Source organism: Magallana gigas, chromosome 5, assembly GCF_963853765.1.
Source record: "Magallana gigas chromosome 5, xbMagGiga1.1, whole genome shotgun sequence".
Classification (NCBI taxonomy): Eukaryota; Metazoa; Mollusca; class Bivalvia; order Ostreida; family Ostreidae; genus Magallana; species Magallana gigas.
In genome coordinates this window covers 47,601,902-47,841,324 of record NC_088857.1, presented here as the reverse complement: position 1 = coordinate 47,841,324, position 239,423 = coordinate 47,601,902, and the positions used below count along the sequence as shown (strand labels likewise).

The window sequence follows — 239,423 nt, the reverse complement described above, 5'->3', positions numbered from 1 at the left end:
TTAATCACATATTTACACAGAATCAATATCTTAATATTCACCAATATAAAAATTTTGATTTGATTGATTTAAATATTAACAGTGGTCGTAGTGATATGTAATATTTTCTATATACAGGTAGTATTCAAGTGGGCTGCTGAATAGGTTGTAAACAAGTAATGGTCGGTTTACAAGAAGTCACTGTATACATCAAGTCGCGAAACTTGAGAAATTAAAAAAGGACATTTGAAGACAGAAAAACCCTCGGTGATTTTTAAGAAAACGATTGCCTCCTTTCAATATATCGGCTTAATAAAGAAATTATACCCAGAGTAGGTAAATTGCCTTATTGGTGAGGTAAGATGTAGAACAAAAGATAAAAAGAAATCCACTATATAATCATATCAAGTTCTAACGGCGTCGCGATATTACGCCACAGGCACTCTTCGAGAAGGACTAAAATAGTGAATATTCGTCAAAACAAAGAAGGAACAACAATAGACTGAAAACATTGCCTAAGATCCATCGCTTTGAGCCTTTTAAAATTGTATGTATACTCATGCCACCTTGAATGTTGTGTCTGTACACTTACATTTACCCCATCTAATATCAAAGATGTCATGCACGTGTATCTATTAAAATATGATTTTTTTACCAATGCATTCAAATTCGACAAAAGAAATGAAAATCACGTTTTTACTTTATAGCATAAACATTACTTAGCTAAGACATTGCTAAGTTTGCTTTATGTTATGGTATAAGACATACTTAAGCAGGACTTGTGTAGGTCCTAAGATTCGGCCTAAGTCCTACTTATGACCCTACTTAAGTCAAAATCTTAGCATGCTTTATGTTACGAGCCCCAGGTGTTTGTCAGAAACTGTCCCTTGCTACCTTATCCTGAGCAATTTCAAACTAAACTTCGGGCTCGGTGAATGGGTAGTTAAATCATCCTTTTGGCCTTATAAACAGCCATGATTGTATCATAACTTGGGTCCTCGGTATATGTAAAGTAGTGTTTGCTTCTTTATCGTGCCTACACAGACGGACGTACTGTTATATTTCATTTTATAGAGGTGATGGTATTTGTCCGTGTCATTCATTCGGGAGTTCCTTTCACTAAAGAACTTGCGATATTTTCTCATGGAAAGCTCTTTCATGAACAAAAATTTATAACCGTTAGTTTATGCTTGTTAAGATTTTACAGCCATTTATTTGAATTAATGTTAAGTTTGTAGGTAATAGGCATTCATTTATTTGGTTGTAGGTTCTTTTGTAAAACGCAGTCCTAATTAAAATTATCATGCCTACACTGACAGAGAAGGGACATGACGACATAGAACAATCTCGATCATATAGAATACACTTACTAATTGGCCTATGTTAAAAAAATCAATGGTTTTATTTAAACCTTACTTCATAATTAAAGCCTCCCACAAAAATAATATTATTCATGTAGAAAGAATTACTCATAAAGATGAAAAAAAAAATATTTCAATGTATTTTTTCATTATCTAATGTATCATTGAAATGTAGAATGTGAAACTTGTGAATGTTTTGTGCCAATCAAACTGAAATAAAACATTACCACAAGATTTTTTTCCATTGGATATTTTGTTTTTATTTATTTATCAGTTATTTGTATTTCAATTATTAGATTTTTAATGTGATCACAACCAATCCATTCTTATTATCGTATACATTTAACTTGTTTAGAAACCATCAATCATTAATGAATGATTTGATAGTTAGAAAAAAAAATACATGTAAACACACGATTCGTGAATAATCGCTGGAGCCTCGGGTCAAAAAGCAAGTACACCGTTACTCTTTTTATGTAAATTAAAACAATGTCATGTAACTAAATAGAATGTCGATTTTGCGCACAGGGAGGGGATTACTTTTAAAAAGAAATCGCCGTTCTCGTTGAATTCGTTACAATTCGTGCAACGTTATTTGTGATGGAAAAAGTACGTGTAACCCCCAACCCCCCCCCCCCCCCCCAGCCTTTCATATCAATAGGCACTTGTGATTACAATGTACGATTTGTCGGTCGCATACATACATACATGTATTTTTAAATTTTATAGAATTGTTGTATGAAATGTCAATGCAATGCGCAATGCATTCTTTCTTTCGCTGAATATTTGGAGCATATTCAGTAAATTATAACTCCATTATAATATTTTTTGTAATCTCTAGCTCTCTCCCCCTCCCTCTCTCTCTCTCTCTCTCTCTCTCTCTTGGATGGGCAATGTTCACATCGTACATGACACGGCATCTTTTGTTACAATGCCTAATTCTGACTTTTGTTATGGATTGATCACTAATTATAAACTTGTGGTTGGGTGTGTCAGATTAAATCAGCATTCTGCACATTGAAAATGTTCACTAAATACATATAATAGCTAAAATTCCTTAAATGGTTTATGTATGATCGATACTGATAACTCTCTCTATTCAAAAGATATATACTTGTGTTCTTTTTGAAATTAGATTAAATGAGCATAATTTAAAAGGTGAGATTTAATCTGTCGAAAACAGTTTGCTTATAAATAAATAGGAAATCTGGATTCACTGGCAATTCATTATTGACAACCTATTAATGATCATGGGAAAAACTTTAGAAAAATAGAACTTCTCCTCACTCTTTGAATATTGAAAAAGTCAGACATAATGATATAAATAGAAGAGATTTTGTATTATGTATAACCATATTGATATAGAGGATGAGTTCCATATTATTTTGAAAATGTCCATTTTATCAGGAATTAAGAAAGAAATATATTGAACGTTTTTACTACGTAAAACCTAATGTGTAAATGTAGATAATACAAAAGAACTCAATCTTTACTCCTAGCTGTAAAGTTGAGAAATGCAACATTGAATTTTTTTTCATTGTTATTTCATTCATCTTCTCTGTCTTTTTACCAATGTTACCTCGTTTATCGATTGTTCTTATAATGTTATGTACTCTTATAAGTTGTACAAATTAAAGTAATAAATTGAATTGACAATTTAAAAAAGACACTTATATAGTTCATTCATATTTCCTCTTTATATTCTCAGATCTTTCATCTTCTTTTTGATATATTGACTACCAAAGAATGAGATAGATGCCTTTTAAAAGCAATAATGGAACCTTTCTTCAGACCGGAACGAAGGCCATGTCTGAGGTCAAATTCTTTGTTTCTGAGTCGACACGAATGATCGGATTGCTTGTAGCGGGGGCGTGGATGATTTGATCACCCCCCCCCCCCTCCCTTAAAAAATATTCCCTTTAGTTTATACATCAGATTAAAGTGGCCAAATTTCCAAGAATACCAATCAGAAATATTCAAAATTTCTATATGCATGTTTGTATGTTTTACCTTACGCTTATCATAAATTACATTAAAAAAGCAGATTGTTCCGGAACAAAAACGCATGCAGTACATATATGGTAATAAACTTGCTGCATATTTTGTTATCTTGTTTTGTTACCATTTTTTGAATGTGTGGCAATTCATTAAAACTATCCGCGACCTCATACGTCAAATCTAGAATAGAAAATGAATTCTCGTTTGAATACATCAGAAATGTGGCGCGGTAACGCCCAGCTAATTATGCGCGGCTGTTCCGATGTGTATATATATTCCATCGTTCGGAACGGGGCTAGACAGGTTTGTCAACACACATTAATTAGCGGTGTAATCAGCCTTGTGCCCTCCGTGAAGACTTCGGACGAGGACAACTTTGCATTGTAACATGGAATTGTATAGAGCTTTCTGTGTAGCTTCCCTGGTTGTTGTTATCTTCTCTCAAACAGGTAAGATTATTACGAGTTTCTTATATTTTTTTCTCATGTTTCAGATTCATAAATTTCATTTCATTAGCCTAAGTGAATTGTTTGGGACGATATAAATGATCTCCTAGTGAACAAAACTAGTATGATTGAGGCGTAAGCCATGGATGTAGGAATATAATGATAGTGTGCTTTATTGTCGGAAATAAGTAAAACGTACAGTTGATTATTATGTATTTAAGGTTTATTAACCCTCTTAAAGTCAAGTGTTACTCCATTTGACTATTTAACTAACATCAAATTCCCCCAATCTATACAAGGTTAAATTAATTAAAACAAATTGAAATTAATAAATCTATTGAGGTTACAGGGGGGCAATTTGTGAGGTGAATAATTTATCGAGCTGTTTAATCTCGCCAAGTGTTACCAGGCTATACATCAAAGCACGTCCAAAATTCGACCTCGTCAATAAATCTGTACCTACATATATATATATATATATATATATATATATATATATATATATATATATATATATATATATATATATATATATATATATATGCTTCAATATCGTTTATCTCATAATCAAAACTTTACATGTAATCTGTAAGTAACACCTTTACCTGTTAAATAATTCTGCAGCTCGTGATGTATCAATCATTTCTGATTTTTGAACGCTCTAATTTATGCCATAAAGCCCTAGTTTTGTGATATGGTTTTTGTAGGATAACATAGTGACTACGATAGTTCAGGTGTTCACTACTTCCATATTCTTGTTATGTAGCACTTCTCTTAAAATTCAGAACTTTTTAATATACCATAGCAAAGTCTTAAGATGTTAGTTGATAGAAACTAACAGAACCTTGAAATAACGGGGGTAACGGTAAAAACATTTAATATTTACGAAGTTTAAAAACTAGAAAATCGGGGGGAAATGTCTTTGAGCTTCTATAAGTCCATTCTCAGAATGGTCTTGGGGCCTGAATAACTTTGATATGATACGACAAGTACCAAACATTTGTCTAGTTTCAATACAGTACATGTATATCTTTTACTCTTTTTTTCTTAGGCGAGACCATTCCACTTCGTTTAAAAAGGGATACGAAAAAATATGTTTCTCCAATTGAAAATTTCATTATTCTGACCAACAAATACAGAGTGCAACTTGAGACAATTCAGAACGCCACAGACCCAAAAAATGGCACCGAAACAGCTAGTAATATAGCTGTCCAGAATCTTCAAGATAGCAACACACCAACTGATGACGTCACAACTACACAGGGAACAACCTCCTTAGTTTAGGCAAGCAAATTGTCGTGATTGCAAAAGCTAGGAGACTTTTTACTCTCCCAAACAAAACTTGCCCAATGAAGATATGAATGGGTGCGAGGCAAGGGGGAGTCTGTGTAATCCAGTCGGAAGAAATCCAATTGTTTATTTCGTCTTCTGTTGTGTTTGCTGGCGAACAACAACTAGTGACTATGAACTTGTAGACACAATATTTATTTATTACAATTGCAGCTTTCATTCTATCATTTCGTTCATAAGTTTTCATATTTTCAGATTGTGTTTCATTAAATTATTCTTCACGATTTTCAAATGATTTTGTATTATTTATTTCATATGCTCAGGAGGAAGTTTTCAGTTATATAATAGTTTAATTAAACCATCATTTGAATAAATCTACAAACCGGTTCTTACTATGAACATGTCTACACATCATTTTGTATCTACATTGAAATGAATAAAATATACGCGTTGACAATAAATTACACAGTCTATTCTTATATTACCAGTGTCAGATTAATTAAGAAATTTTAATTAAGAAATGTTTATTAAGAGAATTATTCTAAACTGAGCAGAAAAATGGATTGCTAGATTAACAAACGTTCAAACAGGTTATAAATATTTTATTTACTTGGAAAAACAGTAATTTATTGTTCCATAAGGCGGAGTCGCTTGTATGCTACCTTTTTAACGAAAACTATCATTTATCGCACTAGTGATTTGAAGTTGGATTAATAACGACTGCAGTATATAAAAATCTTTTATGCTATATATAAACATGCACGTGTATATTATTAGCAATAATGAATATTACATCTTCGGTTCGTCTATCTTCTCAACAAATGTAAATAGTCATTTCAAAATCCTGCAAGCTTTAATCTCAACCATATAATTGCTTTGAACGAACAGTAAACAGTTCGACCTTGTTCCTTATCATCAGTAGAAACTTTGGCGATTGTTAACAACTACATGTAGCTAAAATCACATTCACTTATATTGCTACCATCAATTACTTAAGTCAGTCAAAAACTAACGTCATATTTGGCATGTAAATTTACTGACTTTATTTTAACAGCTATCAATAATTCTCAATAACATTTTAGAGACAGCCATTGCTCTCTTCAACAGTAGAAGGCATTTCAATATCGTGTATCATCAATAACCTTAGCTTCACCAACGGTAACTTATATTTTTTGGACCAAATAATTAATAAATAACCTGGACAATTTAAAATAAAATTTGCTAAAGCATATGAATTGTCTTTCATTTAGTTAGAAACAACAAGGAAAGGTCACCAAGAAGGAAAGACTAAAAAATAGAGCATTGCAAGTAATTGATTGAGAAACTATATCGGTTAGACCTGATGGTGTGTTATGACTAGAAAAATATCGACTACTGCATGTAAACTTACCTAAAGAAGACATTTCCTAGATGGAGTATTTGAAATATTTGATTTTTAATGTTCAAAGCCATCGAAATTATAAACAATGTCACAAAACACGAAACAGCTGGTTCGCTTGCTCTAGATAACAAAATTCATACTAGTATATATTTTTCGTTTCAAACTAAAAGTGCAAACTATATACCCTAAAACTACTTTAAATTCATCCTGAGGATAATTCGACTGAAATAGCATATAATTATGCATGTATTTGCTCTCAGGTTTTGTACACGTACGTCAAAAATACCGCGTCAGGTTTGACTTATTTCTGACTTATTTTATTTTGTTTTAGAAAAATGGTTCACGATATTTTTAAAAAATAAAACACGCAAAAAGACCACAAGCCTACGTTAGAATTCTGATACCTTTTTAACATATTAAAGAAAATAATTGTATATTAACCGCTAGCTAATAGTCGCTCTGTATTTCAGTACTGTGGAGTTGGGCGACAAGACTTCATTATTAATTATCCAATATTTCGATCAGGGGTCAATAAAATACAAACGCCCTCTCACGCACAGGTCGATGAGACAGGCATGTTTAATGGCGTGTCAAACAAGCTTTACTGACAACCCGGCCCATTATGTACTTTCAATAAACGATTATTTCCTAGATTACCGTGACGGCGGTATAACAAGGTGAACGAGGTAACGGGGATCACATTTTTACACATATACGTGATCTGGCGACGAGCATATGAAATATAACCTTATAAAACAATGTCCTTGTTTACTTTGACGCCATTTGACCAGTAGTGACGTCATATCGTTCCAAAGCTCCGTCAATTTAAAGGTATTTCTAAAAATAAGAGTGTGTATGTTTTATGTCAAATGATAATGACGAAAGCCTTGTTTTAATAAGAAAAAAGAATATAGAAAACGGCTTATGCCCTGAATTGACTATAGACGATAAACTAGATAATTATTTTAATAAGTAAGGAATTATATTTTTGTAAAGAAATTGCGAGGTAATTGCATACCTAAGTTTTGAGGTTTTTAAAAATAATTTTCAAAATTTAAAGCATCAAACAAACAAAAACAAAAATAATCAAATTTAAGGAAGTTCAGAGGGTGCTCCGATGAAAAAGGATATTTTTTTTTCTTTTGATCACCTGGCTAATCATAACCCAAATAGCGCTCAGAGGCAGTTGCGCCAAAGGCGCTAATATTTGTAGTGCGCCATATTTTCTCGTTTTACAGTACTTGAATGTTATCTGATTTTTTGTCGGTATATTTAATATATGAAGTATACCTGTAGTTTATAAGTTACACAATGAAAAGTTGGAGACAACATAAGTTCAGCATATATTGGGATTACAACAGTAGCATCAAGATCACAGGTAAAATCTTGGATGCTCCTATTGCCAACAAGTGCTTCAATTAAGCCCTAAAACCTCGACATATCGGTCGCTTCTAGTCGGCCTTCTTTTAGAGATTGTTTACCTTTTTGGCTGTATGTCGAGAGAATTCTGTACATAGTAAATAAAGCACATTTCTCCTAAATATTTTTTTTGTAAATAACTATTTTTCCCTAGAATGAATAAAAACTGATAACAACAAAAACAACGTGACATGTCCCGTGAGCCAATTTGCGTTGATCTGTTTACCATAATGTATATTCAAGGTATTATAGATAAGTGTACTAGTATATGTGTTTTTGATTTTTTGTACTTTTTTGATCGAATGTTTGTTGTTGTTTTTCTAACCTTCATTGAATCTCCATGTACGTGTATCATATGTATCTACGGACCACGAAGTTGTTAACTCATCACAAGCAAAACGCAATTAGGAATCCATCAGCGTGTGGCACAAAAATATGAACTCAGGAAACCGATAACACATTAAAAGTCCCACTGATTATTAATTATCAGTAACATTTAATATATAAGACAGTCTGACCTTGTCCATTAATGTCCCGTTTATATATATTTTTGTTCTTAACTTTAGAAGAAAAAAAACTTTTTTGTCTATAGTTTGCATGACGGCTATTATATCATTGACACTGGCGTCGGAAGCAAATTGAAAGTGGGGGGGGGGGGGGCTAGACTAATCCTCAGAAATATTGAGGAAAAAAAACTAATTCCCAAAATCATGGAAATCCTAATCCGGGGGGGGGGGGGGGGAGTATACCTATACTTCAAAAATTTTTCCCCCCAATTCCTAATCCGTGGGGGGGGGGGGGGGGGGGGGGCTAGTATGCCTATAACTCCAACTTCTCAGTCTTTCAAGGTAAATTTAGGAACAATTTTCTTTGCTGCGAGATAAAGTGGGGGGGGGGGGTGGGGGAGGGGGGGGGGGCTGAACCCTATATGATGCTATGTTCCTAATGGTTAGGTCTAACTTTGCAAAAAAAGTGGGGAGGCTAAGCCCCCCCTAGCCCCCCGGTTCCGACCCCTATGATTGAAAGTTTCATTTTGCTGTTTTATTTTAAATACCGAAAATCTTTTTGGAAAGATTGAAATTTGATCAAAGAATGTGGGGGAATAAGCCGTTGCAAATGCCCACGACCTTCTCATACCTCTAATAAGAAGTTATAAACGTACGAGTTAACTGGGCAAAAAAAGGCGTAACTGTGCTTAAATTTATTGCCTGACGTCATGACGTCAGGCATATCTAAGGTTTAAAAGTTGCAATCTCCGAAACAGTGCAGACAATGGGACAAGCAATACCATGATATTTCACAAAAAAGATTTACCGATGCATGTTTAAGATGTCAGCATTTACATTCACAATTGATGAAAATGTTATATGGCATGTTATAACAACAGCGAGCAAGAGTTTTCAAGTGAAAGGGACGTTCACCATGCAGTGCACGTGTGTAATCCTGATTTAAAAATAGATCAGGCATGCATTCCACCATATTTGAACGGTGAAAAAAGGGGAAGGGTAACATATTGTCTATTACGGTACAATGTAAGTAATAATTGGTGTTGGATTATCATTATTACAAGAGAGTCATCAGTTTCGGTTAAAACAAATATATATTTATACAGCTGGAATGTTTACTGGAGGAACTAAATCGCCAAAGCGGGGTGTGACCCGATTTTCGTTCAGTTGGGCGATTTCATTAATCTTGAAAAGGGGTCATAACTCGCGTGTCTTACTAAATGTATATTACTATATTTAAAAATTACTAATCAAGTGTGTTTTTTGATTCGATAGAATTCTTCCAAAACATCCGATCCAAAGTATAATATACATGTATGTAGCTGTTACAAAACAAATGTCAAAAAATTCATTTGACCCCCTCCCCATGGATGAGTTCATTTCTTGCGTGAATGGTAATAGCAGGATTTCGCGCCATAATATCTCATTCATAATTTTTGCGCGCCGAATTGTTGACGAGTCTGTTGGGATCATGCGAATACCCCAGAGCACACCATGTGTTTACATCACAGGCACGTAGCATCGGGGGTTGGGATGAGGGAGGCTGCTTCCCCCTCCCCACTGTTTGGCAGATGGCACTTTTCTTAAATTTATAGGATAAATGGAAATATCATGGACCCCCCCCCCCCCCACACACACACTTTTGTAGGAGCATGCAATAAACGAAACTGCAAATAAGGAATTCTAATTGAATTGAAGTTATAGTTAGGGTTTTTTTTATGAATTTGAGAATTCAACTTTTTTTAATTGCTTGTCAAGATGATTTTGATGAAGCTGCCCACACACATTCAAAAACAATACGTGTTTGTATACCCTTTCATATTTCATATGGTTGGAAATTTTTAAAAATGCCTTTCATTTGAATTTGCATCTTAATATAACAAATACAATTTTTAAAAAAATAAATGAATTTCAAGTAATATATATATATGTACATGTTCTAGATCGATGAAAAGACTGACATTTCGTCTTAAATTTGAACGTTCCGTTTATAAATTTATGATCAGCAACGAAAATTAAAATTCATTTCTGATAAGATAGCATAATTAATACATGCATGCTTCCATTGAATAAATTTGTTTAGTCAGGCAAGCTTTTTGGAAAGCTATTACTTGTAGTATTTACATATACTTTAAACTGGCAAATTTGAAATGACAATCACGTACTCATTTAAAGAGTTTAAATACAAAAATGTTGATTACTTTCTAAAAATATTTTATTTACTAATTTACCTCAGTAATCATATACAACCCCTAACGCAGGGGAGTCGACAAAGGGTATGGGGGAGTCGATTCCACCATTTGTAGTAGTCGATTTTTTCCGCTTCGGAAACAGGAGGAATTTAGGTAACACCTTTTGTAGGAATTTAAAAAAATGAGTGGCGTCGGAATCAAATTGAAAGGGGGGGGGGGACTAGACTTGTACAAAATATTGACAAGCAAAAAAAGGTCTTTGGAATGTATAAATTTGCAAAAAAAGTTAGCGCTCCCCCACTCCCCCCCCCCCTCCCCCGCCCCCGGTTCCGACGCCTATGATATATACCACACGGAAGACGGCGGTAGTCAAACCACTAACGTATAACAAGGGGACTTGTTATTCGTCACTGGTCATACTTTGTGTTGATCATTAGTCCGAGTGGTCTATGTGTCTTCTGGTACAACTACTATGCTTTTTCTTTCACAACAAAACACGCATTTGTAATGTGATTTTCCTGCTGATACAATTGGAAGTGAAATACATGCCTAATTAATCGTTGAATGTTCATTAGGCGCACACTGTACGTTTGACTTAGCTTGTATTCTGCATTTTGAGCACAACTACATGCTTTTGTCCAGCGTATGTCCCTGTTGTGTTAACAAGACTCTCAAGAATTCAGAGATGGAACGTTTTATCTTGCCATTTAATTGTTTCTTGCATGCACAACAACCATCTGTTTACAATATGAAATCGTGCAATCTTAAAGAGAATAACATACATTTCATATTTTATAAAAGTAGTAGAAAACGCATATCAAATAATTTCAAGTTATTATTAGCAAATTTTTAATTATTAAGAAAAGAAAAGAAATATACATTTTAACAATGTATATTATTAAGTATAAAAAGAAAATTACATTTTAACAATGTAAACAAAAAGATAAACAAAAAACCCAAAACGCGTACGATTCGAACACCCGCTTTTACAGTGACATTTGTTCTAAGAACTCCTCGCTTACCACTACACCACCGATTCGCTTGTTTAGATGGTATAATATAGCTGATTGTATTGTTATCAGTATAACTCAAACAACTGGACTTAGCAGACCAATCTTAGAAATTAAAAGAAGAAAACTTACTTTTTACCATAGAGTGGGTTTTCGTACCAATTTTTGGAAAATCGAAAAAGATAGACGTTAATATGTGTTATCAATATTCGTTCTTTAAAAAATGGTACGATGACCCACTCTATGAAAAAATATAATTTGAACATCCGATTTCTATATCATTTTGTTGCCAAATAAGCATATAACTATTTTGTTGTCTTAATAACAATTAAATGTGAAGTTACTTTTTGTGGGTTATGGCAGCACTGAATGTATATGATTACATATGTTTAATAAATGTAACAAAAGTGAAATTTGTTAGCAAAAAAAATGTTAGTTTTTTTAATGGACCTGTGTGGTTTTTTGCCTCGGCTTATTCCCCCAGATTCTTTGATCCAAATTAAAGGAAAATGCAATATATTTAATTTTGCTTTATAAAAGAAATAGTTATTCTATTAGCAAATAATATCAAAACAAACCGAAATCCAGAGCAAGTTTACAAACAAATCTTGCCGTTTTGATAAACATGTATTGTACTTGTATACACCAATATAAATGTCATCAAAATTCATTCTCCTTTAATATAAAAACAAATCAAAGCAAAAAATCCCGATGATATTATATGAAGCTTTAAAATATCTATTTTGTTAGGGTTTATTTTGTACTAGTATACTGTTATGCAACATATTGCCTCTGACAAGGGAACCCTCACGAATTTTTCTTCTGATCGTCCTGCACTCTTTTACTGTTCTACTTAGTCTATAATACTGGTCTGTAGTATATGGTCTATTTTCATCATTACAGGATGTCCCTTTCTGTGGACGGCTTGTACTTACCGGTAGTTAATAAACCGATACACTTTTTTAAACTTTAAATCAATTTGATATTTGTTCACTCACAGGACTCGGTATGCATATACTGGGATAAGTCCCCATGGGTCATGCTTGATGTCCACGTTAACTTCTATGGAAACTTTTTTTACATTTTACTCACAGACATGAAAACGTAATTTACCTATATCAGCTACTTTTTTTTAAAAATGACCCAACCTATATTTATATACGAAGATACCCTTATATAAATACAGTAAAAAACCAACATATGCTTGGAACAATGTACTTATATAAAATAACCTTTCTAGAATCTTTACCATGGCAATAGTTTTTAAACAGATTTCTCAGAGATCAATCCTCGATTACGTCATGAAGTTAGATTCTAAATTATATGTTCTCCGAATTCATTTGTGTTTTGTATGAAGGAAAGTACGGGGATGTTTTCCGTTTGCAGAAATTGAATGAAATTCGTCAAAACATGCGAACTTCCTCAGGTATAAACACATCCGCATGGTCAAGATATGCATTGCAGTAGTTTTATTCGTGTATGACAACAAAAAGGAATTTAAAGGAGGAATGTCTTGTTCGACGTTTAAAGTTTAGGGAATTTTCCTAGTGATTGCAATGTACTATACAGTGCAACACAAAAGCATGAGGCCCGAGGGCAATGTGGCTCACACAAGCAATATTATTATACTTTCATGTTAAATACTGAAATCTGATTGGTTTAGATGCAGTTGATATTCCGTTCTATTACCCTCAGCAACACACTTAGCTACGGGTAACACAACGAATTGTTACATGCGCGTAAATCATGCGCGTACGGTTCGCCGTAGAATTCATGTCATTTCTATATAACACTAGTAACAAATTCTCTAAAATTAAGTAATTCAGTATAATAAAATAAATAGTGCCTGTTTGGGAGGATAACAGTTGAAATTGACACCCCGAGGAAACCATTATCAACCTACGGTTACCCTCCCAAACAGGCACTATTTATATACTAGTACATGTAATGCTGAAGTGTGGCCCAGATGTGGCTCGTCGCAGCTTTTGTGCTGCAGTTGTAGATAAGGTGTCGTATGTACAATATATCTCCAATTATGAGTGCTTTCACTTTACTAAAATATGCTTTAAATTCATATAGATTTCAATCAGATATTTCAATATTATTCGAAGACGGCTATAACGTAACTAATGTTTACTACATTGCGGGATGTATTGTTCAATTCTACTAAAACTTGCTTCATATATTTGTAATGTGTGAAATTAATCAAATTTTAGAAAGTGATATACATATACGATCAAAACACGGCCTGCACAAAATAATATTGATGATGTAAGGCTCAAATCCAATATAAGACAATTTGGTTAATTTTTTTTATATAACGTAATGATGTAATTTAGCTATTTTACTTTTTACGATTAATGCATTCGTTGTTAAAAGAACGATGTAAATATTATAATAAACTGCTTTATTTGAGTTAAGACGGAAGCGATCTTTGAAGAAAAAAACATAACCTGCGTCAGCAATTTTTTTCTGTTTAGATAACGACAAATAACACAACTTGTGTTTATCAAATGACAGTTCTATAACAGATTTCACATTGTATTCGTTTCCTTGCCAGAATTACTATCATTTCTATCAGTATCGGTCTGTAAAACTCTTCAATTACAACACTGTGGTTTCATCAATATTTGTTGATTACTACTGATTTTTGTGGATTTCGTTGTTGAGTTGATCCACAATTAATCTAAATGTTCATTAAGTACAATATCCATATACTTATTTTCTAATTTGTTTATGGTGAAAAATTGATAGGATCGTTGTCCACGAATTGAAGTCTCCTTGAAACTGTACTTTTTTTTATTTATTCACGAAGACTTATTCTAGCGAATATTGAAGAAACTACATAAGTTATAGAAGTGTTGTTCAGCGAAACATCTAAGCTTTTCATCTCGTACAGGAAATAATACTTTAAGATCTTCATGGATACGTTAAAGTGTACAAGGAAGGCAGTTCACTCCAGAAATGTCCACTTCCTAATAGAGGTCATGAAAATTAAAGCTACTTATGAGACCCTATATCCCTCTAAAAAAATGAATCCTTTATTTATAAATATATTTGTGCATTTTAAAGTCAATATGCATTTCTATATCTTTTAAACACATAGCATTTTCCAACACATTTCTTCGATTTTAACACCATAATCGGAAATAGTAATATAAAAAATCAATAGCACTTTCCTTGTACTAAACAAACGTCTTCCTGTTTACGTTTAGTTACGGACCTCGTTTAAAACACGGTCTGTGAGTGCGGAAAGTTAGTTCTTAAGTGTTGTTGTTGTTTTGTTGCTGTGTTTTTGTTGTTGATGTTGTTGTTGTTAACTTTCAGTTCACTATTTGCTAGACAGATACCTACCCCACCCCGTCTTTCAGATATGTTAATATACTGAATGGCCGTACCCATTGTATGACTACCGGGTATTTAAAACTTCTAGGAAAAAGCAACCATCTAAGAAAATAAAGGTTGAAAATTCAAATAAGATTTAAATTGTTTTTTATGCATGAAACACTCGGACTCTTTCCTGGGTCTCACTGTACGCCTCTACACGACGGTAAAATGCTCTTTACAATATGAATATTAAGTTTTTACTACGAAAAATTATTTTCATGTTTTATTGGTCGATTTTATTGATAATCCTTATCGAACTTATTGTCTGGAGTTTCCAATTCTTAAGTAATATTTCCCTTTTCCGCCGCAATCTCTGCAGTGTAACTAATTAATTTTTTTAAATGAGTGTTATATCAAATAATATAGAGTTAATGGTTTACATTGCTGCAGTGTAATTAGATATCAGGAGGGAAAGTACAGGAACAACCATTCAACTATAAACGCCATTAGACATGTTCTCTGTCTTAGTTCCTGTAAACTAATATTTCAAGTTGTCTGTGGTATAATCTTCTAGTTCCTTTGTTAGTTTCCTATTAAACAGGCTATAGTAACTACACATTTGGAGAATGCACAAATTATTTTCCATATTCAGCAGTAACTGTCTCGGCTACAGATCGAAAAAGAACCAACCCCTACCCACGAAACATTCCCCATGTAGGGTCATTTTCACCCTGCATTCGCCCCATCAGGACATTTTATGCCCCCCCCCCCTCCTCCAGTGCAAAAACAACTACCGACACTGTTCCTGTAAATGTTTTACAGAAAAGGAAATGTTATGCAAGACATTTTCATAGTTTTAAACTGTTTAATCAATTTAAAAAAAAAAAAGGGGGGGGAGGGGGGAGGTTATTCTCTGAAAATGCGATAATTCTTTAGGATCAATGGGTTATATCATCTTCCGGGAAAACACATAGGGTTTTAAAATACTGCCAAAAAAGTAAGCGATGCAAACCAAAACTATATCGAATGCAATTACTTAATGTAAATGAAAACTTTTTACCGGAAGGGGCGGGGTGATGGTGCATTGCCGTCAAGGAAATTTTTTGTAGAAATCATTCCAAGAATAGCTATTAATTATTCCAAAGATTTAGAATTTTTGACATGTTCAAGATTTGTCAACTAGCTTTCACAAGGAGCAAGCAATATCCCAATAGAGTCCTAAAGAGACAACTCGAGCGAGAGCTGTCTTGAGGGACTCAGCTGGATTCATCGCACTCGTTACCCCAAACCAAGAGCCCCAAAAATGAACAATTGGTTTTTATGTGGTATCGTTAACTTAAAAAAACAAAGAACAAAACATGTCTCTGTAAGTGCATTTATGTGCAGTGATATCCGTTAGTACTTCAACTCCATTACATACAACGCTTAATTAAGAAGATCTGCAATAAACGCTAGTAAATCGCTTTTGGAATAATTAAAAAATGAAGTAATTTAAAAACAACGTAAATATACTTGGATTATTCGTGAACTGGTGTTATTAAAACAAATGTTATTTGCTCTCTCTCTCTCTCTCTCTCTCTCTCTCTCTCTCTCTCTCTCTCTCTCTCTCTGAGTCAGAGGCCACTCTCTCAGTAGATGATATCACCCCATAATATAGATGACAGATGCATCCTATTGTTCTTCGGTCATTCCTCTTTTGATTGCACTCTATCTTTTCTATATAGGTTACTACTTCCTTGCACTATACCCCATGAGAACGTCAATTATTTTCTACGCCAACGTGAACGTCTCAGTTACTACCACTGCCGTTCATGACGTACTGTTGGCCGCGGAACTCACACAGCCCCGTGCGGAGATGCTTGCGGAACGTTTTGTCCAACAGGCCGTATATTACTGGGTTCGTGATATGGCTGAGTATGTAGAGATACCGAAGAATCAACAGTTGATTGTTCAGCTCTGTCCACGGAGTTTTGTCGTTTGACTTCACTATCACCAGAATCCACGGCACTACGTACGACAATATGGCTTTGATTGTTATAATCATAAATATATAGGAGTATCTGTACAAAGAAAAATGGCCTTTCCGCTTGTGGCAGCTCTTGCGCCTGAGTTGTAGCGTATCGTAAGTGTCTGTAATAGCGGGCGTCTTAATCAGCTGTTCTATCTGCTGTTCTTTAGACATGGCGTCGGCGCCATTGTTCTTGGCGTCCATTCGTACAATCACGGCGCTGTGAAGTGTCTGTGAGCTATGGATCTCTTTCCTTTTACGTGAGGCTTTTATCCTCACCCGTAAAGTTCTGGCTACGAAGAAATACATGATGGCCATGGAGATAATTGATATTAAATAAATGCAAATTAGGAGCCCCTGAAACACAAACATGGCTCGCTTGGAGATACCTTTGCTTGGGGCAGAGCATGTATAATAAGTCATATTTGTGTTAAGGTCTGAGATTTCTTTTATCCCATACACGTAAAACACAGGTGAGAACAGTACATATGATATGAATCCAACCACAAGTATAGTATATTGTTTAGCCCGGAGGCTCAGCTGGTACCCGAATGGTCGGACGATCTTCTGGAATCGGTGAAACGCTATAACGGCCAACATAAAGAGCGCCATGGAAGACGTGGAGAATCCGAAGTAAGTCAATATTTTACAGGCAGATTGATCGCGAAACTTGGCGGGGTAGAAAGACTTGGCCAACATCACTGCGGACACCATAATGCAGGCAAGGAGATCGAGAAAAGCCAGGATCGGAATGAAGAATCTCTCTTCGATTTTCGACTTTAACTTCGTGTGGTACACTAGGATCACAACAGAGTTCCCAATGATACCGAAGACCAAACAGAGTACACAAAACACGATGTTCCACCAGAAATCCTTGACCAGGCTGTAGTTAAAGTCACTGAGGGTCAAGGGCTGACCGAGGGTTGATGTATTCCAAGACATGATTATCACCAGAGTTCTTCCAATGTTTTTTTAAAATCCATTTTAAACTTAAGGGGAAAAAATACTATATAATTTTACAAGCAGCTGTGCCTCGCGTGTCAGGGTTTAAAATACTTATGCGAGACTGTGAATCAGAGCGGAAGCGGTCCAATTGACGCTCACTTTACCCACATCCTGCAATACCATCAGGCCCGTTAGCACTGGTACTGTGACTGTCTAATGATCAAAATCAAAGTATTCGTAGTACCAACACACACAATAAATGTCCAATGGCCTTGGCGCACGACTAAAACCTTAGAGAAGTTTCGTTTTACTCACGATGACCTTATTAGGGAGTTGCTTGTTTATCGGACCATCAGACTTCCTCTTTAGAAATGTTCTGCGATTGCAATCACACGTATGCATTTTTCAGTAACAATAACGACCGTGATTTAAAGCGGGGAGAAAAGGATTTTTGTAAGGTATGCGTATCTTTGGAATACATCAAAAGACAAAACTTAACATGATTTTTGTTTATAAAGTTTTAATGATTTCTCACTATGAGAAAGATGTCAGATAGTATACAGTCACTAAATATTCATGAAAGGTTCTTTCGAACAGAAAAATCCACACAAAATGAGCAATAATTTCTGACACAAGCACTGAAGGAATGTTGTCAACTAGGGTATACAATATATCTCTGAATAATCAACTAAAAATCTTATCACACACTGGTTCCTTGCTATTTATCAACCTAACAAGTCCTCAAAGGTAAATCAAACATGAGGTATATTAATAACTCGCACGCTATCTACAACACACTGTCTCTAAATCTGCACAAAAAACAATAAACGTGCATGTGTAAATTGTATAAAACATAAACACTTTGAATAAAAATGAAAGAGATCTATAAATACAAAAGAAAATTTTCAAAATAAAACTATTTGGGAGCGTCATTTTTGGTTATGCTCGGGAGAGTCGAATGACGGCTGCTTCTCGGCAGACGACGAACGTGGTGACGTAGCCGATGACTCAGCAGTGGAGGCTCGGGCTAATAACAGTAAACTATCTGTCTCATGAACCGTCTCCTCCATAGAAGCTCGTCTAGATCTTTCCCTGAAAAACTGGTCTTTCTGTTTTGGTCCATCTAAAATGTCAGCGGACAATTCTTCGGATTTTTCAATAAAGCTGGGGATGTTGTACGTCATTTCCAGTTGACGATCGGGCGGAAATGGGGTCCCGTCACTTCCGGACTGAAAACGATATATCGACTCAGCTGATCCAAGATCCATGCCATATCGATGTGTGTCTTTGGTCATTCCCATTAAAGCACGCTCTTGACCGACAGACTTTCTGCCTGCTTTACGAGACATTTGTTCAGTGTTAAGTTCACTCATTCTTCTCATAAAACCACTGGATTTCTCTAGAATAGATTCATTGGATCGTTTTTCTGTGGGTTTCCGCCTACTTTCTATCTTTGGTTTCAGCACAAGGTTTAGAGGGGCCTCCGTATTAGGGAATGGTAACCAGTTGTGAGCCTTTGGTCCAAACTTAAAGCAAAGTTTCTTTGGATAGCCTGCCCCTTTTGGCAATTCAGCAAAATAACCCATCGTCTTACTGTACCTAAATAAATGTATACACAAAATATATAAACAGTAATTCAATTGAGCAAAACCTAATATCAAATGCAAATATTGGTTCTGATTTATTACCTGAAAGCTCTCCCCATATGATCGTAGGTCATTTTGGTGAATTTCTTGGTCTTTCCCCACAGTCTGGCTACTTCCGCGGAATCCACGATTCTGAACACGCCGTCTAAGATGTTCTCCCATTGGATGATGGAAGGGTTATACTTGGGGTCATGCAGAAGGTCCCGGATAAACTCCCACAGCTGGTACTTATCATGCGAAAACTGTGCTGTAAATAAAAATAAGAAAAGAGTTATATTTCAGGAACATCAATATAAGATTATACAAAGATGTGTAATTAAAACGCTAATTTCTTCAGTGTTTTACTCTCGTCAGGAAGGTGGCGATCATTGCAGCAAAAAAAAAAAATAGCATGAACTGCTGGCGGGGGTTATGAATTTTTCTGCATTAACCAAAAACCTCATACCTGCATGAACCACCAGCGAATGTATTGCTAAAACAGTTGTTTGTTGTTTAACATCGCTGTAGCGAATTTCAAGGGATTGCATAATAGTTAATTACAAACATAAATGCAACAGAAAAATTGTGTCAACAAAAAGGTCAAAATCGGGAAAGGGGCGGTGGTGTGGGGCGGTGGTGTGGGGGGGGGGGGGGGGGGGGGGGGCGTCGTCAGGGTAACAAAGCACACTCGGAGTAAACCTCGGCATCTCATATCGTGTAAAAACGTTGGCTAAATATGAAAATAGGCGATAGCCTAAATGCAAGTTACTTAACTTGCTGTTACTCGGAAATGAATAGATTAGAGATCGGAGCCTTAGTTCTATTTTAGTAGTAATATTTCTGGTGACGATTAATATTTAATCTTAAATTATTGTTACACAAATATACAAATATTTCCCTATAACAAACTGCAGGCACGTAGCGACATTTGAGGCTGAGGGCAGGCACGTACATGTACAATTAACATCGGGGGGGGGGGGGGGGGGGGCTGGCCCCCCTCACTTTTGGCGCAGCAAAAATTTTCTTTAATTTACATGCAAAAAATAAAATTAACATGGAATCCCCCCCCCCCACTTTTATGGGACCTGTAAAAAATTGAATGGAACTAAGGAAATAAACAGTGAAGTTATAAGTAAACTTGTCCCCCTCGCCCACGGATTAGAATTTTTAGGATTTTGGAAAGTAATCTTGTCAAGATTTTTTGATGACTCCCCCCCCCCCCCCCTCCCCCCCGGCACACGCAACACACTTTCAAAAACGGTGCTACGCGCCTGGAGGGAGGAATAGTTCCTCCACATCTTCCGCTTCCTTTTATCTACATAGAAAAAATAAATATTTTATCTATATAGAAAAAATAACGATGCTACTAATATAATCTTGTTACTATTCTGCGATCAGTGCGTCCTTGCTCCTAGCACTGACTGGTTCTCGGTCAGCCAGTGCAAATACATGTTGGATTTTAAAATGATAAAATAAAACATCACCCACAAATTGATATCCTGTTTCTCACTTTTTAAAAGTGCATGCACTTGTGATGAGAGTTATGGGAGATAACACCAATCTTTTATACTGTCCGCTATTTCGTCATCCTTCATGACTTGCCATAACCTTTACCTGAACCCCGGGAAAATGGTTCACATGTTTCAAAGTTTCAAATATTGGAAGAAACATCCGGGCTGGGTTGCTCAAAACTCTGGTTAACTTTAACCACTGGTTAAATTAACAATTGGTCAAAGTCAGTATAGAATATCATCTACAATCCACATCAGCTAGTGCTAAGATATCATCTACAATCCACACCAGCTAACTCTAGGACATCATATACAATTCACATCAGCTAATGCTAGGATATCATCGATAATCCAGATCAGCTAATGCTAGGATATCATCTACAATCACATTTACTAATGCTAGGATATCATCTACAATCCTCATCAGCTAGTCATAGGTTATCATCTACAATCCACATTTGCTAATGTTAGGTATCATCTACAATCCAAATTTGCTAATGCTAGGATATCATCTACAATCCACATTTGCTAATGCTAGGATTTCTTCTACAATCCACAACAGCTAATGCTAAGATATCATCTATAATCCACATTTGCTAATGCTAGGATATCATCTATAATCCACATCAGCTAGCGCTAGGATATTTTATACATTCTATATCTGCTATAACTTATTGTAATAACAACGTCCCTCCTCCTTCTAGAAAACAGCAAACTTGGTTTTTGTGTATTTAATTAACATTAATTAAGATACTGGCTAATGATATAGTTTTCTTTTCAAACCATTTATATACTATAAAAGGGGTTTTCTATGCAATCTATAATGGCGAATGATATGATAGATGTTATTTTTTCGCATTTCTACATGTACATGTAGTATCCTTTGCAATCCACATTTGCGAATAAGAGGATATTTCAATCCATATCAACTAATGCTAGGATATCATCTACAATCCAAATTTGCTAATGCTAGGTATCATCTACAATCCAAATTTGCTAATGCTAGGTATCATCTACAATCCAAATTTGCTAATGCTAGGTATCATCTACAATCCAAATTTGCTAAAGCTATGATATCATCTACAATCCAAATTTGCTAAAGCTAGGATATCATCTACAGTCCATATGAGCTAATGCTAGAATATCATCTACAATCCAAATTTGCTAATGCTAGAATATCATCTACAATCCAAATTTGCTAATGCTAGGATATCATCTACAATCCAAATTTGCTAATGCTAGAATATCATCTACAATCCACATCAACTATCACTAAGAAATTTCCTGAATTCCATATCTGCTTATTGTAGGACACTTGCTACACTACCAATGCTAGGATATCATCTTCATTCCACATATGCTATTGTTTTCCCTTGGACTGAAATGTCACACTTTCATTGGTTTAAACATAGCATGTGATTGCTTCATATATCTCTATATTTGTTCAGTGAGGAATAATATTAGGCAATATGGGCGTCATTGGCCGACGCTTCGCTTACTCATTTCGACATTTCATAGTATTTAATACATAAACCCGCATGCTGTAAGTTCGTAAAGTATTTGGAGTAGTTGCCCTTTGAAATTCTTTAAAATTAGAGTAGTTGCCCTTAGGATATTGACGTCACATTGTTTTGTCTGGAGCAGAACAAAATGGCAGTGTCGAAATTTGCTCAAATTTCTGGAGAGGAAAGGGAGAAAACATTTAAAATTGAATAGCAACAAAACATTGTAAGTATACTTGGGTGATGCAAAGATTTTTAAAGAGTATTTGAAAGGTGAGATTGAAAATTTTGAAGAGTTTAAATGAGTTAAATCGGACAAGATGTTAGGCATCTTTTACATGGCTTTGCATAGATCACCGCTATTTGTGAATAAATATGTCGCTTGATAGTCCTCGGGAAAACAAAACACTTATTAGGTTAGTTACTGACTCACTACGGAAATATATTGGGTTGATCAATCTCATAGACGGCTCCGCTTCACCTCGCCATCTATGAGATAGATCAACCCAATATATTTCTGTAGTGAGTCAGTAACTAACCCAATAAGTAATAATGCTAGGATACTTTTTGCAACCCATATTGACTATTGCAAAGATATCTCCTGCAATCTGTACAGGCTAACTGTTACACTAAGATATCTCTTGCAATCCATATCTGCCAGTAATGAGATGTTCTAATGCAGTCAAGTACTGCATCAAAGGAAGTTAAGTCAAGAAGGTACTTTAAAATTATATAAAATCTGAGGGATATAATACAAAAATAAACAGAAGTTTCAATGTTTATCCCTCTAACAAAACAAGAACTAAAGGGTCACATTTTTATTTCAAAATAGACTTTATTCAAAATTTATGTAAGCACTGGAGATGACATAAAGTGTGAAAAAATAACAAAGCTTTAAAAAGTACATACTGGTACAAAGTGCACCATCCAATTAATATTATATCTCTATAGCTGATGTATAATAAAATGTCTGATAAATCCAGAGGATTATCATACAAAGTCAATTCTTTAAAGTATCATCCAGATAAATCTTCAAAATCTCCATAATAGGAATAGAGTATAATAACTTAACATTTTGTACTTTCATTATTCCATGAAATAGACAAATGTTTTTTTCCTACCTTCTGTTAGCATAAAATTGCTTTGTGTTGTATTTAGCTAGATTTTCATTATATACATGACAATAAGTTCAGCGCCAAACTATTTGTAATTTAAATTCAACAGGTAATGCCCAAGGAGAACATATAAGAACACTCTGTTAACAATACACTACATATTTCAGTCAAAACAAATTCAAATGCCCATGTTAATTTCTCTTAGTAGTCAATTCTTCAGATGGGGACATCTCAAGATACTTAAGAACTCATGATTAAGGGGGAAAAACCACAAGGTCCTTTTACAAATATAAGATACTCAAATCTTAGTCACTTTGTAAAATAAACAAACCATCACACAAAAGATAATCTAATCAAACTGACTAAATTGAATTCACCATTAATAGCTATTTGATAAATGCAAGAAAAGTAACTCTAGGATAAGCAATAAGCAATTTTATGTAAGAAATCTCAAAACGTATATAGTATGAAAAACTATATATATAAGCTTGCGATAAGTAAAGCTATATTTCATCACTTGTCAAAATATGTAAAATGGAATGCTTCATAACAGTCTTCAAATATCTTGAATGTTAATAACATATATTTAGAAAAATATGATATACGCCCCTGTGAAAAGAAAATAACCAAATCTATGTACTCATTGTATTCTCTCTTTACTTTTATCAAGCCATAACTATTGATTGGTTGATCCAATCAATCTGTAAGATGAGCAATAAGTATATCAAGTATTGGTGAGTAATACTTTTCAAAAAATGAAAAAATAAATTTCATTTTTTTTAAAGTTTTGAAATCCTACCCCATATATCCCATACATGGAAACTCCATAACCTGCACCCAAATATTCACTATTTTATGGCAAACAAGACTAGAGTTTGAAAAGAACTCAGACTGAGAAGAAAAAAATAAGCATAGATCATCTGTTTCACTGGTTATCTAAGCAAAACACAGGAATCATGGGAACAAAGGTAGACAACTCTGCTGATGTAATCAACACAAACACTTATATTACAACCATTTATATAAAAGATATATGAGGCCAAAAAAATATCATCTTAAATTTAGTTTCTCAGGTCAAAATTTTCAAAATATATTATGACAGGCAGACATTTTATTTTTAAAACACTCAGTTTTTTCTTAATTTGACTTATAATGGAGAAAATGAGCCATTTCCCATTTTAATACATCAATAAATATACATGACTGTTGCATTATTTTACCAGATGTAGCATTGACTGAGAAACTATTTTTATGCTATCAATAACAGTTTTAGTGAAAAATGACCTCAACCAAAATATAAAGTTCATTTTCTATGTTGTTCAACCAATTCAATGAAATATAAAATGTTAAACAACCTACTAACAACAAAACCTTTTAGTTTCTGTAAATCATATGTATGAAAAAAATTCTTCGATTAAAATAAAGGAGAATACATTTTTCTGCTTAAGGGTAAATAATCTGTATACTGAAGATTTTTTTATTGAGTGTGAAGTAATGAATACTTAGATATTATTTATACTGAAAGATTAGTGAGTTCAGATTTTCACAAATACATGTGCATTTTAACTACCAAGTACTAGAAAGCACCTTTTATTTCATTAGAACTTTATTCAAATGTAATTAATTGAGACTTGGCAATAGGATATATACCTTATAAAAGTTAAACTTCTGATCATTTATTTTTCAACAACAAAAATATATCAAAAATTGTATTCATGTGAACAAATTTTTTTTAAAATCTGACAAAATAAACTTGAATTAAAGTATTAAAGAAATAAAGAACTAAAAAATGTTTAACCTCATAATTAAACCTGGATTTCCTTTTACTGTCGCAAAAGTTGAGAATTTTATGTATCATTAGTCATGTTCGTAGTTTGTATTTGGTAGCTTTTAGCACAAAACTGTTTTTGTTTAAAATCTGCATGCTTCAGAGAATTTACTAAAGTGCCATACCAATACGAAATATCTTTCAAAATAAATTATTTCTTTGGTAAAAGAATCCTTATAAAAATGAGCTCATTAAAGCTATATAACAGATGCACAGAGGCTACAATTAAGACTTAGACAAACAGAGAACAATATATGAAGTCTAGACTACAAGAAAAGAGAAGAGATAAGATTTTCCAGCAATTTAAAGCAAACTAAGAATATGCTAGAGAGGTGTGTAAAGCACATTGATAAATGTTCGTCTATGATCATTCACAATTAACTCTTTACCCCTTAATGCCACCTTTTGACGCATAGGCCATATCCTTAACACTCTACCCTGGGCAACCCTTAGAGTGTTTTCAGATGAACTGAAAACAGCTGGTGTGTGTTTTTGAATAGACTTATTACAGGTCTTAGCAAATCAAACACATAGAAAATTATATATCAATGGATTTGTAATAAATTGAAGTTTTAATATTCATTGAAAAAAAAATTATTTAAGTCACTAATAAAGCAATACAGGTGCTAACAGGTATATGAAAATAAAACTGAGTGTTCTACATTAAAGCTTTATTAAGAATAATTTCACAACAGATAGTTGATAAACATATTTAAAACTGTATGTATTACAAATAATTATTTAATAATTTTTATAGAAAGATTCTATTATTATCATGGAATTCGTTTTTTGATAGTAAATAATTAAATGTACCTGTGGCTGACTTTTCAATTTATGTCTATCGTTTTCAGACTTATATTTACAATTTTTTTTTCAATAAATGGTGTAAGAGAATTTGATAAATCTAGCATGTTAACAAAATAAGTGTGTTGACTTTTTGAAAAAATACAAATTTACCGGTATATTCGTGTATTTAGGGGTTGCAGGTAATGCACACCTTGTGTTCCGTTTTCTGTAACTACACAGATTTTTCCACAAAATTTTGCATGAATTTGACATCTGGCTTTCATCATTCAATCTCACTACCAATAAATCTAGAAAATTCTGCCCCTAAACTTGATTATAAACAAAAAGTGAAAACATGTGCGATGTCCGCATCGTAGTCCGCCATCTTTGTTTATTGTAGTAATGCATCACGCCACCATACACAGGTAAATCACGTGATATCTTTATTTAGAATGAGTGAACAACCATCCGTATACATGGCCAGGTGTATACCAGTCAATGTTTATAATAAACAACAGGTGTTGAGGGGTCTAATTAAGAGCTGTTTATAGGGTGCGTCAAAAGTCGTCATTAAGGATATGGCCAGGGTCGTCAAAACGCGTCATTAAGGGTTAAAGGATAGAAACTTCTAAGGGGAAAAGAGTTAAACTAATAATAAGCAGTAGACTTCTTACGTATATATACATATAAATACACAATCAACCAGTAAATAAAAATGAAATGTGACCTGCTACATACTGAATATAGGTCATGTAAGACCAATGCAAAATACAAATGTTATATGATAAATAATACATAAGAGTGTACAATATTTTTTAATCCTTGCAAGTTTGATACCACTAAATTTCCACAGCGATCAAGTCTTACTGCAGTCTGAATCGTCTGAAGAAGTCTGCTGTTGTTTTTGTCTTTTCTCAATTGATGCTGCAGCTGCCAAAAAATGTTCTCCTACGATTCTCGAGTGTTCGCTCACGTTAAGTGACGAGACATTCTCATGGGAACTGTGCACAGACTCGCTCTGATTGGTCGGTTTTCGTGTCACAAGGTTCATTGGTTCGTCGTCCTTCTGTGAGGTTTTCATGGTGATCCAGCTAGGTGGCGCTGGCGGTTCCGAGTCCTGCTCTTTGTGATCCGTTCTTGGATGCCACCCATGAGCCTTGGGGCCAAATTTGAAGCACAGCTTCTTTGGGTAGCCTGCATTTTTGGGGAGATCAGCAAAGTAGCCCAAAGTTCTACAGTACCTAAGGATTTAATTGTTTCTATTAAATATAAAAGTTACATAAAACTCTCTGGTAGGATGCAAATCACTGAACAAAAACCAGAGAGCTAGTCGATCGAGGAAAAATTTATAAATTGGAATTAGAAATAATGGTATGAAATTTCTTATTACTTTGAAAAAAGTAATTTCTACAAAACTTACCTGAGAGAGCGACTCATATATTCATAAGTCATTTTGGTTGATTTCTTAGTTTTCCCCCATAGACTCGCAACCTCTGCTGAGTCGACAACTCGAAACACCCCATCGTCTGCGTTCTCCCAGCGAATTATCCGAGGGCAGTACTTAGGGTCATGTAAAAGGTCTCGAATGAACTCCCACAGATGATAAACATCGTGTACAGCATGGGCTGAAAACCACGGCAGAGCATTATTTGTAATGGCATGCAGGGGACCAGTTTATCTGTTCACTTAATTCAGTGGATATCATCATACTAAAACATTTTCTCTCTACAGGGTTAATCAATTCATGCATGGAAAAGGAACTGAAGGCTCATAATATTTTTTTTACTTTGTCCCTTTGTACATGTACAGTTTCGTATGGAGGATATGAGCAACAAATATCTTCTTTCATTATGCAATTTACAATTCCATTCTTTACTTTTGCAAAACTCTCTAAAAGAGGACCATAGAACATAATGAATTGTTTATCAGAAAAGAGATCTGTATTCGCTCCATAAGTTACCTAGTTTAAACAGTGGGACACTTCCTTTGGAAACATTTTAGCAATAAAACTACACCCCCATGCCATCCTCAATATTCACAAGTAATTCACAATTCACTCTTAATAACATCATAAATACATTGCCATGCTTTCAAAAACTGTCAAGACACTTCGGTCATTCTTATGTAATATAAGGAAAAGACAGTTTATTTTCAGAAAAGGAACCTTGATTCACAATTCATTTCCCTGATACTCAGGTGTATCTCTGTTTTTAAGTCCACTTGCTCTTGCTTGTCATCATAAATCTTCAGATTAAAGAAAATTCTCTTTGCATTTTCTATCCTGACAAAGTTTCTTACAACATTGCAATATCTAAAGACTTCATACTAGTATAGATCGTAAACTTTTTAAGACAATGTAAGGAGTCTTTAGCTGAGAGTCACATGACCCTCCTTAAGTGACCGTGAAAGTACTTCCTTATATTATCCACTTTGTAGTTGTTGATTTTTTCAAATATTTGATGGTACAGAGGTAAATCTGATTTAATACTACATTAATATCGTTTGGAGAATGCAACAATAGTTTAACACAATATACATATGGTTATACTAATTCTTATCATCTTTTAAAAATCAAATCAATTTGACCTAATTACAGTTCAAACAAATATTCAACAGGCCAAGAGATTATGCATAAAGGTTAAGAAATCCTTTAATTTAACAGGTGCATGCCAGATAGACTTCCTTTACTTTCTTTCCTAATTTTCATATTTCTTAATACACACACATACAAAAACCAAATTTAATATTCATTGAAAATGTGGTATAACTTGTGCTATGTATGGGCCAACAAACTTTACGTAACCAGAGTTTTACCCACAGGACAGTAGCTTGTCTATTAATTAACTGAATGTCAAACCATTTCCTTAATTAATTCACCTAAGGATTGGCTACATGCTCAGAAATGCTACCTTTAAAATTTTGCATCTGCACGTTCTAAAACACTTCTATACCTTCTCCATTTATTTTTATAATTCATTCCAAGTGCATTATAAAAATAAAACAAATTTCAATTTTAAAGTCTACATTCCTTTGAGGAACAACCATTATACACAATGCTGAATTCAACCGTGACCTTTTAACGACACATCTCACCATTTCAATAGTTTTTTAAACTTTACTTCCCCTGTCAATTTCCTGGTTGTTATTCAGAGTCATAAAAAGCAGGATATTTAAAAGAATAAAAAAATAACATGATAAAACTAAGTAAGCCCAGCGGCCTGGAACTGTTACGATTGCGTCGCCATGCCGATTCACTGCTAACCTTTCTCAAGAGAGGGAAAAAAAAGCTTGTCATGTCATCAGACATTTACTGCAAAGTATTTAAGGAAAGTAAAACTAATTTACAAAGTTAATTATAATGAATACAAATATTTTAAGTTTATTTTGATTAAAAACTACTCATAAAACGCTTTTGTTTCAAATGCGATACACATAGGGATACTGTTAAACATGCATTCACCAATACTGATAGTTTTTCGTCATCATCCTTTTAAGGAAGGAACAAACACGTTGGTTTATATTTTGATTCTTCAATTCAGTCCTTAATCAAATAAATGGTACAAGTTCAAATAGGTTACATATTTACAAAAAGGCTGGATGAGCAGAGCTAGATTATTAGGGGAGGTAAAAATCTACCAACTTTTATAATTGGTTTTTCAGTGATTAAGGGATCTAATCATCTAAATCAAGTAACATCTAATTAACATATTAAACCTGAAAAGAAATTAAAATGCAGTTGGCCAATCTTTCATATAGTTCATTGCTTAGAAGCAGGGTTCACATGACATCCTAGCATGTGTCTCTTCAAGTGATACTGGTTTTTGAAGCCTTTGCGACATCTATAGCAATGGAACGGTCGCACTGTGGAATGAGTTCGACGATGAGAAACAAGATTACTCACAGCAGGAAAGCGCTTGCCACAAATGTCACAAGACGGACAGTCTGTTGCATCCGTGTGCTGCATTTTGCAATGATTACGATAACCTTTACTCGACTTGAATCCCTTGTAGCACTGTGGACATATTTCAGAGAAATCGTGATTGTGAACAGAAGAGAAGTGTGCCATAATGGCGAGATGGTCTGAGAATTGGGAGATACAGTAACGACATTTGAACTCGGCCATTTCCACTCCACAGAGGTCAACTATGCCATATGATTCATCTTCATCTAAAACAAAAACAAAACTGCCTTCAGAATTCCTGGGAGGGGAAATTTTTTAAAAATGCTATGTTAAACAAAGCATGCAGGATCATCTTTACCCAGTAAACATCATTACAATGTATAAAAGGGAAGCATCAATCCATTGTTGTTCATTTACCAAAAAGTAAACTAGTACTTGAGACGTAGTGATGGAACTCATTGAGCCCCCGTCCCTTATGGAATAGTTCTGTGGAGTGGAAAACATGCCTGATGACAGAGACACTTTAGAGTAACTGTTTACTTTAGTCACTGGCTATTTTTACAACTTTGTTCAGAGCAAAAGCAGCAGACTTTGGGATCAAGCATGCATGAAACAAATCTAGAAATTTCATTTATTGTTCATATCAATGCACTTGCAACACAGTATGATAATAAGTATGACGGGTGTAGCCTCCAAACGAAAACTTCAGGCATTCTAATAGACTTGATATCCAACACCCCGTTCTTGTGTCTATTCAAATCAAATTACATTCAATACTCCAGATTTAAAAGTCTAACTTTAAGGATTAGGGCTTGTGAGCATGAAAAGGTTGCGTGGGAAGTGGTAACAATGGAGCTACAAATAACTCCCTAAAACTGCACAGGTCTTTTTTCTATTTTTTAGCTCAATCTGACATAAAGGTTCAACAAAGTTTAATGATATGTTAAAAAGTCTTGTAAAGAATTATCTAAATAAAGGACTAGGTTTATCAAACACACTCCTTCAAAATTTTCCATTTCAACATTAACTTGACCCTTTTCGAACAATATCATGATAATATCATTATGAAAACAGGTTTTTATGGCAAAAAGTTAACTGCTTGATTAATTCTATCTTCTGGGCAAGGCAACATAACATCAAACATACTAGCTATCATGACTACAGTATTTCAATTCAAATCTAAATCAGGCTTTGAAATACATGTACAAATTTTCTTTGCACTTTCAAAATGAAACTCCAAAAGTATCATTAATTTCTCAGATATATTAGTTACAAGATATGTGATCACCTTGTAGTGTACTTAGTATGTCTGTACATGTAATATCATCATAATTTATATAATCGTTTATTGAATCAAATAATAATTGATGAAGACTAAAATGTTGCTATGTATTTTAAAGCTATAACCAAAGTCTGGCAAGTACAACTTTTTTATATGAAAGTTCACTGACTTACATGTATGGGTCAAAAGTAAAACAGAGCAATGCAAGGAAATGGATATCATATACAACACCTCATTGGTCAATCTTATATATTACAGTTGAATAGGAGAACTGCATTTCATTATTTTCATTATTTATATCAGGGTAAATACCAGTATCATGAAAGATCAAGCATGTAGGATAATCTTAAAATTACATAATACACATATCAATTGCGCTTTGCAGCATTCACAAAATAATAATGCACATTTATTACCGGAAAACAAACACCATGCGCTTGTAACCATGATAATTGATGCTCTATATCATAGCTTTGTATCAACTTCAGTTCTTGTTTCATAGATAAATGAACATGCTAGCACAAACCCTTTTTATTTTACAAGCATGTTCATATGGAAGTGTAAAAAGGGGAAGGGTGTAAAAAACCACACCAGGTAACTTTAATAACATCCCAGGAAAACAATATTCATTTTTTCAATGTTTCTAAAGGCTAAATGAACTAAAACTAAAGTCAATGATATATTTTTCATCAAGAAAAAAAAAAGCAAGCATTTGTTAGATGTAAGAATTGAATAAATGAGAAAAATAAGCAAAGAAGAGAGTGTATTATCCTAAACAAGAGGTGAAAGAGAATAACAAGTACTGCTGTCATGTGAAATCTTCAGAATGTTGATGAAGAGAGCTGCAGCCATGTAACAGGTGAGAGAGGACATGAGGAATTAATGTGCAACTGTTATTTACCTTTAACAGAGTTGTCCTGCCACAGCGACCCCCCGTCACTTCCCTGATTACTGCTGTCGTCACCAGGGGGCTCTTCCTCCGTGTTGTTGTGTGGTGACGTTGCTCCAGAGGCAGAGCTTTCCTCCGGAATGTCGATGTGGAGCTCCTCGCTCTCCCGCAGCTCCTCTGTTTTGATGATGGACATATCAGGACCACTGTTAACAAAGGCAGCCACATATCAATGCCATCAAGGAAATATTAGAAAAATTTGGAAGAACGTTATCAATTTACATGTATGCAGGCCTCAGTAAAAACATGTTAAATGTTTGTCAAAGTTATACACAGCCTTTGAATTCTGACTTCTGGATTTTATTACCCCCCCCCCCTTTTGTTGTTCCATATAATGAAAGTACAGTCAAACTTCTTTATCTCAAACTAGACGAGACTGTTAAAAACTTTGAAATATCTGAGTAATCGAGATAATGAGGGTAAAATACTTTTTTAAAAAAGGGGGCAGGGACTTACAAAACACTTCGACATATCTATTGTATTTGAGATACCATATATCAGTGTTCGAGATATTGAAGATTATCTGTATACCCATATGAAAACAATGAACAAACTTTGTATTACAATGTTACATTGTGTATTGTTTTTACAGTACCTTGGAGTACAAGGAGAGCTGGGTACAGACGGACCACTACCGTGGTCCTTGATGGAGTCCTCAGCATTGTACGACATTGGTAGAGGTGGGGCCATTGATGTAGGCAGCAGGCCAGCTAGATGCGACAGAGAACCCATTGGAACACCAGCAAACGAGCGGCCGTCATATGGCATCCCTGTTCTAAACATTGGCTGGAGGAAAGATTTCTGCATCTGGGCTGCATTGGGTTGTCGGTGAGAGAGAGGGATGGGGGGTCTGTAGGGAGAGGAGGGTTGGGAGGAGACTGTGGGGGAGCATATGGACTTAGAGCTCAGGTCATGTAGACCTGTAGTCCCCAGTATTTCACTGCAAGGTAGGTTAGATGGGTATGATTCATGCTTTCGTGAAGGCATCTCGTGGGAGTTCTGTCGTATGTGATGTCTGGAATGTGTCTCCCCCGTTAGTAGATGTCGCCTGTCTTGATTTTTGTGAGTGTCGGGCGTCCTGGGTTCAGACTCTATGGAATGTGCCGTTTCTGGTTTACGTAAAGAGGAAGAGGAATGTGGTGAGCCTTGAATGTGAAGATTTTTTGTGGAGGATACTCTGGAATGAGGTAGAACATTTGACATATTTACAATCTGTGTATTCCGATCACTAGGAATTTTACTGGCCACTGAAAGACCCATAGTCTGTTGTACTGGAGGCTCTGATTGGTTGATATTGTTAGGATCAGGTGGTTCCCTGTGCACAATTTCTATACTGTCCTTCATTATTTCAGCTTCACTTGTAGATGATCTAGAGCTTTGAATAACCTGAGGTGAATATTCAGCTTCCATTAATCTGTCTGTGTCAGAAATCCTTGACATATCAATGCCATGTGACGACACTCTCTCGTTGTTTGTTGGATTTTGCATGGGCAGTAGCAAGGGTGGGGGAGGGGTGGGTCTGTTGGTCTTCTGTCGCTTCCTCTCTCCCTCCGGGCTCACAGTCTCTTCCTCTGAATGTCGCTTCACCGTTTCCTGAACTTTGAGCAGATCAGAGGACCTGACATAAACAGAGTCCGAGTTCTCACCAAATCCAAACCTTTTTTCACAAGGAACACCTGTTTTTTCACTGAGGCACTTGCTGAAGTCTACACAACATCGCACAACACTCTCCACTTGTAACAGTTTGGCAATTTTTTCCACGTCTTTATAATTGTCTCCAGTTAGCATCATAAAGCCCTCGTATAAATATTTCAGGAAAGTTTGAACAGACTCTGGTTTAATTTCTGCAGAGAGCCGAACTTCTAAATGAGAGCCTATGGCTGCATTTTCCATGGTCTGTAGCATTGGACAAGCTGCTACTAGCACTAGTCTGTGGGCCTGGAAAAGGACCAGAATAAGAAATGAACATGAACCTCTACAATCCTTTACATTTCAATACCATTGTCCAATAATTCGATAAAAATTTATCTGCTTTAGTGTGAAATTACATTGTATTTGATGTTAATCATCAATTTATCAACGTTTACTAGAATAAACAATGTCTTCCATTCTTCTCCTATTGAAATTCTGAGGCTTAAATCTTTATCAACTGCATAAACTGAGTAAGAAAACAAGTGATGTAGCTAAAATTCACTTAGTTCTAAAATTGTAGCAAACAATCAGGGACTATGTGCCCTATTTAGAAGATAAGACCCCAGCCTGACCTTAACTTCCTTCCCAGAACAAGCAGAAAAGTTCTTTATTACAGTCCTTATCAAGATTTCCTGTGTCCATTTAAATCTGGCATGCCAAAACTTTTCTGTATACAAACTATTGATCACTGGACATACCCATGACTTCCAACTCTGAATATGATCGATCAAGAAGATTTTAACTTATACCATTTTACAGTCTATTGGCTGGTTTCATATAAAAAATGATTATTTTTTTACAGTTAAACAAACAAGATATCTGTGGGCCAATGCTCATTAGTGATACAAGTTCGCTCTAATGTGAATATACAAAATAAGCAAATTCAACATCTAACAGGAATTTTAAAAAAAAATAAAAAATCCCACCATATGGCATGCCTAAACAAAGTCCAGTGCGCTAAAATTTCAACCATCTGCAATGAATAGTTGCTGAAAAATCTTTGACGAATATCTGTTTGAAAATTTTCGGCTTAAAATAAACAAAGTCATTATTTAACAGGAAGTTGATGTCTGATTTGTATTAAAAATGAATCCTACCATGTGGCATACCTAAACAAAGAGTGTGTTGAAATTTCAAACAACTTTGATTAATAGTTGCTAAGAAAATTGCGACAAATTTGCTAAGAATGGACAAGCACACAAGTGTAAAACAATCTACCACCCACTCCTTCAGAGTGGGGGAATAATAACACTTTTATTATCAATCTTATGATATTATGAAGAGAAATAAATGCATTTAGCCTTTTTACCTCAAATCTTTAAATAACAAAGAATTAAAGGAAGAAATTGTTTGAATAAATACGGGATTTAGAACTATCAACATACCAGATTTCAAAATGCAAAATTTAATGAAATGACAGCTTTAGATTGCAAGTCTACATCCAGTATTAACTGTAACACAGTGAAATTTAATACACCAGTGTTAGTTTGAGAAAGATATTCTACAACACTTCACAACCATTTCTTGCTACTGTCAGTATAAATCTGTCACACTCAGTAGTTTTAATTTCACAAGTTCGATCTTTTCAGCAGAGCTAACTAGGTTTTGACACATTAAGTACTCAACACCTAAGTGACTATAGCTTAAGGATCAGAGATATCTTATTGATTGTGGTCAGTTCCATACCTTGGTGTCTGTGGTACCAGTTTTGATAATGGCGTCACACAGAAGCTGGTTCCGCCACATCTCTGCTACCTGTCCCATCAGAGAGCTAGAGAATATCTGGTTCATATACGCTTTCTGGTAATTCATGGTTGTTCTCCTGTGATGCTGTCCGAAAAGTCAACCTTAGTAGTACTACAAAATATCAAGACATTACAATCAAGTCCCTGATTGAACATCAACAATGCTTCAAACAAAATTTGAATTTGAAAACCATTGGTATATTCATGGGAAAGTACACAGAACCATTTCTGCAGAAAAAGCATTAAAGATTTATGAATAAAATATGGCAATTGCAACAGGTATGAAGACAATCTTGAAATCATTACCTCTAATTTGCAAGTATTTCAATTAATTTTCACATTTGCATATTTTAAGAGTCAAAAGTCACCTATAGAGAGTGTGTGATTGAAATGAAAATGGTCTCATTTACAGGGATGCAGTAATCTGTACTAGTAGTCTAGTACATACTGTTCTCGAACATTCTATCAAAGTAATATAGGTGATCGTTGAAGGATTTAACAAAACTTAAGACGACTCGCTCAGCATATGACTATAGATTTTATCTGCGTTATCAATCGAAACAGAAAACAAATAGGACGGGACCATTAAAAGGCGTATGAGAATATTCTGAATACGCTTCAAACAGATTAACTAATCTCAAGATAACAGCGATTAACTATCGAGAGGAGTGTCTCCCCAGTGACTGATATGTTGTGTGTCATGCACCAGTACGCGAAAACTGGACCATGAAAAAAACATGGTGCCTGGGTTATTTTCATTTGACATGAATGGACATATTATATAAACGGAAAACATAAACAGGATCTCAACAATCAATGCAATAGAAGCAGAGTAAAGAAAATAAATACATAACAAGCAAATAACACAATCTTACTTGGTTTTTATCTTGTTTTCTTGACATATTTCCGAAGTTGTTTTGTTGTGACGCGTTTTGGAGTAACTAGTAGTCGAGTCGAGTCGCGATTGATAATTCCGGTTGCATACAAGGAAGGTCATGAACCCGGGGATCATTTTGCAGGGCGGATACTTCCTGCCTGGATTAAAAATAAAAACACGACATTTAATGATACATAAATCCTTATAGCCCATTTAATGACGATATACATTTATTTTCTAATTTTTTATCAAATGAATATTCAATATTGTGAACCATGATTCATCAGAGTTAATGGAATAAATGATGATATCGAGTGATTTTATGACTTCGTTAAGGATGGATCAGGTGTAGCATGACCGTGCAATTTTGAAGTTTGGGTTTTGGAGGATGTTTTCTAAGTATATGAATTGTGCCTGAAACATCTTTATTGACAGCAGACTGAATGTTCTCAATTAATGCACGCCACTCTATCTCCGCTCAGTTTCTCTCTCTCACACACACAACTATGGTGATTATTCCCTGAACATCCATGCGGTTTCAAAAATTTCGTTTGTGGATTAATATTAAATGCATTACAGATCTAATTATGTATTTTGTTATTTCTATAAAGATCGATCCCGTACCAGGAAGGTATATGAAATATACCTTCTTTGTTTCGTTATTTATAATATATCACTGTATTTGATAAAAGAAGACGGATGTATAAGCCAGCGCTTGCAAATGCTCATTTGGTTTAGTTGTAAAATACAATTTTAAATTTATTTTTCCCCAATTTAATCTATTGGATAATGTTATAATACAAGTTTGTAGAACCACAATTTCTAACTGTATTCACGGTTTTGAACATTATAACAAACGATAAAAACAACAATATTACTTTAAGATTTCGTGGTATCGAGCCCACAACCTTAAAAGGACCCACTCTTTATAAAACGAAGGGCATTGAAGTACTAACAAAATGACACTATTTGGAGATTTCGATACCTAAATACGCAAGTTTAAATCAACATGTTCCAAGTATTTAACATATTTAAGTGTTACAAATCGGTATCATTTTAAATATACATCGTTTTAAATGATTTTTAAAAACATCAGATTTGTTTATATTTCATTTTTTAATATCTTATCAGTCCTTATATAGGCATTTTACACGGTCTTATCCCCCATCTCCTTTTTGAAACAAACTCGTACATGTTAGGGCTTAAAGGCGTTTCACAATTTCATATTTCTATGATCAGTTAAAAAGTTAGCTATGAGATCACAGCACAGGAGTCTGAAGTTTTATCAAGCTTTTATGGAGCTTTTATAGAGCTCAACATTTTAAAAAATAATATTAATATATACCCTCCATTACTAAAAGAAATACCAGGTGTTTTTTGGAAGGGGGTGTATTATCTGTGTGATCATCATCATCAAAGTATAGTGAAAACTTCGTCACAGAAACATTTCAGTGTTTGTACTAAACGTGGATAAAGGACTTTTTTCCTCTCAATGTTACGGCAACTAGTATTGGCCTTAAAAACAAAAGTCAGAGAGGAAACACCATTTGAATTACCTCCTCAAAAAGTGACTGATAAATTTCGAGAAAGAAAACTTTGCTGTCCTTAGTTTTCTGACATGTCCATATAGATTCAGTCAATAATTTCTCAGATTCGCTGCAAAATATACAAGCGAGTTTAAAACCTAATTCCTTTACGTTTTCGAAAAGTTTCAAAGGATCCTAATTTATTCATATAACTGCATTTATTTTCCGTTGCCATTAAATCTGGACTGAGTTTGAACAAGCCGAATTGAATGTACGAGTATATTTTCAAAATTGAATCGAAATAGAATATTTTCAACCCTTTCTATAATCAGTTTGAAATGACAGATAACGGATGAACAGTGGTATATCGGTGGACTTGAAAACGTCGATAACCAATACTATAGTTTAGCAAGAGATCCTATACATCATGGTTCATAGGTTTAGTTTTTGCACGGATTCCTCTCAATCCGACGCAACTCCTGGATATTGTATAGTTTGCAATACATGCATTTGAGCGACATTCCCTTATGCGAACAGTGTTGTGCAAGTTTGTGCGGACCTGTACTACATGTAATATAGCAATCTATCTGTTTTAGTCAGAAATGAGCATATATCTGTCCTTTAACTCTTATTGTATTCAATATACATGTAGTATGTTTATATCAAATATACCTGTATATACATTTATTTCAAATATTAATACCTTTGCACAAGAAATAAGTGGCTATTTAGTATGATTACATGTACATAAATCTACTTTATCAATTTTTAACAATGAGGGAAAAAATGGGGATATTCAGGCCAAAATTTCAATCATACAGGCATGCATCTTAAAATGGAAAAAAAATATTCCCCCTTTTAAAGTGGCAAAAAAATACATAAATGCAATCAATATGGCAGTGTCACTGACCATCTTTTATGGCATTTACCACTTTGGGTAAAGTTTGTTAATAATACATTATTTTACACAAAAGAATTATTGAAGTCCATGTTCTGGGCCTTCAGCCTCCCATCCGACATATTCATTAATACTTTTCCTCCAACTTTTAATGATCTTTCGATTATAGCTAGTGCACATACTCAGAGAAGATTTTTTATCTTCAGTCAAATGAGAATTTCATTTTTCTAATGAACAGACACGGGACTCCAGTTAATGAGTTTATTGTCTTTAAATACATGTACATGATTTGACATATTGATGTCCATTTATTACACTTATAGAGATTTAAATCAACAGTTTTGAGTCTCGCTGTTTTAATCCTCGGGTTATGCCTCGTTCTATGCTGGTGTTTGGGTCTGCATCAAGTCGAGCTGCTGAAGACTAGTCTGTACTTGGCCGAGATTTTCGCGCCACTGTGTCAGCGTCTGTCGCAGAATCTGCCACTGCTGTCGGCCGAACGTCCGGTGAATGGTGGACATAATCATCACCTTCTTCTGAAGCTGGTCAATCTTGGCTCTCACTGATTTAGTTCTGAGCACTGTAAGACAAAACCATCAAGCAATGAACAAAACATCAACAGCTCTTGAAGAACTTTCAAATATATTTCATATTGATAAGTTTGTGTTATTCTTAATGGGTGTAAACTATACAAGTGGTTTACGTAATTAAAATTGAATTTCTAACATTTCTGCAGAAACAACACGAGACCTTAAAGCTGCTTGGTCCGATTTTATATCAAATTTTATGCACGCTTTTAAACGATGGCTATGCTTAGTATATGTATAATAATAGACATTGCAGTAGTTTAACCCATCAATTATGCCAAATTTACATGAAGAAAAATACGTACAAAATTTGCTAACAAAACAAACGACATTAAAAGGTACCGCGTTATTTCGCCTCATGTTAAATTTCACCCCTGACGACGAGACGGGTATGGTTGTATTACGACTTTGACATCGCTTTAAATAAAGGTCAAAATGATCAGACAAATTACAATAAACATGTGTACATTTTGTTCGCTAATATTTCCAAAGTCTGCTTTCTTTACAATCGATGCATAGCATGCGGGTTGAATAACCCCAATCATTCGGGGGACGAAACCAAGCGGTTTCCTTTTCTAAACATTCCCATGATGCATTTTGATTTGTTTTTTCGTTTGCCCAAATGGAGAAATTATTTTTATTTACTTTGAATATTTCTAACTTTGAAAGAAGACTGATTCTGCTGGTGTAAATAGGAGAATGTCCATAACTTTCTAAGATAAATGATTTGTATGGAAAAAATTTTGATACTGTAATTACAAAAAAATCGGACCAAGCAGCTTTAAAGAAATGAATAAATATACTTCAAAGACACTTCTTTTCAAACCCGATCTTGACAAATGTACATAAAAAGCTGATAATGATGGCAAATAAAACAGTTCTTTGATTTTACAACACAGAAGAAATGATTGTGTCACACTGGATTAGATATCAGATCAGACAATTACCATCAATGATGAAGTCCTCAATCTCAGCCTCTTCGAGCTGCATTTCCTTCTGAATGACAGCGTAGTCTATTTCTTTCTTGTCCTCGGCTAGCTGGACAAATGACAGGAACCGCATCTTGCGTAAATTCTGCTCATGGGACAAACCTTCAGGGGACAGAAATTGAATGTGCTTTTGTGGAGGTTATAAAACACATCAAAGTTATTCAGTAACTTTAATAACATGCAACAGCTTTTTTTTCTGTAATCTTTAGATCAGTTTGTATCACCTACCTAAGGATTTAACAAAGTCTGTGTTATTCTTATAGTATTGTTGATACTGTGAAATCTTCCCAGACACAAAAATTGTCAGTAACTGAAAAAAAAAAACATGACAAGTTCATCTTAGTATGAAATCTAAAAAAAAATCTTTATACTGTCATAAAGACAAATGGCCAAACATTTACAGAAATCATACTTGGCTTTCCTTGCTATAAATTCTTTAATAACTTGTATTTTAAAATGTATTGCACAATAACTTTAATGTTATGATACCCAGCTCAGGATATATATGTATGTGTCTGAAATACAAGTCCTATCAAGCATTTATAATTTTATGTGTTTTTCTACTATCTTGTAGATAGTTCACTGATGTTCTTGGGGTGAAATGACAACCTCTTACAGAAAAAGAGGCCATCTTGGAATCCAAGGTTTCTGTTGCACCAGCGATTTTTCAGAGGAGCCAAAATAAGGCATCTACTGAAATTTTCTTGATGCAAGGAATGGAAGACTGTGTTGTCTTTTTGTCACTTACTTCATGAATTAATTCTCCTTCCAGAAATTTGACCGGTTTTAGCAATAAAAGATGGTCCATCAAGAATGTGTTAGGATCTCCTAAATGTGTCACTATACACCTGAAGAGAAAAATGTCAAATGATTCATTAAAATAATCTGTTTAAGAAATGAAATGTGTTTGTTAATTTGCATCCAATCATCACCTCAAGAGATCAATTTTACCAAATACAACAATAACAGGGTATCATCACCTTTCTTTGATTTAGGGGCAGAATTTTAAGCATTGGATTTGAATTTGTTGTACAAAGACTTTCTGGTCAATTCATTGAGAAACGTCTGACAGGATAAACTTGTGTGCAACAGGTTCTCCATGGCAGTACATTGTTACATTCTAGTATAACTTTCAGTGTCGCCAGATCATTGCTTAAACTGTTACATGTAATGTTACAAGGACAGAATCATCATACCTAATGAATCTAAAACTATAGAACTGTCTTAATTGGACTAATACCCCCTACAAGGCTAATTTCAAATGGGAAATATATGAATTTAATTAAAATAACCAAAATAATTAAATCATATAGGCTTGTGACACATAAATAAAAATTTTTTTCTATATGTACAGTTACAAGACTTAATGTATCTACAAAGAGGGACATACCTGTGGGCATCATCTCTGGCCTGTGAGGCGTTGTCTTCTGTGTATGTACCTAGCAGATCTATCATCACTTTTGTGGCTTTATCACTGGAAGATAACGGATACATGTATACATTTCATACAGTTTATAACTACTCTTGTTAAAAGTTGAATGACCATTTCAATTTCTGAACTCCCGCTTTGAATTTCATATTTGAACTTTTAAAAATTGTTCAGACAAAAATGACTTTATATCCTGTTTCATAAGCTGGCAATTAACATGAGCATCCTATAATCAAATAAAGACTTCTGTGCTTCATTTATTTCAGAGCAATATCTGATGAAGTATATAAAGGATTTCAAAAAAAAAAAAAGCACCAGGAAAAATCAACCCATTTAAACTATTTTATTTCAAATGAAGTATTCAGATAAATGTAAAAATTGAAACTTTGTTCCTGGGGTGAAATGACAACCTCTTACAGAAAAAGAGGCCATCTTGGAATCCAAGGTTTCTGTTGCACCAGTGATTTTTCAGATGAGCCAAAATAAGACATCTACTGAAATTTTCTTGATGCTTAATAGAGAATCATACTATTCAAATGATTGGACCTATTTTTCTTGCTCATTCATTTCAGCTATTTCTGACTAAAAGTTTAAAACGTCTGTATTTAACAAATCAACCAAAGATCTTATCAGAGGTTTTAACGGGCCAAAAAAGAAAGATGCTATCAAAAACAATACACATGGTACATTGTACAGGATTAAAATCATCTTAACCAATTCAAGATTGAAAATGGTATACTATACTCTGAAATTAAAAACTTTAATGTAATGTCCATTTTTACTTACCTCATTCCACCCTCAACCAAGGCATCATGTACAGATCTGAGGAGATTCTGTAGTTTGGTGGTGCTAATATCCCACTGTGACACCCATTTCTTCACCTACAAAACCGAAAGGTAAAAGTGCTTTGCATAACTTTGATTTCTGTGCTCCAAACAAAACGTTTGGATTCTTTAATATTACCAGTAAATTCAAAAGAACATATTATTATATGTTTTAAAAACATCCAATTTGACAGACAAGTAAGAAGTACCTGTTCTATGTTAATGGCTAGCTGGGGGACCAGATCAGCCTGCTGTGCCAGTTTGACCATAGACACATACAAGTCAGCCCTTAATGGAGACCTCTCATCCAGTCCATAGAACAAATTAGATAAACTGAAACACAATTCAACATCAGCCCTCAGTGATACCCAACAAAATCAAATGTACAACTACTAATGTCTAATAGAGTAAATAAACTTGCATATAGCCTTCTACTGTAGATTCCAATTTAAATGCATGTATTTAATATAAATATTAACTTGCAAAAACATCCTTCAGGGAGTCTAAAATCTCCCTTTTATTTTCTGACAGTTGTGCAGGGTTGTCTCTAAGAACCGGGAGGCGGGGAATTCCCCCGCCTAAAGTGTCGTAATTACCCGGCTATTATTGCTTTCAAACACAATCTAGCTATAAGCTAGACCTTCAGATCCCCTTCTACTTTTTTATTTCTCCCTTCTACTTCAATTTTTAGAGACAACCCTGGTTGTGAAATATATTTTGTCATGACATAATATCAGAGATTGCAAGTCATCTTTGTAAAGAGGTAATACAAAATGGTGGAATCACGGAATTTAAATTAATACTTGGTAAAATGAGAAATTCACGGTATCTCATGCCATAGTTGTAACTCACAGCTTTAGACGGAGGGAACCTCTGCGGTCCCCCTGTGGACACTTGACGACTTTTTCACAGAAATGTGTGACAGGTTCCAGCATTTCCTCAGGTGGCAGGACCAGGATGAGGGAAATGACGCTATTGAATACCATCTCAACGTCTGAAAAAAAAAAAAAAAAAACAGTGCAAGGTACACCTTGCTATGAATTTCTCGATACATTTAACTCATAACTTAACCAACTCAACATATGAAAGAATAGTGCAATGTATAATAGGCTATGCTCATAAATCTTTTAATTTCATCTAATCAAAGATAAAAAAATTTTGAGAAATAATGATGATAAATAGTAAATTGAATATTGTAAAGATAAAACGTAAAAGATTGACTTAATTTGTACCATTTTCATTGACATCTTTAGAATTCCAGCATATCGTGCTTGCTTCAATGATGTGTCGTAAATCTGTAAGAATGCCTGCTTCAGCTTTTTCTTCTGAAATGTCTGCACTCAGTGATTTGAGGTATATTCTTAGTTCTTGTGCCTGCAGTTGTTTGAAAAGAAAACAAATTGATAAAAAGGATAAAGCTATGTAGCAAAAGCTGAACTGAAGTTTAAAAATTTAATGTAAACGTTAGAGTAACTGAGTAAGTCTCCAAAAGATTTGGTTTAGTGGTTTTACTCCTATATGGCAAATCAATGCATATATGGTATCTTTAATATACCAACCTGGGGAAAATCAAATAATGTCAAACTATGGGGTAAGTACTCTAGCAAATGTACTTCAAAAATAAATCTTCCCTTCAAAAATGTTAATTTATTAATTTTTAAACTTATACCTTGCAAAAAGCTACTAACTGTTTACAGGAATATATATGCCCCTGTTTTATTTTTGCCCTTTTTGCCCTCATTTTCAGCAGATGATTTTAAGATAGGGCAAATTCAGAACAATTCTTAATTAACTGTATTAATTAGAAAGTGTATATATTTCTATAATTGTGTCTTGGCTAATTCAAGATGGGGCAAAACCATTAATAGCAAGTGCAGCTCGCTAGCGCGAACCTCTGGCAAGCTGAGCATTGAGAGCTCTAAGGACGATACTTGGCCAAAGAGAAAATTCGAACTACTACTGCCTTTGACACACTGAAAATTCTGTCGTCAGATTTGTACCCACAATTCCTTCTAAATTGCATATGTACACCAATGAAATGTTCTCCTGAGAATAGGTAAAGATAGATATTAAGAATGTCATGCATTTAAGATGAATAAAACGTTCTGCTGATTCTAAAAACTGGTTTTCAATTAGTCATTATCAGCTATTTTCTTGGCAAATTGTTCGAAACTTTGACGAAAATTCTTGAATGCCTGCTCTTCTAACGTGATGTCGCAATTAATGTCTAGACTGAGCATGAGACCTTTAGCGTAATGAATAAATAGATAGTCGGATCCATTAACTACGAATCTTTCTAATGAATCTGATAGTTAAATTGTAATTGTGTTATTGTCTTGCATATCTCACTCCACGTGACCACACCGTTAACCAGAAGTGTTTATACATGTAAACTGGAGCGTAAAATTTTTATTTTCATATTTTTTTTTTTTATCATATTGATGCATCAATTTGGTAAACTACGCTTTAATTTGTTATTTATCTGAAACATAAGTACCCATCTGTATTGAATTCAATTTATGCTACACTCGCCCAAAAGGTCACACCGTAAAACATATTAACTCGGTATACAGTATTTAGAAAATAATTGAACCTTAATATCATGAAAATAATAACATTCACATAGTACTTTCTCCTTTTTGATTACAATCCGTCTACCATGACAGATTATATTTCACTGGAAAACTCAGACTGTATCCAAATAGAGGTTATGGCATACCTCTGTAAAAATCATTTTTCCATTGGTTGTGATTGTTTTCACAAGGTAAAAGAGAAGAACCATAGATGAATGTTTAAATATACAAAAAGGGTGGGCTGTGCCCGAACTGTTTAATGCCAAATACACGTTTATAATTTTATATGGCACTTAATTGATACTTCAACAGCATATTTTATTGAGAAAAAATGTTCATCTTATCAATCAAATTCTAACAATGAATGAACGATTGACTATATTACAGGTTTTGTAAAATTAAGAGGAAATTCGAACTCATTAGACAGATGGCTGGCGATACCTCAGCATACTGGAGAGAAAACCATAAACATTACAGTAGATCATGCATATTGGAGTGGAAAGCACCAAATGGCGGTTTATTTTCTTGCGTACCTGTTCGGGAATAGGCAAATCTATGAACACCGGCGTACTCATGGTTCCTTCTCGTGGCTCCAGCGAGACTCAAAACGAGGTTTTTAAAACTTCCGTCGTATTCTTATTTCTGGTGTATTCGATTTACAGTTCTCCGTCATGCTATATAAATTATGAATGTATTTCTTAAGCAAACCTATGCATGTTTATTTACTCCTAATTAGTTTAGCAAAAATTGTACCTATTCATAAAAGTATAAGGACAGAAATTAGCCCTGAATTTTACCCATTTCCATTCGTAACCAGTAATATTAACTATAGATACGGTTATAACGTTAGTAAATAATTACTCCATAATACACGATTTTTAAACTCTTATGTATTTGTTACCAGTTACATTGCTTACTTGTAACATTGTTTACAAAATATGGTTAGGGTTACGGTAAGGGTTAAATGGTAAAGGAGTAGTATTTGGGGTTATACCTTACTATATAGAGTTGTAGAGGTCCCAGGTATGTTTTCAATGTATTTATATGCTCACTCATCCTTTCATGTTACAAAGGGTTTCGGTAACTAATGTAACTTGGAACGAAACCAAATAAAACTGACACGACGTACCCCTTTTAAATAGGAAAATAATATTCTGTTACTCAGTCTCTATATAATCACCAAGATAATTTACACGTGCTTGTAATCATTGTATCAAATAAAATACGTATTTCACACATATAAAGTATAGGTCACCACCACGTTACACTTTGTCATCATTAGAATATATAAATTAATGTAACAATTGTAACTGCAGAGGCGGATCCAGCAATTTGGAAAAGGGGGGGTTCCATTTGATGAAAACCAAAATGTGCAAAATTCATCATTTGTCAATAAACAAGGACTTTTTGAACGTTTTTCGTGCGTATACAACTGTATTTTATAAACATTTATCTCATCACTATCTATTTCACATCTATTTCCACTGCATTATTGAGCGTTTTGCCGTTTTGGTTTAGGTAAGGAAGATTTGCATACTATCTAGCCAAGCCACGGGTTTTGTGTCCATTCTATTTCCACAAATAGAATGGACACAAAACCCGTGGTTTGAGACGATGACTATATCTAGCCACGAGAAACCCAAGTTTCCAGCAATGAGAAAGTGCGTCTATGCTTGACTGAAAAGAAACACTAAGAAGCAAAAAATAACTCAGACTAATTACGACAAACTATTATAAAAATGGATATCTTGGTAAGTTTTTTATGTCTTTGGTGTTTTTAAATTCTGAACTATTTAGCGATTTTGAGTTCTATCGATTGCCTTCTTAAATAAAGGTCTAAATGATAGGATATGACAAAAAATAGGGATGATTTATGTGCTGAATAGATGGTACGTGTGTAATACAATGGTAAAAGCAATTGTCGTCCCAGGGAACTTGATGTGACCTCTGTTATGGCCGGGTGCGCTACATCATTCGGCACTAGTACAGATGCGATCATATTTAGAAAAGTTTTGAAAAGTTGGGCATTTTCATAATGGTTTACATATTAACCCTTTATACGGTATTTTTGTAACAGAATTTCCGACTTTTGGAAACAAAACAAAAAAGGCTTTCTTTTGTGTTTCATGTGGGTATGAAGGTACATGTAGCTAGCATTCCAGTAAAATAGCATAACCCGCGTAAGCGGGTCATGTAATTTTCTTTGTATTTTTCCTTTGGAACGAAGTAAAACTCATCTATTACAAATACTTAAGTTAATTAATAAAAAATAAATTTGAAAGCGGCTTTTTAAAGTAAAACGAATGCGTGTACTCGTACTTGAACGTCGTTTTACTTGATGGCTTGTCAGTTCAAAACTGTATGAACTATAATAATTGTTTTTTTAAAGAAATAGAGTAAAAAATACAGTGTAGATGTTATTATAAATCTGTCTTTTTAGCGATACTGTTTAATATATGTATTGTTTCTTTAATTTTCCACATGTTTACTCAGTGTAGTAAACACCGGATGCTGAAGGGGAGTACAATGTACTTTATTTCGATAAAAAATTGATAGGGTTTTTTCACATAAGAACAAAATTATGGGACACAGTACGAAATTCTTTAAATAAGCAATTTTAAAAACATTTATTTGAGATTATTACAGTATTTCTATTATAAATGGGAAAATTGTCTTTAAATAGGCACTAAACGTTTTTGAAAAAAAAATCATATGTCCCAGAGAAAGGGGGGGTTCCGACCCCCGGAACCCCCCCCCCCCCCTCTGGATCCGCCAATGAACTGGATGAAAAAAACCCATCCAACTGGTAACAGCTAGTTTGGTCACATATCATACGTAAGGCCCTGTCACACCAACCGCGTCCCCCCGGCGTGTTCACGGCGTTGTAAAATTCATGGAATCGCCGTAGGATCGCAAGGAAAATTAAGAAAAAATGTACAGTTTTATTTGAAAATTTTACAAGTGGAGTTGTCACGGCGTCCTAACGGCGACCGGGGCGTTCTTACGGAGCTCTCACGGCGTGTAACTGCGTTTCCACGGAGTTCTACTTGGCGATTAACTGCGCTCTCGCCGAGTCTTTTACCGCGCGTCCACGGCGTACTCTGCGCGCTGACTGCGTGCACAAGACGTTCTTTACTTCTTGGTAGGTTAACATTTTGTACAATTGTATGGGAAACAAACAAGAATTTACAACTAGTAAACAAATGATTAAAAAATTGTTTTGATTTTATGAAAAGGTACATTGTAATTGAAGCATAGTTACTTCTAAAACATTTGTGAATGACTAGGATTAAACTCTTCGTAGAAAGATCCGTTATTCGTTGTTAGAAAACATAGAAAAGATTTGAAAACATCAGAACCAAATGGCATGAATTCCATCTACGTCCATTGTGAGGTCACGGAATATTAGCAAATTCTACTTTTTACATAGTCATCTACATCCAGTTTGATAATTATTACATCACTTGCTATTATACAACAGCCATTTTTCGAGTTTTCGTGGTATTGATGACAACGCAGTAGAAACGCCGTGGGAGCGCGATGAACGCAGTAACAGTAACAGTAACTTTGGGGTGGCTGTATGAACGCAGTCAAATGAAAAACAACTTGTTCAAACGCTGTGGATGCGCAGTGAGAGCGCAGCGAGAGCGCGATTGAGACGCAGTGGGATCTCAAAGGACTCCGTGAGGTCTCTGTGCAAGCGCAATTGACTTATCACTGCGTCTACACTGCGATTAGCTGCGTTCCTTGAGCGCGCCGACGGAGCTCTCGTGGCGCTGTTGGAGATCTTACGGCGTTGTCACGACGATCTCACTACGCCTCTACGGCGTGTTTATCAGAACGCCAAGCCACGGCGCGTACTTTGTGCATGTTCAGAGTACACGCCGTCGCATGGCGTTCTTCAATGTTCAAGGCTATCCCACCGCGACGGACGAAGAACCGTTGCGTTCTTACGGCGCTGTAGGAGACTCTACTGCGTTTACCTTGGCGTTTTACATTATTTAAGAACGCAGCGGGATCGCCGTGAGGACGCAGCTCCGGTGTGACAGGGGTTTTACATTGGTTAGCAGAAAACATTAACAGAGCCTTGATATTGGTATTACGAGGCGCTTTCTCCCGTACCGGACTAACACTGGGCCAACCGTGAGCTTATTCTCTTGTTGTTGGACCCAGCCTCATAAAACCTCCAACAAGCCAACACGCGTTTTAGTTTTCAGACTTTAATATAGACTTGACAAGAAATATACTTTTACGTGAGTTTGGTATGCATCAGCACCGAAGGTCTGATTCCAACTGACTATAATTTACAATTCAGAATAATATATAACGAACAAATGGAATAACACAATGAAGGATTAACAGTAATAAGTACAGATGTAAGTAAATCAATTATCAAACAGCTATTGAGTAACTCGGGACATTTTAGCAGCATGTACATAAAAGGATTAATAAGATGAAAGAAGCTTCAGTGTCAATAAACAAAAACAGAAGTCAATTAAAAGATTAGCTGTCCATCACTGATTGTGCCTCAGGTGGGATTAATGCTGCGAGGAATTTATAACGTTTATAAAACAGTTGTCGAAATAGATGAAAAGTTTTTGTAGCAATTAACACAAAGTCCGAAAAACATAATTTACACAATAATTAGAAATAGTCCGAAAGATTGAATTTCACACCGTGACACATGCTTCGCGTCCGCGTAAAACACGTCCTCGTGTTTTGAATTTTTATCATCGACGGTAGCCGCGTTGTTGTCTTCTTTGCTGCCTGTGTGGTTGAAATCGGCGGTCAAGTTGTTTATCATGCAGCACGGCCTCTAGATGTTCGTTATCAGATTCTAATACCCAAATGGTCTGCAGCAGGGCGTTGTTTTGCTCCCTCAGCTGTTTGATTGTATCGTCAGCCTCTGTCTGAATTTTCATTACATATTGAGAATGTTCACTCCCGATATCTTTTAGTTTCCTCTGCATTAAATCCATGAGTACTTTATCACCGTGTGCCTCTGCTTCTAATTTTTGTATTTTCTTCACATAAATATCAATGTCAGAACGTTTCGAGTTTTCTTGGAGCTTTGTTCTCAAATCCGTATTTTCACTTTGAAGTCTTGCGTTCTCAGACTTAGCACGTTGTAGATTTTCAGCCATACTCTTCGTAAGTAGATCGGACTTGCGTAGCTGAATCTTAATGTTGTGTAGCTCAGTTCGTAGAATACTTGAGGTATCAAACAAAGAATGAAATTGATCGTTACGAATTGAATTAAACGGCAATTCTCTCAAAGTACGTTTGTTTTCAAGATATTTGCACAGTCGTTTCATGTCTCGCGTCTTTTTAAGACCCAAAACTGCGTCCTTTTCAACACATTTTGTTTGTTTCTTTATCTGTGTAAAACACATTCTGGAATAATGTCCAATTCTGTGACATCGGTAACATTTCTGGTTGAACGCGAAACATAAAACGTTGGGATGCACGTTTCCACACCTTCCGCACACTGGACGCTGACTTGAGGGGAAGCTGAACTTCTTCTGTCTCCACTGCGGTCGGAAAGAATATTCCATGTTGTATCTAGTTTAAATCGTCTTCTTCATCTGTAGACTTTGAATCTAGGGAAACTCGCTAAACTGTTGTAGAGGTCCAGGATCTGACTACTACAAAATATATGTAGCAGTCCCGGGTGTCGTTACCCTTAGGTTTATCCACCAAATATTACGAGGCGCTTTCTCCCGTACCGGACTAACACTGGGCCAACCGTGAGCTTATTCTCTTGTTGTTGGACCCAGCCTCATAAAACCTCCAACAAGCCAACACGCGTTTTAGTTTTCAGACTTTAATATAGACTTGACATGAAATATACTTTTACGTGAGTTTGGTATGCATCAGCACCGAAGGTCTGATTCCAACTGACTATAATTTACAATTCAGAATAATATATAACGAACAAATGGAATAACACAATGAAGGATTAACAGTAATAAGTACAGATGTAAGTAAATCAATTATCAAACAGCTATTGAGTAACTCGGGACATTTTAGCAGCATGTACATAAAAGGATTAATAAGATGAAAGAAGCTTCAGTGTCAATAAACAAAAACAGAAGTCAATTAAAAGATTAGCTGTCCATCACTGATTGTGCCTCAGGTGGGATTAATGCTGCGAGGAATTTATAACGTTTATAAAACAGTTGTCGAAATAGATGAAAAGTTTTTGTAGCAATTAACACAAAGTCCGAAAAACATAATTTACACAATAATTAAAAATAGTCCGAAAGATTGAATTTCACACCGTGACATTGGGACTAAAAGTAACTAACTGTAAAGGTCTATTTATCGGCAACATGAAAATATATGCTCAACACATTTTTTTCAGCATTCAGCTTGTTTGTTGATTAGCTCAGAGACCTAAATAACTGTTATTTATGTCTCTAATTAGCTTACCTTTTTGCAACAATTTGCAACAAACTAAATCCAAAATAACTCCTAATATTATATAATTCCTTGCTAGCATATGCGCTAACAGTGGCCAAGTCACGTTTCCGTCTGTAAAACTATACAATATAAAAATATATAAACATTTCACATTCGTTAATAATTTAAAGCTGTTTACCAATGTTTCGAAACATGAAACTATAAATATCAAACAAACTGTGTTTGCATACATCAGAGACATAAATTATGTCTCTGCATACATTCATTAAGTATTAAATCTAGATTTTGGATGAAAACGAGCCATTGTAGCTATAGAAATATGCCATGATATGCCATGCATACTCATAAACTAAATTTATCAAGTTTACTATTCGTCACTACATCATCTCATATGCAGCTGCGATAATCATAATAATAACCATGATAATGATATAATGATTTATAAAAAACTTTAATCCATTTCAATCGCTATAAATTATCATTCACATTTATGAATTATAGTGCTTCTTTTAATTTTTAAAATATATCTAGCAAACTGATGTGGTATGTTCACGCAAAATAACACGAGTGTACGAACTATTCTTCCGCGTTTAAATCAAGTAAACCCTGATGAAAATTAACTCGCGTGAAACGCACCGGAAGTCGTTGGTCCATGTGTTTTCTGACCGTATTTCTTGCATCATCAAACCACTTAATAACGTTTCCCCGGTAAGTTCAATACAATGCCATATTTACAAGAAAAGAAGAAACAATATCTCTTGTTTTCATTTCTTTAAGCGTACTTTGACATCTTATGTAATTCTATTGTGAAAAGAGCGAGCAGAAAAGTTTCACTTTCTAGTTTCTCTTCTCAATCTGTTAATGGTGATCTATGACAGTCACTCGCAGCACAGGCAATATGTAAGGGAGCAAGACATAAACAGATTGTTGAATCGAGACCAACACTCTCTCTTCTGATCAATATTTCAATGTCTTCAAGAAAGCAGGACTTCACTTCACGTTCTGTATAGCAATATTTAAGAAATCAAATTGATTCATGTTTAACTGTTTAATTAATCAACCAGTTGTTATGTGGCACATCTTGGAGCTAAATAGTTGTCAAGAGATCTGAATTTACATATATCACTCTACACTGAACACTAAACTGATTCATCTGCTGAAATAAGGTATAAAAAGAGATCTTCCACTAAACAACACTATATTTATTAAAAAATAGAATGTGTTAAAAATTCCAACAAACAGTATATGTACAACAAACATTTCTTGATTTTCTTACACGTCCAATTATGTGCACAAGCAAAGCATCAAGAATCTGTATTTCCATTAGTCATAAGTCTGTTTTTAAAGCCAAGTCACTACTTTCACAATGAGATGCATGTGTTTTCCAGTTTTACTTTCAGTTTCTAATTCATTTATGTACTTGTACCACATGGTAAACAGCACACAAACAATGAATTACCTGTTAGTTTCCTAGAAATGCCATGATGTCAGTTATAAATATATTTTTACCATATAACTGCAATTTCCTTGAGTTGCATCATTTTCCGTAAGGTCTTGTGTCTTGTTCAGGTGGACATAATATTTTAGCTTATCACTTGATATTTGTTCTTATTTTAGTATTCATTAATTTAGAGCTGTAAAGACATTTTATTATTATTCAGGTAGGTTGTTAATATGGTAATAAGTTTTTTAAAACTCATGCTTATTTAGTCCTTTTTTGTTTAAATTTCACCATTAAAATACCCAGCTGTGAAACCTAAAAATAATATTCTACACTGTGTATAAAAAAGATACATATTGAGGGATTTTGATTGCGTGTATTAATTGGCTGTCCATAATGCTATTTTTGTGAACTATTTCATTGTTTTGTTATGTGATGTTTGTTATTTGTTTTCCAGCATGGCAGTGAATGGCCATTATTAGATCAGTGGTTGGTGTGATACTTAAACAGCCTCTTGTGACAGGAGATCGTTTCATTTCTTTCCGATTTTTTCACGCCTCATCGTATAGTCTCAATAATATCAGGAGATTCAAAGAGAGAATGGCTGGTATGTATCGAGTTGCACTTTGTAAGCAATTTTTTATTTAATCATTTACTGTAGCACTGTTGAATTGCTCAAAACTTTCAAGAATATTTACAAAGTTTATTACTGTAATTAATTTGTATATTTTATACTTGTATCGGTACTACAAAGAGAAGGGATTGTTTTTGTTACAGGGTTTTATAATAATGCACACCTGTTAATCAGTTAGATGAGGGTGGCGCATGCAGATTAATTAGGATAGATACCAGTAATGCAGAGTGCAGACTTGGATAATTTTTACCATCTCCTTTTTTTCCAGCAAAATCCAAAAACGTCCAGCCCCCTTGGAGTGCCCCTGAGGGGACAGAGGTCCCTAAGTTAAAGCTGTACAACAGTCTAACCAGACAGAAGGTGGGTGCACTATAACATTGCTTTAACCCACAACCCCCATTCTTGGCTATCGTATATTGTACTCACTGTATAGACTCACAGAGGGAAAAAGACACTGGCTGACATGGGTTGATTGCTATTGAAAATTTCCTATTCATTTGATAAGACATTTTACAAGATTTTTAAAGAAATGCTTTAAGCATATCAAGAGATGTCCCAAGTCTGTCGTGGCACACAGAATTGGATCAGCATCTTACAAAGATGGGAGATAAAGAATTAAGGGACCCATGTTCAGGCAGTGTTCTGTACACTACACATTGTTATCTATTGCGATGAAATTAGATTGTTTTACAGGGAGGTAACACAGGTAGGTAATGTTTTTAATAGCGCCCCGTCTGGACTACATTGAAGGCCCAACTATTGTGTTATCCTCCACATTGTGGGAAAGAATCATCAAAAGTCTTTTAACCTATGACAAGAAAGATGCATGGAAGTTCCCAGAATCCTGCGCTGGGAAGGATATGCCTTTGGAGTTTCCACATCTTACTATAATCCTCTGAGAGATGGAGTTTGTCAGTTTTTTGCTGTAAAAGAACCTTTGGGTTTTTTGGTCAACCATGCCATTTTCAGAGCAGAGAGGTATGTGTTAATTCTAAAAAATGGTGTTCTGGATTGATTTTGAATTAATGAAATCATGATCATGTTTAAATGAGCTTATTAAAGATGTACATGAACTAAAAGACAATGTATAAAAAAAAATGATTGCAAAATCATAGTCAGGCTGAATTCTGCTGTATGTTGAAAATTTTTGTGCGTTATGCTATCTGAAAGCTTTAAATTATTATGTATGATTTTTCTTTTCAATTAATTTCAGACATAATCAATCTTTCTAAAAATTTGTGGACAAGACAACTAAATTTCTTATTAATTGTCTAGCTGGCAACTAATGGTTCATCATCAGTGTCAAAGAGAACAACAGTTTGATGCAGAACCAGTGACATCTTAAATCATGTTGCAGGTCAGTACATGTGCAGTGTGACTAAAGGTGTTCAGCTTCAAGGCTTTATTAAGATGGATCCACCGTTAAAACAAAAGTGGGGTAGCAAGGTTAAGGAAGTTCACACCAGGTAAACAACATGAGTTTATGATGGGAAAGACCAACTATTTAAAATGTTAAAATAAGCACAATGAGATACATTTTTAGCTCACCGAGACAAAGTCGGGGGGAGCTTATGCTATACCCTCAGCGTCAGCGTCGGCGTCCGGACCTGGTTAAAGTTTTTGTTGCAGGTCCTGTATCTAAGTTATTACTTGTCCTATCTTCACCAAACTTGCATGGATGATGCATCTTGACCTACTCATGGACTTGAAAGACTTGAATGCTGAATCAGGGCCATGAGTTTCAGATGCTGGAGGAGGTTAAGGTTTTTAGAGCAGGTTAAAGTTTTTGGTGCAGGTGCCCTTTGATAGCAATTTCTAGGTTACTACTGGTCCTAACTTTACCAAACTTGCATGGATGGTGCATCTTATGATACTGATGCACCAGACATGCTTTAATGCTGAATCTGAGCCATAGGTTTCAGATGCTGGATGAGGTTAAGGTTTTTAGAGCTGGTTAAAGTTTTTGGAGCAGGTGCCTTTTGATGATTATAACTTAGTTATTACTGGTCCTAACTTCACCAAACTTATATGGATGGTGCGTCTTATAATACTGATGCACCTGACAGGCATTAATGCTGAATCTGAGCCATAGGTTTCGGATGCTGAAGGAGGTTAAGGTTTTAAGAGCTTGTTAAAGCTTTTGGAGCAGGTGCCCTCTGATGATTATATCTTAGTTATTACTGGTCCTAACTTCATGCTGAATCTGAGCCAAAGGTTTCGGATGCTGGATTAGGTTAAGTTTTTTTGGAACAGGTCACATGTTTAATAAATATTAGTACTATTTCAAACTTGCATAGTTAATTGAACTATAATATAAATGAATCGCAGAGGTAGCTTCAGATGCAGAGCCTGATCTTCATTATCAAGGATGCTTAAAAAATATATCTTAGTTATTACTGGTCCTAACTTTACTAAACTTGCATGGATGGTGCGTCTTATGATACTGATGCACCTGACAGGCATGAATGCTGAATTTGACCCATAGGTTTCGGATGCTGGAGGGAGGTTAAGGTTTTAAGAGCTGGTGTTTTTGGAGCAGGTGCTCTCTTATGATTATATCTTAGTTATTACTGGTCCTAACTTCACCAAACTTGCATGGATGATGCATCTTATGATACTTATGCACCTGGCTGGCTTGAATGCTGAATCTGAGACGTAGGTTTCGGATGGTGGATGAGATTTGTTCTTTTGGAACAGGTCACATATTTTATAGATAATAGCTTGCATAGTTGATTTAACTATAATATTGATAAACTGCAGAGGTAGCTTCAGATGCAGATCTCCATTATCAAGGATGCTTAAAAAATTCTCCTATCTCAAACCTGCTTGATAGATGTGTTCGTTGTTAAATGATATAATATGATTCCTATGATATAGTATTGTATGATATGATACACTATTGTTCTATATGATACAATATTATATCATATATTATATTGTAAAAAAATATATGATACTATATTATATTGTATCATTTTTTTTGTACATTATGATAAGATACTGTATCATGATATTGTTATGTTTAGTATTATTTATTATGATACAATATTGTATAATATGATATTGTATAATATCACATATATTATATTTTATCACATGCTATTTCTTATGATATTGCAACATATAATATTGTATCATATGATATGATATTATATAAATAGTGCCTGTTTGGGAGGGTAACAGTTGAAATTGACACCCCGAGAAAACCATTGTCAACCTCCGCTTCGCGTCGGTTGACAATGGTTTTCGAGGGGTGTCAATTTCAACTGTTATCCTCCCAAACAGGCACTATTTATTTTGTTATACTGAATGTCTTAATTTTTAAGAAAATTTTACTGCTTTTATATAGGAATAACGTGAATTCTACAGCGAACCGTACGCGCATAATTTTCGCGCATGTAACATTTTTTAATTTACCCGTTGCTAAGTGCGTTGCTAACGCTGAGGGTAATAGAAAATATTATTAACTGCGTCTTAACCAATCAGATTTCAGTATTTAACATGAAAGTATAACAATGTATAATATGATATTGGTTTATATAATATATTATAATATCATACGAAAATGTATTATATGATATTGTATGATGTGATATTGTATCATATAATACAATATAGTATAATATGATATTGTATGATATAATATAGTACTATTATAATATCACATGATATTGTATCTAATTTTATTGTATCATATCATACAATACAATTATATCATACTATAATATTGTATCCAATTTTATTGTATCATATTATACAATACAAATATCATACTATAATATTATACAATATACTATGTTACAATATTGTGATGTATTATGTGATATCATATTGTATCATATATTATTATATTGTATCATATAATATCAATATCATAATATATTATGATATTGTATTATGTGATTAAATACAATAATGTATAACAAGATACAATGTCAAATCATATGTTACAATATCATATTTCATCATTATTTATTACAGTATTTTATTGTAATATATGATATATATTGTAGGTATCATAGGATGCAATATCGTATTTTATATTATTGTATTGATGAACATTGTATCATATAATACCCTATGAAATGAACATATGATTATTATACAATTTTTAAACATATGATATTGTTATACGATATTGTGTCAAAACAGTATCCATGTATGTCCAAGATCATTATTAAGTATGATTTTCAAATAATATGATAAAGGTGGTCTCATAAAGGTGATTCCTCATAAAGGTGATGCCTCGTCTCGGTGAGCTTTGTAATCTGTGATTACCTATGTTTCTTCTTTCACATATACATAGATTTTGATAAAAATACACTGACCAGCTGAAAGCGGAAAATGTACTTAATTGTGCTTCTACATCTTAAAGGCCTTTTAGTTGGTGACGGAGCTTAAAGTCTACAGGAATTGAATGCAAACAGTGAACCCCTACTATAAATAATGATGCATATCTTTCATGTGGATGTTTTATTTTGGATTAGTAGAGATTCTATAAGGATACATATGATAAAGATTAAGTTCATGAAAAATGAAAAAGAAATTCCAATATTATTTTTTTGTTAATTTACTGAAAGCTTTATTTCACATCATACTTTTACATACTTCATTTTCTGAGGTCAGTACGCATGTTTAAGAGAAAGTTTGGGTCAAGTAAAGTAACAACATCTGTAGTAAATTGTCTGCAGAATGTCATAGTGCTAATTCTGTCTCCATAATGTGATTGAAAATAAGTTAATCAATAGAAAATTATTGCAAGTTTTTGTGCGCCATAAATTGCAACTTTTTAGAAAGTAAGGAACTGTAACTCTGCGATCGCCCATCTGAATTTATTCTGAACAAGAGAGCTTAAGTTTTGAAGCTAGATTCATATATAGATTCATTCTTATCCATCATTTTGTCTCTCTGTAAGTGCAATCATGTCCAGTCATCCACATCTTTCTTATGGAGAAACATTGTAAGTTCATACTTCACACAAAGATTGCTTATGACCAGAGGGTGTATCATGGTTTGACCTAAGTTCATTTGGGCAATTTCAAGGTTGCTGGAAGGAAAAGTGCATAATTTGTGTCCAGTTTATATCTTTCTTATGGAGAATCACTGGAAGTTCATACTTCAATTAAAGATTGTTTATGACCTGGGGGTATGTCATGATCTTGACCCATGGTCATTTGTGCAAGTTCTTTGTCATTGTTAAAAAAATGCAAGATTCTCATCTAAGCCATATCTTGTAATGGACAATGATTAGAAGCTAACATTTGACTAAGAGATTGCCTATGACCTGAAACTATGTCCTGACCTTGAGCTTTGGTCATTTATGAAAGTTTAATGCCACTTTAAGAAAACTGGTGCATCCATTATTTCCAATAAAGAAATACTAGAGTTATTATATTTTCTTTTGGGAGGGGGGTATCATTTGTGAGCTTGCTAACAACAAAACCTCTAGTTTAGATTAGAGGTGTATTTCATTTTAGTTTTCTTTGAAATCTAGTTTACCAATAGGCTATTAGTAGGTAATAGGTATGCAGTGACCTTGAACCAAGTTTTTAATTATTTTTTAGTCAGAGATGAAAGTAATGGCACATCTGTGAAAATAATTGTGTCTGGACTGTTTTAAAATATTTCTCCTTTTGGCCATATCTGCCTTAAACTATGCCTATAGAGTGCTTGTTTGATAAAGGATGTGATATGAACTTGAACTTAATTTTGAGTAAGAGGTTAAGGTCAAAGCAAAGTTTTCTAATATGCTTTTTATCCATAATGTAGCTACTTTTCATCCTAAATGCATTTGCTGAGAATTTTTCTTTTTTACAAATACTGTAAATTCCTTATATTTTGCAAGAACTTGATTCCGCGATCCCACTGTTTTGTATAAATCGCTAGAATATAAAATTGCAAATGCAGAACTTTTATCCTTATTTCTTATAGTTCTCAACTCTAAGAAAAATAATAGCGAGATTTTTAAACACGCGAAGGGTGCTTCTCATGATTTTACACGGGTATTAATTCCTCGCTTTTGATTAGGAATCTACAGTACTTTATAGAAAATTAGGCAAATTTTTCCAGCCAGCTCACCAAGTTAAGTGTCAGTATTTTTTCTATCATGACAAGATTTATTGCTGGAAATTATAGAAAAATTGGCAATTGTTTGCCATGTGATTCTAGAGAAGGTGTAGAACATAGATAATGCTTGGACACATAAAAATTCAGTGTGCCACCCTATACTATATATATGTTGGGAAAGTGTTTTAATGCTGTTAAATTTTTACATAGTAATGTTTTCTCTTTTGTTTGTTTGTGGGAAACATTTTGATTCAGTACAACCTATGCCATCTTTATATATAGGTCTTGCATGATCTGTAGACACACCATACATATGGTAATCTGTGCGATTCTTTTACTCTGTTATTATGCAGTATATCAAAACATCATCATAAAATTATTCATAATTCGATATGGCTGCATGCATGCATAAAATGATTTGCAATTCAAAAAAGGAACACTCAACTAATTAGCATTAATTTATTTTATGGTTTTTTGAAGTTAAAACAAACAAAGTCATTCATACATATTAATATCTATATACATTCATATCAACAACACACCTGTACAGGTAAGTAATAATTTTCATGTACCCCACCAAAAATCAAGTTCTCAATGTGTAAACTCACAACTGTTCATCTTACTACACCAGTCTACGTCCATTCACGATACTCTGGACACTTCAAAATAGTGAAAATTTTGTTTATCAGACATACATATCACATTACATACTGACATGCAAGCATGAGATTCAAAACGACAAAACACTCAATGATACATCGATCGATATAGATACCCTCGGTGTTGGTGGAAATGGCCAACGTTCACAATCACATGTGTTTGATGTCTTTCTACATAATATAAAGATATGACCACATTATAAACGAAATCTCACGCACCAAACAGACCCATATATAAGGCTTGTGTCAATAATTATAGGAAAAAAACACGCAGAACAATTGCATTTAAAGTGAAAGTAAAATGCTGATGACTTATCTAAAGCAAAAGTAAAATGCTGATGACTTATTTACATTGAAATGATTTCCATACATGAAAAATAAATTTTCTAGATGAATCGATGAATATAAAACAAGGAATGAAAGTCATTTTCTTGGATATCAGTTAATCCGAAAATTAGCAAATTATCAATGCAATAAGAATTACAAAATTAATTAATCGTAAATTATATTTTAATTTTTATTGAGTCCAGCTTTCATTGAAGGTGTAAAAGTTATAAAAATAACACTTTCAAGAAAATTTTACAAAGTTCATAAGAACCTTGTTGTCAAAAATACTTTTTATGGCAAGCAAACCAAACTTTCCTTGTGCCTGTCGTAAATTGTTGATCATCTACATAGGCTCATCAAAACCATGAAAATAAGTTTCTGTGAACCAGTTTATTACTTGTAAATTGTAAATTAGACATAATAGAAGTTGGTTTTCTGTACTTAGGCATACTTAATTGGTATGTGAGAAAATTGCCTGTTCTGTTTGACTGTAAATGATTAATCCAACCTATTTTGGTATTGAAGAGTTGACCACTTGCTTTCTTCAGTTCTCGATCTGCAGGATATTTTCAGATTATGTGAGTTAATAACTATGAAAAATCTTACAGCTCAAGAAAAGAAATTTAACAGTTCAGTATGGCGAGGTTAAAGTAAATTGCTTGGATTCTTGTGAATTTTCAACTGAACAAAGGTATGCATCTAAACAGAAAAGAAGCAAATTACTGCTATCAAAGAAACAAACAAATGGTTGTAAGTTGCAGGAATAATTAGACAATTGTGTTTCATTTTGATGATGTTTAGAGTCACAGTTACTCCCCTTTGAGTTGAATGTTATATGTTCTAATCTACTTCATACAAAAACTCTGCCAACTAATATCACAGCATAGGTAGTTCATGATACATTGAATACAATACAAAACAAAATCATTCATTAATGTATGAAAATAGCTTAGAAATACATGTAACTTTGTAATTCAAACTTAAAGCATATAAACAATGTGAAATATAATACATGTAATAAACTTACAAATGCATGTTGAATGAATTGCAAAAATGTGAATGGATTTGCAAAGAAATGCTTCACTATTTTTTAAAATGTTTGGTGTGTCCTTTTCATTTAATATGATAGAAACTGACACCTTTGTTTTAAAAAATATTCACTAATAAGTATTCTTAAAATGAAGGTTATATGGAACATAATACAGGATATAAAAAAAAGAGTAAATTTTCTTTCTGCAGTTTTTAAAAGTACATAGGCAGAGAAAACAAATGGATCTGTAAAAATGTATTTACAAATTCAGCTAAAACTGTACGTAGCATAAAACAAAACATTGATAACACAGGTGTAACCTAGTCCTCACGTTGAGCAGTTTCCTTCTTGTGTTTAAAATACTATTTCAAAGATGAAAAAAAAATTGTTTTACATTAACTTTATACAAGATATGATCATCTGTTATACATTTTGTACACTAAATTGAGATAAAATTGTCCTTAAAACAAAAACAAATAAAAACAAGCACTTGTTGAGGGAGTTGGGGACTGCTGAGTTTGTCCCCGATTTTTTGTTTGACAGCGGAGGCTGAATATTGTCTGACCTCCGATTTTTCACTATCTGGTCTTTATCACTTTGTTCAAAGCCCAGCTTGTCTTCGTTTGGGCCCGCCCCACTGCCACTGTGGGGCTCTTTGTAGGTTACCGTGGTTCTCGGTTGTGGCGCTGGGGTGGAGGGAGGGTTGCACCGCATGTTGGTTTTGTTGTGGTTCTGGAGCCATATGTGGACTCCGAACACTCGGAAGTTTGGGTTAAGCATGCATGGTGGAAGCTGATTCACATCAAAGATAAACTGAAATGATGGAAAATTTTGCCGTTAAAAAGTATTTGAATTTTTAGAATGTATTTCAATTGCTAGATATATAATGTCAGCATTTATCCAAGCAAGTCAGTAGCTTATTCCCAACTTGTGAAAAAAAGATTATTTATCACACAAGTTAAAAGGCAATATGACATGGCAACAATTAAGAATTGCTAAGTCTTACATAAAAAGTTTCGGGTCTGATTTGGTACCACGAGACAATAGAGTTAGGCCCTTCGTAGGGCTCCCCCTGGAAACTCCACCCAAAGGCGGCCAGTTGTCCCTCACTGTCGTACATCAGAAACACCGGGTATAATCGCTCACACTGCATGTCTCTGGATACATTGTAAAAGTAGTGGGTGCCTGGGAATAGAAAATCAGGTTCTTAATTTAAACATGACAAAAGTTAAGTAACGGTATTATGTTAGATACTGAGCAATCAGTTTAGACATGTGATGAAACTGTATATTCATTGTAATAATGGCAGTGAAGGTTGATGTGAATCTAAATTAATTTTCAATTTTTAATTTGATTACAGGAATGAACTGTTGCACACTGCGAAGATCAAAGCTGGGATTCTCCCGCATAGATGAAAGACCAGGTAATTCTTGTGCATAACAATTCTGTTGCTAGGCTTTGATCTGAACTATGTTCAGGTAACATGTTAGATATGTGGCTGGGTGATTAGAGCTGGAGGGTAGAGGTCTTGTATTGGAAGCTTAGGTGTACCAAGGCCGTTCTGAGGCAGATACTGTGATTCTCAGATAACAAAGGGAGAGAACTAAGGAAAGATCTCCCCAGACTCTCTTGTATAAAAGGTTACTTTAGATTTGAAATCTAATGGCTCTGTAATGATTCATAAATGTACTTTTATGTTCTGCTTTTAAGTTGGTTTGACCATGAAAGTAAGATCTGCAGTGTGGAATGCAAATAAGAGGCAGTGTAGCTATTAATCAGTATCAATCTCAGGTAATGCTAAAGTTCCCCAGCAATTGTAATCAGAATGTCGTTACAGTAACATTAGCCAACAATAGAAGGAACGACATTTTTTGTTCGTTTAATGAGATATCCTGTTTCTGTGGTTGAGGATTGAAATTAAAATTAATTTTCCATTTGTGATATTGATTTATATTTGAAAGAAAAGTTACTAGTGCATACAACATACTTGAATTAATTAATGGTCGAAATCAATCTTGCACTTTTAATCATTGTAATGTTGCTACTACCTGGTAGTATGTAATAATCAAATTTAATTGTGATGGTTGAAGGTCAAGGTCAGTCAGATGAAACGTACTGAACAAGATGGGTGAGATTCCTATTGTATCTATAAAAGTTACAGTATACAGGTTCATTTAAACCCTGTGTTATTTTCGCCCTTCTACACTTGCAAACGGCTTCATCCATTTTTTTTTATTCGCCCAGATACAATCATGTTAAAAGAGATATAAGTTGAGACATTGGAATTTGCCCAGTCTTAAGGTTGATTAACACATCTGGAAAAAGTCATTCAAATTAACAGTAAATTATTTGATTATGAAAGATATACGGTAATGACAAATAAACTGTACATATGTCAAATAAGCAAAAAATTTGCTGTTTGGGGATAAAAACAGGAATATCTAAAAATTCAATTCAGTAAGTAACAACAAAATTTTTAGCCACTGCGAGATTTGAACTTTGGCTGTACGGATCACAAGCCCAGCACTTTTTCCACTCGGCTATAGAGTATGTTAATTATTGCTATCGATAAAATCCTTTAATAAAACGAAATGTCGTTTCAATCAGAGGTCAGCCATTTTGTGATGATGTGTTATTCCACCTTAAATTTGCCCACTTGCAATGAGGGTATAAAGGGCAAAAATAAAATTGAACGAATATATCCCTGCATACAGTGTGTTTCAATGTTGTCGCTGCCATTGTCTTAAGCTCCTATCAAATCAGATGGAAGTTTACCTTAGAGTCTAAGAGTAGATATAGAGGACCCAATATTTTTAAATATTAGAAATCATCACTTACATAAGGCATTGATCAGGAGATTTATCAGTGAAGTTTTTCTGATTATCAACAGTAGTAGAACAAGCAAGTTTTACCTAGAATTAATGGCCATTGCAAACAATCTAATAAAAATTAGAGCTTTCATCTTGTTCTTTGATTTGATTATGTCAATAGAAAAAGCTAGTCAATCTGATTTAGGTTCTTGTGTAATTTCTTTATGTAACATTTACAGTATATAAATAGAATTGTAGGGCCTTTGATGTTTTACTGGAAGTTATAGAAAAGTATATTGTTATAATTAAATGGGATATTTCAAGGAGCAAATAATTCTATGAAATAAGTTTTACAATATGTTTATACATGTACCACATTTAAAGAACTGGTTCTTTTCACATTCATGAAGAGTACAGTTTTGAGGCATTTTATGAACAATATATGATTCAGAAAATTTTTTGTTTTTCTTTATCGCTATGGATTTTTTGTTTTTCTTTATCGCTGTGGATTTTACCTGGCACTCATAAAATTTTCACACACTTCACATAAAGTAGGATTTATGATAATAAAATATCAGAAAATCGTGCTCGGTGGATATTAGGAAAGATTTTACTCTGTGTCTCATGGAGGGTAGTCTCGCAATAAAAACGGATTGTGATGATTACATGCACTGAGGATGGAAAACTTTAGTGCTGGATGCTAAGCTCCAGTTTGATTAACAGTAAATAATGAATGATTGAGCAGAAATAAAAATGGGCTGAGTTTCGTAGAAGGTTGAGAATGTTCTTGAAAATTAACTTTGAACTCGTCAGAAGTGTACAGCTTCATCATTGAGCTAGTGTCTTGGTTCTTTCTTGAATTAATCTTAGGACAACAAGAATTGATGTTTAGATTCTCAGGCTCTGCAGTGGTAAGGCTGAATACAACACTAACCAATGTGAGAAGGGGAATAACTCTTTTTGTTTCTAACTATAAAATGATCAGCCGAGTTCTTTAAATATATTCAAGCTCAGATTGGTTGATCATGTGATAGACAGAGTATTTAGTAGCTGATTACCCATAGTTGTGAGACAGAGGGCCTTTTTCCATAACGAGGACAGGTTTTTTGCTTCTAGAGGAATTTGTTCGTGGTGCTTTATTGGATCATATCCGGTTTGGATATATAGTCCCTTCCCTGTGGGCACATTGCTGAGATAGGTCGGACTACACAGCAACTGGGGATGCTTGAAATACGCTGGAATAGAGAAATAAACAGTATACGTCACCAATATACATTGATGTATTAGTTACACATGTTGCTACATTATCAAAATACATTAAATGTTTAGCAATTTTCATATCATGAAGTGTTATCTTTATTTGAATGCTAATATTAAAATGCAAATCATAATTATAGCAACAAGACTACTGGTAGTTGAAAATTTTATACAACTATTTTAGCTTGTAATATACATGTTGACTACATCTATATATTTTAAATTTTTACTCTGAAAATTTGAATTTTATCAGTAAAAGCCAATTTTGTTAGCAGATCTTGGACAATTGAATTTTGTCTACCTGTCTGTAATTGTCTATGTGTCTAGAACTGTCTACCTGTAATGGTGTAGGTTTGTATGTCTGATTTGCCCACTAACACAGGTGGCATGATTTCATGAGGTGGAAGCTCAATGGACTCATTGAAGGAGTTATACCCTTTCATATCGGAGGGAATCTGAAACAAATTATAACGTTATTATGATTGGCAAGTAAAATCAAATATTTGATGTCGGCCATCAAATTACATAACATGCTGAGAATGATGCATCATTTTCAAAGGAATTTCTAAAATTGTAATTTGATATACCAGAGATGAATTTTTGTTGGAATATGATTGGATGTAAACTTTTACGGGAATAGAAAATTAGCTTTGTTATTTTCTCTATACGAATAAAATGTTATTACAAGCTTTTTATGAAGAGAGTAAAAAGAAATGAAGTTATCATAAAATTCTGATTAGCTTAATTTACTTTGTTTTTATTATCTTGGGTTTTATGGCACTGTTGGCATTAGAAATTGGTGAAACACCTTGAATTTGTGCACTTTCTGATTAGAGCAAAAATTCTGTCACAGAGGGGAAGTTCTGTCCAATTACATTTTAGCCATAGTATGAGAATCGTTTTAAAGCTTAAAGAAAAGACCAAATGATATAAATTGAATCCGAGATTATTCTGAAATAATCAGAGCTAAAGGCCTCAGATTTTCTTATGGGAAATCTGTAGCTGAGAGTGTCACTTGTCTTGAACAAGACATCTCCACTAGGATTAAATAACTAGTAAGACTGAAATTAGATAAACACCTTTTAAACGTCTCAATATATTTCTGTCATACATTGCAGAAAACCAGCTTAGAAAAAGAGACTAAATGCTGCAAAGCCCCAACGCCTTCAATTAAAATAATGTAAGAACAGATCAACCTCATCTTTTCCTGAAAGTGAGGTGTTTCATTATCACTTCCAGATATAGTATGATGAAAAATAGATGATGTTTTCTTGTTTCTGAGATTTTTTTCTTCTGTCCCAATCAATGTAAGTGGTATTGAGATAATCAGATGACAAAGCTCCTTCTCTCGAAAGACAGGATTAGACAAATATGTTTTTTAATAATTAGAAAGAACATTTTCCATGATGAAACCCATGCATCTTATAAACTCCAGATGCCATTACTGCAGTTGATGTGAGTTGTTGCCTCCAAGATTTGCAGTAGATCAGGGATATACTGCTATATTGGTCTGTAGCCCAATCCATTCTTCCTCATCCTTGGGTGGCAGAAAGATAGATGGGAATATCAATGGAAATATGAATGAGAGTAATCTGCAAGCACCTGCTGCTAGCTTCTGATGTATGTATACACTAAAAAAGGGGGAACTTGAAGTTACAGAGGACAGGAGAGAAATATGTCACTGTTTCCTGAGGGTCGGATCTCCTGTTGTGCATTTGGTTATCAAGCCGAAGCAGTTTTATCAAACTTATGTGTTACATGTACCAATGTATTCCAATCTCCATTTATCTCCAGAACAAAGAATATCTCAAATTATGGTAAAAGCAAGATTGCTATTCCTTCTCTGGAGAATAAATGGAATTAGAAAAACTGTAAAAGAAATGGGGTTTTTGGTTATGAAGAAATGGAAGGAAGCAAAAAAGTAAAATTTTGATAGATGATGTGCAAAAGATGGCCAGTGCAAAGGAGAGATAATTATGATGTGTAAATGGTTTGTTTATGGTCTTGTTGGCCCCTTATGTCCATTAGGAGCATTAGGAATTGCCAAATTTGGTGCATATCCACAGTTTAATGAGGCATCTCTCGAACTGATCCATTTTAAGCAGTGTTAATTTGATATTAAGATGTGTTAATTTCACCCAATTGGAGCTCCTTTCAGGGCGAGACGTTTGCTTGGGGTCCCTGTCTGAAGACAGAATTTGACAAGAACGGTGACTCGACAAATGGCTAATGGTATATTATAATGGAGGCCTTCTCACAATGCTCAAATAAACAGTCCCCAGGAGCTATATAATCTAAGGGCATACTGTGGATGTCATCGCGCTAATTATAGTAATGGATTCAGTAATCTCCACTGCACTCACTTTCCTTTGTCTTGACTATGTCTGAATTTGAAGTGGGTAAAATAAGATGCCACATTTAGACCATTGAGGTATGATTTAAACAGGATTGATGTATGTAGACAAAGAAAGTGGTCATAAATCATATGTGCATCGAGAATTTTTTTTCTTCACAGGTTTGATACATTACAATGATAGAATATACAGGGTACATTGTAACATTATTTTATATTAATATGCACATACTATTAATCTTGTACACAATTTTTTTTTTATAAAAAAAAAATAAATGATTTAGTTTTGAGACAGTCTATGATGCCTTTGGAAAGGAATATTTATGGATTTTATAGACATCAAGTGTATTGTTATTGCATTTCACTAAATTTAAACCGACTCCAAGTGACTTCTAATAACCGACTACACTTTTCACTTGGGTGTATCTGTACTATTGATTTAAATCTATTGCAGTCCGTTCTTCTCTTGTCTTTATTGGAGAGAATTTTAAGACCCCAAAATCAAGAATATATGCTTGCTGTCAGTTCACATTCCAGACTAAGTAAATTATCATTACTGCCATGAAAAAGGGTCCGTAAATCAGGCTAAACTGGTCCTCTAATAATATGCTGCGGTGGCTTAGTTAGCGTTAATTACGGATTGCATGTCTGGTGATCATTTAGGGGGTCACAGTCAGAATATCTGTTAATATAATTAAATTAGGATGAGTGTTATATAAAGTTACTACAGAAATTGCTTAGCTAGGATGTGACATCATTGCTATTGCATGTTTACATGGCGTCTCGGTCCACTTTCTTCTTCCATTAACAAGCTCTTTTTGCTATTGATGTATCATGTCGAGAAGACCATCAATGGAAATTTAATCGACCATACCGTCTTTGTCAACGATTGAGGCTGAAATGTTCTCTATTTTGTTTTTTCCTGCTGGGATAGTTGAACTGCACTAGATCATGATGTTCTTTTTGAGTTCTGACATAAGCAATAAGTACTAATTTACCATGTTGTGTTAACATGTGCTGGTATTTATAAGTAAAAAAGGTGTACTTATAAAGTTATTTGGATACTTACAATGGCTTGTATTCCAGACAAGTAGCCATTCAAATCGTAGATTGGTAACAACTTGGAGTCATCCTCTAGGCGATACAGAAAACCATGGTAGTTGTCCGCTAGAAAAATAAAATGAAATTCAAACATGTATCTCAGTACTTCAATTCAAAAAGTCTCTCAATCAAACATTGTAAATGCAATTTTTCAGCAATGTTGCATGGTTGATTCTAAATTAGAGCAAAGGTTTATGCATATTTAGATGTACACATTTATCATTTAAAATATAAATTAAAAAAAAATAATTTGGATTACTTGCTTTTTATTCCTTTACTTTAAAATTTGTATGTTTTATTGAAATATTTAAATGAGGTATGGATTTAACGATTCTGTCCTTTAATATTGCATGGATACAAAGATGGAAATGAACAGGAATGATGAATTGAAGGACCCCAATACAATTTAATAAGTGAGAAATTCAGAGGAAAATATCAATAGCCAGAGTAATTTAGTCTTCAAGAGTTTTAAATAGAGGAAATTGTGCTTCACAAGTGAATTTGCATATGTATGCAAATGATATGTAAATATCTATTGGTCTGATTCAGGTGGGAGCTTTTCATTATGTTATTTATTTTACCAGCTACATACAATCTCAGCTTTTCCTCATCCAATTCATTTAGAAGCTTTTCATAGATATGTTAGATCAAGTCTTATTATATTTGAAAGATGCTGAACTGTCTGCTGCTTTATTTTGGAAAGTATATGTTACAAGTTTGCACTGGATGACAACTCTCCATTTATGATATATATTCATAAACTTCTAGTGATAAATTCAAACTTCTTAATTGTCCCTTAAACTCTGGTTATATTACAGACAAATTGATCCCTGTGGAAATTAGAATTGTTGTAACTTGTCATCGTTTGACACAGTGTATGCCAGCTTGAATGCTAATGCTTGTGCAAACTTTCAAAATGCAATACATATCCTTAGTTTTTACTCATCAAGTTTTGCAAAATGATATATGACTTGAAAGGCTGTTTGTGAAAGCCTATTTCTTAATTATGAAAAACTGCAGCATATCAACAGTAAACAGATTTATTTGTTCCATAAATTATTGTTATCTGTCTAAAATTGGAATAAAATGGAGAAAGCTGAAACTTTAAAACTTGTTACTGGGAAAATCTTTGAAGAACGTCATTTCATAGAAATGGCAGCGGCAGAAAACCTTATAAATTAGACACAATATTGAAATTCATTCTTTTTAGTCTGAGACAGCATTAGCACTTTGATGTTACTTCAAGTATTAATGAGGACCAGCAATGCTTTATGGAATGCCAGCATAGCTGTCTGATGAACAAAGAGTTCAATAGACTCGGTAACTTGGACTTGATACTAGTAGCTGTGTCTTACAGGTTAAAATGCAGAAGTTACACATGGACTGAAGCCATTTGTATATTTATCTAAGGTACTAGATAATTACAATCTACTGTCATCTGAAATAAGGCAAAACTATATTATATATACAGGGTTGGTGCTGGGTTATGATTGATTTAGATTTGTTATCAATTTTGATTCCAAGTAATTGTAATTTTAAGGGTGGTGAGAGTTGATTCAGCTCCATAAATTACTTAAAAGATTGTTTAAGTCATAATACTCATATGTAGACCAATAAAAATGAAGTTAGTGATTCCATGGATATGAACAAAGAAGAAGGTTACTTATTGGTGAATCTATTGCAACTGAATTTGAACCACTCACCTTATGGTTTGATAACCACTAGGCAATTGGTGAATCTATTGCAACTGAATTTGAACCATTCACCTTATGGTTTGATAACCACTAGGCAAATGGCCATGATAGAAGATTTTGTTGTGAAAGAAAAGATAATTGAGGTCCTCCGAGAGATGCAAAAAATACAAGTATAATAGATGAACAGATGACAATTGAAGCATATCAGGTCAATGGATCTAAATTTGATTGGTCGATATCTATTGTTCTTAGACAGGATTGGTTCTTTAATCCATCATCTCTACACAGGATGTCTCTCCCTCTCTCTGTCTCCTGTCTTCCCAACAGATCCAGGAGCGTGGTCAATAACAACTCTACATTCATCACAAGCAACCCCTCAATATCCATTCGGATTCAATATTTCTTATCAACTGAAGAGCGGGAATAGATTTACACAGGAAAACATGATCAAAGCAACTCATGTGCTTACCAGTATTGACTGTATCAAATTAGTCCTGTACCCCCAAACCCTTGAGTTATTACTTCTCTGTGTAATTCTTTCAGAATCTTTACATTGGGATAAACTGGTCTGAATAAGATCTTGTACTGTCTGGAGAGGGGAAAGGTTTTTCTTTTATATTTCAGCACTAAAGAATGTATATAAATTGGCTGATTAACACAATCTTCACCCCTAGGTTTGCCCTCTCCCCCTCTAACTGAGAGCCTTGATGTGTCCTAATGGACAGAGTTGGGATCATCAGTCACTGGGATAATTGTCATCATGGTGGCGGGGAGAGGAGATTCCCATGTAGCAGTGTCATCATTATCCCATAGCTATAAAAAATGGCCTCCAATGAATTACATATTGAGACGTTGTCAACAAAACAATAATTAGTGGGCATTGTCATCAAAAAGGGAGGGTTGGTGGGAGAGCGGTCATTAGATCTATGAAAAGAAAAAAAAGGAAAGTGAGATGCCTGAGCAATATGGTTTTTCAGGAACTTTTTTGTCCAGAATAATTAAAAGTTGTTGAGATGTTTGTTTGTAAATAGTTGCTGAGCAGACATTTAATTATAACCAAGTCTTAATCAGTGAGCAGACTGTGCTTAGTTGTTCATTCTCTTTTATTTTCACAAAATCAAAGAGGGACTGTCTTTGAAGACAGGAGACAAGCACTGTGACCAAATCATTGCATGGGCATCAAATTAATTAACTCAGTAGTACATGTTCACTTGGCAAACGATCTTCTCAGTTAAACAAAAAAAGACTAATTAGTCCAATACAAGAGTTGAAAATCTGAAAAGAAATTAGGCATGCACGATGGCAGATAATGTGTGATATTTCAATGGGAGATGAATTCTTCCATCATTATAAAGGCAGGAATTCAATTAGAGGTGATTGCTTGTCGTGAGTTTGTGAAGCACCATCTATTAAAAACATGATCTGGTTTGATGGAGTGAAAGAACAAAAGATGTAGCCTTCTGAAGATGGTTGTAATTGATAAATTATGTCCCCCCAACATCCCAAGCAAACCTGGATGGATGGATGGCTACAAAGTGAGATTGACCTCGGTGACCTCTGTCGTTTGTGGAAAGGTCAAGAAGAAGACAATGCCGGAAAGAAGGAGGGGCAATTGTCAGATAGAAGAGACGAGAATAATTCTTGAGGTTTCTATTGATAATTTTTTTGATTCCAAAGTCTTAAGGACTGTCATGCACAGGAACCCATTGATCCGAACTGTCAGAAACAAATGAAAATGTCTGTGCTTGAAAAAAGAAAAAATCATTTTGAATTTTAATAACAAACTTCTCTTTCATGAAATATATTTTTTTTTACATATGACACTGTTAATAAAGTTTATTGCTGTGGAGAACATCAAAGTCTCAGTTTTTTGTTGTCTGATGTCCTGCAGTTGCCTAGGAGAAACACATCTCAAAAAGTGTCATTTCTAATTCATATTCTGACACTACTCTTTCAAGTAACTTTTCAAAATGAGAATATAAATGACTTGTTAAGACAAGTAGCGGAGGCAGTAGCCTATTGATTTATCCCCGTTGAGTGAAATGATTGTGAAAACCCCTGCAGCACGGTGCACCTCTTAATGTTTTTGACAGATGCAGCTAAACACCCTAACAACCCCACTGGGAGCAGAAACAAATTAAAGGTCAATATAATTTTCTTATCATTTCTACATTCTTCATAAACATTTCACATTAAAGTGATTAATTCTCTGCTGATCTATGGATTAGAGGTCTTTATCTAAAAGCAGATTCAGAGCATAATGATCTGTTTAACATCAGCTAACCCCCCTGATGATGAATTGCCTCCCTTTCTTCAAGGCAAGTGTGACTTGATGAATTATCTCCTCCTTTGCTGTTGTTCAAAAGACCAAAGCATGCTTATCAGGTTCTGAATTTGAAACAGGTTCTGTTAGTTTTATGTGAGTAGCTGCTTGTTTCATGGGGAATTGAGTAACATACTGTACAGAGTTTATGAACTTGTTGGTCACCAAAGTGAAGTGGATGTTTGGGATTCATAGACTTAATGAGCAAATTAAGCTGCCATGATACTTAGTTGATAATGCTGAATGTGTGTGCTAGTGCCAGAAAAACGGATGATGGATAGGCCATTGGATGTGATGGTCAGTAGCTTACATTGTAACCGGTGACAGAGAGATGTGCTGCATCGGTATGGAGGCCATTATCGTTGCATACATAACCAGATGTGGGGTTAATGAAGGGGAGATAAGAACATCACAGGAAAGGTTGACAGAAGAAAGGGGGCATAACTGATGTCAGCCCGACAAATACATGTACAGTTATCATCTGTTTCCTTACAATCTTGTCAATCTCTTCCAATGGTCGTATAAAAAATACTGACCCAATGCATGTGAACCATGCATCATGGGGTACCAAGAGATGCTTGTATCTCACCAGAACTCACACATTCCATCGTAGATTTTTTGGTGATAATGTTGGACACTCAAATAGATTTTTTTTTATAGCAGTTGATGAGGTGATAGGCAGTCGACAATGGATGTTGGGGTTAAAAGGGGTCAAGGATCAGTAGAGCTCATGATTTGAAGCAGTTACTTATAAAAGTGGCATCATCATTTCAGTGTGTTTCATAGAATCAATGTGCTTTAATTGTTTTGAGCTGTACGTAATGAAAATCACCATTTATTACGGTACTAAACATTTAAATCATTACCTAAACTACCCCTTTAATTGAAATACCATTGATCAAATATTACTTAATTACAGATGTTGTTGATCAAAAACTGCCAAAAAATGGCTCGCTATTGTCCAGGCCCTAGTTAATTGAGATACCACTTTTTTATTGGTAATTTTAATCTGATGAACAAGATTGAATTGAAACTAGAGTTGGTGATTATGGCGGTGTTTGATTTGCATTAAGTGAGAGGTTCATTGCTGAGCCTCCACATGCACAATGAAGATTCAGGCTACGGATAATTTGAGAAGTTATGATTTTATAAAAGAGATCAAGGCATTGGGGAATTTATGTGCCTATAACCAACGACATTGAAATGTCAAACAATTCAAGTAAACATTAGAGTTGTAATTCATTTGGAAATTCAGATAATTAAATCTCAGATTAGATGTATAAGATCCTTTTTTTAGGAGGGAGAGTTATTGATTTTGTTAATTGGGGCCTGTACATAGGATGTACAAAATATCGGATTGTAGTGTAGGGTTAATTGGTGCTGTCATCTTTTGCTTGATCAGAGAAAATGTTTTGAAGCAGAAAATTGGAGATTTCGATTGCATAGAAAATATATACTGTTTATCTAAGTTATCTGCTTACAGATAGCATGCAAGATAAAAGCTAATAAGACAGAATAAGATTGCTTCAAGTGAAGTAGTTGTAAGAAGAGATACTAGGTCTGAGCGGAAACCCTTTTGAATATGGCATATCATTCCAAATGAATAGACATGATATCGGCATGTATACATCATTTTGCCCTGTATTTTCCTACTAGCGAGCCATCTTTCCTGTGACTTTCTAACGTGACAAAGAAACATCAAGCGACCAGTGTCCTCGTGCATGGTCATATCTTTGCTCTTCGGTTAAGGAGGTGAATATGTTCCATCTGAGTTAATGGTTGAAACTCCATCTTTTACAGAAGGGACAAAATATTCCCAGAGCTACACATAATAACCTGAGTTAAATTTCAGAGGAATCCATTTTATTTCTCTACTGTTAATTTGTAGTATCACATCAAACAAAAACTAGCATTGCCTATAATTAGTTTTGTTTCCAATGCATCACCATTGGGTATTGTTTCTCAAAGAAATATGTTTTGGTATTTAAAAGGACTATGATAACAGTGTTGATACACTATTGATAATTCCAAGAATATAAAAAATGCAGAAGAAAAAATTCAGTAAAAACCTTAGATACTCATCTTCTGGGGTTTCGATTTTTGTTTGTTTGATGTTGGAGACACCAAAGAGCAAATATAAACACCAAACATGGTTAGCATATGTATAATTGATGAGCCACTGATTAGACGAGGTGACAAACAGACTATTAAAACTGATGCCGCAATGCATGACTTCAGGCGCAAGATTCTTATATCTGAATATATTTGGGAACTAATGGTCATAAAGGATCAATGTAGGCAGCTCCAGTGCTCCATCATCCAGATTTGTTTGAATTTTTTATGCCCAGAAATTTTCATATTTTCTTGAAATTGGAACTGGGTAGATTGATGTGGTACTAAATTGATATTTACACATTATGTTTAAATTTTTTATGAGCTGTAATTGACAGGATCAAAAGTTGATTGATGTTATTGCAAATTACAATGATCTAGTAAACATTTTAAGTGATACTTTCTATGAACAGACAAAAAATAGATGATTAGTAATTTCCCTATATAATTGAAACACTACCAGTACATTATAAAAATTTCTCCAAATTTTCTGGGTTTTTTTCTTTTTTCATTTTCATGAGAGCTCTGGAAATAAAAAATAAAAAAAAAAGGAATTTTTGAAAATTTAACATTTCTGGTCACATCACTTCCAATCGGTAATCCATCAAAAGTGGTTCTATAAATGGGAATTTTTTTAATTTATACTTTTTTGACAAATTCATTTGATTTTTTTTAATTAGAGAAAATATTTTCTTAGGAGGAACTCATCTTTTGATGGGTTAATGCTATTAAAACCTGGATGTGAATATCATGAAGTTTCATTAAGATTTAGATAACTGATTTGCATAATCAGGTATTAGTATTCTAGCACCAGTGACAACCTCAACAGAAAAGCCGTTTTATGATCTGATCTTTTGTCTGTGACAAAGGAAGGTTCCTCTCTTTCTCTTTGCCCAACTTGCTTATGATGGCATCTTTACGAGTCCCCAGAATGTTTATAAATACATCCATGAAAACTGAGACGTAGCTTGATGACACAATTGGTTTCAGTGGCTGCCATGATCCCTGTAATGCTTCCGGAGGATTTAAAAGATTACGTTTTTTTGCTCCAGCACACAGATGTTGCAGATTTTCTTTTTACAGCTTCGGCACATGGATATCAAAATGTCTGGGGACAATCTCTGCCCCATTCTTTGTTATCATCCTGTAACCTTTGATCCGGACTTGAATTCAGAGACAAACATTTCTTGATTTGACTGATACATCTTGATCATCAGGGATTTTTTTTATTTTATGTCTTTTATTTTATCCTTTTTTTTTTTCTCGCTTCAGAGGTTGCAATGCCAGCTGTGTTCTACGGAAGGCCATCACAGAAAATATGCAGATTTACCACAACTGAGTGATCAGTGACCATTAAGGTGAGAGACAGGGCCAGTCCAGCAAGAAGTGCATTCCCATGATGAGGAATTTTTAAGATTTGTAACTAATCCAATGTCCCCACATCAATCCATTTCTTATGATTCGAGAAAAAAATCCCCCCTGTCCTCTGTTGAAGGCTATTTATCAATTTCTGATAAAAAATTGAAAAACAGATTTGTTTGGCATTGGAAAAAGTAAATTATTCAGTGGTGGGTATCTGCTAAATCACTGCAGGCCCTGCTAAAGAAGTCTTAGATTGTCGCTCAACAGAGTCATGAAGAACTCTGGCTACCTTTGCTTGACCATCCAGCATCAATCCATATCTAGGCATAGCATCATTAAAATTGTAACAATCTTTACTTTAATGTTGTCCTTAGAAAGGTGGCAAGAAAAACAAGTCCATGCAATACCCATTGAATATACAATTTTATGAATGTACATGTATTATTTGAAGTAAGTTGGTAAAATCATAAATTAACCTATTCGTTAGAAAGGTAAAAAGATAATGATTGGTTTTGCATGGAAAAGAAACAAGTTTAAGGAGATAAAATCAGTTAGTTTTATGCCCTATTGTGGGGAGATTAGTCTGCTCATAGAGAGGCCCCTCCTGGGTTCCCTGCTGTTGTTGAGGTTTTACTAGAGATTAACTTTATGTGGTATTGAATAAACACCACACATCCCATAGACACCCTGGTATAAAGACATTATAAATGACGACATGGAAGGGGAATAAAAAAAAATGTAGTTTGGTTCCTCTGGGAACGATCAATACGAAACATCAAATATTCATGGCAAAAGATTCGTTAATCATCTAATACCGGTAAAGTGCGCAGGAGAAAGGGCCCACTACCTACTTGTATTATGTGATGGTTTAATAGGAGGAAATTAGATTTGGTCTGGCAGGAAGGTTTGTAAAAAACTTGTGGTCTGACCAGACATGCAAAGGGAACCAGTTGACAGCCTTGAATTGCTGTTATTAATAACTATGTAAACAGTTTGGGAGAGCACCTATCTGTTGTGCTTTTTAAAATTATATAAAGTTGTTTAATTTTCAAGATTAATAATAAAAAGGCAAACTGCAATAAATGTATGTGTATTTTCTTATAATCTATTATTGAATGTGAATGGTATGCTGGTACACAACAGAATATCTTTGAGTTTCTACACTTACTTCTGCAGATGTCATTTTGCCTTTTATAATTTTCTTTTTCTGCATCTTCTTTTCGCTTTGGTAAGGGTCTGTGCTTTCCAAATTTTACTGAAATTACAAGAAAAGCCATTAAGAACACACAGTACCTGACACTTAGTCAAATGATATGAGGAATATATCCATCTCGGTCAGAATTTAAGTCAGAGTAATCGAAATACAAAATGAATTAAGATGGTATGATGCATCCGTGCTGCTGAATTAAGATTATGTTGTCGGTGATAGGTTCATCAATCACCAGGCCACCTTATACACATAGTCTGGAGACGGACAAACAACTCTATTGCCGATTATGACTCCAATGCGGTATTACCATATTTATGATAGGGGCTTACAACTATTGACACATTTCTTTTCACTCTGCTAAAGCCTAGGAAACACTTTCCGTGTGCAGTGCAGATTCGCTGTTGTGGGAAGACCCCCATTAGAATTATTGTTTTAAGACTTGGTGGAAACATGAATCATTATTTTTCATGGATTTTAACAGGTCTAATTTATTTTTTATTGATTCTCCATCTTTATTGTGGCACGAAACACTTTGTAATGAAGCATCAAGTCATATCGCCATTGTGGAGAAGGACAAAAACATGTTGTAATGCTCTTCCTGAGAGTGACGCGAGCGTAACATGTTACACCGCACACTCCATAATATTTCTCCATTAGATTCTAAAAATCAATGAAATTTCTCTACAAAAATGCATCATTTTTATTAAAGTCAACATATCATGTATATTTTTTTTGATCTAGCAACATAATGATGTCAACATGAAAGCATTCCTATAGGAAAAGTAAAAGGGGTTCATGCATTAATGACAAACGTAGTATTCTGCCCGCAGATGGTTTTATTTTCATTTTCAATTTGCCATATCCCAATTCTTCTACACCTTATCCCATTTACTCTGGAACACCTGCACATGCAGGGAATTTTTAAGATTTGTAACTAATCCAATGTCCCCGCATCAATACATTTCTTTTGATTATAGAAGAAAATCCCCCCTGTCCTCTATTGAAGGATATTGATTAATTTCTGATAAAAATTGAAATACAGATTTGTTTGGCATGGGAAAAAGTAAAGAAAATTTTTCAGTGGTGGGTATCTGCTAAATCACTGGCCTTGCTAAAATTGATCCCAGATTTTCCTGCAGTATGCATGTGCGACGGTGTGTTCATATTTCGCTTTCTCATACTGAGCCCAGGTCTATCATTACCCTATAATCACAGAGATCTGTCAGACCCAGGCAGATGGACAGATTTCGGCCCTCTCTGATTTTGTGATTGTAATCTAACACACCCTCATTTATTAATGTCCATTTGTGTTTTATCTGGACCAGCCCTGGGTTGTCCCCCCTTGACTGTGGCACCACCTGTCCACATTAATCAGTTGAACTGCACAGACAGAAGCCATTAATGTGAAAATGATAAACAGCAAAAAATTATTGAAGAAGCATTTTACTGTGACATTAATCTGATAATTCTGTTAATTTCTATAGATTTATTTTTCATTCTTTCAGTCAAATGTATTACTTTTGTGTTGCACCCATTGCAGTAAAAATGCTACCCCTCCCCATCCTGACCTCTGGGTGAGCTCTTTGACTTGTAGAATGCATTGTGTGGAATCCAATTTAACAGTCTAGTTACATTTTATTTGTACCACAAAACCAAAAAAATATGCTTTTCATCAGAGAAGGAATTCCGACATTTAGAGTTTGGACACTACAAAGGGCTAATATTGCACAATTCATTTCTCACAGACTGATTTCCTCTCACGTTTTGAGAAAATGGTCGTTCTAATGGCTAAAATTATTTTCTATTTTATAGTTTTCCTATAGTCTGAGGCTGTAAAAATCAGGGAACTGTCTGAGAATGCTACTCTGGATTTGATGTATTCGATGTATTGCCGCTTTCTCTGATCCTGTAGGGTTTCAGCCATCAAGCTGTGTTACTTAGGCATCCCTTCCAGACTTACAGAAGAACCTATTTTAAACAGCCAATTGTATATCTTGGCTGTACTCTTTATCACAAGACTTTCCACTTATCAAATACCAATATAATTAGGTTCCTATGAATTAAATATTAATGCTCTATTTCAGTATAATTGCAAGTTATAATGAAATACCTCTGCATTTTAGGTTGAAAGTTAGGTTGCAGGTTCTAATCTTTGACAAAGCAGAATGTGGTTGAATCTGAGGAAAGATTTAATCAATTTAACCTAAAAAATTCTTAATTTCAATTCTTCCCGGATTGTGTTCCAACATTTATGTTGTGCATCTTGTGTCCTTGCCATCTACACATTAAGACTGCCTTGGAATTGGTCTACATTGCCTTAATCCCCTGTTATCTATATATTATCTGCTACTGTGTCATTGTCTCTAATATATCAATAACGACAGTTCTCAGAATCCTCTCCCTTCCCATAAATGAGCTTAATTTGATCTCTCCCCACCAGTCCTTTCTTGTCTATTGACAGCCTATGTATGGCTGTACTGAAGTCTTTTGATCGGCACCACTGTCAGTTTCTGCTCCCGAGATATAATTATGGAAATATTCTCAAGTATTCGGCTATTTGGAGAAGTGATCGCTAAACAACTAGATGGGTATTCTGTGAACAAAATCAATTAGAAATTCCCTCCAGTTGGGTTAAACTCTGATTTTTCTCCTTTTGGACATGCATAATTCATGCACTCTCTTTGCGAACTGTTAATGCACGTCTCCAAGATGATGGAGCGACTAACTGTTGGATCTCGATGGACCAACTTCATCACTATAACTGCTCTCTGAGTCGAAGAGCCCAGTGTTGGGAATGTCACCCACATGTGTTAGTGGTGCATTCAGTGCAGCTTGGGCTTTCTTTTTTGTTGTAAATGGCACCAAAACTCATCCAAGTCTCTGTCTGAGCAGGGCATCAAGGGACTTTTAGAGCAGGGATAATACAGATTGACGCCCATTATATTTTTTTTTTGTAATAAGGAGCATCAAATTATCTATAATTTAGAGAACCACTCTTTCTTTAAACACAAATAACTGGTAGTCAATTTACTGGTCAATGGTTAAAGGAAAGAGGAGGTTGTCTAGTGTACCGATGTAGCCAGTGAATAGAAAGTCCATTAAATGCCCTCCCAAGCTGTCTCACCCCGGGCCAAACGGACCATTATGTAGAATTTTTATGGCTTGAGGCTCAGACCAGCAATATGGTCCGCCTGCCCCAGTCTTGGACCAGTCTGGTCAGAATGCTATAACCTGTCACAGTGGTCCCCATCAGTGGCATGCTCTGTGACTCAGCAGGTGCTCTATAGCCAAAGAATGCTGCACATCCAATCACCAGGACTAATCAGGTTTTGGTAGAATGTCATTTCCTTCCTTTTTGTGTTAATGTCAGTGCTATAACTTGCCTTTGTAGGGTTGTAACTGTTTTGCCCTATGGCTGTTCAGAGAAATGATTCATGACCAATATTTTGATTTAACAGCTTGTTCTTGCACACTATAAAAGGAAACGTTGGCCAATTTTACTTTTTATGAAACAACAGCTGTTGAAACCACTTAAATTTCTTTTCTTTATTTTATTTGGTAACCATTACCAAACGGTACTCGGGAGCATTAAACCTTTGAAGGAAAAAACCCTCATTATCGACCAAGTGTGAATGTATACTAAATGTTATAAATGATTTGTCAATTTTAAGCTTACTGGAAAACAGCATTAGATCAGGGAACTGAGTGTGTGGAGAAGAGCTTTTACCACTTTGCACTGATTTGAGAATTCCCTCCTAGAATCAGAGACATTGAATGATGTTAATTCCCACAAGAATCGTATGTGTCGCAGTAAATTTAACTGCAAAACCCTTCTCAATTGAATTTTATAAACAAATGGGATTTTTTTTAGTCTGCCTTAAGTTTTCTGGTGATTTAAATCTTTTTAGTGATCAGGAAAGTATTATCAGAGTGCAGTGAATGGTACAGGCAAAATTTGTCAGTTTGATCTAGAAATAACTGTGATATCCCTCACAAGGCATAGACAGATATATGTAACATTTAGAAGAGGACTGGTTTTTCGTCAAATTCTGAATAATTGCTGGTTCACTTGACCGATGATAAAGATCGGTCTGTCCATCAAGTAACCAGTCAATTGATCAAGTAACACTATCACTGGATACGATATTTCATTTGATTCAACTTGAGATGGTCACATATATCTTGATTATCAGGAGGTTTTTTCCTCGTTTTTTGTTAACATTGACATTGATACATGTGCCTAAGTGGCCACAGATTAAACTGATCTATATATTCTGTCAACTTACACTACACAGCCAATATTGGTGTTTTCACTTTACAAAAGAAAAAAACCCATAATTTTTCAAACAGATATTTCCAGACTAATGATTATACGATTCATCACCTTATGGATCTGTGAAATCTTGGAGCAAGACGGCAATATATTCTCTCTCTCCCCTCATAATCTAAAAGATCTAAGCTTCAGGCAACTATACCCAGGTATAAATCAAGAAATTTTAATAACTGAAACAGGTATTGTTCCCAGAGGATATACACAGGGCTGCAGGGATAACTTTATAGGAAATTCCAGCAACAGGGCTGCTGCCATTTCATGAAGCCTCATTTTACAGACAGAAACAGAATCAGGAAGAAAATTGTTTCAGCTACAATTTCTAGTGCAATTTTATTTGTCAAGGTAGTGCTGAAAATAGAAAGAATATTGTTCCTTAGAAGTGATTTGGCTTCTGTTATTTCAGAATTTTTCCTTTGTCTATCTGTCTTTCTCATATCATTATTTTTTTCCAAGGTAGATGAAATTTGCTGATATAAGGTTGACTCCACCAACCTACAAATCAGGGCTGAATTTAGTTAGTAACCAGTAACAGGGTATTTATTGTAATGATGTTGCTAGAGCACGTGTTCAGATGAAATCCAGATTTGTAGAACTTTTAGCTCTGAATCAGCTGTTACCACAGATGTCCAGTAAGTCTTCAACCGAAACAGAAACCCAATTAACCTATTACACCTGACTAAAAAACAGATATACCGATGGAAAATAAACCCTGATATATATAAACACCACTCAATTTATGTGACAGTAACTTGATGAATTAGACAGATTGTATCTTGGAGGAGAATCAAGTTGGTGGTTTTCTGACTGGCAAACGAGGATAATTGAATTAATTAAAGGTTTGTTTTATATAAAGTATGTTTCATGTTACAGCAGCTTTAAATATAAGATAAAGAAAGTTCTGCTGGATGCTCTTCATTTGATATGTGTGAACAAGTTCTTGTTTTTAGAATGAAAGGATAACCTGTTAAAGTTTGATATTGCAGTATTTTAGTTTATGTACAATCCACAGTACTCCTATTTAATATATAAACAGCTTTCTAATAATTTGATTCACTTAAATAAGGAACCTGGAGTACCAGTAGTTTTTTTTCAATCTTCAAAACTTTATCATTATTCAAAACTTATATTAATGATTCTCAGAATGTCTTTGATCTGTTAGCTATCAGAACAAAGCAGCTATATGCCAGGTATTACTATAGATTGGTATGAGCCAGCTATGGTATGAACCAGAAATTAGTACAGGAATATTGATTGTTATGAGCCAGAAATCAATACAGGGGTATAGATTGGTAGAAGTCAGAAATCAGTATTGGGGTATAGATTTGTGTGAGCCAGAAATCAATACAGGGGTATAGTTGGTGTGAGCCAGAAATCAGTACAGGGGTGTAGATTGGTGTGAGCCAGAAATCAATACAGGGGTATAGATTGGTGTGAGCCAGCTATAAGCCAGAAATCAGTACAGGGGTGTAGATTGGTGTGAGCCATCTATAAGCCAAAAATCAGTACATTGGTGTAGATTGGTAGAAGCCAGAAATCAGTATAGGGGTATAGATTGGTAGAAGCCAGAAATCAGTATAGGGGTATAGATTGGTAGAAGCCAGAAATCAATACAGGGGTATAGATTGGTGTGAGCTGGTAATCAGTACTGGGGTATAGATTGGTGTGAGCCAAAAATCAGTACAGGGGTATAGATTGGTGTGAGCCAGCTATAAGCCAGAAATCAGTACAGGGGTGTAGATTGGTGTGAGCCAGCTATAAGCCAGAAATCAGTACATTGGTGTGAGCCAGCTATAAGCCAGAAATCAGTACAGGGGTATAGATTGGTGTGAGCCATCTATAAGCCAGAAATCAGTATAGGGGTATAGATTGGTGTGAGCCAGCTATAAGCCAGATATCAGTACAGGGGTGTAGATTGGTGTGAGCCAGCTATAAGCCAGAAATCAGTACAGGGTTATAGATTGGTGTGAGCTAGCTATTAGCCAGAAATCAGTATAGGGGTATAGATTGGTATAAGCCAAAAATCAGTACTGGGGTATTGATTGGTGTGAGCCAGAAATCAATACAGGGGTATAGATTGGTGTGAGCCAGCTATAAGCCAAAAATCAGTACAGGGGTATAGATTGGTTTGAGCCAGCAGTTATTACAGTGGTAAATGTACCGGTATATAGAACGGTGTTAGCTGTGATGTACTGGGGAAGCTTGAGTTACCACTGACAGATCTGGGGAGGGAGTGAGAGACGTCCATCAGTGCTGTGTCAGGATCCCCCAGATCTTACCAAGATCTGACCCGCTCTAATGAGTGGCTGACTAGATTATCACAGGGGGTCACTGATTAATCTCCAGGACTGAGGTAATTAGGGCTATATGCAGGCTCCCCTGGCTGATGTGTATTGGTTGGTCAATGAATCAGAGGTAAACTAAGACCCGGCTGGGGATGGTCAGGAGTAGAATTAATGACTCAGTCCACAAGAAATAGCTGTCACTATTCTATATACAGTGTAAGGGGTGTTGTATCTGTTAAAATACAGTGTTCCATTGAAATTGATTTGAGATTACGTATCTAGGAAATTAAAATATGATAAATTTAAGTTGATTCCACTATCAGTATAGGCTTAGGAAGAATTGAAGGGCTCTAATCCCTGTCTGAGAATCATTGAATTTACTGAAAATCTAATAGTCTTCACTTCAATTTTCCTGACTGGTTCTGATACAGAATTATTGTTTAGTTATTTGAAATTTATGGTCCTTTCAGCACAGTAAAACAAATGTCAAAACACTTAAACCTAATAAAAATCACCTTAAATGTCAATCACTTGATGGACTGGCAAGATGGGTGTCTATAAAATGGAAGGAATTAGTTTCATTGGTGCAATTGAAGCTGGTTTCATTTGTAACAGTGGGTAGAGGTGATCTTAATCCAATCAGTTCTTTCCTCTTGATGTTAGGACTTCTAAAGCTATTCATAAAAAACGGACTAAAACCTTGAAAAAATTGATTGATATTGTACAGACTGTATCCTAGAATTGTAAATATGCATGTCTCGCTATATGACCGACATGTTCGATGTGAATTAAGATTGAGAAACACCTAAATTATTTTCTCTGTTATACATTATTGAACTTGCATTTTTTGAAGAATTTGAAAATTCAAAACACTGTAAGTGTGTAAAAAATTACAGTTTCATTTTGTCATAGCAGAGAAATAACAACTCTACTCTTTTGAGTTTGAGTTTCTTGGTTTTACTGCATGCTCATGATAAGTAGGTTTTACTGTATGCAAGTAAGATGAATTAGAACCGAGATACCGTTGTGTATATCCTCTCCATCACTTGATCTCAGTGCATAGCTAAGGCAGAAGAAACAGCGGAGTAGGCGAGCTAGTTGTCAATAAATGATAATCTCCTCAGTTCTGACAAGCAGGAGACATGAAATATTTATGCGCCTCATAGAACATCAAAGTCGTGAGGGACTGTGTTTACACTCACAGCAGGGAAGAAAAAAAACACTGGTTTTAATCGGCTGCATTAGTTGTGCCTGGTTACATTCTAACAAGATGTGAGCACAAACTGTTAGATTGTCTCAAGTTGCAGAATAGATGTGATCTAACACCATAAACAAAACCCTTATTTAAAACAAACACTAATTTACTAGGCTACTTTGGCCAACTGGAAGCCATTGCTTCAACATTTGCTTCCTACTCATGCATCAGTTAATGTGATAATTTTATCACCTACAACATTTCTAACATTAAGTGTTGACCCAATCTAATGACCATGAGTTTATGTAACTGGAGGGTTTTCAGGTCTGCAGCACATAGCGTTTTTTGAAGTGTTCTAACACAAATAGAGTTAATTATGAGATGCTTGTTAAAGTTTTATGAAGCAGAATAATTCTTTCCCTTCAGGAAGCAGGCAATGATGCATGGGTCTGGTGACTTCCCCCTTCTGTCAGCAGACGAGTCGTAGAACGAGACATTGGTGTTAGTGCCAGGATCCTCTGTGACATCACATTACAGACGAAAAATTACAAGAAATGATTCAAATATCTTTAAAAGTCAACAACATGCTTTTAATTACTGATCATTTTAGCCTCTCTTGATTTCTGATAGCTTCCATATTGTTCTTGACAATTCTGCAGCAGATTGGCGGAGACATTTGTAGCTTGACTATCCCCTCTGCCTTGGCTTGTCTCAGTAGATTGACTGTGCCTGTTGTGATGTTTCCTAGATGACTCTCTGCCATGTTTTCCTGACAGTCCCAGATGCTGGTCTGGTTAAGAAGCTCACATCTGGATACTTGTAACTGCTGTAGTGAGATATGGTATCAGGCCTGAAGCTTTCCCTGTAATCCAGATGATGTAACCCATCTGGTGCTGACCTCTTGCACAATTTGGCTGCAGATAAGGACAGTGACATAATTTCTAAATTCATGTCATATTTTTATGAGCTACGCAGATGTTTTTTGTCGTAGGTACAATTTAGTCGGCAATCATGTCACTTTAGATCTACATAGTTTTATGTAATTTTCTACCCAAGACAATTAAATGCTGTCACTCTAGCATATGTGCATTACATTTCTGGAAGATCAAGAGAAAACATTTGTAAATCAAGGCTTTTCTTTTTTTTTCTTTTTACTTGCGGTAGTAACTTGGCAAGCTGTTGACAGTATGTGGAACACATCTTGCAGAGAAATAGATAGATCATAAACTAATAATATCTAAAGCCTAATTAATTCAATATGGAAATCAATATCTTTATATATCAGATATTTTATGACTTATGAATATTTCAGAGTTTAATTGTCCATACTGTCACATTTCGTGAATACACTCTTCTTTGATTTCCTGGAGAAATCAATGCTGGGATTACGACACTGAACCGGATCTCACAAAGCCGGATTATCTGAACCCTCACCCACACAACTTGATAGACTGGTACCCTCACTGTTCCTTGTTGTCATTAGAGAGGACCCTCAGCTGAGACATAATCACTGACCATGGTATACCTCAGCAGGGCCCTATCAGTTAGGGTCTGTCCTCATTGTCTGGAACCGGACATTTTACAGGCAATGAGCCATGTAATGTATAGTTTTCCCTCGCCAATTTGTAGAGGCCTCCATTTACAACAGCTTTTTATCACCTGTCATGCTGTAACTTGAGAGCATTAAGAGCCTAGATTGAACAAATATTTTTCAAATCCTGCCAAGAGAAGTCCCACCCATCAAATTCTTTCTCTATCCTTATATTGGTCTGATTATTAACATTTCTACCTAATTGTTTCTACTAATCTACAGAAATTTTTCCATGAGAAAATGAAGCTTCATAGTCCAAGAGGTATCAAACTGTTTTGGAGTCAGAAAAAACAATAACCATGTGTTTCTTTTTCTAAGTATTGAATTGACAGCTGAAATCTGCATTTAGGAATCACAACCAAAACAAAAGGCACACAGCATGTTTTTTTCATTTTTAGCTGATTATATTTCTCAGAAACCCATGGATAACACAGATTTTATAATATTGTAACCGAGGGTTTTTATGACCTGCCATTACAAGTGATGGATTTTGCAGACCATTGTTTGTAACGTAAAGTATTGTGTATACTCGGAGCTGTCTCTGGTCTATGTATTAGCACAGCCACTAGGGTCTAAGGCAGCTTGAATTGTCACTGGCAATAGCTAAAACACCAGATTGTAATGTGAAGGAAGGCCTCTTGCAAAATTGGAATTCAACAGAACTCTTCAGTTCTCTTTGAGAGTGTTCTAATTTAGAACCAAATATTTTTCATGATAATTATTCTTGTTTTTCATTAAAAGTTGGTAAAGACTAAGCTTAGAGATGTGGATGGACATCAAAACAAAATTTGAGTACTAGGTCACTGTTGCCAAAGTAACCACAGACAAGAATTCTGCAGACGTAATTTCAGCAAATTGAAATGTAGATAAATATTTCCTCTCGTAGATGAAGTAAAGAAATAAGATTACAAGACCTTGCACAACCTCAAAGCTATGACAGAAATAACAGCTAATCACACTTAATGCCGCATCTGCTTCATATTCATACAATAAAAAATAGAGTTCTCTATGGAACAGTCTTATATCTAAACAATGTCTGGAGGATTTTGAAGATCTCTGTTCATTATTAATATTGGACTCAGCTTTTTGAGAGAGAGAGAGAGAGAGAGAGAGAGAGAGAGAGCAGAAGTAATTCTGATGATTTCAATTTATAGTTTTAATGAATCCCTGTATTCTTTTCAAGAATTTAATTGATTTAAGTGGTCTATTTTTATTTTAGTGAAAGGTCTTTATTTCATGCAATTAGAATATTTATACTAGTAGTACATCTATGATGCAATTTATTTTTTTCTCCTAATGACATTTGAGAATGATTATAGTAAATCGGCGTTGTTCCGTTGTCAGTAAAAACCTCATTGCTGTTTGTAATTCTACTACAAACTGAAAAATTATATACCATAGAATCAAATTGAACTGCAAAATAACTTTGATCACGAAAAAGATATTTCCAAATTGGCGTAATTTGTCTAGATTCATTCGAACAGATTGAAAAATATCAGATTTTAAAAAGAGTGGATTAGATAAAAAAAAAGAAGCTAGAACATTGAATATTGACTTACGTAATAATTGTGCCGATTCCTCAAGTTTGATCTTATTCAGTTACGCCATAAAACAATTTACCGATTCCAAATCTAATTTTCAATACTGTGCGTGTAATTGAATGCTTCATTGCCATGTTTTATGGAATAACACGGAGAAAAAGGGGGTGGGTAGTTTGCAGTTTGCATCAGATTTCATTCTCAGAACTGTGATTCTGTTTGATGCATCACAAATGTCCTTTCCTATCAGAGTTGGAAGAACTTTTATGTTGACAATGAACTTATGTAGTTATGTAATATGAAGTTTGCGACATCTGGGAAATCTTAGAATAAATCACCAAGAACAATGTTAGGAATGGCCTGTTTTGTCAGTAAAATGTAGTTGTACCTGGAGATTGTCTCATTGGTGGGGTTTATAAATTGCCTCTGGGTATGAGGTAGAGGTGGGCAGTGCAACTCATTAATGCTCAGAATACTGTAGATTCCTAGGTTTGTTCTGTATTTGTATGAGAATTTGCACTCTTAGATTCTTTGGCAATGTATTATTGTAGATGAATGTTTGATGATTGACAGTGATTTACAGAGAATTGAAAATCTAGCAATGAACAGAACTATTTTATGAGTCATTCATAGTACAAAGTATTTAGTTTAATAATTTTTAATGTTTTGCATGATCATTATCAGATTTTGTTGATGGCTACTGGTAATGAATGTCTCAAGAGAAAAATGACTAATACGACTATTATATTCCAAAAAACCAAAATGATTAGCAAAATATGAATAATGGTAAAGAATGAGGGTGTTTCTCCAGACATTATACAAACAATAAGTACAATTGCCTGGGCTTTGGGGGACTTGTGGAATAAGGATTAAGACAAATTGATATTTTTCATTACAACAATAATGATGTTTGACATTGCTGCCTTTTCCTGCAGTGTACAATGTTTGTTCTTATCGGTCCTAAGCTTCTGTGGTAAGCTCCTACAATTTAAAGTTTTTCCTTACAGATAGTTGCCTCAAATTGGATTAAGTAATGGAATTTTAGTTTTATACTTTTCTCTGCTGTGGCTCAAATCAGCGTTTTGGTAATTGGTGATGGCATTTGGATGAGTAAGTGCACTATCGCAGTGGACTTAAACTGAGGATTTCAGCATCAATTTAATTTGTATACACTTAGTTTTGATCTACGACATCTTTGCTTTGCTATGAAAACCAATTTTAAATAATCTTGAACATAAGCTTCGTTTGTCTGTTGAAAATATGACAGATATATCGGAATACACTAAGACTTTGACTACCACGTCATGTCTGTCATAAATACTCATCCACATCAGCATTTCCAATCTCTTCCTGTATGATGTAATTATCAAATTATCTTTTCATGTAAATAGGATTCCGGTACATGATTTAGTCATAAAGAAAAATGACATATGAAACACAAAGTATTCCCCAGAAGTTGGCTGATCAAATGAATTTTGTGATCAAAATAGGGGATAACCTTGTTTGTCCTTGTTATAAAAGTTACTGTTGCACTATTACTGCATAGGCATGCACTAAAAATAAAAACCAAGTGACAGCTCAGTTTCATTGCAACATCTATTACAATGGCTTTAGTTTCATGCATCCTTTAATCACTGGGTGAAGTAAATTTGCATATTTCAGCATTTAAGTTAACATTTGTTTAATTAAAAATTAATTTGAATTCCAAGTCTGTGGTTAAGTACTATTTGACACCCATTGAATTTAAGTCGAGACCTTAGTCATTTACAAAGGTTTTATGTAATGTAATGTCAAAACCTGAACAATTACCATTAAAATGTTGTTTGTGCCCGCAATGTAAATGCTTGGCCAGGCCTGATACGTAAGCCTGATATTGTTTTTATCATATTAATCTGACGAGAATTTCATTACTAATTCTTTTGATTTGTCAATTGAGGTGTCCGCTTTTTACATTGAGTATTGATCCTTTTCTATATTTCTGTCAATTAGATTAATCCTGCCCATTTTTTATCGCTGCATGTTAAATTTACTATTGCCGTTAGCTGATTAGGGCCAGAGCTGTGAGGAAGAATGGAACTAAATTAAGCATAGCATGACTATTTTATTGAAAACATGATCAACTTATTTGGCTTTTTTTATGTGTCGTTGGAGGAAAGGTATCCAGGCTAGAAAATTGAAATAATTTCTGTCCAAATGGTTCAATCACCCATCGCTGGAGTGAGAATTATGACACAATAAAACATGACTGCGCTGTGTATTCTGTAAGACGCAATAGTCTGATCCAGACTCTTCACATGCAAATTTCCCATTTGTAAGCCTGATTTAATGAACTTGTGATGTCTTGAACTGAATTGCATTTATCCATATTTTGATGCTACTTAATTCTCTGCAAACTTAGCAAAACATTGACTCGTAGTTTTTGTACATTTGAGATATCTAATCAAGATTTCGGCAGATGTATGCAGATTGCAGTGTTAACATGAAGTAGCTTAAGTTTCTACATGGGGGGTTCTTGCAATCCAAGAAAACTACTTGAATTAGCAAACAATTGTGATTTTAGAAATAGAATTATGATAATGGCTATTGTTGCTGACCCATGTACCCTTATAATCTGAATCTTGTTGTTCCATCAGGTGCCCCTGACACCCTATATTTGCCTGTGCATTATGTGATTTCCATTATCCTGTAACTTCATGACAAAGTGTGACATCCATCACTAAATTGATCTGGTACCCACATCTCCATTTGGTAACCATGATATTGCTTAAGCCATCATCACAAACTCATCAGCCAGAGATTCCCTCAAAGAAAGGGGCCACAGAGAAGTTGATCTGACATGATAACCCTCCTGTCTGTTCAAGAATCCTGTGCCCTGAAAGTGATAGGGCCTTGTGGTCTTTTTGTTATTGATATTAAAATCTCGGATTTCCCCGCCAGTAGAGCGGACTGTCTGGGTGAGGTGACTCCGGGATTCGAGGTCCTCCGGCAGCCTGCACTGACTTAGAAGATTCCATTAGGACGACTCCAGGGAAATTGAAACAGCTGCCGCAGTTGTGGCCTGACAACATTGTTTTATCAATTTTTAGCAAATTTTGATTATATCTTGACAGTTAATTTCTCATAATTGTGATTAAAATTATGAGAGGACCTATGAAAGAGGGGTAACATATGAAACTGGTTTTCTCATAAATTCTGGACCACCACTCCAGGGCCTGACAATTCTGCACAATTTTTACCACTGATGGAAAAAAATGAAACTGGTTTTTCTAATAAATTCTACTTTAACCACCATTCCAATGGCAGCGTAGCTTTTCTACTTTTTAATCTGCAGAAAAATCTTTATAACAGAGAGGAAGGGAAAAGTAATACATTATTTTATTTTGTCAATGCATTGTAGAAAGCTGTTTAGTTTCCGAAAATAGCAATATCATCAAGAGTTATGGCATGATTCTTTTTCTATAGGGATATTTTTCTGTATAAGGAAGGGAAAAAATACACAGTAGATCTCAAATCCAGACGTGGAATTCATTAGAAAGCTGCTCTTTTCACAATTATGGATTCCTAGATCAATCCAAATTGAATGCGCATTCACGGGCCTGTATTATTACAAGTAGACATGGTCCCTGGACGTGTTGCAGAATCCAGATTGTTATTGGACATCCTGTCACATCCCATCTAAGTCTGTATTCACCCAGGGGGGTAGGTTTTGTATACAGGCTGGGGTTAGGATCCTAGCTTTGTATTGGGGATATCCTGTTCTTGTGATATATACATTGTTCCTACCAGAGGCTCGAGTGAAATGAGAAAGGGAACAGTGATGTTTGCATTTCTCTTGAATCAGCAACACAGGGATTTTGGATTGGGGCTTTCATTAGCAGACTTCTTACATAAACATACAAAGACGGACATACATTGTCCCGAAGTGTATGCAAAGTTTGTTTCCGTCTCGATTGGTCTCGGAAAAAACTTTAATAAGCTGTTATAAGATGTATGAAATCAATTTCTGCTGAGTTCTTTGAAAGCAAGATCTCCCTTGCTTACCAATGTGTGAGACTCTGTTTACCATCTCCGCAAAAAACTGAATGGGTGAAAAGTCTCTTGTTCAACCCTTTGAATTGTTTCCGTTGGGAAACCTAACGTGTGAAGATGATTTCTCAGTTTCTAATTTGGTCCCCTTTCAGTTGGTCACGTTTCTGACAGTAGTGCTGAATTTTGCCTTTTGTCTGGGGCGTTCTGAGCTATTCACAGAATTGGACTTGCATCATGCACTGATGTGATTGTCGTTTGGGAACCTTTAACTTGTGTCAACAAAATGAGATATTCAAATTTACATTATTTTCTCAGTAGGACATTTTTGAATTTATTGGGGTGACAAGTTGAATAGGAAATGCAGTTTGGTTAAGAAGAAAGCAAATATTGGTCCAGTTGATTTTTCACTCAATCAAAAACCTGCTGTTTTACAAAAAGTGAAACCCTGATTGCTTTCATGTCAACTTTTTTTGAATGCTGTAAAATATGACTTTGGCGAAACAGATGGCTGGTATTTAGATTGAGTTTCAGTCTTAGATTGCCTGTATATCATCTGAAGTTATACGACTGAGTTGAAATTTGATTTGCACTTAATCCTTTATTTACAAACAGAGACAATATTGGAGGGGACCACTGCTGTGTCCTCAAACAACCTGATGCAAGATATAGGTCGCCCCTGCTGGGCTTTTCATCAGCGTCTAATGAGACACCCAGCCCTTGCTCCCTGCTCTGTGGCTCCCCGTAGGAACATCAAATTGAAGTCATCAGAGGCTCGCTGAGAGCCGCCTGTTTACGAAGATCTGACATTCTCACACAGCCTCAGGTGACCTCTTCTTGGAATCCTAAATCACTCCAAACATTTCCTGCTGTCCCAGAAGAACAACATCGGAGTTCCTTTGTTGTTGTATAAACAGAACTCCAAGGTTGCTTTTTTATAATGAAACTCAAGTTTCTTGTATATTTTAGTAAGGATTTATTGGCTACACATTAGGAGTGTTGACACAGGGTAACAAACAGATGCCAACAGAGAAAGTACAGAAGTGTGTTTGAGATGTTTTCCTGGATGATCTTTTGGGGGGCTGTTTGATACTCTTTTTGTCTGGAATGTTTTCCAAGTTGATCTTTGTGGTGAGTCTACAGAATTAAAGTGCAAGACCAGAGTTGGAGTTGAATTACCTAACTTATCGTAGAAAAGTTTTTCTCTAACTGCTGTTTTGTTTCTAGTAGCTAGATAATTTTTGAGATGGCATCCTCCAATAAACAGTCCCTGACACAAAAATTACACACCTCCCCACAATACATCATAGGCTGGCCTATCTCCTTATGTCATTATGTCTGAAGGATTCAATGGGATTCCACCCTAATTGTGTGCATGCAGATATTTGTTCTAGAACTTGATCTTTTTTATGTAAGAAATACATTTTTCCGTTGAATTAAACTAATTCTGTTATTATCACTCACTCGATAAGCTATCTAATGCTTTAAGCTGTTTTTTTGGCAACATGGGGGGTAATTTACAGTCTTGAAATTTTCAAGTTAATGATAAAAACTACATATCTGAGACAAAAGATTTGTTTGACATTTTGAAAGATTAATGATTATTTATAATAGTAATGGGAGTAATTATTTGATTACCTAAATACCAGGTTATTGTGCAGCTGCTGTGTTATAACACTTGTTAGCCATGTAGATGGTTGCATGTTTGAATCTCTCTTGGTCACATAGAAAGGTGAAAGTGTATTTTGTAGTTGAAATTCCTGTCTGTTTGTAAGATTAGTGGAAATTCTGAAATTCAACATTGGTGACTATGGTATTTCTACATTTGGCTGTTCCTGGTTTTATTGGTAATATTTTCACTGCAGTATGTTCCATGATGGGAACAAATATCAATCCTTAGGGGACAATTGTTTTCTTCTTTAGCCCTGCAACTTCCCAGATCTGAGAAGTTGATGTTCACTAGAAAGATTTTTTTTTTTCTCTTTGACTATGAAAAATGTATCATGAAGAATCAGCCTGTCTCTGTGGCTGTAAATGACAGTGTTCCGGAGAAGAATGTTGGGAAAAGTCTATGATTACTGGAAGAAGCCATTGATCAGGTCCTGTCACTGCTGCACAAGATCCCAGAGGGATGATACACTGAAGCCTTGTTTATTTCAGTGTTGTGCAACAATTGACATCCTCGTCTTTGGTGTACGCCATCTATTTCAGTCTTGTGCATTATAATTACCTTTCTGATCTACATGTATTGCACACTGTCTTGTCAGACTTACAGAGACTCAGATTATCAGGTGTCTAGAGTGTTCTCCAACAGGGCTTTTAGAGTCCAGATATCAGACACTGGGCTGCTAAATCAATTGATTATTTGTGAAGAAACTAATCCTCTGCAATTCTATATGCAAGATTGTTACAAGATTGAGGACCAGATGCCTGGTGTGTAAGAAAAAATGGCATATTCTGTTGTTATCAGTAGTAGAAAGGGGCCACTTTCAAAGTATATTTCTTAAAGGAAAATGAAACCTGGCATAACTGAACTGTCTGTCTCAGACTGGATGCTGTATTTATTCTCTCAAAAAGTGCAATTGAACTTGATGTATCAAGAGTTATAACACTGAATGATTTGTTCTTCTCAAAAGGGGATAATCTCCAACTTACAAATATACATAGAATATGTTAGGGAATTTTTCCTCTTTTGCACAGATCTCACTTGAGGAATTTTATTGGTTGCTTAGGTTTAGTGGATGCATTAGTCAGGGTAAGCTTAGCATTGAACCACATTTTCCAGGGCATGAGAACAAAACTGGAAGTATTCAATCAGTATTAGATGTACATAATGGTAATTTGTTTAGTGAAGTCAATACAAACAAAATGATGAGCCAGTGAAAGTGAAATGCTCTTGGTGCTTGAATGGCCAACTCAATCTCTTCCCATTTAAAAATCCATTTATTGAGCCCAAGAGGACTGCTAAATGTACAAACGTGTAAGAAATGAATTGTTCTGGGATGTCGTTATATGCTATAAGGGGTTTAATGCGATGTTTTAGTCGGTGCTGGTTTACGCACAATTTACATACTTTTAAATCATTAAAACCAGCGTATCTTAAGACTCTGTCTTTAGAACGACTTCACTGTAAAATGTAAATGGCAGGGATCGGAATTGTTTTAGATATTTGAATATTGGTTATATATTGTTGCAAATTGGAAAAGAAAAACTCTTGAACCAATCCCATGCATTGATTATTTCTAAGCTAAATGAACATTACAGCTTTTGCAGGAAGATATGTTCCAAGAACTTTGGTCTTTATTAAATTCAAAAATAAAGACCAGCCATAGAGAGGTCAGATCAAAAATGGCCACCCCCTCCTTCCAACTTCTTGAGGTAGCCAATAAAGTAAACTGCATCCAGATGGGATATTAAAACATTGTCATTAATCTTCACCCAGAAGAACCCCACTGACAGATTCACCCACCCAACCTCTTTGATAATGAGACACTGTAAACAAATGAAGGATCAGCCGTAAAACCCTCTCAATCACACACACAGGTTGAGGAGTTTTTTGGGGATGACGAGGAGCAGAGGTTATGTAACACCTGTCACCTCAGTGGTTTATCATTGCTACCTCTCATTCTTACATAATTTACAAGTTCACGGATAGTGAAGTTTTTTTTTTTACTTCCTGTGTATAGAAATTCTACATCAAAGCCCACTCAAACATTTTTTTTAAAGTTTCAAATAAAATCCAACATTGTATCAACCTCAGGTCTTTAATATTTCTTAGAATAAAAAAAAAATAAATGTAGTTCTGGGATATCTGTGTATGATGGATCAGTAAGTGGCTGTATCGAACGATAAGTCATCCTTATTTCTCTATCAGAACTAGTTCCAGTACTTAGGATGTAGGGTAATACCAATGTCATTGGATTGTAAAGAATTTGAATTAAGACTTGTAATATTAAAGTGGAAAGGAAGGGTTGTAAACCAAGTCATACTCTTCTTATCATACCCTTACATTCCTTTTCATGCTGCAAAAAAACATGGTTTAATATTAATAAATACCTTGTTAGAAAACTCCAATGAAATTCAGGATTAATCTATATTTTGAGTAATAGAATTGGCTTTTTATTTTTCAGCTGCAAAACATTATCAAGATAAGTTCAAGCAAAAACACAGAGGGATATTGGAGAGGAGAATTTGTCCAGATCTTGACCGGGGTTGACTTGTGAACGAGGAATGGTTGCTGTGTTTGAAATGCTCTCCAGCTTAATCAGGTAACGAGAAAAACAAACTACTTGTCTTGTTAACTTGAAGACCTCAACTAGTGATCAGAGCAGGAAAGTGAAAATTGATCAGGCTCCTCAGTAAACAATTGTTGGAGGATCTGTTTGACTAGTGTCTATAGCTCACTGAGAGACAAGGGCTGATAGCTATAGCATACATTAGCAGTTAGCTATAGCAATGGAACAGCTACATAAACATATAACAAGAGCAATCTTTAGCAGATTTGTGACAATGCTATTATTGTTGAAAAGACAATCAGCTACATCTGTTATTAGGGATTGGAATCCTTTGCATTTATTAGCTGTGGGATCTTATTTGTGGGGGGCTCAACCTTGTAGATACCCCTCACCTACAGATCCCAAACAAATTATAAAACAGACTTCATTCAATAAACCTAGAGGCATACATTCTTAAAAAAGAACTCCACAAAATAACCTCCAAGTAAACCAATGAGAAATTGACAATACCCCATAAATCTAAATGATTCCACAGTATTGGACCTGACTGTATATATCTTCTGCAAATTGAAATATGGTTTCTAAAGATTTCCAATAATATCCAATATTGGATTTTCAGGGTAATTTATGCAAATTTTTCCTTTTTGAGAGATAATCCATTAAAAGACCTAGGCATATACACTTTGGTTTAATATGTCAAAGATGGTAGGTGGTATAACAAGGTACCTAAAAGGCTGCTGAAGGAATCGACAAAATCTGATAACATGTGGTGTAAAATAGCAACTTATTTACAAGACTCCATAATAAAATCTCTAGCTTGTTGAAAAATCAGTGAAGGATTAAAATAATAAAACACAATGCATCATGCAGAAATCCATTTTGTAATATATCTGTATGATAACACTGCACATAGCATCAGGCCTAAGCTGCAGCATATGATAGCACTAAAAGGTCTGCATGCTTGATAGCATAGTGAAGGAAGGATGCACATCTGATGAGGGCAGATATTTAACATTGTGTTGTTCAGAATGAATGACAATCATGCTTTGATACACACACATTAGTTGCTGGTTTCGATTTTAGCTTCAGTGCTGCAATGCATTACTTGTGCAGATCAGCCAAGAAGATAAGGGGCATCCCAGCGTAAATCAGTCCAGATTGTAATTCTTTTGTCATCGTACAACAAGTCGAATGCTCATGCATCTGCACAAGTTAAACAGTGCATTTTTTCTTTAAAAACTCCTAGCTGATAGCAACATCAAGAAGTTGTAGCTGCTGGGCTCTGAATTTCTCAGAAATTGAACAATAGCCATGCCTCTCATTCCAGTCTTTAACTCTGGGCGTAGTTTGACATAGTTGTTGTCATAACCATTCTTTTCATTAACAGAATTGGATTTTTTGAGTTTTTACAAGCCTCTGATGTTCCTGTGCCTTACCTGTGCTGCAGGTTCCCCCCATTGAACCTGACCAATCTGAACTCTTCCATATTTGATATCTATATTGTCATCTGGTCGTTGCTGTTGGAAGCTTTCGATTAAATGCTTGATGAATCCCCTGGATGACGAAGCCCTCTCTGGGGCCCTGGGGGCTGGTTCATTTTTACCTGTCCATAATACCTGTTTATTTTAATGTTACCATTAGTCATACATGATTGCCACTACATCACACAGTCCCCAGTGTCACGGGGACCAGTTTTTGCCGACAGACTCCCAATGAATCAGTTTGGAAACACTTCTGCACCAGCTGCAGTGACGAGAATGGTTTGGAAAAATTTCTAATTAAGCCCCATGGAGATGCGACAGGAATTATGTAGCTTTGATCAAATAATTACACAAAAGAGACATATTGATCTCTTCAAAAAACTCTATGGCCTCCAGGCATGATCAGGTGTAGCGCATCATACAAAAGGCGGAGCATTCATTACTGTTGATTGTAGGGTAGCGAGAGTAGAGGGTTCCCAAGGACTGCAATTATCCAGAAAGGTCCTAAATATTCAGAAAATAGTCTCCACAGAGACCATACCCATTAACATGAATTATCTCCCCTTATTATTTTTCGTTTGACTCCCAATTCAATCAGCAGTCACCCTTTCAACTTTTTATAACATTCAATAACTTTAACTGAAAACTTTAGGGCACAAAGAAAGAAAATTGAAACATTAAAAAGAATTCCATTGCAAGAAAACAGAAGGAGAACCTGTGGCCATTCGAAATTACATTGGATGATCCAGATGATGTCCAAGAAAAATACCTTTCTTGCAATGGTGATGTGACCAATGTTTGAACCTTGGAGATTTGATTCGTGGCAAGATAATTCAGATCAAAGAAGAGAGAGAGACGTAAGCTGGATATAAACTCACCATCCCCATCAAATATAGATAGTGAAGATATCGAATAAAGGCCTCAGTTTTATGTCCGTCTGTCAAGAAGTCTTACAGTAATTTGTGTTTTATGACTCTGTAGCTTGCCTTTTGGTTACCTCTGAGACTGAGTTTTAATGTCCTGTCTTCATTTAACATGCAGGGCATATTGGCCAAACTTTTCCTCATTCAGTAATGAAGGATGCTGTGGGGAGAGGTGTCTATGTGCTTACACCTCTTTTGATGTTTATGCCTTCAAACTGGACAGTTTTTGGTCACTCCTGAGTGTTAGAGATAACGCCTCCATAATGCTGCAATTTCCTGGAAATGATGCACAGCTTCTGTACTGCATTACATCCATACAGGCAAAGAAATTTATTTTCTTACCAATTTGCTGGATAATCACTCATTGTGCATTTTTTTTCTATCACTGTGGAAAGACTTCCATAATAAGAGTGCGTTTGGCACCAATGTCTGGTGCATGTCTGCAGGGCTTCGGTGGACAATGGCTGGGGATAGGGACAGGATTTCCTTGATACCTATAAATATTTTATTTTTTGTTTTTGGAGGGTTCTCCTAAGAGCGAGCCCCGATTGGCTGAAGTGGTCAGTTCTGTGTATCACAGAGATCAATAGGACTTAGATGGGGGTCTCTGCTGACATATTCTATTGCTCATTGTACGTCATATCATACTGTGTTATCAAGCCATTATTGTCTTCAAATGTACCTCACTACGTATAATTAGAAAATCGTAATTACCCATGATGCAGTACTAAAGTTCGTCAAGAGGCCATTGTAGGCCAACAAACAATAATGAGATTTGCTTACCTCTCTGGTAAAAGGAAAATAATTTTGTTTTTTCTCATATTCCTCCATAACATGTTGAGATAATGAGATTTCCTACCCTTTTTTTAATGAAAAGATTCTATTACCATTCTCACATTTCTTATCATACTAAAAGTAATCATTGTGGCTGCTATAACAGGGAAGTTCATTAGAAGAAAAAAGCTAGCACTATTATATATTTCTCATATAGCTACTCATCATGATAAAACAACATGCTCATCATGTTATCATGACTGTCATTGCTGAATGTTATATTTTTTTTTTCATTTTAAGAAAGTTGTTACATTCAACCTTTTGTTTCTATTTTAATAACAGTGGGCGGGGGACAGTCTTTCTTGGCTCTGGGTGACAGCCCTGTGTCATGGACAGCCTCTCTTAGCCCTGGATGACAGTCCTTGTCATGTCCAGCTGGCAGTCTGAGCCTGATTTCCATATTGACTCTCCATCTGTTCACCGATCTGGCTGTGCTTCCTGCTTACTGCTGCATTGTTGATAATTTCTGTGGCTGGGTGAGGGTCTCCTCTCTCTCTGACCTGAGGTGACCCCTCTGTCACAGTCTCCAGAGGCTGCCTAGCTGACCCAGTTTCTCTAGAACATCTCTGGGGAGTGAGGCTCTAATAGAGGTAGACACTGTCCATCACTGGAAAGTCATGTACTATAGGGTCCCTGTTTGAGGAGGTCATAATGGACAGACAATTAGGAGTGATGGGAAATTCTACAGATGTGGTGCATCTCTGTGTGTTTCATCCATTTCATTAAACGGGCCCCTTTCACAAATTACAGGTTCTATAGTTGGTTCCCTCCAACTTTGTTCGACTGATTTTGATAGGTATACATGTAATTAAGAAATATGGTGTGAGTTGTCACACAAACAGTTTGAAATAATTCACCTAACAACATACATCTACTTACATTCAGTAACAATTCACAAGAAAATATGAACAGCAATTAAAAGGCTAAATAAATACACAGTATTTGATCATCACTTACAGAGTCAATATGGTTAAAAATGTGTGAAACCAAGCTCTTAAGAAGTTAATGAGGTGGGAGAGAGGTCCTTAGACTCTAAGAAGGGGGCGATTTCTTATCCTTTCATTGTCTCCAAAAATACAATAGGATGGCGAAATCCGACATTACAAGCGATTTAATTGTGAATCTCTTTTCTATATTTATTTTTGACTTACCTGTCAAAAGTTCAACAAAAGATTGTTATTTTTCCTCTCATGTATCACAATTAGATCGAGTTACATGAATGTTTATTTTGTTGACATCTGCATGAAGGTATTTTGAAAGCAGATAATACTAACACAAAGGTATTGACTAGGATTAAAGCTTTTATATAACCTGATCAGCTAGTGTCAGCAGGGGTAAAATGGGCCAAAAAATGGTTGCTGCAATATGAGTTTGATTTATCGGAATTAGGAGACAAGCATAGATACATAGGAAGTGCCTCAGTAATTGGCACTTTTCTTTCAAGCCACCAAATAGAAAGGGGATTATCAAAGAGAAAAAAAGAAGTGCTGTGTGTTTCCTGCTTGCCTCACATCACAGACACATTGATCTGCTATTGTTTTCCCTGCTATCTGCCCAATCAGCCAGGGAGAAATATTTTCTTGATGTGCTCTCTTGTGAAAAACTGAAATTGAGACCCAAAAATAAATTCTTCTGTGTAAAAATAATGCTCCATTTGTTTTCACAGTTCAGCCTGGTAAGCTTACAAAGTCATGAAATAAATTGCGATCTTCTATTGCCTGTTGTCACTTAACCTAGAATTCTGTTCGAGATGACTGGACTTTTGTTCTATATCACTTAAATTTCTGTGAGAAGGAAATATCAATATTTCTGAAGTGGGGGACACATACATTAGCCCCATAGTTTGAATCATCTCCTCAGAAGCACCTTGAGATCTCCAGATAATGAAATATTCCGCAGGATACGGTGCATATACCAGTACTTCAAAGTTAATTATTTTGCAAACCTACTTGATTCTAAAATAAGAATTGCTTCATAATTTCAGGGAGTTTTACTGATTATCTGCGAGGTCTTTCTGACATTTACAGAGCTCATTTAGATGATAACTTGCTATTTCCATGAAATACATTCCAAATGTACAATGTAGCAGCATAATAGTGCTGTCAAACCAGCAGAAGACATTTTGATAGGACTTAATCATCGTATGATAGGTTGCTACTAGTAGGAAAACATGAGGAATGAATGTCGCGCTCGCATAATTACCCTGCCAAAAGTAACAGAGTATATTATCATAGGACTTCATTGTCTTCCAACATGATACAAGTACAAAAACATAGCAGAGATAATTCTGACAATGATACTCCCCATGATCTGCATCTATCTCTCGGAAGTAACAGTAGAAACATCTGGACAATGAGTAGAGATCCTTTCTCTCTGTCTCAAATCCCTGTCTCAACAATATCCCTGATAAATGTAGTGATGGAAAAGGGATATTTGAAGCCTCCTTGCACAGATTGTATTGTAATTGAGAAAGTTTATTGTAACTGCTCACTGACCAGTTATTAATTATTGTATTAAAGCCGCTTGTCTGTGGGAAGTCCTGAGGGCATATTAATTGTATGGAGGGTAAAGCTGATTCACAGTGCTTTATGAGATGTGAGCGTGCTCATAGCTAGGGATTTTGTGATTTACGATTGTGCCGATGTCATGGCTTGATCCTGATAATATCTACCTGTGCAGCCATAACAAAAGGCAAGTTGTCATCTTACTAGAGGAGACAAATTACATAATGACACAGTCCTGCTGATTGATTGTCACAGAGAAGGCACATTTCAAAAGACCACAATGTAATGATGTTCTGGTCCTATATCATATGTATTAAATGCTCCGAGTACAGGTCTATCAGGTGTCATAAGACCTGAAATACACAAGTTCCCGGCGCCTCTGATCGTCCCATTCACAAAGAAGCGGGATGTTTAGTTCATTGATACTATGTTGATACTGTTTAATTGCTCTACGGAAAAATCAGACTTTGATTCAAACAGCTTATATATATAAAAGTATAAACTTTTATAATCTCATTTAGAATTATTTAAATATCCAATATGTATAAAGAATTGATCACTTTGATTTAAGCCTCGGGAAGAAAACTTGTTCTCATATTTTTAACGAGGAAATGATCATTAAAATTTATTTCAAATTGTCTAAAAAAAATTAAATTCAACACATTAACAAATGGAAATGTATCGATTCATTTGTAAAAATGCATCTGCCTGTGCAAAAAGGAAGAATCCTAATTGTTGTAAGATAAAAACCCTAATGTGAATCCAGGTGATCAGAAAATAAGGTGGAAAGTTTGATTAGAAAAAAAACCGCTTCCATTAAGTGATGCCTGCAGGGAGGTCAAAATTTGTCAAGGAACAAAGAGAAAATTAGTCTAGGTCCAATTTTTTGGAGCAATCAGATTTTGTTTATCCTCTGACAATTATCCCACCTAGCACCTTCTTGGTTCATTGTCGAAGACTGTTAACAGAAAATTTTGTAATCGATTTTCAAAGCTCTACATTCGATATCTCACAAAAGAGAAGGCCTTTTAATTTCATTTTCTAATGGGCTTTATGTCTTGGGGACATTGAGAGTTTGGAATTAAAACAAGCTATGTTAATTGGATTGTGATATTTGTTTGGATTAAGGTATTCTTTTATTTCAAAAGATGATGTCTGTAATGAATTGCCTGGGCAACATTGAAAGCAGTCCCAATCTTAGGGTACATCAGTGATTCAATGAATGATTTTCACTAATTTTCATTCCATGGGTATTTATATATTTATCTAAGGTAACTTACTTATTATCATCACTGATAAATGATAAACACAGGTGTCTTGTGCTCACACAATTTTCTCACCTGCATTGTCTTCAATGTACATATTTATCTTAAGAATTTTAAAGTCCTTCGTATTAAAATCTGCTGAAATGTGGAGGTCAATTTCTACAATTTCAAAAGGAAAATCGCTGAAGTTAAATGTAAAGATTGTTGATTATTGAAGGGTGACTTACAGGAGTCATTCTTTGTGTTTATTTTTGGCCAGGTGATTCTGCCTTTGATCTGGAAGCTCTTTTTAATTGGATTGGTTTTGTGTATTGATTGCCTGTGTCTGCTGTCTCTGAATGACAGAGAACTTACTAAATTATTAATGATTTATCCACTCGGATATTATCCCTCAAATCCAGCCCTGTCTCCTGCCTTACTTGAGATTTTTATCCGAGTCTTGTCCTTAGACAGAGGTCATGACCTAAGAAAACTCATTACTCTGGCGATAAGTTCAGGTAAATTATTGTTCATTTACCTGGGATGTTATCATTTGGATTAATGAGTCGTTATTCCTCAGAAGAGATTAATTCTCGTTTAAGTAAATGTACACTCCAATCCCTGTTTAATGAAAAAGGTTTTCAAAAACTTTATAATATTTAGTGCTTATTTGGTTGGCGTATTTGTCAAATGGGGGTTTTGGTGTTGGTATCCCAGAGACTTTTAAGAGATAACATTTTTAGTAGTAGTCTCGGAGGACCATTTTGATGGCTGTTGGGTAATTCCTCACTGATTAGAAACCTAGTGTTCCTTTTATATCGCTGGCAAAAAAACATGCTCAAAATGTATGACTAAGAAATTCGAAAGTGGCCTGAGCCATTGTGAGTTCTGATCTATGTTTATGTTTTCTATTAGCAATAAAAACGGCAAACGGCATCCATTATGTAGAACAGAATAGGAAGGCTTTAGCGGACTTTCTCCCGGGTCTGAGTGTAAGAGTGATTGTGACCATGGCCGTGTGATTTCCTGTCACTATCCCAGTGTGTACCAGAGATCACAATTTCCCACACTTGGTTCGCTGCGACTACTTGGACTCCAGAGGGAAATTCAGCAGCCAACATTTTAGTGGAAATCGGCAGTTATTTCAATTTATTGATCTCATCCTTAGCTGAGCAGTTTCTCTTTCTCTTATATTTTTTCTTTAAATTCGAATATCTTTTTTTGTCTTTAAAATTTAAAAGCAGAGATAATAAGGCTCTAGCAATTTTGCTTTCCTAATTGAAACACTATCAGATATGCTTTGTAATATGATCACATTAGTTAATAAGCTGTTCTAGGGGGTCCCACCTATTTCTTAAAGTGGAAGATCTTTTTACAAGAACTGTTTAAGGTTTACTAGTTGTAATATAGATAAAATTAAATCTTTCAATACTAATTCTCTTTGAGTTTTCCAAAAGTAAAATTCATGACATACCTATGATCTCGTTTAATTACAAATCTTGCTTTGAAATCCAGGTTTTGAAAAGGAGGGCTTTGGAGTTTAATTGAATGAGGAATGTAAAGGAGTTCTTGTTTTGTATGGTTCATTAAAAAGATTATCAGATTAAATCCACCCTCAGAATGCTTAGAAGTGATAATGACATTAAAGAATTAAGATAACATTGATATTGTGTCACACCTTGTCAATTAACTGTGGGGACCAAAGTAGAATTAAAATTAAAATTCACAAAATTTCCTTGGAAAAATGCTGCTTTGATGTGTTTTTTTCTTAGTTTTGATTAGAAATATAAATAAATTGAACTTACTGTTTAATCCATCCCACATATCGTCTACTCCGGCGCTGACCAGCGCAGTCCAAATAGGTAACAATAACAGAAATACTGAACTCATAGTTAGATCCATCATCAAAAAATCAAGAGAAAAAAAACAGAGAATTCCTAATCCTCAAACATTGTCATCAGAGGCCAATGTAAGACTTGTGTAATCAGATGATATATCTCTCTGTTCTCTCCGGCTACTCCATGTTTACTCGGACCATTGTCTCTAGCTATACACCTTTTAGAAATTTGTGTCCATTAAATTTACTGTGAGCCATGCCATTGTAAGCACATGTGTTCAGTGTTGTGTTTATAATAGCTACTGTCATTTTTCTTCCAGGCATTTCATCAGCCAATAGAATCGCAGGAGAAAATGGGCTGGTCTTAAGCTATGCTGGAGTTGTCTGCCCTTGTGTGTGTTCAGATCGCTAAACACCTTATGTTCTGTTATGGAGACTTTGTTTATTGTGACAGGTAAGCTGTTAATTAGTTTAATTAGTTCGTGAAAGACATTTCACAATCTGACTGATAATTTGACAGTAATCATTTATTTATTAGTTACCCGTGAGTCACTCTCAGATATATACACTCTGAGAGCATGGAACCATGCATGTATACATGTATGTATAAAAAGAAATAAATGTAGTAATTCAAGAAGAAACAAAGTAGTTTGGAACGATTTAATTTAAAAGTGATTAAACCATTATGTTTAATAAATGTACCAAGAATGCGATATGAGCCTAGCATGTCCTAATACAAGACAATTGTACATGTAAATTATGATACAGTGTAGAGTCTAAGGAAAGCAAAGTCATTGATAACGGATTTCTGAGTTCTTTTTTTCCACCTCATTTTTTTAAAGTTCAGCAAATATCTGTTATGTTTTTTTTAAATAAGTAAAAAAAATTTTAGACAAATCATTTCCATCTTCTTTAATTCCCAGTGTGTGAGCCGGTATCACAAAAAAGCATTCTCTGACAAGAACAGAGGAGTTACTTCCCTTAAGCTGCATGGTTTCTAATGCATACATATATTTATATAAACAAGTCATTGTTGTTTCACTTTCATGTCACAGAATTTTGGATGAGGTCACATTGTGTGTTGCATCATACATATGAAACTGACACTGGAAAAACCATGAGGATTTTTTACACAGGTGGAAGGAAAGGCACACAAATGTAAGTTTCTCCCTTAATAAGTATATGGAGAACATAGCGGTAGGTAAGAACATCATGCCTTTAGGATTTTTGGTTACTTCTTGTTCCTCTGTTTAACTTGTCTTTGTTTGTTTGTTTATTTTTTTTTGTGTTTTTTTTGTTCCAAGAATATTGTAAGGTTATTAATAGAAGAAAAGAAAATAATTTCACGAATGTATATCATATTGTATTTTTAAATATATCAATGGATAAAAGTTAAAAAAGTAATATTTTATAAATTTTTTAAAGAAAAAAATCGATAACAGATATATCATTAAGCATCATGCTAGTAATACTAAATGACCAATTGGATGCTTTCTTCTAAATGTTCTCATCTGTAGTGATACCTCTTTATTATTATGATTCATAACATATTGTCATCAAAATTTTGTGGACTTATTAGTTGCTATGGAACCCTGTTGAGGTATCTGTGACCTTGTGTCCATTTCAATAGGAGACTCTTTGTTTTTGCCTTGACCTTCTTGAATTGACCTTGAACTTGTTCTCTTTTTAGCAGTTGCCATATGGTGACTATCTTGGTGTGACTTTGAAGCTACATTCATTTTTTTAGGAGACTCCTCATTAGATTTTAAACTTCTATTTGTTTCATGCAAAGGCACCTCCGTGTGACCTTCATGAGTTAACCTTGACCCTGTATCCACATTGAGGTGTGTTTTGTGTGTGCTTTTCTCCTGATCAGAAGACGCTGACTCAGAAAATGTGGAGAGACTCTCAGGATGGAGGACTGCAGCCAAGGTAGAGCTGGTTTTCCCTGTAAGTGTAGGTGGAGTGTGGCCCGTTAATTTACTTACTAGTCCCAAGGAGGACCCTGGGTGAGCAGCTTGTGGTTCGCCAGAAAAAGCGAGGTTGTTTAGTCCTTGAAAGGTGAGGTCATTTCCTTCAGTACCATGCAACAGAGGTAGTTTGTCAGATGGGTCAATCCTTGCTTCAGATTCATGTTTGTTCTCAAAAGAAGAGGAAAATGGTAAGTCAGGTGAAATACCTTCCCACAATTCCCCTTGGTTTGGCCAGTGATCTTTCTTTGAGCACAACAGACATTGTTTTCCCATTTCATTGAAGCAGTTTTCACAGTAGTCAGCATAGCAGCTGGTTCTTGAACAAGTGTAAAAATGTGGAGCATCATCATCCAGAACTTCACAGTGTAAACAGGAGCGCTTGTGACTTTTGTCATGGAATATTTTCCCAATCAGAGGCATCTTTGCCAGTGTCTGATGGGCATCACGCTCTTGTTTAGAATTCTTGAGTCGAAACTTCATTTGTTGAAGTTTGAATTTCCTGTGGTGCAGTATTTTGTTGTGAAGGTATCGAATTCTCTCCTCCTCGCGTGTTTTGTAAAAGAGTCCACACAGAGCTCGCTTAAGTCGATAACAGTAACTCTGCAGCAGTATGGTTGCAAGTACACCGCCATTGAGCGCCAGTAGAAGGTAGAAGTTGTTGGTGTCTGGATAGGACGGGTTAGGTAGACATTTGGTCACATTGTACTGAGTGTAGTAGTTATCCTTGATGTTGATTCCTGAGATTAAGCCTTGGAGAAGATTGGCAATCCATCCGTTTCCTGTTATAGCAAAGTAAATGTTGATTGAACCAGAGAAATCAATGTAAACATTTCCATAGGTGTGGACCAAATAAACAACGTAGTAAAATACATAGTCAAAGAACACTACAACAGCATAGAATATGATGTTCAGTAACAGCTGAAGTATACTCAGGATGCTCTTTTTGATTTCTGTTCCATTTAAAGCAATGGTGGCTGTAGAGATATACTGAGAGGTTTCGTTTTTCTGGAGGGGTAGAGCTGATGGTTTACCAAGTCGTCTGCAGTCCCGATCGAAACGTCTGAAGTTTAGAGAGATGTAGTTGTTGTCAAAGTCTATTTGAGAGAGATAGTGTTGGAGGTAGAGGGCGCTTTGTAGAAGCATCAGAATGAGGAGAAGGGAAGTCCATTTAGTGAGGAAGGAGAGACTGGTGTAGATGATATAGGTGTGAAAAGAGAAGTAGGAGGCGATTTCTGCCACCATTGCTGCTGCAGTTTTGCTGACATCATTCAGACCTATCAGATACCATTTCTTGATGATGTTGAAGTAGAAGGCATTCTTGATAGTTTCATACAGTGCGTTGAGGCCTGATCCTATGAAGTCCAGGGCATCTGAGATAGTTTCCAGAGGAGTACATATCCCGCTGGTCAGCTTCAGAGGGGCACAAAACGCTCCGCCCACATTGACCACCTCACATATAGCTGAGACAGCCCCGCGCCGAAATCTGGGCAAAGATGGAAATTACATTGCAGTGGTTCATCAATATGCACACTTAAGTAACTCCAATATTAGCTATTATTACTGTGAATTAAAGTTCTCACCTACGAACTGTCATATTTAAGTATTTTTCTTTCAAACGAGGTTGTACTGGTAGTTTTTGATTTGGATATAGGGTTAAGTATTCATTCAAAGTCTCCTCCAGAATTTCCTCTGCTTGAGTTTCCCAGAGCTGTCTGTGTTTCTCATCTTCCATTTCATTCCATTGAATAAAGACATCTTGAATGAATACAATTTTACCTGCAAACAAACGTTTAAATTTGAGCATTTCTTGTTGTTTAGGAATCTTGTCTATTGCGTTTAAATTTGAGCATTTTTTGTTGTTTAGCGGAAACAGCAACCCTCTTTTATATCTGAAAAAGTTCATTTAGCAGAAACAGCACCTCATCTTTTATATCTGAAATTCATTACTTTTTATTTGGGGTTTGGACAGTACTTTGATGCATGGAACACCAGGCTTGGTCTTAATACTACCTTCACTATTCCTCTTCCTTCTGAGACTGCCAACCACAGGAATCTTGTCTATTGCAGATTTGCACTTCTTGTAGGCATTACTGAAGAAATTAGTGCAGGAGTTATAGGCGCTGTTGAACATGTTTTTGCAATCCTGAAAATATTAAGAATCACTATAATCATGCTAAATTTTGGTTATGCAAGTGAATGTTTGCAGTGGTAAATCATAATACAGCTCAAAAGCTGTGGTGATTCTTGTGAAGTTTGAGCATAGAATTCAATAACTAAGTATTTCTTTGTCTTTAGCTCACCTGAGCTGAAAGCTCAAGTGAGCTATTCTGATCACATTTTGTCTGTCGTCCGTCTGTCCGTAAACTTGTCACATTTTCATTCTTGGGCAAAGGGGATTCAAAGTTGTGAAAATTAAGGGCCACACCCATTTGCAAGGGGAGATAATTAGAAATTAATGAACAATTTCGAGAAATTTTCAAAAATCTTCTGTTCAAGATCCATAAAGCCAGGAAAGCTGAACTTGTGTGGAAGCATCCTCAGATAGTGTAGATTCAAAGTTGTGAAATTCATGACCCCCGGGGTAGGGTGGGGCCACAATGGGGGGTCGAAGTTTTACATAGGAATATATAGAGTAAATCTTTAAAAATCTTCTTCTCAGAAACTAATCAGCCAGGAAAGCTGAAACTTGTGTGGAAGTATCCTAAGGTAGTGTAGATTCAAAGTTGTGAAAATCATGATCCCTGGGGGTAGGGTTGGGCCACATTGGGGGGGGGGGTGTTAAAGTTTTACATAGAAATATATAGAGTAAATCTTTTAAAATCTTCTCAGAAACTAATCAGCCAGCTGATTCTTTATAATTGTTAAGACTTTGGCTCCAGGACAATTCTTCGGCCTCACAAGAAGTTTCAGAGTTTGATGTAGCTTTATATCCCATATATAAACAATTATAAAGGATCTTTTTGAGACTGCAATACTCATAATGTGATATCACTATAAAATCAGCCTGTTAGAAAAGGGACTAATGATTATAAACATAAGAATATCCAGGGGAAAAATGGATTTTATTTATACAGGATCTACATGTAATATTGTACATTGTCCAGATAGTTTGTATTATGACTCCATTAAGCTGATTTTATCATACCTATTGTTCCTCAGGTGAGCGATGTGGCCCATGGGCCTCTTGTTTAAAGCTTACAGTATCCTATATTTAAGCATAGTAGTAAAGTATTATAGCTTTATATGAGGATGCTGATTTTGTACTTAATAGAGTAAGAGCATACATCTGCCGCTTTTTTGAGGTAGTTAGCTGCATCTTTGACCCCTGAAGCAGTGGCAGCGATGGCATTTGTGATAGGTTTCATGGCTGTCTCAATGACTTTCGCAACAAGTTTTATCTTGTTTTCTATTTTTATGACCTCTTCCTGAAAACATCAATGAAAAAGTAAACTTAACAACAACAAAAAACAATAGTTAGAGTCCATTCTGTAAACCAGCTACTGTAAATTCCTAATTAAACATGTAGAATTTACAGTATTATTTGCTATTTGATAGAAAATTTCACAAGGTTGGCAAGAACATCATAGTTGCAAAAATGCATGCCATTTTTAGTCAATTTTACATAGGTTCTGTCATGAAAATGAAAATAAGTCACCATAACTGATTGATTACAGGTAATTTTTTTAAAGAGTCACCACAAATTAAAGTTCTTTATCATGGTATCCCATGCAAGAAGCCACTTGCCTTGATGTCATTGAAAGGGTCGAGGAACTGTTGTTGTAGGTCCCTTGTCTGGTTTTTGATCATCTCCACGCTACAGCTCATGCTGTTGGACATGCGCTCCATGTTGGTGGAGATATTGGACACTGGCCCACTGACCAGGGCTGCCAGGAGGAGGGAGTAGAGCACCCACCGCCCGTACTTACCCAGGAGCTCGGGGACCAGGATACAGATGATGCACCGGCATGCCACAGAGAGACTCATCCCAATTAGCAGCAGGAGGGCCATCGGACCGGCGATGTATACGGAGAGGAGGAACTCTATGCCATAGAAGTACCAGAGGATCCCCAGGAGGGCACCCCCGACCAGTAGTCCCCCTAGGGCCCCATATAGGCCGCTCAGGTACGGGTTCTCATAAAAGTGGAAGGTGTGCCAGTCAGGCGGGATCTGGGGCTCCTCAGGGGGTAGGGGGTCTGTAGGGGGGAGAATCAGTTCTTGCGAAGGGGATCTTGTGTGAACTATTAAATAAATTTTTTTCACAAGCTTTTGAAAAATCAACTTGACATTTGAAATCAATGCTAATCAAAACCATTAAAATGAGTAACATTTATTGAACTAATGTTTATTTATGCATATATAGAAATGTCCTTAAACAATTAAAAATTGGAAATGATAAGTTTAAAAACTACTTACCCATGATGATTCCCTTGTGAATGACATCAACTAGATATATTTTTTTCTGTTTGCAGCAATTAACATGTTTCTTGTATTTTCAGTTTCCTGTAAAAGGAAAGCGAGGAAATAAAACTGTCCCAAGAGAGGATGTTGTCCTTGTCACTGAAATGCTTGATTTATTTCTTGTTTTTGAAAATGTTATTAATATTTTCTTGATTTTAATAGACTGCAAACATTTTGCTGATTGTGCCACCTAGATCAGTGAAATGTTACCAGTCTAGACTTGTGATCAGTTTATTAGTACCAGTGTATTATCTGTATAGGTATCCCTCTGTGAGACTATGTATGAGTACATGTATATGTACTAGATGACATATCTATTTTTTATCATGATTAATGTGCTGTTTTTTTATGTTCAACACCATTTATTTAAATGCTACTATAATACATTATTGATACTTCAATCAGTATGCACAGACAGTAAGCACAGTTTACCCAATTACTAAAGCTATTGACCTGTTGATTGCGTAACCTTTATAATTGGCCTGTTTACAGGAGGTGTTTGTGCCTCAGAGTGGGCGTCGGGTCCTGTGGTACAGCTGTGGCCCCACGGTCTACGATTCCTCCCACATGGGCCACGCCCGGTCCTTCATTTCTATTGACATCCTGCGGAGAGTCCTACAGGACTATTTCAATTATGAGGTCTTCTATTGCATGAACATCACAGATATTGACGACAAGGTGTGTAGATACTGATATTGATGACCTTCAAGGCATTTCAGGGAGGGAAACAGAAAATGCACAGCAAATTTTGTTAAATGTTTTTTAAGCAAAAAGTTTTATTTTTAACCTTAAAATATCTTGAAATTTTATCAGTATGTTTTATAACCAAATTGATATTTGGAAATCTATGGGAAGTCAGTTGAAGTAGGATAATATAGGTAATTGATGCTATTAGTTACTGATTTGCTCTTGTTATATTACACATGTAGAATCATCTGAATAAACTGTTGATATATCCTTAAACATGTACAACTATACTTTCTGTGATGTAGATCATCAAAAGAGCCCGCCAGAACTACCTGTATGAGCAGTATCTCACCAAGAACCTGGCTCTTTCCAAGATCTTGGAAGACGTTGAGTCTGCTATGAAGGTATTAAAGCATTTTGACTTATGGTTCTATTTAATTCATTCTTTCACTTTTTAAGTCAATCATCTTATTTCCCCCCATTTTTTCAGCCATTTATTGTAAAACTGGAAAAAGAGGAAGACCCAGACAAAAAAGGCATGTATGTAAAAATCAAGGCCAAAGTTGAGAAAGCCCTGTCTGAGGTCAAGGCCAGTCAAGATGAAGGTCAAAGTAGAGAGGTAAGAGAACTGGGTTGATCACTCAAGATTTTGTACACCTGTCATAGACTATGCATGATACTTTTTCGCAGATTTTTGTTTTTAATTTTTGCATACCTTTTTACAATTTAGAGACTGTGCGTAGATGGGAAGGATGTGCTCTGTGATTGGTTGGATAAAACTCATGGGTCAGAAGTCACGGACAACTCCATATTTGCCAGACTTCCTCAGTTTTTTGAGGAAGACTTTCACAAAGACATGGAATCTTTGAATGTTAGTTTTGGAATAACTCCATTAAGATCTACATGTATATAGTTCATCAATATCAAACATTGATTTTGTTTTCACTACAAAATCATTCATTTTTATGGAGACAAAATTTTTGGGTTGTCCAAAATTTACCAATATATTGGAAAGTAATTATTCGTGGATAGATTATCTTGTATTAAATGATAGTGCCTCAATTTTCTGAGATTAGCTTCTTTGGATTTGCTGAACTTCTCAAGACCTTAAAATAAAAAAAAAAGGTGTTTAATTTTAAAATATAACATAAGAGATGGATTGTATGTGAATAGATATTGGTTTTCTACGGAACTAGGTTTTGCCAGCAGATGTCCTGACTCGGGTCAGTGAGTACGTCCCAGAAATTGTCGAGTACATCAAGAAGATCATGGACAATGGATATGGGTAAGAAAAAGGAAATCGGTATGGGTGCTTGTGGAATTTTCCTTTATTCTTTGTGCTGATTGATAGAAAACTTGGAGAAGAGAAGGGGACTCAATGGAGTTATGGGTTCTTAGTTTTTGGCAATATGATAAAAAGAAAATAAATTGGTACATTTCATTTTCATTTAGTCAAGATTACAGGTAAACTGTAACACCGAAATTGAAACTCCTTTGGAATCTTAGTTCAGACGTTCACTGTAGCATTCATAGGATATACATACAGTTATGTCACCATGTTTCTCTATGAATGATTTAATCACAATAAACATCATTAAAGTAAGGTTTGTGGCTACAGGGAGATAACTCAAATTTTCACTTTGACATGACAGCAGCTACCCTTTATTTCAAATGACTTCAAGATTTTTAAAAATGCATAATAACTGACAAGCAATTCATTTGGTGTGGTTTTGTAGTTTACTGTGCTAAAAGGAACAGGATACAAGTGTTATTTCCTGTTTTGAAATAATTCCATAGAGATTGATAGAAATGAGTCATAAAATAAATGATTTTCATATATTTTTTGAATAGCCCTCAAACCTGTCGCATAATATATATATTTTGACCAAATTGTTTACATCTTCATCAAAATGACAGCTAGTACTTAAGCATTTGATTGTTAAAAAACAGGTCAGACAAAATCATTTGTATTTTATAACAAGAAAGACTTTTTTTAGTCAAGAAAATAATAATGTAACTAAAATGAAAAATCAATGCAAGCTGCAAACCTTACCTTAATCTTTGAGATTGCATTTATTTAGACTTGGAATTTTATCCTCTCATGCATTTTGTTGTGGAAGGAAATTTGTTACAATATTGAAATAAAAATTTTAGCACTTAGAATCATTAAACATTTGTGTATAAAAAACTCAAATTAAATGTATGAGTTAACAACTAATGAGTTGACTTGATTCACAACCTTTTTAGCTCACCTGAGCTGAAAGCTCAAGTGAGCTTTTCTGATCAAAATTTGTCTGTTGTTGTTGGTGTTGGCATTGTTGTTGTTGTAAACTTTTCACATTTTCATCTTCTTCTCCAGAACCACTGGGCAGATTTCAACCAAACTTGGCACAAAGCATCATTGGGTGAAGGGGATTCAAGTTTGTTTAAATGAAGGGCCACATCCTTTTGAAAGGGGAGATCATTTAGAATTACTGAAAATTTGTTGGTTTTTTCAAAAATCTTCTTATCAAAAAATTAATAGGCCAGAAAAGCTCCAATTTGAGTGGAAGCATCCTCAGATAGTGTAGATTCAAGTTTGTTTAAATCATGGTCCCCATGGATAGGGCGGGGCCACAATGGGGATGAATTTTTACATAGGAATATCTTTAAAAATATTCTGGGAAAGTTTTCAGTCCAAAAAGCAGTAACTTGTGTGAAAGCATGGGTTGTGCAGATTAAAGTTTGATCAAACCATGATTCCCTAGATAAAAGTGGAGCCACAAAATGGTGGTGGTGGGGGGGGGGGTATATAGGAATAGAGAAAAATCTTCTTACAGGTACAACAACAAAAGGGGCTTGGTATTTACCATAAAAATATGTGGTTAAAAATCGGTAGATTTTTAAAATTTTTTTAGCAAGATCTACTGTACTTAGTTGTCAAAAAATATTTTTATTTTGATACTGTAATGCTAATTTGATCAGAGTTAAGGATATTGTTGCTCAGGTGAGCGATGTGGCCCCTGGGCTTCTTGTTTTTTTTAATAATTTCCAGTTGCTAGGGGATACCTATTTGTTAGTGATCTTGTCTTTGTTTCGTGTCAATAGTTTTTGATTAATGTGAGGTCCATGTTGTACCCTGCCAGTACCAGTACACATTCCAGTTTATTTTTGGTGTTGACAGGTACGAGTCCAATAGGTCTGTGTACTTTGACACGGCCGCCTTCGATGCAGCGGAGGGTCACAGTTACGCCAAGATTGTCCCGGAGGCTTATGGGGACAAGGCTGCCCTGAATGAAGGAGAAGGTACATATAAAATGTAACTAGTTAGGTGGTCAATGAGTAACTGGCTGAAGATAATAGGGTAGGTAATATATAAGTTGTCAATTAGTAACTGGTTGAAGGAGAGGGTATGTAATGTAAAGCTAGTAGGGTTGTCAATGAGTAATGGGTGTCAAGGATTAATCGGTCAGTTCTAGGTAACTTGGTAAAAATGTAACGAATTAATTAAGGAGGATTACTTTTCTGTTGTCATTATTTTACTAGTCTAGCACATCATATAGATTTCATCATGTTTCCACCACATAATAATTTCATTCATTAGCACATTATTTTAATTTTTCTATATCAATTATCAGCTTGTAAATAAAGTTAAACCTACGCCTTTTTGACATAAAAATAAAGGTGTTAATGAACAGCAGGATCTGTGTGAACTCATTACTTTATTATCGTTATTAGCACATTGTCTTGCTCTTAACTAATTCACTAGCTTTTAATCTACTAGACTTTGACCAGTGCGTGCCAGGGTTGACTTTGCAAATGATATCAGACATTTAAGAAATAGATGCATCGACACACCGTATTGTTGACATTATCCAATTAAACTTACATTAATGCTATTAATTTCACTACACTCTGCTTAGTTAGAATAATCTAATTGTGTCTCAAGACAGGCCTTCATCACAGTTAAAATGCCTCCCACATACCCAAAATGTAGCAAAAAAATTGCAGAATTGCTCCAAAACAATTTTTGAGAAAATTAATAAGCTGCATTGAAAATAACAGTCAACTTATTCATAACAAACCATTTTGAGGCTGTAGATACCAAGATATTTTTAAATACCAATCATGCAATACTAAGTAACATGTGACACATAATGAACTTTTACACTTGCTCTCACATAATTAATTAGCATTGCATTGGTCGTTAATACTCACTAAGTAGGCATATGCTATGATTGGAATTCAAACACAAAATAAAGCAGACTATTGGTCTCTCATATACTGTAGAAGCACATATTTTTGTTGGGTCAAAATTTCGTTGTTTTTGAACCAAATAAAATTCCATTGGCATTTAATTTCGTCATATTGTAATCTTTTTGTATTCAATAATACTTTGGATAAAAATTCGTCATGGATTTAATTTTTTGATTTATACTGCCAACGAAAATAACAAAATTAAATCCTCAACGAATATTTCTGCTTCTACAGTAAGTAGCAAAAATGACACTAGTATTTCTGAAGTCTGGAAATAATTAGAATTTTTAAGTCAGTCAAATGTCAACTAACATTTTTGTGTGAATTTGAATTGATTTACATAGGAGTAAATATTAAACCCAAGAACAATGCATTTAGCATACCTGTAAAGACATTAAAAAAAAAATGAGAAAAACATCCATCGTTTTTAAACTTCGTAAATATTTTTTGTTTTATTTGTATAGATATATTTAACACGATTTCTAAAATGAATATCTTTTTGCTCTCAATCATAATGTTTTGATTGACCAACAAAGAACATTGATACATTTGTGTTGATAGAGAGGTGTAAATTTTGAGCTGTTTCTTGAGTACTGGCTGAAATCTCATTCAGAGAAAATTAAGTAACCAGTTACTAGATGTGACTCGATTTAACAACCCTAATAATTTGAGTCATTTATAGATCTGTGTAACAATTTCATTGAGTATTGTTGTTTTTGTTCGATGTGTTTAGGAGAACTGACGGTGTCTGCAGAGAGACAGGAGGAGAAGAGGAACCCGACAGACTTTGTCCTGTGGAAGGCCTCCAAGCCTGGCGAACCCTCTTGGGACTCGCCCTGGGGAAAGGTAGATAATGAACAATTCTCTGGTTTTTGTGAAGATCACAGTGTTCTGACTCCAAGAATATGTCTGGTAGTCAGCCTGTTCACTTTATATCTTTAAAATAGTGATCTAAAAATTTGATGATACATAAGGAACACTGTTTTCCAGTTTTCAATGAAATATAAAAAGACAGTGCTTAAATAGTTCTTGTAATTTGTATATCCTTGATATTTTGGTACTGGATTTGTAGAACAGTTTAGAGGTTTTGGATACATATGTGAGACCAAGATATTTGTGTAGGGACATCCTGGTTTGCACACCGAGTGCTCTGTGGTTGCTATAGAGATATTATTTTTGTTGTAGGGACGACCTGGCTGGCACATTGAGTGCTCTGTGGTTGCTATAGAGATATTATTTGTGTTATAGGGACGACCTGGCTGGCACATTGAGTGCTCTGTGGTTGCTATAGAGATATTATTTGTGTTGTAGGGACGACCAGGCTGGCACATTGAGTGCTCTGTCATGGCCAGCAGTATACAAGGAGAATCTCTGGATATCCACACGGGAGGATTCGATCTCAGATTCCCTCACCATGATAATGAGCTCGCTCAGGCAGAGGTCAGAGGATAACATTGATATGAAATCTGAAATTGTTTAACACTGGAAAGAAGTACATGTACCATCACAAAAAATAACCAATAATGTCAAGAGAATCCAAAGCTAAATTTACCTACAATTGTTAGAATTGCATAAATAGAATATTACATGTTCAGATTTTACGTGAAATAGTTGCAAAACACCGCTCACTTGGGACAACCATTTTTGCCTTTGAAGATGATTCTTCAAACAGCTTAAAGAAAAGCAAACACTTTATAGAACCTTGTACCGTTGATGTTTTTTATTTTGAATTGTTTTAATTCTTAAGTTATTTGACTTTTTAGGCTTACTTCAACAATGATCACTGGGTGAGGTATTTCTTGCATGCTGGCCATCTGACCATCGAAGGCTGCAAGATGTCCAAATCTCTCAAGAATTTCATCACCATAAAAGATGCACTGAAGAAGCACACCGCACGACAGTTACGTCTGCTATTCCTGCTCCATCAGTGGAAGGATACGCTGGATTATGGTGAAAACAGCATGGAGATTGCCATCCGATACGAAAAGATGGTCAACGTGAGTGGGTCTATTTATACAGTCTGTAGGCTTCATGTTGATAGAATATAATCCTCAAGAAAGTAGTTTTTTCTCATGGAAGATACATTGATTAAAGTACCGGTATAAAAGATGAATTTTTATAGACAATTACAAAGAAAAATGTATAATCCTCAACTCAGTTACATTATTTACATAAGTACCAAATCCATGATGAAAACAATACAATTTGGTATTTTTCCACAATATAGATACGCCTTTCTACAATATTTTATATGTACATTCACAAGTTCAAAGGTTATTGTTCTTTACCTGCAAACTTACTATTGGAATTTTCCAAATTTACAGCCTAGAGGAAGTGGAATGTTATTCAGTAATTTCTGTGATTATTATTCTTTTTGACAGGAGTTCTTCCTGAATGTGAAGAACTTACTGAGGACGACCCCAGGGACCGGGGTCGCAGCCTTCGAGAAGTGGAACCCCGAGGATGTGGAGCTCAACAAAAAGTAAGATTTAAAGTAATACTGGGGAAGTCTTTAGTTAGTCCGGCTGAAAATGTTCAGAGTTTATGACAAGATATTCATTTATAAGTCTAATGAGAGATTCAGTCGTAAATGACAAGATCTTCATTTGTTAGTCTGTACATTACTGTGTTTGTGTGAAGTCTGAGATACTGTGATAATCAGGCAGATGACTCAATAAATCTAAGAGTTCATACAGTTCATCAAAATTACAGTTTCATCAATGTGTTTTGTAGCTAATGATCCAATCAATAAATACGTTAGTAGAAATTGCACTTAGTCACACACAGTATCGATGAAACTGTCATTTTCACTAAATCCATGAAAACTGATTCCAATGAAATATGAAAACACAGAATACATGTGTAACTAATGAAATCCAATGAACATTTAATTTCGTTGATCAACTCAACAATGAAATCCACGAAAATTGATATTCAACAAATATTGATGAAACCACAGTAGCTGTTTTAGTTGTAATCAAATTTGATGAGTATTTAGATATTTGTTGTCATCTTTTCAGATACCTGCAGACAAAGGACGCTGTGCATGAGGCTCTCTGTGGTAGGTTAATGTCTCCACTCTAAGGAAATTTATACTATACTTGTATGCAAATAAAGTCATTGTGAACTTACGATTTGAGAAATTCTCAAGAAGGGAGCACAGTATCCAATTTGCCCAGTAGGAAGAAGATTATTCTAATTTGCCCAGCATTGTTTTTTATTACTACTGAATACAAAATAAATCTTTAGATAACGTCAACACAAGGACAGCTCTAGAAAGCTTGAGGGAGTTGATCGGAGAGGCAAACATCTACATGGCCAATGCCCGGGGTGCCAATAGGACCCCCAACAGGATGATCCTCAAGAACATCGCCAGCTACATCACGTATCTACTGAAGGTCAGTACTGTAGAGGCAAGGGATACTGTAGTACCCATGTAAAATATGCTGACACCCTTAGAGGCAGAGGATACTGTAGAATAGAACCCATGTAAAGGGACTCCTAAATATGCTGACACCCTTTATACAAGTACAGTTGAACTTCAATATCTTGAACATTGATATCTCGAATACAATGGATATGTCGAAGTGATTTGTAAGTCCCAACCACTTATTTTTTTAGGTATTTTTCCCTCGATATCTTGAATATCTCAAAGTTTTTAAACAGTCCCATTTAGTTCGAGATAACGAAGTTTGACTGTACATCATATTGAAAAAGCTCCATTACATTACTACAACCAATACTATTTTACTACATACTAGTGTGATGTCAAATTGTCTACCAAAGATATTCATCTATTTATACATTTTTATTTCTGTCAGCTCATAAAATATTAATCAACTTGTATTACTTAACATGATTATTTTTTAAAACTGCATTTTCGGGGGGTTTTTTCAGGTGTTTGGAGCTATTGAAGTGGAGGAAGAGATTGGATTCCCGCAGTCTACAACACAGAATGTTAATGTGAGCTTGCCTTCATGAATGTTACTGTCAGAGACAAAGATGTTGGACGTTTCCCTGTCTGGAGTTTCTCACTGTATGCCCCTTTTGTCTTTCAGATCGAGGAAGCAGTGATGCCTTTCCTGTCGGCCTTTGCACAGTTCAGAGAGGATGTCAGGACAATATCAAGGGAACAGAAAGGTCTGTCAACCAAAAGGGAACCTGTTACTTTATATTGAAATAACTTTCAAACATCTTTAAAAAAAATTGAGTTGAATGAGGATAAACAAATTCTGAAATGTTTTTGTGTAAGAATTCTTTGCAAATGTTATGATGACTGAAGTTTGGCAAAATTTCATCATGTAAAAACTTTCAAAATGCATATGAAAGGATACATCTCGGAATTATTAAATTTATAAAAATATTCCATATGAATGCACCACGACACGATTAACCTCTTAAAAATGTCCATGTTAACAACAATCCAAACTAGTACAAGGAAATCAGCCACAGAGAACTCAGCTATTGACAAATAGTTTAGATCTGTTTTCCATATTTTTTAGACAAAATCCAACACTATAATATTTTTTCTTACAGATTGAAATTCAAAATTTATTTATTCGTCTCCTTTTTGTTTTTATTTGTTCTCATTGTGCCTCTTAATTTATGTAGCCACAGGAATCTTGAAACTCTGTGACGAGTTGAGAGATGATGTTTTACCCAATCTTGGGGTGCGACTTGAGGATGGGATCTCCCCTCCTACAATCAAACTTGTCGACAGAGATACTCTGATGAAAGAGCGGGGAGAAAAACTCAAGGTGCTGAATTCAATCTGTTTTTAGGAATGAACATTTATATTTAATAGTAACTGAATATTATATGTTTCTTCAAGAAACTGTACTGGTTTGAATTTTGTGAGTAATCAAATAAAAAGATAAAAAAATTATGTGATAGATTAATATATTGTAGATTGCTTATCAAGCATGTGGAAGTAATATGCACATAAAATTGCAAGAATCAATTCTCATGGATTTTAAAATCTTACTTTTATTTTTCAGACAGTTTTTGATTATATAAAATAAAAAATATAACAAAAAATTGGTGCTTGCGATTTTACATTCTTGCAATTTGATACAAAATAGTGGAAGCGCATAATACAGTACTCGCGTTGAATAAGGAATTTACAGGATTCAAATAATCCTTATCTGTATTCTATTCATAATAAAGATGTTTTGTTATTAAAATGAGTGTATGTTTCTTATTATAGAAAGAGGAGTTGAAGAGACTTGAAAAAGAGAAGAAGAAACAGGAAATGGTAAATGAATTACAAAAATTGTTACTGATCAAACATATATAGCCCAGCTACTATTTTGTTTCTTTACAGCCTTATTCATACCTTCGTTCTGTTTTCTTATCAGGAAGCAAAGTTAGCTCAGGAGAAAATTCCACCATGGGAGCTCTTCAAGAAAGAAACTGACAAATATTCCCAGTTTGATGATAAGGTTGGCATAATTGTTATCATTGACCTTAAAGTGAAATTATTTCTGTCACTTTGTTACTTCTACTATTATTTAGTTACTCAAGTATTAAAAGGATTTTTTTGCAAAGAACACATGTATTGCCAGGGTGATAAGTCTTTCACCTCATTAGTACGGTATAAATCATATGAATTCTGTGGTTAAAACTTCTTCCTTTGATATTTCCTCAGGGAATTCCCACACATGATGCAGAGGGAAAAGAAATATCCAAAGGACAGATCAAGAAACTAACCAAGCTTTACGAGAAGCAGGAAAAGAGTTACAACAAGCACATGGGGATCACCGGAAAGGAGGGTGGCTCCTAATTGCCCCGCCCCCCAGCCCCACCCTTATACTAGTGAAAGGACCTCATTATTTATTTGTTTCTAATCAATCAGTGTATACACTCAATCTTTATGTTTGTGTGTCAGATTTCATTGTGGTATTTAGTGTGAAACCAAAAACCACGTGTTATTTTTAAGATGAACTTTGGAAGTTTTTGCCCTCAAAGACCTAGTTTTCAATGCTCTTATGAAGAATTTCATTTGAGAAAAAAATGCTTTAGAAGGTGATTAATGTGTTAAAGTTTATATGTAGATGAAAAATTGAAGACATAGTGAAATTAAAAAAGAATTGCAAGGAACATTTATAGCAATATATATAAGCTGATGCTGTATAGTCATTCTGATTTTTAAAAAAATGTCCATTTTTGTATTGTAGCTAATTCTAACAGTCAATCATTGTTATTATTGTGTTTTATATCAGTCTGTTGGCGTGTATGATAATTTAAGACACTGACATTAGTTTGAATTAAGAGATGGATGTGGTTTATGTGCTTTATGCTCATGCATGAACATATTTTCTTCTTACTTTCTCTAAAACAAAATTTTTTAAGCAGTCTCTTTTTACATGGTTAGGCATTTGACCTTAAAAATAAATACGTCATCAAACAGATTTGCATCAGATCGAGTATAAATTTTGTGAAATCTATGTATTTCTGCTGCAAAATAGTAGATGTCAAACATTTATTGTAGTGACTAAATGTTCATGAATGGAAATGCTTGTTAATATAATTAAACATGGTTTCAGGCATCAGTCATTAAAAGTATTACTGTGAAATTCAGTCTGTTTTTTTCCTGAAATAACACAATTACGAAGAGAATGTCATCATTGCATGTTAGCACTGATAAAATGATATCTCAGCAGCTGATTAATCATTTTATGTTCAGCTGACAGCTGAATATAAATACCATCGATATTCATGTAATTAAATGGTAAATATTAACCGTCTTTTCTACACCACTTGAAAGCTTAAAAAATAATACAACATATGTAGCTGTGTCTTCAGTTCAGTATTTCTTTGAAAATGACTGTTAATAACACAATTTTTCATTTTTGCGTCACCTGAAAATTAAGCGGGGATACATCTCATCAACCAAGTATTTACATCTTCAATAAGAGAATTTTGATATATAACATCAGATTGAACAGAAATACTTGTACATTGGTGTGCACTTGGATAACATTTGGATTGATTTGCCATATGGTCTTGCAACAGAATTTGTTGATACATGTATCATAAATTCAATTTATTCGCAACAACAATTTATGTAGATGTAAAAAAAACCTCTAGTACAATTTTTTATTTTTTTTTAATGAAATAATCACAGCCAACGATATGCACATAATTTTTAGTTACTGTTCCATTTCATTCTTGGATATTTGCTGATTCTTGTTGACTACAAAGAATGTTGCACTTTGATTGGCAGCACATCCGCGTCACAGTCCGGCGGTTGATATAGGGTTATCTCATCCTAGAAGCAGGCTATAGAGACAAAAGACCCAATTCCAGTTGACTACTCCTTTTTCAAAAATTCCGATCATTTATTTATAATCATATGGTTTCTTCAATGTCGCCTGTTAGTGTAGTTTGACGTATTAACAACGATGACGTTGAAATACACGTCCGAAGCGTGAATGCGTTCACGGTAAACTGATAGTTGAATGTCAATTAAATAGGTCACTGTGGATTTCTTTTACGTATTGCGTATTTTTGTTGTTCCTAAAATCCACAGTAGCTTTTGTTTCGGGAGATGCTTACGTATTTACTGATGTTCGTGATCACGGATGGGTTCAAGGTATTGTCCGAAACGAGAATTTGTCAGTTGACTTGTAATGAAAGTTTTGTGTGTATAAAGAAACCAAGTCCTATTTCTTACCACAAATATAATAATTACAATGTTTATCTGAATATGATCAATTGGCCCGATTTACTGACACTTATTCACTCCATAGAATAGTTTTATATCATACTATGGGGTAAACTAGTGCCTTTGTCTGATGAACCTCTAGTCCAGCCCCAACTTTCCTCGGTTCAGCTCTGGTCCAAATCTATATAAAAAAGGTGAAAAAATATACAGATTCCCAGTATATTAATTAAACACAGTTAAAACAATGGTATTCAAGTATGAATTGAACACGTATCCCTTGAAACTTTGGTTTCAAAAGGCCACTTTAAGCGAATGCATTTTTTGAATCTTGCCTGAATAAAGAGAGGGGCAAAAGACGATGATTCCGATTGTGTAAAGGAGAGTTCCGCCTTCACACACCACACTCTTACTACTGTAATTTTCTCAACATCTGCATGAACCCAAACTCATGCTATGACTCACCATGGTCAGTTATCTGACCCCGAGCTCACATGCTGAGAACGTCATTGGACTCATAAATGCATTTCTACTCAAACCCATTCCAAACACAAGGTTTAATAATAATTTTCCATAGATTGTTTGTTCAAGTCGCTAAACAAGTATTTTTTCCATCTTTTGAATAGATGCAATTTACATTAAATATTTCTATAAAATAAAAGTGATAAACTGTCTACGTTATTAGGGGGGGGGGACCCTGCTATCAGCCGTTAATGAGAATAAACCGAGAACAGATGATGTCAGTTATCACCAATGGAAACAATAGCAGAATTTTACAACCTTACGACCGCCTCAGTGCATCTGGATCTGTAGGCGAAATACCACTACATGCAGACAGTCAGAACATGTGCCGAGGATCCACCACGCCTTAGAGTACATTGTCATTTTTTTTTTTACTGAAGTATTAAAAATACCGTGTTGATTTATTTACCATTATGGAGGACGAATTACAAAAATGTATCATAAAAGCTAAAGAATTTGTGGATGCGCAAAATTTCCAAAAGGCATACGAGGTCTATGAGGAGGCTTTGATAAAATTTCCGGCAAATTCCGAGTTAAACGATGGACTCCGAAATATGCAGGAGAATGTGCTCGAAAGGATTTCTCCAAAGCCCATGGTTTCTCCTACGTCGATCCACTATGGAGATCTACCAGGGGATAACGTCATTCTACGACACGAGGAGGGGAAAGTAAAACAATGGCTTGAAACAACGGATGAGAATAGCGACACAAACCAATCAAATTCTCGAGTGCACTCTGAAATGGGGCTAGAAGAAGCCCTAAACTTTTTCAAGAATGGCGAAATTCACAGAGGTAGACACGCCCTTCGTTCTTTCTGCAATTCTTCCGACCACGATGTCGACATTGTGATGAAATCGCTGTATGACATGACCTTGTACAAGGAATGCATTATTTACTTGTTTACAAGTCGGCACCCTAAGAAGAATTCGGTCTCTGTATGGATTCTAGGAGGTATGCTTTTTAGTCCACCCGAGTTTAAGTGAACTTTTCTAATCAAATTTTGTCCGTCCGTATTTTTTTTAATATCAATTTTCAACTTCTTCCAACCTAATAAAACTTAAATGTTCCCAATCCACTACCACTGTATAGAGGGTTCGGAACATCTAATTTTAATTAAATTAAACTTCTTTCCCAGAATAACTGGGTCATCTTCAATCATCTGTGGTAGTTGTAATGCAAACCTGCAAACGTGAAGCAAATTCAATATTGTTCAAGTTTACAAGGGGGAGATAAATAGGCATTACATATGATAAATAATGCAAGTTCAACCCACGCTTTCGGACTTAGAAAGCAACCATCAGGGTTCAAATGCATTACAGAAATGCATAAATATCTTCTTTTAAGAACGGAAAAGAAAGAACTCGTTAAATTATTATGAAAGTAAGTAACGGTAATATATAGACGTTTCGTGTTTGTTATAGCCATTGTCAACGGGTGGTCAGAGTAAGCCAATGTCCCCCTCCCCACCCCAAACAAAACAAAAAGGAAGCTCGTGAAGATACATGTATGAAGGCTATTTGTGAAATGAACAAACGAGCAAATTACTGTTTTCAAGTTTAATCACGCCTTGATCATTTGGGATCATGTAGAGGTTACAATTTTGATGGTGGAGAAATGTGAAAAAAAATAAATGGACTTCATGGGTCAAAGTTAGATACTAGTATTGTTGCCTAGCTGAGCGATGTGGCCCATCGGTCTCTTAAAACTCATTGGCAAATCTTTCCTTTCTTTCAACATTCATTGAAAATATCATATTCTGTAATATACTGTTGCATCATTTTAATGCTAGTTTGATCAAAGAAAGTGTGTTCTTTGCAGCAAAAGCAGCGAAAGAGCTGTCTCTCCATGCCACTGCTGAGCAATGGATAAGGAAGGCATTCCAATCAGATGACTTTAACAGTGATGACCAAGAAGAATTGATGCAGTTGTTTTTCAAAATCAGGACAGCACGGCTTTTTGATAACCTTCCATCAGAAGAAGGCATTGAGGTTAACTTGTCGGAGAAAGGTCGAAGTGTTCGGGCCTTGTGCAGCTATGAAAGCCAGTCAGTTATCTTTCAAGAAGGACCAGTTCTTATCTCCCAGGCTCTTGATTCAGGCTATGATGATATCCCGGCCTGCAGTCATTGCGCAAAATGCTTGGTTTCTGCTGAACAGTTCTTTGGTGGAAAGAGCCTTAAAGGCAACAAGACATTGAAGAACGCCGTGAATCAGTTCTGGACCAATCGAACACCACTGAGGTGTGAGCAATGCTCAATGGAACTATATTGTTCAGAGAAGTGTAAGCTTGATTCCTGGAAGAAATATCATCGACTCATTTGTCCATCCCAAAACAAACACGCTGCCAAACTCTACGAGATTTGTACAGAGTTCAAAAAAGCTTCAGTTAAAAGTTCCGGAAAAGTTGAGGGATGGTGGTATGACAATTTCAGTCCAATCGTCTTGGCAAAACTATGGGCTTCCATCCTCTGTGATGCAAATTCTAAAGTGGAGAGCATCGAAGAAGTTGTCAGTGATGTGCTAATTGCCATATCCAAAAGAAAGTTCGACAGGTAAAAGAAGCTTGGTTAATTTGATTTTTGATTTATTTGCAACCTGTGCTTCTACAACCAAACCACCTGCAACGTTGGCGTTCTGTTTTATAATTGTGTTAAAATTTCTTCATTTTTCCTCATATCAACAAGAAAATATTTTATCATGAATTGGTTGTTTATATTCAGTTTTCAGGTTTGCAGTCAGGGAGGGATAACAAAACGTATTCCCAAAATGTATGACCTCATGGTAAAGATTTTCACCAACAAGGACGAACGTAAACAGTACATAATTACCCCCGGGGAATTCAACCTCCGTTACAGCCAGGTCAGCAGAAACATACAGGTGTTCTCTGATCCTAACCATCCATACTTTCTGTTCCGGAAACAAGTGGATAAAATACCAGAAATGCAACATTTGCAGAGGATTCTCCCAAACACAATAACAGAAGCAGTTTTTACTGGTATATTTCGCATACAGTCAAGCTTAAATCATTCCTGCGCCAACAACGTGGAAATCATATCTGGAGACGTAAACGAGGCTCCCGGTATACATGTGATTTCAAAAAGACCAATCAAAGAGGGGGATGAGTTGTTTACATCATTTGTGGATACGTCACTAAACCGCCAACAAAGACGCGGCCTCCTCTATCGTATGTACCATTTTTGGTGCGAATGCCCTCGCTGTATGTTTGAGGGAGATGATTCGGACACCTGCACTCAATGTCGGAAGGAAGCGGACGACGAGAAAGGGTTCCCATCCTGTGGGAGGTGTCACAAAGCCTGGTACTGCTCTAAGGCATGTCAAAAAGCCGCTTGGAAGAAAGGACATAAAGAGATATGCTTATATTGATAGCTAAATATTGAATTGTAAGAGAACCTGAAGTGAATCCTCATTTTCCTATTAAATTGCAGTTTAAAGCAAACATTTCTTTAGATGGTAAATTGTATTTTTGACAGCTTTTTCCCTTGTAACAAGAACGAGTGAGAGTTTACAGGGTGAAATGGCTGTGATTTAATATACCATGTATCTTGACAATAGTGTGTGCTTGATAAAATTCTTAAAATACGACAATAATTGATGGTGATGAAAATTGTCTGGGTTTCTTTGAAAGAGCTAGCATTATGGGTAATGAAAGAGGACATGAGCCGCTCGATATACAAGTAAATATAGGAGATTGAGGACAATCCAAAAATGAAATCATGTATGGCATATCTTTTCTTTATTAGTATACCAGCTGAATATAGAGGTCCCAGGGATTCTGGCTAAACTATTATATGTCTAAAGATTAAGACAATTTAATGAGACACACATTTACAACAAACTAGTGTTTCGCTCATCTGAGCTTACGTGAGATTTCCTAGTCACCCGACGTTATAAGGAATTCCATCCATTCTACTGTATTCTGTCTACCCACCTCAAAATCTCTAAATCTTTGCTCTGGCTTATTGTATGTTTTCCAATTGTGATTATATAGTGGCAATTTCCGAAAGTGGTAAACATGGCAACTTCGTCGGAAACCCACGGTTAGTTACGCCCTTTCCCTATCTCCATCACCGGGTTATGGAGAGAGGGAGAAGGCGTAATTAACCGTCAATGAAACTGTTCTCTTGTCATCATATGATACAAATCTCTATTAATTGATAGGAAATACAAACCTTGTTAGTTCACTCTCTAGACAACAACCTATCTGACACAACTATATGTTACTTAGTACTACCGGGTATATACCATACACAAGTACCAGTATCAGTTTTAACTTTATAATCCCAAATCACCAGTCTGCAATTCTTTAATAAATGAATAGCCTATAAAAAAGGTTGTAATATCTAGAATTTATTTATTTATCATTTGATAATTACAGGAAAAGTGAAGCATGAGCTATGTACACAAATTTACTTAAAATAATATTTTTGTCATGATCCAAGCCTGGTAAAAATGCATATCCCATATAGAAAATTGGTGATCATTTAGTCTCCACTTTTACAATTCTTACATGAACAAATGTTAAAACTTTGCATTCAGTTACAATATATGGATTCAAAAATTAAGAATGCCTTATTCTAGATTATACATGTGTATGAGAATTTCTTTCTTCATTTTCAAAATAATTAAAGGTATTTTTGCAAAAAACCATAACATTGTAGAAGTATAGAGGTCTACCAAAATTCATGTGTTTACCAACAGTTTCATAATGCTGATACTGGGCAAAGGATTAGAGATCCTTTGTGATGTATGTAAATTTTCACACATTCAAAGCAGATTTCTTGCATGCAGTTTTACAGCCCTTATAAAGAGTTATTAATGTTTGGTGAGAATCAAACATTGTTAAAAAAAAAATCTTGTACAAGAATGCAACTTCTTAAGTTAAATCACATATATAAAAACACAGTTTTTTAAAGACATGAAATTTGGATTAAAAAAAGCATTAAATGAAATGTCAAAACTCATGCTATGACAATGTTAGCATTGCTAAAAACAGTACATCCCCTCAATTTATTCAATAAACAGTTAAAATGAATACTGTGGAATCATTTTTATTCAAGGGGGTCAATGTTCGTGGGCAGCCAAAATTTTCCTGGTTCATGTGGACGTAATTTCGTTAGTGGTATAATCATGATAATATTAATAAATATTAAATAAATGAATTTAATACGTTTATGGGGATGTTAATTTGTAGACAAGGGTTACCAATAAAATCCACGAACATTGGTCCCCATGAACAATGATGATTCCACAGTAGTAAAGAGATATAGAAGCTCATAAAGTTTTAGTTCATCCAATGCTTTACAGAGAAAAACTCATTAATTTTGAATCTTTATGAAAAAAAAAACACATTCTTAAAAATTCAAGAAAAAGTATTAATTTTCATCAAAATTTTAGATAACACATCAGATATATAGTGGCAAAACCAAAAATGCAATAAATAAAATAAACATATGATTATACCTGTATAAAAAAATGTACTTCATGCTTAATATGGTTAAGTACATATATGTAGTATCTTTTAAAAAAAATCAAACATGCATAGTCGTTAATAGTTTAAAAAATTCCTTTTCAGAATAATTATCAAAAATTTTGCCATTAAACATGCACAACCTCTTGTAATGCATATGCTGTACAACTTTAAGTTTTTGATATTATGACAATGTCGATACCATAAATCAGGGTTTTTTTCATGATGAACTATGGTTTGTAACTTTTGTAATCATTTTATGCCAATTTTGCCATTTACCAAGCAATAATGACTTTTACATTGTTTCTGATTTACTGTTCATGGACATTATTTGTTCATAATCTTTGAACAAGAACACAATACAAAGACAACTACATGATCTTGAACAAACTACACGTAATTAAGACAGTTTATAAAACTTCATCTGTCTAATGCAAAACATCATCTTTAATTTTAATTCACCATCTTTTGATGCTGAGAAAATTAAATAAAGTATTTAACATGATCTCTATCCAATAAATAGCATGGGTGAGGGTGAGGGGTGAACTTTGTCTAGACACGTAAGATTTCGAGACAGTTGTTGTAACAAATGGCGATCCAGTCGGGTTGAGTGGATGACCACTGGATTTGGTTTATCTCCCCTGCTGCGGTGTAAGCCAGTATGGGGTCCTCGATGGCCCGTGGCATAGACTGGATGTCCCAGATCAGGGCCTGGTGGTCATCAGCTGGCCAAAGGTAAACAAACATATATATAAAAACCGCATATTGATATTCAAACTAGTTTTCGTTTTCATTTACAGTGAAATCAGTCAATGATCGTGGGTAGCCAAAATTTTCCTGGTTCGTGGGGACATAATTTCGTTGGTAGTATAATCAGGATAATTTAAATAGATATTAAACAAACTAGAAAACTGACCAGTCAGGAAGGGCCCCGCTATGACAATTAATATAGAGAAGTGAAAAAAACTTTGAATTCCATCCTCTTTATATTAACAACGATGAAAAATAAATGCCCAGCATAAGATGTAAAGAACTGCAATAATAGGATCTCATGATTTGGAGTTGGATATGATTTTCATCCAACAATTAAAGTGTTTTTTTCTTGAGCCCTAGTGAGGGGATAAAACACACAAGTTGGATAAAAATCATATTATACTACAAATCATATGAGATTCTATTTATCCCATGTTTTATACACCACAATCAATGTTTACACTGTTTATAAAACTCCACATTATTTTACTTCATTATGCCTAGTATGCAAATCCCATTGTAAAGTCACAACTGTGGGATATCAAAAAAATATCCAATGAGTCATATCCATGGGATAAAGGAGGTTAACATTGGATGAAATAAAATTTGTTAAAAAAACCTAGGCTTTGCCTCAACTTCAAACAAACATCACTTGCAGACACATGTGTACGGTAATACATAGAACAGATAAAGATGGACCTTAGATTTTCTGAAACAGGCAAGATAATTAATCTCAGTATTTGGACTAGAATGAAATGTATTCTTTATCAAATACCATCCTTTAAACAGCGGTAAAACTATTAGGGTGCAGCTCATGGAATGAGAGTTTAATTTGCTTCAAAACAAACATCAGTGCAGACAAAGGTGTTCAATAATCTCGATATGACAGATAGAGATAAGCCTCTAAATTTTCTGCAGCAGGCAAGATAATTAATCCCAGGGGATTAATTGTTCTGCTCTCTCATCCTTTTCTTCTAAATTTACAATAAGATTTTTTTTTTCAGAAATGACAGAATGGGGTTATTATCTGATTACCTGTTAAAATTAACAGCATTAAGGTAGAAAAAAATAAAATAAATAATTAAAAAATAAAATAGTGTGGAAGGTTAATTAATCCTAAAGGACAAATATTGCACAGCCTTCCATGTATACAATGGTAACATTCTCAGCAGTTATCTCTCTTTGCCCATTCATTCTCAGCAGTTATCTCTCTTTGCCCATTCATTCTTATGCATAGTTAGGAATCTACCCCACCACCCCAGCTCCAAACCAGAAGACATAGAGAACCAAACTTAGCATCAAAATATGTATTTCTGCCTACTGAACTACCATACCAAATTTGAACTTGATTGGGCAACCATAAAAAAAGTTATTAGAAAAAAACACGAAATTTGTGGACGGAAGAGTGACAGACGGACGGACAGAAGGACGGACGGACAGAGTGATTACTATAGGGCACCCGCAAATCCTTGCGGGGCCCTAATGATTGTATATAGGTTTGTTGGGATGTAAATTCATGGGCAAGGGTTACCCACAAAAGCCATGAACATTGGTCCCCCTTGAACAATGATGATTCCACAGTATCTAACAAAATTGGTATACAACATCATAATATATAAAATGGAACGTTCTATTATTAAAATGATAATGTTCTATAGGGCATGGCCTGGTTACACTAAGATAATTCCTTCCACACAATTTAAATTATATTTATTTAATGGTTATAGATTGAGTAAAATGAGACTTGAAAATCAGTCCATAATGACAGTACTGAGAATACTGACAGTACCTGCTGTACAGATGTGGCAGCTGGAGTGTGGGGCCCAAGCGATTCCATTCACACAGGCTCGGTGGTTGTTCAGGCGGGCCACAGGAGTACAGGGGACCCTCACGTCCAAGATAATGACCTTAAGAACAATCGGCTAAATATAATATCAAATAAGATATGACCCTCATCAATTTACTGTAATTCTTTGCTTCCTTTGTACAGATATAAATGCGAAGTTTTTTCATAATTTTCATTTTGATCCAAATGCCCACAACTTTGAAATATGACATCAAAAGGTTAACCTTTTCCTGTCATTTTTGCATTTTTAGCATAAAATGGCATTTTTTCAAGCAGATTTTCTGTCACAAAACATTGAGTGATTGCTTGAACAAACAAAATATTTCCATCAAAGATGTCAAAAATGTCAAATTTGACCGAATTTGATTGAATTACAAAAATAGCATCACTTCTGATGTCTTGTACTGCCAGTGAGTGCAAATTAATCAAAAAATAGGCGGAGAACATGTATAATATCAACTATTCTAATAAATAACATAACAATTTAACCTACCTGAAACACAATGGTATTTTAAAGCATATTTTGCAGATTCCCGTTTGTAAAATGACTGTTAAATCATAACTGAATGCATGGCAATTCCTCAATGACACTTATTTAAATTCGGTTATATCAATTAAGTTTAGACCAGTAATATTTATCAGTCATAGATAAAGAGTACAGTTCTAGGCCTCTGACCATTGGAGACACGACCAATCTGGCGGTCTTACTGACCCTGTGCCAACTCGTTGACTTTTTCTTGTTCTCATGTTTTATTTATGCCTCTGATTGTTTCTTTACATATTTTGTAAAGGAAATGTTATCAGTTGCATTAATGCTTACAATGCATCAATAACAATTGCATGCTTTAATTAACCAATTTTCATTTCATACCTTAAAGGTATATGTGGCGTATATTTTCTTGCAAAGAAACATTTAATTGACTTATTTATTTATATATGTTATATAAAGATATATCTTCACAATTAATTATGCAGTTTATATCAATCGGGTTAAAAAGATATAGAAGTTAATAAATAATTTTTAAAATTATTGTGGAGTCGACAATAAATCTAACATTTGAATAAACCCCGCCTTAAATCGGTCACGTGATACCATGCTCCGTCTATCACAACAACAATGGTGACGACAGAAAGATAGATATACCGTTAAGTTTGACAGTTTTGGCAATGAAAGGAAAAAAGAGACAGACTGACAAGGATAGGAACAAAGGAAAGATTGTCATTGGAGACCATGTAGTTTGAGGGAATAGGAATTAAAGCCGAATTCAACTTAATTCTTTATCATAAAGTTGTAGGCCAGGTTTTGCTAGTCAGGTTCGTATGTGCTCCATGTGTTCCATGTCTTTGCTTTATAAGTTATAAACCACAAATGGATTTTCGTTGAGAGGAATTTTTGAATTAAGAATAAAGAAACAGTCTCAGTACATGCATCCCTCAGGGAGACGGGGTATTCACTCATTTTACCGTGTCGTTGATGCTAAAATCGTGTTTCATCTTTATTAAACATAATTAGCAATTTATATCGTTCTACATGTACATAAATGAATAACGGTATAATAATACTTCAGGTATCATCTGATATAAGAATTATCTATCTTCAAGACATAAAAAAACGTGATTCTAATTTGTAAACAAACTGTTCATCCATCGTGTTTTCAATACTAGGTTTTCCCGCACTCATGCGCAATGGCGTTACAAATGGCGGATCACATTAATATTCATCAGACGTGTAGCAAAGTTTAGAGACAAAAAACTAAAGAAAGAACGTGTTTTACGGGCCGAGAGTTTGTGAAACGTCTAATTATAAGAAGCATGATGTATATTTTTACTCAAAATCATGTCAAAAATTTTACTCCAAATACGCCACATACATCTTTAAAACAATACAGAGTTTTGCTTAATATTCATTATTAAATTGATAATAATACTAGTAAATATTCTGGAAAACAAAAAAAAGATCAATGAGTTGGCCCACAGTCAGTTAGCATATGTGAGATTGGCCATAGTTTCTGACAACAAAAGCCTCTCTACCTCCATAGCATCCATAGCCATTGTAGCCAGGTAGTTGGGATCCTGCTTGTTCCAACAGAGTCGTAAGAGGGGGTGGTGCTGGGCGTCCTCGTAGATAATAGTGGAGTGTTCCAGATGACGGAGGTCAAACATACGGACAGAGCCATCAGCACCTGCGTCGTCACAAAAATCAGCATGATGAATCAACTATTCCAATATCATTGTCTTTTATCTTGCATGCTTTCATATACATGTGTATCTGCTATATCATTTCATTAAACTGGTATCAGTGGGACTTAATTCTTAGGAAATAAAAAAAGACCTCATTATCATAAATAAAAATTGGTAATCAGTTTGATTCTAATTACTTTTATGCATACACATGTATGTACTAATGTATGTAAATTCATATTTTAAGATTAATTCTTTTCGTTGTCTAACTGACTGTCAAGTTATGTACCGACACTAGCAAACATATCTCTTCCACCCCCTGCCCGACTGTCAAGTTACGTACCGACACTAGCAAACATATCTCTTCCACCCCCTGCCCGACTGTCAAGTTACATACCGACACTAGCAAACATATCTCTTCCACCCCCTGCCCGACTGTCAAGTTACATACCGACACTAGCAAACATATCTCTTCCACCTCCTGCCCGACTGAAAGCAATGTCATACACTTCCTTGTCGTGTGCAATCAACTGAGTTTTCACATGACCAGAGACCACATTGACTCGACCGAGAACTTGTCCTGTCTGTAAAAGTATCAAATTAAACAAAATTCATGTATCATGTATGTTTTTCAAATGACTATTTTATTGAAACACTCATCAATGCCAAGATTTTGCAATTTTGAGCAAATGTAATACTTTATCCACTGATGAAATACTGTAGATTCCTAATTAAACATGAGGAATTAATTTCCCTACAAAATCACGAGAGGCAACCTTTGCAACATTTAAAATCTAGCCTTTATTTTTCAGGCAGTTTTGAACGATAGGAAATCAAGACAAAAAATATACTTAAAGGCAATACACCTACCTCCAGACCCCATATTGTACATGTTGTATCGATGCTGGATGTTCCTAGCAGGTTAGGGTCCACTTCATTCCAATCAAATGAAGTCAGTGGAGCACAAAAATCTGAATTCTTATTCTATTTAAAATAAAACAATACATAACTAGTACCTTTTAGATTTCCGATATGAAATTTAACATACACAATAACTACCTCTTTACTATATGCTCTGATAGTTACATGTTAGTGACTACATATATATAATCATAATTTTGCTACATGTTCTTTAAAAAACTATTATTTTTCTTTTGTTTATGGCATTTTAAGAACTTTTTCATTGTTACATGACAAAATATGGGAAGTTAGTGTCGTTGGTGCAACAAATCTTAACAAAAAATGTTTAATTTCTTCCCTGAAATGCTTTCTTTGATTGACCTGGACTTACATTGTTCAGGAGACACTCGAGCCGAGATTCATTTTCACTGACCCTCCAAACCCGCAGGTAATCCCCACTGGTGGCCAGCAAATCGGGATAGCCTCCCTTCTGTATAGATAAAAAAATGTAATCTCCATCACAACTAGACAGTATAATGAAAAAGGAAATAATGGAGAAGAATTAATATCAATATAAAATACTCACAGCATCAGGGATCCACATTATTTTTGTTGTTGGGTATGGATGATCGAATGTGCTCTTTGAAGTAAACTCTGATGTTTCTTCATCAAGGGAAACAATTTGTACCTTTAAAAAAAGTGAATTAATCAAGATTTTACAATACATGTTTCTACATTTACAGAAAATTCTTTACTTATTTATTCAATGCTGTGTACAATTTTAGCAATCACCCACTGCACTATTTTCAGAAAAATTCAATTCATAATTTTATGCCCATTTTTGTAACTCTCACTGTTGAAGAGTATGGTTCTATCTTATAATTTTTTCAATGTACTATCAAGCTTGGATTAATTACTTTATTATTGTACTCCTCCACAAAGCTTCCTAAAGCCAAACGGAATCTTTTGTCTGGGCGTATACTCCAGTTCATGCTGTAAACCGTCCATGGTGCCTCGTACTTGTAAATTTCCTTCCGCTTCCCTTGGCCACCTGGACCAGGTAGAGCACACATGGTGCCTAGAAATATGTCAAATATCAAAAGTGTAAGAATACATATACTTTATAACCAGACAATACTAAATGCTTTAAAATTTCCTATCTAATGCAATTAGAATAAGCTGAAGCTTCATTATTTGACAAAATAATTTTATGTGAATAATACAAAACCAATGTAACTGACAGCCTTACCTTTATTTGTCTTCCACAGTTAAATGGGGCTCTGTGGATTATGATTATATGACGCGGGTTGAGTTCTCAACATGAAATCATCGGGAAATTGAATGGTCAACACCTCTTCGAATTCAGTCTTACTGCCTTCAAAGAAAGTAATGGCTCTTATTAAATGTATGAAAAATCTGTCAAAAATTTGACTCAAATGCAATAGAAAGTCGGTTCAAAGTGGAAGTTTTCATTTGTTGATTTGATCACAGGTCAACTCTAAAGCTTGATTTCAATTAATCATGCTACTGCTCATAGAAACAAAGCGTGTATTCTTATTAACGACATAGAAATACCAATGACGTGTGTATATTTGTGTGATTCTGATTCAAGTAGGATACTCACCGAAAAAAAGAAATTAATGTGCTTTAATAATTATTTCCAAACAAAATCGAAAAGGAGTTTTGACATGTCGTTCTTTATCACATTCGCGTATGCCGGGTCTTACTAATTGACGAAAAAAAAAGATTAGTGCGAGTTGGCTCCCTTCAGTCAAAACGAGTTGAGGCATCCAACATATTCTATCGTGATTTAGGATAATAATGCATGTCGATAACATGCGCTTGTTGTTTTAATTTTATTTAAATCGGAAAAATAGGAGCTTCGAATATCATAAAAAAACAAACAAACAAAGAAAAACCTTTTGCATGTCTTGTTCTTGTACGTCTCATATTTGTCTGCTTTGAGTCCAAATTGAGATTAATTATTCATACAAATATAGAAAACATTAATTATCCACGAATTGCTAGGCTATATATATTTTTTTTCTGCGATCATATCCTCATGAAACACCAAAAGAAAGCAATGAATACAAATAACGATTTTTCGCTCTAATTTTTAGGAATTTTAAGTTTACTTAAAATGCTTTATATATATATATATATATATATATATATATATATATATATATATATATATATATATATATATATATATATATATATATATATATATATATATATATATATATATATATATATAAATCCAAAATGAGTAAAGTTAATCCACACAAGTAATAAATAATACAAAATAACAGAAAGCCGATTCAAAACTCTACCGGTTTCATTATAATCTTCAGGAAGATTATAATGAAACCGGTAGAGTTTTGAATCGGCTTTCTGTTATTTTGTGTGTGTGTATATATATATATATATATATATATATATATATATATATATATATATATATATATATATATATATATATATATATATATCGATTTTACAATTTTTAAATGTGTATTATCAAGAAGAAGAGAGGGCTCTATTTGGTCACGTAATGTTGGTGACGCGCTAATTCACTTTCTTTCAGGACGCCGCACGGGTAACACCTTTGAATACTGATTCTCTTCCTTCGGACCATTTCTTTAAAAATATATAAGAAAGTTACTAATGCAAAAAAAAAAAACCAGATGTCTTTTGAAAGTATATGTTTCTATTTCCAAGTACAAAGTTTCACATATTCTTGTGTAACACTCAGTGCAAAACGTGTTGGATAAGAAAATGTAAAATCATACAGTTTTTTTTAATGGAATTCCAAATGCTAAGTGTATTGATATGTCATATATGCAATTTTCAATGCATTTCAAGAAGTAAATTAAAATAGCACTTTTAAAACCAATACAAAAAATTGGGGGATGGGGGGTGCATTTGGGATATGTGCACTTCCTTTATATCATTTTGCTTGAATATACATGTACTAATTCTCTTAAGCGACATCAAATAAAATGACTGTATAGTATAATGACTTCTTCATATAAATACACCCTTCAAAAATATTACCTGAACCGTTTTTATTTATTTTTTGATACTAATTTACATATTTTTGGCTATCAAGTTGAAATTTTTAAAATTTTATGAAAGTTATTTTCTTTTATAACGCATCCTTATAGAGTATATATACATGTATATTCAAAATGTTCAAATCATTTCAGGAATTTTATACAGATTAATTCGAAATTGCGACTTTGCTCAATTAGGGTCAATCATGCTACAGGAATAACTATCAGGTATACCTATTTATATAACTTATATTATAACCAATAGAATATACTTATAGAGACTGAAATAGTTAAAATTAATTTTTGTAAATCATTTGCTAAACACCTTTTACATACGTGTCTCGAGTTAACACGTGCTTTGTATCACGTGTTCACAGTTGTACGCTTCTAATTTGATTATTAATTTCTTTAATTCTTTTATTTTTAACTACTTGGCAAAAGGTTATATGGTGCTTACGTGATTTTTAGCACATGGAGTGCTTCAGTTTGTAAACGCAGATGTAAATTAGTTTTGATCTCTTATTGAAACTCTCCCCTATCCCCAGGGGTCAAGCTTCGACAAACTTGAATCTACTACCTCTATGAAGGTACTTGTATACTTTAGAATTTTAATAACTTTCTCTCTTAATATTCTTAAGAAATCTGATTTCGATCCTATAGCCATTGACATAGCTGAATAACACGATCTAATTAATACAAATCCGCCTTCTAACCCATTATATTTAGCAGTGTTCATTTCACAAAGTGATACCAATTCTTCAAATACAAGTACCAATGTTATAATATATTTCATGATCGAAACTGTGGCTACAATAAAAACACAGACTGCAGACTGCACCGACTGACGTCATACTTCCAAATAGTAAGACTTTCGTCAATCCCAAACATCAGCTTACTCAGTAGATCGACATGCATTTTACATTTTCACTAACTTTATATAGATGTCTTCTTGTTCATTTTTACATACAAACTATAAATGTAGCAATCATTGCATGAAAAGATAACACATACTCCCATGTATTCTTTGCAGAAATACATCTCCATGTAAAAGTTTGATTCTGTAAGTTCCCAACTCTACTCCCAGGGGCCATAATCTTTAAGAAAAAACTTTAATCTATAATCACCAGCTTTATAAGGACGCTTCCTTTAAATGTGACTAATAATACTAAGTAGTCTTAATTTTTTTTCGTGAACATTTTTTGAAAAGATTTTTTTTCTATCATAATTTTATGGAAAATTATGATCCTCTTTTAACGTAGTTGACCCGACCTTATTTGAAATTTATGATTAAAAAAAACACAACAATATTGAATCTACATGAACAAGTCTTGTGGATGCTTCCCTAGAAGTATGACATGTTCTTTGGACGATTTTAATTTCCATTATGTTTTATTTAACGTAATGTAAAAGTTTGATCCCTTGTTGTAGCCTCTTCTGTCCATGTGTTTCATAAATTGAACAAAGATTAATCTTCACTGTATACAAATAATATACTCATACCTTACATCATTTTTAATGCAGGAGTTCTAGAGAAGAATTCTTTTTTAAAAAACCACAAAATCTGTTTAATCAGCCCTTGAGAGATGCCTTGACACTTCATTTAATGAAACTAGCATCCACTATACCAAAGGATGCACTGTGTCCATTTTGAAAAAATGGCCTTATTGGTTTTTAAGACAAAACCGAAAAGTTTACGACTCGACGAAAAAACGACGACTGACAACGGAAAAGCTTTGGATCAGGTGAACTAATAAAAACAAACTGCAACCGGCACAGTACTCACTACTGTCTTATATGAAAATGAGAGACAAAAACTTTTTGATTCAATGTTAACACAAAACATTTTCAATTCCATAACAACAAGAAATAAATGAAACAGAATACAATCCAAGTTGAGAGTCTAATGAAATGTAACTCTTGATCCTATTGCATAAGTAACAAAACGAAGGTTTGGTTTGGGGTTGGTTGACATATTGGTAGAACATCTCTCATCATAATCAACCACATTTGTCTTTTGTAGAGGTTAGTTCTACTTTCGTCAATGTTAAGGTCATTACAAGCTATTTTTACTCCGAGATACACGACCGTTGTGGTATCAAGTTCGTTACTATGTAACTCAATGTGTCCAGTAACATTATATAAGTTTCCAAAATGTTGACTATATTTGATATATTTGTGATGAATAATCATTAAAAATAAATTCCTTCAATATATTCACTGAATATGTTTCTGTTCATATCCAGAATAATTTGCAAAGCAATCCTCTGGACATCGATGTCAGTGCTTTATTCAGTGAAAATCTGCGTCATGGAACAAGTCGCCCGTATTCGATCCTTCACTGGAAAAGCTATTCTTACATAATAATTCAGACGTAAGCAAATCGTTCGATACGTTTGTAAGTTCGACGTATGATTTGGATGTTGAGGCAATTTCGTCTGATGATGTTGACGGCTGGGATTCATCTTCATCGCATTTCCCGCCATGAGCCTCGTTTTCGGATTGCGTCTGCTGCTGCATTCGTTTTTCTCTTTGTCGTTCATTTTTCCACCATATCTTGAGTTTAGCAACAGTCACGTTCGGTCTCTCTTGTCTCACGTGACCTTTATTCAGTTCAGCTGCAAAAAACTTCAATTTTTCATCAGAAGGAGTCTTGCATGAATGGAACCATTTCCTCATTTGCGGAATTTCATGTTGGGGGTGAAATGTCAATCTTGAATCCTTGGGTATCCCAAAATTTTCACCACGAATCTCTGAAAGTAAAAGGGAACATTCAAAATCGTATGAAAACCAGCTTCTGGTGGCGTACAATTCCTGCCCCTTTAGCCGAATTCAATTATCGATAATAAATAAGGAGGGGATACTTGATAGAACGTATAATAGGAGATACAATCAAATCCGAATGAATTAAATCATTTAGAATTTCATATAATATAAATTCCCACCGAGTTAACGGACTCTGCTGTAACTCACGTATCCTTACTTTTGAACTGTTATTCACAAATCATCGAGCGAAACTCTTAACGTGTTAAGAACAAATTTTACTCATGATATTGAAATTTTCTAAACACAGAATGTATTTATAAAATGAATTATTGTTGATACATGTACATTTTCTCATGTTGTGCAAAATGACATAAGATGCACATCTTAAGCACATAAAGAATATAATATAATTGCTAGTATTTATGAGAACAAGAAATATTCAGGCGAGTTGACCCATGGTCAGTAAGTTATGCGAAACTGTCGGCGAGTTTCGGACGATGGATTCATTTAAAAAACAACAATACATGAATATTGGTATAGAGTGTACATGCATGAAGTCATACCTTTCATCGAATGGTATTGTTTATACCAAACACCGAACTCCTTACATTTATCGGCACTGACTTTGCTTGTGTATTTCCAGTTGGCAATATTGGAGATCGCAGACTGAAAAAGAGGCCACGGATTTGTAAAAAGGATATGATTGTTACGCGGCTCGTCGTAGACATTTCATTTAAACTGAACAATCGTACGTGTTGCTTATATAAGGGTTAAAATTTATAATTAATAAATTTACGTGATAAGTTCCCAAAGCCTCCTGAGAACGGATAAAGCACAAATTACCTTTTCAGAGGAATATTGTTTATTAACGCTGTATGATCACAACAATTAATTATTTGTTCACAAATTGATTTTAGAGCTACAACCCGGTGGCCTTTCGACACATCCACCGTTGATATATCTTGTAAACAATTTTCATAAACTTGAAATCGAAATGAAAAGCTCTATTTCTAATCTAAATGGAACGTGATTGAAAACAGTCTTATCATGCGGACTATCAAAATTCACAAGGCTGGTTGGAAAACAACTGTGATTTTTGATGATGACGATTGCAAAGAACATGAAGCGCTTACCTGAGTAAGAGGACACAATTTGGCAAGAGTTGACTGGCTCATTTCCTTTAGTAGAGCAAGCACGGCACACCTCACGGTCTGGTCGGTCCATTTCTCGGGAGAAATCAGCCCAGGTGAGCTAAAACACAACAGAACATTCAATGACCGGGCACCTGACTGCTTGGAAGTTTGACCTCAAATGACTAACGTGTCCAACACCTTCCCATTGTGTAATCATTGAAGTATATTCTAGTATATAGAGTAGACTACCACTTGTTGAGATTGGGGCTAAAATTAATTATTGTAATCAAAGACATAACTTAAAACATATACTTCGGTAGAGATGTTGACCTCTGTCAATTGAATACTTTGTTTGGGTTGGTGGTGGTGGGGGGGTGGTGGTGGTGCTGATTTTGTGCAGTTAAAACGTCTGTTGAATGTATAAAATTTAAGGCGCTCTTTCCGAGACCCGCCGAAACGACTAGGGAAGGTACGGTTGTTCAAGTTTTGTTTGTCTATCTCTTTTAATACACCACAAATACACCACACATTAATTATATGTGTTGTTGATCTCTGGAGCTGGGCTGCAGCTGGATGACATTAAGCAGAATCACAAATAAAATATTTTACGGTACATTTGAAGAACTTTTATTCATACAAGTGACACGATGCTTCAAAATAAATTAATCGGAATGACCATACATGTACACTTCCATATAATATCAACTGAAACTTCACTTTTGCCGTTGGTTATGACGTTTTTAAAAATTTTAATATATATTTTCTGAATGAATTTCCGAGTCCAAATATTTTTTAGGCAACGACAGATTCATGTTGCTGCATAATGCTTACATGCCTTCAAATAGCAAACAAAGAATGGTATGGTTCCTCTAAATTGTCGTTAAACCTAATACTAAATTTCGCATTTTAGAATCACTTCTTCTTAATTTTAACCTTGTTTCCATATAGCAACAGGTCTCATTTACAATGTTTTAAAAAACACTATATACATTTATTACTTTGATTTTATGTTAACTTCTACGATAAACAAAACAAAAAATCAATAGGCCCCCGGGCCACATCGCTCACCTGAACAACAATAATACATTAAAACAATAAATGTAAACAGAAGCCTTCACTTTTGGATATCATTTCCTAATATGTATACGAATCATCAACTGGCCAATCTTATCAGTCAAGGCCTCAATGTATGAAAGATAACAAATTAAGAAAATTAAGTACAAATAATTATAAAAAGTGAAAGAAGGTCACTGTGACCTTGAATTGAGGGTATGAAGATATGAGGATGCTTACATAGTAACATTTATAAACGTATCATTGTAGTTCTCCAGGAAAAGAATCTAAACATTTTTTCCTATATATATATTTATGTTAAATTTTGAACCCTTCTTGTGGCCCCAAATTTGGTATGGGTTTGGGTTATGGTTAGAACAATTTACAACCTATGCCATTGGAGGATTCCTGCATAGAAATCTCACAAAGAACTATACACAGGTATATGTTATGAGCCTAATATGACCCCCTAAAATGAACATCATCAAATTACTGTAATAATTTTTTGCTTCCTATGTACAAATAAGCATGTGAATTTTTTTTTCTTCATAATTCTTATTTTAATCCAAATGCATGTGATTTTGAATATGACATCAAAAAGTTCACCAATTTTCTACCTTTTTTTTGCATTTTTAGCATAAAAAGATTTGTTTTCAAGCAGTGTTTCTATCAGAAAACATTGAGCAATTGCTTAGACAAAATATTTTGATCAAAGATGTATTTCACCAAGACTTGACAAATACTTTGTTCTTGTTCAAAGCTTCGCTCAATATTTTTTATTAAAAAAATGCAAATAAAAGTTAATTTTTGACTGATTTTGATTGAATTACAATGGTAGCTTCACTTCTGATGTCATATACTGCCATTGGGTACAAATAAATTAACTGGTGAAAACATGTTTAATATAATCAATTCTAAATATAACAACAATTTAATGTACCTGAAACACTTTAAAAATAGCAAATTATGGGGGCCAAATGCCTGAGAAGAAGATCTTTAAAGATTTTCCCTACCGGTATATATTTCTATGAAAAGCAATGAACTCTTCTTGGGGCCCCCAAATGGTCCCGGGTTAAGGTCTGAATAATTTACAATTTATACTATCTGAGAATGCCTGCATAGTAATCTCACAGTTTGTGGTATTAATGTTTTTAAAAAGAAGATTTTTGATAACTTTTCCCATATATTCCCTATGTTCTTTGTTAAACTTTGAATTCCTCTTCCGGTACGAGGGTCACGGTTTTAACAACTTCAAATATATACTACTGTGGTTTCATCAATATTTGTTGAAGACCAATTTTCATGGATTTCATTGTAAAGTTGATCCATGAAATTAAATATTCATTGAAGTGCATTGCAAATACCATATTGTGTAGATAGGATCATTGCCAACAAATTTACATATCCTTGATTTTCACTTAATCCACGAAAATTGATACCCTTCAATATAAATGAAACCACAGTATATTAGGATGCTTGCTTAGTAATCTTACACATTGTGTCATTGTAGTTCGATCTTGAAAAGAATTTTAAACATTATCCCTATTTAATTCTATGTTGAACTTTGTCTTTTATTTTTAACAATTTAAAACCCCCTTTACATAAATATACTTTGCACTATTTCTAGGGAAGTAAAAATGTGTAAAAGTTTATAGACAGATAGATAGACAGACAAATGGATGGACCCTGAACAACAGGTGATCAGAAAAGCTCACTTGAACCTTCTGTTCAGTTGAGCCTAAAAAATAAAGTTTTAAAAAATCATCATTGGTTTCCATGGTAACATTTTTTACATTTTAAACTTAGTTTGAAATTTGACCACATAGTTAAATTTATATTTTATATAAAAACTTACATAAGCAGCGATTATTTCCTCTACAGTAAAATACTGTTAAAGCTAACAAGCTTATAATGAATTGACACTTACAGCTACCGTAAATGATTTTCATTTACCGTGACTTTAATATAATGTAAACTAGACGGATATATCGAATTACTCTTATAACAGGGAAATCACTTGTCTCTGGCACTTGGATACAGGTGTTTTTCACTGTATTTATGCTTTGAAGTCGATAAAATTTTCAATTTTTTTTTATTTTTAGTCTCCGTTACTAAAGCATCAGTTGCCCTTTTTTTTGCCAGTTTGCTTCTTCTTACATCAATAGGTATCATTGTATGCAATATAAAAAAAAAATTGGTGACTATGCATGCCAAAAACCCTTTATAAATGTTGGTTTTTAACTAGAACTAATCCAATACATCTAATTGCAAGAAAACATTTCAATTTTAGGCCCCTAAACTGTTTATTTGTCTCTTTAGGCCAATCATTTTGTCAGGTAGTTCAATATTTTTAGCTGTTTATGCGGAATTTTTCTCCATATGATTGATTCATGTTTATCTACCACTGAAGTTACAAGTAGCTACATTCCAATTAAGGTAAAAAACCATTCAGTTGTTTCAACCAAGTTAAAAATATTAAAAACTTAACTTAAATAAGGGTTAAAATTCATAAAAAACTTATTCAAGAGAGAGTGAGCAAAATATGAGTTTAAGGGTCCTTGGCACCCCATTTCTTTTACTTCTTATGACAGTATATAGTGATTTCAACCCATTTTGAAACTGTTTATATCAATTTGGTTGTGGAACTCTGTAGTGCAATTGGTATAGCTATAGGCAACTGACCCACAGGTCCCGAGTTAGAATACAGCAGGGCTTTTGTTTTATATCTACCACCTCTGTACAATATAATATTTATTGTATAGAGGTGGTAGATATAAAAACTTAAAAACACTTCGTGACAGGCCCCTGTGCCCTAAATTAATTTTTTTTCTGTCATTTTCAAGTAGAATGCATGCTAGAATTCATATCTCTAGTTAATAAAGAAGTTAGGACTTGTATGCTTAACTTTTCTGAAAGGTGTGGAGAACCCTTAAAAACAAAGGTACGAACACCTGAAAGATGAAATCTGAACAAATGCGCAAGTTCTGACGATCATATTTTTATTGCATATATCTGACATAACAACAAAATTTTTTGGCTTCTTATTTTTTTGTATAAAGTTCCTGATGATGAAATGCAAAGGCAACTATTGTTGAGAACAAAAGATTTAATCTCAGTGCATAATTAACAAGTTTTCTAAAAAATTCTGCACTTTTGTTCGTTTCTGCGTTCTGGCCAGATTGAACCACATAAAATGCAAAAATAAGATCACATGTCGGGATATACAAAAAGTTACACCTGATTCTTAAAGAGATAAAAACCGTCTACCTGTCAATAGTCACAGAGTTACTCATAAAAGGAAAAAATAGTCATAATATTTAATAATAATAATGTCTCTATAAATTATAGAGTCAACAAAAAAGACAATATTCTAAGACATCTGAACTACACAAAAAAAAAGGCAAAAAGAAAAAAAAAACAGCTAACAAGAGAAAAACTACAGACAACCACCAAAGATGTACATTTCGCGTGGGTCCATTACCCACAATTCATTTCCCAAAATTAAAAAAAATATGAACACATTCCTGCTAAAAAGGAAGTCAATTAAGAAAAAAAAAGTTGAGTAGAACAAAACCATAAAAAGTAAACAGTTCATCTATTGCCCATAACCCTTTAAAACTAGCTTTGACAAGACTTCAATATTTCTCTATCATTTGTTTGTTTATCTCAGCACTATAAAAAGGAGGTGAGATGCGGTAGATTAAAATCAGTAAAGCTTAAAATAAAAAAAGAAAACCACATAGATTCGGTAGGAGGAGAAGACTAACATGACCACTGGCCTAATAAATATTCAATTGAATACATAATAAATTACTTAGGTGCCTGCTGAAACAGAGCTATTCGGTAGACTTGAGTAAGTCATATACAATAAATAGTTTGATTGATAAAAAACAGGTTATATAACTGATTATAGCACTTGAAGTAAACCTTAACAAACATGTTATGTTTCAAGACATTAATTAAAAATACTGACTTCACATATCCAAAACTGCTATGTTTTTTTCCAGTTCATGGCTAATATCTAAATTATCATGTAAAAATAAATTCACCGACAATAAATCTCAATATATAACTCTGTTTAAAAATTTTTCAATGGAATGTAAAGTGTCTATTTTTTGTTGTTGTTTTAAACCAAAACGGTTTTTTTATTCACCAATTTCTGTCGCACTTGAAAAACTGGTATCGTGGTGAGAGGAGCACAGAGAATTTGAATTCACTGCTGTCAAAGAAATAGATGACTTGTTTGGATACTCAACAAGTCAAGAAAATACCGCTTGAGCAGAACTATAATGGGGAATAATTCAAAAGAGTCTCGGTTCATCAACCATAGTTTCTGATTTCAGTCCTTTTTATTCATATGACTTTATAAACCAATCATAGAAAAAAAAAATAGTTATCTTACATGATTTCATAATAAAAAGCAATAACCTAGGGTTAATTTTCATTAAAAACAATCTCAATTCTTGAGGTATCTATGAGCATTAAGAAATATTAGGAGCAACATTTGCCTCTACAACTTGAAAAAAGTTTGAGATTATAATCAGCCCTTAATCAGATAAAATAAAATCATTGTGATTTTTATAAAACATATATATAAAAAAAATTCAGAAGGAAAATGCTTGTTATGGGTACAAAGAATACATAGATCTAAACACTAGAAAAAGCAGGATAACTGGAGCCTAAAAGTGAAAGTAGTACAGATGAATTTAAGTCATCTGGCGTCTGTGTGATGCAACAGAAATCATGCAAACAGTAAGCTCTTCAAATTTAAGTACAATTGTTTTCTTCTACCATTATATTCAATCATGATTCAGTATAATTTTGGGAAAACTGACTTCAAATATAATTTGTTTATTAAATTTACACTGAACTCCCTCTTAAACTTAAAGAAATCTATTCATGATAGATTAAAAAAATTAAAAATTGTCTTACAGAAGTTGCAATTTTTATAAAGACCAGCTAGAGATCACCCAGAAATTGCAAAAATTAAAAAAAATTATCACTTTACCGACTTCGACAAACTTAACAAAGCATACAAACTAAATCATGATTGAATATAAGGAATCAAAATATTAATGATCAAATATACATATATGTTTTATTAGCAGACAAAAACTGTCTTTGTTATCAATAGATGGTTGTAGAAATAATTTCTATAGTTATGAATCAAAGGTTTAGAGATTTCCAAACAGTCCAAAATTCTATCACGAAGAAGAAAAATAAAAATAATCAGGAGATAGAGAGAGCTGTTAAAAATATATTACCCTCCTGTGGAGCAACCAGAATGTGGTTTTGTCATGTGGAATGTAAATTAAACAGAAGTATCAGATATCCAGTTTTTCTGTACCTTGTTAGTTTATAACCAAGAAGTTGCATTTCTAGGTACAGAGAGAGCTCATAGCCCTGTTATACATGTAGCATTGACCCTGCATCCACCTAATTAACCAGTACCCCTTTGGTCATTAAAAAAAAAATAACACTAAAACAATTTGAAATAAAATGAGCTAGAGTGTACTTAAGCTGAAATTAGATTTCAAACTTTACATGGAGTAGCGCTATTATTTCAAGAAAAATATCTTGGAAAACAATCTTTTAAGTAGATAAATAATTTTTGTTTCTTTTGTACAATTCTTAATAAAAGAAATATTATTCCCTTTGATTCGTAAAAGCATCTTATGCAATTTTTATAAAAATGTCAGCAATTGCATTAATGGGCAGTGATGTTATGACAACTAGGTTCCAACGGCGGATGAATGTATGAACAATGTTAAAACATGTATCAGAAATTGTTTCTTAAAATAGCACCTTCAACCACATAGAACAATATGTAAACTACGTATATTAAAAAGTTAATCAATTGCAAAGGGGAAAAGTTCTAGTAAATAACAAAAATGTGACTAACTTTGGGCCTATAGAACCCAATGTGAACATCTAACCAAACATAATTATGCGGTAGTTTCATGAGAATTGCCAGTAGCCCCCGACTGTAAACAACACGTTAATAAATATGGGGTGTAACAATAATATCTTAAACACATCCACTGGAGATAAAAACACACAACCTGACATTTCAAGATGACAATGACATATCATTTTTCTCTTACCCCAGAGTGCGTACCTGAACAGGCAGAGCTCTCACCTCAGGTAAAAGTAACCTACTGACCTAACACTCAAAATTCTGATACAATTTTTTATAACAAAAACTTGTTACATATCAGAAATTCCTATTAATAACAAGTACTTTGAGATACATAGAAACAAGTGTACCAAAACAATATTCAATGTGTAGACCTTCAAATGAAGTTAAATAATGCACAAACAAATTTCTGTTAACATTTCTCCATCCTATACTCCATCCCATGTAAATCTACAGAGGACACCCTCATTCTCTTCACTTTTGCCCGGTGGTTCTTGAACCACAGCTGTACATTTTTGGCTTCTAGCTTTGGGAACTTTTGGCGGTATTCAGATTTATTCAGCTCTTCACAGTACTTATCAATCATATAGGATGAAGGGTGGGTGTCCTCTGCAAACCATTTCTCCAACTTGGGTATCTCAGACATTGGGTCTATGAAGACTCGAGTTCGTCGCTTGCGATGAGAAGAACTGAGGCTGCCGGACTTGATGTGATGATCGGTAGGAGATTCGTCACTGGACATAGCTTGAGAGTTCTGCTGTTGCTGGTATCTTGTTGTTTGCTGTAAAAAATGACTATTCATGGGGAAATAAGTCATGGCCAATGGATGGGGGAAATGGGGAATGTGGAGAGGATGATGTAATCCTGCTGCACCGTGCTGTTGCTGCAGTCGTGAGAGAGCGTTTGCATTGTAACTGCCCATGTGGGCCTCCCTTATAAAGGTTCCATCTTTGGCTTCATGACTAGATTCTGATCCTGCGTAGGACTGGCTATCATCCATATCGGATTCCAGATCATTGTCATCATCAGATCCTGAGTGAAAAACCTCCGAATTGCCATTGCTGGAGCGGCTGGAGTGGTTGGGATAATCTTGTGATGAGGACCTCTGCTTCTCAGTGTTGTACCTGTTCAGCGAGTCAGCCTTTCCATTGGAGTTTTCCTTCTCCTGCTCATCATCTGATGAATTCTTTCTTTTCTTGTTGTTGTTTGCTGTGTCCAAAATGTCTTTTTTCACTTGACTAGATTTATGAGAATTTGACAAGTCACATGGTTCCCTGGGTTCTTCGTCGGCATCCTGACCGTTCTTATACTGGCTGTACTGATGAGGCAGAACATACACAGCATTTCTGTTGGGTAGGTATGGAGTATCGCCAGTATCAGAAGTCTTTTCACCATCAGATGGTGAAGAACTTTCCTTTTTAATGGATACTGTATGCCCCTCTTTGTCTCCTTCATCATCATCTGATTTGTCCAGGTCTGTATCTGCACTTTTTGATTCTGTTCTTTCTCCTTCAACTTTACTCGTCCGTTCTGCTTCATCCTCTTTTTTCATGCCATTCATCCTTGCCCTTTGACCTGCCTGAGAAAGGTCACATGGCTCTTTAAGAGTATCTCCTAAAATATCATGAGAACCATAGATACCCTGAAATGGGTAAGGCAACATGTATGGAAGGCCCCTGGTACCCATAAAACAGCCATTCTCTTGAGTATTAGTACTCTCGTCATTAATTTCATCCCCTTCAAATGAGGTGTCACCATCAAAGCACTTGGATGCTCTTCTGTGCGCAGCTCTAGCATTCTTAAACCAGTATATGATGTTGGTCAGATCCAGAGGCCTTCGTCCTTTTCTAGAGTCAAGAGAATTTAACTCCTCTAGGTATTTTATCATCACCTCTCTAGGAGGGTGCTGATTCTCAGCAAACCACTTCTGCAACCGTGGAATTTCATGCTCGGGGTCAAACGACGTTCTCATTCTGGTTTTGCCATGCAGGGGAGCATGGTTTGTGGAGTAACTTTGCTGTTCCCTCTGGGGTGAGGCTGGGAGCTTCTCTGGGGTAGAGGTGTTCGAATGCCTTGCCTCCTCACTGTGCTGTTTATGCAGGTCTTGATACCATTTGTCAAATGATTTTCTGATTTCTAGGGGCAAATTAGAAAAGCTGTCCCCTTTGCTCAAAGATGTTAAGAGATCCTGCAAAATATAAAATGAAAATATATTTTCATTAAATAATTTTTAGCAATCATTATGAATCTAATTTCTTGAAGAAAATAATCATAAATCCATAGCAACAGAAAGGTGGGGACAACTTCAAAATTCTTTTTTCCGCTTAAGAAACACAATATTTTACACCAAGGATAACACTTTGAAAAAGTGGTATATTTGTTTTGAAAACTTCTTTGTAAAGCTATCGGTATTGATAATACAGTTGTAGAGTTATATAAATAAATGAAGTATTTTTCAATGGCAATATATGTATTCAGTAATTTAATCTGCAGTCTTAAACAATGATCATTACTGCATGTGAACAATTTCACAATTTGGAGTTATTTCCTCAAATTTGAGATTATTTCATGGGTTTATTAGTTCCTATACATTATGATAAAAAGAATTCCTTCCTATTGTAGGAACACAAATCAGTTATCTACACACTAACTCAGTCATAACTTTTCATATTTCAACTTTCAGTGGCTGATTTATATCATATTTTAATATATAAAAATATGAGTTTGTAGACCAAGTTATAGGTGTTACTAAGTATCTGACCGGGAATTAACACTGATCCCAGGTGTTTAATTATTTACCGATACTATTTGCAGAAATCTTGGTTACTTTCACATTACCCTCATATTATCAGATCCATAACCTTTAAAGTATTTAATAAACAGCTGTTATTTATAAGTACGTTATAAAGGTCTCATCTGTAATCATCTACGAGTATTTAAAATTATCATGAAATAAATCTTCATCAAGAAAAATGAAAGAATCTTTAAAATCAGCTTTAATAACTGGTTTATTTATTCATTAGAAAAATAAAACCCACTCTTAAAACACTTGAATGATCATATTTAACTTTATTTCTCATTCAGTGGATTCTGCTGGACATTTGAGAATGACATTTTAACAGCCCAGTACATCACCATTAAGCCTGTAGTATACAGACAGAGTGAGCTGTTACTGCTATAATGACCAGGTCAAGTTACATTTGCTTTTTTAAATACAGAATGCTCCTATCACACAGGTGAGAAAAAACGGAATACACTTTATAATGAGCTTGGATACATTTTATAATGAAGCCGTAGAAGGATCCCTCCTCCATTATGTTCAGACTTTATATAAACCTGGCCCTGTCTGCTTCTACTATTTTATCACAGTAGAAGTTTACAATCACTGGTGAATATTTAATGTCTCACTTTACCCCTTAATCAGAGTGGTGTATCTCCTGTTTTATTTTTGTTCAGTACTTTTTTTTGGAATGCTTCTGCTAAATTAATGATAATATAAGGGGAAATAAATATTTTTTTGATATAATCTTGACAAAAAAACCCCGCTAGAAACTACATTAAGATTTGAGGATATGCTAATAAGAGTGCTTAATACCTTTATTTCCTATAAATGTATTAATATGAATGTAGCACATGGACACATGGGCCATTTTTGTATTTGAATCGCTGATGCATGGTTTATCAAATATGTCAAATGCTGTTATTGTCAAATATCCACATAAGTGATAAGATCTAGCTCCTGCCATAAAAAATATTCACTTATACATTTATGGACTTCAGTTCCAACTACAACACATCATGACAAGGTCTAAAATTTCTTGTTGCAGGTGCCAAATGGCAGATAAAAATATAGGCTTCTGCATGCTTTTTTTGAAATAACTTCATGGTCAAAAATAAATCTTAAAATTTAAGATCTATAAAATCAATTTGCCCCCTAACAACTGAATACCAATTCAGCTAGCTATAAGAAACAAGGTTAAAAACAAAAGACAGGAGATCACGGCCATTTAAGGACATCTGAGTGACAGGTTTATACTGGATATGTAATTATTGATACAGTTCATTGGGTAGTATCTTAATACATGTATTCTTATTTAATTTTAACTTCTGTTTTTTAAAAAATATAAGGATTTGATCAAATAACCCTGATTTGATTTCCTATTCAATGTGCTTTAAATAATATGGAAGACAAGCTTTGCTTATTGTGTAGATCATTCAGTTCAGGTTTGACTTCAACTAGTTAGGAATAAGAGAATCCAATAACAGAAGGCAATACAATATACTCACATATAAAACCCCTTCTGTTGCTAACAAAACAAACCAACCCAACCTCTTTAATTTTAATTATCTTGTCTGTATATACAATGTTCATCACAAATTAAAATGACAAACCATCTAGGGGCTGTGGCACTAATTTAAAACAACTGCTTTAAACTCCTGCAGAGAAAGTATAAAAACTAGCAGCTTTATTCATCCTCTTAGATTACTCCAGGCACAGCACTACCTGTCGCATAACAACATCTCCCTCACTCACCTTTTCAATCGGACAACCAGAGCTCATGAGGAGGCCTTGCGACTGAGTCAACAGAAGCTGGAGTAGTTTCCCTTTGATTTCATCGGTGGAGCTGAGTTTGGTACTACTGTAAAGAAGGAAAGTGAGAGTGGCAAGAAATGAAAGCGAGACTTTCAACGCAGCTCTCCAGAACATCGTCACAGTGATAAGGTACCGAAAAATGCTTCCAAAAGTTTTTGTGTTTTAAAGAGTATAGAATAAAAAAAAAAGAAAATAACCAAAAGAAAAAAATGTAAAGCTACATGTTCTTAAAATAACCACACTGTAAACAATGCTCACACAATAGTTGCCTTTGCTTTTTTGATATATAAAATATATTATACATAATGTTACCAGTAAATAAGGTAATATTTAAACATCATTAAAATATGATATGCAGTTTAAGAAAACCGTACAGAGCAATTTTTTTCACTTTATAAATAATGCCACCTCCTTATATATTACAGTATTATCATTTGTATATTCTATCATTTGTTGTTTTTACATGTAATACCTTGTGAATCACTTTGAATATGCATACTGAGAGGGTCACACACTTTTTGTATAAACTCTCTTTTTTAATCTGTTTACTTTCTTCCATTAATACATGTACAGTATATGGTAATGAAAGCCAACTGTCTACTGCAGTTTATCTTGTAACGATTATAGTGCAAGAGTACTGGTACATCTTGCAGTATATCTTCTCAGGCAGTTGTACTTTTATTGCTTCATCAAATCAGTGTTGCATAGCTTTTAATCTCCTTATTTCATCAGATTTACACTCTACATAGACGATTGAAATCTAATATAGTTGAAGAAGATGCTTTTAGAGTTATAAATGTGTGTCTACAAAAATCATCAAAGTACATAAAGACACAGTGAGTCTTAGCCCATATCTGATCAGGTTTTATTATTTTTTTTTTATGACAGAAAATAAACGATAACAAAAGGAATTTGTTGAAATGATAAGTTTCAAATAATGTTCCTAAAATTTCATGTGTATATATGCGCAATATATTTCCTGGAATCAAGTGAATAGAAAGGTTCACTCTCATGGCCTGACAGACGTCCATTTTTGTCTGTTTTTTTGGTCTCAGACAGACAAACTTACCTGCAGAGTCTGATCCTCAGTTTGGCTGTCTGTGTGAGGTCACCCAGAATGTCCTCAATTGTTGACTTACTGTCTTCAGTAATGGTTTCAAAACTGAGTGGCTTCCAGTTCTTGATCTGAATGGCACCTAGATTGAACGATTCAATTACATGGTTCTTGAAATAACTAATCTATTCAGAAATAATTAACAATGTCATTATTGTGCATATTTCTTATTTAAAATGAATTGTGGAAATGTGAAATTAATCAAAACCTTTTGCGTTCATGGCTTCATTGGCGTTGTATCCAAGTTTGACGAGTGCTGTTCGTAAAAGCTCCGAGAACAGGGTTGTACATGGCAATATAGCATACGTATCCAACTCCACATTGTAGGTGGCAGTGTTGTCAGGTTCAAAGGTCAAAGGTCCATTTGTTTGCTCAATCACACAATGGATGGGCAAAGATTTAACTCCTAAGATTTGAAAAAAAAGTTTGAATTTAACATAAATTGGTATATAAAATGTAATACATTTGAGGGAAAAAAAACCCCCCATATAACTGAAGGGAAAAGATTTGTTTCAGTTTATCAACCATATGAAAGTCGCACTTCTCTCATTTTCTTGTATACCCCTTACATTTATACTACTGCTCTGAAGATCAGTGAAGCACGATTATACTAATGGTTGATAAAATGTTCATAGAATGGAGGATCAACAAAAATCTCAACATATTTCAAGAGCTCCGAACCTTGCTACTGCTCCTGACATGAGCTTGAGTAGACAACTCAGTTTTTTTTAAAAAACTTCTTATAAATTCATTCTTCACTCAAGAGGTATACATATTCCTAACTCGTCATCTAAATATTCTATTTTATCGAAAAGTAAAACAGATATCAAATCCGTAAGCTTGGTGCAAATTAATCCCGTGATCGTAATTTTAAACACTTTGAGCTTATTTACTTTCTCTCTGTGTCGAGCATTTATAAAATTTAAAGTCGTCATTCAAAGAAGTCGGACAAAGATCATCCTTATAAGCACGGAGGAAATTATCTTAAATCCGTCCAGAGATTTTTCAATTTAACTGAAAGGGATAAATCCTCTTTAAAACCTCTAAAAATTTAAAATCCAGTTTTATTACAAAAGTAAATAAATTTAGGTCCTTATCCTCTCTGAAATACCAAGACTATTCTACCTCCCAGAAACTTCCTCTCTAATCTGCAAACAGGATAAGCCCCCATCAGAAATCCTTAGCAATAAAATTCTTTTCAGATAAATAATGAAATAATTCCAAAAACCACCCAATCTTTGCCCCAAAGCATGAATTTCCCAACATAAATTCTTCATTGTCTTCCTTAAGGAATCTTTTAGTGTTTTTTTTTTTCATTTTACAAAAATGTTCATGTCTTCCGATAAAAAGAATAAAATTCATAAAACATATATCACAATCTTTTTTGATAGGAAAGTATTGTAGTCAGTTCTTGAAATCATTCTATTTTATTTCTTACACTTTTTGACCAGCTGCGTTTTGATTTTTAATTTTTTTTTCAAGCAAGGATGAAACTTAAGTCAAAAAATATGGAGTTCTACACACTGCACTATAAATAACAAATATATAGTAACCCAAACTTTGCTCTTTTGGGTTACTGGGTAATATTCTCATGTGGTATTTCCAGGATGAAGAAAAAACATCCTTCTATCTTTTCCATTTAGCTTTTCCAGTTTAATAATATACCAAAACCCAAAACGAACATTGCAACTTTCATCAACTTTATGTGTGAAGGAAGAGAGAGAGAGAGAGAGAGAGAGAGAGAGAGAGAGAGAGAGAGAGAGAGAGAGAGAGAGAGAGAGACTGTCAGAGACAAAGTCTGTGCTACATGTAGTAATTACTCGGTGGGGTGAACTCCATCACCTTACCACTGATTACATTTAATCAGCTTTGTTTAAGCTAGGGTGATGACAGATGGTCCAGGGTCTTAATCCGCCCAGAGACACAAATCTATAACACCTTGTCACCATCACCTACGAAAGGCCTGGTGGTCATTATTCTGTTAAAGCTTGTCAGGTACCAATTGGTCAATCTGCAGTCTTCATTGACCTAATCCATTAAACACTTCTGGAGACAATGATTTTTAAAAATATATATCAAAAACCAGCAGATAATTGGAAAAATATTCTTTCATTTGTTGTATGGTACATTTACAGTCAGTACAGGTATTTATGTACATGCATAAAATGATTCTTTTGCTTTTTAGGCAAACAGAAAACCCCCCCAAAAAAACCCTTGAACTTATACAGGCCACAGCTCTGGACAAGAAGGAAAATGAAGATGCAAAAAAAAAAATATGGAGAAGGAATTAATACAAAGCGGATTAGGCCCAGCCTTTTTGGGGTTTGCTTTCTGTGCAAAAGGAGAAGACATCCCTCTAATTCCATTTTAACACTTCATATGTTCAGAGGACAGACTTAAGTAAAGCGATAAGGCAGATGCATGGTCGTTTAATCCGTCTATCCCCAGATTCATCCTCTTATGAGCAGCTGCTTTTGTGTCAGATTTGAATTAAAAGGGAAAAAAGTGAAAATAACAATCTCTCCTCTTTATGTCTCTCAGTGTCAAAGCTGGATCAGGCCATTTTAATTCCCTGACAGTTGTGATGGATTGCTGCTGTTGAGCAGTATCTCTGATCCTAATCTGCAGATTTTTGTACCTGAAAATCGGAGCATTTCCCCAACAGTTGTCATCTCCAAGTACTTCATACTAATCTTCACAATCCATCTGATATCAACAACATTATAAATGGCAAAACCAGAACATGCTCTTATATGCATTAACTGAAGGGAAAGAATTAAAAATGTTTAAAAAATATACTAGGGGTGCGATAAAAAAAATTGACCAGTTAAAAAAAAAAAATAAAGGAATCTTTTATTCATTTATTAGATTACTCTGAACTATAGCTGAGAGAGAGAGAGAGAGAGAGAGAGAGAGAGAGAGAGAGAGAGAGAGAGAGAGTCTAATTCTGAGTATTCTATTTTTGAGTGGCTTGTTGAAAACAAATATCCTGTCCTGGAACTTTAGAGCTGGATGACTATACAGCTTATTTCCTCATCTGTTTTAAATGAAATTATTTCAGTTGCACAACAACTTCCATAGGACAGATCTAACAGCAGAAATGACTGGCTACTTATATATTCCTGTGATGGTTATGATTACGATAATTTCAGAGCAGTGGGTGTCTTCACTTAACTTAGGCTTGAGATCTCTTTGAATCCGAAGAAACTGTCAAAAGTTGGGGGCTTATCATCAGTAATTAACAGCCAAACTTAAATCTCACAATTACATCAGGGGGAGAAAAAATAAAAGATCTGAGGGACAAACTTGTTGATGAAGTTGGCAAAATTACACAAATTCAAATAATCATAAGACCCAATGTTTTAGAGAAAATCTTGAATTATGTTATAACTTACATTAAGATTATTGAAATGATATTGCATTTGAACAGATCAAGACAAGGTTTTCATTAATTTCTAAATGACTGGTATAAAACTGACAGAACCACAAGATGATATCAAAAGAAACACATTTGGTTTGAGATTAAAACTTAGTAATTCACATCTTGAAGACTTTTGTATTTGGCTTAAGCAATCACATTTTCTTCAAAGATACTGCCAAATATATTCCAATATTATCTGCATTAAAACCAAATCTTCCAGAAGTTCACAGCTGTCCTGAATTTACCTATCGGCTCTACCTTAATTCTTCTAATTCCTGAGATTACACACACTTGTGATATTGTTTTACACTTGCACTACCAGCATACATCCTATTTTATGATCTCTTACATAATATTCATCTTTAGTTTTTATGTTTTTTTTTTTTTTTTTTTGCTTTGGAGAATGACTAAGTTCAAGTTTCTTTTCATTTCATTGAGGTTTTCCTGTAAACATATGCACTCTTAATCATAAAGTTAGAATTTAAAAAAAAAACAACATGAAAATATGATAGTAAATGAAACAGTAAGAAAGTATTTAAAGAAATCAAATGTTTTTAAATTATTTAAAATAAGTGTTGTATGAAAGTTTTATACTTGCTTGCAATTATTCAGATTAAGTTAATGTCTCTTCATTTTCATAACCTTTATTATATTAAGTTAATTATCACTCTACAAATTCAAGATCTAATTAAACCACATGTGCTTATGTGTCTTTACAAATGATCTGGCTCCTAATTATAAGGCAGACAAAAAACTGTAGGTAATAAAAAGAAAATAATCCCATATTAAACAGCTAGAAAAATTTTGCAATATATCTTGCAGTATATAAATCATTTGCAATTTGAATAGAAAAAATGACTATATAATCTTCAATTCATTTCCTTGAGTGGCTTTTTCAGTTTATCACATCATAAAAAACCACAAGAGAACAAATTGATTAATAAAAACCACCTACACCTGAACAACACCAAAAAGAAATTAAACTGTTTAGTATCGTGATTGTTTCCTTATTCGCAGTTTTGTCAAGATTTTTTTTTTATCTTAAGATGGGAAGATAGAGTTAGAGCCCACCAATGGTCGATGTGCAGAAGTACATGTATATACATTTAGATGGGCAGTGCAGATATGTCACGTACATATATAACCCTTAATTTAGAAGAAAAAATAAATTACTCCGAATCTATGAGGTTTGGCATACAATCTGGTTATCATTATCAGTAAATAAATCAATATATATTTCTGATATATACCAAATTTAAAGCTGTAACAAATAGAACTGGACTTGACATTAGACATTTAAGTTCAATTTCATCAGTTTTTACTTGATTTCAAATGCATCTTATATTCATGGTTATTTAAAAAAAAATTGTCATTTGAAGCGTGCTTTCATAGTCTGATCACTTCAATCTCACTGCTAAGTGTTCCGTTCTCGGTGGGACCCGCGGTATTAACTAAATGGAAAATTCAGGTCGGCAGGATTAGAGACAAGAGTGGGAGAATAGAAGATATGTAAACACATAAAGGATAGACACTTAATCCAGGGTCGATTTAATCCCCAGGAATGAATGCCCTGCACACACAAAATCCTAATTTAGACAGTCTTTTCACGATCAGGGTTTAAGGTTGGTTTGTTGATAGTGTTGTCTTCATCTTCTGTTCTTATGAACTTAATCTTCAACTACAGGACATCGAAATTAAAGCCTCTTACCCCAAGTCTTTGACCCCCCCCCCTCTTCCTACCCTCCCCCCCCCCCCCTCTTCCTACCCTCCCTTTATTTCAATTTTAAAAAAAATCATTTCAGATTTTTCTACCTCTTTAGCAAACAGTTCTCTTGTTAAAATAATGCTGTAAAAGATCAAATAAAAAGAGACTGGTACTGCATTTATCTGTGTCTCTAGAAATGGGGATTCACATAATACACCATTATCAAAACATTTTGTCATAAAGCCAATATTTTTATATCCTAAATGCTCTCAGGAGACAGACATATTTAACGTACAATGCCAGATTCTGTCGACACTGTAACAATTGTTTATCAACAGGCAAAGTTATGTTTATTTAACAACATGGGATAAACTCCTTTATTATGCAGGTAAAGAAATTCAAAATCCACAATGTTCAAATCCAATGAAAAGCAGAATGGATCCTTGTTTGCCAACGGAGGCCATAATTACACGTTGACTCCCCAAGTGTTACAGTTTAATCTCAAATCCATCAGAAGTTAGCGCTTACCAGACAATCATTCATTTCATACCAACACTACATAATCAATGTAATTATACTTTAATGTCCTTGGAAGTCAACAGAATTTTTCTTTTTAATTTTGATTTTTAAAAACCTAAAGGAGTGACACAATGTTTGAGTTTCATATCTAAAAAAGAAAATCAATTCTCAACCCCTTCTTTTAATCAGCATTAAGAAAATGATTGCCCAAATCAACACAGACTATTTTCCTCCTCTACCGAAACATTCTTTTCTCAGTGATCAAACAGATAAATGATATAAAAGTCCCAAAGATATCTAGGATTTTCTTGTAATTGCGAAAAAAGATGACATTAGGAAAAATCATACCTAAGAACTTGTCTGATAAAATACAATTTGAATACGGTAATAATCTAACAATTTTCTCCACTTGTGGGTATGCAAACAGATGACTGATCTATCTTTGCCAATGCAAGGCATTGCATTTGAGCAGGGCAAAAATCAGAAAGCTGGCTTAGTCCCTCAATGTCATTTAATTGATCAGACTTTGAGGATTAGGAAATCTCAGGCAAAGATGCCTGCTTCATCTCCCCCAATTAGGGAAGTCTTAAGATTATCCCCGCATATGTAAGATAAGATCGCCGGGCCAAATTGAACATAAATCCCCATTTTATCTGTTCTCAACCACTGTAATATCCCCGGAAAATTACATTTCTCGGCCATTTCTTATTTTGGAGAATGAAAAGGTTTGGATTTTATGAGTGATAAATTATTGATGACAGTTTCCTCTTTACTACAAAAATGTTCAGGAAAGGTCTAGAGAATTACCTGTATGGACTAATGAATGTAAGAGACAAATTCTAATGATGAGAAATTCTCATTCAAAAGTATTACACTGTCGCCAATATCTAGTAACAAAGGGATAAAGATCTGTGCCAGCTCATTAATTTTCATGCTACTAATTCACATCATTAATTAAAATGTAAAATCACTTCTCAAGATAGAAAAATGTCATTGAAAATAATAATTGAAACATCATTAATGTCCATCATGATAAAGTTTCCACCAATCAAGAACTCCTAACAAGATTTCCTACTAAGAAAATTATGTATGCTCCAAGGAGCATTATAGCGGTTGATAGTGACAATTCTCACCAAAAAACTGAGGTAAATCATGCTTTTAATGGACACCATTTCTGATTAAGATGGACTCCAGTCTGCTGTGAGAAAATTTGCTAATCTTTTTGGTAAACATCCAATACCCTAATCTCTTGCCTAACTAACCCACAATAGAAGGATAATCCCATGAAAGTAAATTTTGTTATTTTAAGAGATTAACCATTTAAGAACAGTTAACAGGCTGTTTGTATTTGAAATAATCATATTTAATCTAGTCCTCTTTTCCTGACAGTTAAGTGGATTAAAAGCTATTCCTCATAGCAAGGAAATGTAGCAATCACACGATCTCTTATCTACTTCTAATAGCCTTATAAAATGTGTGTAAATTTTTATTTCAGCTTCACAAGGAATACAAAGCATAGAAAAAAAGATTTAGCACTTGTAAATTTCATGAATGTTCATTTGATAAATAATATTCATCCTAATTTTTTCATTTTTGAATCTTCTACTTGTATAACAAATCCCACATTGAAGAAAAAGAACAAATGCTGGTAACTTAAAATAAATACAAGGTTTGGTTAAAATCTTTTAATATTCTTGCTAAAAAGTCAATGTATATAGAAAACAAAATCATATCTTTTTATATAAATTTCAAGATAAGCAAGACATATACACATAATCATTAATTATGAAAATTTCATACAGTTAATGTATGTTTTGCTTTGTTTTTCAATTTTTAAAAAAAATCAAAATGACTTGCTATGTATTATAATATCCTTCAACTAAAAATTGAAAATCATTCAAAGGAACTATATTACTTATTATTAATCTAAAGAAAAAATGAACATGTACGGTAGTTTATTTGTTTTTATGTAGAAGAAATATGTGTATATAATTCACTTTGTTTTTTCTTATTCTATTTTATGAATTCTTTAAAGCCAGGATAAAATTTGAAATCACTAACATAACACAATCAAAATGATTTCACCTCTAATCCAGTTTTTTGATTGTGATAATTTTTCTTTTTTAAAAAGTAGTTTCTTTTCAAAACAATTACTCTACATGTATTTAATATCATTAAATGACAATAAAAAGTATGAAAGAGACCTTTTTTCAGGTGCATAAATTTTTATTTTTTTTTTTAAATTTTTTTGTCTATTCATAGTTAAGAAATGTATGCATATAAACAAGCAAGTTTTGACCACATCAATTGTTAAAAAATAACAGACAAATATTATACTCTTTTTACTAAGAGATAATTTTATCAATTAAAAAAAATATACCCTCCCCCCCCCCCCAAAAAAAAATAAAATAAAATCTAACTGGCTTTTAAATAATATTTTTTAATATTAATATAGTCAAGCTTCAAATATATGAAGATCTTCACATTTATTTAAAACGAAAAAAAAAAGAAAAACGTACCAGTTGTAGCAGCTGTAGATTGCCCCTGGCCAGGGGAATGGATGTTACTTCTCTTTTTGATTTTCTGCTCCATCTGAATTTGTGAGGGTATATCTTCAGCAAGGGACACCTGAGGAATCTGTTTATAAGAAAACATAAAGATCTAGCATCAAATGCTGCATCAGAAAGTTTTGTCAAAGTGAGTCTGATCAAGATCATCTTTTCTTTTATACTACATGTAATATCCTTAATACAAACTGATAATTATGTAGTTAATGTCACTATCAAGCCCACAGAGACTATAGCCCAATAGATACTATTAGGATTAACAAGTAACTTGTTCATATTGTTTTTCATTACTAACTCCTCCCATATTTGTCCAATCTATCAATACAATTCTATGCTATGACATAGTTGTGATTTAATAATGAACCCTAACTGCTTTTAGGATCTAGAGAAGTTATAAACATCTTTTTGTTTATAATTTGTTTTCTTTCAATTTTTTTAGTATGCCACTGTTAAATAATATAAATGGAAAGTAAGAATTAGAGTTATTAATAAGTAAAAATTTTATTCATCCCTTGTCTAAACAGGGTGGACCAACTGCCCAAATGGGTCGTCCAAATAGCTTGTTTAGAATACAATTTGCCCACAATTGGATACAGTTAACAGTAAAAAAAGGACTGTTTTACTTGGTGTCTAAATCTAAAAATCTGCAAAAATATACACTAAATCCTATAACTTTAGGTAAGACAATTTAAACCTACATTTTGCTTGACTGACCCTTAATGCTAAAATGATTCTACTGTCAAGGAATTAATTTCATACAATTAGGTTGCAGAAAAACAGTTCCTACTTTCCATGTATTCAATTTTAATGTTGATCTGAAGTACTTCTTGCAAAATGAGAATTTAATGGGTTTTTGTTTGTTTGTTGTTGCTGATTTTTGGGGTTTTGTTTTGCATGATGAACTTATCCTTTCTGAGATGTACATGTATACACCAATAGGGCTAATATCCCATTGGGACAATTAGTTCCAACCTGCTGTAAGTGCTGTAATATATGCAACACCAGTTTAGACAATATCAAATTCCAAAGATGACCAATATTATTTACAAAAAAGCTTCTAACGACATTTATCAATATCTAATCAACACCAAAAACTACATATACAATTTATGTACCCAGAAATGCATTGTAAATGTGAAAACCTTGATATCTATTTTTGAAAAGAATATCAATCTCTATTATTACCCTGACACCAAAAATTAGGATTAAAATTCATGATATTTCTAATGTAACAATCCTTTGAGTATTGATATCGTATACAATGAAAGTCTTACCTCGCTTGCATTGACAGCTGTGGGGGTATTCGCCGCCACCCATGCTTCAGCGAAGGTTTCCATTGCTGCATGGAAATCCATCTTATTGATTCGAAAGTTTGGTTGAAGATTTTAAACTCATGAAAACGCCTGAGTACGATACAATATGTTGAAGCATAAGGAGGGCGGATTAACGCTAACAGACGGCATGAGGAAAACTTGAAAATGTTTGAATGAATAAATGAGAAGAGTTTCTAAAAGTCACTATGCATGAAGTGTTGGACAATCGATGATAAAGGTACAACGACACACCCGATGTTTGCGCGCCTAACATTTCAATAACATCCAAATCCCTAACCCTGGCCAGTTAAAGACATCGTTTATCCCTAAGAGGATTAGCAGTCCTTTTCACAAACAATAATATTAACTCCGCGGTACTATATTTTTCTATTTCTATAAAATTCAGCCGCATAAAAGCTTGATCGATACAATTTTACAACTATTTGTATTTCATTAATTAATGATTATATTGATATAAAATTATTTGCTTTATTTATAATTAACCATCAGACTGCGTATGAATACTCTTGTCTAGAAATAAGCCGGAAAAGCTTGGAAAAATGCAATGTCAATGAAACGTTTTAAGGAGAGAACATTTTGCATACATATCGGAAAGCATTAAAACGACTTTGATGTCAATAATGTCCGTAAAATGATAATATACAGTTCTTGTTTAGCAAACACTTGTCTTGGTTGATACTGTTTAGACTTTGATAATTTTTTCTTTTACTTCATCAACACTATTTTCATAGTAATTTAGTAAATATACAGACGCACTTCTTATAATGACAACAACAAACATGGCGGTCAGATTCCTTGTTGTCGTGTTGGCAGTAATATCAACAGCAAATGCAGTGAAATACAAGCAAGGAGAAAAGGTTTGAAATGACATGTGCACCAAAGTGTATTTATATATCCCTTTTTTATACATGCACGACAAATCCCCACCAATTGCTAGTGAAAACACTTGGTTTGCAGATATTTTTTTGAACCATTCTCTCGAATTTTCTCTATAATTCAATCCTCGGCATTTTGTGTAGTTTAAATATAACAAACATACATGTTAATCAATAATATATTTGATTAAGTTATAGCTTGGGCTAATGTAGCATAATAGCTAGCAAAGCAAGCTCCATAGGCTTATATATGAGAAAAAGAAAAAGCTGATTAGATACAAGATCAACACTGAGCAATCCAAGAAAACTTGGGTTTCTGACTTATTGCCCAGAAAGCTTAGTGGCCAAATCAGTACCATGCATAAGCATTCTCCTCAAATTTTGATTGGGGCCCCATTCACATTTCACTTGGCCCCAACGTCAGGACCTCACTATTACTTTACATTTCAATAACTTTTGTGTGTGCCCCGAAATATGTTAATCTGAATTTGTTATTCTTTGAAATTCATGAATTTGTTTTATGTTTAATTCTAAGCTATTTCATAAACTCTCTTCAGCTCCAATTTGCCTTGATTTTGTTAATTGTACATGCACCTCAAAAATTTTGTATATAGAATAGAAAGTTATTTAAAGTATTTGTTATATTTTCGTAATTTACTTATCGTAGTGATGTGTATTGGTAAAGATTTTCCAATACCATACGATACAATATTTTCAGATGCAATATCTGATTTATTGGATTTGCAATTAAGTTTAGCATTTTCAAGAATAAAGAACCATAATAAACCAAAGAGTGGGATTTTTAAAATAACAAAACAAACACTCAGTCTGGCTTTTTGAGTCAATGAAAGTAAAAGAATCATTTAGGTGATTTTACACATTTCACTTTTATATCTGGGACATATATACTGACTAATACAATACTATATATGAATAGCTGCAGGTCTGTAGCGCCTGGTCTGAAAAAAGTTCGGATGGACAACCTGGCAGCTACAGTTCATTATGTGTAAAAAGTTGGATTTATGGTGTACAAAAATTGCGCTAGTTTTGGATTGATTAACCTTACTTCTACAATAATTCTGTACAAATATTTGATTCAAAAAATTATTCAGACATTTTACTTCATGATATCACACTTAACTTGAATGTGATATTCTTTTAAACATCATCACAAGCCTCGTATAGTGAAGTGGTGCAATTTGTTTATATGTAAAAATGGTGACTCTCGATTTTGATGTGAATTTAACATGCTTCTTTTCCAAGGTTGGTTAGAAAGTCTGATGCAAGTAAAGAGACAGTTTCAGTATTAAATTGACTAAAGAATTTTTTCCACAGGGTTTGTGTGTAAATAAGGTTAATCAGTCCAAAATGAGTGCAATTTTTTTGTATGCCTATTGCAGTTTTTGGGAGTTGATTTTAATCAACTCTCCTATGCAGTTACTCTGGCAAACCGAAACTGAAACAGTGTTTGGACCTAAGAGCAAATCATCACTGCTGACAAGAGTTAGTTCTTGAAAATAATAAATTCGATGTAATGTACGCTGAAGCATTTTTTTTAAGGAAAATTATTTATAAATACCTAAGAAATAGTCAGATTTTAAATAGTACGATCAATTTAGAAGTTTTTTGCAGTCGTTTGTATTCCTACGCCAGAGTTCAATATAGTCTCATTCAACCATCGGCTGTCTCCGTACATCTCCGACAAGCAGAGAGTCAGTCTATATTTAGAGGTCGCATCATCAAGCTATCAAGTGACCTGGTATCTCTTACTTGTCGGAGATTAACAGAGACAGCCGAGCATCTGTTTGAACGAGACTTAGAGTTCATTATTGGTTGGATCCATACACTTTTTGAAATATTTTGAACACCGATACATAGTTTGATGAAATCAATTCTATTTTTAAATATTACACAACATGATTCATAAGAGGTTTTCTCGAAATTCTTGTCGGAAAAGTCAGAGAATCCATATTATAAAAATGAGCGTAATATTCAAATAGAGATTATAAACTACTTGCCAAGCAAAATAACAAATCGTTGATTTTAAGATAAATAATAATCGATAAAATCAACTCGCCGTCAGTATTTCAGTACTTTGATTTACTATTGGAGGTGCTGTAGCTCCCAGGTTGTCCATCCGATTTTTTTCAGACCTGGAGCTACAGACCTGCAGCTTATATATGAACTGATCATTGTGATACCTTTCATCGAAAACAAGGGAAAATATGATCATGGAGTAGTCACTCAGTGTTACTTAAATGAAAATTTATAAGCAAAACTCCCAACAATGCTATTTTTTAACTCGTGTTTTTATTAAAAAAAAAAAGGAAATTTACATTTTCAGGGCTCAGCACTTGCAGTTGAATTTTTGAAAATTTGAATATCGATTGTTTTGTTCATTTTTATTCGACATTAAGTGAGTATTTCTTTATGCTTATGAAGATGGAGTTATAAACAATCCTACAGTCAAACTTTGTTATCTCGAACTAGATGGGACTGTTTAAAAACTAAAAGATATTAAGATATACAAGATATTGAAGGTAAAATACTTTTTAAAAAAAAGGCTGGGTCTTACAAATCACTTTGACATATCCATTATATTCGAGATATCAGTGTTTGAGATATCAAAGTTCAACTGTACTTGTATTTATTGTTTAACCGGTCTTCTTCAAAACATGAGTAACATTCAGTGGAATTGATCAGAAGATGCTAGAAATAAAGTAGAGTTTAGGAGGATTACCTATCAGACATTGGCTTCAGTATGTAATGGTACTTAAAATAATGGTATGTGTACATCATGTATACACTGAGTAAACATTGTGTGTATAAGCTATCATGTTTTAGTTTCAATAATACATACATATAAGTCCCCAAGTACAACATAAAATGAAGAAATGAAATAAACTACTAAAAAAATACGAATTATAGATACATTATTTAAGTTTTAATTTTGTAAGAATTTTGTGTTTTTATTAGCTCACCTGAGCTAAAAGCTCAAGTGAACTTTTCTTTTCCCTTTTTTGTTTAGCGGCTGCTAGTGTCTGTTCATCTGTAAGCTTTTCACATTTTTAGCTCACCGAGAGAAGTCGGGGGGAGCTTATGCTATACCCCTGGTGTCAGCGTCGGTGTCCGGGCTAGGTTAAAGTTTTTGTTGCAGGTCCTGTATCTAAGTTATTACTTGTCCTATCTTCACCAAACTTGCATGGATATTGCATTTGGACCTACTTATGGACTTGAACGACTTGGATGCTGAATCTGGGTTCTGAATTTTAGATGCTGGAGGAGGTTAAGGTTTTTGGAGAAGGTTAAAGTTTTTGTTGCAGGTGCCCTTTGATAGCAATATCTAAGTTACTGCTAGTCCTAACTTCACCAAACTTGCATGGATGGTGTATCTTATGATACTGATGCACCAGGCAGGCTTGAATGCTGAATCTGAGCTATAGGTTTCGGAAGCTGGATAAGGTTAAGTTTTTTCGAACAGGTCACCTATTTAATAGATAATATTACTATTTCAAACTTGCATAGTTGATTAAACTATAATATGAATGAATCGCAGTGGTAGCTTCAGATGCAGAGCTTGAACTCCATTATCAAGGATGCTAAACAATATATCTTCGTTATTACTGGTCCTAACTTCACCAAACTTGCACGAATGGTGCGTCTTATGATACTTATGCACCTGACAGGCTTGGATGCTGAATTGAAGCCATAGGTTTCAGATGCTGGAGGAGGTTAAGGTTTTAAGACCAGGTTAAAGTTTTTGCTGCAGGTGCTCTCTAATGATGATATCTTAATTATTACTGGTCCTTAATTCCCTAAACTTGGATGGATGATGCCTCATATGATACTGATGCACCTGACAGACTTGGATGCTGAATCTGAGCCATAGGTTCAGATGCTGGAGGAGGTTAAGTTTTTTGGAACAGGTCACATGTTTTGTAAATAATAGCTTGCATAGTTGATTTAAATTTAATATAAATGATTTGTAGAGAAAGCTTCAAATGCAGAGCCTGATCTCCATTATCAAGGATGCTAAAAAAAATCTCCTACCTCACTCAAACCTGCTTGATTGATGTGTTTGTTGTTAAATGATATTTATAACATGATTTCTATGATATAGTATTTTATGATATGGTACACCATTGTTTAATATGATACAATATTATATCATACGTAATATTGGAAAAAGTTATATAATATGATATTGTATCAATTTTTTTTTTATTTTATGATAAGATATAGTTTCATGATATTGTTATGTATAGTATCGTATATTATAATACAATATCACACAATATTGTATCATATGATATGATACAACGTTGAATCAAATTATATTGTATCATATAATACAATATCATATTATGTATCAAATTTGATGTGTCATACAATACAATATCATGCTATGTTATACAATATGATATCAAGATGTACGATATTGTGATGTTTAATGTAATATGATATTGTATCATATAATTTTATATTGTATCATATATTTTGTATTATGATATTGTATTATGTGATCAAATACAAAATCGAAAACACAATACAATGTCATATCATGCATTATGATATCATATCTCATCATTGTTTATTATGGTATTTTATTGTATTATATGATATATATTGTAAGTATGATTGGATGCAATATTGTATTTTATGTTATTGTACTGATAAACATTGTATCTTATAATACCATATGTATCCATGAATATCTAAGATCATAAAGTATGATTTTCATATAATATGATAAAGGCAGTTTCATAAAGGTGATGCCTCATAAAGGTGATGCCTCGTCTCGATGAGCTTTGTAATCTGTGATTACCCTAATATGTTTTCTTCATTGTTTAGGTCACTCAGATGACCAATAAGGAAGTTTTCATCCATTTTCCATTTGAATTTTCCATCTAGTTTGCTTTCAACTATATAAATCTGTATTGTGTGAAAAGCCATGTAGGAATTCCACTGCAAAATCTGAAAGTTCTTTTAGAATCGGATTGAGTCCTTTTTGACAAGAAACTTGAAGTAAAAATTACATTTTTGCAATAAAAAGGGTGAAAATTAAACAAAAATCTGATTTTTATATAAGAAATAATGATAAGAATTTCAAATTCACTTTCACATATCCATGATATGTTGAAGGACTTTTTTTTATAAATGTACCAAAGGTATTTAATGTTTACAATTTTAAGTACACAATACAAAGGGATTTCAGCGAATATTTTATTTAGCACTATTTTGCAGGTTGTTCTCTATGTGAACAAAGTTGGTCCATACTTCAATCCACATGAAACATATCACTATTACCAACTGCCAGTTTGTCGGCCAAAAAAGGTATGCAGTTTTTGCACAGAGTTTTAATTTATCAAAACGCCATATTGTTATTGGAAATATGTTTTCAGAATGTAAAGCTATTTATTTGTTTGTGTGTATTCACAGATTGAGCACAAAAGTCTGACTTTAGGAGAGGTTTTAGATGGAGATCGGATGGCTGTTTCTTTATATGAAATTAATTTCAAGCGTAAGTTTCTCTTTTTACACATCTTGCACAATTTAACTTGAAATTTTTATACTAACTGGTACTTCTGAAACTGCTATAATAAAATGAGATACTATTCAGTATTTAATATTGAACTGCTACAAATACTGACACTGACCTATAAGAAAAGTTGTACAGAGAGTGTCTCAGTTAGTACCCAAATGAAAGTCAGGTATCAAAAAGGTTCAGCCAAAGGACTAATAAGTTCATAATACCAAGATAGTAAATCGGTATTATCATTACAATTCATTAGGAAGCTTACTTAAGAAGGGAGATCCATTCTATCACAAAATCTAACTGGACAACCTGTAAGAGCATTTATGTAATTTTGTCATCCCTCAGCTCTTTAAAGAGGTACTTAAGCGATAAAACTGGATATTGCATGACTTTTCATTCCATGGGGATGATTCTCATGACATGAAGCATCATTTTTACAGCTATTTTTAGGCCTCAGCATGTACCTTACTAGATTTTTTTCAAATGCAATTTTAATTATAGAAAGGCATGGTTTTTTAAGAAGTGCCGTGATTTGCAAACGTTTTGCTATAATTTTCATTCTTTGATAAAAATGATAAATATTTATGACTTCTATTGATATATTAATGTCAATCTTATGTTTGTCTTATAATCCTTTATTTTCATGTAAATTAATTACAATGTAGAACACAATATAATTGGCCATAGCAGAATATCGTACATTATGCATACTGTTAATTCCTAGTTTGATGCGAATACTTAATTCTGCGCTTTTTCTGTTTTCTAACAAATTGCAAGAACATAAAATCACAATTTTTTTCTTATGACTTCATATAATTCAAAACTGTTTGGAAAATAAAAGGAAGATTTTGAAATCTTTGATGGTTGCTTCTCGCGATATTAATTCCATGCATTTAATAAAGATTCTACAGTGTGTGTTTGTATTTGCATGCAAATGGATCATGTAAACTGGTTTGTGACAATTATACACAGCTCAATACTCTAGAGTTTTATGCTTACCAAAAAAAATTACCATAGATAAAAACAGGTGTACAGTCAATTAATATTTTTGTTTTCTTGAACAAGATCAAGCCAATAAAATTCTTTAAAATATCCAAGGATTGAAGAAAATGAGGTTGGAATACTGTAGATTCCTTATTTTACCAAGTAATTAATTTCGCGATCCCACTGTTTTGTAACATGAAATGTGAGAATATAAAATCGCAAATGTGGAAATATATCCTAATCTCTATTAATGACTCTCAACTCTCAGAAAATAAAAGTGAGAGTTTAAAATCTGCGAGGGGTACTTCTCACAGTTTAATGCAGATATTAATTTCTTATGTTTAATTAAGAATCTACTATGTGTGATAAAGAAACAGTCATGAGGACTTTTCACATATCCTTGGTTGTAGAGATACATGTGTTGATGATATCCATATTCAACAGGATTTCATATGAAATACTCTTTAACATGGATATCTTGATATTCTTATGAAAGAACTAGGTACAGTTAGTATCTTAGGCAGTAGATGCAAATTGAAGGGTAATTTTTATTAACGGCAGGTGTAACGTGTTGTTTCCGTTGAGTCGGTTGTAAGTTTAGATGTTGAAGGATAGATCGAGAGACAGAGAATCGCAGAATAATATTGCCTGTTAGCTTCAAGTGAAACTTCTACTTGATGTGACAGTTTTGAATAAATCCAAGACTGAATCATATGATTTGATATTGTATAATATTTTGAATTGTATCATATGAATCAATAATTTATAATGTGATATTCTGTTATATATAATATATTGTTGTATTACATGTAATTGTAACTATATATTATATTTTAATTCATAATATTTTACCATATGATATGATATTGTATAATATGATATTGTATTTTATAATATATTGCTGTATCACATGATATTGCATTATATAGTATGATACAATGTTGTATCAAATTATAATATATTATAATGATGTATCATATATGATACAATATCATATAGTATTATAATTCATAAACATAATATATCATACTATATTATTTACCTTTTTACTGGCTATGAGGACAATAGCAATTTTATTGTCCCCCATTTTATCTTAGAGATATGACAAAATGTTGAAGTCATTATTCTTTTTGAAAACAAAATAAAAGTGTATTATTTTGTACTTAAGTGAGTGTCTCAGAGAAATTCATCCAAAACAGTCCACAAGCATAAAAACTTCATATTTTTGTTTTTCTGATGCTTTACGGTTTTAACAAAGAATACTAAACTAATAACTCTTATATAAGTTATGCAAATAATATTTTTTATATTTTCAAATACTAGTACAAAATTGGTTACTTAAATGAAAAAACATGTTTCCTAGAAAATACAGTCATTTGTGTTTGTTTAATTTTCTGAGAAAACCTTAATATATCAATGACAGTGCATTGAATGACAGTGCATTGAACCAAGAGGAATGAATTATTGCACAAACGTAAATTGTAAGTTGCCATGCTCACACAATCATAAAAGTTAAATTTATACCAAATATTATAAGAAATACATGCATGCATGCTAAAATACAGAAACTGGATAGATATGTTGCAATTTAATCCCAGACCGGTCCTAATATCATTGAATGCCTCAGCTACATATTGTACAAGGGTTCAATGCTGATATCTGAATGGATGAAATATTACAATTTGGATTAGAAGAGATATGGGAAGAAAGAGAGAAAAAAAACAGGATTAGTGCTAGAAACATCCTCATTTCTGTCTGGCTTGTCAAAAGTTCAATACAATACAGTGAGGTACCATTGATTTCCTGACGTCTCTGACTGTAAATCCCTTGGTCAGCTCTTCATCCATGTACCTGCTAATCAGGGAGGATATATTTTATGATTTATTGGGGGGATACTTGTGGTTAAGCTGATTATGGAGACTTAATCTCCCATCAATCTGTCAGTTTGGATTAGTGAAGCTAGGCTTTGCCGGACTAATTAATAACTCTGGATTCAGAAAATCTGGGATTTTTTCCCTGCTCTGCTTTTGTCACAAATTGCATGATTTTTGCTGGGTTTATTGGCATATCTGATGTGGAGATTTGTCTTTGGTATGGCAGCCTAGTTGATGGGCTGACACGTTTACCTGTAACATGAAAAAGAAAGAAAAACATATCAAAATTGAAGACAATACAATAGGTAGTAATCAATCTTCATGGTCTCAAACCTCACCCATTGTAGCGTAAGAGCCGCTTACACTAAATCCAGGCAAAAACAAAATTCAATGCAAATTTAATATAATGCTAATTTTTAAATTTTTGTTTTGCATTTATTAAAAAATGCTATGGTTTATGACATGATAATTGTGTAAGAGTGTGTATGTGTGTGTGACAGTGTGTGTTTTGTTTGTTTGTTTCATTTTGAGACAAAAAAATTCAGACTGATGTTGTTTTCTTTACAGAGGATGCAGACAAGAAAGAGTTGTGTAAAGTTACGTTTAAAGAGAATGACCTGCAATTACTGCGAGACGCCATTGAGGATCTGTACTACTTTGAATTTGTTATTGGTAACAAAGATAAAATAATAACTAGTATATTAGCTAGATAGTTATCATCTCGTTTAAACTGCAGTAGCCAATCCTTTTGTCCGTGAACAGCTAATTTAAAAATGTGTGAATGCAAATACAGTGTTTACATCCAGGAAAAAAATAGCTTTAAATAGAAATATTTAACACAGACATTTACATTTCATTCCATTTAACTTTGCTGTGATGTCCAATGTTCTTATTGTCAAAAAACTAATCTTTGGTAGTCCAATATTAGTAAGCTCAGTCTTATGGTAAGTGTAGAAATGGACTGTCTTGTACTTACATGGACTGTCTTAGAATTGTTTGAAGTACGATATTTACTGACACTCAGGTATGAAAAATATTAGTTTTTGACCTAGACAAGCCTTTAAATGCCTGCTTTTTTTTCAAACAGAACTGCATCCAAAATGAATACCCATATGTACAGTGTATTTTATGTCTTTATATTTTTAGATGAAATTCCAGTGCGAGGGTTCATAGGTCATTTAGAAGAGGGCGGCTTTCTTCCACACAATCACAAAATTTTCCTCTGGGCACACCTTAGTTTTCATATTGAATACAATGGTGATCAGGTTAGTATAAAAACATAGTTTAATGAAAATTACGTCTACAAAATCAAAAGTTTGTGTTAGACGATTAAAAAATTTCCATTGCGCTGTGGTAAAAAAAAAAGAACTTTTAAAATTCAAATTGTGACACTTAAGATGTACTAACTGTAGATTCCTTATTTTATGCAAGTACTTAATTCTGTGATTTAACCGTTTTCCATCCAATCGTGAGAACATAAAATCGCAAATGCTGAATTTTTCATCCAGTTTCATGTAGTTTACATATGTATAAAAAATAAAAGAGAGATGTTGACATTTGCGATATTTGCTTCTCATGATTTTCTTTGATATTAATTCCTCATGTTTAATTAGGAATCTACTGTGAGTGTGGGTCTTGTTGCCCCCAAAATTGATTCCACTAGCTATTAGGATAATTAATTAAACATTGTTAAATCAAAGCTAAACATGACTCTTAGATTGCGTTGTCTTCCAATATTCTTTTTCCTCACCTCTGTTCCTACAACCCTATGTAAACCACTGATGATACATCAACATTGTGACCCAGTCACAACAAAACCATCAATGGTATGCTTTTAGAACTGTTTTAACAAGAGCTTGGACTTTGGGGAGGATGTGTCGAACTCCAATATGATGAAGACTGGGTTTATTCATGGTTAACTGTTCAGTCATTGGCTAATAGATTTGAATACAATGAATCCAGTTACACTTGTCTACACGGGCTTTATATGAAATAAAATTGTAGTTTGTTTTAAGTAACAAACAGTTGACCCCTTCAAATTTTGCTCACCAAACTGTATTTAAGTTTTTGGAGTGCAGTGTTGATTTGCAAAAGGACTATGTGTGATATTATGCATTTTTTGCCCCCAAAATTTAAGTTTTTTGAAGAGCTTTAAAAATAAGGTGGCAGATAGTTGAAAAGATATTGAAAATAATTGTGTAAAAGGTTATCACCACAGTGATGTCACAATGTAGAAATGACATCATGAAAATTGTCTTATTTTGATAAAATCGAGTTTTGTAGCAAAATATGGGTGTTTTCCAGTAGTTTTTTGACTGGGAAACATTGAGCGCAGGCTTGCTCAAGTACCATGTTTAGTATGATGTGTGTAATTATAGGACGAAAAACATACGTTAAAATCGTACTTGAGCAGACCTGCGCTCTATGCTTCCGAATGCAAAATATTAAGAAAAAATGACAATATTTTCATCTTTTTGCAAAATTGCGGGAATTGTGTCTTTTAGGTGACATCATAGATTAACAACGAATGAGTAATGATGACTAAAATCAAGATAGAGTGATAGGCATCCTCTGTACACTGATTTATGGAGATTTGATTTTTATACGGCACTATTAAAAAAATGGTTAAAATTGGGGGCAGATATTAAACCATACCAAATACACCTTTGCCTATTTTGCAGTCATATCTTCACCAAGTAAGGAGTAAAATCAAGATAGAGTGATAGGCATCCTCTGTACACTGATTTATGGAGATTTGATTTTTATACGGCACTATTAAAAAAATGGTTAAAATTGGGGGCAGATATTAAACCATACCAAATATAGTCCTTTGCCTATTTTGCAGTCATATCTTCACCAAGTAAGGAGTAAGCCCCCCCCCCCCCTCCTCAGGTTTGATGATAACAGACAAGTTGCAGATCCTCATTTACAAATTGCTGTTTAAGAGAAGAATCCCTACTAAAAAGGATTGGTCTCTTTAAAATTTCCCCGAAAAAACGTTTTTTTCTTTTAATTACATGTTAAAGTAAATTAGATCAGTATGAAAAATTAATTGTACATGCATTTGAATACCAATGCATCTGGTGTTGTGTTTGACTTTGTAAAGCTGTTTGGATCAAAGTTATGTCAGTAGGATCATTTTTGCTCAGGTGAGTGATGTGACCCTTGGTCCTCTTGTAAAATTTTTGCCTAGACCATAGTTTCTGTCCCCTTGACCCAATCTGGCCTATACTTCACCAGTTGAGTGAATTTAAAAGTCAATAGATGAAGTGACTTTGAACCAAAACTTTTTAGGACTGTTTTTTATGTAGATGACCTGTTGAATGTAAATTTTTTTCACTTCAAATTTATATCCCATCTGGGCTATTATATCCCAAACAGGCTATTTTAATCCACTTTTGGCCTTTGGTCCCAACCAGTTATAGAGCTAGTGAATTTAGTGAATAAAGAAGTAAATTTCCCCTTGATGTAACATAAATAAAAGCAGAATGTGTCAGACCATGCAGATGATGTTTACTTGTTTTACAAGAATCGGTCAATTTTACAGATCATCTTTGCCAATGTTTCAACAAAAGAGCAAGCTCCAGTCGGCCTGGATTCAGTGTCAGCACCTTTTGAAGTTTCTTTCACCTACAGTGTAAAGTGGACCAAAACAAGGTATTTTATTCAAGATGCAGTGGGCAGTAGGCAATACAAATGTAACACTATAACAGGCCACTATCATGTTGTCCTTATTTAGCTAAAGAAAGTCAGTAAAACACAACTTGACACGATTTGAAGTAAACTGTTAAAACACAAACCCACCAGTATTGTCCAAAGGGGCTGAGGAAAAGTTCATTTTTGGTGTCTGATAATGTGGTTTGTCTGAGATAATGAATTAGATCCAGTTAAATTTAAATTTCTTCATTTAAAAAAATAGAGATTTTGATTTGAAAATGACATGAAGTACATGTAACTGGTTGATAATGTTGAACAATTGTGCAAGGTGTTCTTCAAAGATCTGGATGGATCAAAATCAAATTTTTCTTCATTCTTGTCAATTTAACTTGGTAAAAAGACTTAAGATAGGCATAAAAAAAGAAATCTAGTTTTTCTGTATTGATTTTAATTTTTTTCTATCAATGGTTCTAGAATGTGTTATATTTATTGTTGAAAATTTGCCTAAAGGTAAAGCAGAGGAAATCAAAAGGATCAAACAGACTATTTGGTTGTTTATTTTTGCTTTCAGACAGCTTTCTCTATGGTTATATTTAAAGTTGTGGAGAACTTTTGAGTTTTATTCTTCTTTGACAGATATAGTTAATAATACAAAACTTGGTTTACTTCTCCTAATTTCCTCATTTCCTTACCTAATCCGCACTCTTTGTTTCTTACCTAGCCTTCTGAAAATGCCTCCTTAAATGCCATACATCATATTCCAAATTAATTGATACATTAAATTGCGCTCATAGCATAGTGCCAGAGACAAGCACTTTGTATTTGTTATAAAGGATATTTGTAATATCCAGTTAATACATAACACATTTGAAGATTATGGCAAAGTGAATGAAATTGATATTATTGTAACACAGAGCACCTGTGCATTTTAAAGATGAACTCTCTTAAGGCTTGATTGTAGTAATCATGTACTACATACAGGTACTTTGTAAGTGATAAACATGTTTGTAGGCAGGTGAAAATACAGTGTTAATGAAATAATAATTATAATATCATGTATTCGTTTTAGCACACCTTTTGAAGAGCGTGGGAAGCGAGTTCGAGACACCAGTTTTTTCCCCAAGTATCTGGAGGTACATTTCATAATACAGATGTACTAAAAAAATCATTAATGTTTTTAAGTAATATGAGGCAGTGTTTGTTGCAAGAATATTATGTTTTCTGTAAAATTCAGATAATTGAACAGTAACTTATACCACACTCAACAAGTTTTGGGATGATGTTTTTGACCTGTGAAAAACTTGGACCCCATAGGCTAAAATAAAATTGTTTGTTTAGTATTGCCTTCGACTTCATTGAAAAACCATCGCTGATAAAATTTTCTAAGCAAAAAAATAAGGAACTTTTTTTCCATAAATGGAAATTTTTATTTTTTTCCCATTTTAAATTAGTGAAACTTCAGGTTTGAAAAATAAAAAAATATCTCCTCCCTCCCTCCTGGGTCTAGAAACCTCCAGACGGCAATTCCAAACAAATATTATTTCAAGGATGGCCTTAGTAAAGAATCAAAGTCAATGTGTAGAGAGGGTGCTTAGGGACGACGGACCCTACTCACTTCTGCAATAGGGGTTTTCATGAAAAATTTAAATGAGTTAGAGTTACAAAAGATATATTAAAATCAATCAACAAATAACATCAAATAAATAAAATCAAATTACATTTTAAGTAGGGACCATTTCAAAAAATGTTTGTATTAGTTCCCTCTTTCAGTTGAACATAATGGGAAAAAGCGTTCTTTAAGGAATAAGGCATTATTCTTTGAGTATTATGAGGTGATAATTTCGGTCAGGGCATGATCAAATCCAATAAAGCCCGAATGATTTATTTTGATATTTTATGTACAAATTTCATTTTATCAAAAGCACAAGTTTTAGTAAATAAAGTAATTAAATGCATGTTCTAGGTTTGTACATTTGTAGTACATGCAAAATGCCAAATACAGTAAAACACGCATGTAACGAAGTGTCAGGGACGGGGAATATAACTTGGTATAAGCGTAATTCATTATATCTGTCAAGTATACAACAAGTAATAAAGTCTTAGAGAATGAAAATTACTTCGCTGTAAGCGTCAATTCATTATAAGTGTGGTAGCTATAAACGTGTTTTACTGTATTTGCCACTAACATTTATTTCACATCAGAACAGAAGGACAAAAATGTATCCTTTTGGGACACTATTAATTTCACTGGGCTTGGTTATTACTGAATTAAGTTTGGTAAGGATAATTATTAAGTGTGGCAAGATAACTGTTGCGTGAAGCAGGTTTCACTGTAGGTATATTGTGTAACAATTAACCTTTTTTTTCAGATTCACTGGCTGTCCATCATTAACTCAATGGTCCTCGTGTTTCTTCTGATCGGGTTTGTGGTCATTATTCTGGTGAGCATTGTTTTAAGATCAATTCCATGTAAGAATCAAAGATTTATGAAAGGGTCTGGCCATGCATAGTCCCCAATTTTTCTTATATTTCTTACATGGACACACCTAGGTGTAAAACTCAAAAAACCACAAAAAGTTGGTTGCTGGGGGTAACCATTGCTATGGTAATCGAGGCTAAAGATGGAGAAATAGCAAAACTTACCTAATTTGAAGCCATATTAGAAGGATTTTTCCTACTAATGTAAACTATCAAAGACATAAAACAGCCTTTGTCCTATTTTCAATTCTTTAATTTTATCAGGAAATTGATGGAGAAACCAATACTTGTACGTTTAAATTGTTACCATGGAAACCGTCACAAATTTTCGAAATCAGTTTTTTGCAGTTTTTTAATAAGCCCAAAAGGGAAACTGTTCAATTTTTACATCCATATCAATGTCCATGCAATATATATTTCATTATGAAAATTGACATCCGCTGCTATGGTAGCAAGGCCAAAAAATAGGAAAAACTGTGAAATCGAAGATGATTTTGATATGCTTTAATTCCTGATGTTAGAAATGTTTTGCAATTGTTTTAAATTGGAACTTGTAAAAATATTTCTAAATATTTATTATAAACCAGAAAAAGCTTTGTTATGCAACGGAGAAGTGTTGTAGCTATGGAAAATTAAGTTGTGTAAAATATCACACAGAAATTCTTACTTTTTAAAAAGTCCATAGCAACAGCAGTTATTTTTAGAAAGTTTCAGATTTTTTTAAAGTGTCATTAAAGTTTAGGACATCCTTTATTTTTTCGTTCCAATTGATTTTTTATATTTATTCATTATAAGTACCGGTAAATAATATTCATTCAAAGATGCCTAAAAATATTATAATTTTCCTTATTTTTTAGCTTGTTTCCATAGCAACGGTTCTCAATTTTCATATTTAAATTCTTAATTGCACAATCATAATAGTGTTTACCAAAAAATCCAAGATTTGCATTTTTAATTCAAATTAAATGAAGAAAACAGATTTTAAAATTTCTGTTTAGTAACAGTTGGAAACGCTATAAAAATATGTGTTTCTCCATGAAATTGTTTCTTACTTTTGAAAAATTACAACTATTTTTAATAATATATTCTACCCTGGAAACCCTAAGTTGTGCACATTACTCACAATATGCTCTCAAATAAGCATTAAAATGCCATTTTTACATCTTTATCCTCGGTAACTACGGCAACGGGACCACATATCAACAAATAAATGGCGTTAAGCTTTTTTACTCACCAAAGTCTATCAAATTGTCAAGTATGAAGAAAATCTATGACTATGCATGGCCACTGAATTCTGATTCTTACATATAATTGATCTTAAGATGTTTATGGATGAAAAATTACAATTTCTCTTAAATTTTTTAAAATTCAAAAATTCACCAAATTTATAGATCTCCTCAGCAATGTTTGATAACTCTAAATTATCCAGATTTTTTTATTCCTAACCTAAATTTGCCTTTTATATGGACAAATTTGATTAGTCTTCTAGTGTTAATATCACGATCAGTTATTCAACAAAATGCATGGCCTAGTGTTTCCATTGAGATTTACATATAGGTAAAGGCCTTAAGGGGTTTGCGCCACCTATGCTTCAGTTAAAATTTGATCTTAGCTTGTATATTTATTCCATAATATCCATCATGGGCAAATTTTCAATAACTTTGTAAAAAGCATGGACTTCATCAATAAATTTCTTTTAATTTCATTTCATTTATAAAGTTTGAAAGACAAATAACATTTTTATAAAAAAAAAAAAATACTTTGAGTCTGATCTCGTGTGTCGGAGAACCTAAAGCTGACTAATTTTCCATGGTTTAAAAATGCTTTTCCAATACAATTTCATACAAAAGGAAGACATTAATCAAGCACTTCCAACTAAGTAAATTTATGGGGTTTTTTTTAAAATTTTTGCAATAGGTTATTTTGATTTTGCCAGAGTTTTCTTTTTTGTGTTTGGATCTGTAAATTTCAATTCTCAAGGACATTATACACAGTTGCACACAAAAGCTGATAGATTGGAGAAACCAGTTGTTTTTTTTATCTCTCCTATAATTGTGTTTCTGTGAGTTTGTGTTTACCCCCAAATTGTTAGCAGCAGTCCTGTATGTCACCTGTAGCCGTCTAATAAGTAGAAACTCATTTGACAACGACTTGTAACTATTTATTGAACTCGGTTTAACAAAAGATGATGTTACAAAAATGTTTTTATTTTATTATTTTTTTCATATAAGTATGATGTCACTAAGTAGAGAGGCCAACATTGTGATCAATTTTTAGTGATATCTTATTTAAATTATTGAATAAAATATGCAAATAAATAATGTACCTGCTTACTGCATAGGCATAACTATCACAAGCAACTACCCTACTCTTTATTTTATATTACAATATGGGATGAAAATGTGAATATGTGAGAAGTGAGAGAGTAAATGTTTCATAAAATGATTTATATATTTAACCTTTGTTTACAATAAAAAAAAAAATAAAAAAAAATAAATAAATAATGTACCTGAAACACTTGAATAAAAAATTGCAAATTACGTGGGCCAAATTTGACTCTTATGATATATAGCTCGTTTCCTAAAATTCATAATGGCAGAAAAAGGAGATAATTCATATCAAAATATCTCCTTAGCATGTCAAGAAAGTTGCCACAAAAATAATATGTAGTAGATGACATCTTATTGTTGATGCATTAAAAAGCAAAACAAGTTTGTTGACTTTAAATTTTACACAGTACCATCCTCTTAAATTCAAACAGGAAAAATGTGGTACATGCTAATGGGTAAACAGTTGTGGAAGAGGATAAACACTTATGCAAATTGACGTGTTAACTAGTATATCCTTAGTAAGTGCAAGACAATAAATATAAGCATTGAATGCTTGTTTTTGGATTTTGTCAGTCCTATGACACACCAAGTGGTGCAGACAAATTACCGACAACATCCAAAAATAAGAATTCAATGCTTTTATGTATATATTCATACTGATGTCTATTTGTATGAAATATTATGTATCACCGCTATAAAGCCATTATTTACGCTCTTAGTCAGGGATATGAAACATACATGGAACAGCCATATTAACATGTTATTTAGATAGCTTCCACAACAAAAAATGTAGTGCCAGAAACTTTGTGGAGAAATATCTTTTTTATTAAAGAGTAGATATAAATTAATGATTGTTTTTTTTAAAAAGTACATATCAAATTGGTTACATGTATGTAAGATTCAAAGCCTCATTTAATCTTACAAAAATAAATATACTCAAAACACATGGGAGACGTTTATATTTGTGCTCATGGCGCATAAATTAGCAAAGTGTATTCATAGAAAATTGAATGTCGCAGATTTCCAAATTACTGAATGTAAATATAGTGAGATGAAGAACTACAGGAATGGCTATAGCTATAACAGAACACTAAATGATAAATCTGGCGTTTATGTTTTGTATTATTGCTCTTGGCTTTGACTATTTTGAGCAGATGTCTTGAAATTGGACGATTCAAGTTTTTTGTATATAGGTTGTGAGAATGGCTGTCTAAATATGGCAGCTGGTTCCGCGCTCTACATCCAAATAAAAAGGATGATGTTAAATACAGTAAACTGACCAAAAAATAAATTTCATAATTTCAGATTCATTTTTATTGTACTTCACTTTGATTTATATACCCTCATAGCATCCCCTTTTATCCCAGATAAAAGAATTGCATGGAAGATATGCATCATTATTTATGATAGGAATACACTGGTTACACTAATTCCCATAGACTTTTAGCTTCGCCTTACATCAGAAAGTATTTAGTTTACACAAGTGCAATCAGGTACATTTTTGTCCTCTACCAGGTCAAAGTATTTTATCAAAATTTATTCATAAAAGGAGAAAAATGTACCTCATTGTGCTTATATATACCTTTTTATGTCTATAACAAACTGATGTTTTCTTGGTGTGAACTGGCTTTACCTTTCAAAATGGTACTTGTCTGAACTACAAGTGATATTCACTTTGGTCAGCGGCCTATATGTCTAATAAGCTCAAGACTATCCATGCCATTTACCTTCATTTATGCAAATACTTTTTTTGTAAATTGTAAAATAAAAGATGTTATTTCTGATTGCTGTTTTCCCTCAAACGGTGAGATTTTGGCAGCATTTTTGATGTGTTTTATAAAAGATGTAAATGTTATTATATATATTATATAACTATATTGTGGTCAAGACACATGTCGAACAAACATACTTTTTATTGTTATTGCTGATTGTATATCTTCAACATTGTGATCTCTGATGTGTGTTTCAGACTCGAGTATTAAAGAGTGACTTTGCTCGATACAATGTGGATGATGATGAAGCTGAAGCACTTGATTCGGATGAAAATGGATGGAAGATCATCCACACTGATGTTTTTCGGTTTCCTCCTCACAAAAATCTGTTTTGTGCAATATTAGGTAATGTTTTTATCAAGAAAAAGTTCCACTGATAATTAGTTACAACTTGGTACTGGATATTGTTTCGTTGGTGGTGTCAATGTCATGCATCAGATTTGCCACAAAATGGTATGAAATATCTTACCCAGTGACACGATTTTCAACGTTCGAAGGTCATGGTCATTTATAGACTATACTGGTCTTCTATAGAAGAAGATCTCTATATAAAACTTTAGAAAAATACCCAAAATAAAAAGATAAAATTTATGAATATTCTCTTTACTAAATGATAGTCTACAGCTGAACAAATCATATTTTAAAATTTTAGGTTTATCTGATGGTTCATTTGTTGACCATTCAGCCTCCGTAGATCACCACTTACTGGTGTGTTATGTTTGTGCATTGTATAATTTATAAAGGATAGATAGAATAGCAATTTTGGGGGGTAAAAAAAACACTGAAATTATCAACAATTTATTTAAACAGTCAGAATACTTGGTTAAAGTCACTGGAATGCCCTTTATACTCTTAAAAGTTCACAAACTGCACCACCATTTTTATATCATTGAATAAACAAGCATGACAGATTCAAATAACATGCCAATATATCAGGATGCCCCGTTTACTTTCTGGGGAATTTCCAGGGGTTTATCTACTTTTCCAAAGGAATAAGAGTATAAGTCTCAATAATTTCGGAACAGCCCTGGTATGTATGAATATCATTCAAATTTCTATCCCTGTCAATCTGAAAGTGAATGAAACGGAATTATGTGTACTGTTGTGTTGGGATGCAAAAGCAAGAATTTCGCAGCAATGTTAAGGCGTTCCGGTGTCATATAATATTTTGAACCCCGCGATATATTGAACCTGGGTTCAAAATATCGCTGCGATATATTGAACCCCCCCCATAAAATATTGAACCCAGGTTCAATATTTTATGGCCGCGATATTTTGAACCCCCCTCTATTTTTCATTGCTATTGGAGAGGGGTTTCAAAATATTATGGCCGCGAAATTTTGAACCCCCTCTCCAATGGGAATTGGAAATAGGTAGGGGGTTCAAAATATTGCAGCCATAATATTCTGAACCCCCTCTCCAAAGGGAATTGGAAATAGGTAGGGGGTTCAAAATATCGCAGCCATAATATTCTGAACCCCCTCTCCAAAGGGAATTGGAAATAGGTAGGGGGTTCAAAATATCGCAGCCATAATATTCTGAACCCCCTCTCCAAAGGGAATTGGAAATAGGTAGGGGGTTCAATATATCGCAGCCATAAGTTTTTGAACCCCCTCTCCAAAGGAAATTGGAAACAGTACGGGGTTCAATATATTGCGGCCATAATATTTTGAACCCCCTTCAAAATATTGCAGCCATAATATTTTGAACCCGGGGTTCAATATTTTATGGGGGGGTTCAATATATTGCAGCGATATTTTGAACCCGGGTTCATAATATTGCATAATATATTGAACCCGGGTTCAATATTTCGCGGTATCTAAATATTATATGTCACCAGCATTGCTACTTTATCGTAAAGGTCTAACTGACAATTGACAGGTAATTTAAATTGCCTTATTTTCCTGATGACCCCATACATAGCCTTCTATGCCTGTTCAAATAGATGTGGTTTTGCTTTTCTGAAAGACCCTGAACGTGAAAAAATAATTCCAAGGTATTTAAACTCTTTCAAATTTTCAATTATTTCATTTCTGAAGTAAATTCCCTTTTTATCATTGGACCTTTAGAAAATACCAATATTTTTGTCTTATTTATATTAACCGTTAACTTCCATTGCTCACAGTATGAATAAAATTTGTTCAGAGCATTTTGTAAATCATCAGGTGTTTCAGCAAGAGTTACAGTGTCATCAGCATAAAAAAGAGTACATAGTTTAAAATACATACACAGTTCATCCTCTATAGGTTTAGTTACACTATGTAATCCAATTATGTTTTTATCAATCAAAACTTTGTATTTGTATTATCCGACTAAAAGTTTTTATTCTATCTTAAACCAAATGTTATTCTAGCTGCTCTGGAAAAAAATCACATATTCCCCTGGTTATATTGGTAATTGGGGCTTGGCTTATGTTCTCGCCAAGCATTGACAATTCGCGTAATTGACCCCATCCCAGATAATAAGTATTACCCTTTTAAGCGAGACTTTGTTAATGAAATTAAAGATGATGAAAGCATGTTTGCATGAGCAGATATAACATAGGGTCAATTTATTCAATATAGACAAGAATGTTGAGTTTTTCTGTTCCTTTTTTCCTGTTCCTAGGTGTAGGGAGCCAGTTTTTAGCCTTGGCTACTGGTATAATGGTCATGGCTGTTCTCGGGATGTTCAACGTTCACAGGCACGGAGCCATCAACTCGGCAGGAATTGTCCTTTATGCCTTCACGTCATGTAAGTCATATTTTTTGGGGGGTGCAATATAAAAATGAATGAAATTTTTTGACACTAGATAAGGAATCTGACATAATTTGACAATCTATATTCTCCCATTTATGATGAGAATTGTACTTGCTCATTTTAATTTGTGTTAAAAATATTTATATAATTTTATTTTATAATTCAATATGTGAAATGGATTTAATATGTACAGTAAACAGGTATTTGTGCTTATGAAATTCCTTTGCAATTAGCAGTGAAAATAAGGACATACATCAGAATATGTTTGCATGACAAGTAGCATAGACATATAGCATGACTGCATGTGTAATATCACAACACAACAACCTATTTTGGCCTTTCTGACATTGACATTAAAAAAGAAAAACCAAATTCAAATGTCATCTAGGCAGCCATGACAAACCTAACTTCTACTTAATATGCATTTGAATATACATATAGAAAAATTTATGTAATATTATGTAAGTAAAGAATCCAGTATTATTACTGGAAAAAAGATGATGCCAACTATTATGTACCACAGGGGAGAAAATACATGTACATTGTCATTTGTGTTTCAAACTAATTGGAAGAAACTAAGTTTTATTTACAATTCATTCCTGTCCAGTTAGGTTTATACAATAGAAGTATTTCTATGGAGGTTATGTGTATGATACAGTAACTGCATAGAATTTAATTGCTCTGCAAGCTGCAGACTGCCTTAACTTACACATTTTGTCAGATTGGAAGATAATACAACGTTTTAACATTCACTTTGGTTAAACAATTGATGACTGAAATTGAAGTGCCAAACACCTTGAAATTGAGTAATCTCATCTTTGAATGTTTTAATTATTATTTTACTTGTAGGCATAGCTGGATATGTTGCCACAAATACATACAGGAAACTGGGTGGAGAGAACTGGGTCTGGAATATAAATCTTACTTCCTGTCTGTTTGCAAGTATGTGCTATGTATACTGGACTGTAGCATTTTCATGTTTCCAGGACCATGTTGTGTCATGCAATTGTATGCTAAATAGTTAGATAGTCAATTTTGGATTTAAATTAAATTATTTAAGCCTTTATTTTAATGGGATATGAACTGATTGCTACAATGCACTAGTTTGAAAGAAAATGTAATAAAATAGCATAAAAAACCCCAACAATTTTTAGGCATTAAGTTTTATAATCCAGATAACATTTATGTCTTTTTCCCCAGTGCCTTTCTTCTTGATCTGGGCAGTGATAAACTCGGTGGCTTGGGGCTATGGAACCACCCAGGCCCTACCTTGGACCACTGTTGTCCTGTTGATGTGTCTTTGGATGTTTGGTAGGTGTCTGTAATAAGGTATCTGCCCAATATGTTGCAAATTTTTGGGTTTTGAAATTGATCATGTTTCAAAAAGAGCCCTCTTTGATATGGATCATGATTTTAAAAAAGTCCACTTTGATATGGATTATGACTTTAAAAAAGCCTTCTTTGATATGGATCGTGATTTTTTAAAAAAGGCTACTTTGATATGGATCACAATTCAGGAATAGCCCTCTTTGATGTGGATTGATATCATAATTCAAGATTACATTCCTTATTTAATCACAAGATCACAAGAAGCAACCCTCACAGATTTAAAACTTGGGTCTGCGCTTTCATTTTCCAGGCAGTTTTGAACTTCATCTATGTGAAATTATAACCCAAAAAAAGGAGCTCATGATAGTGATTCAGGAATAATCAACTTTGATATGATTCATGATTCAAAAAGAACCTACTTTGATATGTATCTTGATTTAGGAGAAGCCCACTTTGATATTGATAATAATTTAAAATTATCCCTATTTGATACACTCATGATCAGGAATAGCCCCCTTTGATATGAACCATGATTTAAGAATAGCCCACTTTAATATGGATCATGATTTAAGAATAGCCCACTTTAATATGGATCATGATTTAAAAATAGCCCACTTTAATATGGATCATGATTTAAGAATAGCCCACTTTAATATGGATCATGATTTAAAAATAACCCACTTTAATATGGATTATGATTTAAGAATAGGCCACTTTGATGCAAACCTTGATTCTATTATTTACTAGTTTGTGGGAAAAGACTTTTTTCAACTTGCGAAAATAAAGGGTTAAATTGTTTTAGGTAGTAACTATTTACTATATTAATTGTTAAATTTTTTTTACTTCTACTGATGGGTAACTCACCATTTGCTTCCAGGACAAGGACAAATTGAATGGTTTCTTTCTTCAGATATTTTAAATCTTTTAAAATTAAAATAAGGAAGTATTTTTTCAGTTGGATATCCCTTGACTGTAATTGGAGGGATTTTTGGGAAGAATTGGGCACATGGATTTGATGCTCCCTGCAGAACCAAGAACATAGCGCGGGAAATTCCGAGTGTTCCGTGGTACAGATCAGCATTCGCTCACTGTGTGGTCGGGGGGTTCCTGCCCTTCAGGTAAGCAAGGTCATCAGCTCAAAACCTGCAGACGATTGGTTTATAAATACCATAGTAAACATATATTTAGAAAAGTGTTGGCATATGAGGAAGGCAGTCTTATTTAAATCAAACCATCTACTATATATTCCTAGTGGAAGGTTTGATTTTAATCAGACTGGCGGGGGAGGTTACTAAGAATACAAAGTGAATATTTTTACAAAGTAAAATTTCAGGTATTTCTTTGTAATAACTATTTGTATGGGGTTTGTATGCGGGATTGAATAATTATCAAAATGACTGTGTTATTCAAAGAGCAGTGGAAAGCTATGTTTGGTGATAGAATTTTAAATGAAACTCAAGTTTTTTATATATATATATATATATATATATATATATATATATATATATATATATATATTTATTTATTTATTTATTTATTTATTTAAAATGTTTAGCTCAATATATGAATACCATTTATGTAATAAATTTTTGATATTACACTGTGTGTTCTTACGTCACATGATGACATAATTAAACATGATTAATTCTAGGCGGATAGTAGGCGGATGATGGACATAGAATGAAAAAATAACAAAGAATTCAGTTAAAAATGTAGAGTCATAAAATTAAATTTGTCTATTTATGAATAAAATGAAGTAGCATTAAATGCTTCACATTTAATTTGAAGCATTTAATGCTACTTCATTTTATTCATAAATTGACAAAAATCCATTTGTAAAGTTGTTGACGTCTTGTAGTAAATGTAATGTAATATTAGCAGAATAGATAGAGGTTTAACAGAAAATGTGGTAAAGTATGTGATAAAAAGAATCTCTCATGATTTGCAATGGTATACAAATTTTATCTAACATGTTCTTTGTTTTCTATCCCCTCGTCTATTCCCTTGCCTAGGCTTGGGGATAGAACACGCTCACTCGTTGGATAAAAATCAAAATACATTTGATAAAAATTAAAATATGATCGCAAAATGTGTGTTTGTGTATGTATATGTGTGTATATATGAAAGTGCTATGCAGAAATTATATTTTGTACAGAATTCTATTAGAGCTGCAGCAGCATCTTTTATTAATCTATCTAATTGTTACCCCAAATTATCTAATTGTTACCCCAAATTATCTAATTGTTACCCCAAATTATCTAATTGTTACCACAAATTATGTAATTGTTACCAAAAATTATCTAATTGTTACCACAAATTATCAAGTGATTACAATTCTCAAATACCATTTTTTAGTATAATGTGTATAGCTATCTGAAGAAAATATATGTTTAAATCGCACTTGAGCAGACCTGTGCTCTATACTTCCAAATGCAAAATATAGAGCAAAAATGAGAATATTTTCATATGTTTGCGAATTTGCAGGAATTAGGTCATTTTGGTGATGTCATAGATAAACAGCCAATGAGCAATGGTGACTAAAATCAAGACTAAAGTGTTAGGCATCCTCTATACAATGATTTGTGAAGATTTGATTTTTATACGATACTATTTAAAAATTGGTTGAAATCAGAGGCAGATATTTGACCATACCGCACACAGTCCTTTATTAGACTTGTAGTGTTAATATTACATTGAACTGTTCAACCAACTGCTCAGCTTAATGGCTCCATAGAGACCTAGTCCTTAATGGTAAAGAGATTCGAGGCACCAACGCACCAGAACAACCAGTTTTTTGGTTTTTTTTCTCTTATCTGTTCTCAACTTGTATATTAATTCCATTATATCCATTGTGGCCATTGAAATTTTAATAACTTCGCAAAATGCATGGATACTCTTTAAAAATGTCTTTCTATTTTATTTCATTTATAAAGGTTGAAGACTACAAAACATTTTAATGATGAAAAAAATACTTACAGGATGAGGATCAACGAATCCTATGTTTATTGACGTATAAGTTATTCATGATCTATTATTTGCTGTGTATTACTTGCTTATTTGTTAGAATCAATTTGTCATATGCTATAACAAATAAATATTCTGAAACAACAAATCAGTAATAGAGCTGTTGCTGTGATTATCTGGCTCATTTGGTATTTGTTTCACATCCAGTCTGCTTATTATACCCCACTACAACAGGCTCCGAGATATATAATGTTTTTTACCCATCTGTCAGCTAGTCAGTCCATCAGTCCTGTTTTTTTTGTAATTCACCATCCTGTAGCCATAGATCTCCTTTCTCCTCATATTGAAAGTTAAATGTTATTTAATGTTAAATGTTATGCCCCTGGGCCATGCCCTGATATGTTGATTTCATTTTGAATTTCCATCCTCCAACCATGTACCGGTATTTTATTCTTCTCTGTGAGGAAAATACCCTAGATGGCTGGTTCTAGTATGTGTCAGACCACTTTAATATGGATTCTTACATCTTTATATAGAAAGATATTTCCAAATGAAAATCAAACGCATTCTTTGGTGAGTGATATAGGCAGTAGAACATATGAAAAAGACTTGTTTTGAATTTCTTATGGGTTTTGATATGAACAGACTTGAATATATGTATAATTATACATGTATATGATATTTTCTGAGATATTATTTCAGTTCTATAATCTAGTAATTTTTTATGATCCATCAATTATTGACTTGCTATAAGAAATTGATAATAAAAGATACTGCTGCAGCCTTATTTAAATCTGCTTCTGTATGTACTTTTGATTTTTGTTTTCAGACTAAGTCTTCTTTTGTCATACTTTCTATATAAGAACTTACTTGTATTGCACTGAAGAAAATAGTGTTTAAACAATTTTTCAATTTCATTTAAATACAGTGCCATATCAGTGGAAATGTATTACATCTTTGCAACCCTCTGGGGTCGGGAGCAGTACGCCCTCTATGGAATTCTTTTCATCGTTTACGGAATTCTGATTGGGGTTACGGCCTGCATCTCTGTGGCCTTGACCTACTTTCAGTTGTCAGCTGAGGACTATCGGTGGTGGTGGAGGTCGATTTTCAGTGCTGGGTAGGTATCTAGGGCTAAGTGTAACACTCCCTCCTCTTGAAATCATTTACTGCACTAAAAGATTTTTTTCTCGTTTATCACTTTTCCAGGAAAATATTTTTACTTTATGTAAAATATATAATTTGGGCTCAGGCATTTACTGGTATTGAGGTGCTATTTCAATTTTGAAAGAAAAAAAAATTTGAAAGCTATAAGGGCAGAATTTAGCACTTTGATTTTCGATTATTTCTCTATAATCTGTGATGAAAGGAAAATTTTAATATATACCAGTCAATGAAGGTAGCGATATTTGCAGAGAAAATTAACATAAACTACTAACATGGGTAACGATGTACAATGTACAATGTACATTTCCATTTCTCTCTGTAAAACATTAATCAGGGTATTCGATGTATAACATCCACATTTTGTACCCAATAAATGAATTGTCCGATATTCTTGACTATTTTTGCATTTTGAAGTTGTTATCAAATTAAAATACTCCACAAAAGGAATTTTCAAAATTTTGATGATTGTCCAATAAATTTTACCTTTAATTTTACATTGAAGTCTACATGGTAAAACATGTTGTATTATGATATTGTAAAAAGTAACTTGAAATTCATACAAATATCTTGGTGAATATATACATAAACTTTTTAGCTCACCTGAGCTGAAAGCTCAAGTGAGCTATTCTGATCACATTTTGTCCATCGTCCATCCGTCCGTCCGTCTGTCTGTCCGTCCATCCGTCTGTTTGTAAACTTTTTACATTTTCGACTTCTTCTCCAAAACCACTTCGCCAATTTCAACCAAACTTGGCACAAATCTACAATTTGGTAGAGGGGATTCAAGTTTGCAAAAATAAAGAACCATTTTCTCTTTAAAGGGGAGATATTTAAGATTTATTGAAAATTTGCTGATATTTTTCAAAAATTTTCTCAAAAACCATTTGGCCAGAAAAGCTAAAACTTGTGTGGAAGCTTCCTCAGATAGTGTTTATTAAAGTTTATTCAAATCATGGTCCCTGGGGGTAGGACCACTATGGGAGGGGGGGGTGGTTGAAGTTTTACATAGAATATATAGAGTAAATCTTTAAAAATCTTCTTCTCAGAAACCAATCAGCCAGGAAAGATGAAATTTAAGTGGAAGCATCCTCATGAAGTGTAAATTTCAAGTTTTGAAAATCATGAACCCCCCCCCCCCCCCCAGGGGTAGGGTAGGGCAACAATTGGGGGTCGAATTTTTACATAGGAATAAATAGAGTAAATCTTTAAAAATCTTCTTCTCAGAAACAAATTAGCCAGGAAATGTGAAACTTGTGTGGGTGCATCCTCAAATAGTGTAGATTTAAAGTTGTGATAATCATGACCCTCGGGTGTAGGGTGGGGCCTCAATGGGGGGGGGGGGGTCGAATTTTTACATAATATATAGAGAAAATCTTTAAAAATCTTCTTCTCAGAAACTAATAAACCAGGAAATGTGAAACTTGTGTGGGTGCACCTTATTATAAAGCTCTTTATAAAACTTTGATATTGGGGGCAAAAAATCCATAATACCGCACATTGTCCTTTGTTTACTGTAGAAACAGAAATATTCGTTGAGGATTTAATTTCGTTATTTTCGTTGGCAGTATAATCCGTGACGAAATTTTAACCCAAGTATTAATGAATACAAAGAGATTATGATATGATTAAATTAAATGCCAACGAAATCTTATTTTGGTAAAAACAAGGAAATCTTGACCCAATGAAAATCTGTGCTTCTACAGTATTATCCCTGCATTATACATTGAATACCCTAAATGCAGGCATATATCAAGGAGTTAATGACCCTGCTAGATTTTTTAAACATCTTATAATCATAATAATTGATGCCCTCCAAATACAAGTAAAGGTGTTGTCTGTTTGTTGAACCCCATCTAGCTGTTTTTGATGTCAGACAATCGTTTTTATGTCTGTGCAGATGCTTGTTATTTAAAGAAAAATCAATTATAATATTGTTAATGAGCATAATCCCTTGTTATGAACCATATGAAACAAACAGTACATGATGTAGGTGAGAGACTATGTGACCAACTTGTACCGGTAAATATCATTGCTCTAGATCTTTAGCACAGCAGAGCTTATGAACAAGATACTTGATTATCTTATCTTTAATTTCACTTTCTCTCAAATATTAAGATGCTGATATTCAACTGATTGATATCTCTTTCAAATTTGTTTTTATGTGAAGCAATGTTGAAAACACTGACGATTTTGGTCTATTTTACTTTCAGGTCCACTGGCCTTTTTGTGTTTCTGTATGCTCTGTTCTACTACTTCAAGAGGTCCAATATGTCGGGTGCCTTACAAACAATTGAGTTCTTCGGTTATACCTTTCTCACTTGTTATGTATTCTTCTTAATGCTGGGAACTGTTTCCTTTTTTGCATCTCTGCATTTCGTGCGATACATTTATGTAAATTTGAAAATGGACTGATTGGGAAAAATATCAAATACAAGCCTCAAGACCTTTTTCTCTTGAGGAGGGAATTGTTTATAGTCAGCTACACTACTGAGACTCATTTAAATCTGGTTCATAGTTTAAGGAGACCGGCTGGTCAGTTATTGATCCATGCAGGTGTCTTTAAACTATGTGAACTACCGCTACATTAATCACATTTAACAACGTAGTAAAAATCACTGATTATTGATTTATCAAGCTAAAAGTTAAGCAATTTCTTTGTCTTGAGGATGAAAGATGTTTTAAAAATCAATCCTGTTAGCGTCATCATAAATAAGAAATGAAACATTCACTGTCAACCTTCATACACATAGCTGAGGCAAAATAAGTAGGTAAGATCAAGCCTGAAGTCTCATTTGGATGTACCATATATCTTGTTTGTCTCTTTTTGATCAGTATTGTCACTAATTTTTTTTATTTGCATAAGTTATGTTTTGTGATGATAAAAGGTTTTATATAGTACAGATTGACCAAAAAATTCTGTTTTATTTTTGAGATTGTGAAATGATCAGGAAAAGTTAACATACATGAAGCATATGCAGTAGTTGCTTTTCACTTAAATTTTCAAATGATTTAGCTTTGGTGAGGAAGTAAATGTTATTGTCAAATGGGACCAAGGATTTAGATTCAAAAATGATTGTGTAAAATTTATTTTGATTCCGTTGAATAGAAATACATGCAATACCATGATATATGATTTTTGTGAAAGAAAGAAACTTCTTTTTTAAAAAAATACATAGTTTATCATTTTTTTGATAGGATAAAACTTATGTTTTTATTTTAGAATGGGTTGAATAGTGATTCTGATGCATGGTAATGATGATGAAGTTTAGTGTATTTTCAGACATTCCTCGTTGAGATTTATGTAATTTCAATTCATCTTTTCGAATTATAAATACTTATTGAATTATATAGGAATTGTATAAAATAGTCAGTACTTGGTTTTGAGTCATAGTCTTCGTTGATAGGAGTTAAAGTTTTTCTTATCTGTGCTGATGAAGAATACATTTTTGTATCATAGCAATACTCTGTAAATTAAAAAAAACTGTATTGAAAAACACAAGAGGTTATGAAAACAATCCAAACTGAAATATTTTGATCTAGATATTAAAATATATTAATTAATTTATTAGGATAACAATTAAAGTGTCTAAGATCAAGTTGTTTTTAAAGGTATTATGTATGTTAATATGAAAAATATATTTTCAAAGTTATTTTGCATGTTTGACATGACTGTGTTGTTGTGATTTGAATTGATATTTTTTCTACTGGAAGAAATGTTTTGGACCTTTGTATACTGCAAATTGAAAAATTAATGAATAGAGAAATATTGATCTAGAGGTTAAAAGACATATACTGTTGATGTCTTAGTTGCTGACATCTTGTTAACAATTGTTGCACATTGTTGGATGTTTGTAAGCGTTTTTTTGGACCTTATCTATGTTTTGTTTGGGCTCTGTGTTAGTCTGTCCATATTGAGGTAATTTATTTGTGCATAATGATATGATGTGTTTGTTTGTGCAGTAAAACATGGTTATTACAAAGCTCCCAGGTCAAGAGTTTTGATTTGTTATATACCGGTACCATGAGGTTAAACTACAATTTAAAGATAAGGTGTATGTGTGAACTTGTTATAGGCATGTTTGCTGGAACTATGTTTTACTGTATGTTTTACTGTATAATGTGTAAATGTTAAAAGTGGACAATGTTTGACTACTTTCAGATTTGAATGTGCTTTGTGTAAATGCATACCCCCTGCACAGATATCATATGATGGTCATATTTGTTTAGTTTTCAATGCAGAGAAAGTGTTTTGATTTAATATAGCAACTTTTCTTTATCTATGAGGTGGAATGGGACATTTTGCTATATTTATCATAATGAAAGTACAAAATACATGTATATTCAGACAGTTATAAATTGAGCCTTTCAACGTTTTCAAAATTTTTGAAGATTACAAATTGGAGGCGCCCCATTCTGCCTTATAATTTTTATTTCCTTTACATTTTCCCCAATCAAGTTATTAGCACAGATAATCCAATGGTCTTCACCTATCCTATCTTGTATATCATCAATGTATGATGTATGTCTGCACATAGTATTTGCATATATATTGATTTTACAAAAATCACTTTGTATGTTACAATTTTTAAGTGTTTATAATTATGCATTATTTCAACATGTACTACTGCTTCTGTTTAGATCTACATATAGAACACGTGATGTTCATCGGGAGGATATCGTTGGAAGTGATTCCTGTTACCCAAATTGTGAATCAGAATAACGTTTGAATTGTTTTGGGATGTCTGTTCAATAAATTTACTATATGATTTGCTATTTATATTTTATTGTACATGGAGATTTGATGATAAAACGGCAATTCATCAATCAGAGAAGGATATGCAAAACTTACACTTAAATGATGACCAAAATTGCAATCGTCTTTACATTTTTAAAATAAATCATTTGCAAGTCTGGTATAATCTTAAATGAATTTAAATTTGAAAAAAAATAATCAATCTTATTCAATCAATTTGACATATATGTCAAACTTACGAGCAACATATTCATGATGTTTTAAAGTCATTTGAAAATCAGTTTTTCCCTATTGGGGGAAACATTGAATGTCATCCAATGAATTTGACTAAGTGAATTTACTTACATTATTTTTACCAAAACTTCCAAACGTATACCAACTGATGACCGTGAAGAAAAACTATTTTTCAAATCGTACACGAATTACCACGATAAACTTGGCCTTGGTAGGCAAGAAGGTGCATCCTATCGGATCCTATCACAGAGCTACAAGTAACCCATAACTCAAGTCAACGTCAAAACGTTGCTTCCACTCTGCTCCTATCAGAGAGCTACACCACGTATCCAGTAGCGTAAAGCTGAACACCGCTCGTAAATAAGCACCGTCACACGGATACCTTGTATATAAAGCCCCTTTCACAATTGGCGCATGAGCACTTTACAACATTTCGCGATCGAAATCTTTTGGTTTCGCACGAGCTATTGCATACGTTGCCCGAGCTCTCTCGTTCGTTGCATGCGTTTTTGTGGTCGCATCTTCTCCTCAAAATTATGGACATACACACTATTCAGACGCGACCAAATGCGATCCAAATTATTGCAATGCAACGCACGAACAATGGAACGAATGTTTTACAACGTATCGTGTCCTTGCAAGAGCGATGCACTATTTTTTAAGATAGTAAGATAAATTGCAGCTGTTTATGCGTGTGTTGTGCGACCATGAGACTATTGGTCAACGTGTCTCATATAAGTTTTCAATGTTTTACTATCATTGCAAGATTTATCGGTTTTAGTTTTCATGCTTTGTCACTAGCATATACTGGATACATGGTTATTTTCGCCTATTATTTTCGCTTCTACTTACAGTTTTGCCTCGTCTTGAATTCGCCCCAATTATGTTGTGATAAAAGAGAGATAATACGAGACATTGGAATTCGGCAAGTCTTAATCCGCTCACTGACAATAAAGAGCGAAATAATCGAAAATAAAACGGGAGCGAATACCTCTTATACAGTATACTCAGTATAAGCATATCTGTTTCAGGCCACAACTTGATTTTGGCTGTTGCTTCTGTCATCTTCTCTTGCCTTCAACTATTTCTACTGAAGAGCGTCGGAAAGGGGTAGTATATACCAGTACAAGTATACCCACTCTGACTCGTACAAGCATTCGCACGACGAAACGTATGTTCGGATGAGCGTCGCTCGTCCTATCGCATCGGCGCGCGTTCAATCGTCCGATCATCTGGTCTTTTGTGCGATCCAATCGCATTATCTTACAACACTCGCTTTCATTATACAAAAGTCGCATATGGACGAAAAAAGATGACGATGATGAAGAATGGGTTCGTTAAAAATGTCCATACTTTATGAAGTTATTTTCAAGCAACATGAAGCCCGTAAACAATACAATGCTGTTAAACCTGTTATGAAGTAAGTCATATACTAGTATATCATTAAGCATTTATATATATATATATATATATATATATATATATATATATATATATATATATATATATATATATATATATATATATCACTAATGTTTAGCTCAAAATATGGATATCATTTATGTAATAAATTTTTGATATTACACTGCGTGTTCTCACGCCACATGACGAAATAATTAAACATGATGAGCTCTAGGCGGTTGATTGACATAGAATGACAATGTAACAAAAAATTCAGTTAAAAATGTAAAGTCATTTATGTAAAGCATTTAATGCTACCTTTTTTCATAAATTGACAAAAATCCATGTGTAAAGATGTTGTCGTCTTGCAGTAAATGTAATGTGTGCAGAATAGACTGAGGTTTAACAGAAAATGTGGTAAAATATGTGATAAAAAGAATCTCTCATGATTTGCAACAGTATATGAGTTTTATCCAACTTGTTTATTTTCTCAATGGCCGATAGCGGCTGTCACTTTACACAAATGTATTTTGTGTAACGTGTACAGCATTTTCACTGAAACTTACTGACACATTACACCTACAAGTAAAAGTGTACAAAATGTACAATGTACACTCTACACCAACGTTATGTGCGTAAAGTGTCAGGAAAAGTTTCATGTACACAGATGGTAACAAGTAACAATATGGAAAGAAATGTTCTTCTTTCTCTTCCCCCATATCGGTCCCCCTTTCCTATTTTAATTGGTTCATAAATCATCTAGTCTTAGTTTCAAGACGAATGTGTTTATTGGATTCACAATAGCTTATGCGAGAGACTTGAACATTCTGGAGAAAAATCTTAAAGTGGAGCATGTAAGTTACTTATTTTTAAATGTTTAATTGTTTAAATTTGAATATAATTAATAAATACAATTTCCAAATTTATGCAGAATTGAAAACAAAGAAGGAAATTGTCTATTTTGTTTGTAGGTCTTCGTGCATTCCAATACGTAATTCGGGGGATGATAATGAAACGATTGTTTTCTTTCCTATTTTAAAGGACCGTTCCTTTGACAATTGGTGACTTTTGTAAATACTGCTTGGCGTTTAAAAATATTTGCATTCCATTTTGTCCACTATATTATTAATCACAGAATCTGTATTATCAAACAAAAACTTTACAATTCACTTTATTTTTTAAATAAGATATAAATTTTATTTGATACCACCTTTAGATGTAGAGTGTACATGAAACTTTTCCTGACACTTTGCACACACAATGTTGTTGTAGAGTGTACATGGAATTTTGCAATGACACTGTACACTTTTACTTATAGGTGTAATGTGTTAGTAAGGTTTCGGTGAAACGTTGTACACGCTACACACAAAACGTTAGTGTAGTGTGGCGGCCGCTATCGGCCATCGCAGTTTTTTTTAATCCCCTATTCTATTCCCTTGCCTAGGCTTGGGGATAGGAAACGCACAACTCGATGGATAAAAATCAAATATGATCGCAAAATGTGTGTAAGTATGTATGTGTGTGTGTGTGTGTGTGATACGCAAAATTATATTTTACCACAAATTATCTAATTATTACCCCAAATTATTTAATTCTTACTACAAATTATGGAGAGATTTATTTGTTATAGAAGATGACAAATTGATTCTAACAAATAAGCAATTAATACACAGCAAATAATAGATCATGAATAACTTATGCGTCAATAGACCTAGGGTTCTCCGATCCTCATCTTTAAAGTATTTTTTTTTTCATCATAAAAATGTTATGTAGTCTTCGACCTTTATAAATGAAATAAAATAGAAAGAAATTTTTAAATAGTATCCATGCATTTTGTGAAGTTATTGCAATTTTGGCCACGATGGATATAATTGAATTAATGTACAAGTTGAGATAAAATTAGAGAAAAAAAAACAAAAAAAACTGTTTGTACCGGTGCATTGGTGCTCAAACCTTTTTACCATTAAGTAGTAGGTCTCCATGGAGCCATTAAGCAGAGCAGTTGGTTGAATTGTTTAATGTAATATTAACACTACACGTCTAATAAATTTATCTATATAAAAGGCAGATTTATGGTACAAACAAAAATGTTTAGAGTTATCAGACAATGCTGAGGATTGGAGGTCGTGAAAGGCTGAACTTTTCATAATTTGTACGACCTTCAAAATGTTACTGCTTATCAATCAAGCTTGAAACAGTACTTCCCAGTTCAGTTGACATGATCATCTGAGCGTGATCTTGCCAGACTGTGGAGTTCCTTTTTCTAGCAATTAAAAGCATTAACTTTGATATCTCCCACCATGTAGTAAACTGTACAGATGGTAGTTTTAAATTAGATGCATAAAGATAATTGAAATTAATTATGAGAATTAATCATTAAATAAGTGAAATTACATGATTTTAAATCTAACTTGGTGTGAATAGATTAATTCAAGAAGGATGAGCAACTTCGGAAGATATCGAACTAAGAATCTGAAGAGTTTTTAAGGCAAAGTAAGCAGCTACTTCAAATTTATTTGCTTTCAGTTCCACCACTGTCACACTAGGGCTGCTTAATGAAAATTGCAGAATGGCAAGGTGGGCCCAGTAGAATATCCTACAGTTCTGCAACAATGCAGCAGCATCTTCATTCTCAATGTGATGGCAGCACTTTGAGCATTCATAAAGTATGGGCTCTAGCTCTGCGTTCTGATAAATACTAGGTAGAAATATAATGTTTTGCCACAGTGATAATTCCATTGCGCTTGCACAGATGACCTCTCGGAGTTCTTTGGGAAGTCTCTCCATCTCTATCGCGTTTTCACTGGACATCTGCGGCATTTGAACATGTTTTTCATTTTACTGAGCTCACGTAGCAACAACAAAGAGCTGTTGCAGTGATTATCTTGCTCATTTGGCATTTGTTTCACATCCAGTCTTATTATACCCAACTACAACAGGTTCCGAAGGATATCATGTTTTTACCCTTCTGTCAGCCAGTCAGTTAGTCCGTCAGTCCTGTTTTATTGAAATTCTCCATTCTGTAGCCATAGATCTCCTTTCTTCTCATATTGAAAGTTAAATGATATTTAATGTTAAATGTTATGCCCCTGGGCCATGCCCTGATATGCTGAGTTCATTTTGGATTTCCTTCCTCCAACCATGTATTTTATTCTTTATGTGAAGAAAATATCCTAGATGGCTGGTTCTAGTCTGTGTCAGAACATTTTAATATGGATTCTTACATCTTTATATAGAAAGATATTTCCAAATGTAAATCAGACACAGTCTGTGGTGAGTGATATAGGCAGTAGAACATATGAAAAAGACTTGTATTGAATTTCTTATGGGTTTTGATATGAACAGACTTGAATATATGTATAATTATACATGTATATGATATTTTCTGAGATATTATTTCAGTTCTATGATCTAGTAATTTTTTATGATCCATCAATTATTGACTTGCTATAACTTTGATATTAGAAGATACTGCTGCAGCCTTAATCTGCTTCTGTATGTACTTTTAATTTTTGTTTTCAGATTAAGTCTTCTTTTGTCATACTTTCTATATAAGAACTTACTTGTATTGCACTGAAGAAAATAGTGTATAAACAAGTTTTCAATTTCATTTAAATACAGTGCCATATCAGTGGAAATGTATTACATCTTTGCAACCCTCTGGGGTCGGGAGCAGTACGCCCTCTATGGAATTCTTTTCATCGTTTACGGAATTCTGATTGGGGTTACAGCCTGCATCTCTGTGGCCTTGACCTACTTTCAGTTGTCAGCTGAGGACTATCGGTGGTGGTGAAGGTCGATTTTCAGTGCTGGGTATGTATTTAGGGCTAAGTGTAACACTCCCTCCTCTTGAAATCATTTACCACTAAAAGATTTTTTTCTTGTTTATCACTTTTCCCGGTAAATATTTTTAATTCATGTTAAATATAATTTGGGCTCAGAAATTTACTAATATTTAGGTGCAATTTCAAATTTGAAAGAAGAAAAAAATTTGAAAGCTTTAAGGGCAAAATTTAGCACTTTGATTTTCCATTATTTCTCTATAATCTGTGATGAAAGAAATATTTTAATATATACCAGTCTATGAAGGTAATAATCTTTGCAGAGAAAATTAACATAACCCGCTAACATGGGTAACGATGTACAATGTAAATTTCCATTTCTTTCTGTAAAAACATTAATCAAGGTATTCAATGTATAACATCCACATTTTGTACCTATTAAATGAATTGTCCGATATTCTTAAGTATTTTTCTATTTTGAAGTTGTTATCAAATTAAAATACTCCACCAAAGGAATTTTCAAAATTTTGATGATTATCCAATAAATTATACCTTTAATTTTACATTGAAGTCTACATTGTAAAGTATGTTTTATCATGATATTATATATATATATATATATATATATATATATAAAAAATTGAAATTCATACTAATATCTTGGTGAATATATGCATAAACCTTTTATTTATTAAAATATGAGATAAAAATGAATCATTTACCGCAGATTATCAAATTATAGTTTTCATTATAATTAATAATTATAATTTTCTTCTTTTCACCAAAAAAGTTTGAGGTGTAAAATTACCAGCTTTTTAGGTCACCTGAGCTGAAAGCTCTAGTGAGCTTTTCTGGTTACTTTTTGTCCGGTGTTTGTCTGTCTAGCTGTCTGTCTGTTTGTCTGTCTGTCCGTCCATCATTGTGTTTGTAAACTTTTTACATTTTCGACTTCTTCACCAGAACCACTCGGCCAATTTCAACCAAACTTGGCAAAAATTTTTTTTACATAGGAATACATGGAGTAAATTTTAAGAAATCTTCTTCTCAGAAACTAATCACCAGGGAAATGTTAGACTTGTGTGGAAGCATCCTCATGTAGTTTAGATTCAAAGTTGTGATAATCATGAGCCCTGGGGTCAGGTTGGGGCCACAGAAAGGGGGAATTCGATCTTTAAAAATCTTCTTCTCAGAAACTAATTAACCAGGAAACTGAAACTTTTGTGGAAGCATCTTCAGGTAATGTATATTCAAAGTTGTGAAAATCATGACCATTGGGGCTTTGGTGGGTTACAAATAGGGGGGTGGGGGTCAAATTTTTACGCAGGAGTATATAGAGTAAATCTTTAAAAATCTTCTCAGAAACTTCCCAGAAACTTATCAGCCGGATGATTCTTTTAAATTGTGTAGATTTTGGCCCTTTGACAAATCTTGTGTGTCATAAAAGGGAATAATGATAATAAAAATATCCAAGGGGAAAATGGATTTTCATTTATACAGGATCTACATGTATTATACAACATTGTCCAGATAGTTTGTATTATGATTCAATTAAGCTGATTTTATCATACTTGTTGTTCCTCAGGTGAGCGATGTGGGCCAAGGGTCTCTTGTTATATGTTGTCAGTCATGTGAATTCGGTTCATTTCACTTTCATTATTATGTAGCAACACACATTCAACTAATTTTGAATGATAAAAATTTGTTTATTTAGTAAAATCCCTGCATTATACATTGAATACCTTAAATGCAGGCATATCAAGGAGTTAATGACCCTGCTAGATTTTCTAAACATCTTATAAGCATAAGAGCTGATGCCTTCCAAATACAAATAAAGGTGTTTTCTGCTTGTTGAACCCCATCTTACTGTTTTTGATGTCAGACAATCGTGTTTATGTCTGTGCAGAAGCTTGATCTTTAAAGAAAAATCAATTATGATATTGTTTATAAGCATAATTCTTTGTTATGAACTATGTGAAACAAACAGTACCTGATGTAGGTGAGAGGCTATGTGACCAACTTGTAAAGGTAAATATCATTGCTTTAGATCTTTAGCACAGCAGAGCTTATGAACAAGATACTGGATAATCTTATCTTTAATTTCACTTTTTCTCAAATATTAAGATGCTGATATTCAACTGATTGATATCTCTTTCAAATGTGTTTTTATGTGAAGCAATGTTGAAATCACTGACGATTTTGGTCTATTTTACTACTTGATATTTAAAGGAAAATCAATTATATTATTGTTAATGAGCACAATCCCTTGTTATGAACCATATGAAACAAACAGTACATGATGTAGGTGAGAGGATATGTGACCAACTTGTACTGGTAAATATCATTGCTCTAGATCTTTAGCCCACCAGAGCTTATGAACAAGATACTGGATTATTTTATCTTTAATTTCACTTTCTCTCAAATATTAAGATGCTGATATTCAACTGATTGATATCTCTTTCAAATTTGTTTTTATGTGAAGCAATGTTGAAATCACTGACGATTTTGGTCTATTTTACTTTCAGGTCCACTGGCCTTTTTGTGTTTCTGTATGCTCTGTTCTACTACTTCAAGAGGTCCAATATGTCGGGTGCCTTACAAACAATTGAGTTCTTCGGTTATACCTTTCTCACTTGTTATGTATTCTTCTTAATGCTGGGAACTGTTTCCTTTTTTTTGCATCTCTGCATTTCGTGCGATACATTTATGTAAATTTGAAAATGGACTGATTGGGAAAAATATCAAATACAAGCCTCAAGACCTTTTTCTCTTGAGGAGGGAATTGTTTATAGTCAACTACACCACTGAGACTCATTAAATCTGGTTCGTGGTTTAAGGAGACCGGCTGGTCAATTATTGATCGATGCAGGTGTCTTTAAACTATATGAACTACATTAATCACATTTAACAACGTAGTGAAAAATCACTGATTATTGAGTTATCAAGCTAATAGTTAAGCAATTTCTTTGTCTTGAGGATGAAAGATGCTAAATCAATCCTGTTAGCGTCATCATAAATAAGAAATAAACCATTCAATGTAAACCTTCATATACATAGTTGAGGCAAAATAAATAGATAAGATCAAGCCTGAAGTCTCATTTTGATGTACCATATATCTTGTTGGTCTCTTTTTGATGAGTATTGTCACTATATTTTTTTTTAAATTTGCATAAGTTATGATTTGTAATGATAAAAGGTTTTATATAGTACAGAATGACCAAAAAATTTCTCTGTTTTATTTTTGAGATTGTGAAATGATCAGGAAAAGTTAATATACATGTAGCATGTGCAGTAGTTGCTTTTCACTTAAATTGTCAAATGATTTAGCTTTGGTGAGGAAATATATGTGATTGTCAAATGGGACCAAGGATTTAGATTAGAAAATGATTGTGTAAAATTTATTTTGTTTCCGTTGAATAGAAATACATGCAATACCATGATATGTTTTTTTTATGAAAGAAAGAAACCTTTTTTAAAAAATACATAGTTTATCATTTTCTTCATAGGATAAAACTTGTTATGGTTTTTGTTTTTAAAATGGGTTAAATAGTGATTTTGATGTATGATAAGGGTGCAAAACACAGTTTTCTATATGACGTTATCGCGACGTCATTACATGAGGGACAAGCAAAACTGACCCCTATAAAGAAATGTTGTTAAAATGTGTTACATATATATCTATATATCAAAGGAAAGATAAAATGATGAATTTTGTAAATATTAAAAGATAACACATTTATCAATAAATAATAAGGTGTATTAGACGATGGAAATATGGGGTAAATATGGGAGATAATGCCCCAAATTGCTCTACACCCATTCATTTTTAGCACCCCCTAACACAAAATTGCAACCAAATCAGCCATTTCAAGTTCTAAGCATTTCACAGAGCAAGTCTTAAGGTCTTGTTTTCATGTTATTTTAGGGTACATTCGCCAGCTTTTTAAAGAGCTATATTACCTGCTACTCAAGACATCAAATTCTGCAAATGTAAAATCCGGATGTTTATCGAGTTACCTCCCTCTATATCAGAGACTCACAAAATTAATTTTAAAAACATTTCTGCATATTTTTTACATCTATTCTAAAGATAAGACTATATTCTATGCAACTGAAAATAAAAAAGAAATTATTTCATGTATACCGCACAAAAATAGCAGGAAAATCCCTACCCATCATGCTATTCACTGGGGAAAAACCCCCTGGATTTTATACGAAACTGTGTTTAGCTACCTTAAAGGAAATAAAACATTTCTGTATGCTACTTTGTAATGCTTAGATGCAAAGAGGACAAAATTACAAACATTTTGGTGTATGCAGCATTCAATATAGTCAAGAAATGGCCGAGAAATTGGTATTTTAGTACGACATGTCCAAGACATTGACTGACCCAACAAACAAGACTGAACAGTCAAGAATTCAGAACTGACCATCAACTCACATTATCTCATTTTATCTAATAAAAAGAACACCGTGAATTGAACTGCATGTGTGAATATTGATGACATGCTTCAGTACATATTAAATAATTCCTCCAACTACACATTCTGTTGTTTTAGATTTACATTTGTTGAATTATGAACACATGAGTGATGATTCTATGTGAAATTGTGTTGAAATAAGAGAATGCCTCAAATGTCCATAGAGTGTCATCACACACATACATGTATATACACATACACATACATGTATATACATGTACATATATATATATATATATATATATATATATATATATATATATATATATATATATATATATATATATATATATATTGATTGATTGATTGATGACATGCTATGACGTCACAATGCAAATGCATTGATGATGTCACAATATACATGACGTCATAATCACATACATGTATCATCACAATGTAAACAATCATGAATGAGGGACTATGCTGTTAAATGATTTTCAACATGCCTAGAACTGATAGACACAGGCAAGGCAAAAAGAAGAAAACACGCAAGACTACATTTCTAAAGGGACACCTACCTTGGAATAAGGATCAGCAGCCTATCAGCAGTGTTCCTTGCACGGAGTCCACCTCTGTCAATATCCCTGTGTGTCGTCCGGAGAAAGCAATCTATGACGCTTCAATTCTAAAGTATGAGGGTCCTCCAAATACCCTTCCAGGAAAGCTAAGACCTAAACATGAAAGAAAAGAGGATGAACCGTTAGACAATTCATCAGAAAATATAATTGTTAACTTCTGTAAGTTAAAAGAATTCATTAAATCAAGCATTAGCCATAACTGCAGGCGACAAGACAGTTTCAATGTGGCAATTGCTAAGCGAAAAGGATTGTGTGTATGTCTGCAGGCGAGCTGCACAAACTGTGGTTTTGATACTGGTGTGCATAAACTGTACACCGAGTGTACAAGCAACAAAAGAGGTCCCGCCGCAGGCTGCTTAAATGAAGGCCTTTCTATGGCCACCGTTAAATCCAAAATGGGAGGAACCGACGTTCAGATGTTAATGACTTGTCTTGATATTCGTGCTCCCAGTTTAACTATAATCAACAACAAAATCAATAAGCAATGTGAAAAATGATAGAACTAAATGAAAAATCCATGGTTGAGAATCAGAAGTTTGCCGGCCAAGTGGCAACCTTCATCGGAGAGGGAAACAACATTGATGTCGAAACGGACACGTGCTTCAACAACTGTAACCAAACTGGGTACGAAGCCGGCACGCAATCATTCTGTCCGGTGATTGAGAAGACAACTGGTCTTAACCTCCCAATTGCAATGGCCACTGCGAGCAAACTGTGTTCAAAAATAAACATGTGTACACATGAGAACAACAAATGTTCACTGACCTACAACCCTGATGAGTCTATCTCCTCCAGTGAATCAAAACTGACCACTAAAAACTTGCAAAAGATTCATGATCTCAAAATTGTATCCATAAAATCCTTAACTAGTGATGCAAGCTCTCAAATCAGCAAGGTTGTTAGAGAAGTTGGGAAAAAAAATGAAATCGTTATCAAGTACTTCCAATGTTTTGTTCACCGACTACGCACAATTCAGAAAAAAGTGAAATCCATACAGTTCTTAAAACTCCCGGCCGGTTACGATCAAGACATCTTTCGCCAAAAATTGGCAACATGTATCCGGTCGAGAGTGAGACTCGAACTAGTCAGGATTAAAAAGAAGTACCCAGCAGAGGGGGCTTTTGTGACCAGGGCACTGATGGCTATGAAGAACATTGTGACATGCTTCAGTGGATCCCACACTTATTGTGCAGAGAGATCCCTGGCCTGCAATGCTCACCTGGAGTCCTTCAGTACTCAGTATCTTCCATATGGAAGTTACTTAAGTCTGGTCACAGAAGACCGCCGCAAGCTGGAATCGGTTATGAATAAGTCCCTGACAACTGAAATTTTGAATAAAATTGCTAATCTATATACAACCAATCAATGTGAGAGCTTGCATCACAGAGTTTTTACATATGCACCAAAATCTGTGTTGTTCTCAAGAAATTTTAATGGACTATGTCACTCAGCATGCCATTCATCCACATTTGGAACTGGGAAGTCGTCCGTGCTGTTAGCAAAATCCCTTGGTCTTAATTTCTCAAAATGCGCCCCTTTTTTCCGTTATATGACTCGAAAAGATATATTAGCTTTGTACCATTCGCAAAGGAAAAAGACACCAAAGTACAAAATACAGCGGTATCTTGCAAAATGTAGAAAAAGTAATCGAAAAATTAGACAAGGGTCCTTGTACTCAAATGCATGTAATGAACTGGTACAAATTCACAACTATGCAATAAATGTCAACAAACACTAAATGTTAATAAAACAGAAAAAAAACCCAAACAAAAACAGAGTTCATTTTTTTGTGTTCTGCTTACCTAAAAATACAATTTTTAAAACCATCATGCCCGCAGCATGTCTTTGACTGTCTGCAGCTATTGCGCTGGACATTAATTTCTCCTGGCTCCAGAGATAAATGCTGAATATTCATACATTTTTTGTAATGACATAAGTGGGAAACATGATATGATATGTTATGAAAATGACAATCATTTTCCAAATAATACATAAGACGGTGAACGGTAAAAATTTGTCTTTTCAGACGGAAAGTTGGTCTTATGATGCCATATCCATCAGAGTCTGTCGCACCGTACCATATATGACAACCATCTAATTCATTAAATTTATACAACTTTGAGTATAAAAATTGTTTCTCTTCTGTTGTGAAGGGGGTTTCATATGCCTTGGACATGATAGATGTTTTAAAATATGTACTTTAAATCCAGCGGTCTGAAACAATATCATAGAAAATACAGTCATGATGTTGTGTCAAAAGCAACTGACACTGAAATAAATGGGCTGTAAGTAAATGACATATTTAACATGCACATTTAACATGTACAACACACTGGCGTCCGATGCAATATTGAGAGAAAAAACCTAATTTCCAAAATCATGAAAATCCTAATCCGTGGGGGGGGGGGGGGGGGGGGGGGGGGGGGGGGGGGGGGGGAGAGGGAGTAATCCTATACCTATATTTCCAAAACAAAACATCTTTCCCGGCCATAACATATTTTTCCAAAATTATGAAAATCCTTATCCAAGGGGCGTGGGGGGATGAGTATACCTTAAGTTCCCAAAAAAAATTATGTGGGGGGGGGGGGGTGGGGGTGGGGGGTGGGGGGTGGGGGGTGTGTGGGGTAGTTTACCTGGGGGGGGGGGGGTAGTATACCTTTGACTCCAACTTCTCAATCTTTCAAACGAAAAATTATGTTTCATGCGAAGAAAAAGTGGGGGGCTGAACCCTCTATTCTGCTATGTGCCTAATGATTAGGTCTAACCAGTGGGGGGGCTAAGCCTATGCAACACATGTAAAAACATGTACTTGTGCTTTAATGTTACATGAAACCAATACTGTATGATTTTTAATAAAAAAATAAGTCACATCAACCACTTTGCAGCCTGAGCATGCAGAACAATGAAGAAAACATTATTTCATGTGTGTCCCTTAAGGGTGCAAAACACAGTTTTCTATATGACGTTATCGCGACGTCATTACATGAGGGACAAGCAAAACTGACCCCTATAAAGAAATGTTGTTAAAATGTGTTACATATATATCTATATATCAAAGGAAAGATAAAATGATGAATTTTGTAAATATTAAAAGATAACACATTTATCAATAAATAATAAGGTGTATTAGACGATGGAAATATGGGGTAAATATGGGAGATAATGCCCCAAATTGCTCTACATCCATTCATTTTTAGCACCCCCTAACACAAAATTGCAACCAAATCAGCCATTTCAAGTTCTAAGCATTTCACAGAGCAAGTCTTAAGGTCTTGTTTTCATGTTATTTTAGGGTACATTCGCCAGCTTTTTAAAGAGCTATATTACCTGCTACTCAAGACATCAAATTCTGCAAATGTAAAATCCGGATGTTTATCGAGTTACCTCCCTCTATATCAGAGACTCACAAAATTAATTTTAAAAACATTTCTGCATATTTTTTACATCTATTCTAAAGATAAGACTATATTCTATGCAACTGAAAATAAAAAAGAAATTATTTCATGTATACCGCACAAAAATAGCAGGAAAATCCCTACCCATCATGCTATTCACTGGGGAAAAACCCCCTGGATTTTATACGAAACTGTGTTTAGCTACCTAATGATGGTGAAGTTTAGTGTATTTTCAGACATTCCTCGTTGAGATTTCTGTAATTTCAATTCAACTTATCGCTTAACTACTCATATAAATATTGAATTATATCGGAATTGTAGAAAAATAGTCAGTACATGGTTTGGAGTCATAGCCTTTGTTAATAGGAGTTAAAGTTTTTCTTATCTGTTCTGATGAAGAATACATTTTTTTATGTATAGTAATACTCTGTAAATAAAAATAACTGTATTGAAAAACACAAGAGGTTATGAAAACAATCATGACTGAAATATTTTGATCTACATATTAAGATATATTAATTTATTTATTAGGATAACAATTAAAGTGTCTAGGATCAAGTTGTTTTTATAGGTATTATGTACCGGTATGTTAATATGAAAAATATATTTTCAAAGAAGTGATTTTGCATGTTTGACATGACTGTGTACTTGTGATTTGAATTGTTTTTTTTTCTACTGGAAGAAATGTTTTGGACATTTGTATACTGCAAATTGAAAAATTAATGAATAGAGAAATATTGATCTAGAGGTTAAAAGACATATACTGTTGATGTCTTAGTTGCTGCTTCGAAACAAGGCATCTTGTTAACAATAGTTGCACACCACATTGTTGGATGTTTGTAAGCGTTTTTTTGGACCTTGTCTATGTTTTGTTTGGGCTCTGTGTTAGTCTGTTCATATTGAGGTAATTTATTTGTGCATAATGATATGATGTGTTTGTTTGTGCAGTAAAACATGGTTATTACAAAGCTCCCAGGTCAAGAGTTTTGATTTGTTATATACCGGTACCATGAGGTTAAACTACAATTAAAAGATGAGGTGTATGTGTGACCTTGTTATAGGCATGTTTGCTGGAACTATGTTTTACTGTATAATGTGTAAATGTTAAAAGTTGACAATGTTGGACTACTTTCAGATTTGAATGTGCTTTGTGTAAATGCATACCTTCTTCACAGATATCATATGATGGTCATATTTGTTTAGTTTTCAATGCAGAGAAAGTGTTTTGATTTAATGTAACAATTTTTCTTTATCTATGAGGTGGAATGGGACATTTTGCTATATTTATCATAATGAAAGTACAAAATACATGTATATTCAGACAGTTATAAATTGAGCAACGTATTCAAAATTTTTGAAGAATACAAATTGGAGGCGCCCCATTCTGCCTTATAATTTTTATTTCCTTTACATTTTCCCCAATAAAGTTATTAGCACAGATAATCCAATGGTCTTCACCTATCTTATCTTGTATATAATCAATGAATGATGTATGTCTGTACATAGAATTTGCATATATATTGATTTTACAAAAATCACTTTGTATGTTTCAATTTTTAAGTGTTTATAATTATGCATTATTTCAACATGTACTACTGCTTCTGTTTAGATCTACATATAGAACACGTGATGTTCATCGGGAGGATTTCGTTGGAAGTGATTCCTGTTACCCAAATTGTGAATCAGAATAACGTTAAAATTGTTTTGGGATGTCTGTTTAACAAATTTCCTATATGGTTTGCTATTTATATTTTATTGTACATGGAGATTTGATGATAAAACGGCAATTTATCAATCAGAGAAGGAGGTGCAAAACTTACCTATAAATGATGACCAAAATTGCAATCGTCTTTACATTTTTAAAATAAATCATTTGCAAGTCTGGTATAATCTTAAATGAATTTAAATTTGAAAAAAAATAATCAATCTTATTCAATCAATTTGACATATATGTCAAACTTAAGAGCAACATATTCATGATGTTTTGAAGTCATTTGAAAATCAGTTTTCCCTATTGGGGAAACATTGAATGTCATCCAATGAATTTGACTTAAGTGAATTTACAAACATTATTTTTACCAAAACTACAAACGTATACCAACTGATGACCGTGAGGAAAAGCTATTTTTCAAATTGTACACGAATTACCACGATAAACTTGGCCTTGGTAGGCTGGAGAAGGTGCATCCTATCGGATCCTATCACAGAGCAACAAGTAACCCATAACTCAAGTCAACGTCAAAACGTTGCTTCCACTCTGCTCCAATCAGAGAGCTACACCACGTAACTAGTAGCGTAAAGCTGAACACCGCTCGTAAATAGGCACCGTCACACGGATACCTTGTATATAAAGCCCCTTTCACAATTGGCGCATGAGCACTTTACAACATTTCGCGATCGAAATCTTTTGGTTTCGCACGAGCTGTTGCATACGTTGCCCGAGCTTTCTCGTACGTTGCATGCGTTTTTTTGTGGTCGCATCTTCTCCTCAAAATTGTGAACATACACACTATTCAGACGTGACCAAATGCGATCCAAATTATTGCAATGCAACGCACGAACAATGGAACGAATGTTTTACAACGTAGTGTGTCCTCGCAAGAGCGATGCACGATTTTTTAAGATAGTAAGATAAATTGCAGCTGTTTATGCGTGTGTTGTGCGACCATGAGACTATTGGTCAACGTGTCTCATATAAGTTTTCAATGTTTTACTATCACTGCAAGATTTATCGGTTTTAGTTTTCATGCTTTTTCACTATCATATACTGGATACATGGTTATTTTCGCCTATTATTTTCGCTTCTACTTACAGTTTTGCCTCGTCTTGAATTCGCCCCAATTATGTTGTGATAAAAGAGAGATAATATGAGACATTGTAATTTGGCAAGTCTTAATCCGCTTACTGACAATCAAGTGCGAAATAATCGAAAATAAAACGGGAGCGAATACCTCTTATACAGTATACTCAGTATAAGCATATCTGTTTCAGGCCACAACTTGATTTTGACTTTTGCTTTTGTCATCTTCTCTTGCCTTCAACTATTTCTACTGAAGAGCGTTGGAAAGCGGTAGTATATACCAGTACAAGTATACCCCCTCTGACTCGTACAAGCATTCGCACGACGAAACGTATGATCGGATGAACGTCGCTCGTCCTATCGCATTGGCGCACGTTCAATCGTCCGATCATCTGGTCTTTTGTGCGATCCTATCGCATTTTCCTACAACACTCGTTTTCATTGTACAATAGTCGCATATAGACGAAAAAAGATGACGATGATGAAGAATGGGTTCGTTAAAAATGTCCATACTTTATGAAGTTATTTTCAAGCAGCATGTAGCCCGTAAACAATACAATGATGTTAAACCTGTTATGAAGTAAGTCATATGCTAGTATATCATTAAGCGTTTATATATATATATATTTATCTCAAATGTTTAGCTCAAAATATGGATATCATTTATGTAATAAATTTTTGATATTTCACTGCGTGTTCTCACACCACATGACGACATAATTAAACATGATGAGCTCTAGGCGGATGATTGACATAGAATGACAATGTAACAAAAAATTCAGTTAAAAATGTAGAGTCATAAATGTAAAGCATTTAATGCTACCTCATTTTTTTCATAAATTGACAAAAATCCATGTGTAAAGATGTTGTCGTCTTGCAGTAAATGTAATGTGTGCAGAATAGACTGAGGTTTAACAGAAAATGTGGTAAAATTTGTGATAAAAAGAATCTCTCATGATTTGCAACAGTATATGTGTTTTATCCAGTAACTTACCATTATCATGAAGTAATGGTAAAGTAATGCATTACATTACCATTACTTCATGAATTTGGGCATTAAATTACCATTACCATTACTTGATTTTCTTGAAGTAATGCATTACATTACCATTACATGAGTAAAGTAATGCATTACCATTACCATTACTTTTTTTTTAAAGTAAAGCTAATAAAGAGTTTTTGCAAATGTTTCATATATACAACACTCTTTAACATATCTACAGCTTCATGCTCAATATCAGGTTCAAATTCAATGAATAAACAAGAGTCATTCTTTATTTGCTCAATATATTATCATATTGTGGCAATATGAACAACATATTACATAAGTAAAATGATATTTATAGACATTTGGCGTGATACAATATCAGATATGAAATAGAGACACAGGATAACATGCGTAACAAAAAACAATTTATGAAATAATGTTGCGGTTTTTAAAAGCTAAATATAGATATATCCCCAGATTACACAAATCTTTATAATTTTTGACACTTGATTTTATTAATTTATAAACAGATGATTTTTCCCAGTTATATATCTTAATATTTTTTATTCATATTTCTTTTTACGGAGGACACTTTAAGACAAAAGATTGCTGTTGCACTTTATGATCGAAGTTTCAAAGAGTTCATCTTTTAAATGCATCCATCTTCCGGTTGTTTTGCGGAGCAGACAAAGCTTGGACTGGAAAATACTGTTTGACGATCTTTATCTTAGGATGTATTAAGTGCAATAATAGATTAAATACATAAATCTTGTATTTTCTATCAGTCCAAACAAATGTACAGTGTAATTAATTTACAAGAGAGAGAGACAGAGAGAAAGAGAGAGAAAATAAGTAAGATTATTTTCAAATAGGTTATAATATTGGAAGTGATATTGATTTTCATCATGGATGGACAGTGCATTCATTTTGCTTTTAAAGGTGCATGTCTGTCTCCTATTCTATTGTGACTTAGCGAAGAGAGGGGGATTGGGGTGTTTAGCACTTCTTATAACAATAGATTGTTTTGATACTTAGATTATCCTGGGGGCATAGTGTGTTGTTGACACATTTCTTATTGAAGTGCAAACTAATTGGAGTAAATTGTTTAAATGATTTAAAACTCTTAATAACAACACTCTTAAAAATGTTATGAAATTGTGCTGTTATCTTTAGTAATATAAACTATTCAAAAATGAATTTTAAAAAACCTTTTTTAATAAAACATGTACAATTAAAACATTTATTTCTTTCTTCTTTAAAAATAAATATAATCAAATTCAATTTCAACTATTCATTTATTCATCACATTTTTTTTAGTGAACATGCATAAATATGCATAGTAATGCAAAGTAATGCCATGTAATGCCAGCATAATCACACTAGATTTTGGAAAGTAATGCATTACATTATCATTACTTGTAATGCTAATTTTGAGGCATTACACATTACTAGCATTACTTTGAAAACATGTAATGCATTGCAATGCATTACCATTACATTTAGCATTACCCCAAGCCTGGTTTTATCCAACTTGTTTATTTTCATCATTGGCTGATAGCGGCTGTCACTTTACACAAATGTATTTTGTGTAACGTGTACAGCATTTTCACTGAAACTTACTGACACATAACACCTACAAGTAAAAGTGTACAAAATGTACATTGTACACTCTACATCAACGTTATGTGCGTAAAGTGTCAGGAAAAGTTTCATGTACACAGATGGTAACAAGTAACAATATGGAAAGAAATGTTCTTCTTTCTTTTCCCCCATATCGGTCCCCCTTTCCTATTTTAATTGGTTCATAAATCATCTAGTCTTAGTTTCAAGACGAATGTGTTTATTGGATTCAAAATAGCTTATGCGAGAGACTTGAAAATTCTGGAGAAAAATCTTAAAGTGGAGCATGTAAGTTACTTATTTTTAGATGTTAAATTGTTTAAATTTGAATATAATTAATAAATACAATTTCCAAATTTATGCAGAATCGGAAACAAAGAAGGAAATTGTCTATTTTGTTTGTAGGTCTTCGTGCATTCCAATACGTAATTCGGGGGATGATAATGAAACGATTGTTTTGTTTCCTATTCCAAAGGACCGTCCTTTGACAATTGGTGACTTTTGTAAATACTGCTTGGCGTTTAAAAATATTTGTATTCCATTTTGTCCACTATATTATTAATCACAGAATTTGTATTATCAAACAAAAACTTTACAATTCACTTTATTTTTTAAATAAGATATAAATTTTATTTGATACCACCTTTAGATGTAGAGTGTACATGAAACTTTTCCTGACACTTTGCACACACAATGTTGTTGTAGAGTGTACATGGAATTTTGCAATGACACTGTACACTTTTACTTATAGGTGTAATGTGTCAGTAAGGTTTCGGTGAAACGTTGTACACGCTACACACAAAACGTTAGTGTAGTGTGGCGGCCGCTATCGGCCATCGTAGTTTTTTTTTATCCCCTATTCTATTCCCTTGCCTAGGCTTGGGGATTGGAAACCCACAACTCCATGGATAAAAATCAAATATGATCGCAAAATGTGTGTGTGTGTGTGTGTGTGTGTGTGTGTGTGTGTGTGTGTGTGTGTGTGATACGCAAAATTATATGTTACCACAAATTATCTAATTATTACCCCAAATTATTTAATTCTTACTACAAATTATGAAGAGATTTATTTGTAATAGAAGATGACAAATTGATTCTAACAAATAAGCAATTAATACACAGCAAATAATAGATCATGAATAACTTGTACGTCAATAGACCTAGGGTTCTCCGATCCTCATCTTTAAAGCATTTTTTTTCATCATAAAAATGTTATGTAGTCTTCAACCTTTATAAATGAAATAAAATAGAAAGAAAATTTTTAATGGTATCCATGCATTTTGCGAGGTTATTGCAATTTTGGCCACGATGGATATAATTGAATTAATGTACAAGTTGAGATAAAATTAGAGAAAAAAAACCTGTTTGTACTGGTGCATTGGTGCTCAAACCTTTTTACCATTAAGTAGTAGGTCTCCATGGAGCCATTAAGCCGAGCAGTTGGTTGAATTGTTTAATGTAATATTAACACTACAAGTCTAATAAATTTATCTATATAAAAGGCAGATTTATGGTACAAACAAAAATGTTCGTGAAAGGCTGAACTTCCATAATCTGTACGAACTTCAAAATGTTACTGCTTATCAATCAAGCTTGAAACAGTAGCACCCAGTTCAGTTGACATGATCATCTGAGCGTGATCTTGCCAGACTGTGGAGTTCCTTTTTCTTGCAATTAAAAGCATTAACTTTGATATCTCCCACCATGTAGTAAACTGTACAGAAGGTAGTTTTAATAAGATGCATAAAGATAATTGAAATTAATTATGAGAATTAATCATTAAATAAACGAAATTACATGATTTTAAATCTAACTTGGTGTGAATAGATTAATTCAAGAAGGATGAGCAACTTCGGAAGATATCGAACTAAGAATCTGAAGAGTTTTTAAGGCAAAGTAAGCAGCTACTTCAAATTTATTTGCTTTCAGTTCCACCACTGTCACACTAGGGCTGCTTAATGAAAATTGCAGAATGGCAAGGTGGGCCCAGTAGAATATCCTACAGTGCTGCAACAATGCAGCAGCATCTTCATTCTCAATGTGATGGCGGCACTTTGAGCATTCATAAAGTCTCTAGCTCTGCGTTCTGATAAATACTAGGTAGAAACAATGTTTTGCCACAGCAGCATGATAAGGCCTCCAACTGTACAACAGTAGCTCAGTTTTGGCTCTCAAGTAATGCACATAATTGCAATATAGATAACAGTGATAATTCCATTGCGCTTGCACAGATGACCTCTCAGAGTTCTTTGGGAAGTCTCTCCATCTCTATCGCGATTTCACTGGACATCTGCGGCATTTGAACATGTTTTTCATTTTACTGAGCTCACGTAGCAACAACAAAGAGCTGTTGCAGTGATTATCTTGCTCATTTGGCATTTGTTTCACATCCAGTCTTATTATACCCAACTACAACAGGTTCTGAAGGATATCATGTTTTTACCCTTCTGTCAGCTAGTCAGTTAGTCCGTCAGTCCTGTATTATTGAAATTCTCCATTCTGTAGCCATAGATCTCCTTTCTTCTCATATTGAAAGTTAAATGATATTTAATGTTAAATGTTATGCCCCTGGGCCATGCCCTGATATGCTGAGTTCATTTTGGATTTCCTTCCTCCAACCATGTATTTTATTCTTCATGTGAGGAAAATATCCTAGATGGCTGGTTCTAGTCTGTGTCAGAACATTTTAATATGGATTCTTACATCTTTATATAGAAAGATATTTCCAAATGTAAATCAAACACAGTCTGTGGTGAGTGATATAGGCAGTAGAACATATGAAAAAGACTTGTATCGAATTTCTTACGGGTTTTGATATGAACAGACTTGAATATATGTATAATTATACATGTATATGATATTTTCTGAGATATTATTTCAGTTCTATGATCTAGTAATTTTTTATGATCCATCAATTATTGACTTGCTATAACTTTGATATTAGAAGATACTGCTGCAGCCTTAATCTGCTTCTGTATGTACTTTTGATTTTTGTTTTCAGACTAAGTCTTCTTTTGTCATACTTTCTATATAAGAACTTACTTGTATTGCACTGAAGAAAATAGCGTATAAGCAGGTTTTCAATTTCATTTAAATACAGTGCCATATCAGTGGAAATGTATTACATCTTTGCAACCCTCTGGGGTCGGTCGCCCTCTATGGAATTCTTTTCATCGTTTACGGAATTCTGATTGGGGTTACAGCCTGCATCTCTGTGGCCTTGACCTACTTTCAGTTGTCAGCTGAGGACTTTCGGTTGTGGTGAAGGTCGATTTTCAGTGCTGGGTATGTATCTAGGGCTAAGTGTAACACTCCCTCCTCTTGAAATCATTTACCACTAAAAGATTTTTTTCTTGTTTATCACTTTTCCCGGTAAATATTTCTAATTCATGTTAAATATAATTTGGGCTCAGAAATTTACTAATATTTAGGTGCAATTTCAAATTTGAAAGAAGAAAAAAATTTGAAAGCTTTAAGGGCAAAATTTAGCACTTTGATTTTCCATTATTTCTCTATAATCTGTGATGAAAGGAAAATTTTAATATATACCAGTCTATGAAGGTAATAATCTTTGCAGAGAAAATTAACATAACCCACTAACATTGGTAACGATGTACAATGTACATTTCCATTTCTTTCTGTAAAAACATTAATCAAGGTATTCAATGTATAACATCCACATTTTGTACCCATTAAATGAATTGTCCGATATTCTTAAGTATTTTTCTATTTTGAAGTTGTTATCAAATTAAAATACTCCACCAAAGGAATTTTCAAAATTTTGATGATTGTCCAATAAATTATACCTTTAATTTTACATTGAAGTCTACATTGTAAAGTATGTTTTATCATGATATTATATAAAAAAAATTGGAATTCATACAAATATCTTGGTGAATATATGTATAAGCCTTTTATTTATTAAAATATGAGATAAAAAAGAAACATTTACCGCAGATTATCAAATTATAGTTTTAATTATAATTATAATTAATAATTATAATTTTCTTCTTTTCACCAAAAACGTTTGAGGTGTAAAATTACCAGCTTTTTAGGTCACCTGGCTCTGTCGTCACCAACTTTCCTCAAGTCAATACTCAGCCTCAAATCTGAGGTTTGACCTCAAGTTTATGCACTTTTCTTTAAAGGATTTGAGTCGAGGAATGAGTTAAGGCATTTGAAAGTTTTGGTGACGGTGGAGCCTGAGCTGAAAGCTCTAGTGAGCTTTTCTGTTACTTTTTGTCCGGTGAATGTCTGTCTAGCTGTCTGTCTGTTTGTCTGTCTGTCCGTCCATCATTGTGTTTGTAAACTTTTTACATTTTCGACTTCTTCACCAGAACCACTCGGTCAATTTCAACCAAACTTGGCAAAAATTTTTTTTACATAGGAATACATGGAGAAAATTTTAAGAAATCTTCTTCTCAGAAACTAATCACCCAGGAAATGTGAGACTTGTGTGGAAGCATCCTCATGTAGTTTAGATTCAAAGTTGTGATAATCATGAGCCCTGGGGTCAGGTTGGGCGACAGAAAAGGGGGAATTCAATCTTTAAAAATCTTCTCAGAAACTAATTAACCAAGAAACTGAAACTTTTGTGGAAGCATCTTCAGGTAATGTACATTCAAAGTTGTGAAAATCATGACCCCTGGGGCTTTGGTGGGTTACAAATAGGGGGGGGGGGTCAAATATTTACGCATGAGTATATAGAGTAAATCTTTAAAAATCTTCTCAGAAACTTACCAGAAACTTATGATTCTTTTAAATTGTGTAGATTTTGGCCCTTTGACAAATCTTGTGTGTCATAAAAGGGAATAATGATAATAAAAATATCCAAGGGGAAAATGGATTTTCATTTATACAGGATCTACATGTATTATACAACATTGTCCAGATAGTTTGTATTATGATTCAATTAAGCTGATTTTATCATACTCAGGTGAGCGATGTGGGCCAAGGGTCTATTGCTATATGTTGTCAGTCATGTGAATTCGGTTCATTTCACTTTCATTATTATGTAGCAACACACATTCAACTAATTTTGAATGATTAAATTTGTTTATTTAGTAAAATCCCTGCATTATACATTGATTACCTTAAATGCAGGCATATATCAAGGAGTTAATGACCCTGCTAGATTTTCTAATCATCTTATAAGCATAAGAGCTGATGCCTTCCAAATACAAATAAAGGTGTTTTCTGCTTGTTGAACCCCATCTAACTGTTTTTGATGTCAGACAATCGTGTTTATGTCTGTGCAGATGCTTGATCTTTAAAGAAAAATCAATTATGATATTGTTAATGAGCATATGAAACAAACAGTACATGATGTAGGTGAGAGGCTATGTGACCAACTTGTACCGGTAAATATCATTGCTCTAGATCTTTAGCACACCAGAGCTTATGAACAAGATACTGGATTATCTTATCTTTAATTTCACGTTCTCTCAAATATTAAGATGCTGATATTCAACTGATTGATATCTCTTTCAAATTTGTTTTTATGTGTAGCAATGTTGAAATCACTGACGATTTTGGTCTATTTTACTACTTGATATTTAAAGGAAAATCAATTATATTATTGTTAATGAGCACAATCCCTTGTTATGATCCATATGAAACAAACAGTACCTGATGTAGGTGAGAGGATATGTGACCAACTTGTACTGGTAAATATCATTGCTCTAGATCTTTAGCCCACCAGAGCTTATGAACAAGATACTGGATTATTTTATCTTTAATTTCACTTTCTCTCAAATATTAAGATGCTGATATTCAACTGATTGATATCTCTTTCAAATTTGTTTTTATGTGAAGCAATGTTGAAATCACTGACGATTTTGGTCTATTTTACTTTCAGGTCCACTGGCCTTTTTGTGTTTCTGTATGCTCTGTTCTACTACTTCAAGAGGTCCAATATGTCGGGTGCCTTACAAACAATTGAGTTCTTCGGTTATACCTTTCTCACTTGTTATGTATTCTTCTTAATGCTGGGAACTGTTTCCTTTTTTGCATCTTTGCATTTCGTGCGATACATTTATGTAAATTTGAAAATGGACTGATTGGGAAAAATATCAAATACAAGCCTCAAGACCTTTTTCTCTTGAGGAGGGAATTGTTTATTGTCAGCTACACTACTGAGACTCATTTAAATCTGGTTCATAGTTTAAGGAGACCGGCTGGTCAGTTATTGATCCATGCAGGTGTCTTTAAACTATGTGAACTACCGCTACATTAATCACATTTAACAACGTAGTAAAAATCACTGATTATTGATTTATCAAGCTAAAAGTTAAGCAATTTCTTTGTCTTGAGGATGAAAGATGTTTTAAAAATCAATCCTGTTAGCGTCATCATAAATAAGAAATGAAACATTCACTGTCAACCTTCATACACATAGCTGAGGCAAAATAAGTAGGTAAGATCAAGCCTGAAGTCTCATTTGGATGTACCATATATCTTGTTTGTCTCTTTTTGATGAGTATTGTCACTATTTTTTTTTATTTGCATAGGTTATGTTTTGTAATGATAAAAGGTTTTATGTAGTACAGATTGACCAAAAAATTTCTGTTTCATTTTTGAGATTGGGAAATGATCAGGAAAAGTTAATATACATGAAGTATATGCTGTGAGGAAGTAAATGTGATTGTCAAATGGGACCAAGGATTTAGAATAAAAAATGATTGTGTAAAATTTATTTTGATTCCGTTGAATAGAAATACATGCAATACCATATGTATACTATACTATATGTTTTTTGTGAAAGAAAGAAATTTTTTTTTTTAAATACATAGTTTATCATTTTTTGATAGGATAAAACTTATGCTTTTATTGTAGAATGGGTTGAATAGTGATTCTGATGCATGATAATGATGATGAAGTTTAGTGTATTTTCAGACATTCCTCGTTGAAATTTCTGTAATTTCAATCTTAAGTACTCATATAAATATTGAATTATATAGGAATTGTAGAAAATAGTCAGTACTTGGTTTTGAGTCATAGCCTTTGTTAATAGGAGTTAAAGTTTTTCTTATCTGTGCTGATGAAGAATACATTTTTGTATGTATAGTAATACTCTGTAAATAAAAATAACTGTATTGAAAAACACAAGGATTATGAAAACAATCCGAACTGAAATATTTTGGTCTATATATTAAAATATATTTATTTATTTATTAGGATAACAATTAAAGTGTCTAGGATCAAGTTGTTTTTATAGGTATTATGTATGTTAATATGAAAAATATATTTTGAAAGAAGTGATTTTGCATGTTTGACATGACTGTGTACTGTCATGTCAGTTGCTTCTTAGAAACAAGGCATCTTGTTAACAATTGTTGCACAACACATTGTTGGATGTTTGTAAGCGTTTTTTGGACCTTATCTATATTTTGTTTGGGCTCTGTGTTAGTCTGTCCATATTGAGGTAATTTATTTGTGCATAATGATATGGTGTGTTTGTTTGTGCAGTAAAACATGGTTATTACAAAGCTCCCAGGTCAAGAGTTTTGATTTGTTATATACCGGTACCATGAGGTTAAACTACAATTAAAAGATGAGGTGTATGTGTGAACTTGTTATAGGCATGTTTGCTGGAACTATGTTTTACTGTATAATGTGTAAATGTTAAAAGTTGACAATGTTGGACTACTTTCAGATTTGAAAGTGCTTTATGTAAATGCATACCCCCTACACAGATATCATATGATGGTCATATTTGTTTAGTTTTCAATGCAGAGAAAGTGTTTTGATTTTATATACCATTTTTTCTTTATCTATGAGGTGGAATGGGGCATTTTGCTATATTTATGATAATGAAAGTACAAAATACATGTGTATTCAGCCTGTTATAAATTGAGCCTTTAAACATTTTCAAATTTTTGAATATTTTATAATGAAACCATTTTAAAAAATCTTTAAAAAGCTGAATGACATTAAGATTAAAGGATGTGAAAGGTATAAGGTTGCTTTTTTAAAAATCAGCTTAATGCACTGGTATAGAGATTATAAATTGGAGGCGCCCCATTCTGCCTTATAAATTTTATTTCCTTTACATTTTCCACAATCAAGTTATAAGCACAGATAATCCAGTGGTCTTTACCTATCCTATCTTGTATATAATCAATGTATGTTATATGTCTGCACATAGTATTTGCATGTATATTGATTTTACAAAAATCACTTTGTATGTTACAATTTTTAAGTGTTTATTATTATGCATTATTTCAACATGTTCTACTGCTTCTGTTTAGATCTACATATAGAACACGTGATTTCATCGGGAGGATTTCGTTGGAAGTGATTCCTGTTATCCAAATTGTGAATCAGAATAACGTTTAAATTGTTTTGGGGTGTCTGTTTAATAAATTTCCTATATGATTTGCTATTTATATTTTATTGTACATAAAGATTTGATGATAAAACGGCAATTCATCAATCAGAGAAGGATATGCAAAACTTACCTATAAATGATGACCAAAATTGCAGTTGTCTTTACATCTTTAAGATAAACCGTTTGAAACTCGGGGATTATCTTTATTGAATTTAAATTTAATCAAATTAAAAAAAAATAAATAAATCTAATTAATTAAACTGACATATATGTCAAACTTAAGAACAACATATTCAGGATGTTTTGAATTTGACTAAGTCAGTTTACTTATATTAATTTTACCAAAACTTCCAAACGTATACCAACTAATGACCGTGAAGAAAAACTATTTTTCAAATCGCACACAAATTACCAAGATAAATTTGGCCTTAGGAGGGCTTGAGAAGGTGCATCCTCTCGGATCCTATCACAGAGCTACATGTACAAGTAACCCATAACTCAAGTCAACGTTAAAACGTTGCTTCCTCTCTGCTCCTATTAGAGAGATACACCTCAAGCCCTGTTTACAAGTAACCAGTAGCTTAAGTCAACCATAAAACATGTCGTAATTTTCGTCTCTCTCGCATGTTAAAATTCTTGGCCCTTCTTTTGGGGATCTTTTATACTTGTCCAGCACATTATAGAAGTGATAATATTTTTTATACAGGTCTTACAACCTTTCCGATCCAATTGATATATATAACAATCCGACATTTGAATGTGATTGTGTTTTTAAAAAACATGTTGCTGGTTACTTCCGATTTTGTCAAAGTTTCCTCAAAATGTTGGGATCAGCAAATAAGCATTTCATACGGATAATCTTCACAGTTTAAGGTAACTCCGTACCTATAAAATCATGGGTTCAAAGTTAAAAATTTAACTTTTTTTAACTTACTGGACTTGAATTTCATCAAAAAATAAATAAAATATATATGTATCCATACTATTTAAGATGTAAGGTAATAAAATCCAAAGGCTGAAATTATCATCTGAAAAGCACACTTTTTTTTGTTTTAAAATTAAATATAAGTGGATGGATACTTGTTTGTCTATTTAAATTTTATTGCTCACTATGCCAGAAAACTAAAATTAATTTTAAAAAAAGATCAAAAAACTGTTTACATTAGAAAAATGATAGCATTTAGATATATCACTTACAGAAAAGTAGAAAAGAGTTATTTCCCTTTGTCATTATTGAATTATGTCCAATATAAGGATGTAAAATGCTTATTAAATATCTCCAAGTAAACAATGATTTGAGTTTTTGATGTGCACCTATGATAACATAGAAATTACAAATCTACTTGCAAGAATTTTAATGAATTCATGGTTTATGTAAAATGTATGACGTCACAGGAGCGTGGATTTACTTTAATTAGCAGCCGCAGTTCTGAAATTTGTGTTACATTCGAGACATATAAATGTGTTTTTTTCTGTATTGTGTTTATGGGAGTTGTTGATTCATCCCAATTTCTAGTAAATACATCCATCCAGTATGGTACGCAGCTGTTAAAGCCTGTTGGACAGCTAGGTGGCACATATTAGACGGTATGTCAGTAGAAGAAGCGAATACGACCCAGTTTTACAAAAGAGGACATAACACTATGTTTTTATAGCATCTGTTAATTTATAAATAAACTCAGGCATCCTCCCCACTCCCCTCTATTATATCATTATGTCTTGAGTATGTCTTCAACAAAGGAAATTCATTCTCATTCTCTACTTCACCCATTGTATGGGTAACTCGTTGTTTTTCACTGACTGTGTTGTTGAAAAACACAGGCATCTCTCGCCGGTTCTCGCTTTCACTTTTTGCGTTAACATCCGGATCGTTGACAAGATCTGGTTCCATTTGGTTAAAGTCCGTTGGGTTTGTTGCATTACTGGATGAATTAAAACTAGATTGTTTAACTTCTTCACTTGTATTTTCAATTTTGCTCACACTCGAGCTGCTAGTAATGGATGATGTCTCTTTTTCCTGATTTGAGGTGACCGTTTCGATTATCATTGAACTAGACCTCTCTGATGAGTTGGTAGATGGAGAAAATGATGACGATGATGAAGAATGGTTCGTTAAAATTTTTTTCCTTTTCTGAAAATAAGAAGGGAATTGATGTAAATGTACTGTTGTTAACTGTGCCAGCTTTCACCATAGTCTTCGATTATTAATAATTAAGACCGGTGAACTCATAATACTTCTATGAATAATTTGATTCTGAAATAAATGTACGGCTTGTATAACGGGCCAAATACCAGCATTAGCTTTTCTTGTCTATTCCAACATTATCATCTAGGTACTTTTCATGTCGTTTGCAATGCGAAATCCCCGTACTTATTATAATTTTTGAATATGGGGTCGCTCAAAACAGAAAAACTGAACTTTTTACATGTTAGTGAATAAATGTAGTTTGGGAACAGAGCTATTTATGATTACTGAAAGCGAATATGATGGAAGCAGAAACTTTGGACAGTTAAGTTCTACTCAGTCCTAAGATGTTAATTTATGCAGCATGTTTTCGTAAATTATTTGATTACACTAACCTTACGGTAAAAGCGATGTTTTTCACTAAAAGGAAAAAATCCCAAGATTTCTCTTTCGAAACGCCCCCTCTATCTTGTCAGGGTGAACGACATCGCAAAATAAAAATTCTATGCATGGAGATTCTGAATTGTAAACAAGATAAATGTACCCGGGGCCCGTTTCACAAAACTATCTTATGACTAGGATCTGTCATAAAATTAAAATTTTTCATAAAATCTCATCAAAACTGTTTCACAAAACTGTCATATCTTATGATGATTATGTTAAGGTCGGTCTTAATCTTATGACAATCAAATATATTCAACAGACACTGTATACAACCCCTAACGCGGGGGAGTCGACAAAGAGTAAGGGGGAGTCGATTCCAACGTATAAGGGAGTCGATTTTCCCCGCTTCGGAGACGTGAGTAATTTAGGTTACACTTTTTTTAGGTATTTATAACAAGTACTTCAAAAAGATATACTGCACGGAAGACAGCGATAGTCAAACTTTGTTATGGTCATTGGTCCGAGTGCTCTATGCGTCTGGAATGCCATAGCTGTCTCAAGGATACGAACAACTTATTATGTAATGTATAAACTTCATTGTGTTTAACCATTATATCATTAGGTTATCACTACATAACACGTTGATGAAATAGTATAATATGTTGTCGAAACAACATACTTAGTATTATTTGGTCACTTGCATATAACATATGGTCGAAAACATTTTTCATTAAGTAAATATCATACTTTATGAATTTCAAGCAGCATGTAGCCCCAAAAGCAATACAATGCTGTTAGACCTGTTATAAAGTATGTCATATACTACCATATCATTAAGCGTTAATAGATTGTCAGATAAATGCACTACATAGACGGATGTGTACAACATGGAGTGAAAAATCTAACGTACATGTATAGGGTCAAAGAAATATCTTATGGAGTCAATTTTTATCGCATGCAGTTTAAAAAATAAGTTAGTTTGTCCAAACAAATCCTAATGCATCCGAACAAATAACTTATTTGTCAAAAATAGCTAATTAATCGTTGGAACAAATCCTAATTGACAGTCGTGAGATATGTCTTACGATAGATCTTACATGTATGATAGTTTTGTGAAACCCAGCCCTGGATCATAAAGTGAAAAAATTGGTCCGAAGTTACTTCCGAATTGAATGAAAATACTAGGGGGATTTTCCTATTTTAAATCTTTGATCGATTTGATGTGGGGAAGGAAGTGAATATATTGGTGCGGATCTAGCACTGAATATAAACATAAATAATGGGGGTGCAGATTTTGAAGTTTTCGTCCTACACGCAATTAATAATCTGACGTTTAAGAGATGGCAAAAAAAACCTAAATATATACATTAACCTATATTTTATCAATCAAAATTCTACGCGTTAGTCTTAACAAATCAAACAAGACCTGTACAGTCTGCTTAATCAAACGATTGGTGAAAATCTGAGGTGTTTCACCCTGCGCTAATTTGTTAAAAGAGAGTTTTATCATGATTTTTTTTTCATCTTCTCAGCAGGCAGTGGTACTGTAGAAACTTCATCCCGATTTAGCCCGCAGTGAAAGCATACAGTTTGTACTTTTTATGAAATTTCCATGTTTTTTGTTGGCTTGTTTTCTGCTATTTGCCTTTCACATGTCGTTAAATAATACCCGAAACTTCATTTCTCGGTAAAAATGTTTAAGAATATATATATATATATATATATATATATATATATATATATATATATATATATATATATATATATATATATATATATATATATATATATATATATATATATATTTGAGCTTATCTACTGGAGAAAAAGAGTAACGCAACTTAATTGAAAAAATACACCTGGAAAAAGTCACTTTAATTAAGAGTAAATTATTTGATAATGAAAGATATAATGATAAATGAACTGTACACATGTAAATTAAACAACAAAATTGCAATTTGGGGAAATAAAAAATGAATTTCTAAAAATTCAACGCTGTTAGTAACAACAAAATGCCCCTCTGAGATTCGAACTCGGGATGTACGACATTTTATCCACTCGGCTTCGGAGTAAGTTGACGCCGTCGATAAAATCGTTTTAATAAAACGAAATGGCATTTTGCTCAGAGGTCAGCCATTTTCTGATGATGTGTTATTCCAAATTAATCCGTCTATGTGAGAACAATTTGTGATGACTGTTGTCTGACACGTCCGTTAGTAAACTATCTAAAAGTATACTGAATGCTTATTTTTAGATATCGCCGTCGGTCCTTTAACACAGCAGGCCGTGCAGACAAATTGCATACTGCGCGTTAGCGCATTAACTGCCCATATTGATGTTTATTTGCAAGACGTATCTGTGAATCGTCGCTTTGTAGACATTATACATTTGTATACGCTGTTTGTCAGGGATGTGAATAAAAGAAGAAACAGCCTTGCCATTAAGTTCGCTTCCGCGGCTAAAAATATAGTGCCGAATACTTTGTCGAGAAACTCCTTTATATTTACAAATAGATATGATTAAACGACTATTTTTGACAAGTTCATATCAAATTGGCTTCATAAGTTTCAGCGTTTCCTTTAATCTTCCAGTGGTTAATCTATTTAAACCGCGTGATGACGTTTACTTGTATACATACACCATGATCAGGTTTGGTGTGTTATTGAAAATTGAACGTCACAGATTCCAAATACAAAAGAAAGGGAAAATATACACTGAGTGTAAATATCATAATATAAATGATATGAAATCATAGTGTTCATTGTACAATCCTTGTACCCTGTCTCTATTTCTTGCACTAGATAAAAACACTTTTAAATAAAGTCTGCTAATAGAAGACTTGTGTCTGAATTTCAAAGAGTATACATTTGTGATAAGAAATATTTATGTCTTAAAACCTTGTTAATGAGTAAAAAAAGTAAATTAATAACAGAAAAGAAAAAAATACCCCCCCCCCCAAAAAAAAATCATAATCAAATGGTAATACTTTGTTTGGCCCTTACTTCTGTTGTTAACAGACATTCAGTCTCTGGCTTACACTCAGGTCCACAAAATATCCACCCAAGGCGACAGCACTGACATATACTGTCATGCAGATAGCAGACCTTAGACGCAATCCTACAACATCCTTCATAGTTACCACAGCAACCAAGGTCTCGTCCGGTCAAATTCCACCCAGCGGATATGTTGCAACCTCCTAATAATGAAAGAACAAACAAATCAGTCCTAATCAACAAAGAAACAAATACACGCTGGAAGGGTTCAAGCTATGTCTACCCACCATATCCCCATCAAAATAGTTTTGATTCTATAAACAACAATTTACTAGTGACACAAGTTGTAAATTTTTATGATATACAGTACGGTTTAATACAAGACTTGTGGATTTTTGGGAAAGAGTTCTAAATTCGTTTTGATCAATATGTATAAAGAAGGATAGAACGATAACGCACTGTGAATACAATGTCTGAAGCGAGATGGCATACCTTTATTTACATCCAGTTCTTCGATTTTCTTTTCTTCTTCCTCACTCTTTACTATATTCTGCCAATCTGCCGATCAGAAATTGTGTATAAACAGTACACAAACACACACAGGCAATTATTTAGACTATCAAATTTAGTATTATTATCGTCAATAATAAAAAATTATCAGGACGGTTTAAGCTTTTAAAACAAATAACATAAATGCATGCACAAGTCAGTCACATAATACCTTTTAGAATACGACACTCTCCATTAAAGAACACCCCGAAACAAAGAGTCAAACAAACAATTTCTGTCAGGAATCTAATCATGCCCTACAAATATAAAAAGTATTCCTTGTTTCACGAGAAGTGTCTGGTTCTTACTGATAAACATGTAAAAAGAATATTCGAAAAAAAATGTCCAATATTTGGGACTTTAGGATTTTTAAAAAAAATATAATATTTTCTTTCCTTCTTACAATTGTGCAACTAGGTATTGAAATATGATTACGTTAAGTACTGACTATAGTTTTAGCAAAACTCGTGCGTAGAAAAATAGCACATTTTTTCTTTAAAATTACTGTATAAAAACTAATTTTCTTTCACAATTCTAAACAATAGAATTCATTCGTGTTTTTTTTAAATTAGCTAAAATTAAGGACTTGTGTTGCAGTATGGCGTAACCAACTATGCCTTTTAAACAATATAGCTTTTATATGGTATTCAGTACATGTCTAGATTTGACGAATATAAAACCCATAAAAATATATCTGTATTTTGTTTTTAAGTACATGGTCAAAATTTGCCCTTCTTTCAAATTACATCCCTATAAATATATAAAAAAAGATTTTCAACCTTAGAAGCATAATTTAAAAAAAACCGAAATAGTTTAAAATTTTACCAAAATTACAGAAATTGCGGACCAAGAAATATTCATTTTAGTAAATCATGGATATGTATAAAAATACACTTATATAAAACAACTTCTAAAAGTAATTATATATAATATATTATATTAAGGATGATGGATCCTGCAATCATTAGTCTTAAAGATTTTTTTAAAGGTATTTATTTCAAAAATCTACACACACAGCTAACCAAACTTCAGAACAAAACTTGGGGTGGGGGGGTCTCCATGCTTATTTTGGCACTACTGTGCATTAAACATGACTATTCTGCAATGAAAGTGAAATTGCTTTTCAATCTATAATTTTTTTCTATAGGAATGAACTATGTAATCAGATACAAACTTATTTTATTAAATGTTGAAAATTAATAAAGGTGAATAATCCAATTTTATTACTAATATTTAACATTTGTACTCTTTTGCAGTAATTAACGCTGTTTTCAGACATTAAAATTCACTGAAATAATTTAAAAGTTTCAAATTTATAACATACATGTCAAACATTCTTATAAATTCACAAAGTATTATGTTTTTTGTTTATTTTCGTTTTTTTTTAAATTGAAACATTTAATTCATTGCCAAACAATTGCAAGGTCTTTAATTAACCCTATTTTAATGCAACTTAAGTTTAATTTCAATTTTAGAAACTGTTTAACTTTACAGTAGATAATGGAATACTCTTTTGAATAACCTCGTACCGCTATTCGGGTATTCTATATGAAATACCATAAAAATTTCAAAAAATATTCCCTTACTGTTTTCAAACTTTATACAATATGCTATCCAACCATTGCTTAAGACATCGAATGGTCTCTTTCTTTCATTTGTTTTTGCTCAAACTTTTATGTTTTGTATACTTTTGTTATTTAGTGATATTGAAAATAACCCATGTCCTTCCGCTGATTATTCCTTTTATATCAACATAAATAAGATAGACTCCTTATATAGTATCTAGTTCAAGACTTTGATGTAAAAGATTTTACTGAGACACATATGGATGCAATGACTGGAATGACAGTATGAACATTAAAGGATATAAAGCTAGATTAAGGAATATATTGCAACTCCTACGAGGGAAGTAGGAACATTTATTTCTGACTCTATATTCGATTCTCCTAGGTTTGATTTAAAGCCTAACAATACCATCTTCCCAGGTCAAGAGTTTCTGATCCGCTCCCTTCTACATAAACCCTTGACCGAAAAGTCAGTACATATGCGGGTTAACGATCACGCCATCTAGTGAGAGTACTCATTTTTTTTTTAACTTTTTGACCTCTTGTTCTGACCAATCAGTAAATGCGTTATAAAAAGAAATAATAAAGCAATATGGCTGCTCTCATGAACAAAATCAAAGAACTATATATGATAAGAGCTAAATTTGGCCCCATAATGCACCATTTTTTAAAGTGTTTCGGGTACAATAAAATGTAATGTTATAATTAAGAAGAGTTGATAGAAAATATATTTTTTACATATTTGTTTGATTTATTTGCACTCACTTGCAGTATATGACGTCAGACGTGACGCTATTTCTATAATTCAATCAAAATTAGTCGAAGATTGACTTTTTTCTTATCTTTTTACGAATGGGAAATATAGAACGCATGCTTGAACCAGGACAAATTTTTTGTGAGAGGATGTTCCATTTAATGCAGCTTAATGCAATAACGTAGATTTTGAATGCCAAGGTATCCCTCTTTGCAAGAACACTTTAGAATGACCTTATAAATAGCCGGGATAACGTGCGATATGTATTTCTTGTTCGTGTTTCACTATGTCGATGAGCGCTAATTTGAATAGTACCATTACGCACAACGCGTTGTTTTATTAAAGGGCAAAGGGAATGGTAAGGGATTGTTCGGAAATTATTGAGACAACACAAATATAATTTTCCTTTCTAAGTGACAAGTATTTGTGAAAATTGTCATAAACATTGAAGAAAGAAATCTAATAATGAAACAAAGTAATGAAATAAAGTATTCATTTTTAGCTCACCTGAACCAAAGGCTCAAGTGAGCTTTTCTGATCACAATTTGTCCGTTGTCTGTCGTTGTCGTTGTCGTCGTCGTCGTCGTTGTAAACTTTTCACATTTTCATCTTCTTCTCAAGAACCACTGGGCAGATGTAAACCAAATTTGGCACAAAGCACCACTAGGTAACGGGGATTCAAGTTTGTTCAAATGAAGGGCCACGCCCTCTTTAAAGGGGAGATAATTGAGAATTATTGAAAATTTGTTGGTATTTTTCAAAAATCTTCTTCTCAAAAACTATTCGGCCTGGAAAGCTTAAACTTGTGTGGAGGTATCCTCAGATAGTGTAGATTCAAGTTTGTTCAAATCATGGTCCCCGGGGGTAGGGTGGGGCCACAATTGGGGGATCAATTTTTACATAGGAATATATAGTGAAAATCTTTAAAAATCTTCTTCTCAAAAACTATTAGGCCAGAAAAGCTCTAATCAAAATGGAAGCATCCTCGGGTAGTGTAAATTCAAGTTTGTTCAAATCAAAGTCCCTGGGGGTAGGGTGGGGCAATAATGGAGGGGATCAAGTTTTACATAGGAATATATAGAGAAAATCTTTAAATAATCTTCTTCTCAAAAACTATTAGGCCAGGAAAGCTCAAATTTAAGTGGAAGCATCCTCAGATAGTGCAGATTCAAGTTTGTTCAAATCATGGTCCCCGGGGGTAGAGTGGGCCCACAATTTGGGGATAAATTTTTATACAGGAATATATAGAGAAAATCTATAGAAAAAATTTCTTTTAAAAACTATTTGGCCAAGAAAGCTCAAATTGGCGTATAACTATCCTCAGATAATGTAGATTCAAGTTTGTTCAAATCTTGGTCCCTAGGGGTAGGGCGGGGCCACAATGGGGGATAATTTTTTATATATAGAGAAAATCTTTAAAAATCTTCTTCTCAAAACTATTGGGCCAGGAAGGCCCAAATTTGAGTGGAAGCATCCCAAGATCGTATAGATTCAAGTTTGATTAAATAATAGTCCAGGGGTAGGGTGAGGCCACAATGGGGGATGAATTTTTACATAGGAATATATAGAGAAAATCTTTAAAAATCTTCTTTTTAAAGCATATTTGGCCAGAAAAGCTTAAACTTGTGTAGAGGCATAGCACTACTCGGGTAGTGTAAATTCAAGTTTGCAAAATCAGTCCCTAGTGGTTGGGCGGGGCCGTGATGGCGGTTTGAATTTTTACATAGGAATATATAGAGAAAAAAATATTCTGGGAAAGTTTTCGGTCCAAAACTCAGTACTTAGTGTGAAAGCACAGGTTATGCAGATTTAAGTTTGATGAAACCATGATTCCCCAGAGAAAAGTGGGGCCACGAAAGGGTGGGGGTATATAGGAATAGAGAAAAATCGTCTTACAGGTACAACAACAAAAGGGGCTTGGTATTTACCAAAAAAAAAGAGGTGGATAAAAATTGGCAGATTTTCAATTTTTTTAGCAAGATCTACTGTACCTAGTTGTCAAGATATTTTGATACTGTAATGCTAATTTGGTCAGAATTAAGGCAATTGTTGCTCAGGTGACCGATGTGGCCCCTGGGCCTCTTGTTTTGTTTACGACGGTTCAAAAACAAGTCAGTGGTCGGTGTACCCGGCGCAGGCATAAACTCGGCGATTAATAAACTTAAACAATTACTTACTAAGTGTCGGTGGACCAACAAATAATAGTAAAGGAAATCAAATTATAAATGTTCATTTTGCTATTTATTGAGACTCACTAATGCGAACGTTTCACTTGTGCTTGAGTTGAAATACGAATACAGTACAAATATTTTTACCAAGCAATAGAAATCTGACCATGACGGTTCACTGAATTTTGACTTCAAGGTTGCGCAGCGAATACACATCAACTTGATCGGTAGGGAGACCTTCACAGGTCAAGTATAATAGCTGAAACAAGAGCTGTACAATACAAAGGAGTCAAGAGCTTCATTTTATTGGTTTTTTTTAAATGTTAAATACACTTAGATACACATTCTAAATTTATTTTTAAACCTTCGATACAAGAACACTAAACGGAAATATATATTTCAGATTTCTAAGATAAACTTTAATTTTAAACTTTGGAACTGTTCATTTTCTATATATATATATATATATATATATATATATATATATATATATATATATATATATATATATATATATATATATATATATATATATATATATATATATATATATATATATATATATATATATATATATATATAGTGCATTAGTGCATTGGACTCTCGGAGAAGCCTTAGAATGAATTTGTAGTGTTTCTTAAAGTATCTAGAGATCTGTGATGAATATCATGGATTAAGTATACCTTTTTTATTGTTTAATATATCATTTTTAAAGGTGAAAATTAAGAAAAAAGCAAAAAATTGTGAAAGGAAACAAACATATCGTGAACCGCACTCTGCTTGCACCACGCCAACTGATCTAGAAAGTTCTTGAATAGACATGTTTACATCGCCACCAATCCCTATCACTGGGCCTCAGTATCTCCTTAGTATGTACCTTTACTACCAAAAAAAAAAATTACTTACCCAAATTTTTTTCCCCCAAAATCATGAAATTCCTATTCCGTGGGGGGGAGGGGGGGGGGGCTAGTATGCTTCTGAATCTTACTTTTCATTTTTTCAAGGTAACTTTTGGAACAATAATCTTTCCTGCGAGAAAAAGTGGGGGGGGGGGGGGGGGCTGAACCCTCTATCATGCTATGTTTCTAATGCTTAGGTATAACTTTGCAAAAAAAGTGGGGGGGCTAAGCCCCCCCTAGCCCCCCCGGTTCCGACGCCTATGACCTGTACCCAAGTGATTTCAGATAATGCTATGACTGCTACACCTCCATATGGGTCGCTACGACGGTCCTTCCATGTCAGGTACTGGTTGTCTTTCTTTCCCGTGATTCTTGCGTGCCAATATTGATTCGGCTCGATATCAAACATGAGGTTCCAAACCGACACTCTTCTCTAGACGTTGACGACAATGACATTCATCTTCATCTTCCTTTCGTTAAATTACTGTTAGATAGCTCTGTTAGAAGTTGAAGGTGAAGAGGTGGTCAAATTGAGTCAGAGTGGAAGGCTAAGGTCATGGAAACATTTGATTTGTCTTTCGCACTAGCAAGTTTGTTTAGAATTATGGGGGCCAAACATGACAGTAATACCGACAGACATTGCTTGTTCCAAGTTCGTCATACATGGAAATACGGATGTTTATATTTACTCATTTCCTGTGGAACCATAATTCACAGTTTTTACAGACAGCCAACAGACAGGGAAAAGGATGAACAACAAACCAAAATGACTTAAGAACGCTTATTTCGGTGTTTATCGGTCTGCACTTCTTAATCAAATGATTAAATGAAATTAAAGAAATGCTATATTATGTATATAACAGTTAATTAGTTCATGTTTTTAAATGCTCCGTCTTTCTTATAGACAAATATATATATAAATATATATATATATATATATATATATATATATATATATATATATATATATATATATATATATATATATATATTATATATATATATATAATTTGAATTATCAAAATGTTTAAAAGTTAATAGATTTCAACTTGGTTAGTGTGTAAAAATATCTTCTTAGAAGCCATCGGTCCTCCAGAGTACTTAATCACGTAATCAATCAAGTTTATATCGTAGTGAACATCTTAAGGTTGCTGTTGATTTCTTTAATGTTTATCATTGCAGGGTGGTTAATTTCAGGACTGAAGAGCCAATAAGCCATCATCCGTTTACCTTTGTAAGATCTAATATTCAGAAGTAGGATTTATAATAGTAAAAGATATGGAGGTAAGATTTCTAGGCATTTATCCTGCCCACTCTTCAATGCATTATCAAATTCAAAATATATGATTTAAAAAGAATTTCAAAAATATTTCACTTATTAACTAAATAGACCACTGACCATTAATGACAATTGTTTAGGGGTGTATTGTTAGGGGAATTTGCTTAACAATTCAATAATTAAAGAACGATATGCGATAAGGTCTAATTTCTGCCCCCGTATTTTTAAATTTGAAAAAAAAATCACATCATAAAGAAATTTTGATAAAACATAAATACTGATTATGCTAGTTACAGAAATCTAAACGTTTTACAACATCGATTATTCCTCGTGCTTCTATGACGTAAACGGGCCATTTCCGGCATTTTCTCAA

At 34.0% G+C, this 239,423-nt stretch overlaps 11 protein-coding genes, 3 long non-coding RNA genes and 1 other non-coding gene across 21 annotated transcripts in view; 5 read left to right on the top strand and 10 right to left on the bottom strand.

The window, feature by feature from the left end:
• The first annotated feature begins 3,629 nt into the window (after positions 1-3,629).
• Positions 3,630-5,360, top strand: LOC105337609 (uncharacterized). Its single transcript, XR_901664.3, has 2 exons — positions 3,630-3,787; positions 4,836-5,360. It is a non-coding gene; the product is annotated as an uncharacterized lncRNA (long non-coding RNA).
• An 11,105-nt stretch (positions 5,361-16,465) lies between these two features.
• Positions 16,466-36,759, bottom strand: LOC105345032 (zinc finger and BTB domain-containing protein 17). Of its 3 annotated transcripts, XR_010714357.1 has the most exons (7): positions 36,674-36,759; positions 35,740-35,910; positions 32,957-34,299; positions 32,314-32,507; positions 27,650-27,854; positions 26,879-27,470; positions 24,709-25,826 (listed from the first exon to the last, which is right to left on the bottom strand). XR_010714357.1 is itself a non-coding variant. In XM_034462150.2 (6 exons), exons 2-6 carry the CDS (start codon positions 35,863-35,865, stop codon positions 18,792-18,794), a joined length of 2,538 nt encoding a protein of 845 aa, XP_034318041.1. In that variant the 5' UTR covers positions 35,866-35,910; positions 36,674-36,759; the 3' UTR covers positions 16,466-18,791. The 3 variants fall into 3 exon arrangements, 2 of the variants coding, with proteins under 2 accessions (XP_034318041.1, XP_011451317.2); XM_034462150.2 differs by lacking the exons at positions 24,709-25,826; positions 26,879-27,470; positions 27,650-27,854 and adding exons at positions 16,466-19,461; positions 19,551-19,755; XM_011453015.4 differs by lacking the exons at positions 24,709-25,826; positions 26,879-27,470; positions 27,650-27,854 and adding an exon at positions 29,518-30,396.
• LOC105345060 (putative neuropeptide Y receptor type 6) lies at positions 16,699-17,859 on the bottom strand. Its single transcript, XM_011453037.3, has one exon. It carries the CDS (start codon positions 17,857-17,859, stop codon positions 16,699-16,701), a length of 1,161 nt encoding a protein of 386 aa, XP_011451339.1.
• A 2,587-nt stretch (positions 36,760-39,346) lies between the features above and the next one.
• On the bottom strand, positions 39,347-46,189 carry LOC105345031 (eukaryotic translation initiation factor 3 subunit M). Its single transcript, XM_011453013.4, has 10 exons — positions 46,035-46,189; positions 44,161-44,302; positions 43,781-43,922; positions 43,138-43,261; positions 42,891-42,985; positions 42,066-42,149; positions 41,424-41,523; positions 40,904-40,985; positions 40,634-40,777; positions 39,347-39,679 (listed from the first exon to the last, which is right to left on the bottom strand). The coding sequence occupies exons 1-10, from the start codon at positions 46,074-46,076 to the stop codon at positions 39,480-39,482; spliced, it is 1,155 nt and encodes a 384-aa protein (XP_011451315.1). The 5' UTR covers positions 46,077-46,189; the 3' UTR covers positions 39,347-39,479.
• On the bottom strand, positions 41,259-41,388 carry LOC136275928 (small nucleolar RNA SNORA14). Its single transcript, XR_010714437.1, has one exon. It is a non-coding gene; the product is annotated as a small nucleolar RNA SNORA14 (small nucleolar RNA).
• Positions 46,190-52,518: 6,329 nt separating the features above from the next.
• LOC105345059 (cysteine--tRNA ligase, cytoplasmic) lies at positions 52,519-124,259 on the top strand. Of its 3 annotated transcripts, none has more exons than XM_034462141.2 (21): positions 52,519-52,632; positions 53,823-53,972; positions 54,268-54,359; positions 113,250-113,435; positions 113,750-113,848; positions 113,935-114,063; positions 114,175-114,315; positions 114,641-114,729; positions 116,608-116,729; positions 118,414-118,526; positions 118,992-119,120; positions 119,444-119,677; positions 120,062-120,162; positions 120,701-120,741; positions 120,930-121,078; positions 121,578-121,643; positions 121,739-121,820; positions 122,292-122,437; positions 122,887-122,934; positions 123,038-123,121; positions 123,328-124,259. In XM_034462141.2, the coding sequence occupies exons 2-21, from the start codon at positions 53,834-53,836 to the stop codon at positions 123,460-123,462; spliced, it is 2,325 nt and encodes a 774-aa protein (XP_034318032.2). In that variant the 5' UTR covers positions 52,519-52,632; positions 53,823-53,833; the 3' UTR covers positions 123,463-124,259. The 3 variants fall into 3 exon arrangements, with proteins under 3 accessions (XP_034318032.2, XP_034318031.2, XP_034318037.2); XM_034462140.2 differs by lacking the exon at positions 52,519-52,632 and adding an exon at positions 53,426-53,585; XM_034462146.2 differs by lacking the exons at positions 52,519-52,632; positions 53,823-53,972; positions 54,268-54,359 and adding an exon at positions 112,281-112,421.
• LOC117686661 (uncharacterized) lies at positions 54,375-64,022 on the top strand. Its single transcript, XR_004599763.2, has 3 exons — positions 54,375-54,977; positions 55,213-55,356; positions 63,442-64,022. It is a non-coding gene; the product is annotated as an uncharacterized lncRNA (long non-coding RNA).
• Positions 60,511-106,646, bottom strand: LOC105345029 (uncharacterized). Its single transcript, XM_011453010.4, has 7 exons — positions 106,295-106,646; positions 78,262-78,348; positions 69,571-69,668; positions 66,486-66,603; positions 65,950-66,126; positions 63,088-63,266; positions 60,511-62,894 (listed from the first exon to the last, which is right to left on the bottom strand). The coding sequence occupies exons 1-7, from the start codon at positions 106,392-106,394 to the stop codon at positions 62,505-62,507; spliced, it is 1,149 nt and encodes a 382-aa protein (XP_011451312.2). The 5' UTR covers positions 106,395-106,646; the 3' UTR covers positions 60,511-62,504.
• LOC105345030 (DC-STAMP domain-containing protein 2) lies at positions 106,973-112,788 on the bottom strand. The gene is made up of 6 exons (XM_011453011.4): positions 112,713-112,788; positions 112,040-112,537; positions 111,584-111,720; positions 110,310-110,442; positions 109,880-110,075; positions 106,973-109,782 (listed from the first exon to the last, which is right to left on the bottom strand). The coding sequence occupies exons 1-6, from the start codon at positions 112,714-112,716 to the stop codon at positions 107,883-107,885; spliced, it is 2,868 nt and encodes a 955-aa protein (XP_011451313.3). The 5' UTR covers positions 112,717-112,788; the 3' UTR covers positions 106,973-107,882.
• A 549-nt stretch (positions 124,260-124,808) lies between the features above and the next one.
• LOC136275854 (uncharacterized) lies at positions 124,809-128,820 on the bottom strand. Its single transcript, XR_010714356.1, has 2 exons — positions 128,693-128,820; positions 124,809-125,527 (listed from the first exon to the last, which is right to left on the bottom strand). It is a non-coding gene; the product is annotated as an uncharacterized lncRNA (long non-coding RNA).
• On the top strand, positions 126,093-130,514 carry LOC105345026 (histone-lysine N-trimethyltransferase SMYD5). Its single transcript, XM_011453009.4, has 3 exons — positions 126,093-126,816; positions 127,684-128,416; positions 128,585-130,514. Exons 1-3 carry the CDS (start codon positions 126,279-126,281, stop codon positions 129,246-129,248), a joined length of 1,935 nt encoding a protein of 644 aa, XP_011451311.3. The 5' UTR covers positions 126,093-126,278; the 3' UTR covers positions 129,249-130,514.
• LOC105345025 (DDB1- and CUL4-associated factor 7) lies at positions 130,217-138,780 on the bottom strand. Of its 2 annotated transcripts, none has more exons than XM_034462148.2 (10): positions 138,657-138,780; positions 138,282-138,407; positions 137,950-138,110; positions 137,619-137,720; positions 137,424-137,522; positions 137,003-137,116; positions 136,584-136,716; positions 135,983-136,134; positions 133,895-134,012; positions 130,217-132,077 (listed from the first exon to the last, which is right to left on the bottom strand). In XM_034462148.2, exons 3-10 carry the CDS (start codon positions 138,103-138,105, stop codon positions 131,905-131,907), a joined length of 1,047 nt encoding a protein of 348 aa, XP_034318039.1. In that variant the 5' UTR covers positions 138,106-138,110; positions 138,282-138,407; positions 138,657-138,780; the 3' UTR covers positions 130,217-131,904. The 2 variants fall into 2 exon arrangements, with proteins under 2 accessions (XP_034318039.1, XP_034318040.1); XM_034462149.2 differs by having other exon boundaries at positions 138,282-138,403; positions 138,657-138,747.
• A 9,238-nt stretch (positions 138,781-148,018) lies between these two features.
• LOC105334238 (homeobox protein dve-1) lies at positions 148,019-166,557 on the bottom strand. Its single transcript, XM_011437607.4, has 6 exons — positions 166,152-166,557; positions 164,830-164,947; positions 156,874-157,071; positions 156,621-156,747; positions 155,492-155,597; positions 148,019-153,145 (listed from the first exon to the last, which is right to left on the bottom strand). The coding sequence occupies exons 1-6, from the start codon at positions 166,230-166,232 to the stop codon at positions 151,370-151,372; spliced, it is 2,406 nt and encodes an 801-aa protein (XP_011435909.3). The 5' UTR covers positions 166,233-166,557; the 3' UTR covers positions 148,019-151,369.
• A 239-nt stretch (positions 166,558-166,796) lies between these two features.
• LOC105323145 (transmembrane 9 superfamily member 1) lies at positions 166,797-198,684 on the top strand. Its single transcript, XM_034453521.2, has 15 exons — positions 166,797-167,068; positions 172,331-172,420; positions 172,526-172,607; positions 176,048-176,152; positions 176,627-176,745; positions 179,028-179,137; positions 180,207-180,270; positions 181,507-181,578; positions 185,915-186,062; positions 188,325-188,450; positions 189,306-189,398; positions 189,657-189,767; positions 190,741-190,903; positions 193,678-193,869; positions 196,127-198,684. Exons 1-15 carry the CDS (start codon positions 166,976-166,978, stop codon positions 196,326-196,328), a joined length of 1,770 nt encoding a protein of 589 aa, XP_034309412.1. The 5' UTR covers positions 166,797-166,975; the 3' UTR covers positions 196,329-198,684.
• Positions 198,685-227,552: 28,868 nt separating this feature from the next.
• LOC105332766 (uncharacterized) overlaps positions 227,553-239,423 on the bottom strand; it is a 14,153-nt gene continuing 2,282 nt past the window's right edge. The window contains exons 2-5 of one of the 2 annotated variants that reach the window (XM_020069125.3): positions 232,558-232,642; positions 232,329-232,394; positions 231,846-232,039; positions 227,553-228,405 (exon numbers count right to left, since the gene is read on the bottom strand). In XM_020069125.3, coding sequence (XP_019924684.3) covers positions 227,953-228,405; positions 231,846-232,039; positions 232,329-232,394; positions 232,558-232,642 — 798 coding nt within the window. In that variant the 3' untranslated portion in view covers positions 227,553-227,952. The remainder of the gene's footprint in view (positions 228,406-231,845; positions 232,040-232,328; positions 232,395-232,557; positions 232,643-239,423) is intronic. The other variant, XM_020069126.3, reaches the window with a different exon arrangement.

Coding starts and splice junctions, on each gene's coding strand:
- LOC105345031 (XM_011453013.4), bottom strand. CDS start 46,076: ATGAGTACGCCGGTGTTCATAGATTTGCCTATTCCCGAACAG. Junction 43,262..43,780: donor GGTTCCCTCCGTCTAAAGCT/GTGAGTTACAAC, acceptor ATTGTGTTTCAG/TTTATCTAATTTGTTCTATG. Junction 39,680..40,633: donor TGAGGACTTCATCATTGATG/GTAATTGTCTGA, acceptor TTTGTCTTACAG/TGCTCAGAACTAAATCAGTG.
- LOC105323145 (XM_034453521.2), top strand. CDS start 166,976: ATGACAACAACAAACATGGCGGTCAGATTCCTTGTTGTCGTGTTGGCA. Junction 180,271..181,506: donor TTTTCCCCAAGTATCTGGAG/GTACATTTCATA, acceptor CTTTTTTTTCAG/ATTCACTGGCTGTCCATCAT. Junction 181,579..185,914: donor GGTTTGTGGTCATTATTCTG/GTGAGCATTGTT, acceptor TGTGTGTTTCAG/ACTCGAGTATTAAAGAGTGA.
- LOC105334238 (XM_011437607.4), bottom strand. CDS start 166,232: ATGGATTTCCATGCAGCAATGGAAACCTTCGCTGAAGCATGGGTGGCG. Junction 164,948..166,151: donor CAGCTGTCAATGCAAGCGAG/GTAAGACTTTCA, acceptor TCTTATAAACAG/ATTCCTCAGGTGTCCCTTGC. Junction 153,146..155,491: donor CTGGTTGTCCGATTGAAAAG/GTGAGTGAGGGA, acceptor TATATTTTGCAG/GATCTCTTAACATCTTTGAG.
- LOC105345029 (XM_011453010.4), bottom strand. CDS start 106,394: ATGATGGATCTAACTATGAGTTCAGTATTTCTGTTATTGTTACCTATT. Junction 69,669..78,261: donor GCAAAATGACATCTGCAGAA/GTAAGTGTAGAA, acceptor TTATTTTTCTAG/CGGACAACTACCATGGTTTT. Junction 66,604..69,570: donor TGTCTGGAATACAAGCCATT/GTAAGTATCCAA, acceptor AATTTGTTTCAG/ATTCCCTCCGATATGAAAGG.
- LOC105345026 (XM_011453009.4), top strand. CDS start 126,279: ATGGAGGACGAATTACAAAAATGTATCATAAAAGCTAAAGAATTTGTG. Junction 126,817..127,683: donor CTCTGTATGGATTCTAGGAG/GTATGCTTTTTA, acceptor TGTTCTTTGCAG/CAAAAGCAGCGAAAGAGCTG. Junction 128,417..128,584: donor TCCAAAAGAAAGTTCGACAG/GTAAAAGAAGCT, acceptor GTTTATATTCAG/TTTTCAGGTTTGCAGTCAGG.
- LOC105345060 (XM_011453037.3), bottom strand. CDS start 17,859: ATGTCTTGGAATACATCAACCCTCGGTCAGCCCTTGACCCTCAGTGAC.
- LOC105345032 (XM_034462150.2), bottom strand. CDS start 35,865: ATGAATTACCAGAAAGCGTATATGAACCAGATATTCTCTAGCTCTCTG. Junction 32,508..32,956: donor AGCTCTCCTTGTACTCCAAG/GTACTGTAAAAA, acceptor CTTTGTTAACAG/TGGTCCTGATATGTCCATCA. Junction 19,462..19,550: donor CATATGGGGAGAGCTTTCAG/GTAATAAATCAG, acceptor ACATTTATTTAG/GTACAGTAAGACGATGGGTT.
- LOC105345059 (XM_034462141.2), top strand. CDS start 53,834: ATGGCCATTATTAGATCAGTGGTTGGTGTGATACTTAAACAGCCTCTT. Junction 53,973..54,267: donor ATTCAAAGAGAGAATGGCTG/GTATGTATCGAG, acceptor CTTTTTTTCCAG/CAAAATCCAAAAACGTCCAG. Junction 54,360..113,249: donor ACAGTCTAACCAGACAGAAG/GTGGGTGCACTA, acceptor GCCTGTTTACAG/GAGGTGTTTGTGCCTCAGAG.
- LOC105345025 (XM_034462148.2), bottom strand. CDS start 138,105: ATGTGTGCTCTACCTGGTCCAGGTGGCCAAGGGAAGCGGAAGGAAATT. Junction 136,135..136,583: donor AGATATGTTTGCTAGTGTCG/GTATGTAACTTG, acceptor GTGACGACGCAG/GTGCTGATGGCTCTGTCCGT. Junction 132,078..133,894: donor CTGCCACATCTGTACAGCAG/GTACTGTCAGTA, acceptor ACCTTTGGCCAG/CTGATGACCACCAGGCCCTG.
- LOC105345030 (XM_011453011.4), bottom strand. Junction 111,721..112,039: donor TTTCAATGACATCAAGGCAA/GTGGCTTCTTGC, acceptor GTTTTCAGGAAG/AGGTCATAAAAATAGAAAAC. Junction 110,443..111,583: donor ACCTCAAAAAAGCGGCAGAT/GTATGCTCTTAC, acceptor TAATATTTTCAG/GATTGCAAAAACATGTTCAA.